At 42.7% G+C, this 288,358-nt stretch overlaps 10 protein-coding genes, 4 long non-coding RNA genes, 1 other non-coding gene and 1 pseudogene across 25 annotated transcripts; 10 read left to right on the top strand and 6 right to left on the bottom strand.

The window, feature by feature from the left end:
- Positions 1–670: 670 nt before the first annotated feature.
- hm13 (histocompatibility (minor) 13) lies at positions 671–16,429 on the bottom strand. 2 transcript variants are annotated; one of them, XM_014411719.4, is made up of 12 exons: positions 16,202–16,429; positions 12,345–12,380; positions 7,924–8,022; positions 7,748–7,830; positions 7,564–7,652; positions 5,894–5,979; positions 5,071–5,196; positions 4,839–4,896; positions 4,603–4,723; positions 4,379–4,481; positions 3,225–3,310; positions 671–1,602 (listed from the first exon to the last, which is right to left on the bottom strand). In XM_014411719.4, exons 1-12 carry the CDS (start codon positions 16,427–16,429, stop codon positions 1,539–1,541), a joined length of 1,179 nt encoding a protein of 392 aa, XP_014267205.1. In that variant the 3' UTR covers positions 671–1,538. The 2 variants fall into 2 exon arrangements, with proteins under 2 accessions (XP_014267205.1, XP_004573289.1); XM_004573232.6 differs by lacking the exon at positions 12,345–12,380.
- Positions 16,430–16,589: 160 nt separating this feature from the next.
- On the top strand, positions 16,590–56,763 carry snx21 (sorting nexin family member 21). 3 transcript variants are annotated; one of them, XM_076878858.1, is made up of 6 exons: positions 16,590–16,686; positions 42,914–43,236; positions 44,062–44,267; positions 44,660–44,801; positions 44,910–45,075; positions 51,679–56,763. In XM_076878858.1, exons 2-6 carry the CDS (start codon positions 42,945–42,947, stop codon positions 52,181–52,183), a joined length of 1,311 nt encoding a protein of 436 aa, XP_076734973.1. In that variant the 5' UTR covers positions 16,590–16,686; positions 42,914–42,944; the 3' UTR covers positions 52,184–56,763. The 3 variants fall into 3 exon arrangements, with proteins under 3 accessions (XP_076734973.1, XP_004573284.1, XP_004573285.1); XM_004573227.2 differs by lacking the exon at positions 16,590–16,686 and adding an exon at positions 38,587–38,778; XM_004573228.4 differs by lacking the exon at positions 16,590–16,686 and adding an exon at positions 38,801–39,015.
- LOC101477732 (deoxyribonuclease-1) lies at positions 18,115–36,151 on the bottom strand. Of its 3 annotated transcripts, XM_004573229.5 has the most exons (10): positions 36,007–36,151; positions 28,944–29,104; positions 28,714–28,802; positions 27,861–27,872; positions 25,445–25,531; positions 21,687–21,784; positions 21,447–21,559; positions 20,628–20,785; positions 20,311–20,407; positions 18,115–18,989 (listed from the first exon to the last, which is right to left on the bottom strand). In XM_004573229.5, the coding sequence occupies exons 2-10, from the start codon at positions 29,094–29,096 to the stop codon at positions 18,858–18,860; spliced, it is 939 nt and encodes a 312-aa protein (XP_004573286.1). In that variant the 5' UTR covers positions 29,097–29,104; positions 36,007–36,151; the 3' UTR covers positions 18,115–18,857. The 3 variants fall into 3 exon arrangements, 2 of the variants coding, with proteins under 2 accessions (XP_004573286.1, XP_004573287.1); XM_004573230.5 differs by lacking the exon at positions 27,861–27,872; XR_013095081.1 differs by lacking the exons at positions 18,115–18,989; positions 20,311–20,407; positions 20,628–20,785; ... (4 more) ...; positions 28,944–29,104; positions 36,007–36,151 and adding an exon at positions 22,060–25,438 and having other exon boundaries at positions 21,694–21,784.
- Positions 56,764–65,273: 8,510 nt separating the features above from the next.
- Positions 65,274–89,186, bottom strand: LOC101476986 (uncharacterized). The gene is made up of 6 exons (XM_004573226.4): positions 88,643–89,186; positions 73,269–73,501; positions 71,580–71,766; positions 71,247–71,342; positions 70,556–71,063; positions 65,274–69,364 (listed from the first exon to the last, which is right to left on the bottom strand). The coding sequence occupies exons 1-6, from the start codon at positions 88,667–88,669 to the stop codon at positions 68,427–68,429; spliced, it is 1,989 nt and encodes a 662-aa protein (XP_004573283.1). The 5' UTR covers positions 88,670–89,186; the 3' UTR covers positions 65,274–68,426.
- A 9,529-nt stretch (positions 89,187–98,715) lies between these two features.
- Positions 98,716–100,181, top strand: LOC143414393 (uncharacterized). Its single transcript, XR_013095022.1, has 3 exons — positions 98,716–98,807; positions 98,902–98,947; positions 100,095–100,181. It is a non-coding gene; the product is annotated as an uncharacterized LOC143414393 (long non-coding RNA).
- Positions 100,182–116,321: 16,140 nt separating this feature from the next.
- On the top strand, positions 116,322–153,741 carry LOC143414319 (histone H1 pseudogene; annotated as a pseudogene). Its single transcript, XR_013094847.1, has 2 exons — positions 116,322–121,683; positions 153,137–153,741. The product of XR_013094847.1 is annotated as a histone H1 pseudogene (transcript).
- On the bottom strand, positions 128,597–150,164 carry LOC101476713 (uncharacterized). Its single transcript, XM_004573225.4, has 6 exons — positions 149,586–150,164; positions 136,363–136,513; positions 134,693–134,760; positions 134,297–134,406; positions 132,645–132,736; positions 128,597–132,238 (listed from the first exon to the last, which is right to left on the bottom strand). The coding sequence occupies exons 1-6, from the start codon at positions 149,874–149,876 to the stop codon at positions 131,724–131,726; spliced, it is 1,227 nt and encodes a 408-aa protein (XP_004573282.1). The 5' UTR covers positions 149,877–150,164; the 3' UTR covers positions 128,597–131,723.
- Positions 153,742–163,320: 9,579 nt separating the features above from the next.
- Positions 163,321–167,114, bottom strand: LOC143414259 (uncharacterized). Its single transcript, XR_013094780.1, has 3 exons — positions 166,283–167,114; positions 164,081–164,410; positions 163,321–163,859 (listed from the first exon to the last, which is right to left on the bottom strand). It is a non-coding gene; the product is annotated as an uncharacterized LOC143414259 (long non-coding RNA).
- A 5,222-nt stretch (positions 167,115–172,336) lies between these two features.
- On the bottom strand, positions 172,337–178,249 carry edem2 (ER degradation enhancer, mannosidase alpha-like 2). 3 transcript variants are annotated; one of them, XM_076878417.1, is made up of 12 exons: positions 178,001–178,249; positions 177,554–177,683; positions 176,713–176,823; positions 175,640–175,679; positions 175,421–175,526; positions 175,146–175,271; positions 174,839–175,050; positions 174,353–174,494; positions 173,964–174,088; positions 173,745–173,889; positions 173,145–173,266; positions 172,337–173,038 (listed from the first exon to the last, which is right to left on the bottom strand). In XM_076878417.1, exons 3-12 carry the CDS (start codon positions 176,805–176,807, stop codon positions 172,574–172,576), a joined length of 1,578 nt encoding a protein of 525 aa, XP_076734532.1. In that variant the 5' UTR covers positions 176,808–176,823; positions 177,554–177,683; positions 178,001–178,249; the 3' UTR covers positions 172,337–172,573. The 3 variants fall into 3 exon arrangements, with proteins under 3 accessions (XP_076734532.1, XP_076734533.1, XP_004573281.1); XM_076878418.1 differs by lacking the exon at positions 178,001–178,249 and adding an exon at positions 177,850–177,994; XM_004573224.2 differs by lacking the exon at positions 177,554–177,683.
- A 728-nt stretch (positions 178,250–178,977) lies between these two features.
- On the top strand, positions 178,978–183,943 carry LOC101475933 (putative C-type lectin domain family 20 member A). Of its 3 annotated transcripts, none has more exons than XM_004573223.2 (7): positions 178,978–179,108; positions 179,422–179,485; positions 179,668–179,858; positions 180,255–180,462; positions 180,619–180,960; positions 181,200–181,294; positions 182,319–183,943. In XM_004573223.2, exons 2-7 carry the CDS (start codon positions 179,449–179,451, stop codon positions 182,439–182,441), a joined length of 996 nt encoding a protein of 331 aa, XP_004573280.1. In that variant the 5' UTR covers positions 178,978–179,108; positions 179,422–179,448; the 3' UTR covers positions 182,442–183,943. The 3 variants fall into 3 exon arrangements, with proteins under 3 accessions (XP_004573280.1, XP_004573279.1, XP_076734467.1); XM_004573222.2 differs by having other exon boundaries at positions 179,000–179,108; positions 179,413–179,485; XM_076878352.1 differs by lacking the exon at positions 179,422–179,485 and having other exon boundaries at positions 179,000–179,108; positions 179,724–179,858.
- A 1,127-nt stretch (positions 183,944–185,070) lies between these two features.
- Positions 185,071–190,312, top strand: LOC112430106 (C-type mannose receptor 2-like). Its single transcript, XM_076878778.1, has 6 exons — positions 185,071–185,153; positions 186,470–186,638; positions 186,902–187,121; positions 187,233–187,571; positions 188,605–188,729; positions 190,175–190,312. Exons 1-6 carry the CDS (start codon positions 185,071–185,073, stop codon positions 190,310–190,312), a joined length of 1,074 nt encoding a protein of 357 aa, XP_076734893.1.
- A 14,735-nt stretch (positions 190,313–205,047) lies between these two features.
- On the top strand, positions 205,048–209,572 carry LOC143414432 (secretory phospholipase A2 receptor-like). The gene is made up of 6 exons (XM_076878779.1): positions 205,048–205,081; positions 205,310–205,494; positions 206,048–206,243; positions 206,389–206,718; positions 207,257–207,348; positions 209,453–209,572. Exons 1-6 carry the CDS (start codon positions 205,048–205,050, stop codon positions 209,570–209,572), a joined length of 957 nt encoding a protein of 318 aa, XP_076734894.1.
- Positions 209,573–234,987: 25,415 nt separating this feature from the next.
- On the top strand, positions 234,988–241,695 carry LOC112430117 (uncharacterized). The gene is made up of 4 exons (XR_003021923.2): positions 234,988–235,409; positions 235,555–235,793; positions 240,557–240,648; positions 241,225–241,695. It is a non-coding gene; the product is annotated as an uncharacterized LOC112430117 (long non-coding RNA).
- A 2,911-nt stretch (positions 241,696–244,606) lies between these two features.
- Positions 244,607–245,978, top strand: LOC112430107 (uncharacterized). Its single transcript, XR_013094810.1, has 3 exons — positions 244,607–244,787; positions 245,339–245,534; positions 245,680–245,978. It is a non-coding gene; the product is annotated as an uncharacterized LOC112430107 (transcript).
- A 26,107-nt stretch (positions 245,979–272,085) lies between these two features.
- LOC143414285 (uncharacterized) lies at positions 272,086–278,849 on the top strand. The gene is made up of 4 exons (XR_013094811.1): positions 272,086–272,507; positions 272,653–272,891; positions 277,676–277,767; positions 278,344–278,849. It is a non-coding gene; the product is annotated as an uncharacterized LOC143414285 (long non-coding RNA).
- A 2,674-nt stretch (positions 278,850–281,523) lies between these two features.
- Positions 281,524–285,487, top strand: LOC112436647 (secretory phospholipase A2 receptor-like). The gene is made up of 5 exons (XM_076878780.1): positions 281,524–281,700; positions 282,253–282,448; positions 282,594–282,923; positions 283,462–283,553; positions 285,368–285,487. Exons 1-5 carry the CDS (start codon positions 281,632–281,634, stop codon positions 285,485–285,487), a joined length of 807 nt encoding a protein of 268 aa, XP_076734895.1. The 5' UTR covers positions 281,524–281,631.
- Positions 285,488–288,358: the final 2,871 nt, after the last annotated feature.

Raw genomic sequence — 288,358 nt, forward strand, 5'->3', positions numbered from 1 at the left:
TGGGCTGCAGCGATAACAGCAACTCAGTTTTACTCAAGTATGTAAGTTAAATATTTATATAAATTTATATCCATTCATCCTCTTCTGCTTATTGTCAGGTTCACAGGCAGGTTGGAGTCTATCCCAGCTACCATTGGGCGAGAGGTGGTGGTTGGATTGTTATTACTGAGCTAAATTTGCTGCTCTTGTATTCAGTTGTGTCCCAGTGGCAGCTGGTCACACATTGGCCTCAACGCTTTATAGCAAACAACCTGCGTTGTGTTTTTTGAAGAAAAAACAAAACAAAAACTAAATTAATACTTTCTCTTGAATTTCAGAGGGAAGCTTTTAAGACTGGATGAGCCTCGTGGGACTTTGTTGCAGCTCTCTTGACTTTGGGGAAGAGCCATAAACTATTCATCTAACTAATCCAACACATTATACAACTGGAACTCTTTCATCTTTTATAGACGTGTCTACGATATTAGCTCTCATCTGTGCACCAATTCACCTCCAATTTCCTAATTCCAAAACAAACCAACTACTTGATCCTCGTCAGGAACAGGAACCATATTTTAGGTTAAAAACCTATAATACTCGGACTGTTTCTACTTCCTTTCTCAGCCTCAGCTGTACGGCCCTACGACCTACAGCTGCAGGGTTTAACTTGAAGCCACGTTAGCACCACAGGTCTGATTGGAAAGCAGATTTATTCTCTGGCAAACAGCTGGACAGACAGGGAGAACTCACATGTACAGTCAGCATGGAGACAAGTGGATGTAAACACAATACAGCTTTAACAAATGACAACATAACTGTATACCTAAAAAACTGAACCTGTTAGCCGGGGTTTCCCCTCTTAAAATTCTGGCCTATTATAAGAAACAAATACAGATAAAACCAGTAGAAGAAGCTGATGCTGACGGAGCAGACGGCAGTGTGAGCAGCGCCTGGTGAGCGGAGACACCCGGAAACAAAGAACCACATCTGGAGAGTTCCCACGCCTCCAGACTTTTTTACAGGATCAGATTCTGGGGATCATCACAATCGTCAGCGGTTCTTTGTTTGAGGGTTTCAGAAAAAAAAAAAAGTAACAAACAAGAAAGAAAATGGCAGCAGCGCTCGTTTTTCCGTCCGACTCGTCCACGCTCGGGGCCGTGTAAAGGCTAAAACAAGCGCTCCTTCTCGTTTCTCTGCCTATCTGAGCGGCGAGCTGCAAACACATGATGAGATCCGATTGGACAGGTGTTCCCTGACACGCCACTTCGTGGTCCTGTGTGAGAGGATTCGTGGTAGGCACCGGGTCCCAAAACGACTTTTAATAATTACAAACATCATCGTTGGCAGCGCGACGGCAGTCGTAACCACGGGTAACAGTCGGCGGCCGCTCCCGTGGTTATCAGAGACAAACGCGTTGGCAACATGAGCCCCGTTTCCCCTGGCTGACAAGCTGGAGAGACTGGAGGGGGCGGGGCTTCAGTGAAATGTGGTGGCAGCAGGCTGATGATGAAAAGTGTTTGAAGGAGGAGGGAGGGCAGGGGGTGGGGGCGACATGGATATTATTGGTCCTTCTTCTCTGATTCTGTCGCTTCCTCTTTAGTCTCCTCAGATGACTCCTCATACCTGAAGAAGAGAAGAAGGACGATGTTAGTGTGTTTCACGAATATGAATCCAATGCTGCAGTTCCTCTAATGGCCTCTGGAGGCTCAAACACCCCGATTCAAACAGTTTGGATTCTCGCCAATCTCCACCTTAAAACAACTGAAAGGTGAGCGATCGCTTTTCTAATAACTCACCCATTTGGATTTTCTCGAGGCCTAAAGTTACGGGTGCAGCTGCTTTGCAGCGTTTGTAAAGATCGGTGGAACAAACAGTATCATCGTGTTTCATTTCTCGGTTAATTAGCAGCGACCTGTGTCTGTGCACTGCACCTGTCTGCTTTACCAGTGCTAATCAAGCTAACAACACCCCACCTTTGGATCAGCTGAATTTTTCCTCCTTCATGATTTTATTAATGCTATAAAAGGTGAATCTGATGGAGCGATGGTTTCATGTAAGCAGGTTAATGGGCTCATTAATGGGCTTTTTACCTGCCCAGGTGAGACAGAGAAGGGGACAGTAAAGATAGAGGGGCGGGGCTTCTACATCGAGGTGGGTTGTAATCTGCGGTGGCGCGGGGAGGAGCCTGTCGCCACAGAGACGGCATCCATGGAGCTAGCCAGGCTTGCGGGAGAGCCGCTGACGGTTGGAAAGGAAGTAAGTCTGGGAGAGGTGGGAAGAACTTCCTCTGAAGACTCATAGCTAACCACGGGGGGGGGGGGGGGGGGGGGGGAGAGCAGAGGAAGGAAATGGAGACACAGAGGAGATAAAAGAAAAATACAGAGAAAGAAAAAGGAGATGATAAAAGTAGTGAGAAAGAAAGGAGGCAACGACAGAGTGTGGTAAATCATCTTAAACTCTAAAGGTCTAAGTTACTATAGAGCTCTACTGCCGTGACAAACGAGGAGGACGGAGGATAAAGACCGACCGGAAAGGTGGAAGAAGAGAGGTGGGAAAAAATGTAAGAGAAAGTACAAAACAGACATGGGAGCAGGGAGTGAAATGATGAGGTCGATGAGCAGGAGACCCTCAGTCTGCTGACAGAAGCACCTGAACATACAAAGGAGCCGTCATAGACTCTGCATTTAACATGGAAACTGCTGCTCGGAGAACCTCGGCGGTTCCTGCAGCGCAGACTAAACTCCAGACTGAGAGATCCTTTAAAAACTGAGGAGGTGCTCCTGTTTTTAAAACTCTATCATTAAATCAGGCCCCGAGGTTGTCTGTGCTGAAGTCAAGGTCCAAATCTTATTTATTCTTAAATGAAACAAAGAAATGTGGTTTAGCAGACGTGCACTTTGGTGCATTTAATAACAGAAATGCTTCAGTGTCATTGGTCGATAGATCACACTTTTAAATTTTACATTATACCCGAAGAAAAAAAGAAAAGAAAGAAATCTGTCCAATCACAGAGCTTCATTCTGGAATAAACAGCCAATAGGGTTTCAGCCCGCCAGGCATGAGATTCTGAACCTTTAATCCACTAAACAAAGAATCCTCATGAGTCTAATTTCAGTAATTACAAATAAATCTCTCAGCTCGTTAATTTTAGTGCAAACGTATGTTCAGACTTCAGAAACATGTTTTCCTGCTAAAACAAGCTCGGCCCTGCTGCCTCACCGTGGTTGGTCACCGTGGTTACTCACCTGAACATCTCTGTGAGCTCTCCTTTGAACAGCGCTATGATGACGGGGAAGCCGACGCAGGCGGGCACCAGGTACAGCAGGGCGGGCTGGACACACAGATTTAACAGCTTTTAACGTCCTCAATCATTAAAACTGAGACGGGCAACATCATCGGGTCTTTTTTAAGTAAATGATAACTGTAAATCCTAAATACAGCAGCACAGCATTTAATGGTGTCTTTCCCTTGTTTGGATGTTGGTCTGTAAATAAATAAACTGCACAACAACAAACAGCCGTGAGCGACGAGTAAATCCTTAAAGCTTTATTGGCTGCGGCTTCTTAAACACACCGTGTGCAAATTTAATACCTACAGCAGATTTTCCAGAAAATTAAAACTTCAGACTTTTCACTTAATAAGCTGCTCACAAAATCAGACTTCATGTTTGTCCCAGTTTTAATAAAGCCAACGTTTAGTCTGCTTCCAGGAAACAGACTCCACGTTAGACAAAGGACGGACGCTGAAGTTAAAGGTCCCGAACAGTGAGAACACAGAGTCACTGCAGCCATTTCATCAACCTCATGTTCTTGGCAACCAATTATCAGTTGTTTAAATAAGAGGAAAAAAAGAGAGCAGATTAGCTGACTGTAACTCTGGTCGGTATGACAGGATGTGGTTTTCATCGGCTTCACATGGGGAGCTTCAGGGTCCCAGAGGTGGTTTAAACTGGAAATTCGAAGCTTTACTGCACTGATGATAAAAGGAATAACGCAGGAACACAAAGGTCCCAACCCTTAAATCGGAGCCTCTCTCCTATTCAAAGCTCTCTGGAAATCTCCCCGACAACATTCAGCCTGGCTCAAGAGCAGTTCTGGACATTGAGTAGACTAAAGTCTGTATTCTGCTTGAATAAATTAGACTGAAAGGAACAACAGCAAACAGAACGCAGGAAGAACTCTGGGATACACAACAAATCGAATTTTAATCTCGATCACGATTTAGACTAAATTATCAAACGATGCGGCGTTTGCTAACGTGAATCGTCCAACATGAACTCAAATGCCCGTAACTGCGAGTCCTCAAAATGAGCTGATGCAACTGGCTGCAAAGAGGCTGTTTTGAGAAGAGACTGAACAAAACAAAGTTGAGAAGAGTGATTGCGCTTTAAGCCTCGTACCTGTGCATGTTTGAAGGTGTGCATGACAAAGATGGTGAGGCCCAGTCCAAAGATGTAGGCCAGGAAGCTGGAGTAGAAATACGTCCTGCTGTTTTTATTCAAGCTGCAGGTAGAAGACGGTTTCACATGAAAGGGAATAAAGAACATTCATCTTGTTTAAATCCCACAAATGAGAGAAAACAAAGGAAACGAGGCAGCTGAGAGGAAAGAGGACCGAGTGTTACCTGACATCGAAGCGCAGCAGCAGAGCGATGAAGATACCCGGGATGACAATGTCTCCCAGTCCCAGCATGGCAAAGTTACTGGCCTCCAGACCTTTCTCCAACAAGTCCTGTGGAAACACCACTGCAGTGGAGCAAAGACGGGTGGGGGAGATCACAGCAGGACAGGAGGTCAGCTGGGTGAAGTCTATGAAGAGCAGGAGCTAAAACTGACTGACACGGTCATACACAGCACTTACATTTGATTGGTGCTTCAAATGACTTGGCAACAGTCACCATGACGTTGGTCCCAAACACCTGGAGACACACAGAATAAGGATGATGTACAGCTGTGTTCATGCTGGGTCATTGTTGGAACATCTGGATTGTGTCAAAGTGCTGAAACTGAACATCTGGACATGACAGAGCTGAGCTCGAATCTTCTGGAACGTTTCCGTACGACTACCTGAGCTGGACACGTGATCTACTCACCCAGAAGACGTCGTAGATGAACAGCCCCCCCAGCAGGATACAGCCGGTGCTGACGTTGTTCAGGTGGAGCAGCTCCACTCCGTTCAGGGCAAACGCCAGCCCGAACAGGTTATTGGCTATCCAGTGCTGTGATGTCACAATACACACGCACACGTGAGCACAAAATGACGCATCTGAGCGGCTGAGACGAACACATTTACACAAATCCTTTTGTTTTTGAATCCTTTATACAGATGTTGACCAGATGTTCTTTAGTCTCAGCTAAATAAACGAGTTTGGATTCAGAGGTTTTATCCTCATTATTCTTTAAATAATAATTACGGTAGAAGCCAAAAGTGAAGCTGACAGCAGGCTTCGATTGCATTACAGATTTCAGCTCTATGTCACAGCGTGGAACATCATTTCTGATGGAAATAATTAGAGCTTACATTTTATACCATCTGTCGGAAAAACAGGAAACATTTTAAAATCTGTCGATTTTCTTTGTTTCACACCAGAAGGAATCAAACATAAGCACTAAAAGCTATTTACTCAGTAAATAACTAATTTGGCATCTTGATGAAAAAACAATAATAACGTGCTTCACTGTTTTTACTGCTTTTATGTAAAAGAGTAAACTGAAAAATTCAAGAACAACAAAAACAAGATTTTAACACCATGAACATTAAATATCACTTTCATTATAAACTTGCACATGTTTGTGGATTAACCATTACTGTCATTTAGGGCTTCATAAATAATTCATTACCCCACAGATCTAAGCTCAGCCATGTCGGAGCTCACAGCTATGCTCAGCTCTGTGTGCTGCACGTGTCACTTTTACCTTTTTGAGCAGGTACCAGACTCCCACCACGCTGCTGATGAGCAGACACACCAGGTTCTTGGTGTCAAACTCATAATTGACTATTTCTGTAGAGACATGGAGAGACGCAGGTCAGACATGAATGTGAAAGACGTCAGGAGACCTAAATCGGGTTCAAAAGGCCGTTCAATAAACCACATTTATACAGAGATGCTTACAGCTCTGACAGATTCAACCTAATAAACTTTAACTGAGGCCGTTTGTCGCTTCCTCAGTAAACAAGATTCAACGAGAAGATTTACTCTAAAACTTTACTCGTGCAGATGAACCTGTACAGCAACTTTATCGTCCTGACAAAGAGAAACAACATTCACTGTTCTAAGGTTTTATACATCAAGACATAATAAACAGATCATGTGTTTCTTTACTGCTTCAAAGGGACCTCAGAGGGTAAGTGGCAGCCAGGCGCTGATAGTTAAATGCACTTCATTAAGTGATCATCAGCAACAAAGTCCATCATTCTAAAATTAAAAAATACTGACGGCTGCTAGTGCCATCTGTCAGCCTCCTCCTAACTCAGGGATGGGGAACTGCAGGCCTCGAGGGCCGGCGTCCTGCAGGTTTTAGACGTGTCAGCTGATGTAAATGGCTAAATGACCTCCTCAACATGTCCTGAAGTTCACCAGAGGCCTGGTAATGAACTGGTCATTTGATTCAGGTGTGCTGACCTGGGGTGATCTCTAAAACCTGCAGGACACCGGCCCTCGAGGCCTGCAGTTCGACAGCCCGTCCTAAATTCACCTTTGGTATCATTTTGAAACCTACGTACAGAGATTTTCAGACCTCTGAGGTCACTGAGATTCTAACTCATTCGAGATTAGTAGCTGCACCTTTGGTATGAATTTGAAAATACTGCGTTGCCTCATTCCTGAGTTATCGCATTCAAAGTCGGGTCGTCACCTCGGCCCATCCACCCGTAAAAATACCCTTTTACAGGCGAGGAGGGCAACAATTATTCATCTGAAAACTTTCCATGTCAGACTCTACAGGCCCCAGTTAGCATGTTAAAGGTTAAAGTTCATGACAGCACAGTTAGAAAAAGAAAGCACAGCTTAGGTTAGGGAAGCTTCATCTGAAGGAACGATGACATAATCCACAGCAGCACACACATCTCACACCAACCGGCAGCACAGCAGCGATTTAATCATCGAGCCGAGCGTGAGGTCCTCTCTATACCAAAGTATTCTGGGGTCAAGCGTGAGGTCGTCTGTCTCATAGCTAATGCTTGAGCTAACATTTGGTCCAGAGGAAGATCCAAGCACAGCAGCAAATCTCCAACAGAATAAGAAAAGAATCACCGTGCAGCAGCGACCCAGTCAAAGTCCAGACCCGAGTCTGAATGAAACTCTGCAGCAGGACTTCAGAGAGCCACGCATTCACGAAACCCCACAAACCAAAGACTGGACTAAAATTCCTTCAAAGCGATATGCAAAACAATTCACTTCCTCTGGCATCTTTGCCGTGCAATACTTTAAGAATTAAATCGGAGCAATAAACAGTTTGAACACGTTTTGGGTTTTTTGTGTGAAACAAAAACATTTGCCTGCTCTTTTTAGGAATCTGGGTCTTTTAAACTGTATTTTTAAACGGTGTTTGTTCCCGTCGTTGGTGGAACGGGCAGCAGGTCTCACCTTCTTTGGACTCTCCGGAGCCCTGAGTGAAGAGCAGCTGGTACTGTTTGTTTGGGAAAGATGCTGGGAAGACTCTGGACATCAGAGGACTGAGAGACAGAACCAAGAACAGAGTCGAGTCACCTCCAACATCAGTTAAACCAAAGCGATTCACTCGCACACACATTCACGTTCTCTGACGTACCTCATAGTGTGAGACAGAGCCAGGACGCCCAGGACGAAGAAGTAGACCGACAGCAGCAGGTTGATGTACTCTTGAGAGAATACCTGCGTCACAGCACACGTCCAGCATCAGAAACAAGCCTCATCTGACGAAATGCACCGTTGCAGCTCTCCCCGAGGTAAGAGACGCCGACTTACCTTGAAGAAGAGGTAGAGCCCAAATAGAGTGCAGCTGGCGATGATGGGGAACCTCGCTGCGTCCCGACTGGTGATGGTCTCGGGCATGTCGGCTGCATTCTGGGAGAAACGGAGCAGAGACAGAAATATGAGCAGGTAAGGTGAAGGTTCACCAGAAGACAGGGATGTGCACACCAATCCAAACACCAGGTGAGACCACACCAAGCTAAAGCTTCCCATCACAAATTTAACCTGAAAGAAGATGAACTAGTTTCCAGACAGAAACCAGTGAAGTTTTAAATGAAGATCATCAATTTTAAATTAGGGTTATATGGACCACAGTTTATGTGTTGTAATGTAACTGTTACTGTCAACGTTTAACGCCTAAACTAACCCAAATACCGGGATTAACCCTGAGGCCGTGTGAGGCCCTGTGAGGCCCTGTGAGGCCCTGTGAGGCCCTGTGAGGCCCTGTGAGGCCCTGTGAGGCCCTGTGAGGCCCTGTGAGGCCCTGTGAGGCCCTGTGCCGCTCTGTGCCAACACTGCAATAAGCAGTTGCTTCACTCTGCAACCACAAACTAATCTGAGGCGCCGCCTGCTGCTCGTGAAATGAGGCAACACAGGCACCACAAACCTGCCTGCACAGCTGTCATGCTGGGGGTCAAATACTCAGTTTTGCTTAGAAAGCCTGAAGTAACTGCAGCTGTAATCAGAGCTGAGCCAATCTCTAAATACTAGAATAACGTGCTGCGGTGCGTCCTCCTCTGTGGAGGTGACAGTGGAGCATCGCTGAAGAAAGAAAGGAGAAACTGTCCAACAAGTGCTCACCGGGACTGATGGCAGGCACACGGGCACAAATCAGGTAAATATTAAATATTAGTGTGTTTTTCACGTCATGCTACAAACTGATACGAGTTTAACCTTCAGTGACAGCCTGAGTTAGACCCACAGACGAACACTGAACACTATGCCTCTGTGATAAAATCTGATTCTTATCGAGGCGTCGCTCGTGTGGATATTCATCATTTAGCAACAAAGCTTCTGAAAGCTGGGACTTCCTGGTGGTATAAAAGGCTTTGGAGGATACAGCCATCACACCAGCGTGGGTTTGAGCGCTGCAATAATTACACAATGGCAGAAATGTGCGTTTCCACAGACATGCCAGAGGGCACCTCCCTGTCTCTACCGAGGCCTGTCCTCCTCCCGATCAGGCCGTCCTTCCACACTCGGGTCGGATCACAGAAAAGAAGAGCTACTGTAGACTGACAGAAGCCCTGAGAGAGAAGCCTGAGAGTCACCTCCATCTATATTCTCCTCCATCTACTCACCCGAGACAGAAACTGGGACAGAGGAGGATGTAGAGGGATAAGGAGAGGAATCCTACACAAACCAATGCTTTATAATCCAAAGCTCAAGTTTACAGTAAATGCAGGATTAATATTACAAACATTTTCTAAATGGTAACATCCTGTCTTTCCTGAAACTAAAGATGTTTTTAAAGCAACATGAGCTTCTATAGAAACCAGTAAATCTGCAGGTGACTGAGTTACTAGGGGTGCAACGATACACAAAATTCACGGTTCGGTTCGATACTTTGGTGTCACGGTTCGATATTTTTTCGATACAAAAAAAATGTTCATGCCTTTTTAATTTGTCATTTATTAAAATTATAAATATATATTTTAACTCAAAAGTACAGTTTTTAAATTTAACCCTAACCCTTGTGCGTGTTTTTTATTTTGACAGCGAATGCGCACCTGCGGACCACTTATGTGCAGCCCTGGTTATTTAGCTCGTCATATTGCAGCCACAGAAATTCTTTTGTCCATGAAACTATAAAGCTGCACTTTCTTTTTGCCTTATAGTCTGATTTGTCATAACTTCTCCGTTTTGTGGTAAGTTTTTCTTTGGCTGTCACTTCTTCACCCTGACCTGTCTTATTTGGCTCAGCAGAACTAAAATATATATCCTGCTGCTTTTACACACGCACTCACATAACGCTCAGCGATTCTCTGCGCGATCAACCTCTCACATGTTTAAGCTGCGGGAGATTTCACTTGTCATGTTTGCATAGTAAGCTAACGATTAATAAGACGATGTCAGAGGAATTGGTGCACAAATTATCATCACTCACAGATCAGTGCTGTCATTGCAAAGTGAAAGCAAAAAAACAAGCGCAAATTCAAACGCGACTTCAATATGTCACATATTGACAGTGGCTCACCGATGCCAATGACATAATTACCCAGCTACATTTCCGAAAGAATGCAAAAGCATTGACATATATTTTTCCTACAATAGCCCGACGGGCAGGGCAGAGATAGATTTTGGTAGCCCGACTGAAAAAAAAATCGCTAGCTCCGGGACGTCGGGCTAGCGATATTGCAAGCCCTGTATCTGATTGAGGAATCACTCATCTTTGGAAAAGAGAGTTTATTACAGAGAAATGTCTCTTTCCAAAATAAAAGCTATACTATCCGCTTCTTCTGGGCTATATTCTCAGCAGCATAAGGAGAATCATGTGCTAACGGCTGTCTAAATGACTCGGCTAAAGTTAGTAGCATGCTTGCTTGTTTTTTTTCTGCTTCCACTTGTCTTTGCACTAGGATGATGTCGGCGTAAATGTGCAGTCATATTCGTTGTGTTCCCACTAGTGCTTTCAGGTTAATCTCGTTGAAATGACCTTAACGCCACAACACGGCAAATCTCCGTTAACGAGCTACCGCCGATCGCCCCGTGCGTGGGGCTAGACAGCCAACACGTTAACGAGCTAACTGCGCTAACACACTAGTTCACACCAATGTAATTGAGCATTGCATGGCACATCCAACATACTGTTTTACTTTAGTCCATGACTCGCTTACCTTCAGGGTCATACGTCACATGAAAACCAAAATAATTCCAAACGCCAGATCTGAATGAGAGTGGGGGAGGTCCATGTTGTAAGGAGAGCTTAACTTCTGTCTCGCTAGCTTGCCCTGCGCTCTTCCTTCTGACGATGCTGTCTGTGTGGAGCGCTCAGTGAATCTGCGTTCGACTACTCCGCCTAGGCTGCACTGTCGACCCTAGGCGGAGTAGTCGAACGCAGATTCACTGAGCGCTCAACACAGACAGCATCGTCAGAAGGAAAGTTGATAAAATAAATTACAAATTTTGTATTGTTCGATACATATGCGTACCGAACCGAAAGCACTGTATCGAACGGTTCAATATCGATACGAATATCGTTGCACCCCTATGAGTTACATGTACCACAAACACACAGCTGTTAGCAAACAGGCTGAAGTAACACCGTGTTAGTGCGAGTTAGACGCTGCTAAGATCTACATGAGGACGAGGTTAGTCGCAGGAACCTTCCTGCACAGTTAATATATTCTAAAAATAAACCTCAGTACTGTGAGGTTGTGCGTTTTATGTACCAGTGTTTGGGCTCCACTGAGTCCAGTCATTTTTACTCCCTTTCAGAAGTATTTTCTACTTTAAGCCGTTATTCTATTTGCAGGCTGTGTTTGTGGTTTTGGCTTCTTTAACGAGTCCTCTGTGCATGAAACTGGTTCCTGGCATTGCTGTAGGACTTCCTGCCAACATCCCCCCCAGTCTGTGTTATGTGCTGCTTTGAATTTGTTTTTGTTAAAGTCTGGCTTACAATTTGCATGAACCTGAACCAGACTAAGTGATCAGTGCAGTCGGGACACAGGTGAAGCTTCAGTGGAACTTTGCATGTAATCCAGACGCCGCGGTCTGTGTGCGACTGCCGAACCAAAGAGGCCGTTTAAAGTAATCAAGTTCACGTAGCGTTATCAATTCCTTACGTCACCCATGAAATGCCGTGCTGATGGTTTGAGGACAGTTTAATGCGGCCATCAAAATGCACATTACTCTGTTAAATTTCGTATTTTCTTTTACTCAACCTTCATATTTAGACACGTCATTTCCCCCATTCTGATAAATTCCTTTCTGCACAAATTTTCCTGAAGTAGTTTTAGACAATTTCCTGGGAAATCCTGCAGCAGAATCTTGAACCTGTTTCAAAAACGTGTTTATACTTTTGGCACCGCGTTTCATTTTCTCTAACGCCTACAGAGCGTGTGAGCAGCTAGCTGTACCCACTAAGACACAATAAAGTTGAATATATCAGGCAGGAATAAGCTGGGATTATCAGCCACAGCAGATGATCTTTTTTTAACTTATCAGTGCAGAAAAACAGAAATCTAAATCTGATTGGTTCTTGACCCTCTTCTTCTCCATTGCAGGCGTTCCTTTTATTTCACATGTCTGTTTGCTTTTGGACAGCACACACACTGAAACAAGCGTGAGCTGATGAGCAGTTTGTTGTTCCGGCTCCACCCAACACCTCTGCGTTCATGCAATCCCTGCTGTGTCAGTGCTGGAAACCAACAGTGTCTGGGTGTATTGGTGCACACAGCGGCTCTCATACTCACTCTGAACCCAGAATCGTAATCATTTTCTCCGAGCTCCTACAGATAGACAGACAAACAGAATGGGTGGACAGACAGATGTGCACACAGACAGACAGGGAGAGAGAGGATCAGATCGGCAATCAGGAGCAGGGCTGGAAGCAGGGCCCAAAATTAAAGCAAGCAAACAGGTGTCCAATGCAGGAAACAGATCATCATTGCTGGAATTACACAGGGCAACAGCTTCAGTGAATAAAAGCTTTGATGTATCTGAACTCATATTCATATTATAGGATGGCTGACAGAGGAGAAACAGCGAGAAAGAGGAAGAACGGAGGAAGAGAGGAAGGATGCCATGGACGCCGATTTTAAACTGAACATCACCCGAGGCTCAGGCAGAGACTTTCTGTCAGATTTACCAACGCCAGCACAAAACCGTGTTTAAACCCCCCCACACACATCTTTGCTACAGAGGTACGACCCGAGTCGTCACCCAGAGGGTTTACAGCCCAGCTCCAGGTATTTCTCATCTCCAGTGTTGCTATCCCAATGTCACAGGGCAGAGCGTGTAATGCTGAGGAGAAGGAAACACTGAGGAGCCACAGAAAGAGCCATACAAGTCACAGATGTATTAAAATGAGACAAGTATCCCCGTACAGTGAGCAGAGCGCTGTGTGGAGGGTTATAGTCAAACTTCTGCAGAGTTCACACATCATCAAGAAAACCTCCATTTGTAAGTGCGCACACACAGAGCTCTGCAACATCACAAATCCCTGTCATGTGTTTTGCAATAACTGTTAAAGGCTCCATCCCATAACACGGTGAAATATTTGAATTAATTATTCAATACTGTATTTCAATTTTCTAGGATCATTTAATGCCATATACAGATAGCATTGTATCTCTGTAATGCTTTAATAAACAACACATTTGAATGAAGTCAACACAGTCAGGCTGATTTTCATACCTTGTTTTTTCCGTTTCCAACTAAATGTGAACAAAGACCCAGTTTGTAGATTTAAATTATTTTGTGAAGAACTATAAAATATTTAAATTCTCAGCATTACTGAAAATTCTCCCAATGAGGTGCTTTATTTACGCAGTAATTACAAATTACAATCAAAACAAAGCCTATAATGTTAAAAACCCACATATTTCAAACTATTTTCCATCTTCCTCACAACGGTGGGAAGAAACTGAGCATATGGAGAATTAGCAAACTGACAATTTCACAGTAGTATGTATAAATGTAGGGTTGGGGTCAAAATGACCCACTGGAAAATTAATCCACAACTAAAAATAGTCCCCCGAAAGAAGACTGCCTGCTGTTTTCAACATCTAACCAGCTGACGTTTTAATGGTTACTTTGTTCTTTAAATTTCCAAACTGAACATAAAATTAAATATTTAGTTTTGAAATTTCATGTCAAATTATCATTTCAACTTTGTAATGATAAATGTATTTTACTAACTTAAACATATATTTTATCTCTAAACATTTAATACTTTTCTCTCTTTATCATTATTATCACTCCTGCTATTTTCTTAATATAACTGCACACTTTCTATTTGCTCATGTAAAGCTGAGGAGCCAAAGAATGTCATTATGGGTAAACGTGGCTACACGGTTTATCTGCACATGACAATAAAACTTGACACTCTCATACTTGCTGTGTAATAGTTTCATGTAAGAAAAGACAGAAACTGCGTCCTTTCGAAAAATTATTTCCATTCTGTGAACATTGTGATCTCGATCCATCTCATTCCCACCGAGTACGATCCTGTTTTGTGAAACACCTGCCTCAGGCCACCGAGCCCATTCTCTCCTTCCTCGCGAGATTTCATTCGCTTCCTGTTTTTGCAAATGTGTTAAGCAGCCGCTGATATTAAAGAGACCAAAGGAACACCCGTGGTTATGATTTCAGTCTAGTTACTGCTGTTTACGTCTCATTTCAATTAATGTCGCAATTCCCCCTGCGTGACACGTCCGCCTCGGTTTGTGGATGCGTTACATGCGAGTGACAGGACCCGCTGTGACTCAGTGAGATAAAACAGAGTCTACGTTAACTACAACCATCAGTGAAGGCAAACGTCAAAAACCAAAGAAACGAGCGACAGAAAATGAGAAACATGACAGACAGCAGCGTGAAGCGTTCAGTCTGAAGTCATTTCTGAGAGACAGGTGAAGCTTTCTGGCATTACAATAACTGAGCAGCTCATGTCAAACTGAAATTCATCAAAAGTGGTTTTAGTCTTGTGCTGTAACCAGGGGAAAGGTACATTTGTCCCTAATGTGACAAGAATCCATCTAGTTTCTGTTTTGTCTTTAGCCAATTAAAACATCTTGAGGGGAACTGAATATTTCTCTCTGCTCGGAAACCCGTTTTTATGCCTTCTGTATACAAACAGAAGAAAACATCTAAAGTCATTCTCTTCTGTCTCATTGTCATGTGTAAATCTGAAAATTTAAATACCTATAGTGCCAAAAACATTGGGCGGGTGTGCCACTGCAGAGCACTGATGCACTCTGCTTACTGTTGTTCAGCATCTAAGTACTCTTTTAAAGAATCCCCACAAGAGCGTCATCAAAACTTTTTTCTGGAAAAATCAGAAACAGGTGTGTCCCAGAGCACACGGAAAACACCTGACAGCTCCGGCCTACATGCTGTCAAAGTTTAATCTAGTCTTAAAGTTTCTGAATGTGTCTGATCTCTCGACGCTTCTCACGGTTGCAGATCAGGTTCTGGGTCAAACTGATATTGCTCCTTCACTTGGACCGTCACACAGATATCACCCACTCTGAGAATTCAGTCTAGACATTACTCTGTTTCATGACCCGACTTTTCCCTCTTAAATCCGAACTTTGTGCATCAGAGCATGGGGAATTTTCCCCGTTTCACCAGATCCTACACTTGCTGCAGGACAGGTAGTTTTAACATGCATCCCCAGACAGTGCGCCCATAAAGGCAGAGCACCGTTAGAGCAGGGTGTGTCTCTGCTGGTGATACCTGAAACAGCAGCCGGTTTCATTTCACAGCTGTTATTAGCAGCTTCCGTTATGCAGATTAACGTGATTTTCTGCCAGCTGTGTTGCGTCCTCAGTCACTAATAAAAACCTCCATCACCTCCACCCGGCCGTTCAAAGGATGTGGGAGGTTTTTTCTACTTTAAGCTAACTGCGCATGTCTGCAAAAACCCCAAAACGAGAACAAACAGAAACAGTACACGTCTCTCTCCATCACCTGGTGATGCGTTCACGACCACGAGGCTAGCTTGGCGTTTTCTGACAGTCGGTTTAACCTCGTATTCATGTCACGACTCCGTTCAGCACAGTCTGTTTTCGGCTCACTGTACAACTTTTACTACAACTTTAAGTTACTACTCCCCACCCGGATGGCAGCGGTCCCTGTTACTCAGCCAGGTAAAAGTCCGTTAGGAAAAATGTAAATAAACATCTGTGCACACATCCTTTCATCACACGCCAAACAAGCACAAGTTGCGAAAAAAAAAACAGTTTAAACAGACACACACCAGAGGACCCGACACCCACTACGCAGCGTTATGAGTGCAACAAGTGCAGATAACGACTTTAAAAGCCTAATTAGCATCTGGAAATAACCGGTAAAATCAAACAGCTGGATCTTTAAACCTTCACTCGGAGTCTGGACGCGTATTTCCCAACTTTATCGATAATTTCAGCACATCATTCTTCAATTAACTCTATCGCGACTCCCACTTCTGTATTTGTTTTGGAAAAATATTATTTTTAGCGTCCTGGTGAGCCGCTAGTTAGCCAGCCGTTAGCTGTAGCAGCTAGCCGCTGAAGGCTAACGAGAGGCGGGCTGAAGTCAAACCCAAACGCCGGGGTCCACTAACAGTTACCTTGGATTTTGAGCAGGTGACGGACCGCAGGGCTCCGAAGAAGATGGGCAGGAGCGCCATGAAGACCAGGCTGCCGTACGCCAGAGCCGTGCCCTCCGGGGTGGCCACGAATTTGGCCGTGGCGTTGAGCGCCTCGGTCCCGTTGGAGTCCGTGGCGTTCAGGGCGTCCAGGACGGCCGATGCGGCGGCCTCCGAAGCAGAGGCCGGGATTTGCTCAGCCTCAGACATTGTTCTTCACACACAGAGAGGCTTCGGGGTCTGATGAGGCTGTGGCGTTAACTGACAGGCGGATAGAAGTGGAAGCTGAAGCGGGGAGTCTGTCATTCATCTACCGCTGTGCTGCTGGAGTCCTGATAAGGCCACGTTTCCTAAAGCAGTGAGCGGAGAGCAGGCAGGAAGAGGAGGGCTCAACCCGCTGCTGTTTCCGGGGACACTGACAAGGCGTGCACGGCAAAAGAGGAGGTACCACGGGAGTAAAAAAGCAGGTAGTCACCATCTCTTTGTTCTGCTTTCAAAGCTATCAGACTCATATTATCTATGTATACATAGATAATATATGCATATTCTGAGAAGCCACTAGATACAAACAGCAAGAAAACATAAATGAATACATTGCACACAAATAGCAGGCTATCTATATTAATGCAACTGAATTGTAAAACAACGACAACAACCCCCCAAAAAAGTTTTTAAAAAGCGCGAGCAATGGGATTTTTTTTTTACAGTAATAATGAAAGTTTGTGATGCATGAAGTGTGTTGTGCTTGCAGAATGACGACACGCACAAGCACCAGATGCTTATTTTTACTGTTCCCTCATTCACAAAGAGTCGTGGCAAGGAAATGATCAGTGGGTGGATCGATTCAAATATCAGCGGTAACCTTAACAACGCTGGGATCGATCACCTAAGTCCACTAAGTCGCTCCCGTATCAGAGAGGAGACAGGTCTGTGCAAACACCGCTCCTCTGCTGCAGGAACACTTTGCTCCGCCACCTCTTTCCTCCTGTGCTGTTCAGTAGTTCCACAGTCACGTGACTCAGTGGGCCAACATCAAGCAGGGCTGGCTCAGTGGTTGAGAAGGGGCGGAGCAAAGTGTGACAGCATGAGAGGTGTTTACATGCTTCCTTTCTGATGACCGAGAGCAAAGTATTGAACTTACAGCAGAGAAGCAAAGTCCAGCATTGATCCTGTAATAATATCAATATCCAACTACCAGCCTCTGTATATTTTATATATTTTATTTTAAACTCTAATTTGTAAAATATGTATACACACACACACACACACACACACACGTAGATATACATATTTAGTATACACATTCAGTAATGTGCATACACTCTTATATCGTACATATATTTATTCATATAATTCTCAGATTTAGCCATTCCTATATTTTGCTTGTTCTTATGTTATTGTATTTTGCACACCTGTTGCTTGTGAAGCTCGCACACAACAATTTCACTCACATGTACTGTACCAGTGTACCTGCACAGGTGATGTGACAAAAGCGATTTGATTTTAACACTATCATTGATCCAATGCTGATATCAACACTGATATTGATACTATCAGTGTTTGGATCGATCCCCCGAGCCCAAAGCACTGATCTATGCAGGCTGCAGTCAGGAAAAAGTGAAGTGTGCTGGAAAGGTATTATGCCACGACACTCACTAATCTCATTGATGCTCATGAGATTAAGGAGTGTTATAAAAATAAAATGTCTCCATAATCCCAATCAACAGATTAGTTTTGTGATTAAGTGAATTTCAGACTGACATACTAATGTTCTTTCACTGATATACAAATAATCAAAGGTGATAGGATCAGCAAATCAATTTGAAATACATCCTTAAAAACTTTGTGGTGGATGAAGTGTTTTCTTACTGCAGTAAGAAGAAATGCAGGATAAGACGCGTTCTGCTCAGTTTTAATTCCAATTCACAACAACAGTCGCTTCAAGGTAAAAACAGGAGAACGTTCAACACCTGTCTGCTGAGGAAAAATGACAGACCGATGATTTTTTTGAAACCCTTTAACTCATTTAGTAATCGATCCATCCCTGTGGTGTTTTCAGGTGAACCTGTATCAATGCAGGCAGCTCGTCCCAAAATAACAACATCTTAAGAATGTTTTTTAAATTTTATTTTACTATTAAAAAAAACCTTTACTGAATTTTATAAAACTCAAGCAATGAAAATCTTAACATTTTCAGAGGAATTCTAAATATTTACATCAGTTTCTGTACAGACCCGAGGGGGACACATCAAGAAAAAGATGGAAGGAAGAAGAAAACAAAGAACTCCTAAAAAATAAAATCAGATTACATTTTCACCTCATAACAAACAAGACTGTTGGATGCACTTTTGTCTTCATGCAAAAACCTTAATTTAAAATATTTTAAAATCAGCACCAAAAACCCTGAAAGTCTCATATTTGAATTTTTGTTTTAAAATTTTACACATTCTGTTCCTGGAGCTGCCTCGCTGCTCAGTCACTTCACTTTGGTCTAAGAGCAGTAGAGCTGGGACTATAAAATAAACCCGTGTTAAAAGAACGGACAGCGCCGAGTGATCCTGGCACAGCTAGAAGGTGAACTGGTTTTGGAATAAAAAAAAGACAAACGAGTATATAAAGCATTCAGAGCCTGGGATGATCACAGGGCAGAGAGGAAGGACCAGAGGATCACAGAGGCACTTATTAGGCTCAGGAGGGGCGTGGCCTGAAGCAAGAGGGCGGAGCTCTTTAATACCACTTCCACTGGGTAATGGTCGCTCAGCTGCACCACCTGGCAGACAGAAGCAATGGAAGTCAGAGTCAGACATCATCAAACAGTATTTACATCGGCTGTTTTAACAGGACACACAGGAAAAGGTGACAGATATTTAAGGTGTCCTGGCAAACCCGGCCTGAGAATGAGGATAAAAGCCAATCACTTAAAAATGACATTTATTTTTTAAAAAAGGAGGAAGAAATCCAAAACTATGTTGTGCAGCTTTCTATATTTTGGATTTAAATACCGTTTTTTCAGATGCTGTATTATTATAGATAAAGCTACCCAGCAACAGATCAGTGCTTACAATATTAAAGTAGTATACACATTCATTATTCCACATGTATCAATTAATCTTACGGATCAAATAATATAATTTCTACATAATGAGTGGCCACTTTATTAGGTATACCTAGCAAAGTGTTGAGCTGCTCGTTAACACAGATGTGATCAGTCACACGGCAGCAGCTCAAACAGAGCATCAGGATGAGCAAGGAAGGGGCTTTAAGTGACGTTGAAACCTGCTGTGGTTGTTGGTGCCAGACGGACTGGTCTGAATATTTCAGAATGGTAAATAGACCGGTTCTTAAATAGGCTTTTCTGCTCCGAGTACTCAAAGCTGACGTAGTGGAATTTTCCCACACAAACATCTGTTTACAGAGAATGATCTGAATGCACAAGACATGAAACCTTGAAGCAGATGTGTTACAGCACACTCTTGTCAGCTAAAAACAGGAAAAACATCAGACTCCTTTATCATGCAGTGTATCTGTTTGAGGGCTCAGGCTTCGCACGTACTCTCATTACAGCTCAAGAAACTACTGATGTGCCATCATCCTAAAATACAAATTACTCATAACTTTAAAATAAACATGTAGATAAATTGAACCCACTAAGATGTTCTAATTTATCAAACTTCCTTTTCAGATGTGTACCAAATTATTGCAAATCCAAATGATTCAGAGTTAAATTTTATATGTTTGATATGATAAGACTTTTACAGACCGTTAATGAGTAAACAAACTGTCTATGTCTGCACACTAGAGGGCGCTGCAGAGGATTCTTAAATATCAATTTCATGCTTTCAGAGAGAATGCCGTACCAAAAAAAAAAAATGTCAAGAAGACTACAAGCAGCCAAATGTCAGCATAATCAGCAGATGATCATAACCCACACTGAAGACAGACAGCAGCGTTTGTCCTGCTGGGCAGGAACTATAACTATAAAGACTGTAACAAACTCTGACGCTTCCAAATGCTTCAGGAAGGCTGTGATTGTGTTTTATTAGACCTATTAAATGTGACCAGTATATATGTGGTGTCATGTGATCAGTTACCTCGCTCCTGGACATTTTGAACTCCGCTCCGAGATCAAAGACTTTTGCAGAGAATGGCTTGATTGCCCTCAGGAAGGGTTCTCCATGCACAACAATCCTGCGCGCACACACACACACACACACACGCACACATTATTTTCTGTTCAAACACACACAAACCATTAAAATTAAATGCAAGAACATAAAACTCCTCATCCACACATGAACCTTTAAAGTTAGATTAATAACAATAAGATTAACTGTAGCTGACATCCAGCAGGTAACTCTCTACATTCACCAGCTGTTATATGTTAATCCACAGTTTTGTCAGCACACACCTGTCGTATGCACAGCTGGTCGCGTCGGTGACAGTGGTGTCCTCTCGGTTTCTGATCAGCCAGGAGAACTCCGACTTCATGAACAGCCGTATGTTTTTCCTGTCACTTCGTTTCACATACGCACAGCTGGCATGGAAATCTCCCAGGAACATCACATTCTACACACACAACAAAGCGAGTGAGTCAGCCTCCAAAGAATCCCACAGTAAAACTTCACCAGTTTTTTAAATCCTGCTGTGAAGGCCAGTGCTGCCCCTCAGCCTCCAAGCAGATGCACCTGTGGTTTCAATCTGAAACTCCTACATCGCCTTGTTCTCAAGTTATCACATTCACAAACTCGCGTGTTCGTCCTGCCCGGTGGGGTGATGACAATACACCATTTACAGCCCAGGGGTAAAAATGTTTACATTTAAAAGACATGCATAAATGCTTTTAGTCTCTATAAATATCTGCATCTTGATGAAGTCAGTGCTTCTATTTATTTTTATATTTCCAAGTTAAAGCTTGCTGATAAACCTGACATCTGTCTAAATACGGACACTTTTGCCTGCAAATAAATTATCCAACAACACTGCAGATGGTAAAGTGCTGATACCGAGGCTTCAAAATCCTGAGTGCAGAGTCAGGCTATGGTTTCAAAGTCAGTGGTTTTTGACTTTTGTGTATAAAGTGACCTTGGATTCCTTGAAAGGCTCTATGTGAATAAAGTCATTTTCCATTTTAAAGCAGACCTTTACAAACACGGATTATGTGAAAATCAGAAAAAAGTTCTCTGTCACATCTGTTCTGATAAGCCTGTTATTAGATGAGTTTTCGCACCGTGTTGTTCCATTTCTTGCTGACTTCCACAAAGACGTCGTAAAGCTTGTTGATCTCCTGGACGGCCTTGCTGGGCTCACTGTGGAGAGGGACCAAGATAAACTCCCCGATCGCTGCCGGGTGGAAAGAGAAAAGGAAAAACAAGAAGAGAAAGAAAAAAGAGAAGAATGAAGGGCACCGTTTTAGTTTAAATCTGAAACTAAGAAGAAAAGCATTCAAAATGTTTTCTTATGCACTAACATGCATTCTTGCTTTGGAAGCGAACCACAAAAGGCTCTCTGACAAACGACTGCTGGCTCCTGTACTGGTATTGACCCGTCACGTTCACCGTCTGCATCCTGTTTGGAGAAGAAAAGATTAAATGCTGTTTAATCATTGGTACGAGCAGCATGTGACCCCTGGTTAATCTAATTTTTGTTCAGCCCCTCCTTCATGACGATTAAGTGGCAGGGTGAAAGTGACGGCGAGGTCACGCTTTATCCAAAGCTGGACAATTTTAAATGTTGCATTTGATTAATGTACTTTAACAGTAGCTGTGAAGCACAGACGCTCGTCTACACTTTACAGTTCAAATCAGCAAGAGATCGCCGAATCACAGTTGGTGTTCACGTACTGCAAACAATCTTGTAGCCTACAAGCAACAAACACCAGAGCAGCAGGATGAAGCCAACACAGAGAGGTCTTTTTCCAGTCCTGGACCACAGCCGGTAGCGGTTTTTGATACGGGCGACACGGGTGGTTGCCCGGGGCGGGATCGTGGTGGGGGCGGCATCACGGGCATCGGCAAAAAAAAAAAAAAAGGAAAAACCATCCATCCATCCATCCATCTTCATCCGCTTTGTCCGGGGCCGGGTCGCGGGGGCAGCAGCCTAAGCAAAGAGGCCCAGACCTCCCTCTCCCCAGCCACCTCCTCCAGCTTATTCAGGGGAACACCAAGGCGTTCCCAGGCCAGCCGAGAGATATAATCTCTCCAGCGTGTCCTGGGTCTGCCCCGGGGCCTCCTCCCGGTGGGACATGCCTGGAACACCTCACCCAGGAGGCGCCCAGGGGGCTTCCTTGTCAGATGCCCGAACCACCTCAGCTGGCTCCTTTCGATGTGGAGCAGCAGCTGCTCTACTCTGAGCCCCTCCCGGATGGCCGAACTTCTCACCCCATCTCTGAGGGAGAGGCCAGCCACCCTTCAGAGGAAGCTCATTTCTGCCGCTTGTATCCGCGATCTCGTTCTTTCGGTCACTACCCACAGCTCGTGGCCATAGGTGAGGGTAGGGACGTAGATCGACCGGTAAATTGAGAGCTTCGCTTTTACACTCAGCTCCCTCTTCACCACGACGGACCGGTGCAGCGTCCGCATTACTGCAGCTGCAGCCCCAATCCGTCTGTCGATCTCCGGCTCCCTTCTCCCATCACTCGCGAACAAGACCCCGAGATACTTGAACTCCTCCACTTGGGGCAGGAACTCATCCCCGACCCGGAGTGGGCACTCCACCCTTTTCCGGCTGAGAACCATGGCCTCAGATTTGGAGGTGCTGATCCTCATTCCCGCTGCTTCACACTCGGCTGCGAACCGTTCCAGTGCGAGCTGGAGGCCCTCACCCGATGAAGCCAACAGAACCACATCATCTGCAAAAATCAGAGATGAGATTCTGAGGCCACCAAAGCGAAAGCCCTCCGCCACTTGGCTGCGCCTAGAAATCCTGTCCATAAAAATTATGAACAGAACCGGAGACAAAGGGCAGCCCTGGCGAAGCCCATCACCCACCGGGAACGAGTCCGACTTATTGCCGGCAATGCAAACCAAGCTCTTGCAACGGTTGTATAGGGATCGAATGGCCCGTAGCAATGGGCCAGACACCCCATATTCCCGCAACACCTCCCACAGGACACCCCGAGGGACACGGTCGAATGCCTTCTCCAAGTCCACAAAACACATGTAGACTGGTTGGGCAAACTCCCATGCACCCTCAAGTATCCTGGAGAGGATAAAGAGCTGGTCCAGTGTTCCGCGACCAGGACGAAAACCGCATTGTTCCTCCTGTATCCGAGGTTCGACTAACGGACGAACTCTCCTTTCCAGCACCCTGGCATAGACTTTCCCAGGGAGGCTGAGGAGTGTGATCCCCCTGTAGTTGGAACACACCCTCCGGTCCCCTTTCTTAAAGATGGGGACCACCACCCCGGTCTGCCAGTCCACAGGTACTGCCCCTGATCTCCACGCAACATTGCAGAGGCGTGTCAACCAGGACAGCCCTACAACGTCCAGAGCCTTCAGGAACTCGGGGCGGACCTCATCAACACCAGGGGCTCTGCCACCAAGGAGTTGTTTAACTGCCTCAGTGACCTCGCCCCCGGAAATTGGCGGGTCATTCCCCTCATCCCCAGACTCTGCTTCCTCCTCGGAAGACGTGTCAGTGGGATTAAGGAGGTCCTCGAAGTATTCCTTCCACCGCCTGACAATTTTCTCAGTCGACGTCAGCAGCGCTCCACCAGCACTATACACAGTGCAGGTAGAGCACCGCTTTCCCCTCCTGAGACGTCTGACGGTTTGCCAGAATCTCTTTGAGGCAGTCCGAAAGTCTTTTTCCATGGCCTCTCCGAACTCCTCCCACACCCGAGTTTTTGCTTCAGCCACTGCCCGAGCCGCATTCCGCTTGGCCTGTCGATACCTGTCGGCTGCCTCCGGAGTCCCACAGGCTAACCAAGCCCGATAGGACTCCTTCTTCAGCCTGGTGGCTCCCTTCACCTCTGGTGTCCACCATTTGGTTCGGGGATTACCACCACGGCAGGCACCAACCACCTTGCGGCCGCAGCTCAATGCAGCAGCTTCGGCAGTGGAGACGCTGAACATGGTCCATTTGGACTCAATGTCCCCAGTCTCCCTCGGAATGCTGTTGAAGCTCTGCCGGAGGTGTGCGTTGAAGATCTCGCGGACTGGGGCCTCTGCTAGACGTTCCCAGCACACCCTCACTACGCGTTTAGGTGCACCAGGTCTGTCCAGCGTCCTCCCCCGCCACCTGATCCAACTCACCACCAGGTGGTGATCAGTTGACAGCTCAGCCCCTCTCTTTACCCGAGTGTCCAGAACATATGGTCGCAGGTCTGCTGATACGATTACAAAATCGATCATCGACCTACGGCCTAGAGCGTCCTGGTGCCACGTGAACTTATGGACACTCTTATGTTCGAACAGGGTGTTCGGAAAGGAAAAACAAAAAAGAAAAATTGCTTGTACTCATTGGGCAAGACACTTCACCCATTGCCTACTGGTGGTGGTCAGAGGGCCCGGTGGCGCCAGTGTCCGGCAGCCTCGCCTCTGTCAGTGCGCCCCAGGGTGGCTGTGGCTACAATGTAACTGCCATCACCAGTGTGAATGGGTGAATGACTGGATGTGTAAAGCGCTATACAAATACAGGCCATTTACCATACAGTCCAGTATATAGAGAGACGAGACGACGAGGCTCCAGTTACAGCAGTGCAAGTAAACAAACAATAAATATAAGAAGAATAAGAAAATAAATCTACACTTTAGGACCAGGGGTAAAGGGTCAATAACAATTTAAAATTTATATTTTATAGTTTGATGATTTAAAGTCTCACACACAACCCGTCGAAAGGGGAGGGGCTGCTTCCAAATAGAGCACATTTCATTCATAATGATGTGAATCCAAGCCCATTATGTATTCATAATCTGAATCCTGGGTTGTGTGAAATCCCAGAAATAAACCTTAGACAAAGTGAATCTGTGAACTAAGGTGTAGGTGTGTTAGATCATGTTGTGGTGATCCTCGAGTTGGTGGATTTGTGTTCATACTGGAGGGCAAAATTAAAACCAATGGAAGATGGACAAGAAAAAGTTGAAAGCCATCAGGTGCTCAGTTTAGAAATAATAGAAAAGAAGCGAAGAGAAACGAGCAAAAGATGCAGGCAATACAGGCCAGAGGGAGTGTTCGCCCGGGGCGCCAAACAGGCTAGGACCGCCACTGACCACAGCCATGTCTTACCTGTAGATGAAAACATACTTCTGCTTGTCGTCAGGAGAGTTTCCCAAACTCTCACTGGCCACTGCCTCGTAGTCGTACTCTTCATACCTCAACGCAGAGAAGGAGACAAGAATGTGGAAAAACGCAGCAGAGAAAGGAGCTGCACGTCACACAGTACGCAATACACGAGCCCGCCAAAACATCAATGTGAACAGAGGAGCACAAGGACCGCTGGGGCTTATGAAGCCATCAGGTGAGCATTACAGAGCAGTCCTCATTGTTCTTTCAGAGAAACAAGGAAGCTAAAGTCAGATTTATCCCAGTGATCTGCTCTGCTGGAGTTCACGCCTCGATGAACGCTCCCTCGTGCACCTCTCTTCACATTGTTCAAGCAAATTTATACCAACATTCCTACAATTTAAACAAATTGCATTTTTTTAGGTAACCAGTGCCCTAGTCACTGAAATGTCCTTTTTTAAATGGTCTTTTTATTTACACTTTCAAAAAAAACAAAAAAAAAAACAACAACCCAAAACCCCCCCAACACACACACACACACACACAACCCAAGATTGTGCATGTGTGTTCGTGGTGGGAAGTCATACATGCATGTATGTAAATCTGCATGTAACCTCATTATCATGTTTTAGAAACACATTAATGCTTTTTGTGCCTGAAATGCTAAATAATATGCTAACATGACTAAAGCTAATGTAGCCCAGTCCCATGATTTTTACTACACCTAAACATAGTATCCAGGTACTTCTATTTGGAGTATTTTTTATTTTTATTTTATTTTAGCTCTGTTTAGCTGCTTTTGAGCATTTCCCCTCGCCTTCTCTTTCCATCATTTTAATCGAATGTTTCTGTTTTATGAGACCGCTGTAGTTTCATTCTGTGTTTTTTTTTTTTTTTTTTTTAACTCATGTAGCCATTTTTCTCGTTACATTGTGACTCCTAATGTCGCTTAGCAACTATTTCATGTCCACTTACATTAGAAGCTTTTCAAACTATTTCTGTTGTAATGCTACTAAAATTAATACTGAAACTTGGCACTTTAATCTACTGTAGTCTTATGAAAATGTTGCATGGACTTTTATTATGGGACTTTGGTTAAATATGACAGTAAGATTTCTTGAGATGAAGTCTTAATACTAGAAAAGCACATTAAAACAGTCCAGCGTGATAGTCCCAGAAGTGGAGCTCCCCAGGGCTTAGCACCCGGCCTACTAAGCTTTATACATGTACAGAAAGTATTTCAGTCACGCTGTCAGAAATATGAGACATATTTCAGCACGTGAAATTTGTAGTTTGGGATATTTACATCTAGCTAAATAAAAGTACAATTTACAAAACAAACAAACATGAAAATGTTTATTCTTCAACTTGAACCCACAGCATGTTTTTTTTGTACAGCGCCCACCCAAAGCTTGGACACACTGCACTGATGGGTAACACTTTATTTTGTTAAGTCGAAAGTACCTTTCACAGTAACCACTTAGTTGATAAATATTTTTGCAATTTAAACAGTCAGCAGTCCATAAACACATCACATATTTACATTTCGTTATGTGCTTTCACATGTGTGCTCATCTGCATTTACTACAGCTTTGATCCTTGGCTGCTCAGGTCTCCATGCTACTTCACCATTGTGAGTAGAAATGTGTTCATGTTAGATAGAAAGCACTTACATGGGAAAAGCATAGAAGAAAGTGCTTGTGTGAATGTGTGTGAATGTGTGTGAATGAGGCAAGCGTTTTGAGTCCTCACTCAGACTAAAAAGGAGCTACATTTTTACCAAATTTAACAATAATAAATAATAATAATAATAATAATAATAATAATAATAATAATCAGGGTTGTAGTGAACGTTACTTGAGTTGGCATTTAGATTGATATTAGTTTCTGTGTTTCTATTCTTTTCCCCATAAAGACTGCATTTTACCACCTCCCCGTAACCATAACAACAAGTTTTGACATCTCCATGCGCGTCAATAAAGATGAGGTTTGATGACCTTTAGAATAGTTTCCAGGTTTTTCCCACGGTAAGTGCATGAGCAGAGACCGCCCTCACTAACTTCTAACGTGTCGCTCTATAAGCAGACATGAAAATGACAGAAACAGCTCAGCTCATGAAGAGGTTCAAGGGTCACTAGTGGCCCTTGAACCTCTTTTTAAGGCCCTGCTACTGACTAGGAGGCTTTCAAGTTGTTCAGAGTTAAATCAGAATCATTCAGTTCATGCTTTTCCCTTTAACAAATACTGGACTGATAAACCTGTATGACACATTTCCATCCCGATTTTCTCTAATAGTGACTTTCCAAAGTAAAGTGTTACCATTTCAGGCATTTTGGTTAGTAAAGGGTGTAGATTTCGATTATTAGGATTAATGAATATGATTAGATGATACTTCACATGCTCATTAAATCCAGTGTACCTGTCAGATCCCCTGTTGAAGGCAGACAGCAGACACATAATGACCATCATTATGCACATATTGTGGTTAAGCAGTGTTAGAATACTAGTTGAGTATATTAAAAGATCGAGCAGTTTACGGTCTTGTATGTCAGCAACATGCCCACGTACTCTTTAGCAATACAGCAATCTCTTTGCATCGTTATCATAAAACACTGACTGGTAGTGAACTGTAGCTTTGTCAGTACACACAGAGTACAAACATAAAACAGGAGTAAGCCACAGCCAACTGAATCATGCTGACACCTGTTAGTGCCATCGTGCTGTGTTTTCATAGAGCTCACAGCTGCTGTATTAGAAAGGGTCAGACTTCCCTTTTGCTCTCACACAGTCTCGCTTCATGCTGAAGATTTTGGAAAATGCTTTTCCTGCTTATACTTTTTCCTGTCAAATATATGAAGTGTAATCAAAATGTTCTGGGAGTGGGTCTACAAAAATCAAATACCCTAAATTATGTAAGTGATGTGAGGCAAGGTAATCTTATGGAGCCCTGCACTATTATATGGCTGGTTTTATTTGAGAAGAGAGAACAAAGTTGCCAGGTCAGGTGAGTGAGCGCAGAATGGGACATCCAGGAGAACTACAAATAATCAATAATAGTGAATAATGACATCATCATATGATTATTTCAAGCACACACTGTCTCTGTCCGAGACCACAGAAGTCCCACCTACCTAATGGTCAAACTTTCTCTTTACGATTAGCAACCAATGAGCAATGAGTAGAATAAGTCCTCTTTAAGGGCTGAAACTCAGCTGACAAGATTTTCATGCTGATAGTTTAAACTGTAGCCAGAGTTTCCAGTGAATGTTTACCTGTTGAGCACAGACAACAACTTTTCAATGGCTCGACCGTCTGGATCCACCACGTGCTGTAGGAGGCTGATATCACAACGAGTCAGGACCTGGACAGACACATGGGCACACAGAAAAAAGGTCATAGGTCGAGTCATAAATACAGCACCAGATCCAATTCTGCCAATAATTCATTCATAACGGCAGCAGGAAAAAATATAATATAAAATGCATAATAAAGTGTGTGTTACCAGTTTGAGATAGTGCATCAGTCTCTCGTCTGATGCTTTCGCAGAGTCGAATTTCTGCACGTTGTAGGCACAGATCCTGAGTTCAGTTGCTGACTTCAAGACAAAAATGGAGAGCAAAAGGAAGAGGGAAAGACCAGAAGAGCGCCACCTCATGGTTGGATCTGTGAAGGAATAAAAGACGCACGATGTCACTGATGCAAAGCACAGTGTCCAAAACGCACAGCTCTCACTGACGTGGAATAAGCTAAAGAAACCAACTTGTGGAATGTCTTCACAATGCCTTGAGTTTGGAAATTTGATATAATAGTGAGAATAAAAGATTCCAATGACAATCAACCATCCTGCAGGTCCGACCTGCGTGCAGCCATGAATCACCCCAAAAAGCCAAGACGACAGAGCAAGGCCTGACAGTAACTGTGGTGTCACTACAGATTAATAACCACACTTCCTGTCTGCACATGCAGAAACACAGAAGCAATTTACAACCATCACACAAAGACTGTGCAGCAGCAACGCCACTCACGGCACAACCACACTGCCCACAGTCTCCATTTCTATCGATATTCTTACACAAGTTCTGTCAAACTCGACGCATCATCGTTTCCTGTTCGCAGCCTCTGGCTCACATTATTAGTGTAAATGTTACACAAATTGATAACCTATATATGAAATGACTACATTTTTAACCTGAATGCAAATATGAGAAAGCACAATCCTAAATGAAACAGGGACCAATGATAAATACAGATTCAGTCAACACAGAGATTACAGGACACACAGCAGGCTGATCCTTGTTCTACAGTTACTTTCTACACTGAGCCAAATTTCTGTCACATTGTTACAGATATCAGCTCATAATGGAAACAAAAACTGCTCAGAAAACTTCAGGGAGCAGCTGACCATCACAGTACGACACAGTCAGGTAAACTTGAGGAATATCAGTCTGTCCAGTCTGGACGCATGAGGTGCACTGGAGAGGCAACAACAAGAGAACGTCCCAAAAGCGAATGTGTTAGCAGGCGGCGTTCACAGATGACTCTCCTCTTCCTTCCTCTCTAGTTTTGTGTTTTGTTAGTGACCATCAGATGTTACCTGCACCAGCGTCTCAAGGATGGCATGTCCATTCATTGCATCGCAAGAAGGCCCGTGCGCCTCCCAGCACAGTCCATGACATGACCGTTAGAGAAGACAGACACACAAAGGTCAGCAGCAGGACCAATATCTGCTCCTATGTGAGAGGAGGGAAAAGAAGCATGGCCAGGAAAATCACTTCAACCTGTCAGAAACTGAATTGAAGAGGTCCCAAAGGTTGATTCTGGTTAACTCGATGTAACGTTTTCACTGGGAGAAATGTTTTGTTACTCATCCAAGTGACTTCTTCAGTCTCAGCTGACTGCATTTCTGAGTCGAGGAGCGGGCCTAAGGGTACATCTTTCACCTTACAGTGCTGTGTCTGCAGCCATTCCCCGACTCTCTGTGAATGGTACTCATGGCCATTGATCAGTGGTTGTTGATCAACGGTCATGGTTATTTGCATATTAATGATCAAGGAACTGACCTCACAGCCCATTGTTCCTTCAGTGGGCTGATTTCAGTCATTGTTCAAATGTACTGTTTATAAGGTTGGAAGCCTGCAGTCATCTGAGACTGAAGAAGAAGTCACTGGATGAGTGACGAAACGTTTCTCCCAATGAAAGCGCTACGTCCAGATGAACAGAACCAACTTTTTGGCGCTGCATTTTTTGTGCACTTTCAAATCGTCTATATCAGGGGTTCTTAACCTTTTTCACCTCGCGGCCCAATTTTTTCACTACAAAGTGGCTTATAGCCCAGCTTTAATGGCATTCACCACACATCAACAGGACTGGCAGGTCTGACACATGTGGAAGACATGAGAGTCTGGAGGCGTTGAGGAAAGTTTTATGCATCATCCAGCGTCAGTGGAGGCCTGAGGAGGCACGTCCTTATCCTGCATATTCTTGGAAGAGCAGACAGATCCCGACTGCTTTTAGATGCGGGAATGACATCATTACCCTTCTGCTAATGCAGTGCACTCTGGGTTCCTCCACTGCCTCATATTCCCCAGATCTGAAACCAACCAAGAACCTCTGGGTGCCACAAACAGTCCACGAGGTCACTGAGGTCACTGCCCTGATCCAGATGTGGGAGGAGGTCCTGAGGGCAGCCTTCACTGTCTCATCAAGAGGTTGCTCCCAGATTGTTGGGAGTGTACACTCCTGAACAACTAATGCAGTTTTACTTTAAACATTCATATAGTATTACTTCTACCTCACTACATCTTGGATGAAAATACTACTCTTTGTACACTTTTTTAAACCTTTAGTTTTTTCCTCATTTTTAATATTTCAAAAATTCTGACGTAAAAAAAATGCAGCAGAAGTAGCTGGTGGAGTAAATATTGTCTTTTTTAAATGTTTGAGAATCTTTTTGGTAGTAAAACTTGTTTATGACATGTGACTGTTCTGGGGCACTCAAGGGCAGTGAGCCAAGCTGTGAAGGCATCTTCATTATAACCATACATCACACAGACAGGTGCTTCTGTTATTTAGTCTGATCCTCATCTGCATCGTCCTAATGGCGACGAGCGAGGCCCTGCTGCAAAGCAAACGTGTTCCCAGATTTAATGACTACACAGGTGAAACAGCAAGGTGAGTCAGTGATGCTTAACTGACACACCAGCGTCAGCTCACAGGAGCAACTACATGGAGAAAGAGGACGAGAGAGTGAGGCTGCTGGGACAGAGAGAAACTCCACATCAGCCTCATGACTGCAGAGGAAAAGGGGAAATGTTCAACAGTCTTCAGGGGAGGAGACACAAAAGCAAGTTTGTACAGCTGAGAATGAGAGCAGGAAGTGTGCCGCTTGATTTTAAACACCAGCTTAATCTTGGCCTGTAAACATCCTTTCATAACTCATGAGTGTGACGGAGAAACATGAGACAGTGTGAGTGTGGAGGAGTCGTCTGCCAGCAGAGCTGACTGGTCTGACTGGTCTGATGGACGAGTGACAGCATGCTCAGGCCTGTGTGCAGAAAAGCTGTTTGTTTGCTGACACACTTTAAATTATTTTATTGTTGCACATTTTCACTCCATTTCAATAGTTTTGATCATGAAAATTCTGTTTTTTGTTTGAGCCATAAAGAAAAAAAAAAAAAAACTGCTGCCGTGTTTAATACTGCTGTTCCTCGAGAGTGTGCCGAGCTACTGCAGCTCTTTGTGATACAGCGCATCCTTGTGCAATACGATTTTCATCGCCCTCTGATGCTACTTTTTCATACGCTGACAGCAGAACTATCCAGGTCATCAGTTAACATTTACAGTCACAAGATTACTCTAAATCAGCCGTAGGTGTAAATGTGAGCGTCTCCATACAAACAGAAGGTCTGGCAGTTTGAGTGTCAGCTGTATGTTAACAGTGTCACAGTCTTCCAGGATTCAGTCCAAGGTCAGACGTTTAACATGTTAAACGTTCAAAGGTCTGCAAAGCAAATGCAAATCTGAACAAACAACAAGACCTTTGGAACAGACAAGACCAAAGCGCAGGAGTTCGGTCATCATGGAAAAACCAAGCCAAGCTGTGCAATACAGCTGTGCATAAATCACTGCTCAGAAACGTCAGTGAACTGGAGCAAGCAAGGCTGTAAAGACGAGCAGGTCAAAATTCCTTCACAGTGACGCGAGAGCCTGAGTCGTAGGTCGTACTTTCATTTTCCTGGACCTGAAACATTTGATTAAACTGTTTTTAATGCAGCCTTTTTAAAGTTGAACCCATATCAATATTAAATACACAAACACACTCTGTCCATGACTTCTCACTATAACATGACCTTATAGGAGGCACAAACAGAGCGAATGAGTAGAGATGTATATGCCGAGTGGCTGCCTGCTGCTAATAATAAAATGAGGAACCTGCAGGAATTAAAGTGAAGTGGTTACTCGCTGTGGTCGGGTTAGTTAACAGTCAGTCAGCCCAGCTGTGACTCTTCAGATGTCTTCACTCCGCCCCTCCCAGGCGTAAATGCGGTGCGACCGGTCGAGTGACTCCCTCAGTACACCAGATTTCTACACACCAACCGACCTGACTGACGACAACAACCCTCACTGTAACCTGCACGATACGAGATTACAGCACAAGGCGAGCAACAGTTTACAAGTTGCTTTGCCAAGTTGAGCACTTTGAAGGTTCAATTCAGACTTGGGTTATTTTTCAGGCTGTGGACGAGGATGTTTTTGTATCAGAGGACATAAGGCCTTAAAATCCTGTGTTGGCAAAACAAACAGTATCATATTGCAGCCACCACCCCAACCACCTTTCACAACCAGGGGAACTTTGTGGAATTAAGCTTCTGGCTACACAGTCATCGAGCTGCTTTCGAGTACAAACACAGTTTGATTTAAAACTGCGTAAACTAATCAGCCTTAGCTTTCAGACTGAACATAGAATTAAAACACTCGCTTCACCGTTTCTGACACTTGGTTGAAAGACTCATTCGGCCTGAGAAAGTGTTAGACGAGGAGCCCTGGAGCAAGGTGTGCCATTTGAAATGCAGAAGAGCCTCACAATGAGTGACAGCACAAAGTTGATTTTGATGTTATTTAACCAGGAAGTCCTGCAGGGTTAACAGCACTTTGCAGGGAAAGGAGGAGGGGCTTACTTTGTAGTCACTGCCACAAAAGTTCTAGAAACAAGTGTCGCCGCTCAGCAGGTGTTTTGAAAAGCCTTATTTCAGTTGTTATTTTAAAGTATCGCCTACATTTAATTTAACTTGTGTGGTTACCAGGAAAAAGTCTCACGTGGCCATCTTTGTTATTTACGGTTGTCGTCTTTCTGTCCCACAGCTTTGATGTCAGGACTCTGAGCGCCACGTCTCTCTCTGCTCTGACCGAATCAGTAAAATATCCAGAACTGACTTTAAATTCTGTGAACGGCTCCAAACTCCTTGGAATAAACCGTTGGGTAAACGGCAGCATAGTTCATGTGTTGTGTGGCCTGCTTTATTGTTCTTTCTGTTTATGAGTTTTAAGAAAGGATCTGTGTGAGTCCTGCGCTCTGGTAGGACACACCTGCATTTAAGGGGGTTTTGAATTCAAGGACACAAGGTCCGACATCTGATGTGTTTGAAGCATCTAATCTTAGAAGATCAATGCTAAGAGCTAGCTTCAATGGCAGCTACCTGCCCCTCCCTGATATGCACCACTGGAGTTTTATGGGTTGCCAGTAAATAACGGTGCATTTCAGAGACTTTCAATGTCTGTGTTAGGAAGGTCAAGGCGTGCAGGAGGTGCTGGCTAACATTTCAACTCCAATGGGTTTAATTTTTTACTCACTTGTTAGATTTAAGCATAAAAATACTCGTGAGTTGGATTAAACACTATGAAATGTTCAGTTAAGGTTATAAAAGATTACAAGCAGCAATAGAAAACCAACAGATGCCACCGTTAACATTCAATTTCTAGTCAGCCCATTTATCCACCCCGACCTCCTCTCCACCTCGACAGATAGTTGTGCAATTCGACTTCCTCCTGCCATCATCACTGCCGCCACAGAGAGTCCTGTCACCAGAACATGAACTCTACTCATTACCATTCACTGGCATCAGAGAGAAACACATAAGATTCCTTGTCTTCATAGTTTGTTCCACATATTTATACACATCCAGATTCATCATGACTCTAAAATGGAAATTCATAAATCGTTCCTGTTTTTAAGGCTCCGTTAACAGTCCCAGTTAGAGAGTTCAAGACACACCAACCTCACTGTACCATTGCTGGTTTCTCACTTTGTTCAGGCGTGAAGCAGCATACATGTGAACTCAGCAGCAGTTTCCAGGTTAGCCGGTGACTCGGCTCTGAATGTTTCAGCTGGTGAGGTCAAATTCACCAATTATTAACAAGTTAATGCTTAACACTGGTCGAAAAGCACAAATCGCATGACTTTAAAGCTTCTTTCATCCAGAAAGAGACACAATGAAACCAAAATAAGTTCTCAAACAGGTCTGTTAATGATAAATAGACTGAATGCCAGTTTGGCACAAACTGACCTCAAAGGCGGACAAAAGAATAAAAATGGTTGAAAATATGAATCAAGAAGGGAACAAAGACACGGCCGACTTCAAAATGAGGAGGCAGGCAGAAAAATGCAGAAATCATTTTGCATTTTACACACCTGGTTTTCTCAAACGTCCATGGATACGAACCAGTGCTGAAGCTCATCTGCAAAACTTTCACTTTCAGCATGTTTTAAATAAACACCACATATGTATCCTGAATAAAGTCTTTCAGCTCAGCTGGACCATTAATAAGTGTGAGTCCAATCACGTTTCCAACTCAGCACCCTTGAATTTGGAATATTTTCATGGAAATAATCCAAGGATCTTGGAAAGAAAAGTGTCTGGACTTCTTTAAGTTTCCTTTAAGAAGCTTCTTCAGTTCTAAGACCAACTGGTGAAGAGTCAGACAGACAGATTTCCTCAGAGACACTCCCTTAATTTTCCTGTTAGAACACCAAAGAGGCAGAATTCTGGCCAAACAGAGACTCGGTGAACAGGAGCTGGTATTTATGCTCCTGTTTACACAGCGTGCGTGAAAATATCTCAGTTTTAAATATTTAATCTGGAGTAAAGATTCTGTTTAAAGTGTTGCTGCATAATTTGAATACCTCCTGAGGAACTGCACAGCGTCTTTCTACATCCTACTGTGACTGGCTCTGTTTTACATTCCTGCTGCTTCACCTGCTTTATGTGGTTTTTCTTTCTTATTTTCTCTCCACCTTTTGTCACGGCCACGCACTGAAATACCAACATAGATTCCTTTGACGTGACTCTGAAAACATCCGAATTTAAGTTGGGAAATTTAAAAGATGTTAAAAACTACTACCATCCTCACAAAGGCACGAAAACACTTAAACATTGACAGAGTCCGTTCACACAGCCTACACACCCACGGCCACTTCAGTTTTAAGCACTCACACACTGAGCAGACCCAGTAACCGGTACTGGTCTCGTCCCAGTAACGGCTGCTGGATCAGTTGTTGTTTTTCGTACCTGTTCAGGTTAGTCAAATTACGACCGTCTGCTGCTAAGTCTCTGAGCGTATCCTGCTGGGTGTGGACGCTGTCTCAGCCTGGCGCAGGTATCGCCGTCCAGGTTGTTTCAGGTTGTTCACGTCTACAAATGCAGCATTCAGGGTCTGTGGTAAAGACGGGACGTTTTTTACATCATGACATCTGTGACACCCATTTTATGTCACATGATCAACCAACTTACCTATCAGCTGCAGCCCCAGAGCAGGTGTGAGCCACAGATGAGCATGACGTAGTCTGGTGAAATCTGATTTCCTTACTGCAGCCACATAACGCTCCCACAGCGCAGTGCAAAAAAGTATCATCGTCATAAGAATTATTTCATATTTAACACATAAAGTGACTTGAACTGTCCAAAAAATTGGTTAGGCAGTGAAAGCATGTTGGACTGGAGTCAGTGAGAATCTAAGATTAGTTAGAAATGTCATCTCTGGATATTTAAGTGTGTTTTTACAGTAAAATCAAAACCACCTTTGAGTATTTCCTCATCACATGCTCCACAGTAGTTTAAAAGGTGTGACTGATCATGTGTGATGATGAAATCCCATGGCTTCTCGGTTGTGTTCACACTGGAGTATAATAGCTGTGAGAAAATGTTGAGCAACACAATTATTTCCTGTTACTCCACCAGAGCCACACTCACCTGATGGCAGCTAGCATGAGCTCAGCTGGCTGGGAGCTCGTGGCTTCAGGCTGAATTCTGGGTAGAGGCAGAGGATCTGTGGGAGCAGAGCTGTGAGTCCGGAGAGGGCTGCAGAAACTCTACTGCTGCCCTGCAATCAGGCTGCTCAGCCACAGGCCTATACTCCTGGCAGGAAGAAGGACGCTGAAAAAAGACTTGTGAGCTGAGCTGTTCAGCTCAGAGGTGGTGTGTGTGGGTATCCTGTTCCTATTGCACTCTTCCAGTTTGAGGGTTCACAGTTCCTAATGCTCCTATTACCACTGAGACATTTTGTGCTTTATTCCTACACGTTTGCTCCACTTCTTCCTTCAGTGCCCTGTCCTTTACCCCATCCTCCTTATTTCTGATGTTACTGTCTGCTGGGATTGCCACATCTATCACAGCTGTGGCTTTCCGTTCCCTGTCAGTCACCACTGTGTGGTGGTTGGCCAGCAGCCGCCTCTCTGCCCAACAGGACCTCAGCCTGCTATTCTTTCTCAGCTGCCTTCTGATGTGTCTCCTATCAGGCCTTCTGCAGCCCTGATGCTCGTGCACACTATCCCAGCCACTTGGTTGTGCCTCTCGGCGTCTGCTGTTTCAGCTCGTATCCTACAGCCTGCTACTGTGAGCTGGACTCTCTCTGGGTCACTGTTGCACAGCATGCAGCTTGCATCCTGTGGTAGCTTGTGCTGTGGTAGACTCCTGTCTCAGTTTATCTGGTGCATAGGGGCCATGGTCAGAGCCTCTGCGATGTCCTTCAGGCCGGCTTATTTTAGCCACTTCCACTGTCTCTCATCCATCGGTCATCATCAAACATCAGAATTTCACAAAGAATCCCAACTTTTAGAGACTTACTAAACTGCCTGTTTTATTTCCATCAAACTGCTGTAGGACTTTTGAATTCAGTTTCATAAACACAAAGTTGAAACAAGTCATTCAACTTTCATAATTATCAAGATAGCGAGATCATTTACAGTTATTCTGGTCTCTGGTGTGTCTTAGCATCAGGAAGAATGAAAACAGTATTAGTGAGCAGGTTAGGAGGTCACTATCAGTCCTGTATACTTCATTCATACTTCATTCTAGGAGAATGAAAAATTAAGAAAATAATTGCTTGAAGTTCATTCGGTTATATGACCACAGACTCATCTCTACAGATTGTTGTGTACTGTTCTTCTTCTTTTGGTTGGTCCTTTTAGGTCTCCCTACAGCAGATCAACTCATCCATGAACCCCCTCTGAGGTTTCCCCTTTTCCTCCTGCCGGGCAGCTCCTCTTCAACATCCTTTGTCCAGTATATCCACTATCGCTCTCTGTGCATGTCCAAACCAACTTTGTCCCTCTGACATACTAATATTCTAACCTTGTCCATTGAATGCCTGAACATCTCCACCTCAGCCTCCTGTCTTTTGATCAGTGCCACCATCTCTAAACCACACATCACAACAGGCCTCACTACTGTCTTTTAAAACTTCCCTTTCACTCTTGCTCTTGCCTTGACACTCACTCCACCCTGCCTGCCCACACTCTCTGTTTCAGCTCTCTTGTGGACTTGCAGCTTAAATTATCAGCTCAAATAGCTGCTGCAGCCCTGGATAGATGCACTGTGACCCCTGTGAACAGAACGCTTCCAGTGTTGTGCCAAAAAGTGATTAAAGGTTGGTGGTAATTAATATAGAACCTGCCAGACACATCGCAAACATATCTCTCATAAATGATACGACTTTAAGTATATTAGACATAAAAGCACACAGAAATCTGTTTTTGGTAGTCCATCGCTTTGATCTCACTAATTGCGACGACTCAGTGAGCATGTAGCCCCCTCTGCTGGTCGGACCCGAAGAGTGCATGTCCTTATATGGCAGCTGCCCGATATCCAACCCCGGGCCGCCTCCTCCTGTAGGCTGCGGCGGGTGGACAGCCCCAGGAATAAGGATACAGCTAGTCAGCTGTGTGCGTGTGCGGAGCCCACAAACCCCGACAGGATCGTGCGACTCCCAGATCCCGACCCGCTGGGCTTCAAACTTTACTCTGGAGGAGCTGGTATGGAGTAAAAGGAGCGGAGGGAGTGCGGGTGAGTCCCGCGGAGCTCGGAGTTAATGAATCGGAGGTGGAGGAGCAGCTCGTGGAGTGTAAACAAAGTTTTCTGGGGTAGCTTGTTAGCTAGTTAGCCGTTAGCGCCACAGCCCAGTTGATGCAGTCATAAACAGGAATGTCAGCTTCAAATTAGAGGGCGGAGACTTAAACGTCTAATCCACGGTGCTCGGATAGATTAACAGGAGCTGTGGGAGTTTTCCGCTTGAGCTGCGGGGTGAGTTCGTCCAACCTCCGGAGAGCTAACTAAACGCGTTTATCGTGTGATGCTCAGTAACTTTGAACCCCCCGACAAGCAAAGCTGTTAGCTGGTTTGCTAACGTCACACTGCTGTGCGTGTTAGCCTCCACCTCTACAAAATACACATTTTATTACTGGTGTCCACAGCTGATACATACTTGTGTATTTAACGTTGTTTCTGGTGTTGACTACATAATAATTATCTGAGGCTTTCACGGACGTCACGTAAATTCTCTTTCCTCGTGCTTAATAGTTGTAAAGCGTATTCAAACTTGTTTATATTGTTAATAGTAATTGTTATAATTGTTTGTTTAGCTTTTTTTTTTTTTGCGTAAAGATGCAGCCTAAAAGAATAGTAAAAGTAAAACAAACAAAAAGAATGAAAGAAGTAGAAAAAAGATTTGATCAAACAAAAATTAATTAAAAATAAAACTGATGGTGCCCCCCCCCCACCCAATAAATAAATAAATAAAAGTCCAATTTAAATACAATTAAAATGAAAAGTGAGCAGCAGACGAACAGATGTTAATCAGGATTCACTGTTGCTGTCACTCAACCAGCTGTCAGCTGAGTTGCTGACTCCCAGCTCTACAGGTTAAAGGTGTTTGTTCTTGTTTTGGTGGTTTTGGAATAATTTTAGAAGAACACCAAAACGGATAAATCCTAAAATCTTGTTAAACTCCTTTCACAAACAGCCCAGATATACATGTTACAGAATGCAGTCTTTAGCAGTGCATGTGACTCAGTTTACACAGCCTATCCTTTTTATGTGACATTTTATAATCCATCGACCTTTATTCAGCTGTAACTTTGTGTTTAGCACTTTTCTTTTACAATTCCTGTCTAAACTTTTTATTCTCTCTGTATGAAGATAAACACACCAAAGTACCAAACCAGTCTAATATTCCATACGCTCTGATGCAGCCTGCTGGATGGCTTAGATAAAATGCATTACAGTTGATGTAATGCAAGCACAGGAGAATGCAAATGAAAAAGTATTTTTAGATTAGATAAACTATTTGAATCATACTGTTCAGCTGGAACAGGGAAGGGTTTGTGGCTTTATGGATCCACTATGATCACTAATGTTTCATCACTACAGGTCAAATTGTTTATGAGCAGAGTCCATCTGCTGGTTGTTTTGTAGGTGATGTGGCTCTTTTGACTTCATCAGACAGCGACTTCCAGCTTCTACTGAAAGTAGCATTAGAATTAGTACTTCAGAGTCTAAGGCCATGGTTCTCAGTCAGAGTGCAGTGAGTCATCAGATGTGTTGAAAATGCAGAATTGGTGAGCGAGGCATCCTGAGGAAGTTCAGCAGGCCAAAGCCTGGCTGCAGGCTGACTTAGCAAATCGGTGCATTATTAATGTGTGACATGGTTTCCATTGAGAGGAGCTGCCAGCTCTGTAACTGGAGCCAGCTCAGCGGGTTTGTTTCACATGTGGATCAGTGTGTCTGCAGTCTCTTCCTGACCTGGATTCTAAAAGTGAGTGAATTTTATTTTTCCCTGTGGTGCTGATTCACAGTCCCAGACACAGAATAGAGTGATTTGCAAAGCAATTCAAGTCTGTGTTATAGAAAAATAACACAGAAAATAGTGCTGTTTTTGTCAAATAAATGCACTTTTGGAATTTGTTGCCACAATGTGTCAAATGAAATTGCAGCAAGAACATGTTTCGTCTTCTTTTAACAGCACTCTGTAAGAGTTTGGGACCCGAGGAGCCCAACTGATGGACTCAAATGTTTTTCCATTCGTGCTTCAGGGTTTCAGCTGCTCAGCTGTTCTGGGCCTCCTTTGCTGTATTTGTTTTTGTGTGTTGTTGTTTTGCAGTTCTTATGAGTGGGTCACAGATGTGGACTCTTAAAACTACAAGTCTAAAAAAGGAGAAAGAAGACAAGAATATACCATAACCAAATGTCTTGATGCACCTTCATCCAGGCAAGGACATCCCAAAAAGTTGAGACTGAAGAAGTCACTCCCACTGAAAACGCTACGTCCAGATGAACAGAATCTACTTGGGATACCAAAACATTCCTCAGAGATTTTGGTCTTTATTACATGACAGCAAATGGGTTCTACTTGACTGAGATCTGGTGACCGGAGGCTGTTTGAGTCCAGCGAACTCAGTGTCATGTTCAAGAAACCGGTGTGAGATGATCTGCGCTTTGTGCACTGCTGCTGTTGTGCATTTAAAGATGTTCTTCTAGGACCCTGCTCGTAACAAGTTGTTTGAGTTAATGTTGCCTTCCTGTCAGCTCAAAGCAGCGTGCTCCTTCGCTGATGCCATCATCAAGGCTTATTCTTCCACAGAGCGGCTGCTCACTGGATGTTTCATTGTAAACCTTGGAGATGTTTGTGCGTGCTTGGTTTGAAGTTTATCACTGCTTACTAGAGATGGACCGAGCCGATATTACGTATCGGTATCGGTCCGATACTGACGTAAATTACTGGATCGGATATCGGAGAGAAATAAAAAATGTAATCCGATCCATTAAATATCAAAAAAGCACCTCACAAAACTTGTGACACGGTGTAACTCGGCTCATAACCGTAGCATAACCGTAACTGCCTCTCTCCCTCTCCGGCTGTTACTTCAATCATGAAACTGATCAATGATCAGCTGATTGGCTTTTCTGTCGCGAGTCCGTGTCTCTAGTTTGCTTTTGGCCCACTTTGCACCAGAAAGAGGAAACCAGCGGCTGAACAACAGCAGCACGTTTAAGCTTGATCAGCTGTTGTTAGAATTTATTTAATATTACTTTCTACACCAGGATCTTTTTCTACGTAGCTGACGGCTGGTAACTGTGCAGGGGCGGATCTAGCAAAGTTTAGCCAGGGGGGCCGATAGGGCATGAACAGGGAAAAGGGGGCACAGAGACATACTTTTCTTTCTTATTCTAATTTAAAATGTCTAGCTTTTAATTATTTAATATTTATCTGAATCTTACACCCAAAGTTTTAATCTTATGTAAAATATATAGAAGTCCATTACTGTATATAGTAACTGTTAAGTCTAATATACCCTAGTAAGCTATAGTACTTTTTCCTTTGGGAACCATCTGTGCAGTCTGCAGTTCTGTTGAAGAAATTTGTTGAATCTATTTAATTATTCTTGAAAAAGAATTTATTTCTTCATTTTTTTTTTCACACTGCATCAAATTAAAGTTGTTTACGTCGATTAAGCATCACGAGGTGGAGGGTGGGTGGTTCCCTATTTTTTTTTTTTTTTTTTTATTATTATTTTTTTTTTTGCTGGGAGTTGGAACCCTACTAGTTAGGTTGCTTAATATTTCTGCTAAGTACTCTTTAAAATACCAGAATAGGGAGGATGGTGTAGGTTTAAGTTTATTAGATTGATCAGTATTGCTGAATTATGAAATATATTGGGTGCAGTGTATTTTTTTGCATACAGGTTTAACAGAAAGCTTTAGTGTTGTTGTTTATTTAAACTTGAGTATGAACTTATACAAAATGCAGCAAGATATTAAAAAACAGTTTTATTGATTAAAAAACACTATCAGATTCATATCGGTATCGGCAGATATCCAAATTTATGATATTGGTATCGGACATAAAAAAAGTGGTATCGTGCCATCTCTACTGCTTACTGAAATCGGTTTGTTGGCATGTGATTTGAACAGGCCTACCTAATGACGTGGCAGGTGAGTGTGTTTCTAAGTACAGCTTCGTTATCAATGCTACATATACATCTACATGCATGTAGATAGTTCATGCAAATGTATACAAATTACATGCAATGAAAACCTGTGCAAAACTAGAATGAAAAAACAAATGAAGCTTTAAAATAATATTATCAGAAGATGCTTTAATAAGTAATAGATAAAATGACCTTGTAATCTTCTATTTCTTTAGGCTCCTCCCCCTGTGGTGGCCTGGCAACATCATGGCGTCTCGGCTGTTGGACCGCCTGAAGCGCTCGCTGTTTAAAGATGGTCAGGGGCTGGAACCTGAGCAGGAAGAAGGTGGCGGGCCGGAAGAGGAGGCGTTCAAGCAGGATCGCTGGGAGGACGAGCTGGCGGAGGATGAGGAGTGTGTAACCGATCGGCTCGGAGGGATGCTGTGCTTCGACGGCACAGACGGCGGTCTGGAGGACGGAGCCGAGGGTGAAGGGTCAGGACAGGACAGCGACTCTGACTTCCTGGGAGAGTCGATGGAGGATGGTCCCAGCAGCATGGGTGAAGTGCTGTTCTCTCTTTTCACTCGATGGACCTCGAGCAAAAACATTTTAATGTCTGAATCTGATTGAAATCAGTGCAGATCAGCACTGATTCAACATCTGTTGAAATTCCTACATACAAGAATGACCCGAATGAGTATTCTTCAATACGGGGCGATCGTTGGGAGTTCGTCTTGTAATCGGAAGGTTGCCAGTTCGAGCCCCTCTCGGTCGTTGTGTCCTTGGGCAAGACACTTCACCCGTTGTCTACTGGTGGTGGTCAGAGGGCCCGGTGGCGCCAGTGTCCGGCAGCCTCGCCTCTGTCAGTGCGCCCCAGGGCAGCTGTGGCTACAATGTAGCTGCCATCACCAGTGTGTGTGTGTGTGTGGATGACTGGATATGTAAAGCGCTATACAAATATAGGCCATTTACCAATACTGTTGTTTGGTTCAAAGACTTAGCAGACATTGATTAATGATCAGCAGCAAAGTCAGACTGGGCGGCTGTGACAGAGTTTATTTATCAGCTATCGATAGAAAGTAACAAAAGTTTACCGAGCGATGGAGCACACAACAACTCACAACCTAGCAGCCTGCAGTTAATACATATGGGGATGTTGTTCATAGTTGTACTTATGCTTTAGAGATGTTTTTATAGCTGAAACCAATTAACAGAAACTATAATCTAATGTAATATGTTAGCCAGCTCCATGGTTACAGCTCAGCAGCGTTGATCTCCAGCAGGGGAGCAGTTTAGCTTCAGTCCACTGGAAGCTAAACTCGAGGAAACCAGGACATGTTGTACTCCCTGGTCACCTGACCTGGCTTTCACCTGTCTTTTGTAGACACCAGTCCAGTGGGTATTTCCCCAGTGGGCCACTCCTCCTCTTCCTCCTCCTCCCTGCTGACTCGGCAGCTTCAGGAGAGCTGGAGGAGTTTGCGCGGACTCAGTGGAGGAAGCTCTGTGTCCTCTGTGAGATGGCAGACGGACAGCGTGTTGTTCGAGGTGACCGACGCCAGCGTGGTGCAGGACGGCTCCTCAAAATATGTGGTGAGTTGGCAAAGAGAAAAAAACTGTAACACAATAACCAAAACAGACATAAAAGCTTCAAATCCAGGCACTCTAGATTTGACAAAGGCCTTTAATTTATTGGTCTTAGGACAAACAAATACACCAACAGGTATCAGCTTGTCCCTTCTTCAGGCTGCTGAAATACGAAGATGCCTACAGAGCAATTTGAGCTTCAGGGCCACAGAGAGCCCCTGACCCTTGTATCTTCTCTGTGTAAAGTGCTGGTGCACATCCATAGATTGGATTTGGATGCTCTGATCAGAGTCACGTATACGTAATAGTCTCTGATCCACAGGTGATGTTTTAAATGTGCCGTGGGACAGATCTGTGCGCCGTGGAGCTCAAACTCTCTGCTCTCCGTTTCTCTCCAGCTGTACACGATCCATGTGATCCAGTCTGGCGCGAGCGATAAGATTCCTGCCATCATCACGCGTCGGTACTCTGACTTTCGGCGCCTCCATGCCACTCTTCGCCGTAAACACGGCGAGCACATGGAGCGTTTCTGTTTCCCACGTGAGTAAACCTCATGCATGCTGTCTTACCTTGATGCTGTGGTTGTTACAGTGGTACAGGGAAGTAAGAACTTCATAAAACATGAATGTTTGGTTTGAACCTCCGCAGGAAGAAAACTCAGGAGGAACTTCACAGCAGAGACGATCGCTAAGCGGAGCCGGGCGTTTGAACAGTACCTGTCTCACCTGTGTTCCCTGCATGCCCTGCGGGGGGCGCTGTGTGTCCGTCAGTTCTTCTACTTAACTGACTTGGAGACTGGACAGCTGCTCATCAGGTAACTCTCATAAACCTCTGTCTCCTCACCTTTATCCGTCAATGTCAGTGTTGTGTAAGAAAACTTAACAGGAACAAAGTGAAATGATCAAAATGCTCTCAGTGCTGAAATGTTATACTGTTTCTATTACGCAGATAGTGAAACAGGCTAAAAAAACAAAGAAGGTATTTAATAGATTAATAAAACTTTGAGTTAAACTATTGAGTCATCGCCAATTTGTGCTCTGAAGCTAGCTACAGTGTTTGCGCAAATTAATTACGCTGTGTGGTCAAATATTAGAGGAAATGTGTCCAACATGCACTCTTTGTTGATCAGTGTTGGGTCACTAGTCAAAAAAGTAATATATTACACATATTACAAATAACTAGGGATGGGTATCGGTTAGGTTTTATCCAATACCAGTACCAAACCGGTGCTCAAACGGTGCTCGAACCGGTGCTTAAAGAATGGAGAACACAAAATTGGTCCAAAAACCTCTCATGTTCAGCTGTTTTTTGTAAAAAGATAACAATGTTAGCCTTTTCTGCAGCTATGGGGCATATATGGCATCACTCTTGGCTGGAAGCAGTGCTTAAACAATGGAAAAAACACAAACTTTGTCCAAAAACTTCTCATGTTCAGCTGTTTTCCACTTTTTCTGTGGTCATTTTAGCCTTTTTGGCCAGGGTGAAGGGAGTATCTGCCATCAAACAAGAAGACAGCAGCATGTAGCTATGATGGTGTTTGCTAGTTCACCTTACATGCATTAATGTAATAACGTGGTTAGCCTACTCAACGTAAATTACACACGAACAACATTAAGCTACTCACGCAGAGAAGAACGGCTGCTGCTGCATCATCATCCTCATCATTTCTGCTACACTGGCAGGGCTAGGGGCCAGGACTCTCCTCTTCGTGTTTTTGGGGGATGTTGCTAACTCCGGGTCCGATAACAGGCACCACACCCGCAGTAGATGTGCTCGGTGTGAGGTCTGGCAGCAAGCTATTAAATACGGCGCATTTCTCGGCTTTTAACAAAACGCTATACGTCGCCAGGTGTTTCATCAGATTCGAGGTGTTACCTCCTTTGACAGTATCACAGTATCAGCTTAAAGCACTTGTTGCTGCTGAGTTTGCATCTTTTGCTGTGAAGTACAGCCAGACTTTGACCACTTCGCCTTGGTCATTTTTAATCTGTAGCTCTGCTCTAAAAGGACGTACGTACCTGGACCCGCCTACTACGCTCGCAAAGGTAAAATGATTGGCTGGAATCCAAAGTGTGTGACATCCGGATATTGGATGGTTACTACCGTTTATGTCAGAACAGGTGCCATCATGGCACCGGATACCGGTACCCATCCCTACAAATAACACTTTAATTTAAAGTAATGCAGTACGTTACTTGGTTACTAAAGGGAGATGATAATTCATCACATTTATAACATTACTTTCAGTTTACTCTGTAAAACAGCCTGAAACACATTGTGTCATAATTACCATTTAACAGTATAAACCTGAGGCTACAGCCCCCCGCACCAACACAAACTCCTAATGTATTTAGTTATGAACAAAAAGCCGACAACACAAAACGAAGATGAAAACCAACACGAAGAGACTTTAAAGCCATCGTCACGGTGATTCAGGTAGAAACGAAGGCTGCAGCCTGACGGCTCATCCGTTTGTTATGCGATGAAGTTCAGCGGCGGCTCGCTTCACCGTGGTGCCTTGCATCACTCTGGGTTTTTGACTAGCTTAGCATTAGCATGCTGTCTGTGCAGGTGCTTTCAAAGAGTCGAAGTTGTGTTAACAGCATAATACAGTTGTTTCTGTCCTGGATACAGTTTACCATTACGTTCTTGCCCTTTTGTGCAATAGAAATAAAAGTTGTGTCCATCTCAACGCTGTAAACTTCTATTTTCCTTCTCCAGTAACTGAAATCAGCTGATTGCAGAGCAAATGTAAGAACCAATAAGCAGGATCGATAGGCAAGTAGACTAATAATTCCAACTAGGAAAGGTTCTCGATTGCCATCCCTACTGAGTACACACTCATACAATAACTACAGTGGGGCAAAAAAAGTATTTAGTCAGCCACCGATTGTGCAAGTTCCCCCACTTAAAATGATGACAGAGGTCAGTAATTTGCACCAGAGGTACACTTCAACTGTGAGAGACAGAATGTGAAAAAAAAATCCATGAATTCACATGGTAGGATTTGTAAAGAATTTATTCGTAAATCAGGGTGGAAAATAAGTATTTGGTCACCTCAAACAAGGAAAATCTCTGGCTCTCACAGACCTGTAACGTCTTCTGTAAGAAGCTTTTCTGTCCCCCACTCGTTACCTGTATGAATGGCACCTGTTTGAACTCATCATCTGTATAAAAGACACCTGTCCACAGCCTCAAACAGTCAGACTCCAAACTCCGCCATGGCCAAGACCAAAGAGCTTTCGAAGGACACCAGGAAAAGTATTGTAGACCTGCACCAGACTGGGAAGAGTGAATCTACAATAGGCAAGCAGCTTGGTGTGAAAAAATCAACTGTGGGAGCAATCATCAGAAAATGGAAGACATACAAGACCACTGATAATCTCCCTCGATCTGGGGCTCCACGCAAGATCTCATCCCGTGGGGTCAAACTGATCATGAGAACGGTGAGCAAAGATCCCAGAACCACACGGGGGGACCTGGTGAATGACCTGCAGAGAGCTGGGACCAAAGTAACAAAGGTCACCATCAGTAACACACTACAACGGCAGGGAATCAAATCCCGCAGTGCCAGACGTGTTCCGCTGCTGAAGCCAGTGCATGTCCAGGCCCGTCTGAAGTTTGCCACAGAGCACATGGATGATACAGCAGAGGATTGGGAGAATGTCATGTGGTCAGATGAAACCAAAGTAGAACTTTTTGCTATAAACTCAACTCGTCGTGTTTGGAGGAAGAAGAATACTGAGTTGCATCCCAAGAACACCATACCTACTGTGAAGCATGGGGGTGGAAACATCATGCTATGGGGCTGTTTTTCTGCCAAGGGGACAGGACGACTGATCCGTGTTAAGGACAGAATGAATGGGGCCATGTATCGTGAGATTTTGAGTCAAAACCTCCTTCCATCAGTGAGAACTTTGAAGATGAAACGAGGCTGGGTCTTCCAACATGACAATGATCCAAAACACACCGCTCAGGCAACAAAGGAGTGGCTCCGTAAGAAGCATTTGAAAGTCCTGGAGTGGCCTAGCCAGTCTCCAGACCTCAACCCCATAGAAAATCTGTGGCGGGAGTTGAAAGTCCGTGTTGCTCGGCGACAGCCCCAAAACATCACTGCTCTCGAGAAGATCTGCATGGAGGAATGGGCCAAAATACCAGCTACTGTGTGTGCAAACCTGGTAAAGACCTATAGTAAACGTTTGACCTCTGTTATTGCCAACAAAGGTTATGTTACAAAGTATTGAGTTGTATTTTTGTTATTGACCAAATACTTATTTTCCACCCTGATTTACCAATAAATTCTTTACAAATCCTACCATGTGGATTCATGGATTTTTTTTTTTTTCACATTCTGTCTCTCACAGTTGAAGTGTACCTCTGGTGCAAATTACTGACCTCTGTCATCATTTTAGGTGGGGGAACTTGCACAATCGGTGGCTGACTAAATACTTTTTTGCCCCACTGTACTTCGCTGCACTGAAACAAACATTGCTTCAATATCCTTTTTGATTCTAATGGTTGACTGTGGTTTACAAAATAAGCACCGTTTCCTTTAATTAGACTTCAAACAACCAATTGAGTCCACAAATTCATCAGGAAAGTGTTTACTGATGATAGAAGTAACTTTTAAGTTTAAACTGCAGATGTCTATTATTAAAAGATACCTCCGTTATAAAGCTTTCAAATGTATTAAAATGTTCATATATTTTTGTATCACATGCCATTACATCCTGACACACACACACACACACACACACATACACATGCTAATAAGTAAGCTTGAAAAACAGGAAATGCTATGCAACTGTCTCTTGGTATAAATAAATCTGACTGCAATGCCTCGGGTGTGAGTATCACTCGATCACTCACCCGTGCACGTAGCTCTATAAAACTCCTTTTGACTGTCTTGTATTCCTTCATCGTATTTAAAAATGTCACACACCACTGACAACTGACGTCAACTATCAAGTGAAAATATCAAGATTTTGCAACTAAATGACTCATTTAAGACTCATTTAAAATGAGGCCATTTAAAAACAATGTGGATCCACATTTATTTAATTGTATTTATATAGCGCCAAATCATAACAACACTCACATCAACAAAGAAATATAGTGAGAAAACCCCAGCATTCAGATGACTCACTATAAGCAAGGACTTGGTGACAGTGGGAAGGAAAAACTCCCTTTAAAGAGGAAGAACCAGAAGGGGCAGCCGTCTGCTGTGACTGGTTGGGAATGAGGGGAAAGACACAAGACAATAGAGTAACTGTGGAAGAGAGCCAGACTGTCCATCTTTTATATACAGTACATGCATAATGCTTTGGTGACGAGTGTTTCCTCAGGGAGTTTCAATTTTTGTTTATAGGTTTGGCTTTTTTTCAACTCTGTAACCATAAAGAAACAACTATAAATGATATACAGAACAAATTTAGCGTATGCCTTAAGGCAGGGGTGGGCAAACGTTTCAGGTAAGAGGTCACATTACGTTTGAAAATTTGACAGGCCAGCACCAGATGCATACTGTACATATCAAACAGAAGCCTAAAAAGGCCTTACAGTGACAAGTCAGACTCCCACGTAGCTTGTGCCTCTCGATGACCCCAACACGCTGTCGTACAGGTCCTCTCCACCCATTTTCCCCTTTAGGAAGGCCAAAAACTCCTCCGTTATCCCAAAATTGTCATTATTCCCATCCATTCTATACATCCAATTTCTTGCGCTTATCCGGGGCCGGGTCGCGGGGGCAGCAGAGAAGCCCAGACCTCCCTCTCCTCAGCCACCTCCTCCAGCTTATCCGGGGGAACACCAAGGTGTTCCCAGGCCAGCCAAGAGATATAATCTTTCCAGCGTGTCCTGCGTCTGCCCCGGGGCCTCCTCCCGTGGGACATGCCCGGAACACCTCGCTCAGGAGGTGCCCAGGAGGTGCCCATCCTTGTCAGATGCCCGAACCACCTCAGCTGGCTCCTTTCGACTTGGAGCAGCAGCTGCTCTACTCTGAGCCCGTCCCGGATGGCTGAACTTCTCACCCTATCTCTAAGGGAGAGGCCAGCCACCCTTCGGAGGACACCCATTTCCACCGCTTGTATCCGCGATCTCGTTCTTTCGGTCACTACCCACAGCTCGTGGCCATAGGTGAGGGTAGGGACGTAGATCAACCGGTAAATTGAGAGCTTCGCTTTTACACTCAGCTCCCTCTTCACCACGACGGACCGGTGCAGCGTCCGCATCACTACAGCTGCAGCACCAATCCGTCTGTCGATCTCCCGCTCCCTTCTCCCATCACTCGTGAACAAGACCCGAGATACTTAAATTCCTCCACTTGGGGCAGGGTCACGTCCCAGACCCGGAGTGGGCACTCCACCCTTTTTTCTGGCTGAGGACCATGGCCTCAGATTTGGAGGTGCTGATTCTCATTCCCACTGCTTCACACTTGGCTGTGAACCTTTCCAAGGCAAGCTGGAGGCCATCACCTGATGAAGCCAACAGGACCACATCATCTGCAAAAAGCAGAGATGAGATCCTGAGACCAACGAAGTGAAAGCCTTCCGCCAACTTGGCTACTCCTAGAAATTCTCATTTCTAGTCATTATTCCCATTGTTTAAAATTCAAAGCTGAGCGGTGTCTCTACTTTCGTCCAGTGCCAAAGAATACAACTCTGCTTTTTGGTTTAGCTCACTAGCTAAGTCTTCATCAGCTAGCTCAACACAGTGAGTCACTGTCCTGCGTGATAAGCTAATTTTTTTTCTAATTTGTTCAACATCCCTGGACGCACTCTTTGAGAAACTGCCCTTGCTGGTATTTGCTAATTTGAATGCCAGCAAACAACTTTGTGCTTGATTCTTGGATGGCACTTTGTCGGCTAAAAATGTTTTGCTGATTCTGCAAACTAGCTGCCGACCCCGTTCTTGCATTGACCGGTTGTTAGCATTATTAGCATGCTTGGTAGAAATGTGACAGCTGATGTTGTATTCACATCTAGACATACATCCTTTGACTGAGGTGAAAAAGTATAAACACTCACACTCGATGTTTCTTTTCTTTTCTGAGCATGAGACCACAAATCACTGCGCCTAATGCGCCATCTGGTGGAACGCCAGGCATTACAGGACAAGGTCAAATGAATGCAGTCATAATTATCATCTGATTTGGGCAATTTTGTGCTAATCTTCGGCAGGCCAGATTAAAAAGACCAGGATGTGGCCCGCAGGCCGTAGGTAGCCCATCCTGCTTTAAGCAGAACTCTGTTAGTCCAGGACAGAACAGCGCACCTCAACATCTCCTTAGCTTGATGCTTATTTCTAAATGTACTGTAAGGATAATATTAGATTTTCTTGTGCATTTCTTGAGTTTCATTATTTATTGAGCGGTTTGCCACTGAGTGTTTCACTGTTCAGTTTGTCTTGTTTCGTTGAGGGCGGGACGTTACCAGGATGCCTTGGGTCCTCTGCTCAATGCCAAGAGACTGCAGCAGAAACTGGGATGGGCAAGTTTCTATGACAACCAGACTCAGGCCCCTCCTCCAACCTCCTCCCATTGGTTCTTCACCCTGGTGGGACTGTCGAGCTGTTTCCAGCAGGTGGACCAGCTGGAGGAGGCTCGAGATCACTGTGACCACGCCCTGCGTGTTCTCACCCCCACAGAAACTCAGACTAACACAGAGGATAAGCCCCTCCCACCTGACAATAAGCCCTTCCAACCGTTGGAGACATCGCGTCTGGATGACGACAGGCCACACCCCTTGCTGTTGCCGCTGTTACGAGTGATGGTTCGGCTGTCGTGGCAGACGGGAAAAGACAAGCGACAGTGGGAGGAGCTTCTGCAGCATCTGGAGGAGCGGTGGGTGGGGCTAGACAATCATCCAACCATCAAAGAATTTCTGGTTAAACACAACCTGCAGGATGGCGAGGGTGAGGGCTAAAGAGCGCGCACGCTGCAGAGGGCAATCAGTACGGTACGGGTCGAGTGTTAGAGCCACTGCAGGGGAAACAAAGCCGAGATTTTCAAAATAAAATCTGAATGTTTTGAGTAATTTTAGTTTAATAACTTTTTTTTTATTAGAAATAAAAGGGAAAAAAGTTTCACCTATAAAATCTGCTTTTTAATGTTGTGACGTTGGGCATTTTAATGTGGGATTGGAGGCAGCCTCAAGTGGCCGTTAGAGGAACTGCAGCTGTTCAGACGAGTTTGGTTTCAGTAATAAAACCAAAAACATTGTTCTGAAAAAGAGTGATGTTAATGTAATGAAAGAGTAGGCCTCAGTAAATATCTGGTGGAAAGAAGCAAATCACAGAAGCTTGATTACAAAATGACGGAGCTGATGAGACTGAAGGACAGTTCACCTGAAACTCGGCCAGTTCAAAATCTCAGTTTTTATTCCCCCTGACAGCGGCTGTAATACTCTGAGTACTAATGGATCAGTCAAGGGTTCAGTCGTAATTTCAAAGCCTTAAACTAGTTCAGTGGTCTTTGTAGGTCCGATGCTTCACATGAGTTTTGTTCTTAACCGTGACTCCTCACAGGATTTCTAAAACAACAGCCTGTTATTCTACTTCAAGAGGAACTTCTACAATATTTAAGACTTTTCTTTTTCAAATAAATTTATTTTGAAAATTTGATCCAGTCGAAGAAAAAAAGTGTCCACATCACATTTTCAGAGTTACAATCAATGAAACTGCAGAAATGTTTCGTAGAAACGTGAGGAGCACAGATTAAGAACAAAGCTCCAAGAAGGAAGCAGAGGAAGGAGAAAAGGCTGCCTCAACAATCACGTTTCACTCTGTGACTCTGAGGAGGGAAAACACTTACAGTTTTAAAAGTCCTCTGACTTCCTACTAAAAGGTTTACTGATGATTAACAGTGTTACATATTGCAGCATTTAAAAGGGAGCAAACGGTGCCGAATGTAGAGACTCCGTGAATCTTGTGGACGATGCACGACGGGTTCAAGGCGCCTTTAAATGTTTCACAGCAGAAAACTTTGATTGTATTTGAGCTCTGATGAAAACCACAAGACGAGCGACACACGTGCAGAGCGCGTCCTGCAAAAACAAATGACAGTCAAACTTTAGTATCCATCTATAAATCGATATCGGTAAGTGAGGCGGGGCTTTCTACTCATGTTGAGCACTCAGAGGCTCCAGGCCTCATTCACCCAGTCACGCACACATTCATGCAGTGCTTTTATTCAACACTCAGCCATCCCATATTACTCTGCTTATCCACTCGCTCTCGTGTTCGGCTGCTGTGGCGTCGATCCGACTGTGCCTGTAAATAACAGTACTGTGGCGCACTGAGCTGAATTTATGTTACTGCAGTAAATGACTAGAATAGGTCTTTAGGTCATTTTAAATATATTTATATTCTTAAATGTTTTGTTCGTCATGTTTTATTTCAAATGGAGCCTTTCGCGTTCCTCGCACTGAGGAATTCAGCGTCAGACGCTGTCACACATCCCTGCTAATATATACGCCTGTTTCTCTTATTCCTGCATATAAATCAGTCACGTTCACCATATTATCAAACTCTGTCCGGTGTGGGTAAAGCTCACAGGGCTGAGCAGGTGGATCATATGGCTTAAGGCTGTTGCAGAGGCCCGGGCTTTAATCCATCCAGAGGCCTTTCACGGTTCCCCCCCGTCCTTTCTCTGTTGTTGCAACACAATAAAAACTAAAATCACCAAAAATATACTTTAGAAAAACCCTTTTTTGGTTGCAGGGTTAAAAAATATAGGCACCACGTTATCTGAAGGTTCTGTTAATTGATGGCTGAACTTGACAGTTGAGCTGGATCCATGATCAGTGTCTCAAGTCAATTAAAAAATATATGCATGTTCAAAACAAGATCTGTGGCACACTAAGTGTACATTATTCAGACAGTGCTGCAGGTGAGCATCCTGCTAACTCATTTAGTGCTTTAAAAGGTTGATTGAATGAATATGATAACATGTAAGGCCTTATTTATTTATTTTTTTAGAAAGAGTGAAAGTATTCAGTGCCTTTCTAGATTTTAACGAGGTTGTGATCCACCTGTGCACCAGGAATAAAGGGAATTGTGAGTGCAGGTCAAACAGGAGCTGCAGAAACTCCACAGCGCACCTGTAAAGACCTGAGCTGTGACACAGTCGCGCTCACACTGAGCCTGCTCTGTGTGTGTCTGCGTTATTTACTCTTTGTGAGAGAGCTTTCATTTCACAGCTGAGGAGTAAAGCGACTTACTTGCACGTGTTTTCCTCCACCTGCACCGTTTCCACCTGCAGTGGAAAATTTCAGCGGAAAGCTTTGCCTGCTGCCGGTGCGTCACATATTCAGCGGTTAAAGAGGCGTTAAATGAGAAACGCTGTTTATCTGGAGGAACACTTAGCGCCTCTCCTCCCCCCACACAGCTCTCACAGCTTCGCAGTCATTCGAAGTAAAATCTGCGTGCTTTTTACGTGGATGCGGTTACTGTGGAGACCGGCCCGAGTGGACGGCCACACGAGACAAAAATAGACGCGAGGAGCTGGATTTACATCAGCAGGAGAAATGTCAGACAGGACTGATGGATGGAGAGGAAAACAGGTGATTAATAATGAGGGACTAAGCAAAGTTGCCAGCGCCGTGATTTTGGGGCTGAAGGTTGGACACTGCACACGTAGAGATTTATGCACTTACTGTGTCACCTGTCATGTAGAAAAGCTGCTGATTTGTCAGATGTGAGTGCTGCAGGATCACAGTACATGTTCAGTATTATGCAGAGTTCTGTTATATCCAGCTGTTCTGCCGCACTACAGAAACCCTGCAACGCTCTCAGCTTCACTTTCTCATCTAATCTGGTAAATGTCTGTCTGTGTGCAGCACTTTATGCTTCTCTTTATGCACTCAGGACCATCAACCCTGTGATGAGTGCAGGAGCAGCTCTGGCTCCTGAGCTCCCTCTATACTGAAGGTAGAGTCAGAGAGGCCACTGCAGAGGAAGCGTGTATACTGGAGACTATGCACAGTTAGGCAGTTTCTCACTTCAGTTGTGTTAGCTGTGACCGTTACACAGTAACTGTCAGCCTGCTCTGGTTTCATACACACCACAGTAACCACAGGGCATCGAGGGGGGTCAGTGCATTCACACCCCGACTGTGAAATACTGTCAGACGATGCTAGTGCTACAGAAGCATGTGCAGGGCGTCCTTCGGTCTCAGCGCGTCTTTGAACGTAGGGCCGCTCCTGCAACTAATGATGATCTGAGTAAACCTGAACCTAAGTGACTCATCAAAAAGCAAGAAAACACTTGGAACAGTTAAATCTGGTTTGATGTCCACACAGCTGAGCCGAGTGTTTTAGTGCATCGCTCTCTGATATTTCAGTTTGAGGAAATGAGCGGCAGTGTGTCAGAATAAAGTCCTGCAGGATGCTTCGTGGGGCTGTTGTCTGCCTTACTTTCCACCTCACATGTGTGCAGTTTCCCAGCACAGAAGGAGAAGAGTGGGTTGAACCAACTAATAACTCTAGTGCCGGACGTCCTTATTTTGAAGAGCTGTTCAGGGACGGCAGAGGAGTAAGTGATTTTAACCCACTTCTTACTTTCAGTTTAAGCAAAAAGGACTTTCTGAGAGGTTCAGCTGAGATTGTGGTTTGGGTTCAAATATGCTTCTTTGCTGCATTGAGGCTGCACAGTGCTTTAGATGAACACTGTGCAGCTGCAGGTTCTGCAGGATCTGACAGCTTCAGGGCATTACACAAAGCACCTTTCTCTCTGCTGATCTCACAGCTGATTGGTTTAGACCAAAAATGTGGAACGTGGTTTCCCCTCTCAGCCTCTGCAGCTCTCCATAGCTGCCAGCTGTCTGTTAATAACAGATGACATTATCATTATTTTTATTTTTACATTACAAAGCCAGTCTGTGCAAAAAATATGAAAGTCCTCCACCCAGAGTACTAGTTTCTGGAAGGTCACACCTGATTTCTGTTTTCTTGTTTTTGTGTCTTTTAACCTGAGCTGCAGTTTGCAGTGAGAGCGTTTCTGTGTTTTGTGACACTGACGTGAAAATGAAAACAATCATTTGAGCTGTTAATCGCATGAAATGTGAAAAACTGCAGTTACTCTAAATGTGTCTCCTGCTCCTCGGCCAGCTTGATGAATTTTTATTTTAACGGTGTTATTTGGGCTAAAGCTGACGCAGACACGTCACAGATGTTTCTAATGGTTTGAAAATGCACTTGTTGTGTCAGATGTGCAGTTTTCAGTGCAGACTGTGTGTATCCCACTTTATCCAAGCGCAGCAACACGTGGAAGAAATCTGTGCGTGGGGAGGCTTAGCGTGGATCTTTTGGCCTTTGCAGCAGCACTTCATCGTAGAGCTTTATTCAAGTTTATTTTCTGGAATATGTTTGTTACAAACTGCAGATCATGCCTTTGTTTTTCTTCATGTGTGCATCTCTGAGATGATTCTATTCTACTTTATTATAGTAAGAAATGTGAAGATCTTGACAGTTGTATAAAATTATAATAAATATATATTTTTCTTTTACTAGATGATGTCTTGTTTTTATCTATATGCCCTGAAAGCAAACTGATGATGTTACCTACTGACCGAGTCTCCTATCAATCATTTCTTTAGGTGACCTAATGTAACGCGTTTCCAAAGAGCTTGTTGTCATATAACACATGTTTAGCTTCATCAGTTTGCTCGGGCACCCATAAATTTTCAGCGGGGTCAGGGGTCAGGTGACTCTGGAGCAAAGTCTGACAGTCAGCACTCCTTTTCCTTCTTTGGGGTTCAAGTAGCTTTTCCTAGATAAGGTGTTTTAGGCTCCTTATGCTGGTGGGTTAAGAATCCTCCACAAAGATGTAAACCAGCGAGAGAAAGTATCCAGGAGTGATGGACAGGAGGTGAAATCTGGAGCCAAATATACTTTTAAAACAACATTTTAACTTAAAAGGACAAGATTTCATTTGTTAAATGTTAAAATTAGACGAGAATTTCCACTGTTGATAAAAGGAGTTCAAGTGGATCAAAAACATTCGTTCGTGTGGAAAACGACACTGCTGCCAAATCAAAGACACTCTGGGCAACAAGAGCCTGGAAAGAAGGCTGTTACCTGAGGAGCAACACTGCACAACAAGCGAGTGTAGGTCTGCAGGGAGGTGGCGCAGAGGGTGGAGCAAGTCTCTGAAGGATGTGGTTGATGTCCTTTACCCGTAGAAACCTTCAGTCGAGCCTCGATCCCACATCGATGAAGCCTCTGTGACGCTGCACTCAGGTCTGCACAGTCAGCAGTTTGTCCTCATAACAGGTGAGCAACGGCTGCAGGTTCAATCGAGCTTCTATGAGTCAGGTAAATCCATTAGTTTCATAGGGGCGTGGCCAAACCACCGCTCCTTCCAGAAGATTTGTTGCAGTGGCCGCTCCGAATGCAGGTGAGTTTAATTCAGGTGTTCTCAGGCGTTTGGATCCTGCTGTAGGATTTCTTTGTTATCTAAGCCAGAGCTGTTGAATGCAGATTGCTGACACGGCAGACTAACATCTTTGAAATTACAAAGTAAAACATTTTGCTGTGGCTGTCGTCGTCGGTGACTCTACAGTGTGACGGGATGCGAGCAGGTGGGAGGGTTTCTGAGAACATGAGATGGGTGCGTTTGTGTTTGGCAAAATGAGATTCAAAGGCAAACACAGAGGTCACAATATGAGCCTGACTGTGTGCTGAGCTCATCCTAATGTAGTCCAGGTGAGTGATTAGACGACGAAGAGCTAATCACTCACTCGCAGCTGAGGATGCAGCTGGAATTGGTAAGCAGCCACACCTCTGAGAGGACGCTCAAACAGGAAACCCGTCCACCGACACAGAGGTGGCGGGACGGCATCGAAGACACGCAGCGTTTCCTTTTGGGAGCTGATGCAGAGCACTTTAATCACAGTGACAAAGATCTCTGCCTCTGACGCACTTATTGCAGGATTCAGTCATACGTTACTTTAACAGCACGGTGTTAGCTTTATCTCAGTCTGCATACTCAGACACTCACTTTTTATTAGCCATAAACAAAATAAGTGAAATGAGGTTAGGGCTTGAAATTGTGAAACAATTTTCCAAAACAAACAACATATTTAAATTTCAGATGTGTCAAAAATATTATGGCCTTGAGTTTGTGTCTTTATTCTACTTTAACCTATTGTCTCCCATATCTCCTCAAATATATCCAAAGTTTCCCGTAACGGTATGGAGAGTGTATGTAACCCATATGTGCAAAAAGTTTATTCTGCTGTTGGACCTTTGATGTCATCAGACACACAATATGGCCGTGACCACAGAAACCTTACACGCCTGATGTTTTAAACCTTGTGTCTGTGAGGGGCAGCCAATCAGAAGAAAGCTGTTTTAGGCAGATGAACTGAAAGGATGCACCAAAGCTCGATATAAGATATGCAAAGCTGCTTGGTTAGAGTCCAGGAGTAAATACGTGGAGCTGCACATGAACAGAGCGGGTCCCCTTTAACGATGGCGGCAGTGATGCCTCCTGATGACCAGCAGAGGTCGCCCTCTCTCAGCACATTTAGTCATGATGACGCAGTTGGCTTTGAGGTTCCTCAGATCCTCTGATGGAGGAGTTTGCTCAGTGTGAAGTACATCGCGGGCAGTTGTGTGTGGCAGCTGTGCGGGGGTGAAACAGTTGGACGGTGCAGAGCGTGCAGGAAACGGACCCGCTCTCAGATTCAGCCCAGGTGGCTCGCTGCTGCTTTTCTCTGCACAGCTGACGACTGTAAGCTGTAAATCAGGCCTGTGCGAAACATTACCATGGTGACAAGGCCAAGAGCTGAGAGCTCAGCTTCTGTGGAAACACCAGTTGCTATGGCAACGGTCAGAGCAGGAAAGAAGCGCCAACATGGCCGTCGATGGAAAGCGTCACGTCCGAACTCGGAGCGCGGTCACAGCTAGTTTTTTTTCTCGCCTCGCAACAAATGAGGGGAAAATGAAAGAAATCTCAGTGACACCTGTGACTGTGTGAAGCCGAGCGCTGGCTGTCATGGAAATAACTCATTTGGTACAGAAAGGGTTTCACTGGTCTGCTTCAGACTAAAGAGGCTCTTTGTGGTCAGTTTCCAATCCTCATGTTTGTCCCGGGACGAGAGCTGCTGATCCTCAGTGGGAAACAAATCATTTTAGCTCCCTTCCAGCTCCTGTAGTTCTACTCTGTTTCTGATTGGTTGCCCTTCATAAACGGAAGGTTTGAACAACAGGTCTGTGGGGCTTCTTCGCTTAAAGCTTTATGTTTTCATTCTAGAAATTCACAGTGTGGCTTTGCATTACTCACCGTTGGAAGAAATCCTTACTGTGCCTGTGAGCTGTGCTTGAAGACAGCACAAAGAAATGAGCTCATCGTGTTCAGCAAAGCTTGCTTGTAAAGCCTTGAGCTGAGCGTTTTCACCTTTGTTACTAACAGAGATGGGCAGTAATCCGATTACTTTTTTCAAGTAATGACTAAAGTAAGGGATTACTAATGCAAAAAGGTAATTAGATTACGGTTACTTTCCCGTGAGCACGCTGCGTTACTGCGTTACTAAAACCGTGATTTTTTTTTTGCGAGAGTGTCTCATGACAGTGACGTAAGCGAGTGCGACATTTGTGGCAAAAGCTGTGTGCAGATCAACAATGGATCATATATCGAGTGCGGGAGAGAGTATGAGCGTGCAGCGTTTAAAGCGTGGAAGTACTGACCTTACTTTGAGTTTGATTCCGTAAAAAGTGACAAAAACATTAGCGTCCGCTGTTCGAAGAAAACTTCTTTTTACAGCTAAATAACCCTAAACTTCACTGACATGACGGCTGTGACACACCTGCACCAGGGCAAACCTCCGCCTGCCTCACTCCTGCTTTACAGGTGAAAATAGAGCAACAGGACCGCTGAGTCTTTGATGTTATTTAGTTTCTGCTGTGTTTTACTTGCATCTATTTGAAAGAGTGAGTGTAAACACAAAAAACTTTTATTTTATGTGCTGGAATGTGCAGAAAATAGGTTTAAATGTTAAACTAATTTCTTCCAGTCAGAGAATGTTGCAGATAATTTAATATTTGCTTGATGCATAAAGTTAAAAGATTAAAACTAATAAAACAAGTTTTAAAAAGAGACTTTTCCATTTGATTACATTTTATATGATGATTATGCAGAAAAAGTAGAATTGGGATTGATTTGTCGCTTCATTACCTATTCAGGGTGTAAATCGTGTTGTTAAAAAGTAACTAAGTAACTAATTGCTTTCAAAAATAAGTAATCAGTAAAGTAACAGGATTACTTTTGGGGGGAAGTAATCAGTAATTAGTTACTGATTACTTTTTCAAGTAACTTGACCAACACTGGTCACTAAAACCAGGTGTTACAGGTGAGACAGATCTGACAAACTACAGATCCCTGCTTGGTAATCACATGTTAAATACCCAGACATCGGGTCTTTGGTGCTGCTGTAGTAGGTTATGCTAAGGTCATTCCCATAGTGAAAAAGAGGGCCATCATAGGGTCTGACGCTGGGTCCAAGCCCTGATTCAGTCAGGGTGCTGTTGCCTATCCTGTAGAGGTCTGTACATCCCCCCATGGTTTCCTCCATCCTCTTGAGACTCTGCTATGAGACAAAGCAGGCTTATCTATCTGTGTCAGAAAATAAGGAAAAGAGGAACAGGATGGAATCCAGTCTTCAAGTCTGACATCATTAGCCATGCCTGGGCCCAAACTCTGCTGCAGGGCCCTAAGTCTAACGATCACTGCGGCATCACAGAGTTAAAAACTGTCTAAATCGTTTCATCTGTAATAAAATGATCAGCGTTGCTGCTTTACCAGGTGTAACAATTAAGTTTAACATCCATGAAAACTGAATTTATGAAATTTAATGGAGTTAGAAGTTAGCAGGAAGTTAGCTCGCTAGTTTACACCTAAACATTTCATACCATGTTCTGACTGAGAGATTTCTGAAACAAATTCAAACGTACAGCTCTGCTATCACTTTGACATAAATGAAGACAGGAAGGTAAACAGCAGTGACGTTTGTAGTGTTACTGAAGTTGGGCTAGCTGGTATATAATGACGTGCTATGTGATTGCTAGCGACACAGCTACGTTAGCATAAACAGTGAAGCTGGAGGACGAAAACTAACTTTTTCCCACTGGATAAAAGTTAACATGAGGGTTCCCGATGGTTAGGGACAAATGCAATCGCATGGCAGGAAGCTGTAAACGGGCCAAACTTCAGTCGGGAGAACAACTGAGATAATCCATCCACAATACGAGGTTAGTCATTCATATACTGCTGCATGGGCTGGGCTGTAAGGTTTTAAAAACTAAGCTTTAAAATGATTAGCGGTAATAAAAACCTAGAGAGGCCGACTGTGATCACTGACTGTTTTTAGGGGCTTGTTGAGATTAAATAGAACAAGATACAAAACATTAAAGCATGTTAAAAACACAACAGCCTTATTAAATGCAGACTACTTTGGGCCCGGAAGCAGGATTCATCACGTCATCACTTAAAGACCGGATAGGTTCTCATTTAGGGAGAATTGGAAAACTCGTAACTCCTCCCACCTGCAACTCATCATAAGAAATTAGTTGTGTTTCTGTATTTGACTGCAAACATAAAGATGGGCAGCAGAGAGCAGGGTCCAGCTCATCAACATATCATCTAAACCTGGTTCGCCCCAGAGGAAAAGGCCACGTCCAAAACATTTGTCCACACTATTCACTTAAAACTTAAAGACACACAACTCACAACACGCATGTTTAAATGTTCACAGTTTACTGACATTTCTTTACAGGAGTTCTGGGTGATCGATCAAACCAGCAGAAATCTCTCACAGCTGCAACAGTTTCACAGACATCATGATTCAGATTTTCTGTCACATTTGTGAGGTCACAGGGTTCATGAAAACACAATCTGAAAAAATAATCGACACCGTCTCGTCAGTAGTTCATCACACATAAACTCGCTTCCTGACGTCACGCAGACACGACCTGAGCACCAGGCGTTACAGTGCAGTTGTGCAGAAGGATGCAGTCCCTCAGAATCAACCTGCCACAGACTGCAGTGAGAAGTTTGGCAACACGACCTCAGATTATTGCACACAAAATCGGCGAAGATGCATGAACAGATTCGCACAACCTGAAGAACATGAAGGGTCATTTACTCTCTAACCGCAATCCTCAAAATGTGCTGAAGCATACTTTGTGTTTAAAAGAATTCACCAATAGCCACTAAATAAACGGTCAAACATTTGTGGAAATTTGCTCATTTCTCTTTTCTTTTGAGACTGGAACCAGGACATCGCTAACAACCCTGAAACGACCTCTAAAGTTACCACGCTCATGGTTTCTTGATGGAACTGCTTTTTGTTCAGCGGTTACTGTGCGCTGCCTGTGGCACCATGGCGTCTGATCTAAAACCTGTCCTCGGTGACAAACATGGCTGACACTACGCAGAAGAGAAAAGAATTAAAACCACAAATTTCTAATTTACATGCTCGTCTGTGTTTGGAGTTTTCTAGTAACTCCTAACTTCTAATCTAGAAGCTTAACGTGTCCGATCATCCCATGCTGAAAACAGATGGCTCAACGTCTGTGTTCATTTTGTTAATTTTGACAAAAACTAGATTGAAATTTATTGACACTTTTGTTGATGAATAGCGACTACATGTTGTGCAGCGGAGTTAGACGTGCACAGTTTGATCTGGGGGGCGGGATTACGCTCACATGCTCCGACAACATGTCAAAGCTTGGGAGGAAGAGAAGAGTAAATTTAACGCTTCGTAAACTGTGTGCAGCAACTTTTACATTTTTACACTTTATATTTTAGTCAACTTCAGATTTAGTCTAAGATGATCCAATAATGTTTAGTCGACTAAAACTAGACTAAGTAAAGGACAAGTCTTCACTGTCAAAGGTAAGTACAAAAATCTTACACTGGTTATAGTTACATAATTAAACCTGTGGTTTTAATTTCACAGTCAAAGCAGGAATATTTATTTCTGTTATTTGCCACTTTGTTACATATGTATGTAACGAAGATTTCACGACTGAAATTAAAACCACGGATCAACATTATGTAACTATAACCAGTGTAAGATTTTTGTACTTACCTTTGACAGTGAAGACTTGTCCTTTACTTAGTCTAGTTTCAGGAGGACCTGGCAGGGTTCAGAGAAACGTGTTCATGACTTTACTGACTGAACAGCCGTTTGGTATTTCAGCCCAACAAACGTGGCAAAAATAAATGGCACTCTTTGCAAAGTAGCTTGTTTTGACCTCCCGAGAGTTTTTCAAGGATGCAGCATCTTTTGAAAACTATGAAATCTTCATGAATTGCACATGATAAGCACTATGAAGGTAGAAGTAAATATACCAGTGGCACTGGAGCACCAGACTTGGTTTCTCTTTACTTTTCCGTGCTAAGATAGGCTTCCACTCTGATGATCATCTGAACCCAAGAAAAAAAGGAAAGAGCAAATTTCCTTGAAAGTTGTTCATGTTCAAAGCAAAAGCTCAGCTGACTGGAGTTGGCAAAATCTCAAGAAGCTTTAAGGAATCACAGTTAGCAAACTTATCTTCCCTTTTTAGGATTCTCTTTGGTCTGGAAGAAGTTTGGAGACAGACTTTCGTCCGGCCTCGGAGGTTCTGGACAAACTGGCATTGACACTAGCTAAGTATTAACAAATTATTTACATATTTAATTAAATTCTTATTGTTATTAAAATTCACAAGATAAGTACCTGTAGCAATCCCAAGCATGTCCAGTTTTTGGCTCTGCTTTAGCTTAACAATTTTAATTATTAGCGCTGCCTGTCAGATGTCCGATCCAAATAAAAGCCCAGGCTGTAACACCCCCCCCCCCCCCCACACACACAAAAAAGAAAAACAAACACAGGACGACAGTTTTAGCACAAACAGCAGTTTAGGCAATCAATGAAACACTTGTTCTGTGCTAATCAGGTGTTAGCATGCTAGGCTTTGACTGTAATATTAGCGCTTGTATATGCAACACTCAATACGCTAACATGTATGTACACACACTAGCACAGCAGGATGTTGGTGTAAAGCAGAAGTAATCCATTCAAGGCAAAATAAAGGATAAAGTATAGAAAACTACTATGATTATAAAATATACTTTTACACGGTACAGAGATATTCTAGATTGTCCACAAACCAAAGTTACCCTGTTATCTTTGGATAATCACTGCCAACAAACCAGCAAATTCACTCTTCTTCACACACACACACACACACACACACACACACACACACACACACACACACACACACACACACACACACACTGCTTAGAAAAAACCCTCAGATATATTCGTTTGACAGGACCAACCTTTGAAACTCACTTTCTTCCAAATCTTCCCATGAAATATGAAAATAAACAGACATTTTCTCATATTTAACAAAATTGCATTGAACAGTTAGATTATGACACATTATTAAATCATAACATTTAACCCTGATAAACATTTCTTAGATTGTTGAAACCACCAGCTTCCTTCAAAGGTGCCTGCAGTCACATTGGCTCACAGCAGCCCTTGTGACAAGATAACAGAAACCTTGATATCTTGATATTTAATCATCCTCTCTGATCTGAAAATCTACCTGAACGTCATCACTGATAATCTGACAGGCTGGAACAAAGTCTCAATTACGCGTTTATAGAATTAAAAGTACAATAATTAGACTGAATTTGCAGCTAACAGCTGACGTGTAGTGATATGTACCTGTACTCATTCATGTACTGTGTTTGTGTAGTATCATCAGTGTTGTGTTTTCACAGATTTCAGATGCAACAGCTCACAAGAATATAGTGTTTTTGCCTCCTGTGTGATAAGACTGATAGTTCTCTCATGTCTCTAATGGTTATGAAATTATTGCCAGAATGTAGTTAGCTTAGCTAGGCCCGGCTAAAAGATTAGAAATAGAGCCAGTCTAGAAGAGTCTACTTCCTGGTATTTCCACCAGGAATCCAGCCAGGTGAGCAGTAGGGGGCGATCGTGAGCCAATCCTGAATATGTGTAAATGAAGCTCAACAGCTAACACGTTTATTTACACCCGTTTAAAGACAAAAAGGCTATTTTTATTTTAGTATTTCTAACACAACACTGATAATATGCCAGATTTGATATGAAACGACTCTTTTATCTCTCCTTTGATTTTTATTTTTTCTAAATTATGCATCGGTCGTTTAAGGACTGGGCGTACTTTCTCGATGGTTGTGGGAAGCGTAGCTTAACAACAATGGAAACTTCCATTTGTATATAAGAAGCTACTGGTTGCGTCCCACTTCAAAAGCTGTAAAGCTTTCTCAGATTTACTGCAACACAAAACTGTAAAACTCTTGAAAAAATAAAATAAATAAATAAAAGTAAATCTGTTGGCTCAAAGACGTCTTTTAAGAACATCATGGAAACTCGCCAAAGAAAAATGCTTTCTCCAGTAGAACTGGTCTTTTTCTTCATCTACATAGAGCTCCACTGATTATGGAATAACTCATGAGCGCCCCCTACGCTCTCTGAGAAACAAGGGAAAATGGGTATCCTGGTTAACTGGACACCTGTGAGGTCACAAGGTGTTATCTCAGGTGTGCTTTCAGATTTGGAGATTTTGCTTTATAACATTTGAAACTGAAGTACAATCGTAATAATTTCTATGCAAAACTCCCAACATTCCCAAAATTCCCAACCATGTGCTGCATGTGGCCTCTGTGTGGATTTGTTACTTTTCTTTGTCCCATGTTACACAGAAAGAATTTATTTGATAAACTGATGGATGACGATGAAGCCGCAGGATTTCTGAGGGACAAATGTTTTATGCTTTTGGTACGCTACATAAAAAAAATAATTGTTTGTGTGTTAAAAATATAACTCAGTACTCAGACAGGCGTTTACCAGGAAAATAAACTTTACTTTCATTATTTCATTATATTTAAATTTGAGTTATGTTTAAAAATTCAAAAGGTTGTTTTCAAATAATGACTTTTACAAACAATAAATAAATAACTGGTTCAGTTTGAATGTTAGGATTACTGAAAAACATACAGATGGATGAGCATGAAGGTGTTATTGGATGTGGGGTTTTCATTTGTATTCTTTAGTGTTGAACAAAGAGCCAAATTGGATATTTTGTATCAAGTCTTCACAAAAAAATATCAAATTGAAAATAATGTCATAGACATCTTTTTGTTAACGGAATAAAACGAACCTGGATTTGAGAAGTTCATACGTGGTGTGGACGGCCTGCTGTTGTTTGTATTTGTCCTTAAATATAAAGTTGTCCAAAGTCAGTCAGTAATTGTGTTAAATAATCGTGATCTCCATATTTACCAAAGTAACTGCGCACTGACAGATTTGTTATCAGTGGAGCGCTCTCAGGGCTACGGTAGATATGATACATCTGTCCTGTTTGATTTCCATGTCTGACCCACGTATTTGAAACACAGAACATTAGGATTTTGGACTTAACTCTGCAAGAATGTCATACGAGAGAAAGAAAATCAACAAATCCGACACTCTGACACCAGGATGTGTTCTGCACTGCAGCTTCAAAAATCATAATATTCATCATCAATTTATAGATGAATCATCGGGACTGGAGAACCAAATGTGAGAAGTGTGCGAAGTGGAGATTCAGCTGAACACAGCGCTGCACAGAGACTTGCGAGGCCTCTCGATGGCGCCGCATTTATTTACACTCCGAGTCTGTGGGAGTGCGTGGAGATTAAAACGGTAAACCACCCAGGATACGCCAGTGAAACGACGGTGTGTTGAAACAGCATCTTAGAGGATTTAGAGGCTGTTTGATCATAAAGGTGCAGAAATCCTCTAACAAGCTTAGAGCGAGCAGTTTTGTTGCTTCACACAGTCGACTTTGACATTTTATGGCACAGAAACAAAGGCGGTCAACTAGAAAAGGAGCAGAGACACGTTTCCACAAGGCAACACATCCAGTGGTGTGATATTTGATGCCGGTCACAGGCGGTCTGGTGTGTGAAGGATCTGACCAGTTCATCGTGCGAGTTAAGAGTTTGAAGCTCATGCAGCTCTTTAGAGTCTATTTACTCGTTCAAAACAGCAGAGAGTCATTTTTATAGCAGGCCCTTGATTAGAGGCTCTCTGCAGATGGTTGTGTTGCTGAAACTGAGCTCAGGAAGGCTGACCGTCTCCAGGACTGGAATGATCATCAACATTTGTGTTCATTTAGCCTTTTCTGCAGAGAGCTTTCTCCCTCTGAGCCCCCGTTTTGGATCTGACCACGCTTTTTTTCTGCTCTTCGGTTGTTTTTATAAACCCAGATGCATTTGAAGAGCTCTGACGCATCATCAAATGAGTCAGAACTTCCTATCAGATATTAAATAACACAGCTGAGATCCAGATTCACTGAGAGTGTGATGTGAGTCTAATGTAACCTCTTAACTTCCGCCGGGAAACTGGAGACCCATTTAGGGTTCTGGGTGGGTTTTCGCCTTTTTCTAGTTTCTGAAATGTGCTTGTTTAGCATCAAGCTGAAGCGTCGCCAAACCCAAGCTCTAATCCTTAGTGGGTCACCAGAAACCATTTGGATGTCTGAGTAGAATTTTAGCTCAGAAGTTTTTTCCTTTACGTCTTTACTCGGTGTGACGGAAATGTTCAAACTTTAGTCCCTGCAAGTCAACATCAGCTTATCTTCTACGGTTCTTTCAGATAGAGTAGCTATAGTAGAATTTATGAAATATTATGACAGTGTATCGTGGCCATTAAACCTTTAAAAAACATGAATGGAGCAAAGAGAGGAAGGTAATCTTCCCGAAAAAACGTATATAATTCTTGGTATTTTAATCCCAGATATATGGATTTGTAATCTAACGTTCAGAGTTATATATTTCTTTGAATTGCAGCGTACCTTGGAGAACTGATTACTGAAAGGTGTAAACTTTTGTCTTAATTTTTCTCTTTATGAGGACTTAAAAGGATATTCAGTGAGATTTATGTTGGCAAATCTTGCAAATTGTGTCCCAATACACAAAGTTTTGTTTTGAAATATATTTAAAATGTGATTTCTATGTGTAACTGAGGCGTGAGTGACCATGAAGTTTGCTGTTTCCAACACACACATTTAATGAATCTGGGTCTGAGTGATCTTGGAGGTTTTGTTCAGTGTGATCAGTAAACGATGACGTATTGCGTTCCCATCAGACAGTAGTGACCGACAGCAGTGGGCTGGGACAAAGCTGGCTGTCGCTCTCCACTCGAGTCCCGTGAGTCAACAGCTCCTCCACCGTTGTCCAATCATCGAGCAGCTTGCTGTTCCTCAGTCGGTTCTGCTTCATGTGGCTCAGTTCCAGCACCGTCTGAGATGACAGTGACCCCTGAATGCCCCCAGTTTGCTCCTCCCCACCTCCTCTCCTCTCTCGGTGTTGGCGTGACAGCGCCAGGTGGCGTCTTCTTTCCGTCCGGCTCCAGTATCGCCCCGCCAACCGTCCATCGTCTCCTTCCTCCTCCCCTAGTCTGCCTCCTTCTCCTCGCACCTCCTCGTCTGTGGTGACCTCACTGCGTTCCCTGGCCAGACGGTACGCTCGGGCCCTGAGCAGCTGATTCCTGACTGACCTCTGATTGGACAGTCTGGAGCGAGGTGAGGGTGGAGAGCGAGGACTACGTTGCGGCGCTCCAAGAGTGCTGTAGAAAGGACTGCACGTGCCCTTTGGCCTGCCAGGGCGGTTCCCGAGGGTCTGAATGCCACGCCAGTCTGACATGCCACTGGAGCCGGATCCAGGGCTCTTAGAGAGCGAGTCCTCCTCCCTGCTGCGGTTCGAGCCCGGGCTGTTTCTCATTGTGTTCTGATGATTGGTCAGACTCGTTTTGTCTATGCTCAGATGACTAGCAGGGTGACAGTTGTTGGGATAGCTGGCCCTGCTCCTGGGCCCCAGTGCATTGCTGGTTGTGTCTGGCTGGTTTGTCTGGGCTGTGTTTGGATCTGTCATGTTGGGATGGCTCGCCCTGCGCCGTCGCTGTCCTTCACTCAAATCTGTTATTGTTCGACTCCTACCTGGACCCTCTACAGTCCCGCCTCCTCTGTGCTGCTGCTGCTCCAACCATAGCGCCCTCCGCTGACAAGGCTCTGTACGACAACCTGTTCAAAGAAAGCTGTGATTAGGCGTTAGATATGTGTCTGCAAGAGTGTTTTTGGATATACTGAAATATGCTTGACGGGCATCTCTGTCCTACAACCCCAGAAACACTCACCTGAACCTGGATTATAAACATATGAGGTGAGACGCAAGTTTGTCAGGTCGTGGTGCATTAAGGATCTGAGACACTGAGCTGGTGACTTAATGCTATTTTGCTAGAAAGTCAGCACAACAATACCACGATGCAGTGCACGGTTTGTTATATAAACAAGCAAATGTGGAAACTACACGTTGAAATGTTGGCTCTCAGTCAAGACATTTAAGCATTTCTCTCCCTCACAATGAGAAAGTCTGAGACTTTATGAATAAAAGAGGGATTTAGCCACCGTGACATTGCAGATTGGTTTCTGTTAGCACTTTGTCCATCTACTAAAAGTGACTATGTTTGAATGAGATGGTAGCGTGGCCAAATTATCAGCTTGCTGAGCAAGATTGATTCATAGACTATGGGTACATCACACCAGCAAACATACGTGCTTATCAGTGGTAAGTTATGCTTCACCAAAGTCTTTACTTCAGCAACACTGAAGAGTAGACTTCTTGGATGGTCTGCAGCGATCGATGCAGGAGATACAAACACAGCAGAGAGGCTGTTCTCATTAATTCTAGAATGTGAGGTCCAGCGAATAGCTAACAGCTACTATTACCTGTGTCAGCACTCTGTCAAAGTGGCCACTCCCCTAACTTTGAGCCTTTGCTGTATCTAAATGGATGGATTTTAAACCTGATGTGTAGCTTACGTGAAGAAATCCATCTATAGACAAAACTCTACCCAGCTGTTAACCTACCTTTGTGATGCTGTAGAGTTGGGCATTTTAACATGAGCTGTTGGAGCCGCCTCAAGTGATCGTTCAAGGAACTGAAGCTTTGTCCCTGCCTTAATTTTCAGACGCAAATTTAGCTATTTGATTGGAGGGTGTAAACCTGATAATTCTGTGTTGATGTAGTTATGTTTTTCAGGAAAACAGGGATAAGAAGAAAAGACACCCGACGCTAAAGTCACTTTGACCTCTGGTTGGACTGTGATGAAGCCATAGCTCAAAACTTTGACAGATCAGACATAGGTGTGGACAGACAAATTAAAATGACTAAAAGTGGAGATTTTCACAATTATTTTACTGTGTTTTACTAACCGATAGAGGGTGAGGGTGGTGAACGGTGACGAGGTAAAGTGGGACTCCTCTCAGCTCTGTGGAAGTGAACTGTTGTGGTCGTGCTGTTACCCACAGAGCAATGGGATGCTTTTGGTACTCCAGGTTGGGTCATCGGAGTCGTCTCAGGAATCGACTCCAAATCCCAGCGTCCTCTCTGCTCACGAGGGGAGTGGCCTGAACGAAGATGGTGAGCTTGCCGGTGAGTGTGGCCTCCGTGAATCTTGTGTAGCCGTCTGTGCTCCCCAGTGCTGACACTGTGGAAGCCTGAGTCGCTGGGTTCGGAGGAGATTAGGGACTCTGAGGAAGAGGAGGATCCTTGAGAGGAAGGGGTGTGGCCAGGCAGTGATGACATGGCATCTGTCTCAGCTTCGGAGAGCGCTATCCGGTTGTGTGGGCTGTCGGGGCCACAGCCTAACCCGCTGTCAAGCTCACTGAGGGGAAGGTAGCCAAGAGGACGTTCAGACCTCCAGGGCTGACGATAGTCCGACTAAAGAGAAAATAAAAGAATTTAAACTGAGGTTTTTTTTCCAAATCAAACTGCAAAATATGCTGCAAATGCTCCATAACTGCAACATTTACTAATAAAAAATGGAATAGTTAGAGAAACAGTATAACAGAGACAGGGATAGGTCTGAGAAGAGGGCATAGCCTTGATACTGAAACCAGTTACCTGTCTGGGAAAAATTGTCGGGTCCACCTCTTCTGCACCGTAACAGCCAATCAGACAGCTCTCAGAGTTAGGCTGGTAGTGCAACATTTCTTGGCCCTGAAATAGAAACAAAGGTGAGAAAAGAAACTAGTGTGTCTTCATTGGAGAGGGTCATGAGTTAACTTTAGTGCTGAAAGTCTCCCAGACGTGACCTTGAAGAGGAGTTCAGTCAGATGTTTTTAAGGGCCGATTTATGGAACAATCTGGAAAGATCGCAGCTAGCGTCATATTTTAGACGAACACATTCAAGTGATATTTCAGAATAAAATGGTGTTGTAAACAAAAACAAGTTACCCGGTAGTCCAGTCTGTCCAGGTGGTCTAAGCTGTAGGACACACTGGGCAGGTAGTTGTTGCCTGGGTGCTGGTCATTTGATGATCTGGGGAGGTATCCATTGGGTGGGTAGGCATCAGGTGGCATCATCATGTGACCATTGGGAGAGTATAGGTCAGGTGACACAGTCATGTGACCATAATAAGGCCTGTGTAGTGAAAGAGATCAGGTCACTTTATATTTTATGAGGAAGAGGAATTCAATAAGAATGTAGGACGCTCCAGTAAAAGTGTCATATATACCTGCTTAAATAAAAACAATACATGTATAGTCTTCATGTTCTAAGCAGACAGGTACTTCAGGAGAACAACCTTCCATGGCCATGAGAGAGACACTCGATGGAGCATCGTGCTGATCTTGCAAACTCAATTTGCCCCAAACCCTCAAGTAAAAAAGACACATTGTCCTTCAATCTGACATATCACGCAAACAGAGGCATAGGATTTATTTTGGTGTTTTTCGTTGCAGTCGTTACACGTCAGCTCATCCCCAAAACTTTTCTAAAAGTTTTTATGATACGTGTTCTCATCCTTGATCCCGAACCCACATTATCTGCTTTGTGGTGAAAGTTTACTTTAGTTGTCCGTGTAGGTTCTCAGTCATCCAGGTCATGGTAAACTAAGGAGCTTGGAATGAAAAGCAACTGGATGTTTCATCTCTCATCTGAAAAGCTTCACCAGTTCTAAGACCAAATGGTGGAGAGTCCCAGATTTTAAGCCCTAGTGGGAGATCTCCCTTGAGAGGCTCGTTGACCCATTAACTGATCATGAGGTGTGAAAAAGGGTGTGGCTCATTATCAGCAGAGACCGGGTGAAACCATTATCAGGGTGAGTGGGTGTTAAGTCGCCTGGGAAGGGATCTCGAAATTGGATTATAGGTGGCAGACAGTTGGTGTCGTAAGCCACGCCCTTCTGTTCAAGGATGGCCGTCGTGGTTTCTTTCAACTAAGCCATCCATGTCCACTGCTGGGAAGGCCTTCCACACCATGTATAAACTTATTCTTAGAGTTCAGATAGATATCTACAACCAGATTAGTTTTATTTCCTTGAGAATAACAAAAAGATATCTAACCATTTGTTTTCAATTTGATATCTATTTGTGAAAATGTGATACAAAATATCCAACTGTCTGCCACCTATAATCCAGTTTTGAGATCCCTTCCCAGGCGCCTTAACTTCCACTCACATCTTGTGTCTGTTGGTCTCAATAAGTTACATGATAGCGTGACGCAGGGACTCACAATGGTTTCACCTGAAACCTCTGCTGATAATGATTCGGATAAGAGGTGAAAACATCTTCAAGAAACGTAAAGAAGTTCATTTCCACTTTCCTTAGTTTAGCTTCAAACTTTCAACTCATCCTCTTGCCATCTTTTAGTCCTACGGCCAACATCTTATCCAGTTTGCAAACACCTTATTCCCAAAATCGGACCTAGGTTCCAAACTTTGCACCATTTAATTCTTTTCCTTCTCTATAAAAGTCTCTCATACTGTGAAAAACACAAATTTCTCTATTGTCATGAACGTATGGGGTTGGGGCGCTGACTTGGTTATCAAGTCAGATCTTGGCTCCTTAAAAGTAAAGAAAACTGAAATGTTTTTTACTTAAATCACAAAAATGATGCTGTCAGAATACGACAGGAGTACGTACCCTGCAGTGTAGCCGTCTCCCTGACTTTCCTCTCCCTCCATCAGCCCCATGGCTCTCAGGGCCTCCCAGTGTCTCTCGGTGGGGACGCTGCACTCAATTGCACAATGGGACCTTCGCCTCCTGTGACCATGCCCCCTTTTAGCTTCGACCTGCACAGCGACCGGCTGGCCATACTCGTCCACGTAGTGAAGCTCCTCTCGGTGTCGGTGGTGAGCAGGTTCACGAGTTTTAGCCTAAAGACCAAAAAAACATGAAAGCACTGCAAGCTTAAGAAAAAGTGGAAATGAACATCAGTAATTTGGTTCCTTCTATAAACCATTATTTATATTTTCAGCCACCCGAGGTTTCTGCCGTGAAACATCGCAGTATTTCGTGGAGTAGTGATAAAGCAGATAGGCTGCATAAAGACACAGAGGCAAAGTGGGAGTTTGGCCTCCAATACAAGGTCAGTCAGTGCTTTTGATCCAACTGTTTGGCATGCCTGACTACAATTGCGTTACATAAAGTGGCAAATGATTCACACTGTCTTTATATAAAAAAACGAGCCATTTTGCATAAGTTGGATAACAAAAGAGAAAAGTTTGGAACTGCAGCAAAGTTTTTCCTTTAGTACTGTGTTTACTGTGTTTACTGTGAGTGTGTTTTTTAATGGAAACAGATGTTTATTGAATATAAAGCCTCTGACCGATGACCCTCTATGACACCATCAGCTGTGTCTCAGAAGGCTCCATGCAGTATTCATGTAAACTGGAATAGTTATTACACCAGACAAATAAAACCACTGGGTGATGAATAGATCGTGTAAACACACTGGTACTGCTGTCCAGGCTCCTTCGCATGTTCATGCTGATCTCGCTCTACCTCCAGGATGACCCTGCTTTCATATCTGTGGGATGCAGGTGAGCTCGGCTGATTGGTTGCTGTTTTAGCTTGCTGCAGGCCTGACGCTTGAACGCTGGCTTCCCTCCAGCTCCTGTGGGCTCTCCTCTTTCCACCTCCAGCCAGCAAGCAAACTAGTCACTCAGCCTGTGTGTAGGATGTTAACTGATATCTGCCCAAAAATGCAACAGTCCAGGTTTGGTAGAGGTGGGTGGCATCTCTGTGTAATCCTCTATTTCTTCTATTTTGCTGAGTTAGGAGTTTATTCTTCTCTTTTATTTCATTAGGTATGTTTAGGTTGTAGTCAGGGGTGAACTGAAGCAAAACTTCCTTCAGCGAGTTTGAGTCTATCCTCAGTCACACAGAAATTTTTATGCTAACCTTGCCTCTGTAGAGCTGTCACGATATCACATTTTCTCCAACAACCATGCAAACTCACTATGAATACACTGACAGCACCGATGTTCAGAACAGTTAGCATAGACCTTATAAACAGAGAGTGTTAATGCAGGCTGCATTAACACGACTGTGTATGTCTTTGGATGCATGCGGTCTATAGGTGAGCGTGACAGAGTTGTGCTGAATTTAAATGCCCTGAAACTAAACTACAAACACAGAAAGTCGAGAAGGAAAAAAACGCCTCTCCCTCTACTGCACGCTCATCTTTTCTCTTTTCTTTCCCTTCAAGTTTAAAAGCAGATAACTGCCTCTCCCTGACCCCGGTTCTACTAAAGATCTCCTGTTAAAAGCACGTTCTTCCTCCCCACCATCCCCAGCTGCTGGCTCACAGGAGATCCAATCATTATAAATCAGTCCTATTTTATTTTGTAATCTTTGGTTCCTGAGTATTCTTGTAGTATTCCTTTGACAGTTTTCCCTTATTTTTTCAGCCCTGCCATCACCTGTTTAATTAGCCACACCTGTTCCCAGTCAGCCAATCAGCTGTGTCTCCCCCTGCTTCTCTTTGTTCCTTTGCCCGATCCCCTCATCTTTTTAAAGGTTTGGTTTTCCGGCAGTTCCCAGTGCTTTAAGCATTCCTCATGTTCCTGATGATCTTGTGCACGGCCTTTTTGGATTCTCTCTTTTGCCTGCCCCTTGCTGGAATTGTTTGCTCTGCTAGCTGACCCGTGCACGACCTCTGCCTGGTCAAAGAATTTTAGTCTCTTTGCCTCCGGGGTCTTGTATTTGGCTCCTCTGCTCAGCGAGCCCTGCACTAACAGTGTCGGGTACCTCAGTCTATAAAGCCCCTTCAGATGACTTTTCTCTATATGGATGCAAATGAATTCACACAGTAAAAGACAAAAAGATTTGCCTTTGTTGTTTTAATTATGCTATTAAGAAAAACTGTGAAAATCAACAAGTAATGCTGCAAACTATTGAACGCTTCCCTAAATAAGGAAGTGTTAGACGTGAAAGGCTGAATGATGGAGAGTTCAATAGAACTGAAACCAGCATAACGGAGGTCTGAGTTTATAAATGGAACAAAGACGAGTTCACTGAAAAATCGAGAAAGATTTCAGTTGAGTGACTCACATACAAATAAGGCCAGCTGTACCAGAGACGCACGATAAACACTGAGACGCCAGACTGGGAAGATTTGAGATAATAATGAAAAAGCTTCGACTCAGTAAATATTCTCTGCTGCTCGTTTCTGAAGGAGAAACATTGGCTGAGATTTTGTTTGGCTAGACCTCGAAAATAACACAAGTCTGGAGATCAGGCTGATCACAATATCTCATTTTTACAAATTAATTAATGAAGATATGATTTTGAAAAATAACAGCAACGATGTTATCAGTCAAATCAAGGTTTAACTTTAACTTAGGATAAAATGAGACCTGATCATACAGATTTTAAATATGAGAAGTTTCTTTATTAATTCCCAATTATTTAATTTAGAATTAGCTTTTTCAGTGCTGTATACCATTTTATTTATTAAAATACAACAAATAAGATCAAGCAAGCTCACTCTGTCCAGAGTGGATCGTCCTGTCCAGTCAGAGCATAAAAGGACCACTCACGCTCCGAAGGACAGGCAGTCATTAGGTCGGCTAAAGCCAAGTGATAACAAAACCCCCGTGTAACGGTGCAGCCTTGTGTTGGAACGTCACATGTGAAAGTTAAGATGCAGCGAAGTTACAGAGAGGCGGCATCTAGGTCAGGATTCAGCCCCCCGTAACCTCTGGACCAGCACTGGAGTCTTTACTCTCTCAGTACAAGGCATGAGGTCTCTCTCTCTCTCTCACACACACACACACACACACACACACACACACACACACACACACACACACACACACACACACACACACACACACACACACACACACACAGGCTCACAGAGCAGTCAGAGAGTGATGTGCTGTACCCTGGAGAAGTGTGTCGCGCTCCACTGCACTTTGACAGTAACACAGACTGATCTCTCTCCCCTCCCTTCATCTATCCGTCGCTCTCTGCTGTTTGTGATGCTTTGACTCAGTTTTCAGTCTCAAAGTGCAAAACTCTGCAGAATGCAGACATTCGTCATTCTCAGCACAAAATCACAGTTAGCATGCAACAAGAGAAAACAAGTGTCACATGAGGAAGGCTTGGTGAATCTGGGTCCACCAAAGTTTGATCATCAGAGCGCGAGTCACTGCAATGCAAAATGTCAAACTAGGCTATAAAGATAAAAACAAGTCTGATACTCAGCCTGGTGTCTTTTAAAGTAGATGATACAAGAGAGTCAAATTTATTTATACAGCATCTTTCATACAAAAGCTGCTCAACGTTCAGAGACGAAAAGATAAAAGCATTAGGACGAAACAAAAATGCAATAAATACAATAAAGTTTATATTTTATGTAAAAGCTACAGAAAAAAGGTTTTAATCCTGATTTCAAATAATACACTCTTTGTTTTATTCCACAAACGTATGTTACTCTCATTCTGTAATCTGTAGTGGAATACATTTTAAAAGCAACCTTCCCAACACTGAGCTCCATAATCTGAGCTAAAGAAAGCATATAAATATTAAAAGGAAGCAGTCCAACAACAGAACCCTGAGGAACCCACACGTGACCTTTATTTGGTCAGAATTATGGTTGTAAAATGACAAAAAAAAATCTGAATTTGTCAAATAAAATTCAAACCAATTAAGCGCAGTTCCTGAGAGTCCCACCCGTTTCTCCAGCCTATCAAGCAGCACTGAGATGAAGCACTGCTATGACTGTAACTTTTGATGCATCACTATTACGCTGAATAAAACTGTGATAAGAGTGGTGTCAGCGCTATGATGGGGTCAGAATCCAGACACTGAGAAGATTGTTCTGAGGGAATTTGCTGGTAAACAACCATCTCAATAACCTTTGCCAAAAACGTTAATTTAGATATCAGCTGGTAATTACTAATTACTGAGACATCCAAGTTGGACTTTTTTAAAAGAGGTTTTATTACTGCATTTTTCAGGGTCTTAGTAAAATGCTGTGATTGCAGAGATGTATTATCTATCTGTAGTATTAGTGGGCAATATATCAAAGGAGAAAGTTGTAGATTTCATCTATTTAGCAATTTCTGTCAAAGATATGAGGTTTAAAGGTTTATTATTAAGTTATTATGTTATTACTATGTCTCTTGAAATGGAAACACCAACTGGTTGACTTGTCTTTTGTATTTTCTCAGTAAAAAATGCTGCAAAATCATTACATGGTTTATTAGACGATAACTCAGAAGGAAGTGGTGGCAAAGTTTTTGTTAGTCTATCAATAAACTAAATAAAACACGAGTGTTATTGACATTGTTATTGATGATCTTTGAGAAAAAGGACTGTCATGCCCATTTTTTACTTTTGATTATAAATCTGAAGATGTCTTTATTAATATTGTAATGAGCCTGCACTTTAGTTTTCCTCCACCTACATTCAGCCTGTCTGCACTTCCTGTTCTGAGTTCTAACCATTAAATCATTGATCTTTTCCCTCCACGGATAATTTTGGTCTTAATTGGAGCAACAGTATCCATAACAGTGAGCAGACTAAGGTAAAAACCATTTACAAGATCATCAGCAGAATCCAAAAGCAAAGATGATGGAGGTATATAAGCCTCAATAAACTGTGGACAGGTATTGTCACTGATACGTTGATAACTTCATCTTTACCAGTGATTTTAAACACGACACAATAATGATCTGAAAAGGCTGCATCACTGACCACAGTGTCAAATACATTTAAACCTGTAAAGATCCAATACTCTTCTCTGAGGGCCTTTAACTTTCAGATTAGTGCAAAGCTCAAGCCCAGATTACGCAGATCTTCAGGATCGGATGCCAAGTCTGCATTAATGGTGCAGTTTGAGGCTCCACCCCATTCATTGATGAACGATTATCCAAATCTTCAGGATGGGATGCTGAATCGTCCATTGATGCTACAAATCTGTTCTGTAACTTCACGGCCTGTTCACCGATAGGTTTATTCTTTGTTTGCTTAAATACTCAAATGAACATGAAGCATCAAAGGTCAAAGGTCACTCAGTCTGCTCTTCAAGTCGATTCATTCGTCTACATGGTAACATGCACTGTGCTCACAGTATTATTAACAGCTTATTGGCACATAAACCATAAAGTGCAACACACACATTTCCCCCGATTTTTCCCGTTTCTTTAAGACCATGCATCCCAGCTGTTTCCTCAGGAATCTCCCAGAATCTCTGACTTTTAAAAAAAATAATTGGTAAACACATATTAGTAAGTCTTACGTGTTTGTCGTGTTGCCAGAAACACGGTCCACACACTAAATACAGTTTATACCCATCTGTCAGTGCAACCTGGCAACACACAACCCGGTTCATTTGTGCTGCTGGTCTCAGGAACACCACTGTTATTTGCTCACAAAGGCGAACTGAGCGTGTGTTTTTGCCTTTGGTATAGTTGGAAAGATATTAATCAAGCCAAACTTCTGGCATTAAAAACTTGTAACTGAAATATGGTAAAAAGACAATATAACTTTATAAACATTCATGAAAATATCCACGCTGGACAGCTAAAAATGGCTGTGACTCGTCTGTGGTTGGAAAAAGGCGGGTGTGCAAAATACAACAATGAAAAACAAAGATGCTGCAAAATCAAACGATTTGGGCAGCAGGAAAATCATTTCACACATCATCCTGTCCCATATCATTTTCATTTTACAAGTATTATTATACATGAAGTCACATGTCAAGTGCCTTAAGGACACGCTATGAGAATTAGCCTGGGAAAAACACTTTCCACAGCTTTAGTGCAAAGACTTAGCATCAGTTTTCTATTTCAGGTAAACGATACAAAGCTGCTGCCAGATGCTATTTAGTCACACTGATTAAATATCAGAGTTTTAAACTGCTCCAAAAAGGCACCAACAACACAAACACAGCTGGAAAGAGACTCCAGCTGAGCCGAGGTCTGTCAGACAGCTTAGAGCCGATTTTCCTTCTAAGTCCAGGAAGAGTCAACAACAAAAACAACTTCCAACATACCCAGAACCAAAACTGTGTTTTGTAGCAGGAGACCAACATGTTAATTTGGGCATTTCAACAGAGGAGTCGGTGGGACTGGCTCACGTTTTGGATAAACAGGTAAGTTTCATCGTGGTAGCCTGGCTTTCTTAGTCAGTAAAAATAGGACCAAACGTCTGACTGACAGCAGACTGATTTCTCAGGTTGTTAACGAACCATCAGACCACTGATGCTCACACCTAACGTCAGTCTGAGCTTCTGTGACATCACAAAACTGGAACTCTATTCAGATTTGTAAGAGCCTGATGTCATTGGCTAATGTGCTGCATATCAACGTACATCATTTAATGTAGTGTTAAAACCATTAAAAATAAACTTGTGCTTTTTTTAAAGAAAAAAGGTTAAACGACATCTTGCTGAACCCAAAATAAAGCACACGTAAGGCTTCACAGTAACATATACATGCTGCTGATGAGCTGAAAATCTATAGTTGAGGTGGTGTTCGTCCTCTGACTATGCAGCCTGACAGATGCAGAAATACTCAGGAGCAAAATAGATCATGAGCTCTGTGATTTGGGTGAAGTGGAAGTGAGTCACATTTTCTTTTGTGTCGTACACACAAAGAAGGTCGTTTTTTATGAAATGATTGGACAAAACCCTGAAATGTTCTGGTACGAACATGGAGGCTTTATCTGAAAGCATCTAAATTTGTTATCATGTGATTTATCTCAGTTATAATTATCAGAATCCATGTTTGATCAGTGATTTGTGAATTATGCCGCTGACACAGTGTACTGTGCAGCCACGGGGAGGACAGAGCAGCAGCACCACTCTTTTATGTCAAACTGTCAGTCTCTGTGCAGTCACATGCCACGCCCTGCTTTGCAGCCTTAGATTCCTCCGATCACGCACAAAGCGTGGCTTTCTGCTCTGTTTCATGTTAAAGCGCTGTCAGCACAGACAGGTCAAACATTCACATGCAGCTTTAGGGGCCATGAAAGAAGATCCTGCTGATCGTCTCCAAGAAAAACCTTGAGCTTTCACCTGGCATGTGAGCAGAAAGTCAATATGGACCGATTCAGTCACAGCACCAGTGGGATGAAGTTGAAATGACATCCTGGGCACAATCGTGTTGGTTCTTCTTCTTTTGGCTGCGCTCTTTAGGGCTCGCCACAGCATCCATCTGACCCTATCCCCAGCATCCTCCTCTGCCACACCAAACCTCTGCACGTCCTCCTTCACAGCATTCACGAATCCTCTCTGGGGTCTTTTCCTCCTTCTTACATCTCCATAGTCAGCATCCTTTGTCTAATATATCCACTATGCCTCCTCTGCACTTGTCCTTGCCAGTGCCCTCTTTCTTAGACATCTCCACTTCCTCCTTACTGATCCTGTGTAGTTCATTGTCCTCCATCTGTCCCCTCACCTCGCTAATTTTCTGCATTCATCAGCTCCCATCTTCTAGACACACTCTCTTCACTCATTTGCACATGTCTGTGGTTAACCACCCTAACTTGCTGCACATCCTTTCCAGCCTGATTTTCCTTCCCAGTCTTTTTCTCCTTTCTTAATGCCCAGTCTCACACACAGCTACTAAGCCTTTCCTGCATGCCTAGCCTCAAAGTAGTCTTGTCAATCTCTTCAGCTCCCTGGAGTAGTGTAGTTATTGATGGAAAATCTATTTAGGAAAAAATACCTACTGTGCACACAAGACAAAAGATTTTTGGATGGGTCCACACAGGGATCTATAGGGGTCGTGAGACTGCACGAGTTAAGGACAGTAATCACCTCTTGTTGGCTCTTTTGATTGGAATTTTTGCTGATTGCTGATTGATACGGATTTTTATGGACAGACTGAAGCATTAGATTTGAATTATCTGGTACTGTTTTCTCATCGTTTAAATCTTATTAGCCTGTCAGATGTTCCACAGGGGTCAGTTTCAGGCCCAGTCTTGTTCTCCTTATATATCCTCACATCCTCATAGAGCATGTAAGTGAGATGCATGGTTCAAGTTGTATTTCTTGTGTTAATTACTTACAGATATATCAATGTCAATGTCTTAAGGACTTCCTTTGCAAGGTCAAAAATTAATTTCCTCCAACTAAACTCAGAAAAAATGAAATTGCTGACCACGAGTTTTGGCCCATGCCTGAACAGATTCTGGCATTAGCTGATTCCCTGAAGGTAAATTTCATGGCAGTTGTAAAACTATCCTAGTGATATGTATAAGATGTAACTAATGAAAGGATATAGACAACTGATGAAAGTTGCAAAAGTGTGTAATCATGTTGGTCTGGATTGTCATTTTGGTGATCAGCTCAGAAACTCAGAAATCCTCAGACTAAATGGAGGGAGATACTAAAACAGCATCAAAAAATGTGGCTCTCATTGGGCGTGCAGCACAACCAAAGCAGCAATCATAAATAAGGCATGACATTACCGGTGTCATTGGGGGATAGTTTCATGGTGTTCAAAAATCTCTAAATGTGGGCCTGTTTGATCAGACACAGTGAGAGGAAATCCCTTCTTCTTCCAGTACTGGAGCTACTCCTCAAATACTGTAGTGTAGTGCAAGGCTGCAGTGGAGGAGTCTACAATGTAGGTTGGTGCATGGATTATAATAATTCTTTAGGTTGATGATGATGATAAAATTGTCGGTACAACTCGTAGAATCAAAGTTGAAGGAAAAACCAGAAACGTTATCAGTTCACATTCAACGAAAATGCTGTGCCTTTTGAAACATGTTGGCTGAAACTGTAAACTTTGAAGAAGAGGCTAAAAACGGACCAAATAATGAGCACAGTTAATAATTATTAAATATACTGTCCAGCAAATATAGTGCTATATCAAAGCTGTTTACTGATCTGTTGAAAACTACAATTTATTGTGTATGTTTAACTAAATAGCACAAAACTTAATGTGTCATTAAGTTGAGTTAACCCTCGGACCTGAGAATGATCTATTACATAAAAACATGATATCAGACTAGCAATAAACTACAGCCCACAAGAAATTAATGCCTTATTTCTTGACAAATACATGTCAAGGAGTTACCAAGGCCATAGAGTGTTAATTTAAGTGGTTGAACGAATACATTTGTAGGGAAATATCAGCAGATGTAATTTTGCACATAAATTCATATATATATATATATATATATATATATATGAAATATTTCATGTAAAGCTGTTTCTGAGCCAACATACAGTTTCACCTTTTTAAGTAGGGACCAGCGTAACTAACGCTTGCCCTGTCCTGCTAGAACTTAGTGCAGTGTTTGATACTGTCAACCACAATATTTTATTATTAAAGGTAAAGAGTCCTCTTCACACAGCGTCATTAGAAGACATAGCATACATTTACACTGCTATGCTGATGACACCCAGCTCTATCTGTCCATGAAGCCAGATAACACACACCAATGAGTTAAACTGCAGGAATGTCTTAAAGACATAAAGACCTGGATGGCCGCTAACTTTCTGCTTCTTAATTCAGATCAAACTGAGGTTATTGTACTCGGCCCTGAAAATCTTAGAAATATGGTATCTAACCAGATTCTTACTCTGGATGGCATTACCTTGGCCTCCAGTAACACTGTGAGGAACCGTGGAGTCATTTTTGACCAGGATATGTCCTTCAATGCACATATTAAACAAATATGTAAGACTGCTTTCTTCCATTTGCGCAACATCTCTAAAGTTAGAAATATCCTGTCTCAGAGTGACGCTGAAAAACTAGTTCATGCATTTATTACTTCCAGGCTGGACGACTGTAATTCATTATTATCAGGATGTCCAAAAAACTCCCTGAAAAGCCTTCAGCTAATCCAAAATGCTGCAGCAAGAGTCCTGACAGGGACTAGAAAGAGAGAGCAGATTTCTCCTGTTTTGGCTTCCTGTTAAATCCAGAATTCAAAATCCTGCTCCTCACATACAAGGTCTTAAATAATCAGGCCCCATCTTATCTCAATAATATTAAAGTCATGGAAAGGACTTTCACGTGATCAAATAGTTTAATTTAGCATTATTTAATTCTGTTATTCCAACTTAATTAATGATGAGCTTATTCACTGCAGTTGATTGAGTTGATGCAAACCGTGCAATCACGTTAGTCCAACAAAAGCACTTAATACTATTGGAAAGCTATTTCTTAAAGTGGAAATCCTTCCCACAATTATTTTAAGTTCATTCAAAGAGTTGTTCTTTGGAGTGTTCAACAAAGTTTAGAGGCTGGTTAAAATAAAACTTTAAAGAATGTATTAAAAAACTCACATATCTGTCACTACATCCTTCACTCACTATGTGTTTATAGACCTCTCTGCATTCAATCATTGGTTGCTATTAATCTCTGTCTCTCTTCCACAGTGTGTCTTTTGTCTTGTCTACTTCCTCTCACCCCAACCGGTTGCAGCAGATGGCCCCGCCCCTCCCTGAGCCTGGTTCTGTCAGAGGTTTCTTCCTGTTAAAAGGGAGTTTTTCCTTCCCACTGTCGCCACGTGCCTGCTCACACAGGCTCGTCTGATTGCTGTCTCTGTAGGATCAGTATGAAGCACATTGAGCTGACTATTGTTGTGACTTGATGCCATATAAATACAAATGAATTGAATTGAACTGTAATGTAACAGATTACTTTTAATTCCCCTTACTGGAGGTTTGATTCTTACAATCCAAGCGGGCACCGGTCTCCTTATTACAACAACTCGTGTTTTCCTCTCTGGTCTCTATTTAAAGTCTCGTGTAGACTGATATGTGTAGTGACTGTCTGTAAACACGCAGCATTTCATGTCTCATGTGTTCATGAAGTGCACTGATCAGGTCACCTCAGCAGGCATCAGCTTGAGTTATGACCTCCCTCCTCTGTTTGTCTCTGCCTGTTTTACCTGTGTGTGTGTGTGTGTGTGTGTGTGTGTGTGTGTGTGTGTGTGTGTGTGTGTGTGTGTGTGTGTGCTGCGCTGCGCTGCGCATCATCTGATAAGGTGTTTGTTTACATGCACCACAGCGTCAGCGCATCCAGGAGAAAACCCTCTCCGACATGCGTTCCCAGATAATCGTATGTTCCAGAGTTCTGAGATGAACAGGAGCCAGAAAACATTCATGCTGCAGATTGTTCAGCTCCGCATGAAGGCGAGCCTTTTGATCATTGAGGCGTTCAGCCAGGAGATGTGGTGCTAAATGAAAACACGGCTAACTCGCTGACAACAATTACTGAGATGTGGCTTCTTGCTACAACAGGCAGCGAGCAGGAAGGAGGAGCGCTCAGTCACCAAGACAAACGGGAACACTTTCCAAGAAAAACTCCCAGTGACGGCTGGTCTGTAGAGCTGGAGCGCTCTTCTTAATGTTTCCTTGTGCTATTCAGGCTTTATGTGGATAATAGAGTGTTAAAAGCTTTTAAGAGAGTGATTTTCTTTTCCCCCTCTTATACAGTAGTCACCAACGGAAGTCGCGGTTGGCAGGTTTTGGGTTAAGAAAAGAAAAAGATCTTTGTAGAGTCAGATAAGATGCTCCATATCTGTGAAGTCAGTTTATTAGAGGCACATAAAGAAGGAAAAACATGCTGACCTATATTCAGATCGCTGCCAACGAGCTCAAAACTAATTAGGGAAATTATGGGGTTAATTAACATAAGATTAAATATTTATCTTTCTGCAAAATGAAATAAAATAAATCCTCCATTTGTCTGGAATGATGGTTTAGGTTTTGTGCAGAATTCTGATGGAAATATGGAGACCGGAACAGAAACGCTGGATGACTCATCCCTCACTGCTTCAGTAAGTCAGATGACAAACTTGATTTTTTTGTCACATGGGGGAAGCAGGGGCCTTATTTCCAGGAGGGTTAGGGGGGTTATGACCCCCCAATAATCAGATCCAACCAGTATAATGATGAATTATCTTGCATAAATAGGCTGTTGATTTTCTTTGCTCATTTCAGTTATTACCAGCACAATAGTTGCATGTTTAATCATCTGGGAATTTACCCACATTTATTTATTTATTTAGACAGAGATCTTAACCCCCCAATGTTCAGCACAAAGTTACGCAGATGGGAGGAAGAAAACAGCGAAAATCCAAATCTACAGTTACAGACTGTTCGAAATAACCAGCAAAAAATACTAAAGATTTCAAAACCAAACGCTGTGTGATAATGAAACAGATGCTTTAGGTGCGCAGGTGTATTTGTAGATCGACAGATGATGAATGCATGGTCTAAACTTCTACTTTCACTTCATATTTGATGCAACATGATCTTTATCTTGTAAATAATGGCCCGCAATCACGATCATGATTGGGTGATTTAGTGCAGGCCTGTTCCTTGGATTCCTTTTCTAACCCTCCTTAATCTTCATTTCTAGTTTCGTGCTGCTAAAATGGGGATGCATCTGTACTCACTCCCAACGTCTCACATATGGACAGTTGCTCAAGACCCGTCAGCATCAGCATAACATAGTTTTTCTACAGGTAAAGACCGTGAACGTCTTCTTAAACTTCATCAAACAGCGAGTAAAAAACCAAGCAAAACGAAGCTTGAGACCTGAGCCACAGTCCCCCGGTTCCCTTTCTCCTGTGTAGGCTTTATGGCTCCTTTTACGCAGGAGCATTTGCTCAGATTTGATCTCATGCAAATGAGATTGGGTTTTAATTACTTGCTCTTTATGGCCCCTCAGGCTTGTGAAAAATAACCGTCTGAACTGAGTAGTCTGGGTGTCTCGTGCACATTCTTACATAGTCAGGATTAAGAGAAGATCTCTTAGTGAAACATTCACAGCACTTCAGCTCACGTCTAGATTCTGGAAGTGCAACCAGCTCAAACGTTTTTCTGGGCTCGCAGATCAAATCAAAGATTAGCCTCGGAGTGTCAGGTCTTCATCTTCAGCAGACATCAGACCAGCAGCTCTCTGAAGCTGTATTTGACCCATGCATGAAGTGCCTGATGAGGTTGTTTGAAGTTAATCCAGCACATTTCCAACCACAGCTTCTCTGCCTGAACGCGCTGCTGACAAATACAAGACCACAAATTAATTTTGTTAATCAAGTTATTAAGTAACAACAATGAAAACACCACCAAACAGTCTACAGGCGCACTAACAACTCTGAAAAGGTTACACTTGTTTCTCCCTGGTTTTACAAACCTCCAATTAATAATGAACAAGTTCTCATGTAAACACCACCATAATGGCTTTAAGTGAAGCACACATTCATAGCATTGCATGTGTAAATATAACTTATTTATAGGAATGAAAAGAACAAAGCATGCTTCATTTCAGGACACACACAGCACTGAGACGTTCTCTGCAGAGATGAGATAACCTGCTGGACGTGACCTCAGCTGATCTCTGCAAATCAGGCCTTTGCTTCAGCACAGCAGTGAGACTGGAGCCACTGTGGGTAAAACACTCGTGACAGCCTGCTTGGAGTTTGTCAAACTGCATTTAAAGGACAAAGTGCAAAGAGATTTGTTGATTTGATGAGACACAAACTCCCAGGCACTGATCATCACTCAGTGAACCCACTGGTGCAGCTAAGCACGGTGGAGGCATCATCATGCTATAGGGGTGCATCTCAGCAGCACAAACACAGAGACCTGAGTGGGTTCACCTTTCAGTACCACAGAGACCTGGAGTAAACCAACCAGACAACACTGGAGTGCCTTCAGCTGCAGCGTCACAGGTAAAGTCCAGACTTTAAACCCAGAGCCTCAGTGCACCCAGCACAGGCAGCATTTTAAAGGTTTACGTAGCCATAGTTAACAGTCCTGCTGTCAAACTTAGTGTTAAGTTAAAGGTTAAGCTTGGCCAATGACATTACCCTGATTTATTAAACTTTTGATTCCACAGTGGTCCCGAATTTACAAAGACTTAAACCTGGCGATTAAAGAATAAAGTCTTCAGAGAAGTGTCTTGATGCATCTCAACCATCCAGGAAAGTAAATCTCCAAAAGTTGATTCTGTTCATTGGACGTAGCGTTTTGTGGGAGAAACGTTTCTGAAGGAACTGAAGGACCAACGGGCTGGGAGGTCAAACCTCCCAGCCCGTTGGTCCTTCAGTGGGCTGTTTCAGTCATTATGCAAATGTACTGTTTATAAGACTGGGGAAACCTGCAGACAGCTGAGACTGAAGAAGTCACCTGGGTGAGTGACGAAACGTTTCTCCCACAAAACGCTACGTCCAGATGAACAGAATCAACTTTTGGAGATCTTCAGAGAAGTGTTTTTACAGCCACGGGCTTCACCTCCTGCTGACCATCAGAGAGACTACAAGGCACATCTACAGTAGCCTCAGTTTTTAGACACAGAAATCATCTTTCATACTAAGGTTCTGAGGTTCTGCGAGGAGAATAAGATACACTTCTTACCCAAAATACTGGAAACTACCACTGCTGCTAGAGAAGCTTCTACAAAAGACTAAATTAGTTTTAGAATACTTTTTAAACGGCAAACAGGAGTGTTTGATTTTTACATAATATTAATAATAATAATAGAATTGCAAGAAGCAAGAAACACTGACTGAGACTCATTGAAAAAGATGTGAGTGTAAAGTGAAGGGATGTGAATACTTTATGAATCCTGGATGTGTGTGTGCAGCTCACTCACTGCTTTTCTTTCTGCCTCCTCATCCTTTACAGAAACACACACACACACACACACACACACACACACACACACACACACACACACACACACACACACACACACACACACACACACACACACACACACAGTCAGATAACAGCCTTTAGCCTTCAGTCATCAGAGCTTCTCTCTCAGCTATTGTCTGGGTTCATTCGTAATATCTGGGTTAGGGATTTGTGTACATGTGCGTGTGAGCAGGAGTGTGTGTGTGTGCATACAGTAAAGGTGTGTGTCTACATCTCCACAGTGATATAACAGAGAGCAGGTCATCCCAGCAGCCATCACATCTCATTTACCCACCCTCCTCCTCCTCCTCGTTCTCCTCTCTTTCTCACCCCCCTCTTTGTTTATCACTCTCTCTCTCTCAGACCCAAAACACACCTGCAGAAGCTCACTCACCTTGGTCCGAGTGAGACGGCAACCCATTCTGCCTTTGCCCTCGGACAGGTCAGAGTTAGGAGGAGCAGAGAGCAGAAAATGGTGAGTATGACAGGAAAAGAAAAGGAATAAGATGCAGAGATCAGATGAAAGAAACTGCAGAGGAGAGGAAGGAAAAGGGCAGAAGAGGGTTCAAAAGCATGAGAACGAAAGACAGCGAGAGAATAGAAAGAAAGAGAGAGAGAGAGAGAGTTTGTTGAGCCTCGTCCGCCCACCAGCTCACATCTCCAAACTCTGAAAACCCACAATCCCTGGCTAATCAGCTGTCCTCCTGTGCTGCTGAGGAAACTACAGCTCCCATGATGCTGCGGTGTAAACAGCAGCAGCAGCAGTCGGTGGGAAGCAGGTCCATCGCATTAAACCCCTCTCTCCTCAGGAATGAGAAATAATCATGGGCGAGCAAACTGCAGCAGGAGCAGCACAAAGCGGGACGAGCGAGACAGAGGAGAATGAATGAAAGAGAGAGAGAGCGGTACATGTAAAGAACAGAGCTGTCTTCATCTGACTGCTTCTTCCCTTTCTCTCTGTGTTCTTCTCTCTCTCTGCAGCTCGGCTCCTGCTGGCCAATCACAGTGGCTGGATGCAGGAGGAGGGAAACATTTGCTCTGATTGGTCGAAGGAAGTGTCAGCTGAAGCATCCATTCAACGTTTTTCTCTCCCCTCTGCTCCTCTCTCTTTCTCTCGTTCTCTGTATTTTGCTGGTCTGTCCTTGTTTCACTCCCTCTTCTTCACACGGTGCTTTTTCTCTCATCCCCATCTGTCTCAGAAAGCCCACAGCATCGACTGTGTGTGTGTGTGTGTGTGTGTGTGTGTGCGTGTGTGTGTGTGTGTGTGTGTGTGTGTGTGTGTGACTCCACCAGACCCTTTTTAGCCTTCATAACGCACATGTTCAAAAATGAAAGTGCACTTTGATGTCCTGTAATATGGACGTTATTTAGCATGAAAGTACATTTTGCACAGCTTCGTTTCGAATGTTAAAGTTGCTGTTAAAATAAAAGCTGGACAGAGAACACAGTCCAATCCCGTTTGAACACTACACCTTAATCTAAAATATAATATAAATACATATATATTTATAAATAACCCAATATAATGGAGATCCTGGTACTCTGATCCCATGCTGCTATATTTGGCGATAGAAACATGGAATTTCTCTCTAGCGTCATGATCAAGCTTTCAGTCCAAGTTCAACATTTTAGTTTATTTTTTTGTTTGTAAGTTATATTATAATTATTACCTAGTTTCAGATTTCCTGCGCTCCTGTCTTTCCTCTATTTGTCTCTTAAGTCTGTATTTCTTTGTTAGACCTGCTGTTACTTCCTGTTTTGCTTTGTTACCCTCTCGTCTCGTCTCGTGTAACAAGACTGTTTAGTTTTGCTTGTATTTTCTGCTGTGTTTGATTTCCCCGCCTGTTTTCCCTTCCCTGATCATTTCAGTGTATTAACAGCCTCAGTTTGTGGTAGTTTTCCCCTTACTTTATGCACATTGTTTCCTGCCTGTTGTTGGATTTTAGTTTTATTAACTTTGTCTCCCAAATCTGGATTTTGGATCTGATTTTTCCCGCTACATCTGACTGAAGGATCCTGAGCTAGTGTGTGGTTGAAAGATTTTACTTACACATGATCAGAGTCTCCTATATGCACAGCTCGGGTTCTGGAACCAACTAATGACTGAGAGGTAAACAATACATGATACAATAAACACAAGTGACCAAGGAAAGACAACTTTTAACAGGTTTTACAATATCAAAAGTGCAAAAGCTCCAGACACAGACATCACAGCAAACAGGACCAGACTGTTTATACACTGAGAGGCTGACTAAAAGCGAGACACAGGTGAATACAATCAATTAAGCAAAAAGGAAGAAATAAAACTTATGTGAGGCATAAAAGGAAACTAACTTTCAAAATAAAACAGGAAATACACAAGTGAACTAATACGGACGTAAATGCTAACATGTCGGAGTAGAAAACTGGAGAACTGAGATACTAACACAAACATGAGAGTGAGTGAGGAACAGCCTCAGAAACAGATGAAACTAAAAACTAACAGACATAAAACAAAACACAGGAACTAAAATTCATCAAAACCATTAAAGGAAAAGAGCAAAGTCTCAGTGATCTCTCAATAAACACGTTTTGCAATCTACTAGAATAAAGAAAACCAAAGAGGACTGTTAAATCTATCAGTCTAATTACAAGGGTACGAGATCGTGGCAGAGGTGTGGTTTATGGCTCTGCTGGCTTCGTGGTGGTCACGTCAGACCCATAGCCTGCACAGCTGGTTCAATTGCTTGTGTAGATGCTGGCGGCCATACACAGGGAGCAAGCAGTGGCAGAGGCAGCAGCTGAACAGACTTCAGGACCAGGCCGAGCACCAGACGCAGGTGCTGGTTGGGGTCACCGTGCCACCGCCCCCTCCTCTGCTGGCAGTGACGACGCACCGGATGGGGGTGGGCGACAACCCACAGTTATTCCTGGAGACCACCCAAGCCATTTCAGAGCGTGGCAGTGTCCCACGGCAGAATGGGCTTGACGCCAGCCTCGCCGGGGACCTTTGGAGACATCTGATGGGACATTTTGGATCACTTGGGCCTTTCCCAGGAAAACCGCTGCCGGCGGTTCTGGGGTTGTTGGATGACAGCAGAGGACCAGACACTGTTTGTGGAAGGGTGTCCCAGAAAAATGGCAGATCCTGGGCCAGTAAAAAATGAGATTCAGTACATCCTGGACCTTAGACAAAGCTGCACACAATTGGGAAGGTTGTCACTGAAAAATGTGCTCCAGGCCCAGAAATGTCAGCAGGGCCTCTGCAACAGAGTGGCAAATTTCACCAGGAGATAAAGTACTTGTATTACTGCCTTCTTCAAGCTCAAAGTTAGTCACCAAGTGGAAAAGACCCTTTGTGGTCACATGGTGAGTGGGCAACATACAGACAGGGGTGGAGCCACACAGATATATCACCTTCATCTCCTGAAAGCATGGAGAGAGGCCAAAACCACTTCTCTGGTCTAGTGTCCTGGTGAAGGAGAGAGATGAGCTGGGGCCACAGATGCCAAGGTTACCTGAGCATAAAAGCCAAATCTTCCAGAGAGAACTGGCTGAAATGCTGAAAATAGTTCTTATAGTTCTTGTAGTGAAGAAAGGTAGGTCTATATGCTTCTGTGTCAACTACTGCAAGCTAGATTCCCTTGTCTGCAAATTCCAAGGAAAAAACAGCGTGAGGTTTGGACCTGTTTGTCAAACTTTCGTTTGGCTTGTTCCCAGCGCCTCATGGACCATGTGCTCTGTGCCCACGCTGCAAAGCTTCTTAACTTAAACAGAGGGCTGGGTGCCGTTTGGTCCCAGCAGGTACGGGGGATCGCCACCTGATCCTGTACACCAGCTGGAAACTGACAGGGCAGGAGAGGAAATACAGCACAGTGGAGAAAGAGTGCCTGGCAATCCGGCTGGCGGTGGACTGTCGTCGTTCGTTCCTCTCACACCCAGACTGATGTGACTGTGTCAGAGGCAGAACTGAGGTCTAGTACAGCTGCATCAGCAACTACGATCAGATCAGCTCATTACAGCGTTCGTTATAGAAATATACGGGAGTTCAAGGTTCAAGGTTCTGTATTCGTTTTATTATTATTATTATTTCATATAAAATCTTAATGTTCTTTTTTATATTCACAGAAACAGAAGTCCAGGCTTCTTTCACCAACACCTCAAAAACATGTTGCTCAAAGTCCTGCTTATTCTTTATTTAGCAGTGACCGTCCATCCATCCATCTTCATCCGCTTTATCCGAGGCCGGGTCGCGGGGGCAGCAGCCTAAGCAAAGAGGCCCAGACCTCCCTCTCCCCAGCCACCTCCTCAAGCTTATCCGGGGGAACACCAAGGCGTTCCCAGGCCAGCCGAGAGATATAATCTCTCCAGCGTGTCCTGGGTCTGCCCCGGGGCCTCATCCTGGTGGGACATGCCTGGAACACCTCACCCAGGAGGCGCCCAGGGGGCATCCTTGTCAGATGCCCGAACCACCTCAGCTGGCTCCTTTTGATGTGGAGCAGCAGCGGCTCTACTCTGAGCCCCTCCCGGATGGCCGAACTTCTCACCCTATCTCTAAGGGAGAGGCCAGCCACCCTTCGGAGGAAGCTCATTTCTGCCGCTTGTATCCGCGATCTCGTTCTTTCGGTCACTACCCACAGCTCGTGGCCATAGGTGAGGGTAGGGACGTAGATCGACCGGTAAATTGAGAACTTCGCTTTTACACTCAGCTCCCTCTTCACCACGACGGACCGGTGCAGCGTCCGCATTACTGCAGCTGCAGCCCCAATCCGTCTGTCGATCTCCGGCTCCCTTCTCCCATCACTCGCGAACAAGACCCCGAGATACTTGAACTCCTCCACTTGGGGCAGGAACTCATCCCCGACCCGGAGTGGGCACTCCACCCTAGCAGTGACCGTTTCATTTTAAATAAGAAAGTAGAGTTTACACAAATTAGAGAAGAACTAAAGAATAATCTTTTTTAAAAGGACAAAGCAGAAAGAAATGTTTCATAACCAAAATTGGTAAAGCTTGTCTTATACAGATGGTTTCCTTTCCTTGTTTCCTTCTTCATCCTTGTTGAAGACTTCTCCTTCTGGCTGCTTCCTCCAGCTCAGTGCGAGATCTCCAGCGACTCCCTGGTCCTTCAGCGTCTGTTTGAGCTGGGACACACAAAAATGTGATTTGCAGAATATGACAGACAAAATTATTCACTAATATTTGCTATTCACTCTTTTTTGCTGCTGCATAAGTTTGTTGTTATTAGGTATATGAAAGTTAAAGCAGCTTAAGGTTTGTTTCACAATAACGCTGGAGGTGACCAGTTACCTGTTTCAGCATGGCATCCATCACATCATCGTCATTCAGATCCAGACTGTTTTTCTCCAGCCTCAATCTCACCACTTGCTTGTAGGTAGGCGCTGATTAAAGAACGAGGGACACTCAGGGTTAGAAAACAAAGGATGGACAGCTTACGTCACCTGCTTTTCCTGCTGCCCTGAGTTTAGTTCAGGGTGTCAAACTCATTTCACATGGCGGGCCACATACAGCCTCCTTTCAGATAAACTCTCCTTTCTGTCAGTGACAAAGAAAGAAATCGGCCATCGTTTTTCTGACGCTCCAGATGTTGATCTTGCTGCTTTGACTTCTCATTTAAAGAGTTCGATCACAAATCTCAGCGTAAAAGTTGATTCTCAGTAAGGAAAATCGCTATTGGCTGTCCTAAAAGTCGCTAGAAGTCGCTAAATGACGTCATCGCCTAATTTGCATAATTGGTCATGCTAATCTAATGGTAACCTATGTTGTTGGAGAGAGAAATAACGTCGTGGAAGAGACATAAAGTGAGTAAAAAACGTCCTAAATGCATTTAGAGTTTATTTAGAGCTACAAATTAAATTTCTTTTAGCAATTATTGTTTTTTTTTAAATGTCACAATTCCAACCCTGCTCCTTTACCCGGGCTAGGACCGGCAAAAGTGACCCGAAATAGGCGCTCTGGTGGACTTACTTTGTGTGTGTGTTTATAAGTAGTTTTAAACCTTGTGATCCACAAAACAGCATAAGAGTAAAAGAGTGAAAGAAGAACTGACTGCGTTACAGCACCCGCTGCTTGTTGAGAGTAAAAGCCATACGCGCTTTCACGTCTTTTTTTTAGCGACTTTCTTTAGAAAAAAAGTCGCTAAGGGGTCTGAAAACTCACTAAATATAGCGACAAAGTCGCTAAGTTGGCAACACTGGGTACACGGGAGCAACCTTGTCTCTATTTGAAAACATTGCGGCGGGGCGTGGCTTGCGGATGCCGTGCAGGTGCGTCCGCCTCCTCTGCACTGCACCGCAGGCCACGCCCCGCCACAAACATGTAATTAAATTCAAAACTGAAGACTACCTCAATGTTAAATCTAATATTGTGCTTAAATAAAAATAGTAAGTAGACTGAACTCAGTTTTATCAGCTTAAGTCAGTTACCGGTGGTTTTCGTTCAAAAAGCTGATCAACTCAGTTTATTTGTGTTGGCCTAAATTAGAGAAATGAGGTAAGCTGGAAATTTTGCTGTTCACTGGTGGAAAGTAACAAAGTGCAGCTTACCACTGTAGCAGATAAATGCTGTTTTTCGATCACAGTTCCAGTCCTCCCATAATCCAGCTGGAAAGAGTCCTGCCACACAAACATTACTCCCTGTGCTTAAATCAGGTTGACCTGGGTTCCAGTTTCTAAACGTGGAGTTACTACCATCTGTCCATTTCCAGGAGTCTCTGAAAAGGCCGATCCAGGCGGATTGCCCTGCAGGTAGCACTTCTGTTACTCTCTGGTTCTCAGACATGTTTCTCACACTGGCCAGGTCTGTGTGATGGGCTCTGCAGTAGCTCTGAGCCTCCGTCCATGTCATGAAATTGTTGATGAAGACAAATGTCACGTTCAGTCCTGAAAACAGGCCAAAGTGAAGTGTTCTGAAGAACAATGTAGATCCCCGAAACACAACAGCTCCGGTTGCAGATGAAAATGCTGCTGACTTTTACATTTAAAAAACATTTTATTAATTAAAACTCTCACCTGTGACATCAGAACAAATGGCGTTAAATTTACTGCCACATCTGTCATTATTCCATAATCCAGTCTCATGTAACTTAGCACAGTGTTCGTTCCCTAACCAGTTGTCCGGTTGTCCAGGCTCCCAGTTTCTGAACGTAGCCTCATTATTTTTGTAGAAATCTGTGTCTGACATCGACCACCTCCAGCCGTTAATGTCACCATACATCCCAATCCAGGCTCGCTGCAAGCAATAATTAAATTGTGTTGACTAAAACGATATGACCTACATTCCTGTCTTAGAAATGAAGCCTGAACTGAGAGCTCTCATTTTTCTTTGGAATCATTCAGTTTGAGCTGGACCGAGGGGAGATCTGGTCACCTGGTGCAGTAATTACCCAGTCACACCTGTAGTTACGTGGTCAGTGGCGTGTTATGTCGACAGACTCAATCCCCAATGGACCCACTGCAATGGTAAAGTTAGGCTGTGTGTGGACTGTGTTGAGGGTGAGCTTTGGGGGGGAGTGGCCCGTGTACAAAAAACTGAAAACTGTTTTGTTTTACACCCACATACAGATTAAACACAAAATTACACACAAGGGAAGGAGCCCGAGTTAGTGCATGAGGTTGAACGGTACCGGCTGAGTATAGTTGGGATCACCTCAACGCATGTCTTGGGCTCTGGAACCAGTCTCCTGGAGAGGTGCTGGACTTAATCTGGAGTTGCCCCTGGTGAAAGGCGGCGAGCTGGGGTGGGTATCTAGCTTGTATGTAGGGGTTTCTCCCAGTGGACAAGAGGGTTCTTTCCCTGCGCCTTCAGGTCAGCGAATGGTTCCTAACTGCACTTATGCACCGAATGATGGATCAGAGTACCCAGCCTTCTTGGAGACCTCTGAAACAATAAGTTTTATATATGCGAGGAATAGTTTTCTATACAAGATCACTGCAAAAAGTGCAGCCTTACCTAATGTCCACCTACTGTTACTCATTTATATTAAGATTAAACATCTAGTTGGTGTTGGTGTGGAGAGTAGCCTTCAGTATTCTGTAATCTGTAGTGGAGTACATTTTAAAAGTAACTGTCCCAACACTGCACAGAGATGATGACTTGACCAAAAACATAATGGACTACTGGGACAATATGTTCAAGTAAAAGCACGAACACAAATCAGAAAACTTAATCCAACGATAGGTGAACATTTATCTGCAAAACAATTTTATTTTTGAGACAATTTTTCAATAATACATTTTTATGTGCACTGAGGTGTTTTCATGGTGTTTTATTGCTTTTTTACCCAAAGGAATGATCTGAAAAGTCGTTTTCAGGCAATAGAAAACATATTTTTTGTAATATAGCAGATTCTTTTTAACTATAGTGCAGAAAAGTGATGACATCCATGCCTACCATGCCACTGATACATACAAACACATTAACTCCCACCTGTGGCTTACATATGTCAATTTAATTTAAAAAGAGGATAAAAGTGTACTCACATTTTTGTATTGTGCGTAGTTCATTTTACTTGAGTCTGCCATGCTCTGCAGGATCTTCACATCCTCCATGTTTTCTATGGTGGCCAGGTCTGTGTATCTCTCCCTGCAGTAACTCAGAGCATCAGTCCAGCTCTTCCAGTCATAAACAAAATGGTACTGACGCTTAACATATGAGGAGCCTGAACACAGCCCTGCAGAAATGGAATATTATTGTGTTATATGTAAATATCGATTACATTTGGACTTAAAAATAATTATATAGCTTATCTGTGTGGTTTCAGTGGAATTGTAGTGGTATTAGCTGTGTATTTAATTAGAGCTGTAAAACCACCAATATTAATGTCATAAACATAAAATGACTTCCTAACGATGACTATCCTTCTGTTTCTAGATCAGTTAATATAACAGTAACACAAGGTCACACAGTGCTACCTGATACTGTGTTTAAAATGAATATGAAAATGACATGAAAAATAAAAAACACATTAAAATTCTTGCCTGCTGCAACTATGATGAACAGAAAAACCTTTTCCATCCTTGTCTCTTCCTTGTTTCTTGATATTTCTTGGTAAGTTATAGATTCAAATCTTTCATCTTCATGCGAAGTAAGATGAAAATATCTTAGCTCTAAGGATCACTATAGTTCACCTTCTGTCTCTGCATGTCCACCTGCATTCATGTATCTTCTCTGAGGTCGTCCTCTTTTCTTGGCATTTCCCTAAAAACAAAAATATGTTCTTTTTTTCAGTTGTACAACCTGTAAGGTGTACCTGCCACTCTTCAGCCCTCCTCCCCAGACCCCACCCCAGGTATTTGCCTTTAGAACGTTTTTACTATGTAAATAAGAAGGTGCAGGCACCAGTACTTCCCATCAGTGGTTAGCATTAGCATCTTCACACACTATTTGTGTGTGTGGATGTTTTCCCATCAGGTGTGTTAACATGTGATTTCAGATTGTCCTTCTGAAATGAGATGGCCAGAGGCCACGTCACACTGGACTCTAGCTTCAGTGAAGATCTTTCTTTCTCTCCTGTTCTCTAACTTTCCCCCTGCTTTTACTTGTATAGCTCCCTCTGTGTGTCTCCCTCCATCCTTTTACACTGACTGCACGTCTTTCTCTTTAATGCAAACTCACTCCTCCTGCCTGCAGGAAGGTTGTTGGTGTGGTCACTGGAGGCCTGTGCAGTACAGTGCAGTGGATCACTGTGTCCACTGCAGCGGCAGCGTCATTGTTTGGCCGGAGGACCCAAGCTGGGTCACGACAGGACGCAACATAAAGTGACTTATTTTACTTCAACCTGAAAGACATTTAGCATTCTGCTTATGTAAAACTGGACGGTTCTCCAAGTGTGTAAAATCAGAGCACGGCGCTCTGCAGTCAGTTCATTGTTGAGCCTTATAACTAACCTTCATTTACAAAATCAGTATAATGACGCTCATGTGTGAGTTCAATAAGGAAGATCTTGCGGTCGCAAATTTTGAAGCCATCATGATAACCTTCTCCCGCTGACGATGTGGGGACCCAACTTTTTTAGCTCCGATTAAAATCAAGACACTCAAAAAGACTCTGGAAAAGAGTCGAATCCTTGGGTCAGAGTTTAATACTCTGAATCAAATGAACAGCAGGAAAAATACATACAGACATTTAGCAAGAGAATTACAAAGCAGAAAGCCAGCAAAGCAAAACCCCGGGTGTACAGCTTTAAGCACAGACGGCAGAGCAACAGCAGAGGGGGAAAGTGCTGGGGTGTCCTCTGGTCCCCTGATATATACGGACCAGTATCCCCGCCCCCTGCTGCTGGGTAACTTACCCACCCGTCCTCCAGCCAGACACAGCTGACACTGAGTCTCATCACCATTAAGCTCCCGTGTTTCACAGTGACGATGCTGAATGTGGGAGACAGAAGTACAAACAGAGAACAGGGAAAGCTTCAACATTCATGGGTGCGACGGCCATTTTTGTCTCCTCTGTCATTTTTTTTCGGTCTCCCTCTTCAGTGTCCAGTGCTGTGGACAGGCCTCCATGGACACCCAAAAAAAGTCACAGCGTCGCCTCAGCTGAAACCTACTAATACACATAAGGTTAAACTAATTCAAACAGCATGGTACAAAAAACAGAAACGCTAATATTTATTGCACTGCAAGTTCAGCTCACAGTAGTTTATTGTTTCTGCAGCAATCGTGGCGCGATGAGGAGGACGCTCAGCTGATGGTCGATGCAGGTCAGACTTTAGCACCCGATGTCGCTTTGAAACTAAAGAACAGGCATGTGTCGGCTTGTGCAGCTAGTTTCAAAACACAAATGTCCTCAAAGATTTGTAAATAAATATAAATGTGTTACAGATGTTCTGCACTCACAGTCAGCTGTTCTAGTGCGTCACTGACCGACTTCTGCCTCTGCTGCTTGCGTCTGCTGTCTCAGACATATTTGCACTCTTTCATAATTGTGACTCCGAGTCTCCTGTGTTTGTATAGTTGTAATAGTGTAATCACTCCAGACCTTTTCCATCTGTCACGTTTCTTTGTAGCCACTTAGAGGGTTTTTGCGCTGATATTTGAGTTCTTTTTAAAATCATTTTGCATCTACATGCAGTTATTTTCTTTGCAGCTAAATGAGTATGAGCCTCGTTTTATTTTGCTGTAGTACTGTAGTCCAGTGTAACATATGTGGTAGTGCCATCATTCTCTGGCTGTCAGCCTGTGTCACTCCTGTACTGCATATTTATATTATTTGTGCACTTTTACAGAGCTGGTTTTAATCTTGTTACACTGTGTATACTGACTAGAAAGGCTTTCAATTCAATTCCGTTTTTCTTTCCCTTCTTGTTGCAGTTGTTTTGTGTCTGAAGTTTTCTTGAGAAGCTTTTTCATTTGATTTACTTCAGTCACATCCCCTACAGCCCTCTGTGGGTTGCAGGCCTGTTCAATAGTTCACACAGGCAGTCATTAGAGCGCCTGTAACATCTCCTCCTATGGCAGAATCAGAAAGCCGTGAAAAAGATATTCTCTTTTCCAAACACAAAGGCAAACAGTAGAAAGCAGCACAGAGTGAAAGAGTCTGATAGAGGGAGGGTTAAAAGAGCGACGTACACAACAGAAATACAATCAGACAAGTTTATTTTAATAGAAGAACAGAAATGCTGCAGCACACACACATGAAGGGTGAGTCTGTGTGCAGCTCTGCAGAGCACCAGGACCAGAAATAGGCTGAGAGCACTACGAGCATTTAGCGATGAATATTTCAACCACTCTCTCACTTTGAAAGTCTGGTCTCTCATAACCACCACTCCACCTTCTGTCCCTGCTTTCACTTCTTTAAACTTTTAATCCACAATCTTTAAGTTCACATCTTTGTTACTTTCTCCACAGGCCTGCCCACCACACCCACTCAAACCCATGTCCATTGCTGCTCTCCATCTGGTCCTCTCTTTGGAAACACAATGCAGCAGATGTGGGAGCAATAATCAAATATATGATGGATTCACATGCATTCATAAAGAAAACTTTACCTGGTGATGTGATTGCTTCTTGAAAGTCCTATTCTGACTGCACGTGCATGTGAGATTTATAAACTGGAAAAATCTTATTGGCTTTGTGTTGAGGAAACCAGGGCGATGCTAACAAGAATGTTAGATAGAAAGACTGGCGTGGATCAAACACACACACATTTCTCATGCCAGCGTCAGGGGCCACTGTCACTTAAAAATACACACCAGCCTGCCACGTACAGGTTGAAAGTTTCAAGACTCCCTAAAACACATTTTCCTCGATTTGAGCCTCAGTGATGCAGGTCAGAAAAGTACAACAGTATCAACTTTCATTTTTGTATTGTTTGGGTCACTGAAAATTACATTTAAAATATTGTTGCTGTCATCAAAACTGGTCACTACCCTTACATATAAACGTTTATATACTGAACAGTATGTAAAGGTTGTTACATACGGTGGTCCCTCGTTTATCACGGGAGCTACGTTCTGAAAATAACCTGCGATGGGTGAAATCTGCAAAGTAGCCAGCTTTATTTTTTACAGTTATTATGGATGTTTTAACCGCAGTGGTTCACCTTTCGCTGTGCTGAAAACGATGTTGCACTTTTTACCCTTCACAGTTGAAAAAGACTAGAAATAAATGTTTTTCTTCTTTTGCATTTTATCAATAAATGTAGTGAAAAGTCAGCGAGCACCTGTGAAACCTCATGCTGCGTTAACTTAAATTACATTTGCCATTGAACAAAACTAAACTAAACTAAAGTACTGATGTGGATGAACACAGAACAGGAGGAGTAACGACAGCCTGTCGTACTCTTACCACAGAGATTGTTTTCACATCTGGAGGTTTTCGGGGCATCTGGAGCACAAATCGCCTTTAACATACGGCCGCACTCCTTCATAGTTCCCTCTGAACACACGTACACAAAATATCACACAAATCCAAATCAGACGAACAGAATCAACTTTGGGGGATTTCCTGAATGATTGAATAAACTGTTTAGTTTTAGTCTTAGAGTCATTTTCCAACAGAACTAACACGAAGCACCATTGATGTATAAGTGTATTATACTGTATTGTCTACATTATTGTGAGATAATTTTTTTTAATAGAAGCCACATTTAATGACGTCTCTGCCTTCAGTCAAACATAAAGTGTCATTATTACTACAGTCCACAAGAGGGAGCACTTGTTGTAGTATTGTGCAGCAGTAACACTGGAAGGAGTCGTGGTACTGACGCTGGGTAGTAGTTACAGACGAGGAAGGAGACTCTGTCCCAGTCCAGTCCCTCCATAGTGTCACAGAGATGGAAGGCACAGCCCACTCTGTGTGTGTCTGCCCACACCATCTGTAACACACACGCACAGTTTAAACTGAGTGGATCTGCCACATTCTACACAAGCTTTGGACAATGTCCTCTGCAGTGGATTTTAAATAAAAATATCAGGATGTGATTGAAGTGACTCTCAGCTTTAATTCGAGGAGTTTAACAAAAGTGTCGAACTGTTTAGGAACTACAGTCATTTTAGTCGTATTCCCATTACTGAGAAGTAACCGGACAGTTGATTGATATTTAAAGTCGTTCTCAGTTTGGATATGCATTTCTGCAGATAAATGATGTTAGGATGATTCCAAGTGTTGAACACCTTTTTTGGTGCCACTGGAACAGCTCAAACTTAAAGACATGCTGGTCTGCTTAGCAGAAAACAAAGCAGCAAACTTGTGAAACTCAAAAACGACAACAGGAGCTTCTACAACAGCCCGCACACATAATTCCTGTATCAGAATCCTGAGAGAGATTCTGATGGACCAGAGCACATCCTTCATGTCAGCCAGTTTTGAATTACTGGGTATGAAGTCTATTTGGGCTAAAGTGTATCACCCACAGACTGATGGTCTGGTGGAGCATCTGAATAAGGCTTTCACTGATTAATGATGATGAACATGATTGGAACCAATGTATAGATCCTGTTTTTTTCACTGCGTTTATTAAATTTCCTGTTTGGCAGGAAGCCACATGGGGTTCTGGACCTACAAATATAAAGCTGGGAGTGCCAAGCTCCAAAAAAACGGAATTCAGCACGTAATGGACAAAACTTCACGCTTTGGGTCAACTGTCATGTGAAAAAGGGTGCCTTAGGGTGTGTGGTGCTGACCCCCCAGTACTGTACATCAGCCAGTACATCAGCGGATGAGCCACGCTACAGCACTGTAGAGAAGTGCTTAGCTAACAAGTGGGCGGCCAACACCCTGTATTATTTCGTGGCTCAAGAGTTGGGAGTTTGTCTTGTAATCAGAAGGTTGCCGGCTCGAGCCCCGGCTCCAACAGTCTCGGTCGTTGTGTCCTTGGGCAAGACACTTCACCCGTTGCCTACTGGTGGTGGTCAGGCCCGGTGGCGCCAGTGTCCGGCAGCCTCGCCTCTGTCAGTGCGCCCCAGGGTGGCTGTGGCTACAATGTAGCTGCCATCACCAGTGTGTGTGAACGGATGGATGATTGTGTATAGTGTAAAAGCGCTTTGGGATCCTTAGGACCAAGTAAGGCGCTATACAAATACAGACCATTTACCCTTTTTTTTTACCATTTCCTCCTGAGATCCCCATTCACCCACTCTTTGGAACATTCACCCCTGCAGTGGCACAACAAATGTCAACAAATATCCACACCGTGACCACCTGTCGGTATCTGGCTCAAGGGTAGCAAAGTTAGTGGGAGTAAAGTTAGTGGGAGTAAAGTTAGGCCAGACTGCTTGCTGCCCTAATTTGGGCTTTGGGGTTTTCCAAACAGGCCTGATTATTACATATTTTGATGTATTTGAAAGATGTGGACAGATCACTCAGAAGTATTTTCTTCAACTTTCAATATTTTTTTACAAAATTCAAGAAAGTGTTAATCCCACTGATAAAGTAAATCCAAAACAAAAAGGGCTTTACAACAAGATGACAGACTTTTGTTTTATTTTTATCTCAATATTGTTTTAGTTTACACGGAGGGCCGTGGAAGCTTTGCAGTTCACATGTTTTTTGACAGTAAAGCTGACTTTGAATACAGTCAGACTAACCAAACAGCAGGAAGTAAAACTAACATGAAACGTGAAAAGAAAAATCAACTTTCAATTTTAAACAGGAAATAAACCAGAGAAGTAACACAGACTGAATACTGACACTTAGGCTACGTCTACACTAATCTGGATACATTTGAAAATGGGCGTCTGAAAACGCTCGGCGTCCACTCTATCGTTTTCAATCGTTTCTGAACAGTTGTTCATCCACACTGAAAACGCCGTCTCAGTGTGGACAGAAGGCCAAAACGGAGAGAAAAAGATGCGCTTTTAAACGAAAATGTATTAGTGTGGACGTGGCCTCGATAAGATGCCTGAGTAGAGAACAACGAAGTGCTGAGATATTTACACAGACACGAGAGGCACAGCCACAGATACATGAAAGAAACCTTGAACTCCTACTTACAGACATAAACCAGAACACAGGAACTTAAACGCATCAATAACCATAACATGAAAACAAAACTTAAGTCTCAGTGAGGTCCTAATAAATAAACTTTACTACTACAATCTACCAGAATAAAGATGAATCCAGAAACACACAAACAAATCAAACTCCTAAATGCAGAATAACAGTAAAACAAGAACACCAACACGTTTATTACTATAATGTGCTCTATGAAAAAAACCCAACACCAAACCACACATGAGCCCTGATCAACATTTAAAACTCATTTTTACAGGTCGTGTTCTTCTTGGTTTGCTTTTCATCCCTGAGGAAGACCTCCCCGTCCGACTGCTTCCTCCAGCTCAGTCTGATGTCTCCTTTTACGCCCTTGTTCTTCAGCTTCTGTTTGAACTGAAACACACAAAAAGTGCTTTTCTGAATATCATTTAGACAAAACTCTTCACTAAAAGCTCGTTATGCTTACCGCTCTGCTTTGCAAGGATGCAGGATCACACATCTATAACTGATTTAACCCTGTACATTGTTCCAGTGTTTGTGGACAGCTTATACATTTCTTGATTGGTAAATAAAGGCAGGCAGTATTCAGAGGACTACAGTTTGAGGTAATAGAGGTAATGAATTATTCAGTCAGGTGATGTCTGTTCCCTTATTATTCCATAACAAATTAAAACGATAAAACAGTCTCAAAGTAATCATTCATTACTTTGAGTTACTTTTTACATTCATTACTTTGGGTAAGTAATGAATGTAAAAAGTAACTCTTTGAATAACATTTCTACCAGCTATTTTTGTGCAAACTGACTGAACCTTGTGCTCTATTAGTGCATTACTGTAATAATATTGTTTGCAGATTTAAACACCTGATTTTAACCAGATGTCAGCAGATGTTTTATGTTGCCCTGGCTGATTTCCATCCTCGACACCGACAGTATTTGCTGTCTTTATACGAGACTGTGCACCACTCACACACAGTTCTTTATTTTAAGTCCATCACAGTTCAGAAAAGTAACCTGTTTGTCTGCACTAACCTGCAGAGGATTTTCATGCAGCCTTTAAATAACGTACATAACGTAAGCTTTAAATGAGCAGTCGTTCCCTTTAAAGTTAAGCTCGTTTCCTCTCCCTTCCTGTCTTTCTTATCTTTCTCCATCTCTGACTGAAGTTAGCTGCTTCTTTTCTCTCCCTGTGACATGCAGCAGCTGGACCTTTAGTTAGCAACGCACTCTGAGACAAACAGCACACTCACAGGTTGTGTGTTTGCTGAGCTGATAGAAACAAATTACCCAAAACTTGCTCCCTTTATTCTTGCCACTCTTTTGTAGGGCGAGCCAGAAGCACCACAACCGAAACTTGCGGACATCCGTTCTGGTGCGGTGTGAAAAAAACAAATCCCCAGCAACATCCGCTGGGATTGAGAGGATTGCCTTTCATGTGTCACTGTTCAAACTCAAATCGGTTTGATGTGTGAAGGCTCACAGCGGCGTAACACAAAACTCTCCTCAAATACATTTGTCTTTATTGAACAAAAGCAACCAACTGCTGGTCAGTGTTTATTCACACCTCCCCCAAAAAGCTCTCAGTATCAGGTGAAGATCAAACTGAGGGGCAGACAGCAGTAAAGAGGTGAGTGGGGCCAAAGAATGAGGCAGCTTCAAAATAATTACTTATGAACAGTGTTGGTCAAGTTACTTGAAAAAAGTAATCAGTAACTAATTACTGATAACTTTCCCAAAAAAGTAATCCCGTTACTTTACTGATGACTTATTTCCAAATGTAATTAATTACTTAGTTACTTAGTTACTTTTTAAAAGCACGATTTACAACCTGAAGAGGTGATAAAGCGATAGATCTTTCAGCCCAATTCTACTTTTTCTGCATAATCCATCATACAAAATGTAATCAAATGGAAAAGTCTCTTTTTAAAACTCGTTTTATTAGTTTTAATCTTTTAACTTTATGCATCAAGCAAAAATTTAATTATATGCAACATTCTCTGACTGGAAGAAATTAGTTTAACATTTAAACCTATTTTCTACACATTCCAGCACATAAAATAAAAATATTTTTTGTGTTTACACTCAGTCTTTCAAATAGATGCAAGTAAAACACAGCAGAAAATAAATAAAGTCAAAGACTCAGCGGTCCTTTTGCTCTATTTTCACCTGTAAAGCAGGACTGAGGGTAGGCGGAGGTTTACCCTGGTGCAGGTGTGCCGCGGTCAGTGGAAGAATCCGCGAGTTTCTCTGTGAGTTTCCCATTACGTCGTAGCTACTCGGTGCTTGTTGGAAGTTTAGGGGTTTTTTTCGCTGTAAAAAGAAGTTTTCTTCCCACACACAGCGGACACTAATGTTTTTGTCACTTTTTATGGAATCAAACTCAAAGTAAGGTCAGTACTTCCACGCTTTGAATGCGCACGCTCATACTCTCTCCAGTACTCGATATATGATCCACTGTTGATCAGCACACAGCTGTTGTCACTAACGTCGCACTCGCTTACGTCACTGTCATGAGACATTCTCGCAAAAAAATCACAGTTTTAGTAACGCAGTAACGCAGCGTTCCTACAGGAAAGTAACGGTAATCTAATTACCGTTTTTGCAATAGTAATCCCTTACTTTACTTGTTAATTGAAAAAAGTAATCAGATTACAGTAACGCGTTACCCCAGAACTAGTTTTACCCCTGCACTGAAATCATGAGCTGTATAATTACCTGTTCCAGCATGGCTTCCATCACTGCAGGGTCATTCAGATCCTGATTGTCGTTTTTCTCCAGCCTCAATCTCACCACTTGCTTGTAGGTAGGTGTCACGGGGTGGAAAGGGACAAGTTTTTCTACTATGCATGTTTTGCTGCGTTTTACCATTTTAATATTTTAATATTGTACACTGGTTTATTTTTATGAGTTTTACTGCATGTTTTAATGGTATTTATTTGATGACTTGTCCTGGAAAGACTCCGCCCCTACCTGATAATAAACTGATCACACCTGCGAGAGATCCCAGAGAGGCCAATAAGAGGGCCTGGCAGACCAAAGGAAGGGGTTCGACCGAGAGGCTAGAATGACGGCCAGGAGTAAGTGGTGCCAGGCGGCGGCGGCGCCTGCAAGCCGAAGGGGCTGGTGGAGCTGGGCGTTAGGAGGACGGACAGCACCAGCGCACGGGGGACCAGCGCACAGGGCACCAGTGCAGAGAGTGACAGTACCAGCGGGGAGAGCGGAGACAGCACCAGCGGAAGGCACGGGACGGCTGTGTGGCTTTGCAGTTTTAAAGAAGTGGCGGGCGGAGTTGAGAGCTCTGCCCACCCGGGGTAAGTCTTCGACTTATCCCCTTTTATTGAACAAAAACTGCCGGAAGAATAGTGACTGCCGCTCCTCCCTTTCTCTAGCATATCAAGACGCGAATGCGGAAAGGAAGGAGAGGACTCCGCTGGATTTCTTAACTCCCTGGGACTTTTATGCTGTGGTGGATTCCACTGGACTTTTAATGTTGTGTTTTATTGATTTTTATTGTGTTATCCCTTGGCCAAGGTTGTTTTAATTTATCTTACATTTTTAACTATTTAAATATAATAAATTATATTTTAATTCTACAGTTTTTTAATCGTGTGCTTTCCCTTGGCGGCTCCACTGCTCTGTCCGTTTGTAGGAAGGTCTCCTTCCTTTTAAAAACACAAAACATCTTGGAAATAAATCAGCCTTTCCGCTCCGTTACATAGGCGCTGATTAAAGAACGAGGGATACTCAGGGTTAGAAAACAAAGGATGGACAGCTTACGTCACCTGCTTTTCCTGCTGCCCTGAGTTTAGTTCAGGGTGTCAAACTCATTTCACATGGCGGGCCACGTGCAGCCTCCTTTCAGATAAACTCTCCTTTCTGTCAGTGACAAAGAAAGAAATCGCTCATCGTTTTTCTGACGCTCCAGATGTTGATCTTGCCGCTTTGACTTCTCATTTAAAGAGTTCGATCACAAATCTCAGAGTAAAAGTTGATTCTGCACTTTGACGGTCACGTAAACGAGGTGGTGAAACAGCACCTCAGACGCTTATCGAAGGTTAAGCCCTTTATTTTCAAGCGTGACTTGGAAAGTGTTATTCACGCCTTTATTACTTCACGTTTGGATCATTGCATTTCTCTTTCAATGGGGGTTGGGCAGGACACTTTGTCACGCTTGCAACTAGTGCAAAATGCCGCAGCACGATTTTTAACTGGCAGAAGGAAATTCGACCACATGGCTCCGGTTTTGGCCTCTCTACATTGGCTTCCAATTGAATTAAGGATCTGTTTTAAAGTCCTTTTATTGATTTTTAAATCTCTAAACGGTCTGGCACCTGTTTGCTTGTCTGATTTGTTGAGGCCTCATGTCCCCATTCGCTCGCTTCGGTCAGCTGAGCAACTGCTGCTTTCGGTCCCAAAGTCACGGCTACAACTTGGAGGAGGCCGAGCGTTCTCTGTTGCTGCTCCAATGCTTTGGAATAGCTTCCCTCTCCATATCAGACAGGCTCCATCAGTGCCAGGTTTTAAGTCCAGATTAAAAAACTATTTTTATTCGCTGGCTTTTAACTCTGTGGGTGACTTTTAAATTGATTTTGTTGCTATGTCTGATTTTTGCTATTTTATTACTATATTTGTATTTGTATTGTACAGCACACGTGCCAATGATGATGATGATCCAGCTGTTTTCACGGTTGTTGCAGTCATGTTGGCAGACAACGGCCGACAGGATATCAAACAGGTTTGATTTTCTATGACTAAATGACTGATGATCGGGAGCTGGTCGTGAGGTCTTAATCGTGACCCCACGTACACAACATGATGCACGACACACGATTAAGGCGAAACTCGGGCCGATCCCCAAAAAGCTCAAAATGGACCAAAAACCACACAGTGGATGCCCAGCTAAAGTTTCACAAAGTAATTTACATGGAAGCTTTCTGTGGTTTCCAGTAGCACATTTAAAAAAGACACGTGGACAATCTGAAAAGAACATATTGAAATGAGTAGTAGCACTTTAGAGGATTCATACACATCACACGGTGTTTGAGAGTACGTGATTAAGGGAGCATTTGCATGGATTCAAAACCTTGTAAAGCAGGAAATGCAAAGCAGCTTCTTCCCAGCTTTTTCACCAGGTGTGTGGAGTGGCAGGGTGACTTTCCCCTGCCTGTATTGAATACTGCTGTTTTAATAGTTTGATGATTTGATGGACTGCCTCTACTGCATCTTCCTAACGGACTGAAACATTGTGCATGTTACTATAAATTGTTACTTAACTTTGAAAAATTCTGGTCAAAAGGACTGAGTGTAACTAAAGGTTAAGGCATAAAACCAGCATATTATACAGAAATCTAAATTAATTCCAAATTATTCTCAGACACTACACTGTGATTGTGATTGGTGGGAGCCCCCCCCCAGGGTAAAGAAGTGTGGGGTAAGAAATAAAGCAACCTCAGTTTCACAGCCTGATCTCACAGTGCAGCAAATCTGTTGTATCATTACTTTTGCTTCTTTATGGATGGTGTTTAACGTCGGTCTGGAGTGCAGCGTGTGAGGCTCTGAGGTACACGCAGTGTTGCCAACTCAGTAAGGAAAATCGCTATTGGCTGTCCTAAAAGTCGCTAGAAGTCGCTGAATGACGTCATCGCCCAATTTGCATAATTGGTCATGCTAATCTAATGGTAACCTATGTTGATGGAGAGAGAAATAACATCGTGCAAGAGACATAAAGTGAGTAAAAAAGTCCTAAATGCATTTAGAGTTTATTTAGAACTACAAATTAAATTTCTTTTAGCAATTATTGTTTTTTTTAATGTCACAATTCCAACCCTGCTCCTTTACCCGGGCTTGTGCAGGTGCGTCCGCCTCCTCTGCACTGCACCGCAGGCCACGCCCCGCCACAAACATGTAATTAAATTCAAAACTGAAGACTACCTCGATGTTAAATCTAATATTGTGCTTAAATAAAAATAGTAAGTAGACTGAACTCAGTTTTATCAGCTTAAGTCAGTTACCGGTGGTTTTCGTTCAAAAAGCTGAGCAACTCAGTTTATTTGTGTTGGCCTAAATTAGAGAAATGAGGTAAGCTGGAAATTTTGCTGTTCACTGGTGGAAAGTAACAAAGTGCAGCTTACCACTGTAGCAGATAAATGCTGTTTTTCGATCACAGTTCCAGTCCTCCCATGCTCCAGCTGGAAAGAGTCCTGCCGCACAAACCTTACTCCCTGTGCTTAAATCAGGTTGACCTGGGTTCCAGCAGAGGTGGGACCAAGTCATTGTTTTGCAAGTCTCAAGTAAGTCTCAAGTCTTTATCCTCAAGTCTCAAGTCAAGTCTCAAGTAATGTCAGGCAAGTCAGAGTCGAGTCTCAAGTCACTGGTGTAAAAGTCCGAGTCAAGTCACAAGTCTGAAATTTTGAATTTCAAGTCCTTTCGAGTCTTAAAAAAAAAAAAAAAAAAACACGAAAAAAAGCATGTTGCAGTTATGCTAAATGTAAATATTAGACCATGTAATTTTTAAATCTGTTTTTCTCAACACATGACAAAATAGTGAACTTAGAAAATATACACAAATTGTGAAATTGCACCTCTTTAAAATGCAGCTCAATTAAACCTAGCTCCAAGAATAATTTTCACCGACAGTTCTGAGATAAGCTGCATGTTATTCTTGGATGCGCTTGTAGGACCGGCTTTAAAATCGCATGACAAAAATATCATACATAAATAAATGATATTTTTTTTAAAATATCATTTAAAAAAAAAAACTGCATCACCAACGTAGCCTGGAAAACATTTGCTAGTTAGATGAAGTCAGCTATCTCATCTTAGCATATTTATATGCATATTTATAATCATACGGTTCTTGGAGTGAGTGCATACACTCATGAAGTTTAGTAACTTCCGGTCACTGCAACAAGCCCAGGTACAGTTTACCGACGGATGGGTGCAGGACCTTGAAATGCACCGTGTAGAAAGTAAAGACCATCGTATGTATCATAAGTTTACCAGTCTCACAAATCGTCTTCATAAATACACATTCGTTAACCGTTTATTAATATAACCTTTGAGCTCAACGGTAATTAATTAGTAGTGGAAATAATTTCTGGTAGCATCACAGAAATGTAGCAGTGACAATAATACTGTATGCTGTAATCGTACTGGGCAATTAGTGATACAAAACAACAGTTTTATCCTGTGAATAAAAGTATATGTTTTTGTCAATGTACCATAATAACAGAAGCGAAACGCAATATTGTGTCAGGACAATTCACTATTTATGCACAATAAACACAATAAATAAAGGAGCATAGCGCGACAATTTCTGTTCAGCGCCAGACTTGCTTGTAACCTATATCACCAATTATGTTAAGAAAAATGACGCATTAACTACAACAGCAGACTGACCTGTGTGGAAATGCTTGGAGCAGACTAACCTGTGAGCTGGAGAGTTCTAGGACGTTATATTTGATCTTTGAATGGCTGCAATCCAGTCGCCTCTTTATTACTTCGGAAACATGGCTCGAACAATTTCTCTTCAACGACGTAATCCGATAACAACCGATCTCTTTACCCGTCGGCTTCCCGTGGCTGTCATGCGACCGGCTATTGCAGTTAATAATACAACAGCTTCTTGACATTTTTGTGTTTCTTTTTTATCGCTGTATAACTGATTTTAATTGAAAGCCTGCGTGCGCTAGTACCGCTTGCCACGAGTTCCCAGAATCCTTTGCGGTTCTACCCGTGAATGACGTTACATTTTCAATCTCTATATAATATGCGTGTTAAATTTTATATTTGGGGTAAAATATCAAGTCTTTTCAAGTAAACCGGTTCAAGTCCAATTCAAGTCCCAAGTCATTGGTGTAAAAGTCCAAGTCAAGTCACAAGTCTTAGAACATTTTTTCAAGTCAAGTCTAAAGTCATAAAATTAATGACTCGAGTCTGACTCGAGTCCAAGTCATGTGACTCGAGTCCACACCTCTGGGTTCCAGTATGGAGTTACTATCATCTGTCCACTTCCAGGAGTCTCTGAAAAGGCCGATCCAGGCGGATTGCCCTGCAGGTAGCACTTCTGTTACTCTCTGGTTCTCAGACATGTTTCTCACACTGGCCAGGTCTGTGTGATGGGCTCTGCAGTAGCTCTGAGCCTCCGTCCATGTCATGAAATTGTTGATGAAGACAAATGTCACGTTCAGTCCTGAAAACAGACCAAAGTGAAGTGTTCTGAAGAACAATGTAGATCCCCGAAACACAACAGCTCCGGTTGCAGATGAAAATGCTCCTGACTTTTACATTTAAAAAACATTTTATTAATTAAAACTCTCACCTGTGACATCAGAACAAATGGCGTTAAATTTACTGCCACATCTGTCATTATTCCATAATCCAGTCTCATGTAACTTAGCACAGTGTTCGTTCCCTAACCAGTTGTCCGGTTGTCCAGGCTCCCAGTTTCTGAACGTAGCCTCATCATTTTTGTAGAAATCTGTGTCTGACATCGACCACCTCCAGCCGTTAATGTCACCATACATCCCAATCCAGGCTCGCTGCAAGCAATAATTAAATTGTGTTGACTAAAACGATATGACCTACATTCCTGTCTTAGAAATGAAGCCTGAACTGAGAGCTCTCATTTTTCTTTGGAATCATTCAGTTTGAGCTGGACCGAGGGGAGATCTGGTCACCTGGTGCAGTAATTACCCAGTCACACCTGTAGTTACGTGGTCAGTGGCGTGTTATGTCGACAGACTCAATCCCCAATGGACCCCCTGCAATGGTAAAGTTAGGCTGTGTGTGGACTGTGTTGAGGGTGAGCTTTGGGGGGGAGTGGCCCATGTACAAAAAACTGAAAACTGTTTTGTTTTACACCCACATACAGATTAAACACAAAATTACACACAAGGGAAGGAGCCCGAGTTAGTGCATGAGGTTGAACGGTACCGGCTGAGTATAGTTGGGATCACCTCAACGCAACGTCTTGGGCTCTGGAACCAGTCTCCTGGAGAGGTGCTGGACTTAATCTGGAGTTGCCCCTGGTGAAAGGCGGCGAGCTGGGGTGGGTATCTAGCTTGTATGTAGGGGTTTCTCCCAGTGGACAAGAGGGTTCTTTCCCTGCGCCTTCAGGTCAGCGAATGGTTCCTAACTGTTGTCTGCACTTATGCACCGAATGATGGATCAGAGTACCCAGCCTTCTTGGAGACCTCTGAAACAATAAGCTCCGTTGGAGCAGCCTTTCAACGCCGACACGAACCCGACGTATCAGCCAGAGGTCCCTTTGCTACAGTTCAGAGCCGCGGACCTGTTTTATATACGCGAGGAATAGTTTTCTATACGAGATCGCTGCAAAAAGTGCAGCCTTACCTAATGTCCACCTACTGTTACTCATTTATATTAAGATTAAACATCTAGTTGGTGTTGGTGTGGAGAGTAGCCTTCAGTATTCTGTAATCTGTAGTGGAGTACATTTTAAAAGTAACCGTCCCAACACTGCACAGAGATGATGACTTGACCAAAAACATAATGGACTACTGGGACGTTCAAGTAAAAGCACGAACACAAATCAGAAAACTTAATCCAACGATAGGTGAACATTTATCTGCAAAACAATTTTATTTTTGAGACAATTTTTAAATAATACATTTTTATGTGCACTGAGGTGTTTTCATGGTGTTTTATTGCTTTTTTACCCAAAGGAATGATCTGAAAAGTCGTTTTCAGGCAATAGAAAACATATTTTTTGTAATATAGCAGATTCTTTTTAACTATAGTGCAGAAAAGTGACGACATCCATGCCTACCATGCCACTGATACATACAAACACATTAACTCCCACCTGTGGCTTACATATATCAATTTAATTTAAAAAGAGGATAAAAGTGTACTCACATTTTTGTATTGTGCGTAGTTCATTTTACTTGAGTCTGCCATGCTCTGCAGGATCTTCACATCCTCCATGTTTTCTATGGTGGCCAGGTCTGTGTATCTCTCCCTGCAGTAACTCAGAGCATCAGTCCAGCTCTTCCAGTCATAAACAAAATGGTACTGACGCTTAACATATGAGGAGCCTGAACACAGCCCTGCAGATATAGATGTGAATACTGATTTTACATTTATGCTTAAAACAAAAGAAATCCATCTTAACTTTGTCATTATATTTTAATGTAATAATATCTACTTTTATGTGCAGTAAAATAACTTAGAATTTTAATGTTTCGAGTATATAATGATTTAACAATTTGGTGCAAACTATGTGTTAGAGTTTGTATTGTTGATTGTCATTTATGCTTAGAAATATTTAACCATAGATGCTTGGAGGTGTATAATCAATTGTGTAGTGATAAGTTGTGTGATCTTTAACAGGCTACAGAGGCTTGGTGTGCATTCCACACTAGAATGCACACCTACATCCTGGGAGCACGGGAAGAGGTCGCATCTTGTTTTAATTGTTTTATGGTAGGATTAACGTAGCTACGTCTGTTCTAGTCTAAGTGCTTTTCTGTTTAGATGAACTGCTGGACTTCCTCACCGGGGGGGGGTCTAGTCTACCCTCTTCCTGACCAAGGATGATTGCCTTCGTGCTTTCATGTTGTTATATGACCCTTTTGACTGACACACACACACACACACACACACACACACACACACACACACACACACACACACACACACACACACAGGCAAGGTACTCTTTGTTTGTATGTAGACGTCGGTATGTTAATGAACCTATGCATATTCATGTAACCTCAATAAAAGGACAGTGTTACGGGAGGACGGACGAGAGCTACTGGGGTCAAGCGAAGGAACGGCGTTTGTCTGGTTCTCTCCCGTGCACGAGTACCATGAAGAAGTTTGCCTACTTGCGTCTTGCTTGCAGTGTAATTATATTGTCTTCAACGTTCCAGCGAATAGGTTTATGCTACAAACCTATCATTAATTGGTCCTTTGAGCCGGATCCCTGGAATCGCATTCACCGAGGGGAGGAGAGGCACGCTGAAAGACTGACGTCAGCCAGGAAGTTCCTGTGGATTCGCGGTCTGTCTTTTCTCCTCGATGAATGACGGTCGGCGGGATTCGGGCTGATATTACACTCTAAGCAATGCCAAGTAAGTTTAAAGAGGCCGACTCTATAACCGTGTCGTTGTGCAGTCTCCGCCACTGTGTGAGGCGTTGAGAAGAGCCCGACTCTATAACCGTGTGGTTGTGCAGTCTCCGCCACTGTGTCAGGCGTTGAGAAGAGCCCGACTCTATAACCGTGTGGTTGTGCAGTCTCCGCCACTGTGTGAGGCGTTGAGAAGTTCGCTACTTTGTGGAGCGATACCCGGGTTCCTTGCTACTTTGTGGAGCAAGAGGTTCCTCGCTACTTTGTGTGGCTAGAGGTGAGTTCTCCGCCACTTTGTGGGGCGTTGAGAAGTTCCGCGGGGTCCAGACTGTGCTGGACGGTAGGCCTATTTTGTGTTGTTTTCGTTGTTGTCGTCGTCGCTGTTGTTGTTGTTGTGTGGGTGTGTGCGGGGCAGAACATGTGGTCTATGACACCGACTGTTGTTGTTATCATGGGTTTCTAAGCAACCAAGAGTGAGTCGGAGGGAGACAGACGTTTGTGCTGGACTTTGCTCCTGGCAGCACAAAGTATTTATGTAATAAAGAGAGAGAGAGCGACGGCTCCACAGCTGCGCGGGTTCACGCAAGCGCGGTCACGCGGGTTTCACGCGGACCTGAGCCGTGCGGTTAATCGCAGGCTTCTAAATGGAAGAGATTCAAATGTTAGAAGTTTTCAGAAAACACACTAGCCTTGAAGAGTGTGTGGAGACCATAGACGTAATTGAGGTGGATAGTTGTTAAAAGTAATCTACATTAAGCTTGTGGTTGCTTAAATTCAGTACAATGACATGTGAGGTGAAGTGATATAGATAAATATTTAAACTCATGAAGTGCATAGAGGCACTTGACCTGTGTGGAAGACTGTCGTCTTATTATGAGCCATTGTTGAGATATAGAGCACATCTGTGAAAACAACTAATATGCTCAACCCTGTATGAAACATCTAAAAGCACATGATGGAGAAGCTGAATTGAATATGAAAGTGTAAGACTTTGCCGCTGTGGGCAGAGCAACTACTGTGTGATGTTGCGTTGCAGTTTTTTTTCTCTTCTGAGCTGATGAGCAGGCTACACATTATCAGATCGAGAGCTGTCTGAGGACTACTCTAAGAGAGGGAAACAGCACTATGTTAACTGTGATAACTGGAGTGTGCAGCGTTTCCATGAGCAGTTTTCCTGAATCTTGACTCTTGTGTGTGGAGTGTTCATAGCATCAGCATCATGTTTTTGTTTATTTGTTTTGTTGGGTTGGAAATAATTAAATAAACGTGTGATCATGCCTATGGATCACCATGGCACATATCTCCAGCCATGTGATTTATTTTTGCAGATGACAAAGTGAGTGTGAATGTGTCTGACGTCACAGTGTTTTTGTGCGCTGTGTAAAAGTAATTGCCTTTGATTGTGAGAGCGCTGATTCTGCAGGTCACCAGCTATTGTAACGAAAAAAAAAAAAAAAAAAGAGTGGAAAAAAATAATCATAGGAAAAAGGTTTTGTGTTGATCAACCAAAAAAAACAACTATAATTTCATTTTCTGCTTTTAAGAAAGGATTGTTCACAAAAACAGAGAGAGAGAGAGAGAGATGTGTGTTGGTTAAGCAGTGATGATAATAATGAACATGTCTTAGTTTGTCACTTTCAGGTGAAAAGCAGACCTGAATCAATTTTCCACATGCAGCGGTCGGAAGAAAGTTATAGTTTAACATCATTGGAAACATGCAGGCCAAGTTTCTGGCTGACTTATTTACAGCGCTATGTGTCTCTCAACCTCACAAGCAAGCAAGCTCTCACCCCTCCCTGAAGACAAGGAATGCAGCTCCAAAGCAATAACATGATAAAGAGACAGCATCAAGTCCTGAGCAAAAAAGTCCCAACAAGCAGCAGCAATGTGGATAAACAGCAGCAGAAGAAGAAAGCAAACCCATCTTCCTGTCTGATTGGATGAATTCCACGGAAGGGCGAGCAAGATGGCGGCGTGAAGAGGAGTTTTTGTTCGAGCGCTTAGCACGAGACACTTATTTGACGTCTTTCTGGCTTTTGGGACTTTTTTTTGGAGATCAGCGCGCTAAGCTTGCTGGATCTGAGGCCAGGGTCTGCGGCGGCAGCATGTCGAAATGCTCAAAAAGGACTGAGTGACTCGGGCAAGCCACATGTGGCTAGCATGCTGGCTAGCGACCATAGCGACATGAAAGAAATGGACCCTTCATGATGCGTTCAACGTGCCAGCGCTGTGGTGGGAAAGGCTCCATCATAAACACGCCCTGCACCGAGGTTCAGGCCAAGAAGAAGAAGACGATGACTTCCAAGCCCAAGAAGGTCAGCCTCAGCGTGGGCGAGCTGATTGTGAAAGCCGTGGCCGCTTCCAAGGAGCGCAACGGCCTGTCCGTGGCCGCCCTCAAGAAGGCTCTGGCTGCCGGAGGCTACGATGTGGACAAGAACAAGGCCCGTGTCAAGACCGCCATCAAGAGTCTGGTGGCGAAGGGCACTCTGGTGCAGACCAAGGGCACCGGGGCCTCCGGATCCTTCAAGATGAACAGGGTTACTGAGACCAAAGCTAAGACGCCCGCCGCGGCCAAAGCCAAGAAACCGGCAGCAGCTGCTAAGAAGTCGCCCAAGAAGGCAGCGGCAGCACTTCAGACACTAGCACGAAGTCAACCGCATCAGAGGACAATAGTGAGAGTGGCTGTGACTTCACTGTGCATGTGAAGAAAACGTTTGAGGAGAACTGAACAGTTGGAGTTTGACATTTGCCACCTGTGGAGTAAAATGGCAAGAAGAGACAGTGGGACACAGGACAAAGCTGAAGGAGAACTGCCGGCTGTTGGACTGTTGAAGTGGGAGAGGACAACAGAGTGAGAAGACTAGGTGAGAACACATAGGAATTATTTAATGTGGGAAATCAAAATTTGGGTTAGCAAACCTGGGGAAAAGAAAACTGACTGCTTAAGTTGGAAAATTGAGACGGAGTCTGAAACATTGCGAAAATAGAAACATATACAAAATCACACACACAAGCAGAACATGCATTAACCCTACTAACAATTCCAAACACAAAATGACTCATGAAGACTCATAGCACATTAGTTAAGAAATGATTAAATAATAGCAGAGAAATGTGTAGGAAAGGCAGCTTTAAGAACATGCTCTGCTGGAGATGCAGCTCCACAGACATGCATTAGACCTGCCTAATAACACAAACACATGTAATGAAAATTAGCTTGTTATCTTTCATCAGTGTTACAATAGTGTCAATTTAGCAGACACTTGTTATCAAATGCTGAATTTATCCTAAAGAAAAAAAATTGACTCTCCAAGTTGCAGGACAACAATTTAACTTTTGTGGGAAAAAAAAAAAAATCCTGGTTTGATAAATCAGTGATCAGACAATAAATTTAGTTTTAAAATGGTAAATTGGGAGAAGCTTCCTGCTTGATTGAGGCAGCATAAGTAATTTACTGTATGAGGGAAATTGTCTTTTGTGATACTATTTTGAACATGCTTTTCTGTCGTCCTGTCAACTTAGTGGGTTAATAGCTGATATGCAAATTAGTTGATTGGTTTTAGATTAATGAAAGGTGACTGAATTCTAGTACGAGTGAATGAGATGTGTTGGAGTTGTTGTGTGTTGAGTGGAGACTCTAAAACACTGAGTTTCCTGCTTTGATGTGCGAGTGAATCCTGTATTTAGATACACAACTCTGAATACGTCAGAACAGACTGTTTTGTGAAGTGCATGACAGCATGTCACATGTTTTATGATGAAGGAAAAAGGTAAATTGAATAAAATAGATCTGTGGCCTAAATGAGTGAAGAGCACAGACCTGGGGATTAAACTCATAGCTAATAAGACATTAGGATTATGTTGTGTGTTGTGCAGCTGATGGTTGATTTGGAGTGAATCTAGCTGATGATTTTTCTTTTGTTGTGAAGTCGAGCCTGCCGATTAGTATGATGGTATGATAAACCATGCTAATGGTATGATTTACCCTCCTGAGATGAGGAGCTTGTGTCATGACTTAACAAGGCCTTTTTATTTTGATACTTTCACAGTGCACTGAAAGTTTTGTTCGATAATCTCTGTTCTTTAAGCAGATCTGCACGTCGGGAATTAAAAGCGCTACACGTCGTCGAGAAAATTGTGCCAAGTGAGTTCTCCACATTTAAATGGACTCTGGAGAAAGCCACTTATTTGGGACAATTATTAAATTACAGTCCCAGTCCAAAAGGATTCAGCGATGTAATCCAAACTAAAGTTCTTCTTTTTCTTTTTGAAATGACGTCATTTTGCTGAGAGTGGAAACTAAATGCGACGATAGGTTCCACTATCAGCAAAGAAAGAAAGAATGAATGCATGAATGAGTGAGTGAAAGGAAAACAAACTGACTGACTGGTAAAAGCTGACAAAAGCTGACAAGACTTTACTGATGTAACACGACTGTGTGAAGTTGACCCCCGCCTGGCAGGGGTGCAGATGAGTCTGTGTGTGCTTCCCTTTACAGGAGCAGAAAGATGACAGCAACACTCGAGGTTGCGTGATGATTTAACATTTTAAATGCCATTTTCTGTGTCTGTGAATTTACTATGTGTGTGTCATTCACTAGCTTGTGTGCTCACAGAGATAACTGTGACAAAGTATGCATACGCCTGCGCAAGCGCTAACATTTGCATTTTCGTTTTTACAGCATTACGGTTCTTCATGTGTTTGATCATGTGATTTATAGGAATACTGGCTAATGTTTCTCTACTACAAGATTTCTGGGTTTATGTGTGAAGAAAACTGTAGTTACAGGCTATATGTTGATGGAGAAATTAATATAGTTTGAGACATACTGTGATGAGACCAGTGTTACTTTTTCCACAGCGAGTGTTAACTTTATGGTGTTTTATGGCACCTCTGGAATGTGGATGGCCGACGCCTGCCCACCAGGATGGTCAATGTATATTGCTAATGTTTGTTTTTCTGAGAATGCTGTAGTAGATTCAGCTGAAGCGGACAAGTGACATGAGTAAAACAAATAAGAGATTACGGTAATTATGGAATAGTTTATTATGGGCTCATTTGCTGGCCACTTTTGAACCCATAATAATAATATATGAGTGGAGTGACTTTGCTTAAGAGAAGTCACTGATTACATTAATGTTAACAGAGTACATGGGATAATCCATGTCTGAGGTGAATTAGGGTAATAGTTGTAGTTACTGATTTGAGAAAACCTGCACATGACACTTGTCTTGCTGATGTTGAATGCTTATTACTCTTATGATACAATTGTTTACAGGTATGAAGTTTGATTTCACTTCCAGATTTTGCTTTCCAGGCCGTGATGGTGTGTATACAGGCTCCTGGGAGAGCCAGGTGTTAAGCAAACTTAATATGCAAAACACGCTAACATCTTTTATTGCAGGGTTACGGAGCTACTCCAGCGGAGATGCCCTGATGTTGCCTGGGACATGTTCTAGCTAATCTTTTTCTTTAAGACAGGGATCCAGGTTTGGTGAGTTGACGCATGGGAATGTCCATGCGTCAAGAGGTGGAGTGCAAGGATTAACATTAAACAATGTTTACTATTATTGTTGCAGTGATTTGTGTGATTAGCCGTTTATTTACAAGTATTAAACCTATGCAAGTGGTGCATCCATGTTCAGATGAGGCTTTGATGGCCTATAAGTGAAGTTCACTGAACTAAAGAATGTGGTTTGATGATTGTTGACATGCTCTCCACATAGAAGTTTTTCTTCTTAGCAAGGAAATACAGGTGCAGCAGTAATCTCCTGAGAAATCTTCAGAGGCCCAGTGAGAAGCGTGAACCATTCCAGGCATAGCCGACAGCCAGGCAGTGGTTGAGGTCAAAGGTCAAGCTGGTTGGGGCCCATCATGAGATCAGACCTTGGAGCCACAGCAAGGACCATGAAACTGCCTGCAAAATAGAGGAGAGGATCGTCCACAAGATGGGAGCTGAGGCCAGGAGAGAGGCTTCAGGAGGATCAGAGATCATCTTCAGCACAGCAGACATCACACAGAGAGCTGTGCTACTGAGCTTCCAGGAGATTTTAAATAAAATGAAAGATTCAATATTGACGCTGAGGAAGACAACTAAGGTGTACGACGTGCTCTGCCTTAAACCTTCAGCAGCGTTGGAACATGAAAACTCGTGGGATGAGGGGAGCGTGCCAAGCTCCATCGACAGCGCAGAAGGAGTTCGAGGATGGCATCATGATTCTGTGAAAGCACAGGAACCGGAAGCTATGGTGGTGATGACAGCAGTTTCCTATGAACATCACCTAATGTGCCACTGTACTGTGCATACGATGACACTCTGAAGGCTGCTGGGATCATAACAGCAGTAAGACAACTGAACCCTGCACCCTTTCCACAGAGGTGTTTCTCTGCAGAGCGTGGACAATGAAGGAGTCATAAATATCCCCCTCGCAGGATGAAGGCCTGAAGTGAGGTGATGGGAGGCCATAAAACTAGAGTGCTGAGAGGTCTGCAGCTTTGGAAATAGCTGAGACCCATGTTGACAAACAACAAAACTAACTGGTATGTTTGAATGTTTATTCTACATACATTTGGACTCTGGTCCTATGGACAATGAAACAACTGGACGAGACATTCATGACGCCCTGCAGAACTCAAATCACCAAGCTGAGATGTTTTTGAAAATGTTACTTTCTTAGTTTCACTATTAAATTAACAATTTCTTTGGTTGCTCGTAAGATGCAGTTTGCCATGAGATGAGCTCAATGAATGGGGTAACTGCTAATACATTTATTAAACTGTGTAACTTTTACAGTAATTTAGGGTGATTTGACATATGCTGAGTAAAAAAATGTTTACATTGAAACTGTCAGACATGAGGTATGCATAACTGGGAACTTTCTAGCATGAAGGTCAAAAACGGGGGAATGTTAGAGTTTGTATTGTTGATTGTCATTTATGCTTAGAAATATTTAACCATAGATGCTTAGAGGTGTATAATCAATTGTGTAGTGATAAGTTGTGTGATCTTTAACAGGCTACAGAGGCTTGGTGTGCATTCCACACTAGAATGCACACCTACATCCTGGGAGCACGGGAAGAGGTCGCATCTTGTTTTAATTGTTTTATGGTAGGATTAACGTAGCTACGTCTGTTCTAGTCTAAGTGCTTTTCTGTTTAGATGAACTGCTGGACTTCCTTACCGGGGGGGGTCTAGTCTACCCTCTTCCTGACCAAGGATGATTGCCTTCGTGCTTTCATGTTGTTATATGACCCTTTTGACTGACACACACACACACACACACACACACACACACACACACACACACACACACACACACACAGGCAAGGTACTCTTTGTTTGTATGTAGACGTCGGTATGTTAATGAACCTATGCATATTCATGTAACCTCAATAAAAGGACAGTGTTACGGGAGGACGGACGAGAGCTACTGGGGTCAAGCGAAGGAACGGCGTTTGTCTGGTTCTCTCCCGTGCACGAGTACCATGAAGAAGTTTGCCTACTTGCGTCTTGCTTGCAGTGTAATTATATTGTCTTCAACGTTCCAGCGAATAGGTTTATGCTACAAACCTATCACTATGATTCTGTTTTCAGCACAGCAATGAAAGAGAAAAGTATTGTACAGATAACATAATAGTTCCTAAAGGTTTCACAGTGCTGATGTTGCATTAAAGAAAAGTGGAAATGATAAAAACACATTAAAATACTCGCCTGATGCAGCTACGATAAACAGAAAAACCTTTTCCATACTTGTCTGCTTCGTGTTCCTTACCCGACTGAACGTGCAACTGATCTTTCAGCTTGTCTCATGCAAAGTGATTATAGGGAAAATATTTGCATCTTTGCATCTGCCTGCATCTTTGGTTAATGAGGTTCTACTGAAGCCTGTGTTTGGTGAAGAGTGAGGCTTTTGTGAGTCTTGCTTGTTCACAGGTGCAATGACGTCACAGGTGTACCTGATACACACTCCAGTGAATCACCTCAAAACAAACTGAAGCAATCTGATAAAAACAAAATGTAACTTTTATAGCAAATATAAGTATGTTCTACTTTTAGCTTCAGATGAACAAAAAAAAGGTTTTTAGATTTTAAAAGTAAAGTAAGACGTAAAAAATATGTTTGACGTGTGGCAGCAAGTAGCACATTTCTTCTTTTTCTTTGAGATGTTCCTTTAGGGGTTACTGTAACATAAGAGTGTTTATTATTCCCAGAGCTGGTAAGTTGTCATGGTGGATGATTTGCCTCCACCCTGTCTCCACCTCCTCTTCTGTCACATCAACCCTTTGCATGTCCGGTTTTCCTGCATCTATAAATATTTTCTTCTGTTCCTCTTTTCTGACCCGTTTATCTAGAAGAAGCTTTAACATGTAAATAAAAAAAGGTGCGGCACTACTGCTGCTAATATATTTTCAGCTGATCTTCACAGTGTCCCTGTGTGCATGCACATGTGTTGTGAGCCTTCGTGTTCAGTTTTGCCATCGTGTGTAACTTTGTAATTTCAGATTATCCTGTTGAATTGAGATGAGATTATTGGCTGTGAAAATTGTGTACATCACTGTTCGTTGTATGCTACTGATGACGGTCATTCCTGTATATCCATAAACTTTCCCATTGGTTGGTTTTTATCTCTGCTTTGGTGATTTATCTTGGGGTGACCAACTGTCCTAGGAGAACTGTGTTCCCAGGGGAACACAGCCAGCAACTGCAGGTGAAGCTTGGGATGTGACCGGTCCATCCCCAAAGCCGGAGCCACCCCGAGCTGTTCACAGACGGGGGGCTGGCAGCCTAGCCTGCGTAAGTGGAGGGCTGAGCAAGGCGATGACCCGAAGGTCCACCCCCAGCACCGTCACCACGTGCTTGTCTGTAGACAGAGGAGCCTCAAGAGTGAACTCGCAATGAGACACTCGAGGTCAGACACATAGTCCCAGCTACTGGGCATCCCCGTGCTGGCCGTCTAAGTCCATGACACACAGGCCAAGCACCAACAGGGAGCCAGCATCGCAGGCTGGGGGACACTCACTCACTTGCTGAGGCATCAGACACAGCGAGGACCGACCGGTGGGCAAGCCGGCAAATGCGGCAACACGCCAGGAGAACACAGCCTGCAGTTGCAGCAGCCTATATGCCAGACAGAGACTGGCCAAGGAGGCTGGAGAACACACATTCGCTGGCTGACGTATCAGACACAGCGAGGCCAGACTGGCGTGTAAGCCGGCGAATGCGGGCAACATGCCAGGGGAACACAGCAAGCGGCTGTAGTGTAGCCGCTGGAGAGGAGCTCCAAGCCAGGGACGCGACCCGCAGGTCGCCCCAGGGCCAAGCAGTACAACACACTCGCTTATCAGACACAGTGAGGCCCGGCTAACATGTAACGGGCGAACCGCCTGCAGGGAGCCTGATGCTGCGGGTTGGAGAACACTCACTTGCCGGCTGGCGTATCAGAGACAGCGAGGCCCGGCTCGCTGTGTCTGAGGGAACACAGACAGGAGCCGCAGCAGCTGATATGCCAGAGAGAACCCAGCTAAAAAAGGCTGGAGAACGCACACTCGCCGCAGCGAGGCCCAACTGGCGCGTAAGCAGGCGAATGCGGGCAACACGCCAGGGGGAGACAGCCCGGAGCAGCAGTGCAGCCAGGGACGTGACACGCCGGGAGTAGCAGCTCACTGGGCGGGCCCCTCCGGCCACGGGGACCCGCAGCATGTAGACAACGTGCCAGGCAGTGAGCCAGCGCCGCAGGCCGGAGAACTGTCAACCGCAAGCCGAGCCAAGCATCATAAGCATCAACCTCCTGACAATCAAACCTCCACCAACCCAGGCCTCAAGAAGGCAAGCCCACGGGAGGGAACGCTGTGGGAGGGGCCCGCAATCAGGCGACCCAGACATGGGTTCACTCGTCCGGGTCCCACTCCAGTGGTAGCCAGAGAGGATGGAAGCTTCTTCAACATCCACCTCATGATAATCAACCCCCACCAGCCCGGGCCTCACAGAGGCGGGGCCATGGGAGTGAACGCTGCAGCCACCATCCTCACATAGCCTCTCAGGCTATGTGAGGATTGGAGCGGACCCCCTGTGCCCAGCCCGCCTGCAGCCCTATAGCGGGAGCGACAAAATGGCCACCAGCAGAGCATAAGTAACCCTCACACTCCTGTAGGGCACGCCGCCCTGCCCAGGGAAGGTCCAAAGGGGCAACCAGGGACCGGGGGGAGGCAACGAGGGAGGGGCCAAAGGCAACTACTTCCGCCATGCACGGCAGCATCCAAATGCGCGCAGGGGATCAGAAACGCCAAGAGGCAGGGCACACACAGCCTGCATCCAGGCCAACCAGGCATCAGCGGCACCTAAGACAGTGGGCACTGAGGTTGCGTGATAGCATCAACCTTGAGGTCCACTCTACTAGATGGCACCTCAGGAAGGGCTAATTCCCACACCCGGCATGCTCCAAGCAAGAGCTGAAGGGACCCATCTCGCCCGACACTGTACCTGGGGACCAGCAGGGGGCAGACCAGGGACAGGTGGGCAACACCAGAGGAGAGGATGGACGCTTCGTGTGGGCCGCCATACTTCTGCTACCAAGCAAGGGGCCTTACGAAAGGCAGATTGAAATTTATCAAGAATGTTATGTTCATCTAGAACAACCGTGAGTTGCTTGGCCACAACCTTTTCTAAAATCTTGGCAACAAAAGGCAATTTTGAGATGGGTCTGTGGCTGGAAAGCAAAGAAGCAAATAAGCATCAGGTTTGTTTTTTTTAAAGTGGGTGAATGACAGCACTAAGTGTGACGTCATCCCCGAGCTGCTGCTTTGTGAGTTGTTGTTCTGCGCTCACAGACGGGACACACAGCATGCAGCAGCGCACCTGGTGATGTTTAAAAGATGCCAAAGTGCAGCTGCAGCTTTTCAGATGAACTGCAAAAGAAATTTCCCTCGTACTGTCCCGGTACTGGTCATTTTTCTCATACAGATGAGGCCTTATTTCTGTACCATTATTTAATTCCAGAGGTCTTTAAGTTATTTTTTTGCCCTTGCTGACGTTTAAAAGACGATGTGACATTTTTGTTTCACCGTTCATTAACCGCACAGGGAAGGCATCGTTTAAATAGGTTAAAATTTTCTTTAAGCAAACATTATTGTTAAAGTTCTTCATGACTGGGCCAAGTGTCCTCTTTTTTGGAAATCAAAATATGGTCACCCTAGTTTATCTTATTTCTGTGTACACATGATTGAAAACCACAACCAGTATAACTAAGTCGCAGACTCACAACAGAATTAGAAAAACAGGCCTTTAAATAAACGGTCAGTGCAATCTACAAACAGAGCAGAAGTTGCCAGAAATGATCCACCATTGGCTGTCCTGAGGTGCGGTGCCTGCCTTTCAGTGGTCACCTGATCGTCACACCCATGCACACGCACGTGTGGCTCATCACAGCTGATAAACACTGACCATACTTAAGGCCTGGTTGGAGTGGTGCTCCTCGCTGGAGCTTTGTACTCACTAGTGTTGAGCCCGGCTTAGTGTCTTCTTGATCTCCCTGTGAGTCTGACATCTAACTCCATCTCCTTGTATAGACCTCCCTGGGTCTGAACCTGTCTTCCCTGGACCCTTTCCAGTTGAGCGTGAGTGAGAGTGACTGTACATTGTGGAGTGTGACCGTGTGTTTCCCTTTTACCAGCCAGTTATGTGTTGTGGTTGTTGTAACATCTGCTGCCCTCTTGGCCTTTTTAACCTCAATGTGCCTTTTATTTCAATAAATAAAGGATAATTAACTAAAAATGAAATGAGTAAGATTCACTGTTAATCAGGGAAACACATGATACAGTACAGTACATGTACACATGGGGCGATCGTGGCTCAAGAGTTGGGAGTTCGCCTTGTAATCGGAAGGTTGCCGGTTCGAGCCCCGGCTTGGACAGTCTCGGTCGTTGTGTCCTTGGGCAAGACACTTCACCCGTTGCCTACTGGTGGTGGTCAGAGGGCCCGGTGGCGCCAGTGTCCGGCAGCCTCGCCTCTGTCAGTGCGCCCCAGGGTGGCTGTGGCTACATTGTAGCTTGCCATCACCAGTGTGTGCATGTGTGTGTGAATGGGTGGATGACAGGTTGTGTAAAGCGCTTTGGGGTCCTTAGGGACTAGAAAAGCGCTATACAAATACAGGCCATTTACCATGTTGTACTGATAATTTTGCAATAAAACAGCAGTTTATTTTGATCAGTTTGTTGCAAAACACCCCCAAACCAATTTTAGCATTCTACAGTGAGTGGGTGTACTATTATTATTGCTCTTATAGTAGAAAAGCAGAGAGCGCCACATACAGTGGATGCAAAAGTATTCGGCCCCTTGAACTTTCCCACATTTTGTCACATTACAGCCACAAACATGAATCAATTTTATTGGAATTCCACGTGAAAGACCAACACAAAGTGGTGCACACGTGAGAAGTGGAACGAAAATCAGACATGACTCCAAACTTTTTTTTACAAATAAATAACTGCAAAGTGGGGTGTATGTAATTATTCAGCCCCTGAGTCAATACTTTGTAGAACCACCTTTTGCTGCAGTTCCAGCTGCCAGTCTTTTAGGGTCTGTCTCTACCAGCTTTGCACATCTACAGACTGAAATCTTTGTCCATCCTTCTTTGCAAAACAGCTCCAGCTCAGTCAGATTAGATGGACAGCGTTTGTGAACAGCAGTTTTCAGATCTTGCCACAGATTCTGGATTGGATTTAGATCTGGACTTTGACTGGGCCATTCTAACACATGGATATGTTTGTTTTAAACCATCCCATTGTTGCCCTGGCTTTATGTTCAGGGTGGTTGTCCTGCTGGAAGCTGAACCTCCACCCCAGTCTCAAGTCTTTTGCAGACTCCAAGACTGTCCTGTATTTGGCTCCATCCATCTTCCCATCAACTCTGACCAGCTTCCCTGTCCCTGCTGAAGAGAAGCCCCCCCAGAGCATGATGCTGCCACCACCATATCTGACAGTGGGGATGGTGTTTTCAGAGTGATGTGCAGTGTTAGTTTTCCACACATAGCGTTTTGCATTTTGTCCAAAAAGTTCCATGTTGGTCTCATCTGACCAGAGCAGCTTCTTCCACATGTTTGCTGTGTCCCCACATGGCTTGTGGCAAACTGCAAACGGGACTTCTTATGGTTTTCTGTTAACAATGGCTTTCTTCCTGCCGCTCTTCCATAAAGGCCAACAAGGAAATCTTTGTGTAGCCTAAGCCTGCTTTAAATGTCTCAATAACTTTATCCCTGACCTGTCTGCTGTGTTCTTTGGACTTCATGGTGTTGTTGCTCCCAATATTCTCTTAGACAACCTCTGAGGCCGTCACAGAGCAGCTGTATTTGTACTGACATTAGATTACACACAGGTGCATCTATTTAGTCATTAGCACTCATCAGGCAACGTCTATGTGCAACTGACTGCACTCAGACCAAAGGGGGCTGAATAATTACCCACACCCCACTTTGCAGTTATTTATTTGTAAAACATGTTTGGAATCATGTCTGATTTTCGTTCCACTTCTCACGTGTGCACCACTTTGTGTTGGTCTTTCATGTGGAATTCCAATAAAACTGATTCATGTTTGTGGCTGTAATGTGACAAAATGTGGGAAAGTTTAAGGGGCCGAATACTTTTGCATCCACTGTAGTCAGTGTCATTTGCTGAGTCCCAGTGGTCAACTGCAGTATTTCACTGAAAAAGTCCCCAATTACCTCCATTAAAAAGAGACGTCTCTAAAAAAATAATGGTATCTTCAACATCGAGCAAACTCAGCTTTTACTATCCTTACTGTGAAATATTAGAAGAAGTCACACAGTATCAACTAAAGGAAGTAAGGTAGGTTTTTTATTTATTTATCTTATATACAGACATTTACAGCCACCTTTGCTACAGTTATTTAGGATAATTATGGTAATTTTCCTTCTAAGACAGCGTAGCAGAGATATGTCAATTGTTAGATGTTGTCCAGTTGTAGTTCCAGTCTGAGAGAGAATACGGTGTACAGTAGACATGTAGCGGTGAAAAAGAAGAAGCAGGGTCGTCAGTTTGAAACACAACAAACACACTCAGTGATTATTTCTCCTGCAAACCTACTACAACACTAAAATCCCTGTAAAACAAAATGTCTCCCACTCGGTTAGCTTTCACTTGATGATGCTGATGCACATCACTTTCATCATTACACAACATCCAAAAACAAAGAGGTGATCTCAGCGGGGGATCAGTTTGTGAGCAGCTCCTCTGCAGCACTCCAGTGCTGTTTGGTTTTCAGTGCAGAGGAAGCACTGCTGTAAATATCTGACGGAGCTCAAACTCCAAATGAAAAATATGTAAGTAAAATAATGTTCATATATATATATTTTTTTTGGTATTTCACTTTCTTATTTTAACACGTTTTTGTGCATAAAATAAGATCATTAGGACTTTGCACAGTTTTTGATGGCATAGTAGCAACAAAACATCAAAAATATGAAGCAAATTCAGTTTTTTAGTGTAAAAAACCGGCTAGTTCACGTATCAGAGTTTCTGCCAAGAGTTAAAGCAGAACAGCAGCTCAAAGTAAGACGAGGGATATGATTAACTTATTAGCACAAAGACTGGAAGTAGAGGAAAAACAACCGTTTGGGGTTTTGACCTGTAAACCAGCTGTGACGGTTATACAATTCTTCCATAATTTTCCATCTATTAAACTGTTCAATAATTTAAAACATTTTTATGATCTGACTGGAAACGCAGGTTTCATTAATGACAATCCTGCTTTTACCTTCATTTAGACTACACGGGCCGGCATTTTACATCCTGGACATTTTTACATGTAAAGATAGAAACGGATAAAGTTACAAACAGGTTGGTGAAACTTTATTACATTTGATATTTTGACAAAATATTTACACTTCATTTTAGTAAGTTTAAAACAAAGTCTAAATAATTACAATATTCAGTGTCCTACATCCTCGGGGAGTCGGATGAAGTCATTTGTGCTCATAGATTTAACAGCACAGTTTAAACCGTTTACTGTGTTTCTGTGAAGGTTGAATGAGGCTTAAAACATGGGGTCCAAAACAGCTGCTGCAAGTGTTCAAATTATTCGTTAAGTTAAGCACAGGTTATTTGATCTGATGATGTCATCAAATCTGGAGACAGCTTCCAGTCTTTATGCTAAGCTATAGGCTAACGATGTTCAGACACTCCTCTCAGACTCTTACCTGATGTTCTGATGGACACAGTTGAATCTGATATAAGTGAAAAAAAACCCTCAATCATCTCTGAAGCGGTGAGGAAAACAACGTGTTCACGTACAGGGACATGGATCTCCCTTCTTTCACGATACAACTTATACATAACTTATTATGTAATTAAGGAGTTTATATTGTGCCAGAAACCACATATTTTTAAGACAAACTTGCACGAAGCTGGCACTACCTAACCTGTGGTTAACATTTTACACCCAATTTAGCCTGTGGGTGTAAAGGCCGACGTTTGGGGGTTAGCAGATATGTGGACAGGCCTTCCAGCTCTGTGCTTTGAAAAAGGAAATAAAATCCTACGCTGTTTTTAGCACATAGGCAGTGAATTAAATTAAACATGAGAATGGGCAGAAAATGTGACGTGTTTTATGATTTTTAATTTTCTGTCAATTATTGAGCTACTTTGTGGCTAGCTAGTTTTCAGGGTTTCCTGTGTACCTAGAAATTTCAGCAGCAACTTCTGCAATTTCCATCCACTGGTCGATGTTTGTACATGCTGATAACTTTTGAAAACTGAAACTTAAAAACTGACGATTGCATAGTCAGCAGTTATCCGATGCATTGATCTCCACAGAGAACCTGCAGGTAATCAAAACCTGCTCAGGTGTATGGAAGCCCGTTTCAGCCACTAAATAAAAACAAAAAAGCCAGTATCCATAACTTGAAATTTCGAGTTATTTTCTCGAAATTTCGAGTTATTTTCTCGAAATTTCGAGTTAGCTCTGCCAATCAAAAATATACGTGAATGAGGTCGCTGTCTTGTTTCCCGGAAGCATATGGCGCAGAGGAACGCGCACTCAAAAACGGATCCCAAGAAATTGGCGCTTTCGCGAGTACGTTTGCTGACAGTAACACCATGTGATTCAGCTAATAACACAGGGATTTCATCATTTGTGAAGCCAGGCTGAAAACACTCAGCAATCTGTGCGACTGGATGTAATACCGGTAGCTTAGCTGTAGCATTTGTAGCTGAGGGCTTCAGCTTCCGGGTAACAAGGAAATGAAGTCATTCACGTAGATTACTGATTGGCAGCGCTAACTCGAAATTTCGAGTTACTTTTCTCAAAATTTTGAGTTAATAAATCGAAATTTCGAGTTAATATGTCGAAATTTCGAGAAAGTAACTCGAAATTTCGAGAAAATAACTCGAAATTTCGAGAAAATAACTCGAAATTTTAAGAAAATAACTCAAAATTTTGAGTTATGGAACCTTTTTTTTTTTAGTGGTGGAAACGGGCTTCCATGCAGGTGTGATGAGTAAAAGTACAAAAGGAAATCCTTTTACTACAGAGACTTACCCAAACCACAAATGAAACCATCTAGCCAAACTGCAACAGTGACCATGACTGTGTGTCCATGAACCAATAGATTAATCTTTTTTTCTTAACTATTTCACAAACTGCTCTGAAGCTGTTTTGGAAAACATCATATTTCCTGTCAGTGAACGGTAGTTTACTGGCTGTAAGACTTTAGTTTTCCAGGCAGGTTGAAGCAGGTTATGCACACATTGTTTGACCCAAATCTCAGTCAGACTTGATGCAGATGTGGCAGAAATGGCAGCTATGTTATGGTGAGGCTGATTTATAAATTGACCTATTTTGCTCGACAAGGCAGAGAGGGGAAACGGTGGGAGGGATTAACGAGGCCATGTGCAGTCAATGCAAATATGGTGAAGTGAGGAGAACGCTTCCTCTTCTTCTACTCACAGCCTGACAATCAGGATCGCAGTCAGACAGGCTAGCAGGACTGAAGGCGAGGACATCGAGCCAGCACTGTTCTGTGCAGCGCTACTGTCCTTATTTATTATACTTCCAACAACTCTCTTCACACCTTTCTCCTCCTTATGTGGCGTTTCATTTAGTTTCTCCTCTTCCTCTTTCTCCTGCTCCTTCTCTTCCTCCCTTGTATCAGGACCGATCTTGTTTATCAGTGTAGCGAGCGTTGTTGGGGGGGCAGATGGAGGCTTGGTGGCCTCAGCCGTGGTGTGTGGAGGCGGTGTATCTTCAGTGCTCGATGCAAAGTGCACGGTGGGAACACTGGGAATGCCGTCAGCGGTGGTAGACTCCACTGGAAAGTCAGGTGTTGTAGGAAGAACATCATCATCTGTAGGTTGGAGGGGATCAGTTGTTGCATCAGGACTGGATTCTCCTGTTGTGAGCATGGGATCAGCTGTCACATCATCATCATCTTCATCCTCTTCTTCTACTGTGTCGGGAACTGGAAAACATAAATGAAGGTAAACTTGTTTTAATCTGGGATCTAATGAGGTCTCGCAGTCGTTAATGCTGCCAGTGAGAAATATTTTTAGGTAAGGGACCCGGGCGCATGTGCTCATAACAGAGCTGACGTCCCCTAAACTCTGTTACCATTGCTGCAGAAAAAATACACACAGGCATGACATATAGAGCTTCGAGATCCCACAAAGTCACAATTTAGTTTGATTCGACCCACACTGGTGGATCTACAGTCCATATCAAATTTGACATGGGACAGCACGATAGCACATATATATTATATTAAATTTATATGCTGATAAAAAAATACATCAACAAAAATAAAGTCCTAAAATAAAATGCTGATGTGGATGAACACAGATCAGGAGGAGTAACGACTGTACTCTTACCACAGAGACTGTTTTCACATTTCTGGAGGTTTTCGGGGCATCTGGAGCACCAATCGCCTTCAACATACGGCCGCACTCCTTCATAGTTCCCTCTGAACACACGTACACAAAACATCATACAAATCCAAATTTAATAACTCCAGATTGTGTTACAAGAAAAACAGAAATAAAAAGAAAAGCTAACAGAAACTGAGTCAAACAGTTGAGTGTTAGTCTTTGTTAGTTTGTCCGCAGCATGAGGCACCACCAGTGTATATATGCATCGTATTAAATTGCCTGTATTACTGTGAATCAACTGACTTTAAAAAGTATGTTAACAAAGGGATGTTAAAATATACAATACAGCCCAAAGAATTCACATTTAATGACGTGTCTCCTGCCTTCAGTCAAACAAGTAAAGTGTAACTAGAAGAATTTGCATTTTCTGCAAAAATGCAGTGTGAATGCAGTGTGGTGGAAATTAACTGCTGAAAAATGCAAACGAAGCAGAACTTTCTGCTGAAAAGAAGTGAAGAAGCTGAAGTGTTTGCTGAAGACAGCTTTATTTGAAAGGGTACACCGAAGAGTGTCAAGAAAGAAGAATGAGCGAGAGCGGGGAAGATGTGCGGCAAGAGCTACGGGTAGGATTCGAACCTGCGCCACCCAGTATACTGGCAGCTGCTCATCTCAGTGAGCCAAACAGGCACTTATCTCAGACACTGGAGTTGGAGGTGAAGAAGCTGAAGTACATATTAGAAAAGTTGCAGAATTCATTCAGGATTCCTCTCAAACAAATGGCCATAATTTCCTAACCGTTGGGTCTAAAATGGTCATTCTTGCACGCTTCTTTTAAGAGCAGATGGGGAAATCTTCAGGTGTTCATAATTCATTATTACAATATGAATTATTAAAGATGTATGACTTGTAATGTAACATAACTGAGTAGAAGAGAAGTGAAAACTGCCTTGACTTGCTCTCAAACAACGTTTTGTAACGTTAAATCTATTTGAAGCATCCACCATCATTCTTTAACAATCATTAGGCTTTGGTGAACCATCATGGAGGTTTTCAGGTCTCTGTGGAAATCCATGAAGGAGATATAACAAGAGAAAAAAGTGCTTTATTTCCGGAGTTTGAAATCCGAGAGAAGCACAGATTTCCTGCCCTCAAACAAATGCAATTCGTGGATAAACAGAACAAAAATTATTGAATTGTGAGCATTAGGAGTGTCTGAAGATAAACTGGCCAAAGGCTCAAGCTTTGAAATTGTTTCATTGAGGAGATATGACAACTGGAAAGCGGCTCGCATTAGAGAATTCCAGCCTGATTGTGTTTCTATGGAGAGTTTTCAGACTTTGTGTAGCTCTGAGATGATTTGACAAAAATCTCTTACTTCCACAATAATGATAGAGTGAAAACTGAGCGAGTTTTCACTCAAAGCAAACTGCATAACAACGTATGTATTTTCTGAAAAATCATAATGATGCAACTGAAAACTTAAAGAGGGATTAAATTAAAACGAAAGAAGATGTGAAAAAGCTGAATTCCACATGAATAGCTCAATTTGTGTGAGTGCTTTACAGCATTCACACAATTATTAGTACAGTCCACAAGAGGGAGCACTTGTTGTAGTATTGTGCAGCAGTAACACTGGAAGGAGTCGTGGTACTGACGCTGGGTAGTAGTTACAGACGAGGAAGGAGACTCTGTCCCAGTCCAGTCCCTCCATAGTGTCACAGAGATGGAAGGCACAGCCCACTCTGTGTGTGTCTGCCCACACCATCTGTAACACACACGCACAGTTTAAACTGAGTGGATCTGCCACATTCTACACAAGCTTTGGACAATGTCCTCTGCAGTGGATTTTAGCCATTTTAGTCGTATTCCCATTACTGAGAAGTAACTGGACAGTTGATTGATAATTAAAGTCATTCTCAGTTTGGGCGTGCACCCTGTCATTGTCCACATACATAGCCTAACTGTGTATACTGTGTGTGTGTGTGTGTGTGTGTGTGTGTGTGTGTGTGTGTGTGTGTGTGTGTGTGTGTGTGTGTGTGTGTGTTTGTGACCTGTGTGTAGTGTCCACACATCTTATCTTCGTCACAGCTGTTGTTCTGGAAGTCGTAGTCCAGGCGTTCTGCACAGAACAGATCAATTAGAACACACTATTCTAATGTGAACAATGATGAGACTTAGTTGAAGAATCACCACATTCAGGACATATCCAGTGACAAGTAAAGGTTCTGCAGTCAAGATGAACATCTGGTATGTTTATCCTGAAACTTGAGAGATAATACAAAATAATAAACAGAAGCTATAACAATAAGGTTCAATAAGGATGCAAAGCTAAAGTGCTGGTCTGGCACAGGGCACTGCTGTCAGAAGTATGATGGTTGGAAAAACCACAAGAAATCTCACAACACAAAAAGCAACAATTTCAGCACAGCTGAGTGAAATCAAATACAAAAAGTGTTGAAAACTGAGAAACTACATCAGGAGCTGTAACTTTAACATTCAGTGTTAAAGTTACATTTTTATACAAGTTCAGTAAATCACTGATCCATAGTTAATGTGTGGTAGGTTCATCTATTAACATCACAGCAGCAAAAATACTTCTAGTGATACTGCAACATAACAATGCATTTAAAATCTAGTCGGCATTCGACTGTAGCAGAAATGTTTTTAGTTACCAAAGGTGAGGAAAAAATCGAAACTCCAACCTCAGCCTGGGTGTGCCACAGCTGAGCTGGTGGATATTAAAGCTTATAAGTTTCCTCAAACTAGTCCATATTAGAAAAATTATAACTTGGTGAAATGCTCGAGTCCTGTTCTGTTAATTTGCGTTTGTTTATTACAGAGTGACAGTTTTTGATTTATTGCAGTAACGAGCGCTGTGACAGTGTTTAGTTATTCCTTCAGATTTATGAGAATTGTCATTATCCTGAACATTTACAGTCACAGTTCAATCCACACTTTCACAACAGCAGTCGCCTCAAGGTGCTTTATACTGTAAGATAAAGGCCCTTCAATAGTACAGAGAAAACCCCAACAATCAGGTGTCCCCCTAACAGCAAGCACTTGGTGACAGTGGATTAAATGCAGAGAAGTGTACAAACATATAGTGAGTGAAGAAGAAACACCCAGTGCATCATGGGAATCCCCGGCAGCCTACACCTATTGCAACATCACTAAGGGAGGATTCAGGGTCACCTGGTCCAGCACTAACTATATGCTTTAGCAAAAAGGAAAGTTTGAAGCCTGATCTTGAAAGTAGAGATAGTGTCTGTCTCCCGAATCCAAACTGGAAGCTGGTTCCACAGAAAACTGAAGGCTCTGCCTCCCATTCTACTGTTAAATACTCTGGAACAACAAGTAGGCCTGCAGAGCGAGAGCGAAGTGCTCTAATAGGGTGATACGAGAAACAAAACTAGTTGTGGTGATCGTATTTTAAAAGCAGCAGTAATTTTTTAAAACCCCTGAGAAGTCGACTCAAAGAGACTGTCTTTCTGTAGTAAAGGTTTACTAGTGATTATAAATAGACAAACATCTTATTTGCTCTGACTTGTCATTGTGAAATAGATTGGATTGCAGATCTCGTAGTTGTAAAATACTGAAAACCAACACTGCTTGGAGCGGTTTTCTGTAAGCCTCACTTCTACTGTTCAAAGATAACCACTGACTGTAATCTGTCTGCTGTAAACAAGAAAGCCAACAAATATTTACTTCTGAGATCACTCACCCAGGAACCATTTCTCCAGAGCCGCTCGGAGGTCCAGGGGCCCGGTGCCCGCGTACAGATTCTCTCCAGTATCTTCCAGTTCTGGGTTGTGGTTCCAGATGCATTTAGCAGCGTAGCCCTCTGCCACCAGCTTCAGGTTTGGATCCCATTTCTGCAAACAACCACTGAATGTTACAGAAGTGCTGGTTTGGCACCACCAAATCTGCTGTTTGTTAATCATAAACAGCTCGTGTCATTTTGCAAGGCAGCGTGTTATAACTTTAGATACAGAGAGGAAGTCACGTAACCAACCATATTACAAGCTGTCAGAGTTTAAAGCAATCAAATGAACATGTAAAAGTAAAGCTGGTTGACAAAACGCCTTTTTCCAACATTCCTGTCATGATCCATTTTTTATTATTATTTTTTGTTTCTGTTAGTTTCTGGTTGTACTTTAGTGATTTTTTTAGATGCTTCCTTTGTTTATCCTGGTTTCTATGTTCGTGTATTTCCTGTTTTACTTTGACAGTCCCGTGTTTTGCTTCCTCCCTGTCTCGTTGGTTCATCTGCGTTTCCTCTGCTTTTCTCGTGTTTTCCAAGTCCCAGGTTTCTTCAGGTCTCAGGCTCTGTATTGTTTTTTCCCTCTGTATCTAGTGTTGTGTTGCTTAGCTTCCCCCAGTTTAGGATTTTGTTAGTTTAGCTCAGTTCCCCGTTGGATTTGGTTTTGTAGTGTTGTGTGCAGCCCCAAATAAAGGCTCATCTTCTGTTCAACATCTACCTGCATCTCTGTTGTGTGTCGATCATGAACTCTACTATAGGGAAGCCCCAGAATAAAAAAATAAATCAATACACTTGAACCATCCTCATTGTTGTTGAAATATTTAAGATTAGTAGAAATAGAGAACCAGTTCCCAGAGGTTCAGTTCCTTGGAACTGTTAGTGTGCCTGCTTATGGATCACGCTTATCGGATCTACTTATCTAATCAGTTCAGTTACATTTTGCATGCCGGAGGAGGAAAATAGTGGCTCAGTCTCCAGCCTGGACATTACTTTTGTTTTTATTGCACAAAAGGACGAGTTAATTGCAAACTGCCTGCAGGACGGAAACAACTGCATGATGCTGCCAACGCAACTCCAGCTCTTTACAAGCACCTGCACCACACAGCATGCGACTCATTCACATGAAGGTAAAGTCTTTGATATGCTGCTTGGAGATTGTGGTGACTCTCAAAGCTGAGCCAGTAAGAACCCAAAGACAATCAATGAGAACTAAAAAAATCAAATGAATCTTATCAGTGCCCATCCCTACTGATAATTCTGTTACAGCTAACTTTCATTTCAGAATTATATCCTGTTCATTACACTGTTGATACAAATTACAGTGAAACAGCAACAGTAGGGTCTGAGGTACAGGTACAGGGAGAAAGATGTAAGAACGAGAGAACACAAGAGGAGGAAGTGGAAATGTAAAGCCTAAGTTTTTTTTGTAATCAGATATTGATTGTGTTCATGTTGTGTTGCTGAAGTGTTTTCATATTGTGGGACAAACATAATAATTATGGCATAATTGTGCTCCATAAGTATAATAACTGTGTGTTCAGTGCTGCCTTGTAAGTGACTCTCTGTGAAACACAAGCTGACTTTTATGCTTTTATTCATCGGTGCCGTACATGTGGCTCTGATATCTGAGTCGCGGCCTTGAAGTCGTTGGCCGGTTCGCCCGGATCAGGACTCGAAGCAGAGATGAAAGCAAATTTCATGCATACAAGTACAAAAGACACACAGACATCAATGAACTGGTGCACATCGTCGTTCATGTGCTGCAAGCAGCAGTTCAGCAGGGATGACGACCACGACTCTGTCCAGTTATTTGGTCTTCATGTTTATTTGTGCACGCTGCACAAATCAGAGTTTTAATGTAGACACAGCACCGATGCTTTCACGACAACTGAGTGTATATGTTTTATTAAAATTTCACACCAGACGTTACTAAAGTCATACTTATGAATTATTGTTTGTGAGATTAAATTGGTGGTTTTATAACCCTTCTCCATTTTTTGGTTCCCTCCCCTCTTTAAACCTGCTTTTAATTATCATGATAATTTCATTGCATTTCCCAAGAGTTCAACAAGCCATAAAACAGTAAATCCAAAACAGCAATGTACAAATATTCTGGAGCTGCTTTAATCTGGTTATCTAACCACCTCCATATCTCCCAGTACTATAAAATCAGCCACAGCTCTCCAGCAGAGTCAACAGCAGGATCATTGTTGCTGTTTTCTGTGACACTGGTAGAGGCTTCATAAGCTGAACGGCCTCTTAAAGTAAATTTGACAGCCGGTAGTTAAATAAATATTATTGCACATGATATGACATTTAATATCAGACCAATGAAATGTCGAACGCAGAGAGCTGATTCATAAGCAGCCACTGTGTTTGAGCCACCAAGGCTGAGTCATCCTGTCCTGGCCTCGCAGTCATTTAAAGATGCTGAAGTTATTTATTTTTTCCAATTATTTTCTATCCTGCTTCCTTTATACAAGACAAACCATGGGCGACCCCTTACCCCTGACCTCTGACCCTGAACGCAGTCTGACCCCCTGACGTGCACATTTCCTTCCCATCATGTCTGTAACAGCAGGTTCCTGTACAGAAACTGATCTGGTGAAAGGCAAATAGCCCACTGCAAGGACGTGTGACCTTCAAAAAAGTCATTAAGAACAGCGGCTCTCTGTATCAGCTTCCTTTTAGGAAGACCAACCAAAAAATGCTCCGACTGGGACAAGAAATGACAATGGACCGGCATCAGTCCGTGAGTCGTTTGGTACCGGGCTGCGAGAGTTGAGGCTCGTGTGTGAAAGTCATGGTTTTCAGGGTTTTGATCCTTTTTATGGTTAACGCAGTTTCCCTGGGTCTTTTCCCGTGTGTTATGAATAAATCTTCCCGCTGGTACTGGTTTTATTTTGCTGTATTTATCCGCAACAAGTTTTCGGACAAAACCGGTCAAAGTCACCATTAAGAGTTCTGATTCGCTGTTTGCCTCCCACTGCAGCTGAAGACGTCATGTGATGATGGTCATGAGTGATGAGACGGAGCACAGTGACGCCTTTAACTCAGCCCGTTGTCTGCAGCTCGTGGTCTGAGTCACTGTTGCTACGAAACCTAAAGAATGAACAACAGGACCCTGACAGGGAGTTTAATATCCCCGTGTGCGTGTGTGTGTTTATTTGTCCAGCGCTGACATGCAACACAAACAATAGTCAGGGGTCTCCTTCACATTCCTCTCCCTGCAGGCGCTCGCAACATCTGGTCTGTATTATGACTTTCAGGTCATGTGGTGTACACACACACACACACACACACACACGATCATCACTGTCGACTGTACTGGAAGTCACCTGATCTGAGAACAGCTGATTATGTTCTCCTGAGTTTAACTGCAGCCTGTATTTTGTAATCTGAACAAAGTTTTTGTGTTTTAATCACTGACTCATAAATTAATGGATATGTTTCACTGTTTCCAAGCTCACAGAGTCGAGGTTTCTCCCTCAGGTGTGGACTTCAGTATAAAGTGCGTATGCATATATAAATAAAACGTAATTGAATTAAAATCACAAAGGATGAGTTTACTTAGTGAGTCGTGGCTACAATGAAAGTTGAGTTTGTTTCTAGAGCACATTAGACCCCCCCCCCTCCGAAAAATCTGAAACAGATTTATTAGTTAGTTTGTTTGCATTTGCCATAGCTTACTGGGCTCTAGGTCCGTTTCGGGCTCTAACATGTGACGAGTAGGTTCGTCAAAGTCAGTGTTCTGTTCAGCTGGATGTGAACTGGTCAACCTGATTCTCCTTTGTGCCCTTTCCATCTGGTTCCCCTGTACTGGTTGCACTGGTTTGGCTCAGTCCAGGTCTCTGAACCAGCTGCTTTGCAGACGCCTTTACATCCCAACAAATGCTGAACTCTGTCCTCTGTCTCTTTCTCCTCCTCCCTTTGAGTCTCCCCTCATCTCCCTGTTGCTCCTCTTTTCCATCACTGTCTTCTTACCTCCTCTTTCTCCCCTCATTTGTCTTCTCCTTCCTACCTCCTTCCCTTCCTTGTCTCCTTGAACTGCTTCACATCTTTTTCTCTGCAGACCAGCTAAAATCATAAGAAAATAATATGAAAATGGAAACGTCCCTGTGGGGCTCCCATGGAGGCTGAGACAGCCTGCGACCTCCCCTGGTCCAAACGCGCGCGCGCGCGCGCGCACACACACACACACACACACACACACACACACACACACACACACACACACACACACACACACACACACACACACACACACACATTCCTCTGGGCGCTCATTCATTCTCTCTGACTAATTTTCTTTTCTCTCTCTATCTAAATCTTCTCTTCCCCCCTCTTCATCGCTTGGCTCTTCCCCAGCCGTCCTCCTCTTCTGTTGCTCAACCTTGATCGTTCACTCCCTCGCTGTTCAGTCTGTTCCCTCTGACACGCTTGCTAATGGAAACACCCGCCTGTTCCTGGAACCCAGGCCTGATTTACTCTGCTGATAAAGAGTGATGACCCTGCTCTGCCAACCTGTGCAAGCACGTTTTTATCAACTCACTGAGTGAATTAAAAATGGTTTTGGTTGGTAGTAAAAGGAGGCGGGGAGGCAGTGTTATTAAAATGGATCTTTGCCATCCATTGTATGCTGGAAGATAGGAAAGAGAAATAAACAAATCCATGCTAGCAGTTCTGTAACTACGACTAAAACAAACTGCAGCATTCAGCATAACAGGTGCTTTTATGTGTCCTGAGGTGTTTATAGTGACAAGTGGAGTAGATTAACCATGAGATGTTAGAGAAAGCAAACAGGGAGGAAGTGAAATTCACAGCACCTCAGATGCTGGAATTACAAAACAAGAGAATAACTTGAACCTGAACATCGATAACTACAATCACAAGCACTCAAACGTTTATCAGAGAAATAAAAGACTCCATTGACATCTGGCAGCTGTTTTTACATTGAAGACTTGATATAAAAGCCCAGGTTACACTGCAGATGTGTGATCGCGCAGAGTCACTGACAGCAGTCTAGCCTTAGTCAGAGATGCTCGGCAACATCCTTCAGCTCCTCCAGGGGGACACAGAGACGACCCCCCAGGCCAGCCGAGAGTCCAGTGTCAGGGAGATTACGTGCAGCATCGCTGCATCAACCATCCGTTCTTTTCTAGGTGAGCGCCGTGGCCTCAGTTTTGGAGGTGCTGATTCTGATCCCTGCTGGTCCACACTAAACCAAAAAGATCACCTGTGGACTCTGTGGACTTCATCAGTGACATAATGAAGCACCAAAGTCCCTACATCACCTCGCTGATGCAGTTCCCGCATTTATTTTTCATCTCATTTGTTCTCCCAGGGCGGCTGGAGCGGCTGGTGTTTCTCAGTTTAACCTATCGTCCCGCTCACTGGAGTTTTTCTACATCACTCTCTCCACTGAAACCAATCCTAATAGCAGCCCTGCTGAGGAGATTTCCACAATGGAACCACACATTAAAGTTCCTGTGGTGGAAAACGGACTAATCCTTTCTTCTGGTTTATGGGCTTCAGAGGTTTAATTGCTTGTGGTTAACATGTGACCCAGACTTTGACAGATCTTGGCTGATGATTGTCAGGCGGGTGTCCTGCATGATGCTGCCATTTGGCAGTCAGAGGTGCGCCCTGAGCGTCTGTGTGGGGAGCAGAGTCTTCAGTTCGCTCTCAGGCCCGGGCACAAAAGGTTTAATAGAGAGATGGGACGATAAGAACTTAGCGATTCAATATCCTTATCGATTATCTGCTTCTCATTCGCTCTGCTTTAAGAGTCACCACCATCAATAAGCAGCATATCAAAGACATCAGAATCAGTTACATGCTGTGGGTCGAATGTTTGTGCGTGTTGGGAGTATTTCTTCTCTTTGTTGTGTTGTTACTCCAAAAAAAGTAATGTATTATATATATTACACAGGACAGTTTTCTTAAGTGCTCACAGAAGAATGGCTGTAAATAATAATAATGGCACATACAGTGTTTTTCTTAGTATTTAGGTATGAAGGTAAATGCAACAGCACAAAGCAAAGATGAAATCAAGCACAAGGTGGTCACCACAGTGACTCTACTTATAAACATGAACAGGTAGAACTGGAGGCCGAGCGCTGAGGGTCAGGGTCAGGCTGCTGGGTCACTCGGCTTTAAACTGTCTCTGGGCTAGCTTAGCATTAGCATGCTGTCTATGCAGGTGTTTACAAAGAGTTCTGTTAGCAGTACAATGCAGCTGTTTCTCCTCTGGACACGGTTTGCACTTTACCGTCACACTCTCGTCTTTTTGGGAAATGAAATATAAGTAATGTTCACATCCACACTGTAGACTGCGCCACTGTTTTTCTCCTTTGCACATAACTAAAACCAACTGATTGTAAGTGGAGCCGGTAAAAGGGGGAGACTAACAGTTCCAAGGAACTGACCTACTGGGACTCCCAATGTCAGTTTAACTAAGGTAACATGACATGACTCAGTCAGACCTCATGTTAAACTGTTCAAAAGCTGGATTTCACAAACACTCTGGCCTCAATCATGCTGGATTCTTTCAGAAGAGCAGAAGCCAGAAATCCACAAATATAAGTTTGCTATCTGAAAAACCAACGACCAGTGAAAAGCTCTCTGTCTGTGTTTGTAGTCAAATTAACCTTTGATAAAAACACATTCACATAAAAGACAAAAAAAATATATTTTTGAATAATGAAGGAAACATATAAGGTGGTCTCGCTCTTTTATAGGTACTGAAAGACATATTTTCTTTGAATTATGAAAAACCGACTGAATGTTAACCTGAAATACAACATGTCAGGTCATGTCAGCAATAGATCATCTAGACAGCTGGACATGTTTCTGCTGTTACATGACTTATCTGTGCTGATATGATCAAATTGCAAAGTGAAAAATATGGAAGCAGTTATGATTTTAATTAGAAGGATATTTAATTATCACGATAAATATCCCAGCTGTTTGTCAAACACAGCTGAATACTTTGATCCTAAAATTCCCTCAGAGAACTCAGAGAGGTGCATCCTTCACTGTAACATCTCCAAAACGAGTCAGACTTCCTCCAGCTCGTCTTTGGTCCAGTGAGCAAACCAAAACAAGCAGCCAGCCCGAAGCTTCAGCACAAAACCATCGCAGAGCTTTTATCTGATGCACAGACAGAAAGCTCTCACATGCACTCTGAACTGTGATAATCATGCTTTTTTATTAATCCTTCATTGATAAATGTTATCAGACTAACAATAAACTAAAATGTTAATTCGTGCTTCTATAAATAAGAAAACACAGAGTCAAACTCACTGGTTTGCTGTATCACTATAGTTGAGTGATATTATCGTCGCTTCACCTGCATTTGCAAACATGTTTTTTAGCATCTTCATCTTCACATCTGATAACATGATGTCATCTTACGTTGTGTGCTGTTGTGGCAGGCTTTGTGATTGTTTAGCTGATATCTAACGAGTGTCTTCTTGTGGTCTGCTGTCAGCTGTCCTTCCACTCAGAAGAAAAAACTGGAGAGACTGATCATTTTAATGCTCCAGTATTTATTTATCAAACAGTACACGACTGGCTTTTCTGATCAAGGTAATTAGAGACCACACCTTTTTAAAATATGGATCTATTTATCGTCTCAGCCTGGTGTCTCTGTCACTCACAGCAGTGTCATCATGCTCATCATCCGTGTTGCAAACTTGGCAGAGAGTCTGTGGATCTCTTGGTGAGGATCAGGGACCTCTCCCTTTCTTCCGTTTCATGCAGTTTGTGCACTGACTTGTTTCTTTCTCAGTGATCATGGACCATCGTGTTTACCGTATGCATATGATTTCATCAGACAATAATGAGGTGAGAATCCCAGCCCCACCTCCACTGGGAGAAACGTTTGCTGCTGGTTACCAGAGTTCAGAAAATGGTGTTCGGGACAGCCTTGGTGTGTTCGTCATGAAAACACGGGACACAAAACACAGATACAAACAAGGATAATTAGAACAAGACAAAGCTAGAAGACGGATCCAACAAACAGCGCCAGAGATTACATATGCACTTGTGCTCGGGGGAACATTCGGCAGAGAGAAGAAGAAGAAAAAGCAGACAACAGAACAAGAACTGAGAATATTAGGAAATCAGGTCTATTCTGGACCGAAGACAGTAAACAGACATCCGGCCAGTCAGTTTTTATCCGTCTCCTTCTCCTTATAGTCACATGTTCCTCTTCCTGTTTTTTACTGCAGCCTTTGATCCGAACGTCGCCCTGCTGCCTCAGCACCAATAATCACCCCGAGCCTTTTAAAACAATGTCACGTAAACTCAAACTGAATTTGCTTTCGGCTCCGATGAACCCTGATATCCCATAATTCAAGAACTCCAAGAGCTGCTCACAGCTGGAAATGATGAAAATAAATTGCGGACCGTGATGAGAATGAGCAGAATCGTCTTATTTGCTCTGTTTAATTTTCTAACCGGAGAAATCCCGCGCGTTTCAAAGTAAAAGTAGAGTTTCACACACATATGGAGAGGAATTAACAGTATTAAAGACTGAAAACACGGCTCGTCCCTTCAGTTTTATTCGTCTCTACAAAATAGAATTTGTTGGGGTCTTTTTTTTAGCAGCAGATTAATTTTAGAGATTTCAATTCAGCCTTTTACACGAGGCTCAGTGGATGGTTGTTGCTGCTGATGCAACACAATTAGATTAGTGAAACCCAACAGCAGCATCTCTTTCTGAACACAATGGTCAGTCTGTGTTGTCTTCAGGTCTCTGGATTACTCAGGATGAAGCTCAGAGTCAGGCGCGGTTCAGAAAACTGGAGACCGGATCCCTGTAACTGGGAAAAGACTGACTGGGTGGTCAAACATCTGTAAACTACCTCCACCCACAAGCAGTTTTGTGGAGGTTTAAACTGTTACGAAACAGAGACTCGCAGGCCGCTGTAGCATTAGCAACACCTGCCTGATGTCACTGCAGTCTTATCTCACACGCACTGCAATGCAGAATTATATCTTCTGTGAAAGGTTGTCCTCACTTGTCTGCAGGCCGTGAACACCTTTGGGTGCTTTACATAAGACTGGTTATAAGTGCTGATGCTTTAAAGACAAAGACAATTCCGGGGAAATGACTTTAACTGCAGTGAACTGGCAACTGAGGGGCTGAAAAAGGAAGTGAACACTAAAGGATGCCCATAAACTCCCAGGGTTTAAAAATCCAGCTTTACAGTGAAAAATACAAACATTTATTACCTGGTGCAAATAAAACATTTAAAAAAATGTTTTTTTATATATCCAGTCCATTTCTGAAGTGTGCTGCAGTTGCAGTTGCACCCTAAGCTGTAAGATTTCTTACGTCTGGATTGGCTTTGGGCAGTTCTGCTATCAGATGCTCAGATGCATGAAGGCTCCCTGGCAGACATTTTGAGACCATCTGAGAACATTTTGTAGTCTTCGTTTAAATAAATTACCCACAGTTCAAAGAGCTGTGGGCTTCACGGGGTTAATTCTTTGTCCTGAACTGTGGTGACTACACAGGTTTGGACCTAAATGCTGGCCACAGGAAAAAAGAAGTTCTAACAATGAAAGGCAAGTCTTTATTGAGGCCGATAACAAAGTCTAAAAATCAGAACCCAGCAGAAATCCAAAACACAGAAGGGCACTGAGAGCAGAACACTGGGAAGCAACAACAAACACTGACAATGGACAAAGAGAAGAAAAGGCTATATATACAGAGACTGGACGACAGGACACAGGTGGGGAATGAGGCACAGCTTAACAGGATTAACACAGACAAGAACAATCAGGGAAGCTGCAGACAGGAACTAAAACTAAAGCAGGGGCCAGAAAACAAAGCTAGAAGAGAGACGGAGTATAAAAAAGAAAGTTAACAGATGGAGGAATGACACACAAACTCAAAGTAGGAACCGAGGGTTAGTACAAACAGCAAGGTCATCTAAACGTGCGCCCAAAACTCCACAAACAACTAAACAGGAACCAGAACTCAAATAATACAACACGACTAATGCTCAGAATCACTGGTGTGACAATGAGATCACAGCAGGAGTGAAAAACTCCAGAAACACTCATCAGAAAGCACTAGAATAACTGTAAAACTCAGTAACTCAGTAAAACTGTGCTTTGTATTCAGTTTAAATCAAACTCTGGTTTGTTTTCGCCCTTTGGTGCAGTTTGTTGTGCAGATCTGAGCTCAGCAGTGACACTCAGGCGCGCTCCAAAACAGCCACACCGACTCCCTTAGAGGACGCCGTCTCCTTCCGGCTCCAAATGATTTGCAGAGCCGTTTGTTTATGGTGAGAACGAGATCCCGCCTCAGTGTGACGACTAACAGGTGTAAGCTGCAGGTTTGAGCTAAACGCATTCAGGCGTGCTTTGCACTCGGTACCAGGGTTACGCCTAAAACCTGCTCAGATAAATATTAATGTTAGGAGTAAATTCTCCACATTATCCGTTAGTTAGTGGGGGAGGGGCCAGTTAAGAGATTTGATTGGGCATCCGGTGTGCAGCATCCCTTCAAATCGGCCCATTAGTCCAAAACTGCGCCTGCCCACCGGGAAAATGCCAGGTAAGCGAGATTACTTGTTCAACTCTGAGCATCATTATGTGGTTTGCAGTGACACATTCTGGTTTGCTTGGAGTTTTCTCTGTGTGAAAAGAAATCAAACCACAGGAAAAAGCTACAAATTTAAAAACTCATCAGCTGATATGCACCAGAATAACCGAACTATACATGGGAAACGCTCTAATCAAGCACAGAGGCGGCTCCGGCTCAGGAGGGTCAATCCCAACTAGGGATGGGTACCGGTATCCGGTGCCATTATGGGACCGGTTCTGACATAAACGGTAGTAACCAGACCGAAAAGCAGCGCACATTTCGGTGCTTTTTTCCCCCTGAGCTGTGATACACTTTGGATTCTAGCCAATCATTTTACCTTTCCAAGGATAGTAGGCGGGCAGGTGTGGTGCCTGTTATCGACCCGGAGTTAGCAACATCCCCCAAAAACCCGAAGAGGAGAGTCCTGGCCCCTAGTCCTGCCAGTGTAGCAGAAATGATGAGGATGATGATGCAGCAGCAGCCGTTCTTCTCTGTGTGAGTAGCTTCATGTTGTTCGTGTGTAATTTACGTTGAGTAGGCTAACCACGTTATTACATTAACGCATGTAAGGTGAACTAGCAAACATCATCATAGTTACATGCGGCTTTCTTCTTGTTTGATGGCAGATACTCCCTTCACCAAAAAGGCTAAAATGACCAAAGAAAAAGTGGAAAACAGTTAAACATGAGAGGTTTTTGGACAAAGTTTGTGTTTTTTCCATTGTTTAAGCACTGCTTCCAGCCAAGAGTGATACCATATATGTCCCATAGCTGCAGAAAAGGCTAACGTTGTTATCTTTTTACAAAAAAACAGCTGAACATGAGAGGTTTTTGGACCAATTTTGTGTTCTCCATTCTTTAAGCACCGGTTCGAGCACCGTTTAAGCACCGGCACCGTTTCAAAAGTACCGGTTTGGTACTGGTATCGGATAAAACCTAAACGATACCCATCCCTAATCCCAACCGGCTCCAGTCTGCAAAAGTATCCTTGGGCAAGATGCTAAACCCAGAGTTGCATACATCAGACTGTGAATGTGTTTGAATGTTAGATAGAAAGCACCTTGAATGCTCAAGAAGAGTAGAAAAGTGCTATAAAAGAAGCAGTGCATTCGCCATTTACAAACATAGACAGGATCATCACTCAGGTCTGTGAGGCTGTGGTGCTTAGGGAGAGCATTGTGCTTTGGCCATAATAATGGGGTCCTCCTAAGATCTGTGTCTCTCAGATGCTGTGGTCTGATTATGATACTATCCATGGTTCAAGTTGTTTTTTTCAGTTAACAACTGATACATTTTGACTTAAGGAGAAGCAAATGGACAGATGGATGTTTGGAGCTTTTGACTTGGTTAAAACTGCTGCTGTATGAAACAATGATCACTATTGAAGTGTTGTTTTACTTTGATTCATGTCCATATTTGGTGTAACTGCTGGGGTGCTTACTCCTATCATTCACAAAGACAAGAAAAAAACAACACCCATCCATTTCTCCAACTTCTTCTCCGAAACTGGGTGAGGGGTGGGTTACACCAGTGCTAACACACAGAAAAGACAATTCACATTCACGCCTATGACCAGTTTAGAAAAACCAGTTAAACCGACATGGAATGAAGAACACCCAGGACACCAATCCAGGACACACTACTGCGCGTCATCATAATGGCGATACGAAGGCGTGAATTTCTGTTACGCAGTAAAGATCTGCAGCTGTGCTCTGTCATCGCCGTTTTACATGATTAGCCAACCGTTTCTGTTCTGTTTTTAAACCAAATTCAAAGTATTAAGTTGCTGCATTTCCTGCAATCGCATATATTTCCTGATGGCATCAACATAACGATGAGTCAAAAAGATGAAAAATGTAACACCGTAAATGGTTCATGATCAGTGAAGCCACTGTCGTCCTACTCCCCGGAGTGATGACACATTCACAGCTCAAAACCACAAGTTACTCAATCAAAAAAAGCTGAATCACTCTCAGCTAAGCAGGTTATGTATTAGCCTGCTGTAGCTGCAGGCTAACTGTATTTACACCATATTTAAAGTAGTTCAGTTACAGAAAACAGAGATGCTGCATTTAGAGTTTAGTTTGATGCTCACACAAAGAAAAGTCAGCAGAGATAAAGATATATTTTTAGTGAGTTCTCTAAAGCTGGATGAAAATCTTTATTTCTTAATGCTGTGCTTTAAATCAAACACTCTCACACTTGGTCTGCTCCTGATCCAAACAATTACTTGTAGCCTGGACTCACCAATATAGCATAATGGTGATGTTGAGTCCAGTTCCATGCCCTAAAAACATGACTTCATACTATTTTACTCTAATCTGCTGATATATATCTAATATAACCATGAGTATAGACGTCTCTGCTTATTTGTGATGAATAAGCAAAAACAGTGATTAAATGTACTGACATTGGACAGAAAATTAGACATTTATAGATGTGTCTGCTTTTATATTCTGTATCTGCACTCGAGGGGGAAAAGGTGATATCAGATACAATATCTGACATTTATTGGATAAACGTGCTGCATTACCTTCCCTTCCTTTGTTTATGCTTATTTGGGATGACTTGTAGGGTCTTACCAGAGGCATCATGGCCGAGGCGCTGGGTGAAACCTGTCCTCTGAAGTGGTTGTGAAGCTCCACCAGCATCTCCTCCTGCTCCTCGTTCAGAAAGCTCCAGGCTCCAGGAACCACCAAAGCCCCCAGCAGCAGCCATACCCAGAGAGGAGCTCTCCTCAGTGGGCTGCAGCGGCCGCTGGAACCTGTCCTCTCTCTGGAGCTGCATGAAGCTCCATCCTGGGTGGTCCATGGGGTCATGGTCCCTCTCTGGGTACTGACCCCCTGGAGCGCTGAGAGTCCCTGCAGGTGCATGAGGAGAAATAGAGTCCTGGGGAATATTCTCAAGTGGTCCAGAGTCCAGCGAAGAGTCTGCGTGTCAGACAGATCAACAACTGAGTGTGTACAAAAGGCCGCTTGTCTTAGTGTGAGTCTGTGTGCCTGTTTAAAAGTGTGTGCGTTCCCTCCTCAGTGCCTCTCACTCTCAGCTCTGCTGATCTTTGTGTTGCTGACCCGGCTTTAAGAGAAATAGGATCCTCCCCTACTCACACTCACACAGACTTCCCTGTCTCTGTGAGTACTCTCAGCATCCTCGAAACCCAAACCCACTAAAATGAAGTATCCCAAAAACTATTTTACAAAGTGAAGAACGGCCGAATTACCCTCACACACACACACACACACACACACACACACACACACACACACACACACACACACACACTGCAGAGTTCACATTTCACACACTGCACCGACTGGTACGCACAAAATAACTCCCCACTCCACGCTCCACCCGTGCTCACTTTCCATTTTCTCCATGTCAGCGTGACTCTCTGATCCTCAGTTTTCTGTTTCTTTCTCTCGTCAGTTTTTTCTCCTTTTCATGTTTTTTAAATGAACTTATTCTGCCTTTATTTGACTTCTGTCCTCTTTCTCTGAACATTCAACAATCAAACATTTCAAAGTGTCAAAGAAATGAGTCGGTGTGCCTGTGTTCACAAATAACTCTGATTCAACCTTTAGACTACGCTAAAAACCCAGCTTCAGACAGGAGGGATTTTCTACTCTTAGCTCTTTATGATGTCACAGAGAGAACCAATATTTCCCTGTTTATGACCACATGGGCCCCAATAACAGATCAGCACCCCACTCTGAAATGGATGGATGGATTCTCACCTCTAACTGATTAAGAGCTAGGTGAGGTGGTCTGGGCATCTGATCAGACTGCATCTGGGGCAAAATAACATCTTAAGTTCAGGAGAACTTCATGGTAAATATTATGATTTTGATTCATTCCCAAACCCTGTATTACAAAGTGACGATTTCTTGCTACGATCTTCAGTTCAGACTTTATTTTCCAAAAAAGAAACTTTGGTGCAACATGGCGATTTTCTTCACAGCCCAAGTTTAGTTTTTAGGCCCGAGGCAGTTTGTCTGTTTTCACTCAGGCTTAAAAATGAAATTCTTAGTCTCAAGAAAGCAGTGTTTCAGTTTTAATGAATGAAATTCTAGTGTCACTTGGCACTAATTAACTGTGTGATGCACCCAAGTAAACACCAAGGTATTTGAAGGTATTCATTCTCTCCACCTGGGCCCCATTTATGCTGAGAGGGTCAAAGCATCTCTGCTGTTTTTAAGTGACATTGTCTTTGAGTTGATTCATCAAGGTTGCTCTCCTTACACGAGTCAGCTAGGTGCTTACCTTCATACCGACAGGCAGCCTCATCATTATTTGTGTTCAAGTGACTGAGTAGTGAGTCTACTTGACTATGATGATGAGTCTGAAGTATCTGCACAGTCATAGGTGTAAGGGGGATCCAACAGAGGACTCAACACACAACCTTGAGCCACCTGTTGTGCGAACCACCTGTGGTCTGCTAGTCAGGAAACTGAAGACTCGCCTTGAGGGTGGGGGAAGGCAGGCCAAGGTTAGTTTAGTGGCCAGCCTGAAGTGAGCTACTGCATTAAGTGCTGAACTGTAGTCTATAAATAACAGGCTAACATGAACCCTTCTGCTAGTGCCCAAATTGGATAGAGTTGAGTAAGTGGGCTATGGAGTCATCTGTGGATCTGTGGGGACGTATGCAAATTGTAAAGCTCGGGCAAGGAGGATGTGTTTAAGGTTCTGATCTCGCTTTATCTCTGCAAACATCAAGGATCCAGAAGCAATGGTCATTTAAACTGCTGGGAGCTGGACTTTCTTAGGAACTATGTCTGACTGTTTGATGCATGTGGGGATCAGTGTTGGTCAAGTTACTTGAAAAAAGTAATCAGTAACTAATTACTGATTACTTCCCCAAAAAAGTAATCCCGTTACTTTACTGATTACGTATTTTCAAAAGTAATTAATTACTTAGTTACTTAGTTACTTTTTAAAAGCACGATTTACAACCTGAATAGGTGATAAAGCGATAGATCTTTCAGCCCAATTCTACTTTTTCTGCATAATCCATCATACAAAATGTAATCAGATGGAAAAGTCTCTTTTTAAAACTTGTTTTATTAGTTTTAATCTTTTAACTTTATGCATCAAGCAAACATTTAATTATATGCAACATTCTCTGACTGGAAGAAATTAGTTTAACATTTAAAGCTATTTTCTGCACATTCCAGCACATAAAATAAAATATTTTTTGTGTTTACACTCACTCTTTCAAATAGATGCAAGTAAAACACAGCAAAAAATAAATAAAGTCAAAGACTCAGCGGTCCTGTTGCTCTATTTTCACCTGTAAAGCAGGAGTGAGGGTAGGCGGAGGTTTACCCTGGTGCAGGTGTGCCGCGGTCAGTTGAGTTTCTCTGTGAGTTTCCCATTACGTCGTAGCTACTCGGTGCTTGCTTGGAAGTTTAGGGGTTTTTTTCGCTGTAAAAAGAAGTTTTCTTCCCACGCACAACGGACACTAATGTTTTTGTCACTTTTTATGGAATCAAACTCAAAGTAAGGTCAGTACTTCCACGCTTTAAACGCTGCACGCTCATAGGGCTTTGGAGCGTGATGTCACGGGGGTGGGCGTGGAAAGGATTTTGGCCATTTTGGGGGGTCTAAGTAAGGAGCGAAAGCATAGCCATGGTTCGTACTTGCTGTGTGGTCGGCTGCAATGTTCGATCTTACGACCGGCACGGGAATAAGTTTGGATTGTCTTTTTATGCTTTCCCAACCTGGAAGCAACATGAAGGAGCTCATGTATCGGATATTACCAAACGAAGGCGTCTAGCCTGGATAGCAGCCGTGAGACGAGCTGATATCAAGTTCTGTTACGTCTCCAGATATCAGTTGGTGTGCTCAAGACATTTTCATTCCGGTAAGTTCTAAATATGTTCACATCACACTTTATAGCTGAATAATATCATCGTTGGTGGTCTCGGAAGTTATAGAAATTGCGATCAAACATCGAATGGAGTGACTTGATTGGTTGATGTAAAGACAATAAATGAAATGAGACAGGAAGGCAGTGTTGGGACTAACGCGTTATTAAGTAACGCGTTACAGTAACTACGTTATTATTGTGGTAACGAGCACGGTAACTAGTTATTATGCCAAAATCAGGAACGCGTTAGTCGTTACTGGGTGTTAGATTTGTATTGTTGATTGTCATTTATGCTTAGAAATATTTACTTATATATGCTTAGAGTTTTGTAATTAGTTGTAGATTGGTAGAGGTTTTGATCCTTGATAGTCTGCAAACTTTGTGTGTATTAGACAGCACTTTGGGAGCATGAGAGGTCATACCGTGTCTTATTGTTTTATGGTAGGATTAACGTAGCTACGTCTGTTCTAGTCTAAGTGCTCTTTGTTTAGATGAACTGCAGGACTTCCTCACCGTGTTATCTAGGATGAACCATCTAGGGTGAGGGGGAGGCTACCCTCTTCCTGACCAAGGATGTTTGACCCTTTGATCAGCCACACACACACACACACACACACACACACACACACACACACAGACACACACAGGCAAGGTACTCTTTGTTTGTATGTAGACGTCGTATGTTAATGAACCTATGCATATTCATGTAACCTCAATAAAAAGACAGTGTTACGGGAGGACGGACGAGACCAACTGGAGTCAAGCGGTTGTCCGGTTCTCTCCCGTGCACGAGTAACATGAAGAACTTTGCCTATTTGTGTCTTGCTTAGCAGTGTAATTATATTGTCTTCAACGTTCCAGCGGATGGGTTCAAGCTACAAACCTAACACTGGGATTTAGATAGGGTCGTTACTCGTTACTTCGTGTGGTGGCTATCGCGGAGCTTCCACAGATTCAGTAACATTAGCAAGTGGTGGAGGCCAGCAGGTGGATGAGAGAAAGCAACACGTTCTCGGGCTGGAGAAAGGGGACGCAGAAGGAAAAGAGACCCGAGGCGGCCGCCGGTCCGAGTGTGAACTGAACTTCAGGTAAGAAGTTATGACCTGCAGTCTCTCTGGGTCAGATATAAACCAAGTCAACCCGTTCTCACTCCCAAAGCGTAACATTTTACGCTAGGTGACAAATCGTCACCATATTACGTTTTCGGCTACCCACCACGTTCCTAAATGACGACCTCGGAAAAAGAGGAAATATGAGAACCGTCTGGACTGAACCTACACATGTTCGCTCTTTTTCTTCAAATCGCTTAGAAACACGCTATTTAACATCATTAAAGTCCTGGTTAAGGTCAGGAATAAGGTTATGGTCAGGGCTAGGGATAAGGTTAGGTTTAGGGCTGGAATACAGGGCTGGAACGTCTATTACCGCGGGTGTCAGGTTTCAGTTAACGGACTCAGGCGCAGACCGGGACTCCTTACAGGATTTACAGATTTTATTTACACAACAACACCAGGTGATGCTATTTACAAAGTGCTGGAGGGAGGGGAGGGGGGTCCAGGGTTCCGGGGTATGTGAGGGAAAAGACGGGAATCTGACGTCCTCCAAAGGCTCTCTCTCTTCACTCCCCACACTGGGGAAACACCATCCACTCACTCGTCCACGGGATGACAGGCAGGCAGGGAAAGGTCCGGGATAGATCTGTACACAGAGATTATAGTTAGAGGCGAACAGACGGAACGAACTCACAGATCCTTATTTACAATCTACTGAGCGACTGACGCTGATAACTCAACGATCCAGCGACGAGTGACACAGTGCTGCTGTCTTAAATCGGCCTTGTGATTATCCCGATCGGCAGCAGGTGCGTGGGCCAGGGGCGGGAGCCCATAATGAGCATCGCCCCGGCAGGAGAGAGAGAGAGAGAGAGAGAGAGAGAGAGAGAGAGAGAGAGAGAGAGAGAGAGAGAGAAAACATGTTGCCTAATACAGAATCAGCTGGTGAGGCACAGGGACCATGACAGCGGGAGCGTCATTGCACTGGATTCCAGCCATAACCCACCGCGTACCATAAGAACGCCGAAGGTCTCCTTTCGCGTTCCTCAGGAACGCCGCGGGACGTGACAAAACGTCGACATGTTACGCCTCGGGAGTGAGAACGCTCTGACCAAGTGTAGGTGGAGTTTATTTTCGTTATGCTGACTTTTTCCGTACTGCGTGCTAGCTAGCATGACGGAGTTTCTATACAGCTGGGTGGTGCTATGAAGTTAATGATGTTGAACTTTATTTTGTTCATAAGTTATTAGAGTTGCCAACCGTCCCGTCTGGTATTCAGAGGAAATATTACGCGTTTCTTGTTGAGGTGAAAAGGAACAGTTTGTCCCGTAATTCAGCTACAATGGAAAAGGCACAAAGCTGGAGTTATTCTGTGTCTTTGCTGCACAGCTGCCTCTTCTTCTCTCATCCTCTCCCCTCCCTCTCCCGTTTCTACTTCAATCATGAAACTGATCAATGATCAGCTGATCGGCTCTCTTGTTTGTTTATCGCCCACTTTGCGCCGAAAGAGGAAACCAGTGGATGTCGCGCTAAACAACAGCAGCACGTTTAAGCTTGATCAGCTGTTGTTAGAATTTATTTAATATTAATTTCTAGTATCAGCTGATGTTTGCTGGAGCCACAGCTGTAAAGCTGCACTCCAGCTGACTTACTTTGACGATGTACTCAGAGTTTGGCGGCTTGAAAATAGCCAAATCTTGCACCCAGCCATTTGTAAATTGGATGTGCGCCTCAAGTGACTTGTAATTACGAAACTGGTTCGCTGTGTAAGCACTTACTCCACAAACAAGATACGTGAAGATATCGGGGTAGGACAGTGGCGGGAGGTCGTCTGGGTCTTTACTCCACTGCCGTATTTCATATGGGTCCAGATTTGCGATGCACTCTATTTTTTTCAAGTACCGCTGCTTCGCCTCTGGACGCAATCGGTCTCTATACCGTCCGTTTTCTTTTGAGCTGCTTTTAAGCATGTTTCTTGTCGTCGTCGTTCCAACACAGTGTGTTTGCTTTGATTCGTAGACCCCGAAAATGGAGCTGTGCTCCCACAATGCATTGCGGCGTGACGTCAACTCCAAAGCCCTATACTCTCTCTGCACTCGATATATGATCCATTGTTGATCTGCACACAGCTGTTGTCACCAACGTCGCACTCGCTTACGTCACTGTCATGAGACATTCTCGCAAAAAAAAAATCACAATTTTAGTAACGCAGTAACGCAGCGTTCCTACGGGAAAGTAACGGTAATCTAATTACCGTTTTTGCAATAGTAATCCCTTACTTTACTCGTTACTTGAAAAAAGTAATCAGATTACAGTAACGCGTTACGCGTTACTGCCCATCTCTGGTGGGGATGATGCAGTCGTTAAATATATCACAGGGACTAGCTCGTTGGCACTTCCCTTGAGAAAACGTCTAATAAATTCACGGCCTTCAAGGGAATCAAGTCCTCCTTAAGTTGTGATCTGTCCCAGTGGTTGTCATGAATCCACCAGGTGGTACGTTGGTTTCCTGCCCTCAAAGTACACATAGAAGATCTGTGCTTCTCCAGCCAGAGAGATCGAGGGTTTTTCCTTACAGTCTGTGATGGTACGTGGTCTTCTGGAGACAGATTGCGCTCTGTGGACTTTATCAGAGGCAGCCTTGTATTTCCTCATGTTACTGACTGAGAGCTCTTTATTACAGGCGGTGGTGTTGGTCCTCAGAGCAGTGTAGATGCTTTTATCCACCCACAGCTTCTGGTTCAGAAATGTCCTCGTCATGGTTTTTGGGACACAAAAGTCCATTAATTTCTTATTGAATACCGCACAGCTTCCATAAACACGACATCATTTGAGCAGCATCAGGACGTGGCCCAGGCAGAAACAGGTCACTTCTGCTGGTGTCATTCATCTGTTATGTTTATTTGTCACTCATGCAGGACTTCCACAGACATAAAGCTAACATGATGAATAGTTGGCCCACTTTCATTATATGCTTTTGTTAAAATGTTTAACTCTTGTTGTTATTGTTCCCAGGCAACCTTTGACAAATGGCATCACAAACAGAAACACTGAAGGACCAAAATCTGTGATCAGCGAGGACAGAAAACCACATCATGGAGAGGGAGGAGTCACAGCTGTCACATCTGTAACTAACGAGCTGCCAGAAAATATGAAGCGACCCAGCAATGCTCTCACACTGTGACCATAAATCATCACATTTATGGGTGATAGCTTTGCAAAAGTTTCGTTTTAGGAGTTGTTATGTTGAGGGACGGTCACTCAGAAATGGACTCGGTCTGCCACGCAGATGCAATTAGAACCGGTAACTGTTTTTTGTGAACGCCAAAGCTGTGTTTTCATTCTTTCAGCCAAGTACATCACATCATAACACACACCCTGCTGTACCCACAGGCTCACATTTCACTGTACAATGTAACACATTCCTGAGTAAGTGTATGTGTGTGTGGTAAAGGAAGCAGATGGGATGAATACATGAAACTGAATCCTGTGGGGTCAGCGTTTGCTGAGTAACACCAACCTCATGTTGATGCGACATTCACGAGTCCTGACCTCAGTGTCACATCAACTGTCAGGAGTGTTGAAGACAATAAGTTCAGGGTGGATTTAGGTCGTCAAACCTAAATGAGTGTAGGACTGAACGAGCAGCAGCAGATATCCAAACAAAGAGGACTTTTCCCTCGTTTTCTGTCATATATAACTGTTACAGTAGCTGAACTGTAACAGGATATGGAATTATCCATATTGAATATTGCCAAAGTTTCAAATAACGAGGCAAGTAATAAATTCTATGATCCTCAGCCTTTCAGACTAAGATCGCAGTTTTTTCTAGTCTTGGATCTCTGTGATGTCATAGAGAGTGACTCCTTTTAAGGCCATCTCGGACACACAGTTCTGGCTGTGAGCACTCAGCACCAACTCAGCTGTCAAACCTTCTGTTTATGATAAACAGCCAATCAAAAGGTAGTTCTCTTAAACAGGACCTAAAACACTTTGTTTCAGACATGGCATTGTCACGGTAATCTGTGTGTGCCAGGACCCAAAATCCAGACTCACAAGCAGGACTGCACTCAGAACAGATTTAAACTGGGAAGGCCAACTGGGAGATACTAACCAGAAAGAATTATACAAGGAGTTACCTTACAGACACGACACACAGCAAGAGGGAGATCACAACACCGGACAGAAGGAGACGCAGACACTATATACACAAGTGGACGGGGAACACAGAGGGGGGAATAATAACCGAAACTTAAAGGCTAGACAGCAAACTAAGACCTGGGGATACAAACAACAGAGTGAATACAACGGATGAAACACTGGAACATAACTTCATAAACCAAAAGTACATCATGAACCCTCAAAACACTGGATCAACGACCCAGGACCGTGACAAGCATGAACCCAGAGGTTGCACCAACATGACATAAGAATCTTTTTCACTCAATCAAAATATGGAGTTGGAAATGAAATGAACAAATTCACTAAGTTCGTTAAATAATATCCTGATCCAACAGAGGGATAAACTTGATGAGTGTTGCCACAGGCTGTGGGAAAGAGCTGTTGAAGCTAGATCAGGAAGAAGGGCGACGACCGTGAGTGGTAGTAAGAGCACCACAGATGTGATGTTTGACAAAGCGGATCATAGTGTTTTTTGCTTCCTATAAACCTGCTCAAACAACATTTCACAATAAAAGTCTGCATGGCTTTTGACTAAGAATGATAACAAGCACAGATTCATTCATCCAAGCATGTAATCTGCCTGCCACGGTCAAAGAGTACCATCAGAACAGTCCATGTAAAAGATAACTTGTACAGACGAGTACTTTATGTTGAAACAGAGGATTACATGAAGACACAACATGACGCTCTGGAGCCTGTGGAGCCTTCCATCCATTCAGCCATATCAACATAACACAGAGAAGGTCAGAATATTCCACTGCACAGTATCCAGAGTTTGACGGTGTCGATGTCGGGCTTTAATGTTCCCGTTTTTGTAGAAAACGCAACATTTTATTTGTTTTATTGCACAAAAATAGTAATGGTTGAACTTCTCTGTATACCAAAGTATTCTAAAGCTGGGACCAGAGTGGGTCGACTGGACCACCAGACAAAGATCCCAAGCAGTAAATCTGAAAAATAAAAGAATCAAGGTGCCGCAGTGAACCAGTCAAAGTCCAGACTTAACCTTTAATGCTGTGGTGGCATGTAAAGATATCTGTCCACAAACAAACGCCTGCGAACCTCAACAAACATCCCGAAGAAGAGAGCGCCAAAATTCCTCTGCAGTGATGTGAGACTGATAAAGTTGTACAGAAACTGATTACTTCAAGTTAGTGCTGCTGAGGGTGGTTCTACAAGCTGCTGAATCACAGGATCCACAGTTTTCCAGGCGACTGCGTTGAGTCCTGTGAAAACGATGTGCATGCTTCATGTTTCAGCGTGTTCCTACCATGTTTCATAAGCGAGGACTACCAGTAAAACACAAAAGTGTTGCTTCTTTACAAAGCTGAAAATACAGCTTATAAAATAATGTGTTCCTGCTGTTAGAGAGGATACTGTGTAACTGCGTTCCTCTGTTTTATTAAGGATTTTTGTAACTGAAGTAAAATTCCCTCCACTGTTCTGGGATCGGGCGGTTGTGTGCCAGCTGACTGGGGTAAAAATGAATTCATGACAATCTCACAGTCCTGATAATAAAACAGTGAACAGAACTACTGTAAGCTGAACTATACTGAGCCTTACACTCTCTTTGATATGGATAATATGGTGTACAGTCGTGATTTAGAGGCCACACCCGAACAAAGAGCTGATTCAAACATGTACTGTACATTCTCCTGAGACTTGAGAAAAAACACTCTCATGCCTCAAAAATGTGCGGTAACTTGCACCAATATTCTTTTTTCCAACTCTAAAGCTTTAGTATTTATAGTATTTACTTACATTACAATAAAGCATTTCTGGTATTTTTAATACAGTGTGGATAGCCATGATGTGTTGATGCATGTTTTATTTTTGCACTTTGTTTTCCAGATTTTCAGGAAATTCTTTTAAAATTTTAAACGTACTAATTTACATCACGTATTTGAAGTTTGCCGACTTTGCTTTCAGGCACACGTTGAAGAGATCAGAGAGCTCACGGAGTTATCGACCTTTCTTTGTGTGAAGTGAAATCTTTTACTGTGAAAACACAGCGTGAGACCAAATGGATAACAGAAAAAAGACAACAATCACAGATCAAATGAGACGACAAGCAGAGTTTTAATGAATCACATCCTGTAAGATCTCTTTTCCAGACCTGTGAAACTCGCAGGGTGGAGTCGGAGTGTCCACTTTTTTTTCCTTTTGTCCTGCAATCTGCTCCAGCTGGAAGGTGGAGAGGAGCCAAACATAAGTATAGTCATGTTCGTTCTGATGTAGGGAGTCTCCTGAGTGTGTGACAGCTGGTGCAGTAAGACTGGATGTAACGGAAAGTTAAATCAAATCAGCAGGAAGAGAAATAAGCACCAAGATATGATCTGAGTTATTCTTTTCACAAAGCTTTATGCTGTAAGTGACGGAGCGATTATGAAGGTCTGCTTCCCACAGCATGAGTGTGCATCCATGTCCTGTAGTCACACACAGACAGCTTCATCTTAACTTTGATAGATTTTGGTACCAGTGTTGATTTAGTCCTCAATCTAGACTAGAGAGAAAAATCAAATGGCTCCGAAAAGAAGAGAATTATTTTGTCATTTTAAAGCCCAAAAAGTCCAGATTTGCTTGATATGCATAAAATTTGTAGTTTCTTAGAGTTTAAACAACTGCTGGATCAGAGTGAACGCTTCCAACTCTGTAATGTGTCCACGTGTGGAGCGAGTTGCTGGATTTTCCTTAACAAAAGTAAAAAGAGCAGACAGATCTTGGTATTGAACCCTTTTTTAAACTTCAGACTTATTGTTGAGCTTAAATTTGAAGAGTCGCCGGTCCTGTGTTTGAGGGACAGGGCGAGCAGCTCCATGCTGACGGGGCCTGCGGAGATGGTTCGATGTTGTTTTGGACACAGCCCAGTGGGAGGAGGAGACAAGGAAAGATGATAGTTCCCTCTGTCAGGACAGAATCTGCACGAGGAGCAGAGAGGCATCAAAAGCTGTTCTTCTCCCAGAAGATGACTTTAAAAGGGATCCGTAGCTTAAATCTATGTGAAGCTTGCATGGATATGACTACAATCTATGTGAAGGAAATTTTGAATGAACATAAAGGGTATAACAAGAACATACAGGGAATAAAACATCTTGTTTTAGGGTCAGAGATTATTTTTAACCATATTTATCTGACATAAATTATCCTGCCAAATATTAAATCACACTTATTAGAGACAGTCGCAGCAGTGTCAGTGATATGTGGGCTAATCCAGTTTAATCCTCTTGAACCAAACATTTGTGTTCAATGCTAACGACTTAAGATCAAACCAAAGTCTTTTTAATTGTTCAAGGGTGTTTTTTAGAATATTTTATGCTTTGTCTACAAGGGGAGTTTCTGTCACACAGAGAGAAACATGACAAGAACAAATGGAGTGAAATATGAAGAGATGGGATAGTGGTGGAGAGGAGGAGGAGATGTGGAATTCCCCTTTGGTTGCAGACTGGAGCTGATGTTAAAGTCGGACCAGCTTACACCTGATCATGACCTAAACCTCCACTTCTCCAATCCAAAAACATCACACAAAAAAGATCCTGACTTAAGAATATGTCCCTATTTTTCACAGTAAAGTTTGTTCTCATTTTCAAAAATCCCCCCTCATACCAAACAAGCCTGTTTTTTTAAAGTATCCACACTTTCTGAAGTCCTTCACTGCACAACACAACCTCACTCCCCAACGTACACACACACATCACTCGCACACACATCACTCGCACACACATCCATGCATCATTTGAATAATATGCAATGGTGTGTATGTGCATGAGCCCAGCCCATGTGATTCTGTTGTCATTGACTGGCTGCTAATGGCAACCAGATGAGCGGCCTCGCATGTGTACATGTGTGCGTGTGTGTGTGTGTGTGTTGGGTGTGGTACCTCTCACTCCTTCGGTTTATGATTAATTTGGGGGCCTGGAGCCAAATCTCTCTCACACACATGCATTGCATTATGCAATATTTGAGCAGACCTGCATGTTGCGTAACGCCCATCCTTGACGTCATCATCTGTTCCTAGACCTGCACAGGCTCAGTGATGATGTCATCGATATAGGAAGCTGACTGTTCCTTGGAGACAATGTCGAACCCTCACCGATGTGACTGCTGCACCTCACCCAGTAACTAGATATCCTGGGCCTGATTTCACTCAGATTACTGGTCCTAATGGGTTCACTGGTGTTCACACCTTTGCCAATAAACTGTTAACCGATCTCACTGGTGTCAGGTGTTGAATTCAATATGTTTTAATAATCACATATAAAAATGATCTTTGTTACACCATCAGTTACACCAATCAATTGCTTCTCAGGCAGCCTCATGCTTGGTTTCCGGTGCGTTTCCTCCCACGGTCGTCTCGGCGTTATTTTAGAGCAAATCTTTCACCGCTGAGGCGTGATGTATCTGAAATCGCTGTGCAGTGGTAACACAGCTCCCAGTGCTCCCAGCACACTAAACACTTGAACTGAACTGAACGCTCAGTTTGCTCAGTGCATTAAACAGCGCCAGCATGTCACAATGGTGACCTTTGAGCTTACATTTCATTTTGGGGAAGAAACGAGTCAAATGTGGCAAGTAAGGCGGGTGATGAGTGACAATTTTGTTGATGGCAGGCTGCCCAGCTGTCATTTGTTTGGACTGTTTGGGCTTTTCAGTAAATCTCCACACTGACAGTCTGACCCTGAGGGACAAATACATGCTGCACGGCCCTGTGATTATCTGACAAAGTGATCATTCCCCTGTCACGCTCCCGTCAAGATGCACCTTATTCTGTCTTGGATACTGCAAAGACTGCTGTTCCGTTTTTGAGCTGTAGGCTCATCTGAGACGTAGTGATGGTCCTCCACTTGAAGGCTGGGTTATCACTCAGTGCTTCTCCTGCACAAGGTGTTATGTGAGGTCATAATGTTGACGGTCCGGACTGCAGGGTCAGTTACAAAGACTTTCACTCACTTCCTGGACTCGAAGCTGGAGTTTTTCCTCAACTTGTAAATCTTTTTAGAGTAGCGATGACACTCCCGTGACCAGCTGGGAGGAAAGGCAGCGGTTCAGAACTTAACCTCACATGTTACAGTTAATTAAAAGAGACACCGATGAGAGAGACGTCAACTCCTTCTGTCTGGAAAAAGTGCTGAAATATATGATCTAACTCGAGAAATGTAGGACAAGATTCAGAGATGTTGAATGCTACAGTAGAAATGATGTTCACGCCCAAAATCCTGACTTTAAATACTTTCATTATTTGCACATTTTTAATGAAACGTTTCATATTTACCATGTAAATCATCCGATTTAATGGAATCTGGTGTAATTTACATTATTGGTTTACATTCACTTTATACAATGTATATATTTTTGATTTGAACATATTTAATTTTATATATTTCAGTTGCATTACATTTAATTAATGCTTCATGTTCATGAGGGCCAAAATATTTGAGTATTTCAGGTGTTTGAGTAGCAGCTGTATTGGTAACATACTTTGGTTTTTCCAGATCTGAAACCTCACAGTGACAAAAATGTTCAATCAGAAAATCAAACAGGAAGTTGGAAAGGATGTTGAGTCACATTTTGAAGAGACTGTCTGACTCGTCTTCCTCTTTGGAAATCAGATTTTTTGGAGTTAATCATCGCTGCAGGTCTGTTTCTCTGGTTGTTTGCTGGAGGAATTCTCTTTAAAATCCAGAACGGGGGAAAAACAAAGTTCAAATCCAGCATACTGGTGCTGAGCTGCAGAAAATCCCCTCTGACTGATTTCACCCCTACAGGAAAGAAAGCAGCTGAGATAGATTGCATCACCACATGTTTCTCTTTCTGTTATTGTTATTCTGAGCGTGAAGCACAGAAAACCTCAGCAGAGAAGAGACAGGATGGGAGGCTTTGTTTGAAAAACACTTAAAATAAATGTTCAGAAAGAGATTTAAATGGAAATGAAGACAGAAAAACAGCAGAACGTACAGAGGATAAAGCCTGATATACGTACTCAAGTAGAAACTTTCAAGAGGGAAAGATCCAGTCAAAGTCAGCTGTAAAAATGAAAGCAGCAAAAATATCTGAAGTCCAAATGTTGAAGTTTCTATTTCATTTGAAGCACAGAAAAGTACTTTCAGCTAAAGTGAAACGGATGATGAAAGCTCTTGTAAAGTCTCCAAACGCAGTGAGAGCACAGAAAGCTGTTGAAAGGTCATTTGATTGGAGGTGGTGATGGTGACAGGAATGAAACGTGTCCAAAAAGAGTTAGTGTGTGCAGAGCCATCGTTGACCATTAAAACAGTCCTCGCTTCACAGTCGATCCCTCAGGTGCAGTAAGAAGCTGAAACAAATGCAGGACATAGAACCTCCAGATTATGAGGAGCTTCACTGACAATGAACCTGGAGGATAAACCCCAAGCAGATGGCAGGACTAACTAGATTTAAGAACCCGGGAGACTACAATAGAAATCTCTGAAGAACAGCACTCGGCTCAACATTAAACATTCAGACTCTTTATACAGTCTGAGAGTGAGAACAAGACACAGGTGAAGGTGATCAAGACAATCAGGCAGGAAGGAAGAAAAACTAAGAAACGAGCAAACAAGCCACAAGAACCAACTACCAAAATAAAACAGGAAATCAACAACAACCATAAACCATGAAACAAGGAGACGATGAAACATGCTAAACATGAAGTTATTCAGCAAGGAACATGCAAGTAACATAATTTACTAAAGACGAAACAGACAGGAAGGAAGTTACCAGGAAGTAAACAAAAGACAAATACCAATTACAGAGACAGCACTCAGATTGGGGAACAGACACAGGAAGATGAAACACTCAGAGAACTAAAAATACTACTTCAAATATGACAGCCTGAAACTTAATCAAAGCCACCCTGGGACCATGACACTCCTCTGTGATACAGTCACACATAGTCAAACAGGTGTGAATGAATGATGAGGATTTACAAGGATGAGTGAAGCTGGAACTTAATTCTAGATGACATGACCAGCTGTGGATGCTTTGGCTAAAAACACACAGGAGCAGGAGCCAAAGGTAAATATTTCTCAAAGAGTGTGATATGACTGAGTCATGAAAAATGCATGTTCTGGTGTCCTTGTCTTGATGTCAGTACAGTTTTTAGGGACTGGATACCACATCTATTTTGCAGCTCCAGATAATGTCTTTGCTAACAAGTGGTCAGTTCTCTGGTGCAACCATGCAGTCATTTGTTAGTTAGCGTTACAGGAGAAAGTCTTAAATGGGACAGAAGCTGAAGTGGGCCAGACCAGCGAAACTCCCCTTTGTGCCACTGTAAAGAGGTTTAGCTACACAAGTAATCCCTGAGAAGTCTTTATAGAGGAAGAAGACGTGCAGAGTCAACATTTCGATGGCTTTGCATGTTTCTCTTGTTTATACAGAAGCAGTTAATTTTACAAATGCTTTACTGGTACAACGCCCATAACACTGCACCACATTCTTCATCTATTGTTATTTTTCAGCCACTTTATTAGGTACAACTGCTTCTCAAATAAATGATCAGCTAATCTTACAGACCAGATGACCTGCTGAAGTTCAAACCGAGTATCAGGATGTTGGTGCCTCACTAGTCTGATGTTTCAGAGATGGATGATATAATTTGGGCACACAAACATCTCCAGATTTTACAGAGAACGGTCAAAAAAAAAAAAAATCCAGTTTGTTGCAAGCAAGGAATGCAGAAGAGCATCTCTGAATGCACAACATGTCAAACGTTGAAGCAAATGAGCTGCAGCAGCAGGAGACCACAGTGGGTGCCACTTCAGTCAGCTAAGAACTGGAAACTGAGGCAACACTTCACACAATTCATCCTGCCCTGTATCAGTGATTCAGGCTGTTAGTGATGATGTGATGCTGTCGATCTACACGAGTGTGTACCATGGTGTCGAATCAAAGTCTCTGAATGTTTCCTACACCGTCATGAATCTATGCCATGAAGACAAAACATAGTTGCATAAACTTTTCTGTCTTTATAATTTAATGACTATTCAAATATTCAAAATCATGACTATCCCTGCCAAGTATCATAAGCTGTACCTCTGATCACACAGCTTATGTTTGCAGTTATTTCATGGAAAGATCCCAAAAAGTCATGTGGCTTTAGTTACTTAAAGTTTTGGTCCTAACCTTTAATGTGTCCAGTAAACCATGAGCCCGGGGCTGTGCATACCTTTTACTCAACTTCAAACAGCAGAAATGAGTTTCCTTTGCAGGGTGAACAGGATCATGCTGAGATGGATCAAACGCCCCCAAAGGAACTGGTGGCAGCCCGAGAGGTCCGAGTATCTGTGCCGCCCCTGCAGTCCTGACTCAGATAATGTCACGGACCGCCGGGGCAGACCGTGTGGAGTGAGTGGAGGACCCAAGAGCAAACAGAGGTGAGGACACAAAACCGGACTTAACAGAAGGCGAGCCTTTATTTAGGGCCGAAAACTTAAGGAACAAGGCAGCAAAGCAACTGAGGGAAAACCTGAACATAGACTGGGAAAACTATGGCTAAACAAAGTACAAACTAGGACTAGTTAAGGCTGGGAAACTATGACAAGGGGTAGGGGAGATAACACAGACGACGCGACGCAGACTACATGAAACACAGAGACTAAATACACATGAGGGATGATCAGGGGAAGTGGCCACACATGGGATCACAGCTGACACACATGAACCTAACGACAGGACAGGAGGGTGCAACTGAATACACTGACAATGAATACAGACTTACAAAGTAAAACAGGAAACATGGAAATTAGACATGACAAGAACTAAACATAACCACGCATACAGGACTCATGACCCAGGGAAACTTAGTACAGGGGAGATGACATAACTGACAGCATGAACTTGACAGTACAAGACACACAGACATAAACACACGAAGGGCAAGGGAGACTTAATGCAAGGGTAATATATACAAATGGCTGGACTACCTTAGAGAACCTAAACAAACAATAAACATCAAAATAGGCTAAACATAACACACTGGGTCACACGACCCAGGACCATGACAGATAAATAGACAGATGAACCAAAGTCTATTCAAAAAACATAGCAGTGTAGCACTGAGAGCCTCAGCCAACGCAGAAACAGCATTATCAGATGGTCAATACATCACCATTTAACAGGTGGATAAGTAACAGTTAAGGGACTTAAAACTACTAAGACGGTTGAAAACAGCAATATAATGAAATAAAACAGGTCAAAATAGAGCGACAATCCAGACAGAACAACATCAAGTAGACTGACAGAGTGGAGAAATGGAAGGGAGGTATGAATACTTTAATCCGGTTTAAAGACTTGTTTGGAGCAAAGTCAAGCTCACATTCAGAGCAGTTAGTCATGATGGAGTCATGAATGGAGACCGATCCAGAAACACACCCTGAAAGGACGAAGGAGGGGAGGAAAAGAGAGATGCAGAATAGTGACGGAGGATTGAGGGACGTTAAAAGGTTATAAAACGGAGGGGAGGAAACAGCAGGGTGAGTCCAGCCCTTAATGCCAGAGGGGATTTCTGCTGAACAGAACCAGAGTCGGCTCTGATGCTGGTCCGTCACCGACCTCCAACTTCAATCTGCTGTGTGGAGTTGCCCTGTGAACAAACAAAGCTTCTGTTTACTTCTAGAGTTGCACAGCAAAGCCGGCCGTGTGGACCCTCCAACAAACACCGATTTCTCTCTTTGATGTATTTTAAACCCTCTCGTCTTCCTTTCACTCATTCGGTGTCAGGCGTTCTGTCTCACTAGTACAAAAAACTTCAAGTGTTGATTAATTGATTAATGGCTTCTGTTTGACATCAGCAAGTGACAGTTTTTTGACCTTTTTGACCCTAACAGGGGCCATAGTTGATCAAATGAATCTCACATGTGAGTCAGTAACACTGAAAATAGTGACGGAGCCCATAAAGCCATCAGGGACATGTTTACTGAGACCACAGAGCAAAGGGACTCAACAACTCTTTCCCATTCAAGCTTATTGGCAACCAAAGGTGTCGCCCCCTGCTGGCCATCAGAAATAAGACAGGTTGAAGGGACACTGCTTCCTTGATCTATGGCCACAGTGAAAACTTGTTTTAGGGCAGTGGTGTCCAAACCCAGGCCTCGAGGGCCGGTGTCCTGCAGGTTTTAGATGTGTCCTTGATCCTTCACAGCTGATTTAAATGGCTAAATGACCTCCTCAACATGTCCTGACGTTCTCCAGAGGCCTGGTGATGAACTAATCCTGTGATTCAGGTGTGTTGACCCAGGGTGAGATCTAAAACCTGCAGGACACCGGCCCTTTAGTTTTCAGATGGAGGATGAGGCAGAGCTGACCTTACCAGGTGAACTTTCACCAATAATAAAAGTTTAGACAATGAAAGAAATTCTGATTTTGGGAGGGTGTCCTCAGCGGGGGGCAACCTGCCTTTTTTTAATTGAGTGGAGCTAAACGCACAAACATGGGTTAAACTCCACGCGGTAGGGCTCTGGGTGGGTTTGAATCTTCTTGCTTTGTGGTAACAGTGCTAACCACTCAGCCACCACGGTGCCGTCAAATTACAGCTTGTGAAGCCAGATAATCAGATAATCCAACAAACTCTTGAACTCTTGTGGAAAGATGATCAATTACTTTGGTAAGACGGAGGATGGAGGATCTATAAGTCTTCTGAATCAGAACGACTTCAGCTGAAATCAGCCGTCAGCCCTGCCCTGACTGAACTCCTGACTCGTTTGCATCCATATGAAAACTGTTTGCTGGTAAATGAGTCTGTAATTTAGATCAGTGAGGAAACTGAAGAGCTGGAAAACTGGATACACACCAGGAAAAGTTGATGTTTAATTACATGAAATCCAGAAACAATCACTCTGTTAAAACTGCCTTTCACCATTTTAACTGCTGCAAATCTCTGAGGATATGAAGTTTTTAATCATGATTAGGTTTGTTTATTCGTGTCTCCCTCACACAGATCTCCTCCTGAGCATCAAACAGACAGATGACAGGACAAAATCAATCGTAGCCTTAAATTTAATGGCAACATTCTGCTTCCTGAAGATGACCTCTTCACTTTTCACGTAGAACATTTGTTACTCCGTCACTGCATATTCACATGCACGATACAGATGCAGTGCTCAGCCCGTTTGTCAAGTGTTGCAAGTCCTTCGTGTCACCGCACATACGCACAAAATGTTCCTCCCTATGCAGCGTTACAGTATTTCATTTAGTCCACATAGTTTGGACTGCTCATGATCCAGCAGGTTCCTCGTTAGGTTTTAAACCAATACTTGCTGATTTTTACCTGTGAGTCTTTGAATTGACTAGAAAACATTACTGCTCCTTTTTAAAAGCCTTTGGTTTGGTTCCTGGCAACATTTTCAAAGTCTTTGTGAGCCCAGCCGGGGTTTGAGATCTACAGCACACATCCAGTTAGTATAAATGAGGCCTGGCAGTCACTGATCAGCTGCCCGTCTGTGTCAGTCCAAAATAAAAACAACAAAAAATAATAACCAAGAAGGAAACTGTCAGAATTGATCATTTAAGATGGTCATTTATGCTTAGAAATGTATAATCATTTGTATGCTGATAAAAATCATATCCTTATTAGGTCTGATAAGACTCTGTGTGCACTTGTGTACCATGAGATGAAGCAGTCTCGACGTTATCATTTCCATTATAGCTGCAGGAACTACACTGTGCTGTTCTTAAAAGTGCTTTAAATGTGTGTTTGAGACACGACCAAGTTCCTGTTTTTATAGTTTAGCAAGACGCTTACTTCTGCTTTTCTGCATACAGTGTAAGTCCATTGAAAGGTCGTCTGTCTGGCTGGACGTATGGCTGGACACACACACACACACACACACACACACACACACACAGAATCCAGACACTGATGTTGTTCAGAGATGCCTGCTTAAGGATGTCACGTATATTTGTAACTGCATATTCATGAATGATTGCTTGCTGACAATAAAGGAATCAGTCGAAGTTGGTTGAGTTCAGGTGAAGGAATCTTTTCCTCAACTTCCCTCGCGAGCCACAAACACAAAGAGCTCTGTCTTGTTCTGTTTTGTCGTGCAGTTTGTTGGTCTTGTGTTCCAGCGGCTTTGTGCCTAGATAAACCCAACAGAAACGATCCACTTCAAAGTCTGACACTTTAACCTGGGAGTCTGTGGGCGCTGATCTGCAGTCAGCCTGTTAGCAGCGCTGCGGTTTGGGCACTTGAGCCGCGTGCTCGTCATTAATGATGAGCGGGGATTTGCTGCCCGGCTCCCTCAGATTTTGAATCGTCAGGACGTGCCCTCTTTTAAATGTAAAATAGTATCAAGTGACTTGGATCTCACTGCTTTTCATTCACTCGTGTTCCTGTAAAGACCTGCAGTCTGCTGTCACGAGGCTCTGCACTGTTTCTCATCACACAGAACTTAATTTATGATTATACCGAGTTTCAACAGACCATCTTTGTTTGTACGTCAGGAAAAGTTTATGCTGGGACTCATTAGTAATAAACTGTAATCTATACTGGATCACAAACAAACCAATGTGTAATCAATAATTGATATTCAGTCACTTGCAGCTGTGCTTCTCGGGGTAAATGTTACATAAAAATAATGATTTGCATATAATCAGTCCAAGAAGAAGACATTAAGAAAACTAGAAAAGGTTCATGATTTCTGTATGTGACACGTCTCTGTAGGACCCTGACTCCCAGATGCCGGACATACTTTGGCACTATGGAGGCAAAACACTGCCTCCGTCTGGCTGCTGCGAGCACAGACACCCACACGGCACAGACATGACACCGCCTGCACGCTCTCGTGTTATTAATTCTTTCATTTGTGGACTATTGTTCTGTCTGCTGGTTTTATAGTAACCACAGTGACAAAGGCTCCTGAACACGAGCCCATTGTTCCTGATTCCTGCTGACAGGCGATGTAAACCCAATCAACAGTCAGAATTTTGTTTAACTGCTCTCACAGAAACACTTAAAGTTTAATCAGTTTGACTCCCGTCTTTTGTACTCAGAGGTCTGGATCCTGGATTTAGAGGGGAAAACACTTCCCGTCTGTTTTGGAAACTTATAAATCTGTCCCCACATTTCAGAAACCGTTGGCTGGTCACAGAAACTCTCAGAGTGAAGACGAAACCTTAAATGGTGCAAAGGAAGTTAATGCAGACTGCTCGAGCTCGGTGACCCGACCGTCGTTTCCGTAGTTGTGACCTCTAAGTGATTAGACACATTTACCCCTACGGAGGAGCTGCGTGGTTGTAAAGCATCCCACATCAAAGTCATTACAACCTTATATCGTGATGACCTTTAGACATTTCTCTATAAAAAAAAAAAAAAAAAAAAAAAAATTAAATGAATGAGAGGTAAAACTTGAGGGGGTAGGGACAAATAAGTAAATACTTCAGCCTACTCCTTTTCAAACAAATAATGGAATGATATTTTGTAATGATTGTGAAGGCACATGTTTGAAATGTTTGAAATAAAAATGAACTGAACTGAACTGAACTTTGGTGTAGAGCAGGGGTGCCCAATCCCGGTCCTCGAGAGCTACCGTCCTGCAGCTTTTAGATGCATCCCTACTCCAACACAGCTGAATCAAATGGTTTGATCTCTTCAGCATGCCATCATGTTTGGCAAAGGCCTGATAACAAGCCATTCATTTGATTCAGGTGTGTGGGAACAAGGATGCATCTAAAAGCTGCAGGACGGTAGCTCTTGAGGACCGGGATTGGGCACCCCTGGTGTAGAGGATCATTTGGGGATGTAACTCCTGTCTGCTGTAACTATAACAACGACAGTAAACGCACAAAGGATAAACAAACAGGCTTCAGACTAATGGAGGCAGGTTCACAGAAGCTGAAGAAGGCGTGCCGCCTACTGTAACAAACAACAACTGTCAACTACAGTGATCGGCCACAACGACAGAACCACTAACATCTGAAGGAAATGTGGCTCTGACACATACGACCCGTCAGGTGGACGAAACAGAGCCATCGCCATCCACGGACGCACCACCCGACATCCTCAAAGGAACCAGCCAATCCGCTGCGAGAATCCCAGTTCCAGACACTGCAGGACACCCAGCCCCCCACCAACACCCCAAGGTGGTGCATCCACGCCCTAATGGGAGAGTGTTCATGCAGCACAGTGGTGACCGACACACTGTCAGGCATTCAGAGAGTAAAAGCCCTGGCCTGCACAAAAAACACCTCATCACCAACCGTGTAAAACAGACAAGAAACAACATTTGTTTTAAATAAAAATATATTTTCTCTTTAATTTAAATTACATTTGAGTCGACAAAGCACAGCAAAGTTCTGGTCCTGAGCTCCTTCATAGCAACAAAAAGCGAACCCCAGCAGATCTGTGTAGGAAGGTCAGTTTAGGAAACGGAAACCTCAAAACTCTGTTTTCACTGAGCTGCTGAGATTCGGGTCTCACTCAGTCGCTCACGGCGAGACGCTCGGAGGAAGTCGAACAGTCTCACGTGTCGTCGGTAAAAACTTGCCCCAGGATGGAGAGCCGAGCGCTGAACGGCTGAACGGGGCAGGACAGCAGAGGGGGCGTCTTCTTCTCTCCGGGTTTCAGAGCAATGCTCTCCGATTGGCTGCCCCCCTCTGTCTGTTTGGGAGGGGGTTTTGATTGGCTGCCGGGCTGCGACAGGGTGAGCAGGATGTCTTGTAGCTCCTGGCGGTCCTGGTCGTGCCGGCCGCAGCAGTACAGCGCCGCCGGATCCAGAGGGTGAGCCTCCGTGTTAAAGATGAACCCCCCTGCCCCTAACACACACTCCCCCGCCTCCCCACCCTCCTCCCACGACCCGTCCCCCTCCGTCCCTCCGCCGTGCAGAAAGTGGGTGGGGTCAAAGAGCAGGTAGAGGTACTTGATGGTTTCAGCTAGAAAGAAGGATTCCATCCTGTTGTCCAGCTGGTGATCTCGCAGGTCTTTAACCTGCAGGAAGAAGAGCGAGGAAAACTTTACTCGTGAGCTCTTTTCAATCACGAGCACTTCAAAGTGATAACTAAGGCCAGCCAATCAAACTGATAGTGGGACTTACGCTGGCATATCCACACGGCGTCTTGGCGATCTTCTCGATGGACTCCAGAGCGTCGACGCCCAGCTGGAGATAGGTGTGATCACCTGTTGCCCTGAACAGGTACATCGCGCTCTCGATTAACTCTGAAACACGTAGGAAGAAGGAAGATCAGCTGGTTTGTTACTTCAAGTTGCTCAGAAAACAACCAAAAACTAGACTCCGGAGTTTTATGACACCCAGGTAACTGACATCAGCGCCTTCAAGGTTCATCTCCATGCATGCATGAGAGGGATGTCCTGAAAGGTAGTAGTTCATATCTGAAGCTTTGGCTTGAGGGGGTGGGACGTGATGAGGGCTGAACTCAGGAGCAACACTGTGCGTGTATAATAATACACAATAAATAAATCACAATAAATATTATTGCGATAAAGCTCTGTGTTGGTGCCCATCTCAGAAAGCATTACTCACCTGCTGTTTAGCTCAGATTATCTCAAGACACTAAACATCAACCAGCTTCCCATCACTCCCTGAAGCTGATAAATATTAGTCTGAATGAGCTCCGACTGTAACCTTTGACCCCGAAGACAGAACGCGATAGGCGGAGGGTGTTAGTGGACTGACCTGGTCTCAGTGGGTAGCCCTCTCTCTTATCCACAGTGTAACCCTGAGGGATGCTGTAAAACTCAGGCAGTCCTCCAAACTGTCTCCACACAGAATAATAATTCTGGAAAGTTCTCACAGCACTGTCCAGGTTTCCCAGCAGAGACTGAAACACAGATTTAACTTTGTTTGTATGTTAACAGCCTCCCGTTACAGACTTGTGTTTGTGCGTTCACTCACCTGCAGGCCGGGCCAGAAGGCCTCCAGACTCTGGAAAATGGGCATGGACACAGTTCCTTTGTGCATCTGCACCCACAGGTACCAGTCGTCAAAGCGGGTGTAGTTCTGGATGGCTCGATCATACGCTGATAAAAGACATCACAGGATCAGAGATCAGATGTTTGGTTTTCCTTCTGTTTGTTAGCACAGAGGCATCAACTGAAGCTTTCACAAAACTTTTGCCAGAAAGTGCAGAAGTTATGCAGCTGGAAGCATCGGACAAACCAACCCTGACGACAACTTACAGGCTAGAAAAAATATTTTATTTGTCTCCACAAATCAAACTTTTTTTTTTTACTAAAACAGGAAATTGCTTAGCAGCTGTCAGGAGGAAGCGCTGTGACTGTTACCCTGGAACATGCTGAGCAGCTCTTCATCCTGCAGCATAACAGCTCCTTTGACCAGATACTCGAAGTACGAGTCGACTCCCGCGCCAATACCAGCATCCTGAGCGACCCACTTCGTGGACACGATGTCAATGTGGTTCCCCACCTGGGCGGGCAGACAGGTGACAGAAACAAGTAGGAGGGCTGTTCCTTTTTTATTGACACATTCAGCTAAAAGCCAGCGAGCTCTGGCAGGGTCGCTCCTTCACCAGCTCCAGGACTGCTGTGATTTGGCACAAAGCCCTCCACAGAAACTTTCGCATAAAATCAGCATATTTAAATGTTTTTGTTTTTGTTTAAATTAATTTCACTGACTAGCCAAGGAAGACAAGCTGGCCTATCAGTGGCTCACCCTATACAAATGCTCATTAGGCCTTTTCCGACTTTAGCTGCCATGTTTGCACTTTGGGTTGGATGTGAGCGGACGGTTGTAGCAGACACTTTATTTACCAGTCCGATGTCAGATCTGGTCTTCCACAGGGCTCTCAGGGCTCGGCGGGCGACGTTCTCAAATGTCGGGTCTCCCGTTAGTCGACTCAGTGTGGCGAACTCCAGGATGAAGGTTCCCACGCCAGCGGTACAGGTGACCGGTGTCTCAGTGGGACTGACGCCACGCAGAAGGTTCACCGTACCGTACGGCATGCCGGTGGGAGTCTCAAACGCTGATTTATTGTTGAGACAAATTTCACTGATTTATTCATGTGTGCTTTTCAAAGTAGTTCATTAAAACTAGAGAGTCTGAAACGCCAGAACACACCAGGCAGCAGCTTCCTGGCGGCGTCCTCGGCCATCCTCAGCAGCGGTCCTGAGCAGGGCCACCCGGGCTCCAGCTCCATTCCCGCCCTCTTCGCCAAGAGATGGGCTGACAGCAGACCACCCACAACTACACGCAAACACACACACACACATTAACCTGAGGTGGACACTCTCCTTTGCCACAGCTCCTGTGCCCAGAGGTGCAGTGTATATAAAAACAGCAGTTTAAATGTTGAACATGAGTTTCCCCTCAGAGTCCGAATCGTCCGTCAGTACCTCTGATGTTGGTTTCAAACACGGACGCGTTGACGTCGATGTCGAAGTCGACGGTGTCTTGGAGGATCGACGCCACTCGCTGGAACTCCGTACGGTTTCCCAAAACCTTCAGAGAGAACACATCGGACGACTGTCGTGTCACGGCACAGGAGTACAACATCTGCTCATCGGTGTTTGTTAAAGGCTCTGTAAACGTAAAACGTCTGTTTCCAGTCTTACCAGCAGAGTGTCGAGGGCGTCAATCAGAGTGAGCGAGAAACTGTGGAGAAAAGAGCAGCAGGGGTCATTTTACTGTCTCTGACAACTCTTAACCTGACATAATGTTTTCTTCTGAACCACTTTAATTGAAGAGAATATTTTCAATGTTTTACTTTGAAATTCTTTGTCTAAACGCAACTTCCTTCCACATGCATAAATACATAAACAAGAGAAAAAATCATAATCGTATAATTTAATATTTAAGTCACAATTTTTTAATGTGATGTGTGTAATGTGTTGGACTTTGGAAAAAGCAGTAAATGTATTAAACTTTTATAAGAGAAATCTTGAATCTGTTCATTAGAGGGAAATAAAATTAACTAATTTCACCTGAATATACTAAATAAATTCATAAATGTGACCTGATGGTTTTATAAGGTGGTAAAAATCAGAGAAAGGTAAAAGAAATACTTAAAGGTTTGGCGTGTGCTAGCTGTGTCCTGTTGAGACAGGAAGTGTCTTATAACTACAAAATAAAAGAAACAAGAGCGCTCAGAGAGTTCAGATCTCCCTGAAAGGCACACGCTGTGTTAAAATAGTGATGCTTTTATTAAACATGCTGATGTCAGCATTGTTGGAAATTGTTGGAAATGTGAAGATGATTAATCGATTTGATTATCTTATGATACCCGTATGATTGGAGCAGAACTGACTGAAATCTTTGGCTTCTATCAGCTGTAGAAACCTGAGATTTTAGGATATATTCATGCTGTGTGACTTTATGGGTCATCGTAACGTCGTAGGGCCTTGTGTATGTGTATACACATAATACCACTCAACATGGCATCTTTATTATTTTTTTAAGGTCAACTTTGACCTTAGGTGCTAACAGTGAAGGTCAAGGTCAACCTAGATACTCATGTCCCCTAAGGCTGTAGTGTTGTGAAGTTTGAAACAATCCATGAAATGTGAGTAATACAAAGTTTCTACTGATTTTCACACGTTGTGTCCTTGAACTTGACCCGATTTTCTAAGTAAAGAAAAGTTCACTGCAGTAAAGTGTACTTTACATTCAAGTTTTTAAACTGCCTCACCTGCCCCACGTGTCCTGTCCATCGCAGGTGAGAGGGCGGAGCTCATCGTAGGGGAAGGCGTTGTCAAGGTAACTGTTGTAGGCGTGGTAGAACATGGATTTGATGCGCTGTCTGAGAGATGAAGTTTGTTACATTAAGGACGGGACAATTTATCAAAGCATTCAAATTTAGATGAAACTAATTCAGTAAAAATTGGATTCTGCAATTTTTCCCTCGTGTGAAAAACGTTAAACATCCAAGTACAAAAATATTTCAACATATATTAGAATCAAAATGGAAACGCTCTGAAGCCAGAGCAACTTTTTAACGGGATTTCGGAAAAGCAAGCAAAGTAAACCACTGAACAGTTAGAATAACTTTCAACGTTTTTCAGAATAAAAGCTTCTCACATTACTGACACAGGCAAACAAACACGCAAACGAACGAGAGCAGATCGAGCTGTACACGAATGGCTGTTTAAGGTTGTTTAGGACCAGAGTTCATACTTTACATCACCTAAACGAATCTGTGTGCTTTCATCGACACATTAAAAACGTTTGTGTTTCAGGTGAATTCAAAGCTTTTAAAAACAAACCGATTAACCTGTGAATATGTTGGGACTTCTCGTAATCATCAGTTTGAAATATCTGACAAAATTAAACGCACATGTCAGTTGCTTAAGTCAAACCCTTAAAAGAAAGAAGGAGGCAGCGTTCAAATTATGAGGCAAATGCAGCTGATAGTAGAGTGAAATATTTCCACAAACATCAAACCTGCCCACACCCACTGCTTAGGAACAGAATCAGTCAAACACAAAAAACAAATGAGAGACAATTAAGATGCAAATGAAGGCAACTCGCACTTATCTTATATTGTTTTAAAGCCACTGCTGCATATCATTCAATTTGGCATCTCTCTTCCACAGTTTGTTTTTTGTCTTGTTTGTGGTCTTGAGTTCTTCCTCCCCACAGTCGCCAGCTGTTGCTCGTGGTCTGAGTGTGGTGAATTTGTAAATAAAATACAATAAAACGACCCAAACATCTGCCGGACGCATTGCTAAGATGACTGCTGAGTGGAAACGTACAGTAAAAAAAAAAAACACTTTACAATTATTATTTGATTATTGTGTTGTGGGAGTTTCCCCACTCTCAAACTCACAGTGGGATCCCAGTCTAGTGTTCGCGTTTGCCCCTTCAGACACACGCACCCACCCTCAGACTCGCTCCAGCTGGCGTGATGAAGGGAGGATGGGTGGTGTCTGCACAAAACTCAACTTTAAACCGAGTCCAGACGGAGCTGGTGTTCGTACCTGACAGCAGCCATCTCCTCCTCCGAGAACTGACGAGCCGCCGCATCCGTCAGCACCCACACCAGCAGCGCCGCGCACACGGGAGCGCGCATGTAGACACACAGACGGACAGGTGAGACAGGTGGACTCGGACACAGATATGACCTGAAATCAAAGATCGGGGAAACACGCACGGAGCACAGAGCGAAAAGTCTTCTGTTGTTGTTGTGCAGCTGTCAGGAAGCAGGAAGTTAGTCATCTGCGCATGCGTCGAACCGGTGCGCTGACGAGGACTTTCGACGTGGAATCTCATTGGACGTTTTGTTTTGTTTTTTAAATAAACCTTTATTAATAAACTGATTATATGACAATGACGACAGTAGAGCCATTGAAATGACAAATTATATAACTGGACTGTAAAATATATACAGATATGAATTAATACAAAAAAGTTTTATTTTAAAATTACGCTCCGTTGTATTTATTTCAGAGAACGTTTATTTCGTAGAGCTAAATGTATTTTCCAGCTGTCTCTTATTTTGATCTCTTATTTTATTAATTAAAATTATACTTATCTCTATTTATTTACATAATGAGTGAGCCAGTATTAAAAAGATAACTTTGCAAATATGGATGGACACACGTCACAAAATACTGTACACTTGCAGTAGTGTGGAAAGTCTTTGTTTTGTTGTCAAAGAGCCAAACATACATACATGCAGAGACCTGCCCCCTACAGAAAACACAGAGTATGTGAATACCCTGAACAGCATGACAGACTTGTGCAAAAGACCTACAGCCATGTAATCTCTATCATTGCACGTTAACTGAATGCTTCCATTTATTACTGCTCCACTGTATTTTAGAGTGACAAATTTTTCCCCCAATCAGAAAAACTATATGAGATGTTCAGTAATAATAAAGCCATTTTACTTTCAGAGCTTATCACAAAGCTACTATTTAACTAACTGAAGCACACCTGAGGCGAGCCTGGTTTGGGCTGTACGATGATGTGAACAGCTGAAGGTGATCAATGTCAAACAGACATTTCTATGACAGCAGTGAGGCTGAGTTCAGAAACTGAGACAACCAGACAGTAGGGAAGGCAAAGATCCCTGCGCTCACCGAGGTGGGAATGGATCCTGGGCCAATGGAAATTGCGACCATGTTACCTTAACATGCTCTGATGTCTGAGGATTAGAACAAAGGAGTTCAAGTTCTAGACTTAGACTCAATAATTGATGAGAATATCTTTGAATTTCACATTTAATTATACATTTTTGTGGTATACATCATCCAGCCAACAGCGTCTCCTGTATCAGTTATATGACACGAAATAACCTCACAAGCAAATATTCTCCTTTTAATAACTTTGCATGATGTAAACATTAACGTGTTCATGTATAACTTCCTGAGTTACTTCATTATCTGAGTGTGTGCAGTGACAGATACGAGCAGAACAAACAAGGATGGAGAAACTTGTTCTGTTCATCGCCGCTGCATCAGGCAAGTGTTTTAAGGTGTTTTTATATTTGCTGTAATGAAAACAGAATGATAGCTTGAATAGAAAGCTACAGTATGTCAGTGGCAGTAATACTGGATATGCTTTTACTGCTGGAATAAGTTCAGACTTCACTGAAATGTCAAGTTACTTTTTTAAAAGTGATCATGCATGTCTGTCACTGCAGGGCTGTGGGCCGTGTGCTTAAATCCTGAACGTCAGTACCATTTTGTTTATGAGCAGAAGAACTGGACTGAAGCACTGCAGCACTGCAGACTGTATTACACAGACCTGGCCACCATAGAAAACATGGAGGATGTGAAGACCCTGAATGACATGGTGGACTTGAACAAATTTGATAAATCTGCCGACAGCTATGTAAGTTCACTCTCTCTGTTTAACTGCAACATATTTGTAACACTGGCAGGTCAAATACTTGTACACACTCACGTATTTAATTTTTCTCTGCAATATTCCCCTGTTCCTGTTTTTTTTCTTATTGTGCGTTTATGTGATCTGCTAAAACTGGGGCCCACAGTCACTTGACCTTAACTGAAATGCCTTGCTATTGTTATTCCCCAGCCTTTGCAGTAGTATCGTTTTTTATAATATGTAATGAAATACCCATGAATGACAGGGTTTATCTATAAACTTTCAAACTAACAAACTTTGTCTTTAAAAACCTTGTTTATAAATATTTCTCCTATATTTAAAAAGATGATGTACCACTAATCAGAAAAGTCAGGGATGTCACTCGTTACTCGTTGCTTACAGCGAGCCTGGATCGGGTTGTACAATGACGTGAGCAGCTGGAGGTGGTCGAGGTCGGACAGAAGTGATGAGGCTGAGTTCAGAAACTGGAAGCCTGGACAACCGGACAATAAAGGGGGACACGAACTTTGTGCAGAGATTTTTGTCAGTGGAGAATGGAATGATAAACCCTGTGACAAAACCCTCAGTGCAATCTGCTCTGATGTCAGAGGTGAGGATCTCAATCTGTGCACGACCATCAAACAAATCATGCACACTTCATTCTTGATTTAAAGACTTTTTGGGTCTATTTGTCTCAGTGGTAGCTAACGTGAAGATGTATCCCTCATGTTTGTGCACTTCACACTTCACTTTGGTCCATTTTCAGGGCAAAATGAGACATTTGTGTTCATCAACAAAACGATGACATGGGCTCAGGCTCAGAGCTACTGCAGGGCTCATCACACAGACCTGGCCAGTGCGAGAAACGTGTCAGAGAATCGGAGGGTAAAGGAGTTGGTGCCTGCTGAAGATCGATCTGCCTGGATCGGCCTTTTCAGAGATTCCTGGAAGTGGACGGATGGAAGGACCTCCACATTTAGATACTGGAAAACAAAAGAACCAAATAACCAATACTGGAGAGAGAACTGTGTGGCAGCATACTTTAAACATTCTGGAAACTGGGAGGACTGGAACTGTGACTGGAAGAAGCCATTTGTCTGCTACAGTGGTAAGCCATGATTCAGACAGCCTTCAGCTACATCTACACACGGCTGCATGCATGCAGTGCATTTAGCTTAAAATAAAACAGAAGTAATTTATATAAAAGTTGGACTTTAAAACGAATAATGCATCAAATTCTGTGGAGTCAGGCAGCACATCCAGTGGGTGTTTGTTGTAAATGCACAGAAAGCAGCTTTCAGTGAACCTCACTGGCTAACTGTGAACCTTACTTTTCTCTTTAAAAAGATCCTGTTTACAAGCAAGCGGTGAGAATCAGGCTGGAGAAAAACGCTCATCTGGATCTGAATCGTGCTGCTGTGATGGACGACATGCTGAAACTGGTAATTTTAAAAAGAAAATTTCGTTTTCATATTCTTTTGTTTTTTCTTTTGGCAACAACAGTTCCAGTTTACATACAAGTCAGAACTTCTCAACAAAAAACAGATTTTAAATCAATCGACGTGTGATTGAAGCACAGACGTACAGATTTATTTCAGGGGGTTCAACAAAAGTACTGAGCTGTTTAACTATTAGTCATTTTCAACTTAGATAGCCAGATTTCCAAGGCTCAAAGGTAACTGGACGATCCAACGTACTGTGATATGGATTTTTTAAAGGTTGATGAAAATCTTTTGCAGTCACTGATTTCCTGAAGTCTGGAATACGTGGACATCATTAAATGCTGTCTTTCCTCCTTTGTGTTGCTCAGCGTTTCACTGCAGCCGTGTTTCATTCCTGCTTGTTTGTGGGTTTCTCTGCCTTCACTTTGGTCTTGAGAAACTCTTGGGTTGCTTTTGCAGTTTGCTTTGGCCCATCATCCCTCTGTCCCATCAGTTCTGCAGGTTCTGAACCTGAGCTGAGAGTCCACTTCATGATTCCTCCTGCTACTTCTCTCAGCAGCCACATCATCATAAACTGGTGGCGGCCACACATGATGTGATATTCTTCAGATTGTAAGCGGTGTCTTTCATTCGCTGGGACACATTATTCTTGGTCTCATCTGTCCAAAGACTGTTTGCAGAACTCTGGAGGTTCAGATGGTGTGTTTTTTCTGTCTTTTCTTTGGCTTGACCCCCCTGGTGTGTAACAAGACCAGTATGTTTGCCACATCAGATTGTAAATATTAACAGAAATTATTTTGTTCCCATTAAAAAGAAGACACCGGTCTGGTATGTGCGTCCTCTCCTCTCTCCCTAAGGCTTTGTAAAAGGCCCAGCAACTGTAATTATTGTAGTGGCCTAAACAGTAATTATTTTGGCAAATATGATAATGTTATAGGACATAGTTTTCTTGTAAAAGAACAAAATTGCAGTCAAGAATTGACTCTATTACAGTTTTATGGCTTACATTTTCTGTGTGTCTCAGGTTAAACAGCAGCTCCAGGCCCACGGGGTTAGAGGGGACATCACCCTGAGCTGGATGAAGCAGTCAGATGGAAACGTTTTTCACAGCGACACAAAGAAAACAAAGAAGATAAAAAACCCTTAAGCAAAGATAAAAGCTTTGAGTGTTGCATTATTTATCTGAAAAGATTTGTTTCGTGTCCATTCTTCATGTTTTTGTTGTTTTCCAATCAGCGTCACTGCGTCAGCTAATTAAGCAACACGTCTGTAGTGCATAAGTAAAGGGAGACCGATCGTTTTTCTAACTTAAGTTCATCTTCAGAAGCAAACTCCAAGGTGTTTTAGACACCCACACTGCATTTCTGACATCCCCAATGACTTAAATAAGTTCCTTTACTTCTTAGATAATAAAGACATGTCATGGTTGTGGGTCTGTGTCCCAGCATTTAGTGTTTTTGAATGATTAATAGTCTTTTATTTCATTCTTATTCATAGTTTCTAGTTTCTTGGTTCCTGTCTCTGTGCCTGTCTCATGTTCCCAGTTTTGCTTCCCCCCCAGTCTCATTGTGATTTCTCCCAGCTGTGCTCTCCCCCCGTGTCTCGTTCCCTTGCTATCTCTCGGTGTGTTTAAGCCCTTTGTCTGCACATCTCCTGTTGCATTTCTCATGTTCCAGCTTTCCTTGTGTCACAATACGGCTGTGTGCAGGCAAGAGAAGGACCCAAACGCAAACTCAAAAAACAGCTTTATTGCTGGTGTGGAAGGGAAACAAAGAACAAAACTAAACTGGGAAAACTAATAATAAATCGTGCTTGGAAACACAGGGAGAATAACGGGGATAGCGAGGGGGAATGAGCCACAGGAGGAGGTAAACTTAACAGACTGGGGAGACAGAACATAGGGACCTGAAACATGGGACAGAAAGGCACAGCAGACACAACATGAACATAACGACGCCACAGGGGAAGAGTAAAACAGAACACAACACAGGACCTCTTTCAAAATAAAATAGGAAACATAATGAAACGCAGACATGAAACACATGAAGGACAAGGGAGACTTAACAGGGGTTGAAAACACAAGGGGAAACTAATAAACAAATGAAGTTAGATAACCTAATGAACTTAAACATAAACATCAAAAGACCCAGGATCGCGACACCTTGTTCCATGTCTCAGGTCTTTAGTTTCTTTGTGCTTGTTTTTAGGTTTCTTCCAGTTTAGGTTTTGCTAGTTTCGTCATTGTCACCCTTTGCTTTTGTCTGTATTTTGCTTTGCTGTAATAAAGGCTCACATTCAGTTTAAGTCTGTCACTAGTGTCTTTGGCTGAGGATTTGTCCCTTTTATCTTTTGATTCTTTTACTGATCTTAACTGTTTCAACTATTGTGGAGTTTTGTGCTGTTTTCATTTGATTTTGTTTACCTGCTATCCTCATCTGTTTTCATTATTTTTTGCCTCTTTAGTCATTTTTTTCATTAAATCCTTGTGTGGATCCCGTGAAATGTGATAAATATTACTTTCAGTTTCTTTGTATCCATCAGCTTCATGATGGGATGAGGATCGATTCTGAAAGTTGGCTTGCTGGACTGACCTGGTAACATTGAGTAACTGTACGTGTGACAGCAGCATAACCTGTGCTGATAAATAAAAGGAAAACAAAGAATGGGAGAAAATTTTTTGATGAATTTTGATTGTTGTCACAAAAAAGTGTATGAAACAAGTCCTTTCCTTTAAAGCAGGAGGATGTGTCGCTCCTCCTGTGTCGCTGTTCTAGTTCTCCTCTGATGTGTAATCTATAATATAGCACGCACCCTGCTCCACACAGGGGGTGTCAACCCTTGTTTATTTGACCTTGTGCAGAGTGTGTCTGTCAGGTTTGTCCCTCACCAAAGCAGACAGGCTAGGAAAAGGTGGAAATGTGGAGGTGTCTGGGGAAAGTTGCAGAGAGGTGTGAGTGTTTCCTCCATACAGCCTTGGCATGGGAAGTTTTCATCTCATCACAGGCCACAGATGTCTTTACCTGGCCTCACACTGCTGGAGATAATCCTTCCATAGCCGCTCACCACACCCGGGCACTGGATGGTTGGATGATGCTGGATCGAGACTTACAAACATCCAACAACTGGAATATGCTGGATATTAATTTTCAGCCTACTCTATGGCAAAGGTGGTTTTGGTCAAACCTTTTGGTTTTTGGGGTTAATTTTCCCAAGAGCCCAGAATTATGACCTATAACTGTAACGTCTCCTCTTACTAGTATCAGTTAAAAAAAAATTAAATTGATGCCTTAATTACATCAACAGCCACTTTTGTTCATTTATGCAGCTGAAGGAGAGAATTACTTACAGTAATATAAAATTTGCCATATGTGAAAACAAGAACAAAATTCAAACATTGATCTTTCAGCTGCTGGCAGTCTGACGCTGCTCTCTCCTGTTTCTCTTAAATGACACTGAATGTGCAGCTTTGTGATGGAGCTGGCAGCAGGTATCCACATACAGACATCGCTGCCTTATGATCACTCCTTACACATTTCCTTTATGTTCATTCAGGAAACTTCATCACATCCCAACAGCATCAGTAAAGCTCCACGGTTACATCATCCAGCCAACAGCGTCTCCTGTATCAGTTATATGACACGAAATAACCTCACAAGCAAATATTCTCCTTTTAATAACTTTGCATGATGTAAACATTAACGTGTTCATGTATAACTTCCTGAGTTATTTTATTATCTGAGTGTGTGCAGTGACAGATACGAGCAGAACAAACAAGGATGGAGAAACTTGTTCTGGTCATCGCCGCTGCATTGGAGCTGGCCACCATAGAAAACATGGAGGATGTGAAGACCCTGACATGGTGGACTTGAGCAAATCTGATAACAGACAGCGATGTAAATTCACTCTCTCTGTTTAACTGAAACATATTTTTGACACTGGCTGTTCAAATGCTCGTACACGTCACGTCTTCATTGGACACATGGAGTAATCACTGACAGGACAGGCTCATGAGAGTATGATCAAAGTTTCACCTGCTGGCTGCGATCCTGGACTGGACTGTATGATGATGTAAACAGCTGTAGGTTTACAGCTGTTTATGAAAATAGTGAGGCTGAGTTCAGAAATTGGAAAGGTGGAAAACCAGACAGCAGAAGAAGAACATTGTGCACAGATGACATCTTATGGGTTGTGCCAATAAAGTCCTGGTGTTCTCCTCACCGGCTTAGCCTCACACACAATTTAAGATTAAAGTAAACGTGTGAGCACCGGTGCTGCATCTTTTTATTTACATAGTAACACAGGAGGAGGCCCCGGGGCAGACCCAGGACACGCTGGAGAGATTATATCTCTCGGCTGGCCTGGGAACGCCTTGGTGTTGACACGGCCTTGGATAAAGCGGATGAAGATGGATGGATGGATGGATGGATAGTAACACGTCCTCCAGGCCATCCATTCCCAAACTCAAGAATGCTTTACAACAAGCAGAAAGTCCCCTGGAGCCTAACCAGTGTTAAGTCTTCACTCTAATCAAGACCCAAGAGAAAGTGATGTTTTCATGAAGATCTTATTCTAGAACATGAACAGTACAGGCTGTTGGGTATAAATTCTCAATGCTACACAGTCATGCTAAGCCCAGTTTGTGACCCAGCTGCCACTGGGACATAAGCTTGAAGTCACGTGTAAAAAAGACGACCCATATAAAACTAGAACATGCAACATATACTCTGGTTACTATTGAAACTCCCCCCCCCCTCTCTCCATTTAAATAACGACTGAGGCAATGAGTTCATTTACCCCTTTATGACATGCAAATCTGATCCAAATTATTTCCTCCTTATTACTTTGCAGCTCCATGTTTACCTTCATACATGAAACAGGCAACAGACGAGGATGGAAAAGTTTCTTCTGTTCATCAAAGCGGTTTCAGGCAAGTATTTTAATCTATTTTTCTTAATATTAGTTAACAATAAATAAATAGCTTTATTATTTTTTTCATCTGGTGACTTTCACAACTATAAATAATATTTTAACTACACACCATTCTTTAATCGCTGTACTGATTAAATAATCAACACGACCGAGCAGACTGAAATGGATGAGAGACTAGTTTTGCTTGTTTTTCACCATGTAATTAATATTCACATCTGTGTCAGGGCTGTGGGCCGTCTCCTCAAGTGCTCAGCGTCAGTACCATTTTGTTTATGAGCAGAAGAACTGGACTGAAGCACAGCAGCACTGCAGACAGTATTACACAGACCTGGCTGCAATAGAAAGCATGGAGGATGTGAAGACTCTGAACAACATGGCAGACTTGGAAAAAATGAAATACTCAGAATACAGCAATGTAAATATCTCCTTAACATCGTTTTTAATAATTATATAAGATGCAGATGATGCTCAAGGTATCCACATGAAATTTGTAATGTGAAAATCAGAAGGTGCCTGTAAAGTAAAATTCTGTATTTCGTGTGAGAAAAATACTTTTTGTTCGTGCATTTTAAATCTTTTAAGTCCTTAGAGCTAAAATTTACTTTGTATTATTGGGCCAACGGTTGAGTTCATGTTCTTTATGTCACACCTTTGCCCAATGAAACACATGAAACACAGCGAGCCTGGATCGGCTTGTACAACGACGTGAACAGCTGGAGGTGGTCGATGGACGACACGGGTTTCTACAAAGATGGAGGACCTGAGCTCAGAAATTGGTCACCTGAGGAACCGAATAACTATAAAGGCACTGAATGTTGTGCAGAGATGTTTGACAGCGGATTATGGAATGACAGAGACTGTGATGCCGTCCGTAATGCAGTCTGCATTTACATCGCAGGTGAGGACTTTAAATAATACAGAACCATTCAAACATACAGGGTTTTTCTGTGATTTCTTTCCTGACTCTGCTTCTATTTGCCTTCATGTTTATTGTTTCTATCTTTTTCAGAGTCAGATGTGACATTTGTCTTCATCAAAAACATGATGACATGGACGGACGCCCAGAGCTTCTGCAGAGCTAATTACACCGACCTGGCCAGTGTGAGAAACATGTCAGAGAACCAGAAGATAAAGGAGCTGATACCCAAAGGGAAAAAAGCCTGGATCGGCCTTTTCAGAGACTCCTGGAAGTGGATAGATGGATCCAGCTCCTCGTTTAGATACTGGGATACAAAAGAACCAAACAACAATTTTCACAAGGAGATGTGTGTGGCAGCATACTTTGGAAATGAAGGAAAATGGGCAGATTGGAACTGTGATTATAAGAGAGCATTTGTTTGCTACAGTGGTAAGCTAGCCTATGCTATCCCGTCAGTATTGTCATTTAGCTCAACTTTGCAGAGACAGGGCAGCGCTGTTGTGCCTCTGTTTGTGCAAAAATGACAAACCTGTACAGTAACTGTTCTGGAGGCTGCATTGAAAAATGTAACAAAATACCAGGAAGTGAAACCTTTAAAGTGTGCATGAATCTATCTATCTATCTATCTATCTATCTATCTATCTATCTATCTATCTATCTATCTATCTATCTATCTATCTATCTATCTATCTATCTATCTATCTATCTATCTATCAAACACTGACACAGATTCAACTGTCGCTCAGCTGCATAAAGTTAAAACCATGTCTAGCACCATCTTCTGTCAGTACGTAACGTGACATCACAGGGTTGGCTGTTTGGTTGCAGTCAGTAGATTTGCATTAGTTTACTTTAGCTAACTAAAAATTAAGAAACACAGTTATGTTTGTGGTGTGATGTGCATGTAGTAACCTGTGCTGTTGTAAACTGGCTCCAAGGCTCTCCTCCACACAGTCCTCATTCATAAAGTGCTTTGCAAACCCGAACATTGCAGCTAACAGCTGGATCTCCAGTTTCAGTGCAGCTAGCCAAACGACAAAAAAACCCACTGACTGCTTATGAAACAGAGTGAAAGTGGGCAGTTTATCCTCGGTTCTTTACATAAAACTAATTTGGACAAGCAAAAGACTTTTCCTGTTACTATTAGTTAGCTAATATAAACTAATGTAAGACTTTTAGCAGCGACCAGCTAACCTGGTAATGTCAGGTCCTGTGCTGACAGAAAAGGGCATTAAACATGTTTTAAAAGCTTTAACTACTTATTTCTAAAACCCAGCTTCACAGTGTTACATCTATGTCATCTTTGGGGAGCAGGGCTCCATGATGTAAATTAGGCTTTGTGCATGTAGAGTTTCATGCCCACTTTTGTACAGTTTGGAGATGATAGCACCTTTCAGTGAAAAAACAGCAGCGTGTGCTCTCTCTTCGGCTAACCCTAACCATTATTTTCTTTCATTTACAGAAGTACGTGCTCGCAGCAAGCATGTAGTGAGACTGGGACTGGTGAAAAACTCCAGTGTGGACCTGAGTGACCCTGCTGTGATGGAAGACGTGCTGAAACAGGCAGATCATTTAGATTTTTACTTTGTGTTTCCTTTTCATCTTTTTCAGCACTCTGTTGGGTTTTGAATTTTGGAAACAAAACTACAACTACACATGTGGTGTAGACACCCAACTGAAAAATGTCCAAAACCAGTTTTATGATCGACAAAGTGAAAAACTTTGAAAAACCAGCTCAAACATACAAGTAACCAGTAAATATTCTTGAAGGAAATTTCCATCCCGGGTTTCCTCCGTGGCGTGAGCGATAAGCAGAGTTTTGTCCTTTCCTTATAAGACTCCTAATTATTCAAAGTAACACTCAGGTATGCCGTTCAGCAGGTTAGTTACAGCGCCGGGAGCAGTTAGGAGAACAAAGTGACACAGACTGTTCAGATTGCTCTCCCACAATCAACTCAAAGGTTTATTAAGTATACAACAGCTTATATAGAGGAAAAAAAGGTTCGTGTGTCAGCAAGTTCTCAGTTCAAACCGGTACAGACCAAATAAGGAAACGTCTTCCTGCCTTCTGAGCAAAGAAGTATCCTTTGTGTAGTTTATCTCTTCAGCTACAATTTATGATCATCCCAGCAAAATACACTCCTAGACATAGAATACAGAGTTCTTTCATTAGTGAATTCTGAAACAAACCACCTGGCCTTTAACAAGCTCTTTTCTAAAGGATAAGGAAGGGAGGATGGGAGTAAGGAAGTGGTCTCGTCTCTGTGGTATTTTCGACCTTGGGGTACCAGCCTGTGATTCTTACACATCAATTCTTGGGTCACAGAGAAAGAGAAAAACAACTAGTAAATGGGCCTTATTGAGTAACAGTTTTCACTACAAAACAATATCCTGTAAATGCTACCGTGGTATCAAAATATCACAACAATTCTATTGGAAAAAAAAACAAAGATAACACAACACATTTCACATGGACATTTGTTGCATGCACTCTTTATTTAAACAACTGCAAACTTCCACCAGCACTTAGTTTTTAACCAAAAGCTATAACTACTGTCATTTTTAATCTATTTATCTTTGTGTTTAATGTCCTGAGAAGTTTGGCAGAGGTTCAGGGTGGGAAGGACAATAGTCTGCGTGGGCGGGTAGAGCGCATTGAGTGGTGGTAATAACCCTGTGGAGGGCTTTCCTCCCTGCTCCTGGCACACAGATGCAGTATGACATGGATATCTATTGCTCCACTGGTGCCACCTACAGGAGTTTTCCACCTCTAGAGTAGCCGCCATGATTGCTCAGCCAAACTGTGTGGGGTGTGTGCTGAACACAGTGCATGCCTCAAATCGCCCTCCAGTGAAGTAATTTATGTGCCTGTGATGTCACTGCCCACAAAAAGACAGCAGTATATTCAGTGTAAATTATATTTAAATTCTAATTAATATGATCCCTTCAAATCAGCTGAGTAAAATATGCAGGATATAGCTGGAGACGTTTTTCTGAGTGACATTCAGGCAAACATGTTTTTTGTGTTGCAGCTTAAACAGAAGCTGAAGGACCAGAGAGTCGATGGAGACATCAGCCTGAGCTGGAGGACGCAGTCAGGTGGGGAGGTTTTCTACAAGGATGAGAAGCAAACAAAGAAGGAAGCTCGAAAAGTCAAGAGTAGCCTGTGAAGAGTTTTCATTCTTCTTTTCAAAATTATTAGGATTTTTTTACCGTCTAATGTTTGTGACTATATCAGTTTAAAAGGTGTCAGAGTTGATGCTACATGAAGTTAAACATCAAACATTTTAAGTGGAACAGCTGTTTTTAGCTACTCGTTTGTGATGTGAAGCCCAGACCGATGATTTTACAAACAGAAAAAAGAAAGATTTTATTTCAGAGTTTCTCATTTCGGGTATTAGTCGTGTTTTTGACTTTGGAAAACGTATTTAATATTTTCAAGTTTGAGATTCTGTTTCGAGCTGGAAAGTTAGTTCTATTCATCTGGACGTCACACTTTCGGAGCCTGAAGAAGTGTCCTGGATGAGCGGGGAAGCGGTTCTCTCACTCCAAACACTGCGTCCAAATGCATGTTTGCATTACGATCGTTTCTATTTAGTTGTTTTCATTGTTATTAATCTTAATTTTTGTGTTTATTGTATTTTCATCCAGTTTTCATGATACTGAGTCTCTGGTTCTTTTTACAATATGTTGATGAGTTCAGTGCTTGTAACATCTTGTGTTCACACATTTGATTTTATCTGTAGTGCTCGTTGTAATTTTTATCTTCCCCGTGTCTCTGATTGTGTCTCTCTGTTCTCTGCGTTTCACTGTTGATGCTGGTGTTGTCGTATACAGTGGTGTGAAACTCTGTTCACCATTTCCTCATTTTTTTGCACATTTTGCTTCAGATCATCAAACAAATTTAAATATTAGATAAAGATAAAGTAAAAATAAATGCAGTTTCTGGTGTTTATTATTAAGGGGGGAAAACTCACAACACAGAAGACATGAGCATTAAAAGGCGTTCGGAGGGGGTGTGTTCCATGTTCAATCGAGATAAAGTGTCCCTTCACTCGGTTAGGCAAAAGCCAACACTTTTCGGTCCACTCGGGTGGCCTTGAATGAGAGGGGAGAGAGTCACAATACAGTTTTGTTATCTAAAGGAGAATTTTGTTGTTCCCTTCACCTTTTGCCTTGAGCATCCAGCTGGCGCTGGGGGGCCCGCATGAGATGAAGATGGTAGTTGTTTTGATTAGTGCAAAGAAACTGCTTCCAATTTTACAGTTGGTCTAATTTCCGTCACTGTTCACCAGGTCTCTCAATTCCCGTTGTTCTTCTCCAAGATCTTATCCATATTGTGCTCAACAAACTCAGTCTTGAGTACACACAGCCGTGACATCATCAACGGGGCGATCGTGACTCAAGAGTTGGGAGTTCACCTTGTAATCGGACGGTTGCCGGTTCAAGCCCCGGCTTGGACAGTCTCGGTCGTTGTGTCCTTGGGCAAGACACTTCACCCGTTGCCTACTGGTGGTGGTCAGAGGGCCCGGTGGCGCCAGTGTCCGGCAGCCTCGCCTCTGTCAGTGCGCCCCAGGGTGGCTGTGGCTGCAATGTAGCTGCCATCACCAGTGTGTGAATGTGTGGATGACTGGATGTAGTGTAAAGTGCTTTGGGATCCTTAGGGACTAAGTAAAGCGCTATACAAATACAGGCCATTTACCATTTACCAATCATGTCGGGCAGCCTTGTGGGGTTTTGAACATCTGTAGCTGCTTCTTGTTCTTTGATAAGCCAGGTCCGATCCAGCTCCAATCAGCCAAAACTCTGTTACCGTAGTTCCGAATTGGTAGATGTCATTCAGTGTCCTCCACCGAGAGTGTCGCCAGACACACAATGCAACGGACCATCAAGTATCCGACAGCAAACATCTCCACAGGACAATAAGGCTCTCCCAAGCCCAGGAGGGTGTCCGTTTCGTTAAGGGACCCGTTGATCAAATCCATAATTCTTCTTCAGGTTTTTAGAGAACAAGTCTGGGAGACTCTCTTAGGGTTAGAGAATAAGCGAGACTATACAAAGGACATGAGAAGCCAATCAGGAAAGATAAGGGAGAGGGAGAAAGTGCGATCGCCTCCGTCAAGAGCCAAGAGTTGAAATCAACTACTTTGTTGTCTGGGTCAACTTTGCTAGCGAGAGACAGAGAGAGGCGTTGAAAGGCTGCTGCAACGAAACGTATTGTTTCAGAGGAAAACACGAACACAGCGTACAGTCGAGTCTTAACAGCTTACTTACAACTGGGCTCGTCAGGCACTCTTCTTGGCTGCAGTGGTTATTATTATATTTACATGCTTCCAGCTCCCGTTTCTGCTCCGTGACAGCTCGTACTTTTCCTTTCTCTCCCTCCTCGCTCACAGACACATCACGGGTATGACAGTCCATTCTCCCTGCAGCACGGACTACACTGCCCATCAGGCTGCATGCTTTAGGGCTATGCCGTAACACTCTGCCTGTTGCCTTCATGTTAAATAATTTTTTAATAATTTTTTTAAATATTTCTTCACGTCATCATGCGGGCTGCAAGTAGAGGTGACATGGGCGGCGTAGAAACCAAAAATAGAGAGGTCAAAGACTAACAATTTGCATATTAATAATCAAGAAACTAACCTCATGACTCATTGTTCCTTCAGTGGGCTGGTTTCAGTCATTGTTCAAATGTACTGTTTATAAGATTGGGGAAACCTGCAGTCAGCTGAGACTGAAGACGTCACCTGGATGAGTGACGAAACAGCAATAGAGATGAGAATAGAAGGGGAAAATGGAAATTGGATAAATAATGTGGTGATAAAAAAATACATTCAAAATAACTTTTTAGTTAAATGAATAAATAAATAAACTGTAATAAAATATTAAAATAATAATGAAATAAAATAATAATAAAATATAGCGTTAGAATCTGTGAGAGAATCTGAAAGTTGGGCAGCCAGTGGGCACCTCAGGGTTGCCATTCAGTGGATTCAAACCCCCAACCTTCCTCTACTTACTCAGGTATCCCTGCCCCTCGTCGTGAGTGGGAATGGGAATTTTAACTGAGTTGATGCTTTTCACACTTACATCCATCACCTTGAGGAACTCTGGTGACAGTGTTTACAACACAAATTACTGGTTTCGCCATCATCAGTTGAAACTGAAATGCAGTTAGAAACAGGAAGATACAGTTCGCTCTAACATAAATTACAGTTTTAGCAGGAACACACAGAGAAACTCGCTAACTTCACTTAATAAACACAAAGAATGAAAAGACTATAACCCAAAGATGGCCCAAGACGTGATAATGAGTCAGATTCCCTTTTCTTAGTTATTAAATAGTGAATATATATTATATGTTAGCTAGGAGATTTTTCCATTACTTAAATGAGCTATTCAGGTGTTCAGCGGTAGCCTTAACAGTGTTATCTTCTAGTTACTTCCTGTTTTACTCTGAAGTTTAATTTTCTTTCATTGTGTTTCATGTTTTACATCAATTCAGTTTTATTCATGTAGCGCAAAACTTAAAGCACTTGTCGATAGTTATTTCACAAGTGCCTCATTACTCTCCACTTTCTCATCACTAATGAGCTTCCTGTGACTGTGAGAATCAGAATCAGAATCAGAATCGTGTTTATTGGCCAAGTATATGTGCAGACACATACAAGGAATTTGGTTCCAGTAGATGGAGGCTCTCAAGCAAATCACACACACACACACACACACACACACACACACACACACACACACACACACACACACACGTGTCTATATATACATTACACATGCATACACATACATAGACAAAGCTGTGTAAACCAACTATAAATAACTAATCTAAACTTATATACATAAAATACAGAAATGAATGAGGTGGAATGAATACTACAGAATGTGCATAAGGTGCAGTTGCAGTCTGGCAGTGGGAGCAGTGTGACAGGTCAACTGTTAAGAAGGGAGATAGCGAGGGGAAAGAAACTGTTCCTATGTCGGGGGGTCCTGGTCTGCAGGCTTCTGTACCGTCTGCCAGAGGGCAGCAGATCAAAAAGTCTGTGTCCATATTTCTTTGTAAGCCAAAAGAGCACTTTCGTTTATATGTATTCAGAGGAATTGTGTTTCTACAATAAATAAAAGCATGCTAATTATTGGTGCTAAATGCATGCTGTGAGTCACATCATGATCATTAGGCAATGCGGGCTGGTTACGAGCCGGGAACGAACTCACAAAGGACACGGTTATTAGCTGCTAGCTAACTGGGCGAGGGTGTCATGGGTCTGTAGCTCTGGCCACCGTTTTAGAGACATGTTTCGTTTTAAAGTAAGTTACAGGGCTTTTCCTGCCTTTCTGGAGGGCTTATATTTCACTAAAAACTATCTAATATGTATGTCCAAATGATTATGGATTATTATAATTATGATATTAAAACACACACACTCTATTTTAAAGAAAATACATTAAGAAACAGATTACATTGATATTTCAAATATAACAAAATGTTGATTTACAGCAGCAACATTATTGTATCTCTAACATCTGATGACCCAGGGTCCACGAGCATTTTTGGACTTGTTTATATGTTGCTGGGGTGTATCATGGTTATGTGTTGTGCTTGTGTCCCCGGTTTCCCTCTCACACACCTGCTGCTGCTCAGCTGATCATCACTACTTAGTAGTGTAGCTGAGCTCTCCTCCACGCTGGATCATTGAGAGACACTCCCTGTCCAGCTAGCAAGTTCAGTGAGTGTAAGCCTGCCACATTTTGAGTGTTCTTACATGTGCCTCTGTTCCTCAGGAGTGTGGAAACGAGAAGGCAGCAGGCTCATTAACTTATTTTCCCCAAAAGGATATTATCAAATATTATCCATCATGTATATCCAAATACTTAAGAGTATATTCTCAGTCATCCAGCTCATCGTAGTCTAAAGAGCTTGGAAAGAAAAGCATCTGGACTTCTTTAAGTTGCTTGAAGATGTTTCGCCTACCATCTGAGATCTCTTCTCCTGTGAAGCTGTGCTGCTAGAATAGATGCAGTCTGCTTTTTATCATCGTCCTGCTCAAACATGAAGGCCTTCCTGAGAAACATGTCTACATGGAGCTGTTGGAGATGTTTCTCCTTTCAGCACTCACTGAAATTTCCAAATCTCCAAATGTTGGTTCTGGTCACCTGGACGTAGCGTTTTGTGGGAGAAACGTTTCGTCATCATCCAGGTGATTTCTTCAGTCTCAGCTGACTGCAGGTTTCCCCAAATCTTATAAACAGTACATTTGCATAATGACTGAAACCAGCCCACTGAGGAACAATGGGCTGGGAGAACAGTTGCTTGATCATTAATATGCAAATTGTCATGACCATTGATCAATGGCCATGAGTCCCATTCACAGAGAGTTGGGGAATGGCTGCAATCACAGCATTGTAAGATGGTGACAGATGGACCCTTAGGCCCCCTCCTCGATTCAGAGATGGTCTTTCCCTTTTTATGTAAATGGCCTCCTTGACTCCGCCCTCAAACCAGCGTTCCTCCCTGTCCAGGATGTTACATCCTCATCCTTGAAAGAGTGTCCACTGGCCTGTAGGTGTGAATAGACTGCAGAGTCCTGGCTTGACGAGGTGGCTCTTCAGTGTTGTACCATCCTCTAAGCCAGAGGTTGTTTGGTTTCCCCGATACATCCTGGCACTTAACAGCTCACACTCTGTTACTCTGTTTGTGTCGGGGGACCTGATCTTTGGGGTGGACCCATTTTTGACGAAACATGTTTTGGGGTTTAAAAGCCACAGAGACACAGTGTCTTCTCAACTGTTTGAATACTCCTGACACATATGGGATCATTACGGGTTTCTGCTTAGGCAGCGGTTGTCCTTCTCTCCTGGATCGGCTGGAGCTTTCTTTAGGTTCCTTCCAGCTTTGACAAAAGTCCAGCTGGGATAACCACATTTACTCAGGGCCTTCTTAAAGTGAAGTTCTTCTGCTTCCCTGGCCGCAGTGTCTGTGGGGATGGTGTTCGCTCTGTGCTGTAGCGTCCTGACGACGCCCAGTTTGTGCTCCAGTGGATGATGACAATGTACTGTTTATAAGGTTGGGGAAACCTGCAGTTAGCTTAGACTGAAGAAGCCACTTGGAGGGGTGAAGAAAACGCTACGTCCAGATAAACAGAATCATCTTTTTGGATGGCCTGAAAAGAGGTAAACCTCATCGCATTGACTTTGGTTGCTAGGAGATTTCCTGTGGTTTCTGGCCACATACTGGTCAGCTGTGTTGGGAGAAATAAAAGTGCTGTGTTGTATTCTGGACTAGTAGATAAAATGGAGAATCGTATGGGTAGATGCTACAGTCTGTGCTGTGTACTCTGTATGTCTGTGATACTCGCTGTCACGTGTCAGAATGTGAAACATATCTGGCTACAAGAAGATGGTTCGCAGAAACTTACAGGTCCACCAGGCTGTTGTGTCAGATTGATGTTAGATCATCATAACCAAATTGTTATGGTGTTCATTCAGAACTAGACTGAAGCTAACTCCTGCAAAGAGTCTTGGTGGGGTTATTTTGGTCTGCACCCAAACATCTGCACAAAGGAACTGTCCAAAGGAGAAAACTGGGTTTGATTTAACTGTACTAAACAGTGCAGGTTAGGAAAACATCATTGTTTTACTAGCTGTTTAAACAGATTTAACAACCAAAACAATTGGATGGATTAAACACTCAAAGTTACTTCAGCAGATTTTGGTGTCCTTTTTTTCTAAAAGTATGTAAACTCAGTTTTTCCTTTTGGTTTTGTTTTGTTTTTTGAACTCTAAACAGAACCCAGGAAGCTTTCATTACTGGATTTCTGGATGTTAAGTTTGCGACATGCGTTCATTATTGCATCATGCATCATGCATTCACGCTGTAATGCAAGCAAGCTTTATTCCAAAAGGTGAAAACATAAACAGAAGTGGAGATGGCCAAAACATAACTACGATCAACCTGAACTGGGATAACTAACAAAACAAACAAGAAAGCATGAAACACAGGGCATGAAAAGCAGATGAACCAACAACAAGCACTGAGAGAAGTGTCCTGATTCGTGTTTGAGGAAAGAGACATACGACTGAAGGTCCATTGTGCGTCAAAACAATGATTTTATTGAAACACATATATGTGGGAAGATGAGCTCTGCAAAACATCAGCCTCGATCTCCCCAGAACAATAAATGGGATGTCATATAGAATTAACAGCAATAAATTTTGTCAGTCAAATATTCCCCAAACTTTTATCACTAATTACCCCAAAATCCCCACGGACACAGACCAGAAGCTCTACTGAGTGAACATTTAATTTAGCTTAATTTCCAATTTAGCACCTTTGGATATTACTTTAATCAACAGGTGGTGCTTACCTCTCTTATTCCGGGCCCATCACTCAGTCGACCTGCTGGCTGTCCGTCCGTTTGACACCACTAGACCTCAGCCAAACCCAAGTCCCTCCTCAAACCGGGTTTTCGGCACCAAAACTGTCCTGATTCATGTTTGAGGAAAGAGACATACGACTGAAGGTCCATTGTGCGTCAAAACAATGATTTTATTAAAACACATATATGTGGGAAGATGAGCTCTGCAAAACATCAGCCTCGATCAACAATAAATGGGGTGTCATATATATAACATAGTTGATGACGCAGATAAAAACACATGCATGTTCCAGTAATTCTGCCTAGGACATATTCTAAAAAAAGAACAGTTCCTTCCTCTGTTCCTCCGCCACCCGCCAGATGCTTCCTGTTATTTCACTTTCTGCGCTTCACTTATTAGTAGAACTAAACTGTCACGTATGCAGGTAAACAACTTTTGCAGTTTCGAGCAGTTTCTAAATACTGTGCATTCAGGCAGACTGTATGTCTGTGTTTTAACCTTAGTGCATGACCTCCCTCTGCGTCATCTGTTACCAGGCAAACTTCAATACCACAGGGCACACAGGCCTTTATTCCATCTCTGGACAGCATGTATAATATGTGGTAAATTGTACTGTAAGCATGCGTGCAATCCTTTCAATAGCTGTACTTTGAGGAGCAAACCATTAATTAACTTGACCGACCTTCAACTCTTTAATTAGCACAAAAATGCAATATGTGTATAACATGATTACGGTTGGACCTGCAATGAAAGATTGTTATGTAATTATGCTCACACCTAAAATACAGACTTTAATGTAACATCAACAGTTTCAATAAATGCTCTAATGAAATGATAAATCATAAGTGATGCAACAGTAATAATAATGGTTATGAGTAACAGTAAAATAATATTCTCATCCCGACAGAAGACACACTTATATACACAAAGGGAAACAAAACACAGGAGGGAGACACAGCTGAACCTACAGACATGGACCTTCCAGTTGTGGGATAAAACAAATTATTTCACTGTTACTTGTTATCTGTATTATCATTGCATTAATTAACCTTGCATTAAGTCATTATTATTGCATTAGAACCACATAACAAGCATTGCATTAAAGCATTTATTGGAGCTGTTGATGTAACTGTAATCATTTTATACACATTGCATTTTGGTGCTTTTAACCCTTTAAAACCAATCAGAGCGGGCACGCTCCGTTTTGCGTAACTATTTTTAAATCCCGGTAGCTCTGCAACCACGTAAGCTAGCACAATAATTTCTTTTGCATATGAAACCGGAGGAGTTGTACTTACATCTCATGCCATCAGCTTGTCCTCGGTCACAGTTTCCTTCCACATACAGCTTTGCAAAAACTGCATAAAAAGCACTTGCAGCAACAAAAACATAATATTCCAGAAACACGCTTTGCCGATCAGCTGTTTGTAACACTTCCTATGTTGGAATAGACATCAGCATGAACTATCGCATGTCCACCATTACCTGCCCGAAAACCGGAAGTGACATCATTTTCGCAGAAATGTAGTTTTTTACCATCAGGGCCTCATGAGCCTATACTGGTGTTTTTAAAAGTTATCTTTGACTTTATGACTTTCTGTGTCGTTTCTGGGATGCTTAGGACTCATAATGCACAGCTGGAAATAGTTTATTTTGATGCATATGCGGCTTTTTTGCAAATTTGCACTATAATATTTATTTTCGTTTTTCCTGCAGTGTATAAAAATTGGTGTATTTAAAAAATATAAAACTATGAAGTGGTGGGAAACTATTTTGTGCAACTTTTTTGTATTTACAGTTTTGAGGGATAAGCCTCTTAAATTTCTCTAACTAGAAATATATGTTAAAAAAAAGATTTTAAATTCTTTTGTAGTTTATTGCACTTTTTTGCAATTTATGTAATGACTATGCACTTAATGCAGACATATTATTAAAATTTAGGCTGTAATGGTTGTATTGATGTATAGCAACTTGAAATGCTCCCAAAAATGGCTCCACAGCAGGTAAAAATATACAACCCGTTCTCACTCCCAAAGCGTAACATTTTACGCTAGGTGACAAATCGTCACCATATTACGTTTTCGGCTACCCACCACGTTCCTAAATGACGACCTCGGAAAAAGAGGGAATATGAGAACCGTCTGGACTGAACCTACACATGTTCGCTCTTTTTCTTCAAATCGCTTAGAAACACGCTATTTAACATCATTAAAGTCCTGGTTAAGGTCAGGAATAAGGTTATGGTCAGGGCTAGGGATAAGGTTAGGTTTAGGGCTGGAATACAGGGCTGGAACGTCTATTACCGCGGGAGCGTCATTGCACTGGATTCCAGCCATAACCCGCCGCGTACCATAAGAACGCCGAAGGTCTCCTTTCGCGTTCCTCAGGAACGCCGCGGGACGTGACAAAACGTCGACATGTTACGCCTCGGGAGTGAGAACGCTCTGAAATATAATATAAGCTCTGGCGGACTTGGTTCTATGGTTGGTGTTAAAGGGTTAAAGAGTTGATGCTCGGTCAGTTAATTGATGGTCAGAAGCTTCGTCCGGCCGATCTATTGAGCAAAGTGGCCTAGAGCTATGGAAGGATTGCATACATGCTTTTTTTTTTTTTTTTTTTTTGGCCTGTCCCGTTTGGCTCTTTTGCATCAGAATTGTTGTCTAAAGGCAAAGAAAGATGCCCAACGGATTTACTTTACCAAACTGACCATCCCAGCCTTGCCGTAATGGTCCATTTGATTCACCTTTTATTGTTTATTTTATTTTCACTTACTGGATACGGGACAGACTTGACTGGGGGAAAGAAGGGGAGAAAGAAAGAGGGAAAGAGAAACAGCTGAGAAGAGGGACGGGGGAGAAGGGCAAAAGACAAAAACCAACAGAACGGGCAGAGAAAAAAAAATGCATATATCAATCACCTGGATCACCTGCTGAGAAAGAAAAAAGAAAGCAAGCAGAAGAGAACAAGAGTAATAGAATAAACAACATCACAATGATATATGGGAATATGACAGTAAATACTAAATGTTAAACATTATTGTGCAGCACATAAGATCAACAGAACACAGTGTGCTTTGAGGTAGGAGCCAAAAAGGGTGTAGTTTGTGGGTGTGATCACCCGTGTGTACACCTGTGAGCATGGACGCGCTTGTTTTTTGTTTTTTTAAAAGGTTCCTTCATGTAATAATCTGCTAGAGGGTGTGGGGGGGCCACAGCCCCGTCCTCCAGGGCATGAAGCAGGTGTGGAGGAGATCAAAACTCCAGACATCCAGAGGCCCCCAGAACACAAGAGACCAAGGAAGACCAACAGAGGGGCAGCTGCGCCACTGTCCCGGAAAGAGCTGAGGAGAGTCCCAGATGAGGGCTCACTCAGCAGCCGCGGAGCAGTGACGCGCCCGTGAGCTCCGCCGGCAGCCAGCTGCGCCTGAGTGACCGAGCCCCAGGCCGAGAGGCCGGGGGCACCCCACCTCCGAAGTGGCCCGAGCGAGCCCCAGGCTCCAGGCCCCGATAAGCGGCCACCAAGGAGTGAGCCGGTGTGTACCTGGACGCCCATCCCCGGACACAAAGAACCACCAACGCACCGATGTCTGAGGGGGTCCGCCACTGGCAGGGGAAGTGGTGGTAGGGGGAGATAGGCCTCCAAACCTTGGAGGGCCTGAGATGTCCCCAGAGAGGTGGCGCCTGACACCCAACCTGACATATAGACACAGACATACAGGCACACACATATACAAACATCCATTCCCACCCTCATGCTCTCATATGCACTTACTCCACACTCAACCAACGTGGAGACAGACATAAAGAGACACTGTACACACGATCACACTCCCCATGCGTACTCTACAAACCGGGTCTAGGTGCCCCCGCCCCTGGAGGGGGGAACTGCACCCAGACCCAGGTGGTGTTTCCCTTTTCCCTGCGGTGGGGGGAGGCAGACCGCCCCGACTCCGCAGCAGCAGGAAGGCTCCACACTCCAGACCGCAGTCGGACGGCCAACTCCTCCTCCTAGTCCTAGCCCCCCTGCTCCAGCAGGTCGCAGAGAATGGGGGTGAGAGAAGACTCCGAACCTCCCTCCACCCGCTCATTGTAATGTTGATGCATGTGTGTTCTAAGGTGCATTTAAAACCCAGGAGGGCTTGGAGCTACCTGCCAGAGAGCAGCAGGTAAGCGCATGGTCCCTCCTGCTAGCCCTCAATGTCTACGTGTATTTAAAATTGAGAGGTGGGCAACGATGCCAGGGGTGGGGTATACACCCTGATGGTACTTTGGACTCCGTGTATCGTGCCCACCCCCAAGATCCTATATGTATGTGTAATGTGGGTGTGAGTAATGTGAATGTCTAAGTTGTGGGATAAAATTGAGGCAGAGGCAGCCAGAAGGGGACAGGGGGGGGTAGCCTCCTCTGCACCCTGGTGACACACCCCTACTCCAAGGCCCTGCATGTGTGGGTGGTTGTGGTGGAGCGGGAAGAGGGAGGCAGCTCGAGATGGGGAGGGAAGGAAGGGAGGGGCAAGTGACCCCTCCCTGGGGCCAGCTCCCCCGCTGACCCCAGTAGGCACCCCCATACTCCGCGACCCGCCAGGGAAAGGGGGCCCATCCAGACCGGGCCCAGTGCAGCAGCGCCGCCCGGCCCCACCACAGAGAAAACTGCACCCACCCCACCATCCACTCATCTTCCAGACTACATAAGACAATAAACACCCAGGCTGAGATCTTCCTCCACCTCTCCTGTATCTCCCCCTCCTGCAGAGGGAGCTCCTGAGGAGAGGAAAGCTCCTGCAAGATGTGACAATCTCCCCCACCAGTTGAAGAGCCCCCCAGGTGGCTCGACGCACCGGCGGCACCCTGCTCCAGGGCTGGGCCCCCATGCACCCACCCGCCCACAACCCCGGCAACACACCAACCAGGACCCAAGCCCCCGAGGCCCGGTCCGGGTCCCAGCCCAGAGACGGAGCGCCCCCAGAACCTCACGCCCATCCCGGACCCACCCAGGCTACCAGGTCAGTAACCCACGTCCGTCAGCTCGGTCAGTTAATTGATGGTCAGAAGCTTCATCTGGCGCGATGTCCGGCCGATCTATTGAGCAAAGTGGCCTAGAGCTATGGAAGGATTGCATACATGCTTACAATACATATGTAGCCCTCATTTACTCAATACCATTAAATAAATGGGCTTTGGGTTCTTTTTCTAGTGTACTCTCGTACGATGTTTTAAATTAACTTCTCTTTTGTTTCTGGGATCAATGAAGCTTATTCCTTAACAGTAGCACTACACGCGAAAATTAACACTAGTGTCTATAGTGCAGTAAATCATGTCATACACCATGTAAAGTAGAGCATTGCAACCCTCCTTTAATTTACCAAACAATGAAAACAAGAAAATAATAAAATGGCAGATTTCAGTATTCAGGCAAACCAAAAACACACACAGCAATTTACCCACTGTACACAGAATCTCCACACATACAGTGTAAACCACCAGTGATAAAACAATTATAGTCCCAAACTAAACCTAAAGCCGGCAGAGATAAACCCTACGTTGCAGGCCTGTATTGCTCCAGTATAAATCCAAAACGATCTCCCAACCGGAAGTTCTTCACTCAACGAGCAAAAAATAAATAAACTCAGTACCTTGTGAAACGTGCAATTCCCACCAGCTTAATCCAGGTAACAAGTTGTCTTCAGCTCCGTCAGAAACACTCCGCTCTGAATGCAGTAGCACAAAGATGAGGAAGGTCCGTGATCTCCACGTGCTCCACAAGCTACCTGTTTTAGCTTCCCACGTTGCCAGAGGTACTCTGAGTGACGCGGGCACTCAGAGTGACTATCTGGGGTGTGTCCGTCGTTATCCAGTTCGGTAACGATCCTCTGCAGCTTGTTACGTTCCACAACTATAGCGAAACGGCAGCCTACAGTAGTCCTTATTAGCGAACGGCTGGGTTAGCCTCACTTTAACTTAATGCGTGCACAGCCGCAAGAAACAAAGCACACAGTCCAGCAGACTCACGCTGAAACTTTACGTGTTATGTCACTAGCTTACCGACACTGTGACTTATCTGTCCGAAAAGTCAAAACACACTTACTCTTAGTACATAAAAAACAAGCTAACTTCTCCGGATGCTCCGTGTAACTCACGCACCACCGCCCTCTCTTTTCGCGCTCTCGTCTCTTTTTCCCTTTTCCTTCTCCACCCTGTGTTACCTTCACCGACCTTATCCCCGTAGGAAATTACAGTTCTCACAAACAATTCACAAGAAAAGAAAGATAACTTATTTTAAACAATGCAAACATGTTTTTAATAATTTTACATGAACTTTTACCTTTTTAATAAACAAGAAAATTTAAATAAATGAACTCTTTGATATTTATATTCTCAGACTTCACTTATCTTTTACTATTTATGCATCTTTTAAACCCAGGTTACACATATATCACATATAATCTAGAAACAGGCCTGAATAAAGGCCTGAGGGTATTCAGCAACCTGCTGTGTTTGAGTTTTCTTGGTAACAGATGACTCAGAATAAGTCAGGAAGTGTACTTCTGAAATGTCTTTGTTTCCTCTGTAAAGTATGCATTTTTTCTGGTTATTTTGAGGAGCTGTCTGGATGAGGCTATTTGAATAACCAGGTTATTCATTATTGTCTTTTATTCGTTTATATTCTTTTTATTAAGCTTTGAGTAGTGGAATTTAATTAAAGCATTTATTCAATATATACATGTATAGTTTTAGTTAGATGGTTACACATATGAGAGTGGCCTCTGTCTGGTTGGGAGCTTTAGTAGGCGAGGTGAGAGGTGAAACAAAGTGCCTGCAGAATTGACAGTTTTGTTGCAGAGCATGCATCTGAGGTTTTGGAGAAGCAAGAGCGAGATGAGCTGGACGCACCTGGCTTGGAGGCGAAGAAAATGTTCTTCTCAAACTGTGTCAAAAGTCGTTACCAGAACATTTGTGGTTTTGGAAGTTATGCATGTATTGTATCTGCTTTGACGCATGAGGGGGCATCATCAATAATACCCTGATGCTATAAAAACAACTGCTTGTGTATTATTGGGTGGAGATCGACGCTGAGTGTGTGACCGTTCATCTCCCCACACGTGATTTTGAATCCCTCCTGTATCCCTCCTCGATATTTGAACCCTTAACACAGTTTTGAGCCGGCCCATCTCTTAATATTCGTGCTTGTGTGATTTGAAGGCTTTACCTTTTTCATGAAGTGGTATAAAAGTGTATATAAAATATCTGTGAATCTTATTACTTCTGTTCCTTCCATGTTTTTCTAGATGGGGTGTAAGTAGGTTTCCTTTATGTCCTAATTAGCTAGGACGCCCTCATGCAAATGATTGACTTTAAGGAAAACTGATTTGACTTGTTTTGAATTGACCTCTGCACACACACATGCGTCCATCGCGTCCTTGGAAGTAACTTGCATAATCCTTTTGCATGAGGATGAAGATGAGAAGTCATGTCACAACAGTCGGACCAAAGGAGAAAGCAGGGAACATACAAGAATGGAAAAAGCTCTGTTCATCATAGCGGCATCAGGCAAGTCTGAATTATTACGTTTCCATCATCATATTTAAGTGTGATCCTTGTGATGAAGATTATTACTGTAACTCTAAGGGACTTCCCCTTTCATTGTTTTTCTTCACAAAAATGAAAAAGATGATGCATTAGTGCGTTATATTTACTCTTGACACAAATTTTCTGCCAAAAGAATGGATTACACAGAAATGCATTGAAGCTAAACTCATTTATTTACTGTGTTTGCAGGCCTGTGTGCCGTCGCCTCCAAACATCACTACCAGTTTGTTTATGAACAGAAGAACTGGGCTGGAGCGCTGAGTTACTGCAGAGACAAATACATAGACCTGGCTACTATAGACGACATGCAGGATGTGCAGATGCTGATCAGCACAGTAGATTTAAGCAAAATGACCACCATGACAAACGGCAATGTAAATTATTTTTCTGGCTTTTTTTTGTGACAGTAGGACTTTAGGTTTTTGTACATTATTTGAATTTTATGGTACTGAACTATATTTAAACTATATTTTCTTGAAAGATCACTTTTCTTTTCTCACTGTTGCCAAGTGCTCACATGGGGTCATCTGATTGTTGACTTTACAATATAATAAAGCAGATTGAGGCAACAGTTGTTGTGATTTGCTTTTATAAAAATAAAACTGAATTATTATGAACCATTTTGAATTGAACTGAATAAGGTTAGCGTTAGGATCTTGTGAACTTACAAATATTTGAATATAATTTTTGTCAAGTGGAAAATCTTTTTGACAGAAAAATTGTGATGCAAAAATCTACAAATTAATTGAGATTTTCTTAATTTGTATTAATCTTTATAAATAAAAATGGAAAAAATTAAAGAACTAAATTACAAAATATCACAAGATATGAAATGTTTTATACTGTATATATCAGTGCTTACTGATAATCTGACAGCCTAACTCATATATTTTATGTCTAATGAAACAAACCCGCTGGTGCTTTCAGAGAGTCTGGATCGGGCTGTATGATGACATCAATGGCTGGAGGTGGTCGATGTCAGAAACCAGTGAGTTCAGAAACTGGTCACCTGGACAACCAGATAACCAATGGGTTATAGAATACTGCGTATATATGCTTGATGGACCGTGGTTGGATGGCCCTTGTGCGAATGGGTACAGATTCGTCTGCTCTGATAACAGAGGTGAGGATTTTCAACTTAACTAGAAGCTTAGAACAAAACAGGTCCTGTTCTGTGCTTTTATTGATGTTTCAACAACGGCCTAATTGTTTAGACTTACAAATGCATTTACGGTTGTACACAGCACTTGAGTATGGTCTGTTTTCAGGGTCGACTAGGACATTTGTCTTCATTAACATTATAACGTCATGGGCGAACGCCCGGAGCTACTGCAGACTTCATTACACAGACCTGGCCAGTGTGAGGAGCATGACAGAGAACCAGAAGATAGATAACCTGGTACCTCCAGGGATAAGGGTGTGGATCGGCCTTTTCCGAGAGTCCTGGAAGTGGACGGATGGAAGTAACTCCTCATTTACATATTGGAAAACAAATGAACCCAATGGACCAGAGCCTTGCGTGGCAGCAAACTTTTTACTAAATGCAAAATGGGAGGACTGGGCCTGTGGCTCACAGAAGGAGTTTGTTTGCAATGTTGGTAAGCATTACTACCTGAATCATTGGCTGCTATTGGTCACAATTTACAAACTACACCCTAATGTAAAAGGTTCTTGCTGTACATCCGCTGTTGTGGTGGCAGCTGCTCAATATGTGAAAGTAACTGTATGTGAGAAAACAGTCCTGTACAGTGAGCTCCTAGCTGCTGGCTTCACATTTTGTCACCCAGAAACCTCAAGTGGTCACACAGTTTATTCTGCCAGACCCACATTCAGTGTTGTGATGGAAGCTGCATCAACCGTTGTGTTCAGTTCAGAGGTTTGAAGTGAACACTGTAAAATTATTGTGAATATTAGTATGACAGGATGGGTCATAACAAATGGGCCATTTCTGTTTTCTGGTTGTCGCTTAAATATAATATTAAAACAGCAAACAACACACCAGGAAGGTTAATCTGAGATTTTGGCACTCATAAGTGTTTAATTGCAAGTAAATTATGTATTTAAAAGCAGAATATGAAAATGCAAGTGAAAGATAGAGCTGATGAAGGATGTAACAATTTGTTCTTATTTTAAAAGCACCTGTTTACAAGGAAGTGGTGAAAGTGAACCTGATAAACTCCGGTCTGGATCTGACCCACCCTGATGTGATGGAAGCCACGCTGAACCAGGCAAGTCATGTTTATTTATTAATATACATGAGAGAGAGATTATACATGCACACATACATCTGTGTATGTGTGCATGTATTTAAAAATTGAAGCTCTCACTGAATTGCAGCTTTATCACAACACTGAATGTGGACCTAACAATCTGGCTGGATTCAGTTGCACGACTGTGTGAACATCTCAAGACTCTCACTACTTCTGGGTCTGTCCTCGTGATGTGTCACTGAAACTGCCAGTCGACTGTATCTGCTTCACAACAATATAGAAACAAGAATTTTTCTCAAATCAAACTTAAAGCAGAGTATTACTTCTACTTGATCACTAAGCAAGTGCTTTATTACAGCATATAAATACATTTTTCTTCAATATTCAAAACACTGACTATTAGAGATGATTTCATCTGTGTATTAAAGTTGTCTACACAAAATGTTTTGTCATGCTTGTTTGCACAGACACCTCCTTCAGCTCATGTACCTTAGGCTGAGTCAGGTTTTGAGTTCTCAGTTATATGTAAGAGCCATGAGTGTCAGTCTGTTTCATCCTGGCAGATGAAGCTGTGGGGAGCAATCCTTCGAGTACTGTGAAAATCATCAGCCCACAGTGTTCAAGCCAAATTCCTCAGCTTAGGACCATGATCCCGTTTGGCCTCTGGTTTGTAGCTTGTTGTAGTCCTGGTTATGAAAATGAGGTTCGATTTAATCCACGAGTGCTTGCTCTGTGCACAAGTTTAAGATCCACTGAAGTCACAGATATAAAAGTACTGTCACGGTCTGCAGAGACAGGCCGTGCGGTGGTGTGTGTAATGGACCCAGGAGCGTACACAAGTGAGTAGACGGGAGTGAGCTTATGGGCGACCGTGGCTCAGGGGGTTGGGAATCGCATCTGTAACCGGAAGGTCGCCGGTTCGATCCCTGGGCTCTCTGTCCTGGTCATTGTGTCCTTGGGCAAGACACTTTACCCTACTTGCCTACTGGTGTTGGCCAGAGGGGCCGATGGCGCGATATGGCAGCCTCGCTTCTGTCAGTCTGCCCCAGGGCAGCTGTGGCTACAACTGTAGCTTGTCTCCACCAGTGTGTGAATGTGAGAGTGAATGAATAGTGGTATTGTAAAGCGCTTTGGGTGCCTAGAAAAGCGCTATATAAATGCAATCCATTATTATTATTATTATTAACAGAAAGCGAGCCTTTAATATGACTGAAGACCAGGAGTACAAACACAGCAGGGATAGCGTGGCTAAACTATAACTAAACTGGGAAAACTAATACTGTGACAAACTAAGAAAACTCAGAGACGAAGATGATCACTGAAAAGACTGACCGTGAAAACATGGGGGTGAGAACACAGACGACGCGACACAGACTGTATGAAACACAGAGACTAAATACACATGAGGGATGATCAGGGGAAGTGGCCACACATGGGAACACAGCTGACACACATGAACTTAACGACAGGACAGGAGGGGTGAAACTGACTACACTGACAGTGAATACAGGCTTTCAAAGTAAAACAGGAAACATGGAGATTAGACATGACACATGAACCGGGGAGACTTAGTACAGGAGAGATGACATAACTGACAGCATGAACTTGACAATACAAGACACACAGACATAAACACACGAAGGGCAAGGGAGACTTAATACAAGGGTAATATATACAACTGGCTGGACTACCTAGTGAACCTAAACAAACAATAAACGATAATCATCAAAATAGGTTAAACACAAAACACTGGGTCGCACGACCCAGGACCATGACAAGTACACGTGGTCAGTACGACGCTTGCAAAGAGCGATCAAAAAATAGTAACCAGAGTCTGAAAAGCACAAGGTGTTCAAATAGTCCTCCTTTAAGAGTAGCTGCGCCACATTTACACCTGGGATTGTTTTATTTTTATCACACATTATAATAACTTTTTATATATTTCATTTCCAATATTTGGACCAATCTCATGTGCTTTTGTAGTTTTATTAGACATTATTATTAGTCATCAACTCTCTTGTGAAATATTACTGCAAATTTAAATATCTTCTCTTAAAAATAGATTCTGAAGAATTTAGTGTATATTATTGTCTGAGTAATGTTAAGTATTTGTGTGTGTCAGATCCAACAGAAGCTGAAGGAGCAGGGAGTACAGGGAGACGTCAAACTGGGCTGGAGGAAGCAGCCAGATGGATCGGTCTTCCACAAGGACGAGGAAACGAAGAAGAAGAGCATCGTGTGAAAATAGTTCAAGAAATGTTGTTTTCGCCTTTGACCTTTCAAGTGCTATTGTGTCATATTATCATATTATTCTATGCTTTGTGTGAATATCATCATCCAAACAAAACAAAAATCTAATTATGATGTCTTTGCATAGTTTTACATAGTTTTATTCTTACCTGTTAACATTTAAAACACAAGACGTTTGCTGGGTATTTGGTGACAGTTCACTGTAAGTTTAATACATGCGGTTTTTCGCTGTTGCACTTTACAGACAGCCACTGAGTGTTTGATGCAGTAGAAGCAGAATTAGAAGCTGATTGAGGCTGTAAAGATGGCGCATTCTTCACAAAAGCAGGTCAGCCCCACGCACGGGGCGAACTTGCTAACGGAGATTTGCACATTGGTGCGGTTATGGCGTTAGCGTCATTTTAACTAGATTAAAGCTGACAGCACGAATATTATGAGATGGGCCGGCTCATCATTATCCTGATTTGCATTTGTTTGTCTCACTCAGTCCAAAAATTACATCAATAGGGAGACGTGGATGTCTACCAAAGAGTAAATAAAAGGGCGAGTATCCTGTCACTAGTTGTGCAATTATCGGCATGCACAACTTTGTTTACATAGTCACTCCAGTTTTCTTTCTTTTCCTCATCCAGGGTCCGCAGCATTCACAGCACGGTGCGATTAAACCTTTCCACTGGGTTTCCCTGTGGATGGTAGGGTGTAGTCTTTGAATTAGCTATTCCTCTGTACTTCTGCAGCTGTTTGAATAAATGGTTTTCAAATTCTCTGCCTTGATCATGATGCAATTTACCAGGAAAACCAAATTTCAAGGAAAAGTCATTAAAAATTTTATCTGCTGCTGTTTTGCCAGATTTGTTGTGTGTAGAGTAGACTTGAGCAAACTTGGTGAAGTTGTCCTGTATCACTAAAATATACTCATACCCTCCCCTGCTCTTTTCGAGATGGACATAGTCTATTGAAACCATTTCAAAGGGTGCAGTAGCCGGCATGTGACACATGGAGGCGCTACGCTGAACTGTAGGTTTTTTTTCTGATTATTACATTTGCACACGTGTGATGAAAAACTCAATATCTTTGTACATATTCAGCCAATAAAACCTACTGCTTGCCAAATTCATCACACGGTCCACCTCCAAGTGACCCATTTCGCAGTGAAGGTGTTTGTACACCAGTTCTTTGTTCGATTCTGGAATCACAATCTGAGTATAAGTCACAATCTTTCGTATCAGCAACCCATCATCTGAAATAAACAGCTTTTTCCACTCATGTAGTAGCTGTTTTACTTTAGGATATTTGGTCGCTGATGTTTTGTCAAAGCTTGCACCTGTGCTCTTTAAGTTGAGAACATAAGCTACGGCAGAGTCCTGCTTTTGAGCTTGTAATAGCTCCTGTGTTGTGATTCTCACATCTGGCTGAGTTTCTCTAAGTATCTTATTTACTTCTGGATTGCACGTTATAGCTGATATCCAATCCAGTTGTTGTTCTTCCTGTGTTTCAATGGCATTCAGTACTGCGCTTAACACTTCAGGCGAACACAGCTCAGTACATTCTGACATGTATGAGTTCATACTAGAAGGTGTTCTGGACAAAAAGTCTGCATCCACGTTACTTTTTCCAGGTCTGTATTTCAGTGTTATGTTAAAATCAGCCAGCTCGGAAACCCATCTGTGTCCTGTCGCATTCAGTTTACCTGTGCCTAAAACATAGGTTAAAGCAGGGGTGGGCAATCTCAGTCCACGAGGGCCGGTGTCCCTGCGGGTTTTAGATCTCACCTTGGGTCAACACACCTGAATCACATGATTAGTTCGTTACCAGGCCTCTGGAGAACTTCAGGACATGTTGAGCTAATTTAGCCATTTAAAGCAGCTGTGTTGGTTCGAGGACACATCTAAAACCTGCAGGGACACCGGCCCTCGTGGACTGAGATTGCCCACCCCTGGGTTAAAGGGTTGTTGTCACTGTATACTGTCACTGAGGAAACATATAACAAATAGTCTCTAAAGCGCTCAGTCGCCGCCCATTTTAGTGCCAAAAATTCCAGTTTCCCTGAGTGCCACCTGTAGTTCTTCTCAGCCTGTGTTAATGTTCTTGATCCATATCCAATTACTCTTAATTTACTGTCCTGCCTCTGGTACAAAACTGCACCAGGGCCTTCTTCTGATGCATCGATGTGCAGAATGAAGGGTTCCTCAAACTTGAGATAAACCATCACGGGTGGATTAGTCAAAACATCCACCAAATAGTCTAGTGCTTTTTGGGTGGCTGTCACTCCATATGATTTTTTTGGGTGGGTGCAGCATGCCCCGCCTTGGCTGACCACGCTGGTGTTTGGGTGTGGTCAACTGAGAGTAAATCATATAGGCACATTGCATGTCTTGAAAAATCTTGTGCATAGCTTCGGTAGTATCCTAAAAGCTTTCTCAGCTCTTTAATGTTTGTCGGTGGGTTGTCCTTCAAAGCTCGTCCTGCTTGTACCTCTTTTTCATCCATTTTGTAACCGTCCTCATTTTTAAACAAGTCACATTTATCAGGTCTTAGTTTTACGCCCCAAGCCTGCTGACGTTTGAGAACTGATCTCAAATCTTCAATATGCTGCTCAAATGTTTGACTGTACACTAAAACATCATCTAAATATGGAGTGCATATTTTGTCCCTCAAGCCTTCTAAACTTTCCTCCATACTACATTGGAAAGCTGAAGGCGCATTGGTGAGTCCAAATGGAATTCTATTCCATTCATACAGCCCCCAGGGTGTTGTGAAGGTGGTATATATTTTCAAGTCTTCGCTGATTTCACCTTGATAGTACGCTTTGCCTTGGTCAAGCACACTAAACCACGTATTACCACCAAGTCCATCAAGGATTTCCTGTATTCGTGGAATAGGGTGTCTGTCTGGAATGGTCTTTTTATTGAGGCCCCTATAATCGACACACAGTCTCAGGCCTCCATCCCGCCTCCTCACACACACTATTGGAGAGGCATATGGTGAGGTTGATTTGCGGATGTTACAGGAAAAATTATTCTGTGTTTCTTTACCTTCTTTTAAATGTACAAAGATGCCCTTTGTCTATGGTTAGATTAGTTTAGAATTATCCTTTTAGACTTTCTCAGCAAAGACACTGTTTTGGGACATATTGTTTTAGATTGTTTTATCTCTCACAGCTTTCTCACAGCTCTCTGCTGACGAGACTAGCGCCACATATGGAGTTGTTTATTTTATCTGTTTTGTATTTTCTTATCCTGTTCTCACTGTCTTTCCTATAAAAAAGTGCCAAGCCTCTGTTCACGTTGTGAGTTGTTCGCAGCTCACCCGTGTACACGTTTGATAAAGAAAGTAACTTTGTCTCATTGTGTCTTTATTTCTCCTGGGTCTTTAACAGAGTTTCCCCCCAACATTTCTTGGTCCTTCGGAGCCGGATCGCCTCCATCGTGTCCCATCTCCGTGACCAGTCCACGTTGTTCGCCTGTCGACAGCTCACACACCAGGTGTGTGATAAAAGACCAAGAGCGTTAAAATTCGGGTCTTGGCCAACGCCTTAGAAAGCGACCCACGGTGGTGGGGCCCGATCGAGGTGGACCAGACCCAGCGACACTGACCAGGTAGATACAGACACACTGACACAATCTTGCGTAAAAGCGCATTTTGAATTCAGGGAATTTAAAATAGCGGAAGTAGCTCGTCGACTGGAAGCTTTGGAAGCTCGTCGACTGGAAGCTTTGGAGCTCTGGGTAGCTCCCCCAGCTGGGTCTAGGGAGTAAGTAGCTCTGGGAGCTCCCCTTATCATAAGGTTTCCGGTCACGCGCGCTCTGTGTGTGTGTGTGTGTGTGTGTGTGTGTGTGTATTGTTTTAATTAACGGAGCAGCTGTTTTTTTCACGGTCCAATAAGAGACTGAGCTGCTCCTACTGTGTTTTCTTTTACTGCTGTTCACTGACGTGCTGGTGAGTTGAGAGAACGGTCGAGTTCCGTCTCGTAAAGTTCACACCGCTTTTGGAAATAGTCCGAAAGTAGAAGGGCGTGTGAGCAACCACTCTCGTCTCTAATACCAGCGAAGGTGATAGCAGCTGTATCGTGTATATATTACTTAAACAAAAATAAGTAAATACATAAATAAGATGGGTAATCAAGCAAGTGAAATTAAAACTCACTCCTGCTGACGAGCAGTGGTGAGAAAAGAAAAGTCCAGACGCCGGACAAAAACAGTGTCTGTAAACTGAGAGATTTAAGAAAACAAAATATAAACAGTCAGAAGAACAGAACTCAACTGCCAGTTTAGTAAAACCAGAAGACGAGACACTGTGCAGTCCCCACAATCTTTTTAGTAAACCATCACTCATTCCTGCAGCCGCATCTGCAGCAACACCCATATCAGGAAGAACATAATAATCCCTTATTAAGTGAAAACTAGAGATCACAGTAGTTTGAAGTAGTTTAAAAGGGTTGAAAACAGACCCCACTGAGTAGATATAAATATAAAAAGTACGAAATAAAGATAAACAAAGGGAAAATTACAGTAGAAATGATCTTTAGAGTATTTGAAATTAATAATAGCAAGGATAACAACCTGTAAAGTGATATTATCAATGAAGCACAGTTGGCATGATGACCATGCCCACAATGTATAAAATGAATATAAAGCAAATAATTCACACGAAAATATTTTAATAACATAAATAAAGTATATTAAGGCTGTGTCACTGTTCAGCCAATGACAGTGTGTGAAAAGGTAACTGTCTCCACCTTGGGAAAATGGTGATTCTGCAGGTCATCTGAAGCCCTTGATGGATACAAAATAAAATATAAATAATACATTATAATAGACCTGCCTGGTCCGCCATGCAACAGAGAGAACAAATGTGACCGCAGATTGGATGAATTCTAAATTATCTGTTTGCTGAATAAGATGATCCTAACTATCAAATTGGCTCAGTAGTAGTATAATGGTACACACTGATAAAATATTATAATATGCTATTGCTGTTATATAAGACAAAGAGGATAATATTAACAATGACAATATTAATATGAAGAGGCACCTTAATCGGTTATGATGTGAGGTGGATAATTGTTAAGCAGTAGTCTGCATCAAGCTTAAGGTTTGCTGAAACTCAGTGTAATGACATGTGAGATGAAGACAATACAGAGAATAACTAAACTAATGAAGTGCATAGAGGCACTTGACCAGCTTGAAACCTATCATTCTAGAATGACACATTGCTGAGATATAGAGCACACCTATAATAACAACCAATAAGCAAAACCCTGTAGACAACAGCTAAAACTACAGGATTGAGAAGCTGAATTAAATATGTAGACACTGCTAAGCTGATGAGCATGTTACACATTTTCTTTTCTTTTTATTCATTTGTTTCTTTTAGAGCAGAAGCTGCTGTAACACACCCAAAGAAAGACTCTAGGTCTGACCAACCGTCTCAGTCGTGGGCAAAAAGATGACAGTCAATAAAATTCTAAAAGATAATTTATTGACAAAAAATATATCAAGAGATAAAAGATAAAACAGTCCAGTGTCCCACTTATGAATTGTATAAAAACACACAGTCCCAAGGCCAGAGCCAGCTATGCCACACGGCCAAGTTGCACTCCACATGTTGCCTTTAACAGGGTTAGAAGTTGTCCTTGGAGACCCACCACCCTGCAAGCATATAGTCAGTGGTCACTCAAGCCTCTGCAACTCTGCTGCCTTTAGGCTGTGGCATATAATAGGCCCTGGACTGCACAGAGAGACAAAACGACACACTTAATATAAAATTCATAGCGCAAAACCCATCCATCCCAAACATATCTGATTTCATCACATTACATACCTGCACAGAGAGACAAAACGACACAGCAGTGTTTGTAGTGTGGGCTATAAGTAGACCAGTGTATCAGTGCAATCAAGTACACCTGCCTCTAATTAGTCCAACCCCATTCCAGCCATTGGCTCACCAAAAATGTGACACACACAAAACCACTCCCAACACAGGCACATTAGTCTACCATGTTATAAGCTGCATGCTATTAAAAGCATTTTTTTTTTCTTTTTTCTTTTGTGTCCTGACACGTTTATGTTTTTGTTTTTGTTTGATTATTTTGTTGGTTTTGGAAACGAATTTAAACAAACTTGTGACAATACTTGAGAGTCACAGTGACACATAGTGATTAGGCATATGATTGAAAAATGCCTAGGTTTAGAGCTGTGAGCTATGAGCTGTGAGCAATGCAAAGTTAAATATATATATGCATAAATGGGAAACAACCCTAACTTGAAAGTTTGAAATGTGTGAGATCCATGAATTGTTTGACAAACTAGAAATTATTTAAAACTGCCTTAAGTGAAAATGTAGTGTTGCACCTATTCTCCCAAACCAAGACAAAAAAAGAAGAAGCATTCTGTAACTTAAAAATAAGGCTGACGTGTTGACAACAGACTAAAACACTAATTCGCAGGTGGCTATCAGGAACAGAGAGGCGAGCAAAGTCACAAACACCAAGGCTGCAGACAGCCACGCAGAAACAGCAGATAACATAGAGACAACGCCTGCTAGAACCGTGGAGAGGAAGGTCACTTCCCACGAGATTGTAGGAGTAGGCCACAGAGAAATAACGCAAAACAGTTTTGAGGCAGCCACTTAAGAACTTACAGTTTTCAAAGGACAAATTAGTTGTAAAGTCAGCTTCAGGCCACACAACTGTACAACAATTAACTGCCCCTTTAGAACTAGTACATACAGCAAGTGGCCGCAGGTGCTTTATTAAATGCATATATGACCCGTCGTGTCCAGTAAATTTGCTAGGTAGAGACGCTCTGACAGAACTTAAGATAGCAGTCATGCCATTCTTTTCTGGTATTACACCTGAGTGCATGCTAAATGACACCCGCCACATCCACTTTCCAGAAACCGACCGAGTATCACAACATTCTGACATTTAAACAACCTCCAGGCCCAGATCCACCTTATGATCAGCAAGTGTGGAAGCTAGGAGAACAGCATTTGACCTTACAGCACAGGCCAAAATTGTGTAGGTTACGCAGTAACCACAGATAGTAGAATAATAGAAGCGAAACCACTTTCTTCTTCATATTCTGCACAGAGCGCTGAGCTGATAGCTGTTATTCGTGCATGTGAAATAAACAAAGATAAACAAATAAACATTTATACAGACAGCCAGTATGTTTTCTCTGCTGTGCATCATTTCGCAAAGCTCTGGCATAACAGTGGAATGATTACATCAACTGGAAAACCAGTTCAGCATGCCAGCCTTTCACAACGTCTACTGACTGTAATAAATCTACCACAACAACTCGCATTGTGTAAATGTGCAGCAGACAAAACTGATGGCTCTTTCATTGCTACAGGCAATAACTTTGCTGACAGAGCAGCAAAACAGGCGGCACAAAAGACAAACATCACATTGATGGCAGTAAACACACATCAGATTCCACTGGATGTGTTGAAAAATGAACAAAAAGCAGCAAGCACAGCCGAGCAGGCAAAATGGCTAAAACACGGTGCAGTTCTGACAAACGACTTAATGATGTGTTATGGCAAGCCAGTGTTGCCAAAATTCCTCCACAAAATGGCGGCATTAGTGACTCATGGCTGTACGCATTTGTCAACGGGGGGACTGACCAGTATTGTCAACTCTCATTTCTACACTGTAAATTCTACACTGTAAATTTTGAAACCTCAGCAAAACAATTTGTCAGAACGTGCATGACGTGTCAAAAATATAATATAAAAGAGGCCGTTTTCCCACACCACCTTATCTTTTTCACACAATCCATATGGACTTTATTGAGCTAAATGAATGCCAAGGGTAAAAATACGCCCTAGTGGTTATAGATGTATTCTCAAAGTGGCCAGAAATCTACCCAGTGAAAAAGGCAGATGAAATTTCAGTAGCAAAATGTATGTCTAAGTTGTAGGAAAATAAAGAGATGATTGTAAATAACGAAGAATGTAATGATGTCTATCAAGTGTCTTGCAGATTAAAGCCCGGTGACTGGGTTCTGATCAAGGTGCTCCAAAGGAAAAACTGGAGCACACCCAGGTGGGAGGGACCATACCAAGTTCTTCTCACTACACCGACCGCTTGCAAAATTGCAGAATGACCATCCTGGATCCATCAGAGTCACTGCAGGCGAGTAAGTGAAGCCATCTAAACACAGCTGACACAGGCTCGCCCAATTGTTGTGATCTCGCCCGGTGGAGGGGTCAGCTTTCCTGGCCGGGGGGTCTACTCACGACAGGAGGGTGTGTCCTGTCGTCATGAGGTGGTGGCTCTTAATAACTGCAGCGGCCCTGACCATGGCCGGGCTCCTCATCTTTGCTTCCGTGAGGGACAACAAGTCACGCTATATGAAGAAAAGGCAGACACTGTATGACAAAGGAAAGTACACCGAGTTTCCCCATGGATACGCCACTAATTTCTGGTGGCAGTTTATGAACACTACAGCTCACTTGAATAGCAAAACTGACTGCTATGCATGTACCCATATGCCCCTATCCTCACAGACGTCTGGCCTGTGGCCGTACAGCATACCTGAAGATCGCAGTTGGTGCCTGTTGGGCCTGGCAACACATCCAGGCTACGGTACTCTTTGGTCCAAGGCCAACTACAGCATCCCAGCAAAAGCAACCTGGAGGTCATCATCACTCACGAATGTGCACTGTTCCGGACAGACCTACCTACTGACCTGGCCCCAAGTCTCAGACCCACTGCCTGATGTAATTCTACTGAACAAACTGAACGCAGCACAACTGCCAGTATGTGTGATGAACAATGGATCGCGGGCAGTGGGGGAGCTGCCTACTCACCTATCTACCGGATGCCACTACAAACAAAGACTCAGCACCAGACAGGATGTGCACGGACGGCACCAAGCAGTAAAGGAACCAGAGTTTCGCATCTGAGGAGGAGTGAAATTGTTACAGAGCTTGATCCCCGGCATTGGAGCTGCCGAGGTGCGGGATCATGTGGAGATCAACCGATATGCTCTGCTACGACACATCAACTTTGACAAAGACCCTGGGACCGGCTTTAGCAGGAGAACAGAAGGCCATCAGAACGATGGTGCTGCAGAACAGACTGACTCTAGACCTGCTAACAGCATCACAAGGAGGAGTTTGCAAGCTGATCGAGGAGACATTTATGCACTGACCACACATCTGGAGCAGCTACAGTAAGAGTAATGATTTCAAAGATGATAACAACTACAATGACTGCTTGTGTTGCCGTGCCTCAAGAAGAACAGCATCCCGTTGCAATTCTGTTAGAGGAGAACTTGTAATAGCTGCTAATAAATGACGTGGTGATTAAAAATGACTTGTCAAGTGATCATGCACTGATTAACACATTAGTAGTTTATACAGGTACAACATAAAGTTTATATTCTTTTCTTTTTATCCTTTTATTTTTTGTAGTTTTCGTTTTAAATATAAGGTTTTTATCCTTTATTTTTTGTAGTTTAGTTTTATTGTTTTCTCTTGATTATTCCTCTTGTTATTTCATTTACTATGATTTTCTTTGTTCTTTTTATTATTTTATTTGTTTTATTCTTTAGACAAAATGATTTACATTTCTGCTATGCTGACATTTTGAAAATTAAAAATTGCTTAAGATACTTAATAAATAACCTTCACAGACAATTGTTGTATACATTTAAAATAAGTTAAAACAGGAGGGAATGTTACAGGAAAAATTATTCTATGTTTCTTTACCTTCTTTTAAATGTACAAAGATGCCCTTTGTCTATGGTTAGATTAGTTTAGAATGATCCTTTTAGACTTTCTCAGCAAAGACACTGTTTTGGGACATATTGTTTTAGATTGTTTTATCTCTCACAGCTTTCTCCCAGCTCTCTGCTGACGAGACTAGCGCCACATATGGAGTTGTTTATTTTATCTGTTTTGTATTTTCTTATCCTGTTCTCACTGTCTTTCCTATAAAAAAGTGCCAAGCCTCTGTTCACGTTGTGAGTTGTTCGCAGCTCACCCGTGTACACGTTTGATAAAGAAAGTAACTTTGTCTCATTGTGTCTTTATTTCTCCTGGGTCTTTAACAGAGTTTTCCCCCAACAGCGGATAAAGTCTTTTTTAACAAGTCCTGAATGTGACTTTTTACTTCATCATAGAGAGCACGTGGGACCGCATTATAGGATTTGGCTACAGGAATCTGATCAGTGAGTTTAATATCCATCAGCAGCCTAGTAGGCGTGAGAAGCCATTTTTGTTGATTAAGTTTTCTCCTGTTTTTCATGTAGAAAGTTAGGTAAGAGAATTGTCTTTTGTTTGGTTTTCATTTTGTGTAGGAAAGCGTAGGGACCATTAGGGAGTTTTGTTTGTTACACTGAACAAAAATATAAACGCAACACTTTTGTTTTTGCTCCCATTCCCCATGGGATGGACGTAGAGACCTAAAATTCATTCCAGATACACAATATAACCATCCCTCCCAAACAGTGGTCACAAATCAGTCCAAATGTGTGGTAGTGGGCACATCTGCTATATTGAGATAATCCATCCCACCTCACAGGTGTGCCACATCAGGATGCTGATCTGACATCATGAGTAGTGCACAGGTGTACCTCAGACTGCCCACAACAAAAGGCCACCCTGGAATGTGCAGTTTTTTGCGCTATTGGGGGTCTGGGGACCCAGAACCGGTCAGTATCTGGTGTGACCACCATTTGCCTCATGCAGTGCAACACATCGTCGCATGGAGTCTATCAGATTGGCAATTGTGGCCTGTGGAATGTTGGTCCACTCCACTTCAATGGCTGTGCGAGGTTGTTGGATATTCGTGGGAACTGGTACACGCTGTCGTATACGCCGGTCAAGCACATCCCGAACATGCTCAATGGGTGACATGTCCGGTGAGTATGCTGGCCATGCAAGAACTGGGACATTCTCAGCTGCCATCTGCCCTGAACAATGTGAACCATGATTCATCCGTGAAGCGCACACCTCTCCAACGTGCCAGACGCCATCGAATGTGAGCATTTGCCCACACAAGTCTGTTACGGCGACGAGCTGGAGTCAGGTCAAGACCCCGATGAGGACGACGGGCATGCAGTTGAGCGTCCCTGAGACGGTTTCTGACAGTTTGTGCAGAAATTGTTTGGTTGTGCAAACCAATTGTTCCAGCAGCTGTCTGGGTGGCTGGTCTCAGACGATCTTGGAGGTGAACCTGCTGGATGTGGAGGTCCTGGGCTGGTGTGGTTACACGAGGTCTGCGGTTGTGAGGCCGGTTGGATGTGCTGCCATATTCTCTGAAACGCCTGTGGAGACGGCTTATGGTTGAGAAATGAACATTCAATGCACGGGCGACAGATCTGGTTGACATTCCTGCTGTCAGCATGCCAATTGCACGCTCCCTCATTGCTTGTGGCATCTGTGGCATTTTGCTGTGAGACAAAACTGCACATTCCAGGGTGGCCTTTTGTTGTGGGCAGTCTGAGGTACACCTGTGCACTACTCATGATGTCAGATCAGCATCCTGATGTGGCACACCTGTGAGGTGGGATGGATTATCTCAATATAGCAGATGTGCCCACTACCACACATTTGGACTGATTTGTGACCACTGTTTGGGAGGGATGGTTATATTGTGTATCTGGAATGAATTTTAGGTCTCTATGTCCACCCCATGGGGAATGGGAGCAAAAACAAAAGTGTTGCGTTTATATTTTTGTTCAGTGTATGTTAATGAACCTATGCATATTCATGTAACCTCAATAAAAGAGCAGTGTTACGGGAGAACGGACGAGAGCAACTGGGGTCAAGCGAAGGAACGGCGTTTGTCCGGTCTCTCCCGTGCACAAGAAACCTGAAGAACTTTGCCTACTTCGTGTCTTGCTTTGTTGTGTAATTGTATTGTCTTCAACGTTCCAGCGAATAGGTTCAGGCTACAAACCTATCATTAATTGGTCCTTCGAGAGCCGGCTCCCTGGAATCGACATTCACCGAGGGGAGGAGGGACACGTTGACAGACTGACGTCAGCCAGGAAGTTCCTGTGGATTAGCTGTCTGTCTTTTCTCCTCGATGAATGACGATCGGCGGGATCCGAGGCTGATATTACACGCTAAGCAACGCCGAGTAAGTTTAAAGAGCCCGACTCTATAACCGTGTGGTTGTGCAGTCTCCGCCACTTTGTGGGGCGTTGAGAAGTTCGCTACTTTGTGGAGAAAGAGGTTCCTTGCTACTTTGTGCAGCAAGAGGTTCCTTGCTACTTTGTGCAGCGAGAGGTTCCTCGCTACTTTGTGCAGCGAGAGGTGAGTTCTCCGCCACTTTGTGGGACGTTGAGAAGTTCCGCGGGGTCCAGACTGTGCTGGACGATAGGCCTATTTTGTGTTGTTGTCGTTGTTGCCGTCGTCGTTGTTGTTGTTGTTGTGTGAGTGTGTGCGGAGCAGAACACGTGGTCTGTGACGTCAGCAGCTGTTGTTGTGAAGAGCGTGTGGAGAAGGCCAGCCCACATCAGCAGCACTTAAGATATGCTCTGGTGAATGGCTTTCCCCCACCCCTTGCTGACACAAAATGTTTATTCTTTAGCTTGCCCTGTTCGACAACAGCCTGTGTGCCAGACCATAGATTTAATTGAGGTGGATAATTGCTAAAAGTAATCTGCATTAAGCTTGTGGTTGCTCAAATTCAGTACAATGACATATGAGGTGAAGTGATAGAGGCAAATATTTAAACTAATGATGTGCATAGAGGCACTTGACCTGTGTGAAAGACTGTCGTCTTATTATGAGCCATTGTTGAGATATAGAGCACACCTGTGAAAACAACTAATATGCTGAACCCTGTATGAAACATCTAAAAGTACGTGATGGAGAAGCTGAATTGAATATGAAAGTGCAAGTCTTTGCCACTATGGGCAAAGCACACAACCACTGTGTGAGGTTGCGTTGCGGTCTCTTCTGAGCTGATGAGCAAGCTACACATTATCAGATCGAGAGCTGTCTGAGGACTACTCAAAGAGAGGGAAACAGAGCTATGATAACTGTGATAACTGGAGTGTGCAGCGTTTCCGTGAGCAGTTTTCCTGCATCTTGACTCATGTGTGTGGAGTGTTCATAGCATCAGCATCATGTTTTTGTTTATTTGTTTTGTTGAGTTAAAAATAATTAGATAAACTTGTGATCCTGCCTATGGATCACCATGGCACATATCATCAGCCATATGATTTATTTATGCAACTGACAAAGTGAGTGTGAATGTGTCTGACGTCACAGTGTTTTTGTGCGCTGTGTAAAAGTAATTGCCTCTGATTGTGAGAGCGCTGATTCTGCAGGTCACCAGCTATTGTAAAGAAAGAAAAAAAGAGTGAAGAAGAAAGAATTTGTATTGTAGATGAAAAAAAAACATAGGAAAAAGGTTTTGTGTTGATTAGCCAAAAACAACTACAATTTCATTTTCTGCTTTTAAGAAAGGATTGTTCACAAAAACACAGAGAGAGAGAGAGAGAGAGAGAGATGTGTGTTGATTAAGCAGTGATGATAATAATGAAAATGTCTTAGTTTGTTAGTTTGTCACTTTCAGGTGAAAAGCAGACCTGAATCAATTTTCCACATGCAGCGGTCGGAAGAAAGTTATAGTTTAACATCATTGGAAACATGCAGGCCAAGTTTCTGGCTGACTTATTTACAGCGCCATGTGTTTCTCAACCTCACAAGCAAGCTCTCACTCCTCCCTGAAGACAAGGAATGCAGCTCCAAAGAGCAATAACATGGCAGATAAAGAGACAGCAGCAAAGTCCTGAGCAAAGAGTCCCAGCAAGCAGCAGCAGTGTGGACAAACAGCATCGGAGAAGAAGAGCAAACCCATCATCCTGCCTGATCGGATGAATGGCACTGTGTTTACAACAAGCTGCAACTTCACTGTGCATGTGAAAAGAACGTTTGAGGAGAACTGAGGAGACTGTTGGAGTTTGACATTTGCCACCTTGGAGTAAAATGGCAAGAAGAGACAGTGAAACACAGGACAAAGTTGAAGGAGAACTGCCGGCTGTTGGACTGTCAAAGTGGGAGAGGACAACAGAGTGAGAGTAAGTGGAAACACAGAGGAATGCTGTTATTTAATGTGGGAAATCAAAATTTGGGTTAGCAAACCTGGGGAAAAGAAAACTGACTGCTTAAGTTGGAAAATTGTGAAGGAGTCTGAAACACTACAAAAAAAGAAACATATACAAAATCACACACACAAGCAGAACATGCATTAACCCTACTAACACTTACAAACACAAGAGAGCTCATGAAGATTAGACAACATCTTAAGCATGTGAGTCTGTTTATCATCTTGTCCAAGTCACCTCGTGTGATGCAAAGACCAGTGGACTCATAGCACATTAGTTAAGAAATGGTCAAATAATAGCAGAGAAGTGTGTAGGAAAGGCAGCTTTAAGAACATGCCCTGCTGGAGATGCAGCTCCACAGACATTGATTAAACCTGCCTAATAACACAAACACACATGCAATGAAAATTAGCTTGTTATCTCTCATCAGTGTTTAAAATAGTGTGAATTTAACAGACACTTGTTATCAAATACTGAATTTATCCAATGCTGACAATTAACTCTCTAGGTTGCAGGACAACAGTTTAACTTTTGTGGAAAAAAAAAAAAGATTCTGGTTTGACCAACCAGTGATCAGACAATAAATTTAGTCGGTGATATAGTAAATTGGGAAATGCTTGCTGCTTGATTGATGCAGCACAAGTAATTTACTGTATGAGGGAAATTCTATTTTTGTGATAACATTTTGAACGTGCATTTCTGTTGTCCTGTCAACTTAGTGGGTTAATAGCTGATATGCAAATTAGTTGATCGTTCTTAGATTAAGGAAAGGTGACTGAATTTTAGCACGAGTGAATGAGATGTGTTGGAGTTTGTTGTGTGTTGAGTGGAGACTCTAAAACACTGAGTTTCCTATAGGGCTTCGGAGCGTGATGTCACGGGGGTGGGCGTGGAAAGGATTTTGGCCCGATTCACCATTTTGGGGGTCTAAGCTAGGAGCGATAGCATAGCCATGGTTCGTACTTGCTGTGTGCTCGGCTGCAATGTTCGATCTTACGACCGGCACGGGAATAAGGTTGGATTGTCTTTTTATGCTTTCCCAACCTGGAAGCGACATGAGGCAGCTCGTGTATCGATGTTACCAAACGAAGGCGTCTAGCCTGGATAGCAGCTGTGAGACGAGCTGACGTGCAGTTCTCTTCCATCTCCAAATATCTGTTGGTGCTCCAGACAGTTTCATTCCGGTAAGTTCTAAATATGTTCATATCACTCTTTATAGCCTATTAGTTTTATTTTCGATGCGCTCTGAGCTCATAGCAAATTAGAACAAACATCCTACTGAGTGATTTTGCAGAACTACCGTCTATTTATAGAGTTGCTAATTATTTGGCATTATTGCAGCAAACCAGCCGATGAAATGGATGAAACATCATGACTGGTTTCCAGCGCTACACGAGGGACCTGCTTCAAACAAACCACCATGCCAATCAGATTACTTCTTCCATGTGAGGGTGAAGAGGTGACCCTTCTGGATAAGATGGTGAAGGTTTGCTGCGTTTGGTGAACAGTGTGATAATAAAACCAGAGAAGAATGAAACCTGCTCCTGTTAAATGTTCTTTAGTCTTGTGCTGTTATTTTTTCAAAAGATACAGTAAATAAAGTAATGTTAGTAGTGGGTGATATCATGTAAACACTCATGATTTGGTGTAAACATTTTGTCATTTGTAAACTGTAAATGACATGGATTCTACACTGTTACTGATGTGATGTTCTATAAAGTGGTTTTAATAAAAAAAAAAAAGGCAAAATAATTTAGTTTCTTTATTCAACTTTTGAACAGCGGGACTCAGTCAGTACATATTCAGTAAATGCAAATTATTTACACAGCAGTGCACTACAGGCATACATCTAGACCCCTAGATAAAACATGATGGCATTATAGCAGTGACAACTCCTCCACAGTAGCAGGTGGGGTTTTTCTTTTTTGAGGACGGCTCCTTTTACCCGTCACTACAGATGGTCTGTGTATGTTTTGATCAAGAGCCTTTTTTTGGGCAGCTGAAGAGAAGTCGTCTATCTTATGGCCAACCTCTGGGTGTATCTTGGTATTATTACCAGGCAAAACCCAGTATGCAGGTTCATCTGTAACAGTCCTTGTGCCACGGATCAACACTGTTCCGTCTACTTTAGACAGAAGAGCAGCGACGTGGGTGCAGGTCTCTGCGACTCCGGCCATACAGGTGCAGCGGGCGGCTTCAACCTTCCCTGTGATGCTCACAGTGACCCATGGCTGCAATGCTGGTTCATTCAGTCTTAGAGTGCAGCACCTGAAACACACACAGACAAAGTTCATTTAAAGACAAGAACTATGAGCCAAGGCCGACACAAATGTGTTTAATCTACTTTATCATAAATGTAACAAAGTGTCAAGAAAGTTAGCACATACATGTCATTTTTCATTTCTTTATGTGTCCATCTATAGAACGCTGCATGTTATAGTCTAAATCTGTCTGTTCTGTCAGAAACCTGCCTGCAGAAAATGAACCTAAAGTATGTAATGCAAGGATGTCATCACTTTAGAGATGGAGAAAGCATAAAGTGACAATTATGAATCACTTAATATGTTAAGGAGATTCTGCAGGTCATTAATCAAAGTATAAAATTAAAATAAAATGTATTTTCAGTGACACAAGATACAAATATGGAAGCAAGATGTATAATTAGAATTATTTATAATAAACATTAATAAATCATTGCAATTTCTTTAACCATAGAGAATAACTAAATCCTTCAGGACAGTGTCTCATCAATGCACTGAACTCACTATGTTATCCACCTAACAGTCTCCACATGTTCTCACTGTAATTTCCCCTCATGAATGAATTTATGCTGCAGTAATCTGAATGTTTGCAGGGAAATCAAACGCATTTCACTCGCTGTACTCGAGCTGACTTACCTTTGATTGAATGACGACTTGTACGCGCTGACTCCACAGATAAGGTATGAAATATATCAGGCTACGTCAATAGCGGTTGGTCTTCAGGGTTTCTACTCCACGGCCGTATTTCATACGGGTCCACATTTCCAATGCACGCTATTTTCTGCAAGTACCGCCGCTTCGCCTCTGGACGCAATCGGTCTCTATACAGTCCATTCTCTTTTAAGCTGCTTTTAAGCATCTTGTAATCGTCGTTCCAACACAGTGTGTTTGATTTGATTCGTAGACCCCGAAAATGCCGCCGCGCTCCCACAATGCATTGCGGCGTGACGTCAACTCCGAAGCCCTATTTTGATGTGCGAGTGAATCCTGTACCTAGATACACAATTCTGGATACGTCAGAACAAACTTCCTTTGTGAAGTTCATGACACCATGTCACATGTTTTAGGATGAAGGGAAAAAGGAAAACTGAATAAAATCTGTGGCCTAAATGAGTGAAGAGCACAGACCTGGGGATTAAACTCATAGCTAATAGGACATTAGGGTTATGTTGTGTGTTGTGCAGCTGATGGTTGGTTTGGAGTGAATCTAGCTGAAAATTTTTCCTTTTGTTGTGAAGTTGAGCCTGCCAATTAGTATGATGGTATGATAAACCATGCTAATGGTATGATTTACCCTCCTGAGATGAGGAGCTTGTGTCATGACTTAACAAGGCTTTTTTATTTTGATACTTTCACAGTGCACTGAAAGTTTTGTTCGATAATCTCTGTCGTTTGAGCAGATCTGCACGATTAGAACAGAAAGTGCTGTACGACACGTCGTCGAGGAAATTGTTACGAGTTTCTCCACATTAAAATGGGCTCTGGAGAAAGCCACTTATTTGGGACAATTAGAAAGTAAGTTCCTGTCCAAAAAGGATTCAGCGATGTATTCCGAGCTAAAGTTCTTTTTCTTTTTGAAATGACGTCATTTTGCTGAGAGTGGAAACTAAATGCGACGATAGGTTCCACTATCAGCAAAGAAAGAAAGAATGAATGTATGAATGAATGAGTGAAAGAAAGAAAAAAACTGACTGACTGACTGGTAAAAGCTGACAAAAGCTGACAAGACTTTACTGATGTAACACGACTGTGCGGAGTTAACCCCCACCTGACAAAGGTGCAGATGAATCTATGTGTATTTCCTTTTACAGGAGCAGAAAGATGACAGCAACATTCGAGGTTGCGTGATGATTTAACCTTTTAAGTGCCACTTTCTGTGTCTGTGCATCTACCAGGGGTGTTATTCACTACCTTGTGTTGCTCACAGAGGAAACTGTGAGAAAGTGTGTATACACCTGCGCAGCGCTAACATTTGCATTTTCTTTTCTACAGCATTACAGTTCTTCATGTGGTTTGATCACGTGATTTATACCAGGACAACTGGTTGATGTTTTTTCCTACTACAGGATTTCTGGGTTTATATGTGAAGAAACTGTGTTTCCAGGTCATGAGTGGTGGTGCTGTTACACTGTGTTGTTGGGAAAATGTGAAGGTTACTTTGATGATGTGAATAACATGTGAGAAATTTCCTGTGTTGAAAACTAGTGTCACTTCTTTCCACAGCAATGGATGGCTAACTTTATGGTCTTTTTATGGCACCTCTGGAACCTGTCGACCTGCGTCTGACCACAGTCAATGTGTATTGCTAATGTTTGTTTTTCTAAGAATGCATGTAGAGGATTCAGCAGAAGCGGACAAGTGACATGAGGAAAAACAAATAAGAGATGCAGTGTTTATGGGATAGTTTAATATGGGCTCATTTGCTGGCCACTTTTGAACCCATAGTAATATATGAGTGGAGTGACTTTGCTTAAGGGCAGTCACCGATTACATTAATGTTAACTGAGCACATGGGATGATCCATGTCTGAGGCAAATTAGGGTAATAGTTGTAGTTTACTGATTTGGGAAAACCTGCACATGACACTTGTCTTGCTGATGTTGAATGCTTTATTACTTTTATGATACAATTATTTACAAGTGTGAAGTTTGATTTCACTTCCAGATTTTGCTTTCCAGGCCACGATGGTGTGTATGCAGGCTCCTGGGAGAGCCAGGTGTTAAGCAAACTTAATATGCAAAACACGCTAACATCTTTTATTGCAGGGTTACGGAGCTACTCCAGCGGAGATGCCCTGATGTTGCCTGGGACATGATCTAGCTAACCTTTTTCTTTAGGACAGGGATCCAGGTTTGATGGGTTGACTCGTGGGAGTGTCCATGAGTCAAGAGGAGGGGTCCAGGATTAACATGAAATAATGTTTTCTATGATTAACCGTTTATTTACAGGTATTAAACCTATGCAAGTCGTACATCCGTGTTCAGATGAGGCTTTGATGGCCTATAAGTGAAGTTCACTGAACTAAAAAATGTGGTTTGATGATTGTTGACATGCTCTCCAAATGGAAGTTTTTCCTCCTAGCAAGGAAATACAGGTGCAGCAGTCAGAGTATTGCTGAAAGGGATCTCCTGAGAAATCTTAAGAGGCCCAGTGAGAAGCAAGAACCATTCCAGGCATAGCTGACAGCCCAGGCAGTGGTTGAGGTCAAAGGTCGAGCTGGTTGGGGCCCATCATGAGACCAGACTTTGGAGCCACAGCAAGGACCATGAAACTGCATTGGAATGAGAGCTGTGCCAAAGGGGATTTCCAGAGACCAACAGAGGAGATTGTGGACAACAGACGGACACCTGAAGGATGAGGGGAGCGTGCCAAGCTCCATCGACAGCGCAGAGGGAGTTCGAGGATGGCATCATGATTCTGTGAAAAGCACAGGAACCAGAAGCTATGGTGGTGATGACAGCAGTTTCCTATGAACATCACCTAATGCTGTGCCACTATACTGTGCATACGATGACACTCTGAAGGCTGCTGGGATCACAACAGCAGTAAGATAACTGAATCCAGCACCCTTTTCACAGAGAGGTTTTTCTGCAGAGCATGGACAATGGAGGATTCATAAATATCCCCCTCGCAGGACGAAGGCCTGAAGTGAGGTGATGGGGGTTGGTAGAGGCCATAAAACTAGAGTGCTGAGAGGTCTGCAGCTTTGGAGATAGCTGAGACCCATGTTGACAAACAACAAAACCAACTGGTATGTTTGAATGTTTATTCTACATACATTTGAACTCTGGTCCTATGGACAGTGATGGAAACAACTGGAAGAGACATTCATGACGCCCTGCAGAACTCAAACCACTCTGCACAGATGATGAGTGATCACCGCAGAGCTGGGATGTTTTTGAAAATGTTAATTTCTCTTTTGACCATTAACAATTCATTTGTTTGCTCGTAGGATGCAGTTTGCCATTGGATGAGATCAATGAGGAATGGGATAACTGCAAACACATTTGTTAAACTGTGTACTTTTTCAGTAATCTAGGGTGATTTGACATATGCTGAGTATAAAAAGGTTTGTATTGAAACTGTCAGACATGAGGTATTCATAACTGGGAACTTTTCTAGCATAATTGTCAAAAGGGGGAATGTTAGGTTTTGTATTGTTGATTGTCATTTATGCTTAGAAATATTTACTCATATATGCTTAGAAGTATATAATCATTTGTATATTGAAAGAATGTCTCATCCTAGGAGGTCTGTAACAACTCTGTGTAGCATGAAGAGGGGAGTGCGTTCACTCCTCTACAGAGTGTTCTGGCATAGATCACACACCTCCTAGGAGAGGTCGTATCTTCTCTTATTGATATATGGTATAGCAAACACACGTACATCTCTTTAAGTATAAGAGCCCTTTGTTCAGATGGACCCGCTAGACTCCTGGCACCAGCTTTGGAGAGTCTTCACAGGGTCACATCTTGACCTCACACACACACACACACACACACACACACACACACACACACACACACACACACACACACAGGCAAGGTACTCTTTGTGTGTATGTAGACGTCATATGTTAATGAACCTATGCATATTCATGTAACCTCAATAAAAGAGCAGTATTACGGGAGAATGGACGAGAGCAACTGGGGTCAAGCGAAGGAACGGCTGAAGAACTTTGCCTACTTCGTGTCTTGCTTTGTTGTGTAATTGTATTGTCTTCAACGTTCCAGCGAATAAGTTCAGGCTACAAACCTATCAACCACCACCTGTCTTTTTTTGCTCTGCCCTTTTCTTGGTTGCTGTTATAAACAAACAGATTATTTCAGGGTCTCTTTTCAAGAGACTAAAAGCAATATAAGTGATAAATATTACCATTCTGTAGAATATTCTTATATTCCACTTTTACTTGTTCCCATGTTCTAGTGGGTCCTGTCGTGGCTCTAATGTGAAAGAGGATATAATGTAATATAATATAATATAATATAGTGTAATATAATAAATTTACCCTACCGCCTACTGGTGTTGGCCAGAGGGGCCGATGGTGCGATATGGCAGCCTCGCCTCTGTCAGTCTGCCCCAGGGCAGCTGTGGCTACAACCGTAGCTGCCTCCACCAGTGTGTGAATGTGGGAGTGAATGAATAGTGGTATTGTAAAGCGCTTTGGGTGCCTTTAAAAGCGCTATATAAATCCAATCCATTATTATTATTATTATTAAATTACTTACGAGTTTAATTTGTCAGCAACTTCCTGCCAGCCCTCTCTCCTTGCTTCTGCAGCCTTTGCAGTGTTCCCTTGCGTTTTAATTAAACTCTGAAACTCCTGAAATCCCTCAATCAAGAGTTCTTCCTCTGCTGCAGAAAAATACCGAGCGCGCTCCTTCGACATTTTCGCCGACCAATCAAAGGGTTGCCGATCAATGTTTCTACTTTCGATGCGTAGCCCCTGTTAAGCCACCCAGTGATCTCACATTACTTCATCCAGCTGTACTAATCATCAACAACAGGTGTGTTTGAAGAACTGGAATAGCGAGCTCAAAGTTAGCGCGATGATTTGATCTTGGATGTGTCATTTGATCTTGGATGTAGTAAGCGAGGTACGAAGAACGGACCCCTGAACTGGGATAACTAACAAAACAAACAAGAAAACATGAAACACAGGGCATGAAAAGCAGATGAACCAACAACAAGCACTGAGAGAAGTGTCCTGATTCATGTTTGAGGAAAGAGACATACGACGGAAGGTCCATTGTGCGTCAAAACAATGATTTTATTAAAACACATATATGTGGGAAGATGAGCTCTGCAAAACATCAGCCTCGATCTCCTCCGAACAATAAATGGGGTGTCATATATATAACATAGTTGATGACGAGTAATATGCGTCAACGCAGATAAAAAACACATGCATGTTCCAGTAATTCTGCCAAGGACATATTCTAAAAAAAGAACAGTTCCTTCCTCTGTTCCTCCGCCACCCGCCAGATGCTTCCTGTTATATCACTTACTGCACTTCACTTATTTGTGTATGTGTATTCAGGCAGACTGTGTGTCTGTGTTTTAACCTTAGTGCATGACCTCCCTCTGCGTCATCTGTTACCAGGCAAACTTCAATACCACAGGGCACACAGGCCTTTATTCCATCTTTGGACAGCATGTATAATATGTGGTAAATTGTACTGTAAGCATGCGTGCAATCCTTTCAATAGCTGTACTTTGAGGAGCAAACCATTAATTAACTTGACCGACCTTCAACTCTTTAATTAGCACAAAAATGCAATATGTGCATAACATGATTACGGTTGGACCTGCAATGAAAGATTGTTATGTAATTATGCTCACACCTGAAATACAGACTTTAATGTAACATCAACAGTTTCAATAAATGCTCTAATGAAATGATAAATCATAAGTGATGCAACAGTAATAATAATGGTTATGAATAGTAACAGTAAAATAATATTCTCATCCCGACAGAAGACACACTTATATACACAAAGGGAAACAAAACACAGGAGGGAGACACAGCTGAACCTACAGACATGGACCTTCCAGTTGTGGGATAAAACAAATTATTTCACTGTTACTTGTTACCTGTATTATCATTGCATTAATTAACCTTGCATTAAGTCATTATTATTGCATTAGAACCACATAACAATCATTGCATTAAAGCATTTATTGGAGCTGTTGATATTACATTAAAGTCTGTATTTCAGGTGTTAGCATAATCACATAATAATCTTTCATTGCAGGAGCAACTGTAATCATTTTATACACATTGCATTTTGGTGTTTTTAACCCTTTAAAACCAATCAGAGCGGGCACGCTCCGTTTTGCGTAACTATTTTTAAATCCCAGTAGCACTGCAACCACGTAAGCTAGCACAATAATTTTTTTTCCATATGAAACCGGAGGAGCTGTACTTACATCTCATGCCATCAGCTTGTCCTCGGTCACAGTTTCCTTCCACATACAGCTTTGCAAAAACTGCATAAAAAGCACTTGCAGCAACAAAAACATAATATTCCAGAAACACGCTTTGCCGATCAGCTGTTTGTAACACTTCCTATGTTGGAATAGACATCAGCATGAACTATCGCATGTCCGCCATTACCTGCCCGAAAACCGGAAGTGATGTCATTTTCGCAGAAATGTAGTTTTTTACCATCAGGGCCTCATGAGCCTATACTGGTGTTTTTAAAAGTTATCTTTGACTTTATGACTTTCTGTGTCGTTTCTGGGATGCTTAGGACTCATAATGCACAGCTGGAAATAGTTTATTTTGATGCATATGCGGCTTTTTTGCAAATTTGCACTATAATATTTATTTTCGTTTTTCCTGCAGTGTATAAAAATTGGTGTATTTCAAAAATAAAACTATGAAGTGGTGGGAAACTATTTTGTGCAACTTTTTTGTATTTACAGTTTTGAGGGATAAGCCTCTTAAATTTCTCTAACTAGAAATATATGTTAAAAAAAACGATTTTAAATTCTTTTGTAGTTTATTGCACTTTTTTGCAATTTATGTAATGACTATGCACTTAATGCAGACATATTATTAAAATTTAGGCTGTAATGGTTGTATTGATGTATAGCAACTTCAAATGCTCCCAAAAATGGCTCCACAGCAGGTAAAAATATAATATAAGCTCTGATGGACTTGGTTCTATGGTAGGTCTTAAAGGGTTAAAGAGTTGAAGCTCGGTCAGTTAATTGATGGTCAGAAGCTTCATCCGGCGCGATGTCCGGCCGATCTATTGAGCAAAGTGGCCTAGAGCTATGGAAGGATTGCATACATGCTTACAATACATATATCACATATAATCTAGAAACAGGCCTGAATAAAGGCCTGAGGGTATTCAGCAACCTGCTGCGTTTGAGTTTTCTTGGTAACAGATGACTTAGAATAAGTCAGGAAGTGTACTTCTGAAATGTCTTTGTTTCCTCTGTAAAGTGTGCATTTTTTGGTGGTTATTTTGAGGAGCTGTCTGGATGAGGCTATTTGAATAACCAGGTTATTCATTATTGTCTTTTATTTGTTTATATTGGTATATGAGCTGGAAGCACCTGGCTTGGAGGCGAAGAAAATGTTCTTCTCAAACTGTGTCAAAAGTCGTTACCAGAACATTTGTGGTTTTGGAAGTTATGCATGTATTGTATCTGCTTTGACGCATGAGGGGGCGTCATCAATAATACCCTGATGCTATAAAAACAACTGCTTGTGTATTATTGGGTGGAGATCGACGCTGAGTGTGTGACCGTTCATCTCCCCACACGTGATTTTGAATCCCTCCTGTATCCCTCCTCGATATTTGAACCCTTAACACAGTTTTGAGCCGGCCCATCTCATGATATTCGTGCTTGTGTGATTTCAGGGCTTTACCTTTTTCATGACGTGGTATAAAAGTGTATATAAAATATCTGTGAATCTTATTACTTCTGTTCCTTCCATGTTTTTCTAGATGGGGTGTAAGTAGGTTTCCTTTATGTCCTAATTAGCTAGGACGCCCTCATGCAAACGATTGACTGTAAGGAAAACTGATTTGACTTGTTTTGAATTGACTTCTGCACACACACATGCATCCATCGCCTCCTTGGAAGTAACTTGCATATTCATTTTGCATGAAGATGAAGATGAGAAGTCATGTCACAACAGTCGGACCAAAGGAGAAAGCAGGGAACATACAAGAATGGAAAAAGCTCTGTTCATCATAGTGGCATCAGGCAAGTCTGAATTATTACGTTTCCATCATCATATTTAAGTGTGATCCTTGTGATGAAGATTATTACTGTAACTCTAAGGGACTTCAACTTTCATTGTTTTTCTTCACAAAAATGAAAAAGATGATGCATTAGTGCGTTATATTTACTCCTGACACAAATTTTCTGCCAACAGAATAGATTACACAGAAATGCATTGAAGCTAAACTCATTTATTTACTGTGTTTGCAGGCCTGTGTGCCGTCGCCTCAGATGTTAAACATCACTACCAGTTTGTTTATGAGCTGAAGAACTGGACTGAAGCGCTGAGTTACTGCAGAGACAAATACATAGACCTGGCTACTATAGAAGATTTGCTTTTATAAAAATAAAACTGAATTATTATGAACCATTTTTTTCTTAATTTGTATTAATCTTTATAAATAAAAATGGAAAAAATTAAAGAACTAAATTACAAAATATCACAAGATATGAAATGTTTTATACTGTATATATCAGTGCTTACTGATAATCTGACAGCCTAACTCATATATTTTATGTCTAATGAAACAAACCCACTGGTGCTTTCAGAGAGCCTGGATCGGGCTGTATGATGACATCGTTGGCTGGCAGTGGTCAACGTCAGAAACCAGTGAGTTCAGAAACTGGTCACCTGGACAACCAGATAACAAATGGGTTATAGAATACTGCGTATTTATGCTTGATGGACCGTGGTTTTATGACCCTTGTACGAATGTGTTCAGATTCGTCTGCTCTAATAACACAGGTGAGGATTTTCAACTTAACTAGAAGCTTAGAACAAAACAGGTCCTGTTCTGTGCTTTTACTGATGTTTCAACAACGGCCTAATTGTTTAGACTTACAAATGCATTTACAGTTGTACACAGCACTTGAGTATGGTCTGTTTTCAGGGTCGACTAGGACATTTGTCTACATTGACATTATAACGAGCTACTGCAGACTTCATTACACCGACCTGGCCAGTGTGAGGAACATGACAGAGAACCAGAAGATAGATGACCTGGTACCTCCAGGGATAAGGGTGTGGATCGGCCTTTTCAGAGAGTCCTGGAAGCAGCAAACTTTGAAGAAAATGCAAAATGGGAGGACTGGGCCTGTGGCTCACAGAAGGAGTTTGTTTGCAATGTTGGTAAGCATTACTACCTGAATCATTGGCTGCTATTGGTCACAATTTACAAACTACACCCTAATGTAAAAGGTTCTTGCTGTACATCCGCTGTTGTGGTGGCAGCTGCTCAATATGTGAAAGTAACTGTATGTGAGAAAACAGTCCTGTACAGTGAGCTCCTAGCTGCTGGCTTCACATTTTGTCACCCAGAAACCTCAAGTGGGCACACAGTTTATTCTGCCAGACCCACATTCAGTGTTGTGATGGAAGCTGCATCAACCGTTGTGTTCAGTGCTGTTGGCCTTTGTTTCATTTTAAGGTTTTTTTCCAAAATGACCTTTAACAAGAAAGCCTCGTTTCTGCTGTTTAATAGCAAAGAAATGTAAACGTTTTAAAATTATGTCAAATTGTGTCTCTAACAAAACCTCTGTAACTTTGGTTTTCTGTATTTTGTCCTCAGTTACTCTGACACAAAAGCAACTGCTGTGATGCCTCTGATGAAGTCTCACAGTGTCAGCTTTGTTTTTATACACAGATTTAAAAATATGGATATGTACTGGTAAATGATCAGAATTATAATATTTCTGACTGAATCAAAACTGAATCTGAATCGAATCGATTATAGAAATCAGTGACGACACCCAGCACTATTTACTGTGTAGTCATTTTTCTAAAGAGACACGCTGTGTTCCACCTTATATTGTTGTTTATATTACACATCAGCAGAGGTTTGAAGTGAACACTGTAATATTATTGTGAATATTAGTATGACAGGATGGGTCATAACAAATGGGCCATTTCTGTTTTCTGGTTGTCGCTTATATATAAAATTAAAACAGCAAACAACACACCAGGAAGGTTAATCTGAGATTTTGGCACTCATAAGTGTTTTATTGCAAGTAAATTATGTATTTAAAATCTGAATATGAAAATGCAAGTGAAAGATAGAGCTCAAATTCAAATTCAAATTCAAATTTTTATTAGTCACGTACACAGTCATACACAGTACGATATGTAGTGAAATGCTTGGACAACTGCTCGTGACCTAAAGAAAACAAAAAAGGAAAAGGCTATGAATAAGATAGGAAATAAATATGAAAAATTAAAAAGGGTAAATTTAACTAGGAAGGAATAAAATATAAATTAAGGTTAACAATGAAATAACTGTACAACACACTGGGAAAGAATAAGATAAAATATATAAATTAAATTGAAAATAAAATAACTGTACAACAAAATACACAATATAGAACTATATAAGAATGTATGAACAAAATACACAAGAAGTAAAAATAAATATATACACAATAACAGCAGCAGTGATTTAAGTGATGAAGTGAAACAATGTCCAGAAAGTCCAGTGTGTGTGTAAGAACCATATGTGTGGGTCAGTACTGTGTGGTGGTGTGATTGAGAGACCGTATCGCCTGCGGGAAGAAGCTCCTCCTCAGTCTCTCTGTGTTGGTCTTCAGGGAGCGGAATCGCTTTCCTGACCTCAACAGAGAGAACAGTCTGTTGTTGGGATGGCTGAGGTCCTTCACCATCTTCCTGGCCTTGGTCCAGCACCGCCTGCTGTAGATTGAGTGCAGGTCAGGGAGCTCGGAGCGGATGGTGCGCTCAGCTGACCGCACAACCCTCTGTAGAGCTCGTCTGTCCTGCATGGTGCTGTTCCCGAACCAGGTTAAGATGTTTCCCGTCAGGATGCTCTCTATGGTGCACGAGTAAAAGTTCCTGAGCACCTTGGAGGGCAGTTGGAAGTCTCTCAAGCGTCTGAGGTGGTAGAGACGCTGACGGGCCTTTTTCACCACGGTGTTGATGTGACAGGACCATGACAGGTCCTGCGTGATGTGAACTCCGAGGTATTTGAAGCTGTCCACTCTCTCCACTGGGCACTCGTTGATGACGGGGGTCTGGTAGTTCCTCTCCTGCTTAGTGCTGAAGTCCACTATCAGCTCCTTTGTCTTACTGACGTTTAGAAGGAGGTTGTTCCTCTGGCACCAGTTCTCCAGATTCCTAATCTCCTTCAGGTAGGCCGTCTCGTTGTTATCAGAGATCAGGCCCACCACGACGGTGTCGTCAGCAAACTTGATGATGGTGGTGGAGCTGGTAGTGGCCACGCAGTCATATGTGTACAGAGAGTACAGCAGGGGGCTCAGAACACACCCCTGGGGGGCTCCAGTGCTGAGAGTGGTGGAGGCTGAGACATGTCCGCCCATCCTTACTGCCTGTGGTCTGCCAGTTAGGAAGTTGGAGATCCACTGACACATAGATGAGCTGAGTCCCAGATGCTCCAGCTTGGTGGTGAGTGTGGAGGGAATTATGGTGTTAAATGCAGAGCTGTAGTCTATGAAGAGCATTTTAACATAATTCCCCCTTCTAGTGTCCAAGTGAGTGAGTGATGTGTGGAGGAGATGAGAGATGGCATCGTCTGTGGAACGATTTGGACGGTAAGTGAACTGTAGTGGGTCCAGTGTGTCTGGTAGTGAAGAAATGATGAAGTCTCTGACCAGGCGTTCAAAGCACTTCATCACTACTGAGGTGAGGGCTACAGGGCGATAGTCATTGAGAGAAGCAGGGTGGGGTTTCTTCGGGACAGGAACAATGATGGACTCTTTGAAGCATGTGGGGATCACCGACTGAGATAAAGAGATGTTGAATATCTCAGTGAACACAGGAACTAGCTGGTATGCGCAGTCTCTTAGGATACGACCTGGGATGCCGTCTGGTCCTGCTGCTTTCCTGGTGTTCACTCTCTTGAAGGCTCTCTTTACTTCATGCTCGGAGATGACGAGCACGTTTCCGGTGCTGGCAGTATCTTCCTGTCTGCAGCCGTTAGCGCCGCTAGCATTAGCATCGTTGGAGTCCTTAGCTGCAGCCTCGAAGCGAGCATAGAAAGTGTTCAGCTCGTCTGCCAGAGTCACGGCCGCGCTCGTCATACCGGTTGTTGGTGCTTTATAGTCCGTTATTGTCCTTAGTCCCCGACCCAGGCTCCTACAAAGACTGTTCTTTTTAAGGAAAATGAGATCTTTTAATGTCTCATCTGAGATGTTGTCTTTGTTTTATAGAAGTTTTATCGAATCTGTGATGTCTTTTTGTATCGCTGCCTGGTTTGGTAACCTGACGGTGAAGAATAAGAATCGGTTGGGACTTCTGGTAAAAACCGCTAGCAAAATTTCAGGGCGCTGGCAAGATGGACTTTTGGCCATTTACAATAGAAACGTGCTTAGAAAGGCTCATTCTATTATTAATTGTGTGAACCATCCACTTCACAGTGAGTTTGAGTTGTTGCCTTCCGGCCGCCGTTTTAGAGTACCTCCGAGGAGGACTAAAAGACTCCAGGTCTCTTTTATCCCTACTGCGTCTTGTCTCCTTAATGGCAAATAATTGTCCTTGAATTTTCTATCATTATTATTGTTATTATTGTTTTATAGTATTGTTCTGTTGTTCTTATCCTCCTGCTGCTAAACTAATTTCCCCTTGTGGGACAATAAAGAAAAATTGAATTGAAATTGAATTGAATAGAGTCACTCTGTTGGAGTTGTGACTCTAGTTTCCTCCCGTAGCGCTGCTTCGCCTCTTTTACCGCCCTCCGCACGTTATATGACGCGGCTTTGTACGGGTCCATGTCCCCCGTCGTGAGTCCCGTGTTGTAGGCAGCGGTGCGGGATCTCAGAGCGTCGCGGATGGTTTTATCCACCCACGGCTTCTGGTTGGGAAACGTTGTGATAGTCTTTGTCTCCACGGTATCGTCCGCTAGTTTCCCGATGAATCCCACAACCGCTTCCGTAAACACGTTGACGTCATCATCGGAGCTGTTTCTGAACATGGCCCAGTCCGCTTCATCGAGTGCGTCCTGTAACGCGGCCACTGATTGATCCGTCCAGCGCGCGACCTTCCTCTGAACCGGAACTTCCTGTTTCAGCCTTTGTTTGTATTTTGGCATGAGGAAGATGGCGGCGTGATCAGATTTGCCAAACGGAGGGCGGGATTGTGCCTTGTAGCCGTCCTTGACCGTAGTGTAGCAGTGGTCCAGTGTCCTTTCACCTCTGGTGGGGCAGGTGATGTGTTGATAAAAGTTCGGCGCTGCGCGTTTGAGGTTGGCGCTATTACAGTCCCCCGTCACAATAAGCGCAGCGTCCCGGTGTTGTGTCTGGTGCTGTGTGAGTGCCTCATGCAGCTCGCATAAGGCGGTGACCGTGTCCGCTTGTGGTGGAATATAAACGGCACTTACAATGACCGATGTAAATTCCCGAGGTAGATAAAAAGGACGACACATGATGGACAGTAGTTCCAGATTTGGTGTGCAGGAGCGTGTGAGAGGAACAACGTTCGCACTGTTGCACCAGTTGTTGTTCACCATTAAAAACACGCCGCCTCCCCTTGACTTCCCCGAGTCCCGTGTCCTGTCCATGCGGTGAACCGAGAAGAACTCGGCCGGCTGGATGGCGTGGTCCGGCACCGCTGGGTTCAGCCATGTCTCGGTGAAGCAGAGGAGATTGCAGTCCCGAATGTCTCTCTGGAACTTTATGCTGGCCCTGAGGTCGTCAAGCTTGTTCTCCAGTGACTGGACATTGGCGAGCAGGATGCTAGGCACAGGTGTGCGGTGTGCACGAGCTCTCAGCCTGTTCCTGACGCCGGCTCGCTTCCCTCTAGGCCGCCGCTTCCCTTTGTTCTCCCTCAAGATCTCACTCGGCCAGCTCGGATCTGGAGTTAAAAACTTCGAATTGTGAGTACATTGTATACCAGCTGATGAAGGATGTAACAATTTGTTCTTATTTTAAAAGCACCTGTTTACAAGGAAGTGGTGAAAGTGAACCTGATAAACTCCGGTCTGGATCTGACCCACCCTGATGTGATGGAAGCCACGCTGAACCAGGCAAGTCATGTTTATTTATTAATATACATGAGAGAGAGATTATACATGCACACATACATCTGTGTATGTGTGCATGTATTTAAAAATTGAAGCTCTCACTGAATTGCAGCTTTATCACAACACTGAATGTGGACCTAACAATCTGGCTGGATTCAGTTGCACGACTGTGTGAACATCTCAAGACTCTCACTACTTCTGGGTCTGTCCTCGTGATGTGTCACTGAAACTGCCAGTCGACTGTATCTGCTTCACAACAATATAGAAACAAGAATTTTTCTCAAATCAAACTTAAAGCAGAGTATTACTTCTACTTGATCACTAAACAAGTGCTTTATTACAGCATATAAATACATTTTTCTTCAATATTCAAAACACTGACTATTAGAGATGATTTCATCTGTGTATTAAAGTTGTCTACACAAAATGTTTTGTCATGCTTGTTTGCACAGACACCTCCTTCAGCTCATGTACCTTAGGCTGAGTCAGATAAATTTAAATATCTTCTCTTAAAAATAGATTCTGAAGAATTTAGTGTATATTATTGTCTGAGTAATGTTAAGTATTTGTGTGTGTCAGATCCAACAGAAGCTGAAGGAGCAGGGAGTACAGGGAGACGTCAAACTGAGCTGGAGGAAGCAGTCAGATGGATCGGTCTTCCACAAGGACGAGGAAACGAAGAAGAAGAGCATCGTGTGAAAATAATTCAAGAAATGTTGCTTTCGCCTTTGACCTTTCAAGTGCTATTGTGCCATATTATCATATTATTCTATGCTTTGTGTGAATATCATCATCCAAACAAAACAAAAATCTAATTATGATGTCTTTGCATAGTTTTACATAGTTTTATTCTTACCTGTTAACATTTAAAACACAAGACGTTTGCTGGGTATTTGGTGACAGTTCACTGTAATTTTAATACATGCGGTTTTTTGCTTGCCTTGATCATGATGTATTTTAGTCTATTGAAACCATTTCAAAGGGTGCAGTAGCTGGCATGTGACACATGGGGGCCCTACGCTGAAATGTAGGTCTTTTCTGAATATTACATTTGCACACGTGTGATGAAGAACTCAATATCTTTTTTTTCCCCCTTTTTTTCCCCTTTTTTTTTGCCTGTCCCGTTTGGCTCTTTCGCATCAGAATTATTGTCTAAAGGTGAAGAAAGATGCCCAACGGATTTACTTTACCAAATTGACCATCCCAGCCTTGCCGTAATGGTCCATTTGATTCACCCTTTATTGTTTATTTTATTTTCACTTGCTGAATACGGGACAGACTTGACTGGGGGAAGGTGCGTACACCTGTGAGCATGGACGCGCTTGTTTTTTTAAAAGGTTCCTTCATGTAATGATCTGCTAGAGGGTGTGGGGGGGCCACAGCCCCGTCCTCCAGGGCATGAAGCAGGTATGCAGGAGATCAAAACTCCAGACATCCAGAGGCCCCCAGAACACAAGAGACCAAGGAAGACCAACAGAGGGGCAGCCGCGCCACTGTCCCAGAAAGAGCTGAGGAGAGTCCCAGATGAGGGCTCACTCAGCAGCTGCAGAGCAGAAGCCAGGGGGGGTTGCAGTGACGCGCCCGTGAGCTCTGCCGGCAGCCAGCCGTGCCTGAGTGACCGAGCCCCAGGCCGAGAGGCCGGGGGCACCCCACCCCCGAAGTGGCCCGAGCGAGCCCCAGGCTCCAGGCCCCGATAAGCGGCCGCCAAGGAGTGAGCCGGTGTGTACCTGGACGCCCATCCCCGGACACAAAGAACCACCAACGCACCGACGTCTGAGGGCGTCTGTCACCGGCAGGGGAAGTGGTACTCTAATTTTCGTTTTTCCTGCAGTGTATAATAATTGGTGTATTTCAAAAGTAAAACTATGAAGTGGTGGGAAACTATTTTGTGCAACTTTTTTGTATTTACAGTTTTGAGGGATAAGCCTCTTAAATTTCTCTAACTAGAAATATATGTTAAAAAAAAACGATTTATTTATTTATTTATTTATCTATGCACTTAATGCAGACATATTATTAAAATTTAGGCTATAATGGTTGTATTGATTTATAGCAACTTGAAATGCTCCCAAAAATGGCTCCACAGCAGGTAAAAATATAATATAAGCTCTGATGGACTTGGTTCTATGGTAGGTCTTAAAGGGTTAAAGAGTTGAAGCTCGGTCAGTTAATTGATGGTCAGAAGCTTCATCCGGCGCGATGTCCGGCCGATCTATTGAGCAAAGTGGCCTAGAGCTATGGAAGGATTGCATACATGCTTACAATACATATATCACATATAATCTAGAAACAGGCCTGAATAAAGGCCTGAGGGTATTCAGCAACCTGCTGCGTTTGAGTTTGCTTGGTAACAGATGACTCAGAATAAGTCAGGAAGTGTACTTCTGAAATGTCTTTGTTTCCTCTGTAAAGTATGCATTTTTTCTGGTTATTTTGAGGAGCTGTCTGGATGAGGCTATTTGAATAACCAGGTTATTCATTATTATCTTTTATTCTTTTATATTCTTTTTATTAAGCTTTGAGTAGTGGAATTTAATTAAAGCATTTATTCAATATATACATGTATAGTTTTAGTTAGATGGTTACACATATGAGAGTGGCCTCTGTCTGGTTGGGAGCTTTAGTAGGCGAGGTGAGAGGTGAAACAAAGTGCCTGCAGAATTGACAGTTTTGTTGCAGAGCATGCATCTGAGGTTTTGGAGAAGCAAGAGCGAGATGAGCTGGAAGCACCTGGCTTGGAGGTGAAGAAAATGTTCTTCTCAAACTGTGTCAAAAGTCGTTACCAGAACATTTGTGGTTTTGGAAGTTATGCATGTATTGTGTCTGCTTTGACGCATGAGGGGGCGCCATCAATAATACCCTGATGCTATAAAAACAACTGCTTGTGTATTATTGGGTGGAGATCGACGCTGAGTGTGTGACCGTTCATCTCCCCACACGTGATTTTGAATCCCTCCTGTATCCCTCCTCGATATTTGAACCCTTAACACAGTTTTGAGCCGGCCCATCTCATGATATTCGTGCTTGTGTGATTTGAAGGCTTTACCTTTTTCATGAAGTGGTATAAAAGTGTATATAAAATATCTGTGAATCTTATTACTTCTGTTCCATCCATGTTTTTCTAGATGGGGTGTAAGTAGGTTTCCTTTAAAATGGTAAAAAATGGTAAATGGCCTGTATTTGTATAGCACTTTACTAGTCCCTAAGGACCCCAAAGCGCTTTACATATCCAGTCATCCACCCATTCACGCACACATTCACACACTGGTGATGGCAGCTACATTGTAGCCACAGCCACCCTGGGGCGCACTGACAGAGGCAAGGCTGCCGGACACTGGCGCCACCGGGCCCTCTGACCACCACCAGTAGGCAACGGGTGAAGTGTCTTGCCCAAGGACACAACGACCAAGACTGTCCGAGCCGGGGCTCGAACCGGCAACCTTCCGATTACAAGGTGAACTCCCAACTCTTGAGCCACGATCGCCCCCTTTATGTCCTAATTAGCTAGGACGCCCTCATGCAAATGATTGACTTTAAGGAAAACTGATTTGACTTGTTTTGAATTGACTTCTGCACACACACATGCATCCATCGCCTCCTTGGAAGTAACTTGCATAATCCTTTTGCATGAGGATGAAGATGAGAAGTCATGTCACAACAGTCGGACCAAAGGAGAAAGCAGGGAATATACAAGAATGGAAAAAGCTCTGTTCATCATAGCGGCATCAGGCAAGTCTGAATTATTACGTTTCCATCATCATATTTAAGTGTGATCCTTGTGATGAAGATTATTACTGTAACTCTAAGGGACTTCAACTTTCATTGTTTTTCTTCACAGAAATGAAAAAGATGATGCATTAGTGCGTTATATTTACTCTTGACACAAATTTTCTGCCAACAGAATAGATTACACAGAAATGCATTGAAGCTAAACTCATTTATTTACTGTGTTTGCAGGCCTGTGTGCCATCGCCTCCAAACATCACTACCAGTTTGTTTATGAACAGAAGAACTGGACTGAAGCGCTGAGTTACTGCAGAGACAAATACATAGACCTGGCTACTATAGACGACATGCAGGATGTGCAGATGCTGACCAGCACAGTAGATTTAAGCAAAATGACCACCATGACAAACGGCAATGTAAATTATTTTTCTGGCTTTTTTTGTGACAGTAGGACTTTAGTTTTTGTACATTATTTAAATTTTATGGTACTGAACTATATTTAAACTATATTTTCTTGAAAGATCACTTTTCTTTTCTCACTGTTGCCAAGTGCTCACATGGGGTCATCTGATCGTTGACTTTACAGTATAATAAAGCAGATTGAGGCAACAGTTGTTGTGATTTGCTTTTATAAAAATAAAACTGAATTATTATGAACCATTTTGAATTGAATTGAATAAGGTTAGCGTTAGGATCTTGTGAACTTACAAATATTTGAATATAATTTTTGTCAAGTGGAAAATCTTTTTGACAGAAAAATTGTGATGCAAAAATCTACAAATTAATTGAGATTTTCTTAATTTGTATTAATCTTTATAAATAAAAATGGAAAAAATTAAAGAACTAAATTACAAAATATCACAAGATATGAAATGTTTTATACTGTATATATCAGTGCTTACTGATAATCTGACAGCCTAACTCATATATTTTATGTCTAATGAAACAAACCCACTGGTGCTTTCAGAGAGCCTGGATCGGGCTGTATGATGACATCGTTGGCTGGCAGTGGTCAACGTCAGAAACCAGTGAGTTCAGAAACTGGTCACCTGAACAACCAGATAACCAATGGGTTATAGAATACTGCGTATTTATGCTTGATGGACCGTGGTTTTATGACCCTTGTACGAATGTGTTCAGATTCGTCTGCTCTAATAACACAGGTGAGGATTTTCAACTTAACTAGAAGCTTAGAACAAAACAGGTCCTGTTCTGTGCTTTTATTGATGTTTCAACAACGGCCTAATTGTTTAGACTTACAAATGCATTTACAGTTGTACACAGCACTTGAGTATGGTCTGTTTTCAGGGTCGACTAGGACATTTGTCTTCATTGACATTATAGCGTCATGGGCGAACGCCCAGAGCTACTGCAGACTTCATTACACAGACCTGGCCAGTGTGAGGAACATGACAGAGAACCAGAAGATAGATGACCTGGTACCTCCAGGGATAAGGGTGTGGATCGGCCTTTTCACAGAGTCCTGGAAGTGGATGGATGGAAGTAACTCCTCATTTACATATTGGAAAACAAATGAACCCAATGGACCAGAGCCTTGCGTGGCAGCAAACTTTTTACTAAATGCAAAATGGGAGGACTGGGCCTGTGGCTCACAGAAGGAGTTTGTTTGCAATGTTGGTAAGCATTACTACCTGAATCATTGGCTGCTATTGGTCACAATTTACAAACTACACCCTAATGTAAAAGGTTCTTGCTGTACATCCGCTGTTGTGGTGGCAGCTGCTCAATATGTGAAAGTAACTGTATGTGAGAAAACAGTCCTGTACAGTGAGCTCCTAGCTGCTGGCTTCACATTTTGTCACCCAGAAACCTCAAGTGGGCACACAGTTTATTCTGCCAGACCCACATTCACTGTTGTGATGGAAGCTGCATCAATCGTTGTGTTCAGTTCAGAGGTTTGAAGTGAACACTGTAAAATTATTGTGAATATTAGTATGACAGGATGGGTCATAACAAATGGGCCATTTCTGTTTTCTGGTTGTCGCTTATATATAAAATTAAAACAGCAAACAACACACCAGGAAGGTTAATCTGAGATTTTGGCACTCATAAGTGTTTAATTGCAAGTAAATTATGTATTTAAAAGCAGAATATGAAAATGCAAGTGAAAGATAGAGCTGATGAAGGATGTAACAATTTGTTCTTATTTTAAAAGCACCTGTTTACAAGGAAGCGGTGAAAGTGAACCTGATAAACTCCGGTCTGGATCTGACCCACCCTGATGTGATGGAAGCCACGCTGAACCAGGCAAGTCATGTTTATTTATTAATATACATGAGAGAGAGATTATACATGCACACATACATCTGTGTATGTGTGCATGTATTTAAAAATTGAAGCTCTCACTGAATTGCAGCTTTATCACAACACTGAATGTGGACCTAACAATCTGGCTGGATTCAGTTGCACGACTGTGTGAACAACTTAAGACTCTCACTACTTCTGGGTCTGTCCTCGTGATGTGTCACTGAAACTGCCAGTCGACTGTATCTGCTTCACAACAATATAGAAACAAGAATTTTTCTCAAATCAAACTTAAAGCAGCGTATTACTTCTACTTGATCACTAAACAAGTGCTTTATTACAGCATATAAATACATTTTTCTTCAATATTCAAAACACTGACTATTAGAGATGATTTCATCTGTGTATTAAAGTTGTCTACACAAAATGTTTTGTCATGCTTGTTTGCACAGACACCTCCTTCAGCTCATGTACCTTAGGCTGAGTCAGGTTTTGAGTTCTCAGTTATATGTAAGAGCCATGAGTGTCAGTCTGTTTCATCCTGGCAGATGAAGCTGTGGGGAGCAATCCTTCGAGTACTGTGAAAATCATCAGCCCACAGTGTTCAAGCCAAATGCCTCAGCTTAGGACCATGATCCCGTTTGGCCTCTGGTTTGTAGCTTGTTGTAGTCCTGGTTATGAAAATGAGGTTCGATTTAATCCACGAGTGCTTGCTCTGTGCACAAGTTTAAGATCCACTGAAGATATAAAAGTACACGTGGTCAGTACGACGCTTGCAAAGAGCGATCAAAAAATAGTAACCAGAGTCTGAAAAGCACAAGGTGTTCAAATAGTCCTCCTTTAAGAGTAGCTGCGCCACATTTACACCTGGGATTGTTTTATTTTTATCACACATTATAATAACTTTTTATATATTTCATTTCCAATATTTGGACCAATCTCATGTGCTTTTGTAGTTTTATTAGACATTATTATTAGTCATCAACTCTCTTGTGAAATATTACTGCAAATTTAAATATCTTCTCTTAAAAATAGATTCTGAAGAATTTAGTGTATATTATTGTCTGAGTAATGTTAAGTATTTGTGTGTGTCAGATCCAACAGAAGCTGAAGGAGCAGGGAGTACAGGGAGACGTCAAACTGAGCTGGAGGAAGCAGTCAGATGGATCGGTCTTCCACAAGGACGAGGAAACGAAGAAGAAGAGCATCGTGTGAAAATAGTTCAAGAAATGTTGCTTTCGCCTTTGACCTTTCAAGTGCTATTGTGCCATATTATCATATTATTCTATGCTTTGTGTGAATATCATCATCCAAACAAAACAAAAATCTAATTATGATGTCTTTGCATAGTTTTACATAGTTTTATTCTTACCTGTTAACATTTAAAACACAAGACGTTTGCTGGGTATTTGGTGACAGTTCACTGTAATTTTAATACATGCGGTTTTTCGCTGTTGCACTTGTTAGACTATAATATTATTTTATGCCATGTTATACCCCTAATTAAAGATTGTGAATTATTATGTAGTTTTAGTTTGCATTATTCTCCTGAATTAGAAGAAGCTGATAACTATTGCATCTGTTAAACTGATTTGCATTACATTAGACTGCTGATTTATTGTGGATGAATGATATTGTTTTATGATGCATTATACTGCTGAGTTATAAGAAATACTGTTTGCAGAAAGTCATCGCCTTATTTGTCTGATTAGAAGAGAACAGAATATGCTGGAGTTTTCTGCCCCATCTCAGCAGGAGCAGATAAACGGGGAGCCAAGGTCGTAGCTTAGGCGCCGTGTGAGAGAAAGCATGTGAATGTTTAGGCTTTTATGATAAGGTGGAGGCACCAGAGGCTATAAGAGTTTGATCAATGCTCCACCATTTTGAGATCTGAGGCTGTCTGCATACAGTGTCCATCTCCCACGCGTGTGACTATTAAAATCATCGTTTGACTTAACCCGGCCGGACCAGTGTTGTTATTGTGGTTTTTTTCTCTTGTCTCCATCCCCAATTTTGAAATCGTAACACACTTTACAGACAGCCACTGAGTGTTTGATGCAGTAGAAGCAGAATTAGAAGCTGATTGAGGCTGTAAAGGTGGCGCATTCTTCACAAAAGCCGGTCAGCCCCACGCACGGGGCGAACTTGCTAACGGAGATTTGCACATTGGTGCGGTTATGGCGTTAGCGTCATTTTAACTAGATTAAAGCTGACAGCACGAATATTATGAGATGGGCCGGCTCATCATTATCCTGATTTGCATTTGTTTGTCTCACTCAGTCCAAAAATTACATCAATAGGGAGACGTGGATGTCTACCAAAGAGTAAATAAAAGGGCGAGTATCCTGTCACTAGTTGTGCAATTATCGGCATGCACAACTTTGTTTACATAGTCACTCCAGTTTTCTTTCTTTTCCTCATCCAGGGTCCGCAGCATTCACAGCACGGTGCGATTAAACCTTTCCACTGGGTTTCCCTGTGGGTGGTAGGGTGTAGTCTTTGAATTAGCTCCTGTGTACTTCTGCAGCTGTTTGAATAAATGGTTTTCAAATTCTCAAAAATCAAATCAAATCACTTTTTCTCTGCCTTGATCATGATGTAATTTACCAGGAAAACCAAATTTCAAGGAAAAGTCATTAAAAATTTTATCTGCTGCTGTTTTGCCAGATTTGTTGTGTGTAGAGTAGACTTGAGCAAACTTGGTGAAGTTGTCCTGTAACACTAAAATATACTCATACCCTCCCCTGCTCTTTTCGAGATGGACATAGTCTATTGAAACCATTTCAAGGGGTGCAGTAGCCGGCATGTGACACATGGAGGCGCTACGCTGAACTGTAGGTTTTTTTTCTGAATATTACATTTGCACACGTGTGATGAAAAACTCAATATCTTTGTACATATTCAGCCAATAAAACCTACTCCTTGCCAAATTCATCACACGGTCCACCTCCAAGTGACCCATTTCGCAGTGAAGGTGTTTGTACACCAGTTCTTTGTTCGATTCTGGAATCACAATCTGAGTATAAGTCACAATCTTTCGTATCAGCAACCCATCATCTGAAATAAACAGCTTTTTCCACTCATGTAGTAGCTGTTTTACTTTAGGATATTTGGTCGCTGATGTTTTGTCAAAGCTTGCACCTGTGCTCTTTAAGTTGAGAACATAAGCTACGGCAGAGTCCTGCTTTTGAGCTTGTAATAGCTCCTGTGTTGTGATTCTCACATCTGGCTGAGTTTCTCTAAGTATCTTATTTACTTCTGGATTGCACGTTATAGCTGATATCCAATCCAGTTGTTGTTCTTCCTGTGTTTCAATGGCATTCAGTACTGCGCTTAACACTTCAGGCGAACACAGCTCAGTACATTCTGACATGTATGAGTTCATACTAGAAGGTGTTCTGGACAAAAAGTCTGCATCCACGTTACTTTTTCCAGGTCTGTATTTCAGTGTTATGTTAAAATCAGCCAGCTCGGAAACCCATCTGTGTCCTGTCGCATTCAGTTTACCTGTGCCTAAAACATAGGTTAAAGCAGGGGTGGGCAATCTCAGTCCACGAGGGCCGGTGTCCCTGCGGGTTTTAGATCTCACCTTGGGTCAACACACCTGAATCACATGATTAGTTCGTTACCAGGCCTCTGGAGAACTTCAGGACATGTTGAGCTAATTTAGCCATTTAAAGCAGCTGTGTTGGTTCGAGGACACATCTAAAACCTGCAGGGACACCGGCCCTCGTGGACTGAGATTGCCCACCCCTGGGTTAAAGGGTTGTTGTCACTGTATACTGTCACTGAGGAAACATATAACAAATAGTCTCTAAAGCGCTCAGTCGCCGCCCATTTTAGTGCCAAAAATTCCAGTTTCCCTGAGTGCCACCTGTAGTTCTTCTCAGCCTGTGTTAATGTTCTTGATCCATATCCAATTACTCTTAATTTACTGTCCTGCCTCTGGTACAAAACTGCACCAGGGCCTTCTTCTGATGCATCGATGTGCAGAATGAAGGGTTCCTCAAACTTGAGATAAACCATCACGGGTGGATTAGTCAAAACATCCACCAAATAGTCTAGTGCTTTTTGGGTGGCTGTCACTCCATATGATTTTTTTGGGTGGGTGCAGCATGCCCCGCCTTGGCTGACCACGCTGGTGTTTGGGTGTGGTCAACTGAGAGTAAATCATATAGGCACATTGCATGTCTTGAAAAATCTTGTGCATAGCTTCGGTAGTATCCTAAAAGCTTTCTCAGCTCTTTAATGTTTGTCGGTGGGTTGTCCTTCAAAGCTCGTCCTGCTTGTACCTCTTTTTCATCCATTTTGTAACCGTCCTCATTTTTAAACAAGTCACATTTATCAGGTCTTAGTTTTACGCCCCAAGCCTGCTGACGTTTGAGAACTGATCTCAAATCTTCAATATGCTGCTCAAATGTTTGACTGTACACTAAAACATCATCTAAATATGGAGTGCATATTTTGTCCCTCAAGCCTTCTAAACTTTCCTCCATACTACATTGGAAAGCTGAAGGCGCATTGGTGAGTCCAAATGGAATTCTATTCCATTCATACAGCCCCCAGGGTGTTGTGAAGGTGGTATATATTTTCAAGTCTTCGCTGATTTCACCTTGATAGTACGCTTTGCCTTGGTCAAGCACACTAAACCACGTATTACCGCCAAGTCCATCAAGGATTTCCTGTATTCGTGGAATAGGGTGTCTGTCTGGAATGGTCTTTTTATTGAGGCCCCTATAATCGACACACAGTCTCAGGCCTCCATCCCGCCTCCTCACACACACTATTGGAGAGGCATATGGTGAGGTTGATTTGCGGATATACAGGAAAAATTATTCTGTGTTTCTTTACCTTCTTTTAAATGTACAAAGATGCCCTTTGTCTATGGTTAGATTAGTTTAGAATTATCCTTTTAGACTTTCTCAGCAAAGACACTGTTTTGGGACATATTGTTTTAGATTGTTTTATCTCTCACAGCTTTCTCACAGCTCTCTGCTGACGAGACTAGCGCCACATATGGAGTTGTTTATTTTATCTGTTTTGTATTTTCTTATCCTGTTCTCACTGTCTTTCCTATAAAAAAGTGCCAAGCCTCTGTTCACGTTGTGAGTTGTTCGCAGCTCACCCGTGTACACGTTTGATAAAGAAAGTAACTTTGTCTCATTGTGTCTTTATTTCTCCTGGGTCTTTAACAGAGTTTCCCCCCAACATTTCTTGGTCCTTCGGAGCCGGATCGCCTCCATCGTGTCCCATCTCCGTGACCAGTCCACGTTGTTCGCCTGTCGACAGCTCACACACCAGGTGTGTGATAAAAGACCAAGAGCGTTAAAATTCGGGTCTTGGCCAACGTCTTAGAAAGCGACCCACGGTGGTGGGGCCCGATCGAGGTGGACCAGACCCAGCGACACTGACCAGGTAGATACAGACACACTGACACAATCTTGCGTAAAAGCGCATTTTGAATTCAGGGAATTTAAAATAGCGGAAGTAGCTCGTCGACTGGAAGCTTTGGAAGCTCGTCGACTGGAAGCTTTGGAGCTCTGGGTAGCTCCCCCAGCTGGGTCTAGGGAGTAAGTAGCTCTGGGAGCTCCCCTTATCATAAGGTTTCCGGTCACGCGCGCTCTGTGTGTGTGTGTGTATTGTTTTAATTAACGGAGCAGCTGTTTTTTTCACGGTCCAATAAGAGACTGAGCTGCTCCTACTGTGTTTTCTTTTACTGCTGTTCACTGACGTGCTGGTGAGTTGAGAGAACGGTCGAGTTCCGTCTCGTAAAGTTCACACCGCTTTTGGAAATAGTCCGAAAGTAGAAGGGCGTGTGAGCAACCACTCTCGTCTCTAATACCAGCGAAGGTGATAGCAGCTGTATCGTGTATATATTACTTAAACAAAAATAAGTAAATACATAAATAAGATGGGTAATCAAGCAAGTGAAATTAAAACTCACTCCTGCTGACGAGCAGTGGTGAGAAAAGAAAAGTCCAGACGCCGGACAAAAACAGTGTCTGTAAACTGAGAGATTTAAGAAAACAAAATATAAACAGTCAGAAGAACAGAACTCAACTGCCAGTTTAGTAAAACCAGAAGACGAGACACTGTGCAGTCCCCACAATCTTTTTAGTAAACCATCACTCATTCCTGCAGCCGCATCTGCAGCAACACCCATATCAGGAAGAACATAATAATCCCTTATTAAGTGAAAACTAGAGATCACAGTAGTTTGAAGTAGTTTAAAAGGGTTGAAAACAGACCCCACTGAGTAGATATAAATATAAAAAGTACGAAATAAAGATAAACAAAGGGAAAATTACAGTAGAAATGATCTTTAGAGTATTTGAAATTAATAATAGCAAGGATAACAACCTGTAAAGTGATATTATCAATGAAGCACAGTTGGCATGATGACCATGCCCACAATGTATAAAATGAATATAAAGCAAATAATTCACACGAAAATATTTTAATAACATAAATAAAGTATATTAAGGCTGTGTCACTGTTCAGCCAATGACAGTGTGTGAAAAGGTAACTGTCTCCACCTTGGGAAAATGGTGATTCTGCAGGTCATCTGAAGCCCTTGATGGATACAAAATAAAATATAAATAATACATTATAATAGACCTGCCTGGTCCGCCATGCAACAGAGAGAACAAATGTGACCGCAGATTGGATGAATTCTAAATTATCTGTTTGCTGAATAAGATGATCCTAACTATCAAATTGGCTCAGTAGTAGTATAATGGTACACACTGATAAAATATTATAATATGCTATTGCTGTTATATAAGACAAAGAGGATAATATTAACAATGACAATATTAATATGAAGAGGCACCTTAATCGGTTATGATGTGAGGTGAATAATTGTTAAGCAGTAGTCTGCATCAAGCTTAAGGTTTGCTGAAACTCAGTGTAATGACATGTGAGATGAAGACAATACAGAGAATAACTAAACTAATGAAGTGCATAGAGGCACTTGACCAGCTTGAAACCTATCATCCTAGAATGACACATTGCTGAGATATAGAGCACACCTATAATAACAACCAATAAGCAAAACCCTGTAGACAACAGCTAAAACTACAGGATTGAGAAGCTGAATTAAATATGTAGACACTGCTAAGCTGATGAGCATGTTACACATTTTCTTTTCTTTTTATTCATTTGTTTCTTTTAGAGCAGAAGCTGCTGTAACACACCCAAAGAAAGACTCTAGGTCTGACCAACCGTCTCAGTCGTGGGCAAAAAGATGACAGTCAATAAAATTCTAAAAGATAATTTATTGACAAAAAATATATCAAGAGATAAAAGATAAAACAGTCCAGTGTCCCACTTATGAATTGTATAAAAACACACAGTCCCAAGGCCAGAGCCAGCTATGCCACACGGCCAAGTTGCACTCCACATGTTGCCTTTAACAGGGTTAGAAGTTGTCCTTGGAGACCCACCACCCTGCAAGCATATAGTCAGTGGTCACTCAAGCCTCTGCAACTCTGCTGCCTTTAGGCTGTGGCATATAATAGGCCCTGGACTGCACAGAGAGACAAAACGACACACTTAATATAAAATTCATAGCGCAAAACCCATCCATCCCAAACATATCTGATTTCATCACATTACATACCTGCACAGAGAGACAAAACGACACAGCAGTGTTTGTAGTGTGGGCTATAAGTAGACCAGTGTATCAGTGCAATCAAGTACACCTGCCTCTAATTAGTCCAACCCCATTCCAGCCATTGGCTCACCAAAAATGTGACACACACAAAACCACTCCCAACACAGGCACATTAGTCTACCATGTTATAAGCTGCATGCTATTAAAAGCATTTTTTTTTTCTTTTTTCTTTTGTGTCCTGACACGTTTATGTTTTTGTTTTTGTTTGATTATTTTGTTGGTTTTGGAAACGAATTTAAACAAACTTGTGACAATACTTGAGAATAACAGTGACACATAGTGATTAGGCATATGATTGAAAAATGCCTAGGTTTAGAGCTGTGAGCTATGAGCTGTGAGCAATGCAAAGTTAAATATATATATGTATAAATGGGAAACAACCCTAACTTGAAAGTTTGAAATGTGTGAGATCCATGAATTGTTTGACAAACTAGAAATTATTTAAAACTGCCTTAAGTGAAAATGTAGTGTTGCACCTATTCTCCCAAACCAAGACAAAAAAAGAAGAAGCATTCTGTAACTTAAAAATAAGGCTGACGTGTTGACAACAGACTAAAACACTAATTCGCAGGTGGCTATCAGGAACAGAGAGGCGAGCAAAGTCACAAACACCAAGGCTGCAGACAGCCACGCAGAAACAGCAGATAACATAGAGACAACGCCTGCTAGAACCGTGGAGAGGAAGGTCACTTCCCACGAGATTGTAGGAGTAGGCCACAGAGAAATAACGCAAAACAGTTTTGAGGCAGCCACTTAAGAACTTACAGTTTTCAAAGGACAAATTAGTTGTAAAGTCAGCTTCAGGCCACACAACTGTACAACAATTAACTGCCCCTTTAGAACTAGTACATACAGCAAGTGGCCGCAGGTGCTTTATTAAATGCATATATGACCCGTCGTGTCCAGTAAATTTGCTAGGTAGAGACGCTCTGACAGAACTTAAGATAGCAGTCATGCCATTCTTTTCTGGTATTACACCTGAGTGCATGCTAAATGACACCCGCCACATCCACTTTCCAGAAACCGACCGAGTATCACAACATTCTGACATTTAAACAACCTCCAGGCCCAGATCCACCTTATGATCAGCAAGTGTGGAAGCTAGGAGAACAGCATTTGACCTTACAGCACAGGCCAAAATTGTGTAGGTTACGCAGTAACCACAGATAGTAGAATAATAGAAGCGAAACCACTTTCTTCTTCATATTCTGCACAGAGCGCTGAGCTGATAGCTGTTATTCGTGCATGTGAAATAAACAAAGATAAACAAATAAACATTTATACAGACAGCCAGTATGTTTTCTCTGCTGTGCATCATTTCGCAAAGCTCTGGCATAACAGTGGAATGATTACATCAACTGGAAAACCAGTTCAGCATGCCAGCCTTTCACAACGTCTACTGACTGTAATAAATCTACCACAACAACTCGCATTGTGTAAATGTGCAGCAGACAAAACTGATGGCTCTTTCATTGCTACAGGCAATAACTTTGCTGACAGAGCAGCAAAACAGGCGGCACAAAAGACAAACATCACATTGATGGCAGTAAACACACATCAGATTCCACTGGATGTGTTGAAAAATGAACAAAAAACAGCAAGCACAGCCGAGCAGGCAAAATGGCTAAAACACGGTGCAGTTCTGACAAACGACTTAATGATGTGTTATGGCAAGCCAGTGTTGCCAAAATTCCTCCACAAGATGGCGGCATTAGTGACTCATGGCTGTACGCATTTGTCAACGGGGGGACTGACCAGTATTGTCAACTCTCATTTCTACACTGTAAATTCTACACTGTAAATTTTGAAACCTCAGCAAAACAATTTGTCAGAACGTGCATGACGTGTCAAAAATATAATATAAAAGAGGCCGTTTTCCCACACCACCTTATCTTTTTCACACAATTCATATGGACTTTATTGAGCTAAATGAATGCCAAGGGTAAAAATACGCCCTAGTGGTTATAGATGTATTCTCAAAGTGGCCAGAAATCTACCCAGTGAAAAAGGCAGATGAAATTTCAGTAGCAAAATGTATGTCTAAGTTGTAGGAAAATAAAGAGATGATTGTAAATAACGAAGAATGTAATGATGTCTATCAAGTGTCTTGCAGATTAAAGCCCGGTGACTGGGTTCTGATCAAGGTGCTCCAAAGGAAAAACTGGAGCACACCCAGGTGGGAGGGACCATACCAAGTTCTTCTCACTACACCGACCGCTTGCAAAATTGCAGAATGACCATCCTGGATCCATCAGAGTCACTGCAGGCGAGTAAGTGAAGCCATCTAAACACAGCTGACACAGGCTCGCCCAATTGTTGTGATCTCGCCCGGTGGAGGGGTCAGCTTTCCTGGCCGGGGGGTCTACTCACGACAGGAGGGTGTGTCCTGTCGTCATGAGGTGGTGGCTCTTAATAACTGCAGCGGCCCTGACCATGGCCGGGTTCCTCATCTTTGCTTCCGTGAGGGACAACAAGTCACGCTATATGAAGAAAAGGCAGACACTGTATGACAAAGGAAAGTACACCGAGTTTCCCCATGGATACGCCACTAATTTCTGGTGGCAGTTTATGAACACTACAGCTCACTTGAATAGCAAAACTGACTGCTATGCATGTACCCATATGCCCCTATCCTCACAGACGTCTGGCCTGTGGCCGTACAGCATACCTGAAGATCGCAGTTGGTGCCTGTTGGGCCTGGCAACACATCCAGGCTACGGTACTCTTTGGTCCAAGGCCAACTACAGCATCCCAGCAAAAGCAACCTGGAGGTCATCATCACTCACGAATGTGCACTGTTCCGGACAGACCTACCTACTGACCTGGCCCCAAGTCTCAGACCCACTGCCTGATGTAATTCTACTGAACAAACTGAACGCATCACAACTGCCAGTATGTGTGATGAACAATGGATCGCGGGCAGTGGGGGAGCTGCCTACTCACCTATCTACCGGATGCCACTACAAACAAAGACTCAGCACCAGACAGGATGTGCACGGACGGCACCAAGCAGTAAAGGAACCAGAGTTTCGCATCTGAGGAGGAGTGAAATTCTTACAGAGCTTGATCCCCGGCATTGGAGCTGCCGAGGTGCGGGATCATGTGGAGATCAACCGATATGCTCTGCTACGACACATCAACTTTGACAAAGACCCTGGGACGGGCTTTAGCAGGAGAACAGAAGGCCATCAGAACGATGGTGCTGCAGAACAGACTGACTCTAGACCTGCTAACAGCATCACAAGGAGGAGTTTGCAAGCTGATCGAGGAGACATTTATGCACTGACCACACATCTGGAGCAGCTACACCGCCATGTCTAAGAGTAATGATTTCAAAGATGATAACAACTACAATGACTGCTTATGTTGCCGTGCCTCAAGAAGAACAGCATCCCGTTGCAATTCTGTTAGAGGAGAACTTGTAATAGCTGCTAATAAATGACGTGGTGATTAAAAATGACTTGTCAAGTGATCATGCACTGATTAACACATTAGTAGTTTATACAGGTACAACATAAAGTTTATATTCTTTTCTTTTTATCCTTTTATTTTTTGTAGTTTTCGTTTTAAATATAAGGTTTTTATCCTTTATTTTTTGTAGTTTAGTTTTATTGTTTTCTCTTGATTATTCCTCTTGTTATTTCATTTACTATGATTTTCTTTGTTCTTTTTATTATTTTATTTGTTTTATTCTTTAGACAAAATGATTTACATTTCTGCTATGCTGACATTTTGAAAATTAAAAATTGCTTAAGATACTTAATAAATAACCAGATACTGACCGGTTCTGGGTCCCCAGACCCCCAATAGCGCAAAAAACTGCACATTCCAGGGTGGCCTTTTGTTGTGGGCAGTCTGAGGTACACCTGTGCACTACTCATGATGTCAGATCAGCATCCTGATGTGGCACACCTGTGAGGTGGGATGGATTATCTCAATATAGCAGATGTGCCCACTACCACACATTTGGACTGATTTGTGACCACTGTTTGGGAGGGATGGTTATATTGTGTATCTGGAATGAATTTTAGGTCTCTATGTCCACCCCATGGGGAATGGGAGCAAAAACAAAAGTGTTGCGTTTATATTTTTGTTCAGTGTATGTTAATGAACCTATGCATATTCATGTAACCTCAATAAAAGAGCAGTGTTACGGGAGAAGGGACGAGAGCAACTGGGGTCAAGCGAAGGAACGGCGTTTGTCCGGTCTCTCCCGTGCACAAGAAACCTGAAGAACTTTGCCTACTTCGTGTCTTGCTTTGTTGTGTAATTGTATTGTCTTCAACGTTCCAGCGAATAGGTTCAGGCTACAAACCTATCATTAATTGGTCCTTCGAGAGCCGGCTCCCTGGAATCGACATTCACCGAGGGGAGGAGGGACACGTTGACAGACTGACGTCAGCCAGGAAGTTCCTGTGGATTAGCTGTCTGTCTTTTCTCCTTGATGAATGACGATCGGCGGGATCCGAGGCTGATATTACACGCTAAGCAACGCCGAGTAAGTTTAAAGAGCCCGACTCTATAACCGTGTGGTTGTGCAGTCTCCGCCACTTTGTGGGGCATTGAGAAGTTCGCTACTTTGTGGAGAAAGAGGTTCCTTGCTACTTTGTGGAGCAAGAGGTTCCTCGCTACTTTGTGCAGCGAGAGGTGAGTTCTCCGCCACTTTGTGGGACGTTGAGAAGTTCCGCGGGGTCCAGACTGTGCTGGACGATAGGCCTATTTTGTGTTGTTGTCGTTGTTGCCGTCGTTGTTGTTGTTGTTGTTGTTGTTGTGTGAGTGTGTGCGGAGCAGAACACGTGGTCTGTGACGTCAGCAGCTGTTGTTGTGAAGAGCGTGTGGAGAAGGCCAGCCCACATCAGCAGCACTTAAGATATGCTCTGGTGAATGGCTTTCCCCCACCCCTTGCTGACACAAAATGTTTATTCTTTAGCTTGCCCTGTTCGACAACAGCCTGTGTGCCAGACCATAGATTTAATTGAGGTGGATAATTGCTAAAAGTAATCTGCATTAAGCTTGTGGTTGCTCAAATTCAGTACAATGACATATGAGGTGAAGTGATAGAGGCAAATATTTAAACTAATGATGTGCATAGAGGCACTTGACCTGTGTGAAAGACTGTCGTCTTATTATGAGCCATTGTTGAGATATAGAGCACACCTGTGAAAACAACTAATATGCTGAACCCTGTATGAAACATCTAAAAGTACGTGATGGAGAAGCTGAATTGAATATGAAAGTGCAAGTCTTTGCCACTATGGGCAAAGCACACAACCACTGTGTGAGGTTGCGTTGCGGTCTCTTCTGAGCTGATGAGCAAGCTACACATTATCAGATCGAGAGCTGTCTGAGGACTACTCAAAGAGAGGGAAACAGAGCTATGATAACTGTGATAACTGGCGTGTGCAGCGTTTCCGTGAGCAGTTTTCCTGCATCTTGACTCATGTGTGTGGAGTGTTCATAGCATCAGCATCATGTTTTTGTTTATTTGTTTTGTTGAGTTAAAAATAATTAAATAAACTTGTGATCCTGCCTATGGATCACCATGGCACATATCATCAGCCATATGATTTATTTATGCAACTGACAAAGTGAGTGTGAATGTGTCTGACGTCACAGTGTTTTTGTGCGCTGTGTAAAAGTAATTGCCTCTGATTGTGAGAGCGCTGATTCTGCAGGTCACCAGCTATTGTAAAGAAAGAAAAAAAGAGTGAAGAAGAAAGAATTTGTATTGTAGATGAAAAAAAAACATAGGAAAAAGGTTTTGTGTTGATTAGCCAAAAACAACTACAATTTCATTTTCTGCTTTTAAGAAAGGATTGTTCACAAAAACACACACACAGAGAGAGAGAGAGATGTGTGTTGATTAAGCAGTGATGATAATAATGAAAATGTCTTAGTTTGTTAGTTTGTCACTTTCAGGTGAAAAGCAGACCTGAATCAATTTTCCACATGCAGCGGTCGGAAGAAAGTTATAGTTTAACATCATTGGAAACATGCAGGCCAAGTTTCTGGCTGACTTATTTACAGCGCCATGTGTTTCTCAACCTCACAAGCAAGCTCTCACTCCTCCCTGAAGACAAGGAATGCAGCTCCAAAGAGCAATAACATGGCAGATAAAGAGACAGCAGCAAAGTCCTGAGCAAAGAGTCCCAGCAAGCAGCAGCAGTGTGGACAAACAGCATCGGAGAAGAAGAGCAAACCCATCATCCTGCCTGATCGGATGAATGGCACTGTGTGTCCAACAAGCTGCAAATTCACTGTGCATGTGAAAAGAACGTTTGAGGAGAACTGAGGAGACTGTTGGAGTTTGACATTTGCCACCTTGCAGTAAAATGGCAAGAAGAGACAGTGAAACACAGGACAAAGTTGAAGGAGAACTGCCGGCTGTTGGACTGTCAAAGTGGGAGAGGACAACAGAGTGAGAGTAAGTGGAAACACAGAGGAATGCTGTTATTTAATGTGGGAAATCAAAATTTGGGTTAGCAAACCTGGGGAAAAGAAAACTGACTGCTTAAGTTGGAAAATTGTGAAGGAGTCTGAAACACTGCAAAAAAAGAAACATATACAAAATCACACACACAAGCAGAACATGCATTAACCCTACTAACACTTACAAACACAAGAGAGCTCATGAAGATTAGACAACATCTTAAGCATGTGAGTCTGTTTATCATCTTGTCCAAGTCACCTCGTGTGACGCAAAGACCAGTGGACTCATAGCACATTAGTTAAGAAATGGTCAAATAATAGCAGAGAAGTGTGTAGGAAAGGCAGCTTTAAGAACATGCCCTGCTGGAGATGCAGCTCCACAGACATTGATTAAACCTGCCTAATAACACAAACACACATGCAATGAAAATTAGCTTGTTATCTCTCATCAGTGTTTAAAATAGTGTGAATTTAACAGACACTTGTTATCAAATACTGAATTTATCCAATGCTGACAATTAACTCTCTAGGTTGCAGGACAACAGTTTAACTTTTGTGGAAAAAAAAAAAAGATTCTGGTTTGACCAACCAGTGATCAGACAATAAGTTTAGTCGTTGATATAGTAAATTGGGAAATGCTTGCTGCTTGATTGATGCAGCACAAGTAATTTACTGTATGAGGGAAATTCTATTTTTGTGATAACATTTTGAACGTGCATTTCTGTTGTCCTGTCAACTTAGTGGGTTAATAGCTGATATGCAAATTAGTTGATCGTTCTTAGATTAAGGAAAGGTGACTGAATTTTAGCACGAGTGAATGAGATGTGTTGGAGTTTGTTGTGTGTTGAGTGGAGACTCTAAAACAGTGAGTTTCCTATAGGGCTTCGGAGCGTGATGTCACGGGGGTGGGCGTGGAAAGGATTTTGGCCCGATTCACCATTTTGGGGGTCTAAGCTAGGAGCGATAGCATAGCCATGGTTCGTACTTGCTGTGTGCTCGGCTGCAATGTTCGATCTTACGACCGGCACGGGAATAAGGTTGGATTGTCTTTTTATGCTTTCCCAACCTGGAAGCAACATGAGGCAGCTCGTGTATCGATGTTACCAAACGAAGGCGTCCAGCCTGGATAGCAGCTGTGAGACGAGCTCCAGTTCTCTTCCATCTCCAAATATCTGTTGGTGCTCCAGACAGTTTCATTCCGGTAAGTTCTAAATATGTTCATATCACTCTTTATAGCCTATTAGTTTCATTTTCGATGCGCTCTGAGCTCATAGCAAATTAGAACAAACATCCTACTGAGTGATTTTGCAGAACTACCGTCTATTTATAGAGTTGCTAATTATTTGGCATTATTGCAGCAAACCAGCCGATGAAATGGATGAAACATCATGACTGGTTTCCAGCGCTACACGAGGGACCTGCTTCAAACAAACCACCATGCCAATCAGATTACTTCTTCCATGTGAGGATGAAGAGGTGACCCTTCTGGATAAGATGGTGAAGGTTTGCTGCGTTTGGTGAACAGTGTGATAATAAAACCAGAGAAGAATGAAACCTGCTCCTGTTAAATGTTCTTAAGTCTTGTGCTGTTATTTTTTCAAAAGATACAGTAAATAAAGTAATGTTAGTAGTGGGTGATATCATGTAAACACTCATGATTTGGTGTAAACATTTTGTCATTTGTAAACTGTAAATGACATGGATTCTACACTGTTACTGATGTGATGTTCTATAAAGTGGTTTTAATAAAAAAAAAAAAGGCAAAATAATTTAGTTTCTTTATTCAACTTTTGAACAGCGGGACTCAGTCAGTACATATTCAGTAAATGCAAATTATTTACACAGCAGTGCACTACAGGCATACATCTAGACCCCTAGATAAAACATGATGGCATTATAGCAGTGACAACTCCTCCACAGTAGCAGGTGGGGTTTTTCTTTTTTGAGGACGGCTCCTTTTACCCGTCACTACAGATGGTCTGTGTATGTTTTGATCAAGAGCCTTTTTTTGGGCAGCTGAAGAGAAGTCGTCTATCTTATGGCCAACCTCTGGGTGTATCTTGGTATTATTACCAGGCAAAACCCAGTATGCAGGTTCATCTGTAACAGTCCTTGTGCCACGGATCAACACTGTTCCGTCTACTTTAGACAGAAGAGCAGCGACGTGGGTGCAGGTCTCCGTGACTCCGGCCATACAGGTGCAGCGGGCGGCTTCAACCTTCCCTGTGATGCTCACAGTGACCCATGGCTGCAATGCTGGTTCATTCAGTCTTAGAGTGCAGCACCTGAAACACACACAGACAAAGTTCATTTAAAGACAAGAACTATGAGCCAAGGCCGACACAAATGTGTTTAATCTACTTTATCATAAATGTAACAAAGTGTCAAGAAAGTTAGCACATACATGTCATTTTTCATTTCTTTATGTGTCCATCTATAGAACGCTGCATGTTATAGTCTAAATCTGTCTGTTCTGTCAGAAACCTGCCTGCAGAAAATGAACCTAAAGTATGTAATGCAAGGATGTCATCACTTTAGAGATGGAGAAAGCATAAAGTGACAATTATGAATCACTTAATATGTTAAGGAGATTCTGCAGGTCATTAATCAAAGTATAAAATTAAAATAAAATGTATTTTCAGTGACACAAGATACAAATATGGAAGCAAGATGTATAATTAGAATTATTTATAATAAACATTAATAAATCATTGCAATTTCTTTAACCATAGAGAATAACTAAATCCTTCAGGACAGTGTCTCATCAATGCACTGAACTCACTATGTTATCCACCTAACAGTCTCCACATGTTCTCACTGTAATTTCCCCTCATGAATGAATTTATGCTGCAGTAATCTGAATGTTTGCAGGGAAATCAAACGCATTTCACTCGCTGTACTCGAGCTGACTTACCTTTGATTGAATGATGACTTGTACGCGCTGACTCCACAGATAAGGTATGAAATATATCAGGCTACGTCAATAGCGGTTGGTCTTCAGGGTTTCTACTCCACGGCCGTATTTTATACGGGTCCACATTTCCAATGCACGCTATTTTCTGCAAGTACCGCCGCTTCGCCTCTGGACGCAATCGGTCTCTATACAGTCCATTCTCTTTTAAGCTGCTTTTAAGCATCTTGTAATCGTCGTTCCAACACAGTGTGTTTGATTTGATTCGTAGACCCCGAAAATGCCGCCGCGCTCCCACAATGCATTGCGGCGTGACGTCAACTCCGAAGCCCTATTTTGATGTGCGAGTGAATCCTGTACCTAGATACACAATTCTGGATACGTCAGAACAAACTTCCTTTGTGAAGTTCATGACACCATGTCACATGTTTTAGGATGAAGGGAAAAAGGAAAACTGAATAAAATCTGTGGCCTAAATGAGTGAAGAGCACAGACCTGGGGATTAAACTCATAGCTAATAGGACATTAGGGTTATGTTGTGTGTTGTGCAGCTGATGGTTGGTTTGGAGTGAATCTAGCTGAAAATTTTTCCTTTTGTTGTGAAGTTGAGCCTGCCAATTAGTATGATGGTATGATAAACCATGCTAATGGTATGATTTACCCTCCTGAGATGAGGAGCTTGTGTCATGACTTAACAAGGCTTTTTTATTTTGATACTTTCACAGTGCACTGAAAGTTTTGTTCGATAATCTCTGTCGTTTGAGCAGATCTGCACGATTAGAACAGAAAGTGCTGTACGACACGTCGTCGAGGAAATTGTTACGAGTTTCTCCACATTAAAATGGGCTCTGGAGAAAGCCACTTATTTGGGACAATTAGAAAGTAAGTTCCTGTCCAAAAAGGATTCAGCGATGTATTCTGAGCTAAAGTTCTTTTTCTTTTTGAAATGACGTCATTTTGCTGAGAGTGGAAACTAAATGCGACGATAGGTTCCACTATCAGCAAAGAAAGAAAGAATGAATGTATGAATGAATGAGTGAAAGAAAGAAAAAAACTGACTGACTGACTGGTAAAAGCTGACAAAAGCTGACAAGACTTTACTGATGTAACACGACTGTGCGGAGTTAACCCCCACCTGACAAAGGTGCAGATGAATCTATGTGTATTTCCTTTTACAGGAGCAGAAAGATGACAGCAACATTCGAGGTTGCGTGATGATTTAACCTTTTAAGTGCCACTTTCTGTGTCTGTGCATCTACCAGGGGTGTTATTCACTACCTTGTGTTGCTCACAGAGGAAACTGTGAGAAAGTGTGTATACACCTGCGCAGCGCTAACATTTGCATTTTCTTTTCTACAGCATTACAGTTCTTCATGTGGTTTGATCACGTGATTTATACCAGGACAACTGGTTGATGTTTTTTCCTACTACAGGATTTCTGGGTTTATATGTGAAGAAACTGTGTTTCCAGGTCATGAGTGGTGGTGCTGTTACACTGTGTTGTTGGGAAAATGTGAAGGTTACTTTGATGATGTGAATAACATGTGAGAAATTTCCTGTGTTGAAAACTAGTGTCACTTCTTTCCACAGCAATGGATGGCTAACTTTATGGTCTTTTTATGGCACCTCTGGAACCTGTCGACCTGCGTCTGACCACAGTCAATGTGTATTGCTAATGTTTGTTTTTCTAAGAATGCATGTAGAGGATTCAGCAGAAGCGGACAAGTGACATGAGGAAAAACAAATAAGAGATGCAGTGTTTATGGGATAGTTTAATATGGGCTCATTTGCTGGCCACTTTTGAGCCCATAGTAATATATGAGTGGAGTGACTTTGCTTAAGGGCAGTCACCGATTACATTAATGTTAACTGAGCACATGGGATGATCCATGTCTGAGGCAAATTAGGGTAATAGTTGTAGTTTACTGATTTGGGAAAACCTGCACATGACACTTGTCTTGCTGATGTTGAATGCTTTATTACTTTTATGATACAATTATTTACAAGTGTGAAGTTTGATTTCACTTCCAGATTTTGCTTTCCAGGCCACGATGGTGTGTATGCAGGCTCCTGGGAGAGCCAGGTGTTAAGCAAACTTAATATGCAAAACACGCTAACATCTTTTATTGCAGGGTTACGGAGCTACTCCAGCGGAGATGCCCTGATGTTGCCTGGGACATGATCTAGCTAACCTTTTTCTTTAGGACAGGGATCCAGGTTTGATGGGTTGACTCGTGGGAGTGTCCATGAGTCAAGAGGAGGGGTCCAGGATTAACATGAAATAATGTTTTCTATGATTAACCGTTTATTTACAGGTATTAAACCTATGCAAGTCGTACATCCGTGTTCAGATGAGGCTTTGATGGCCTATAAGTGAAGTTCACTGAACTAAAAAATGTGGTTTGATGATTGTTGACATGCTCTCCAAATGGAAGTTTTTCCTCCTAGCAAGGAAATACAGGTGCAGCAGTCAGAGTATTGCTGAAAGGGATCTCCTGAGAAATCTTAAGAGGCCCAGTGAGAAGCAAGAACCATTCCAGGCATAGCTGACAGCCCAGGCAGTGGTTGAGGTCAAAGGTCGAGCTGGTTGGGGCCCATCATGAGACCAGACTTTGGAGCCACAGCAAGGACCATGAAACTGCATTGGAATGAGAGCTGTGCCAAAGGGGATTTCCAGAGACCAACAGAGGAGATTGTGGACAACAGACGGACACCTGAAGGATGAGGGGAGCGTGCCAAGCTCCATCGACAGCGCAGAGGGAGTTCGAGGATGGCATCATGATTCTGTGAAAAGCACAGGAACCAGAAGCTATGGTGGTGATGACAGCAGTTTCCTATGAACATCACCTAATGCTGTGCCACTATACTGTGCATACGATGACACTCTGAAGGCTGCTGGGATCACAACAGCAGTAAGATAACTGAATCCAGCACCCTTTTCACAGAGAGGTTTTTCTGCAGAGCATGGACAATGGAGGATTCATAAATATCCCCCTCGCAGGACGAAGGCCTGAAGTGAGGTGATGGGGGTTGGTAGAGGCCATAAAACTAGAGTGCTGAGAGGTCTGCAGCTTTGGAGATAGCTGAGACCCATGTTGACAAACAACAAAACCAACTGGTATGTTTGAATGTTTATTCTACATACATTTGAACTCTGGTCCTATGGACAGTGATGGAAACAACTGGAAGAGACATTCATGACGCCCTGCAGAACTCAAACCACTCTGCACAGATGATGAGTGATCACCGCAGAGCTGGGATGTTTTTGAAAATGTTAATTTCTCTTTTGACCATTAACAATTCATTTGTTTGCTCGTAGGATGCAGTTTGCCATTGGATGAGATCAATGAGGAATGGGATAACTGCAAACACATTTGTTAAACTGTGTACTTTTTCAGTAATCTAGGGTGATTTGACATATGCTGAGTATAAAAAGGTTTGTATTGAAACTGTCAGACATGAGGTATTCATAACTGGGAACTTTTCTAGCATAATTGTCAAAAGGGGGAATGTTAGGTTTTGTATTGTTGATTGTCATTTATGCTTAGAAATATTTACTCATATATGCTTAGAAGTATATAATCATTTGTAGATTGAAAGAATGTCTCATCCTAGGAGGTCTGTAACAACTCTGTGTAGCATGAAGAGGGGAGTGCGTTCACTCCTCTACAGAATGTTCTGGTATAGATCACACACCTCCTAGGAGAGGTCGTATCTTCTCTTATTGATATATGGTATAGCAAACACACGTACATCTCTTTAAGTATAAGAGCCCTTTGTTCAGATGGACCCGCTAGACTCCTGGCACCAGCTTTGGAGAGTCTTCACAGGGTCACATCTTGACCTCACATACACACACACACACACACACACACACACACACACACACACACACACACACACACAGGCAAGGTACTCTTTGTGTGTATGTAGACGTCATATGTTAATGAACCTATGCATATTCATGTAACCTCAATAAAAGAGCAGTGTTACGGGAGAATGGACGAGAGCAACTGGGGTCAAGCGAAGGAACGGCTGAAGAACTTTGCCTACTTCGTGTTTCTTTGTTGTGTAATTGTATTGTCTTAAACGTTCCAGCGAATAAGTTCAGGCTACAAACCTATCAACCACCACCTGTCTTTTTTTGCTCTGCCCTTTTCTTGGTTGCTGTTATAAACAAACAGATTATTTCAGGGTCTCTTTTCAAGAGACTAAAAGCAATATAAGTGATAAATATTACCATTCTGTAGAATATTCTTATATTCCACTTTTACTTGTTCCCATGTTCTAGTGGGTCCTGTCGTGGCTCTAATGTGAAAGAGGATATAATGTAATATAATATAATATAATATAGTGTAATATAATAAATTTACCCTACCGCCTACTGGTGTTGGCCAGAGGGGCCGATGGTGCGATATGGCAGCCTCGCCTCTGTCAGTCTGCCCCAGGGCAGCTGTGGCTACAACCGTAGCTGCCTCCACCAGTGTGTGAATGTGGGAGTGAATGAATAGTGGTATTGTAAAGCGCTTTGGGTGCCTTTAAAAGCGCTATATAAATCCAATCCATTATTATTTCTATTATTAAATTACTTACGAGTTTAATTTGTCAGCAACTTCCTGCCAGCCCTCTCTCCTTGCTTCTGCAGCCTTTGCAGTGTTCCCTTGCGTTTTAATTAAACTCTGAAACTCCTGAAATCCCTCAATCAAGAGTTCTTCCTCTGCTGCAGAAAAATACTGAGCGCGCTCCTTCGACATTTTCGCCGACCAATCAAAGGGTTGCCGATCAATGTTTCTACTTTCGATGCGTAGCCCCTGTTAAGCCACCCAGTGATCTCACATTACTTCATCCAGCTGTACTAATCGTCAACAACAGGTGTGTTTGAAGAACTGGAATAGCGAGCTCAAAGTTAGCGCGATGATTTGATCTTGGATGTGTCATTTGATCTTGGATGTAGTAAGCGAGGTACGAAGAACGGACCCCTGAACTGGGATAACTAACAAAACAAACAAGAAAACATGAAACACAGGGCATGAAAAGCAGATGAACCAACAACAAGCACTGAGAGAAGTGTCCTGATTCGTATTTGAGGAAAGAGACATATGTCTGAAGGTCCATTGTGCGTCAAAACAATGATTTTATTAAAACACATATATGTGGGAAGATGAGCTCTGCAAAACATCAGCCTCGATCTCCTCCGAACAATAAATGGGGTGTCATATATATAACATAGTTGATGACGAGTAATATGCGTCAACGCAGATAAAAAACACATGCATGTTCCAGTAATTCTGCCAAGGACATATTCTAAAAAAAGAACAGTTCCTTCCTCTGTTCCTCCGCCACCCGCCAGATGCTTCCTGTTATATCACTTACTGCACTTCACTTATTTGTGTATGTGTATTCAGGCAGACTGTATGTCTGTGTTTTAACCTTAGTGCATGACCTCCCTCTGCGTCATCTGTTACCAGGCAAACTTCAATACCACAGGGCACACAGGCCTTTATTCCATCTTTGGACAGCATGTATAATATGTGGTAAATTGTACTGTAAGCATGCGTGCAATCCTTTCAATAGCTGTACTTTGAGGAGCAAACCATTAATTAACTTGACCGACCTTCAACTCTTTAATTAGCACAAAAATGCAATATGTGCATAACATGATTACGGTTGGACCTGCAATGAAAGATTGTTATGTAATTATGCTCACACCTGAAATACAGACTTTAATGTAACATCAACAGTTTCAATAAATGCTCTAATGAAATGATAAATCATAAGTGATGCAACAGTAATAATAATGGTTATGAATAGTAACAGTAAAATAATATTCTCATCCCGACAGAAGACACACTTATATACACAAAGGGAAACAAAACACAGGAGGGAGACACAGCTGAACCTACAGACATGGACCTTCCAGTTGTGGGATAAAACAAATTATTTCACTGTTACTTGTTATCTGTATTATCATTGCATTAATTAACCTTGCATTAAGTCATTATTATTGCATTAGAACCACATAACAATCATTGCATTAAAGCATTTATTGGAGCTGTTGATATTACATTAAAGTCTGTATTTCAGGTGTTAGCATAATCACATAATAATCTTTCATTGCAGGAGCAACTGTAATCATTTTATACACATTGCATTTTGGTGCTTTTAACCCTTTAAAACCAATCAGAGCGGGCACGCTCCGTTTTGCATAACTATTTTTAAATCCCAGTAGCACTGCAACCACGTAAGCTAGCACAATAATTTTTTTTCCATATGAAACCGGAGGAGCTGTAATTACATCTCATGCCATCAGCTTGTCCTCGGTCACAGTTTCCTTCCACATACAGCTTTGCAAAAACTGCATAAAAAGCACTTGCAGCAACAAAAACATAATATTCCAGAAACACGCTTTGCCGATCAGCTGTTTGTAACACTTCCTATGTTGGAATAGACATCAGCATGAACTATCGCATGTCCGCCATTACCTGCCCGAAAACCGGAAGTGATGTCATTTTCGCAGAAATGTAGTTTTTTACCATCAGGGCCTCATGAGCCTATACTGGTGTTTTTAAAAGTTATCTTTGACTTTATGACTTTCTGTGTCGTTTCTGGGATGCTTAGGACTCATAATGCACAGCTGGAAATAGTTTATTTTGATGCATATGCGGCTTTTTTGCAAATTTGCACTATAATATTTATTTTCGTTTTTCCTGCAGTGTATAATAATTGGTGTATTTCAAAAATAAAACTATGAAGTGGTGGGAAAATATTTTGTGCAACTTTTTTGTATTTACAGTTTTGAGGGATAAGCCTCTTAAATTTCTCTAACTAGAAATATATGTTAAAAAAAACGATTTTAAATTCTTTTGTAGTTTATTGCACTTTTTTGCAATTTATGTAATGACTATGCACTTAATGCAGACATATTATTAAAATTTAGGCTGTAATGGTTGTATTGATGTATAGCAACTTCAAATGCTCCCAAAAATGGCTCCACAGCAGGTAAAAATATAATATAAGCTCTGATGGACTTGGTTCTATGGTAGGTCTTAAAGGGTTAAAGAGTTGAAGCTCGGTCAGTTAATTGATGGTCAGAAGCTTCATCCGGCGCGATGTCCAGCCGATCTATTGAGCAAAGTGGCCTAGAGCTATGGAAGGATTGCATACATGCTTACAATACATATATCACATATAATCTAGAAACAGGCCTGAATAAAGGCCTGAGGGTATTCAAGCAACCTGCTGCGTTTGAGTTTTCTTGGTAACAGATGACTCAGAATAAGTCAGGAAGTGTACTTCTGAAATGTCTTTGTTTCCTCTGTAAAGTGTGCATTTTTTGGTGGTTATTTTGAGGAGCTGTCTGGATGAGGCTATTTGAATAACCAGGTTATTCATTATTGTCTTTTGTTTGTTTATATTGGTATATGAGCTGGACGCACCTGGCTTGGAGGTGAAGAAAATGTTCTTCTCAAACTGTGTCAAAAGTCGTTACCAGAACATTTGTGGTTTTGGAAGTTATGCATGTATTGTATCTGCTTTGACGCATGAGGGGGCACCATCAATAATACCCTGATGCTATAAAAACAACTGCTTGTGTATTATTGGGCGGAGATCGACGCTGAGTGTGTGACCGTTCATCTCCCCACACGTGATTTTGAATCCCTCCTGTATCCCTCCTCGATATTTGAACCCTTAACACAGTTTTGAGCCGGCCCATCTCATGATATTCGTGCTTGTGTGATTTGAGGGCTTTACCTTTTTCATGAAGTGGTATAAAAGTGTATATAAAATATCTGTGAATCTTATTACTTCTGTTCCTTCCATGTTTTTCTAGATGGGGTGTAAGTAGGTTTCCTTTATGTCCTAATTAGCTAGGACGCCCTCATGCAAACGATTGACTGTAAGGAAAACTGATTTGACTTGTTTTGAATTGACTTCTGCACACACACATGCATCCATCGCCTCCTTGGAAGTAACTTGCATATTCATTTTGCATGAAGATGAAGATGAGAAGTCATGTCACAACAGTCGGACCAAAGGAGAAAGCAGGGAACATACAAGAATGGACAAAGCTCTGTTCATCATAGCGGCATCAGGCAAGTCTGAATTATTACGTTTCCATCATCATATTTAAGTGTGATCCTTGTGATGAAGATTATTACTGTAACTCTAAGGGACTTCAACTTTCATTGTTTTTCTTCACAAAAATGAAAAAGATGATGCATTAGTGCGTTATATTTACTCTTGACACAAATTTTCTGCCAACAGAATAGATTACACAGAAATGCATTGAAGCTAAACTCATTTATTTACTGTGTTTGCAGGCCTGTGTGCCGTCGCCTCAGATGTTAAACATCACTACCAGTTTGTTTATGAGCTGAAGAACTGGACTGAAGCGCTGAGTTACTGCAGAGACAAATACATAGACCTGGCTACTATAGAAGATTTGCTTTTATAAAAATAAAACTGAATTATTATGAACCATTTTTTTCTTAATTTGTATTAATCTTTATAAATAAAAATGGAAAAAATTAAAGAACTAAATTACAAAATATCACAAGATATGAAATGTTTTATACTGTATATATCAGTGCTTACTGATAATCTGACAGCCTAACTCATATATTTTATGTCTAATGAAACAAACCCACTGGTGCTTTCAGAGAGCCTGGATCGGGCTGTATGATGACATCGTTGGCTGGCAGTGGTCAACGTCAGAAACCAGTGAGTTCAGAAACTGGTCACCTGGACAACCAGATAACCAATGGGTTATAGAATACTGCGTATTTATGCTTGATGGACCGTGGTTTTATGACCCTTGTACGAATGTGTTCAGATTCGTCTGCTCTAATAACACAGGTGAGGATTTTCAACTTAACTAGAAGCTTAGAACAAAACAGGTCCTGTTCTGTGCTTTTATTGATGTTTCAACAACGGCCTAATTGTTTAGACTTACAAATGCATTTACAGTTGTACACAGCACTTAAGTATGGTCTGTTTTCAGGGTCGACTAGGACATTTGTCTTCATTGACATTATAACGAGCTACTGCAGACTTCATTACACAGACCTGGCCAGTGTGAGGAACATGACAGAGAACCAGAAGATAGATGACCTGGTACCTCCAGGGATAAGGGTGTGGATCGGCCTTTTCAGAGAGTCCTGGAAGCAGCAAACTTTGAAGAAAATGCAAAATGGGAGGACTGGGCCTGTGGCTCACAGAAGGAGTTTGTTTGCAATGTTGGTAAGCATTACTACCTGAATCATTGGCTGCTATTGGTCACAATTTACAAACTACACCCTAATGTAAAAGGTTCTTGCTGTACATCCGCTGTTGTGGTGGCAGCTGCTCAATATGTGAAAGTAACTGTATGTGAGAAAACAGTCCTGTACAGTGAGCTCCTAGCTGCTGGCTTCACATTTTGTCACCCAGAAACCTCAAGTGGTCACACAGTTTATTCTGCCAGACCCACATTCAGTGTTGTGATGGAAGCTGCATCAACCGTTGTGTTCAGTGCTGTTGGCCTTTGTTTTATTTTAAGGTTTTTTTCCAAAATGACCTTTAACAAGAAAGCCTCGTTTCTGCTGTTTAATAGCAAAGAAATGTAAACGTTTTAAAATTATGTCAAATTGTGTCTCTAACAAAACCTCTGTAACTTTGGTTTTCTGTATTTTGTCCTCAGTTACTCTGACACAAAAGCAGCTGCTGTGATGCCTCTGATGAAGTCTCACAGTGTCAGCTTTGTTTTTATACACAGATTTAAAAATATGGATATGTACTGGTAAATGATCAGAATTATAATATTTCTGACTGAATCAAAACTGAATCTGAATCGAATCGATTATAGAAATCAGTGACGACACCCAGCACTATTTACTGTGTAGTCATTTTTCTAAAGAGACACGCTGTGTTCCACCTTATATTGTTGTTTATATTACACATCAGCAGAGGTTTGAAGTGAACACTGTAATATTATTGTGAATATTAGTATGACAGGATGGGTCATAACAAATGGGCCATTTCTGTTTTCTGGTTGTCGCTTATATATAAAATTAAAATAGCAAACAACACACCAGGAAGGTTAATCTGAGATTTTGGCACTCATAAGTGTTTTATTGCAAGTAAATTATGTATTTAAAATCTGAATATGAAAATGCAAGTGAAAGATAGAGCTCAAATTCAAATTCAAATTCAAATTTTTATTAGTCACGTACACAGTCATACACAGTACGATATGTAGTGAAATGCTTGGACAACTGCTCGTGACCTAAAGAAAACAAAAAAGGAAAAGGCTATGAATAAGATAGGAAATAAATATGAAAAATTAAAAAGGGTAAATTTAACTAGGAAGGAATAAAATATAAATTAAGGTTAACAATGAAATAACTGTACAACACACTGGGAAAGAATAAGATAAAATATATAAATTAAATTGAAAATAAAATAACTGTACAACAAAATACACAATATAGAACTATATAAGAATGTATGAACAAAATACACAAGAAGTAAAAATAAATATATACACAATAACAGCAGCATATACACAATAACAGCAGCAGTGATTTAAGTGATGAAGTGAAAACAATGTCCAGAAAGTCCAGTGTGTGTGTAAGAACCATATGTGTGGGTCAGTACTGTGTTGTGGTGTGATTGAGAGACCGTATCGCCTGCGGGAAGAAGCTCCTCCTCAGTCTCTCTGTGTTGGTCTTCAGGGAGCGGAATCGCTTTCCTGACCTCAACAGAGAGAACAGTCTGTTGTTGGGATGGCTGAGGTCCTTCACCATCTTCCTGGCCTTGGTCCAGCACCGCCTGCTGTAGATTGAGTGCAGGTCAGGGAGCTCGGAGCGGATGGTGCGCTCAGCTGACCGCACAACCCTCTGTAGAGCTCGTCTGTCCTGCATGGTGCTGTTCCCGAACCAGGTTAAGATGTTTCCCGTCAGGATGCTCTCTATGGTGCACGAGTAAAAGTTCCTGAGCACCTTGGAGGGCAGTTGGAAGTCTCTCAAGCGTCTGAGGTGGTAGAGACGCTGACGGGCCTTTTTCACCACGGTGTTGATGTGACAGGACCATGACAGGTCCTGCGTGATGTGAACTCCGAGGTATTTGAAGCTGTCCACTCTCTCCACTGGGCACTCGTTGATGACGGGGGTCTGGTAGTTCCTCTCCTGCTTAGTGCTGAAGTCCACTATCAGCTCCTTTGTCTTACTGACGTTTAGAAGGAGGTTGTTCCTCTGGCACCAGTTCTCCAGATTCCTAATCTCCTTCAGGTAGGCCGTCTCGTTGTTATCAGAGATCAGGCCCACCACGACGGTGTCGTCAGCAAACTTGATGATGGTGGTGGAGCTGGTAGTGGCCACGCAGTCATATGTGTACAGAGAGTACAGCAGGGGGCTCAGAACACACCCCTGGGGGGCTCCAGTGCTGAGAGTGGTGGAGGCTGAGACATGTCCGCCCATCCTTACTGCCTGTGGTCTGCCAGTTAGGAAGTTGGAGATCCACTGACACATAGATGAGCTGAGTCCCAGATGCTCCAGCTTGGTGGTGAGTGTGGAGGGAATTATGGTGTTAAATGCAGAGCTGTAGTCTATGAAGAGCATTTTAACATAATTCCCCCTTCTAGTGTCCAAGTGAGTGAGTGATGTGTGGAGGAGATGAGAGATGGCATCGTCTGTGGAACGATTTGGACGGTAAGCGAACTGTAGTGGGTCCAGTGTGTCTGGTAGTGAAGAAATGATGAAGTCTCTGACCAGGCGTTCAAAGCACTTCATCACTACTGAGGTGAGGGCTACAGGGCGATAGTCATTGAGAGAAGCAGGGTGGGGTTTCTTCGGGACAGGAACAATGATGGACTCTTTGAAGCATGTGGGGATCACCGACTGAGATAAAGAGATGTTGAATATCTCAGTGAACACAGGAACTAGCTGGTATGCGCAGTCTCTTAGGATACGACCTGGGATGCCGTCTGGTCCTGCTGCTTTCCTGGTGTTCACTCTCTTGAAGGCTCTCCTTACTTCATGCTCGGAGATGACGAGCACGTTTCCGGTGCTGGCAGTATCTTCCTGTCTGCAGCCGTTAGCGCCGCTAGCATTAGCATCGTTGGAGTCCTTAGCTGCAGCCTCGAAGCGAGCATAGAAAGTGTTCAGCTCGTCTGCCAGAGTCACGGCCACGCTCGTCATACCGGTTGTTGGTGCTTTATAGTCCGTTATTGTCCTTAGTCCCCGCCACAGGCTCCTACAAAGACTGTTCTTTTTAAGGAAAATGAGATCTTTTAATGTCTCATCTGAGATGTTGTCTTTGTTTTATAGAAGTTTTATCGAATCTGTGATGTCTTTTTGTATCGCTGCCTGGTTTGGTAACCTGACGGTGAAGAATAAGAATCGGTTGGGACTTCTGGTAAAAACCGCTAGCAAAATTTCAGGGCGCTGGCAAGATGGACTTTTGGCCATTTACAATAGAAACGTGCTTAGAAAGGCTCATTCTATTATTAATTGTGTGAACCATCCACTTCACAGTGAGTTTGAGTTGTTGCCTTCCAGCCGCCGTTTTAGAGTACCTCCGAGGAGGACTAAAAGACTCCAGGTCTCTTTTATCCCTACTGCGTCTTGTCTCCTTAATGGCAAATAATTGTCCTTGAATTTTCTATCATTATTATTGTTATTATTGTTTTATAGTATTGTTCTGTTGTTCTTATCCTCCTGCTGCTAAACTAATTTCCCCTTGTGGGACAATAAAGAAAAATTGAATTGAAATTGAATTGAATAGAGTCACTCTGTTGGAGTTGTGACTCTAGTTTCCTCCCGTAGCGCTGCTTCGCCTCTTTTACCGCCCTCCGCACGTTATATGACGCGGCTTTGTACGGGTCCATGTCCCCCGTCGTGAGTCCCGTGTTGTAGGCAGCGGTGCGGGATCTCAGAGCGTCGCGGATGGTTTTATCCACCCACGGCTTCTGGTTGGGAAACGTTGTGATAGTCTTTGTCTCCACGGTATCGTCCGCTAGTTTCCCGATGAATCCCACAACCGCTTCCGTAAACACGTTGACGTCATCATCGGAGCTGTTTCTGAACATGGCCCAGTCTGCGTCATCGAGTGCGTCCTGTAACGCGGCCACTGATTGATCCGTCCAGCGCGCGACCTTCCTCTGAACCGGAACTTCCTGTTTCAGCCTTTGTTTGTATTTTGGCATGAGGAAGATGGCGGCGTGATCAGATTTGCCAAACGGAGGGCGGGATTGTGCCTTGTAGCCGTCCTTGACCGTAGTGTAGCAGTGGTCCAGTGTCCTTTCACCTCTGGTGGGGCAGGTGATGTGTTGATAAAAGTTCGGCGCTGCGCGTTTGAGGTTGGCGCTATTACAGTCCCCCGTCACAATAAGCGCAGCGTCCCGGTGTTGTGTCTGGTGCTGTGTGAGTGCCTCATGCAGCTCGCATAAGGCGGTGACCGTGTCCGCTTGTGGTGGAATATAAACGGCACTTACAATGACCGATGTAAATTCCCGAGGTAGATAAAAAGGACGACACATGATGGACAGTAGTTCCAGATTTGGTGTGCAGGAGCGTGTGAGAGGAACAACGTTCGCACTGTTGCACCAGTTGTTGTTCACCATTAAAAACACGCCGCCTCCCCTTGACTTCCCCGAGTCCCGTGTCCTGTCCATGCGGTGAACCGAGAAGAACTCGGCCGGCTGGATGGCGTGGTCCGGCACCGCTGGGTTCAGCCATGTCTCGGTGAAGCAGAGGAGATTGCAGTCCCGAATGTCTCTCTGGAACTTTATGCTGGCCCTGAGGTCGTCAAGCTTGTTCTCCAGTGACTGGACATTGGCGAGCAGGATGCTAGGCACAGGTGTGCGGTGTGCACGAGCTCTCAGCCTGTTCCTGACGCCGGCTCGCTTCCCTCTAGGCCGCCGCTTCCCTTTGTTCTCCCTCAAGATCTCACTCGGCCAGCTCGGATCTGGAGTTAAAAACTTCGAATTGTGAGTACATTGTATACCAGCTGATGAAGGATGTAACAATTTGTTCTTATTTTAAAAGCACCTGTTTACAAGGAAGTGGTGAAAGTGAACCTGATAAACTCCGGTCTGGATCTGACCCACCCTGATGTGATGGAAGCCACGCTGAACCAGGCAAGTCATGTTTATTTATTAATATACATGAGAGAGAGATTATACATGCACACATACATCTGTGTATGTGTGCATGTATTTAAAAATTGAAGCTCTCACTGAATTGCAGCTTTATCACAACACTGAATGTGGACCTAACAATCTGGCTGGATTCAGTTGCACGACTGTGTGAACAACTCAAGACTCTCACTACTTCTGGGTCTGTCCTCGTGATGTGTCACTGAAACTGCCAGTCGACTGTATCTGCTTCACAACAATATAGAAACAAGAATTTTTCTCAAATCAAACTTAAAGCAGAGTATTACTTCTACTTGATCACTAAACAAGTGCTTTATTACAGCATATGAATACATTTTTCTTCAATATTCAAAACACTGACTATTAGAGATGATTTCATCTGTGTATTAAAGTTGTCTACACAAAATGTTTTGTCATGCTTGTTTGCACAGACACCTCCTTCAGCTCATGTACCTTAGGCTGAGTCAGGTAAATTTAAATATCTTCTCTTAAAAATAGATTCTGAAGAATTTAGTGTATATTATTGTCTGAGTAATGTTAAGTATTTGTGTGTGTCAGATCCAACAGAAGCTGAAGGAGCAGGGAGTACAGGGAGACGTCAAACTGAGCTGGAGGAAGCAGTCAGATGGATCGGTCTTCCACAAGGACGAGGAAACGAAGAAGAAGAGCATCGTGTGAAAATAGTTCAAGAAATGTTGCTTTCGCCTTTGACCTTTCAAGTGCTATTGTGCCATATTATCATATTATTCTATGCTTTGTGTGAATATCATCATCCAAACAAAACAAAAATCTAATTATGATGTCTTTGCATAGTTTTACATAGTTTTATTCTTACCTGTTAACATTTAAAACACAAGACGTTTGCTGGGTATTTGGTGACAGTTCACTGTAATTTTAATACATGCGGTTTTTTGCTTGCCTTGATCATGATGTATTTTAGTCTATTGAAACCATTTCAAAGGGTGCAGTAGCTGGCATGTGACACATGGGGGCCCTACGCTGAAATGTAGGTCTTTTCTGAATATTACATTTGCACACGTGTGATGAAGAACTCAATATCTTTTTTTTTCCCTTTTTTTCCCCTTTTTTTTTGCCTGTCCCGTTTGGCTCTTTCGCATCAGAATTATTGTCTAAAGGTGAAGAAAGATGCCCAACGGATTTACTTTACCAAATTGACCATCCCAGCCTTGCCGTAATGGTCCATTTGATTCACCCTTTATTGTTTATTTTATTTTCACTTGCTGAATACGGGACAGACTTGACTGGGGGAAGGTGCGTACACCTGTGAGCATGGACGCGCTTGTTTTTTTAAAAGGTTCCTTCATGTAATGATCTGCTAGAGGGTGTGGGGGGGCCACAGCCCCGTCCTCCAGGGCATGAAGCAGGTATGCAGGAGATCAAAACTCCAGACATCCAGAGGCCCCCAGAACACAAGAGACCAAGGAAGACCAACAGAGGGGCAGCCGCGCCACTGTCCCAGAAAGAGCTGAGGAGAGTCCCAGATGAGGGCTCACTCAGCAGCTGCAGAGCAGAAGCCAGGGGGGGTTGCAGTGACGCGCCCGTGAGCTCTGCCGGCAGCCAGCCGTGCCTGAGTGACCGAGCCCCAGGCCGAGAGGCCGGGGGCACCCCACCCCCGAAGTGGCCCGAGCGAGCCCCAGGCTCCAGGCCCCGATAAGCGGCCGCCAAGGAGTGAGCCGGTGTGTACCTGGACGCCCACCCCCGGACACAAAGAAACACCAACGCACCGACGTCTGAGGGCGTCTGCCACCGGCAGGGGAAGTGGTACTCTAATTTTCGTTTTTCCTGCAGTGTATAATAATTGGTGTATTTCAAAAGTAAAACTATGAAGTGGTGGGAAACTATTTTGTGCAACTTTTTTGTATTTACAGTTTTGAGGGATAAGCCTCTTAAATTTCTCTAACTAGAAATATATGTTAAAAAAAAACGATTTATTTATTTATTTATTTATCTATGCACTTAATGCAGACATATTATTAAAATTTAGGCTATAATGGTTGTATTGATTTATAGCAACTTGAAATGCTCCCAAACATGGCTCCACAGCAGGTAAAAATATAATATAAGCTCTGGCGGGCTTGGTTCTATGGTAGGTCTTAAAGGGTTAAAGAGTTGAAGCTCGGTCAGTTAATTGATGGTCAGAAGCTTCATCCGGCGCGATGTCCGGCCGATCTATTGAGCAAAGTGGCCTAGAGCTATGGAAGGATTGCATACATGCTTACAATACATATATCACATATAATCTAGAAACAGGCCTGAATAAAGGCCTGAGGGTATTCAGCAGCCTACTGCGTTTGAGTTTGCTTGGTAACAGATGACTCAGAATAAGTCAGGAAGTGTACTTCTGAAATGTCTTTGTTTCCTCTGTAAAGTGTGCATTTTTTGGTGGTTATTTTGAGGAGCTGTCTGGATGAGGCTATTTGAATAACCAGGTTATTCATTATTGTCTTTTGTTTGTTTATATTGGTATATGAGCTGGAAGCACCTGGCTTGGAGGCGAAGAAAATGTTCTTCTCAAACTGTGTCAAAAGTCGTTACCAGAACATTTGTGGTTTTGGAAGTTATGCATGTATTGTATCTGCTTTGACGCATGAGGGGGCACCATCAATAATACCCTGATGCTATAAAAACAACTGCTTGTGTATTATTGGGCGGAGATCGACGCTGAGTGTGTGACCGTTCATCTCCCCACACGTGATTTTGAATCCCTCCTGTATCCCTCCTCGATATTTGAACCCTTAACACAGTTTTGAGCCGGCCCATCTCATGATATTCGTGCTTGTGTGATTTGAGGGCTTTACCTTTTTCATGAAGTGGTATAAAAGTGTATATAAAATATCTGTGAATCTTATTACTTCTGTTCCATCCATGTTTTTCTAGATGGGGTGTAAGTAGGTTTCCTTTAAAATGGTAAAAAATGGTAAATGGCCTGTATTTGTATAGCACTTTACTAGTCCCTAAGGACCCCAAAGCGCTTTACATATCCAGTCATCCACCCATTCACACACACATCCACACACTGGTGATGGCAGCTACATTGTAGCCACAGCCACCCTGGGGCGCACTGACAGAGGCAAGGCTGCCGGACACTGGCGCCACCAGGCCCTCTGACCACCACCAGTAGGCAACGGGTGAAGTGTCTTGCCCAAGGACACAACGACCAAGACTGTCCGAGCTGGGGCTCGAACCGGCAACCTTCCGATTACAAGGTGAACTCCCAACTCTTGAGCCACGATCGCCCCCTTTATGTCCTAATTAGCTAGGACGCCCTCATGCAAATGATTGACTTTAAGGAAAACTGATTTGACTTGTTTTGAATTGACTTCTGCACACACACATGCGTCCATCGCGTCCTTGGAAGTAACTTGCATAATCCTTTTGCATGAGGATGAAGATGAGAAGTCATGTCACAACAGTCGGACCAAAGGAGAAAGCAGGGAACATACAAGAATGGAAAAAGCTCTGTTCATCATAGCGGCATCAGGCAAGTCTGAATTATTACGTTTCCATCATCATATTTAAGTGTGATCCTTGTGATGAAGATTATTACTGTAACTCTAAGGGACTTCAACTTTCATTGTTTTTCTTCACAGAAATGAAAAAGATGATGCATTAGTGCGTTATATTTACTCCTGACACAAATTTTCTGCCAAGAGAATAGATTACACAGAAATGCATTGAAGCTAAACTCATTTATTTACTGTGTTTGCAGGCCTGTGTGCCATCGCCTCCAAACATCACTACCAGTTTGTTTATGAACAGAAGAACTGGACTGAAGCGCTGAGTTACTGCAGAGACAAATACATAGACCTGGCTACTATAGACGACATGCAGGATGTGCAGATGCTGATCAGCACAGTAGATTTAAGCAAAATGACCACCATGACAAACGGCAATGTAAATTATTTTTCTGGCTTTTTTTGTGACAGTAGGACTTTAGGTTTTTGTACATTATTTAAATTTTATGGTACTGAACTATATTTAAACTATATTTTCTTGAAAGATCACTTTTCTTTTCTCACTGTTGCCAAGTGCTCACATGGGGTCATCTGATCGTTGACTTTACAATATAATAAAGCAGATTGAGGCAACAGTTGTTGTGATTTGCTTTTATAAAAATAAAACTGAATTATTATGAACCATTTTGAATTGAACTGAATAAGGTTAGCGTTAGGATCTTGTGAACTTACAAATATTTGAATATAATTTTTGTCAAGTGGAAAATCTTTTTGACAGAAAAATTGTGATGCAAAAATCTACAAATTAATTGAGATTTTCTTAATTTGTATTAATCTTTATAAATAAAAATGGAAAAAATTAAAGAACTAAATTACAAAATATCACAAGATATGAAATGTTTTATACTGTATATATCAGTGCTTACTGATAATCTGACAGCCTAACTCATATATTTTATGTCTAATGAAACAAACCCACTGGTGCTTTCAGAGAGCCTGGATCGGGCTGTATGATGACATCGTTGGCTGGCAGTGGTCAACGTCAGAAACCAGTGAGTTCAGAAACTGGTCACCTGAACAACCAGATAACCAATGGGTTATAGAATACTGCGTATTTATGCTTGATGGACCGTGGTTTTATGACCCTTGTACGAATGTGTTCAGATTCGTCTGCTCTAATAACACAGGTGAGGATTTTCAACTTAACTAGAAGCTTAGAACAAAACAGGTCCTGTTCTGTGCTTTTATTGATGTTTCAACAACGGCCTAATTGTTTAGACTTACAAATGCATTTACAGTTGTACACAGCACTTGAGTATGGTCTGTTTTCAGGGTCGACTAGGACATTTGTCTTCATTGACATTATAGCGTCATGGGCGAACGCCCGGAGCTACTGCAGACTTCATTACACAGACCTGGCCAGTGTGAGGAACATGACAGAGAACCAGGAGATAGATGACCTGGTACCTCCAGGGATAAGGGTGTGGATCGGCCTTTTCACAGAGTCCTGGAAGTGGATGGATGGAAGTAACTCCTCATTTACATATTGGCAAACAAATGAACCCAATGGACCAGAGCCTTGCGTGGCAGCAAACTTTGAAGAAAATGCAAAATGGGAGGACTGGGCCTGTGGCTCACAGAAGGAGTTTGTTTGCAATGTTGGTAAGCATTACTACCTGAATCATTGGCTGCTATTGGTCACAATTTACAAACTACACCCTAATGTAAAAGGTTCTTGCTGTACATCCGCTGTTGTGGTGGCAGCTGCTCAATATGTGAAAGTAACTGTATGTGAGAAAACAGTCCTGTACAGTGAGCTCCTAGCTGCTGGCTTCACATTTTGTCACCCAGAAACCTCAAGTGGTCACACAGTTTATTCTGCCAGACCCACATTCAGTGTTGTGATGGAAGCTGCATCAATCGTTGTGTTCAGTTCAGAGGTTTGAAGTGAACACTGTAAAATTATTGTGAATATTAGTATGACAGGATGGGTCATAACAAATGGGCCATTTCTGTTTTCTCGTTGTCGCTTAAATATAATATTAAAACAGCAAACAACACACCAGGAAGGTTAATCTGAGATTTTGGCACTCATAAGTGTTTTATTGCAAGTAAATTATGTATTTAAAAGCAGAATATAAAAATGCAAGTGAAAGATAGAGCTGATGAAGGATGTAACAATTTGTTCTTATTTTAAAAGCACCTGTTTACAAGGAAGTGGTGAAAGTGAACCTGATAAACTCCGGTCTGGATCTGACCCACCCTGATGTGATGGAAGCCACGCTGAACCAGGCAAGTCATGTTTATTTATTAATATACATGAGAGAGAGATTATACATGCACACATACATCTGTGTATGTGTGCATGTATTTAAAAATTGAAGCTCTCACTGAATTGCAGCTTTATCACAACACTGAATGTGGACCTAACAATCTGGCTGGATTCAGTTGCACGACTGTGTGAACAACTTAAGACTCTCACTACTTCTGGGTCTGTCCTCGTGATGTGTCACTGAAACTGCCAGTCGACTGTATCTGCTTCACAACAATATAGTAACAAGAATTTTTCTCAAATCAAACTTAAAGCAGAGTATTACTTCTACTTGATCACTAAACAAGTGCTTTATTACAGCATATGAATACATTTTTCTTCAATATTCAAAACACTGACTATTAGAGATGATTTCATCTGTGTATTAAAGTTGTCTACACAAAATGTTTTGTCATGCTTGTTTGCACAGACACCTCCTTCAGCTCATGTACCTTAGGCTGAGTCAGGTTTTGAGTTCTCAGTTATATGTAAGAGCCATGAGTGTCAGTCTGTTTCATCCTGGCAGATGAAGCTGTGGGGAGCAATCCTTCGAGTACTGTGAAAATCATCAGCCCACAGTGTTCAAGCCAAATGCCTCAGCTTAGGACCATGATCCCGTTTGGCCTCTGGTTTGTAGCTTGTTGTAGTCCTGGTTATGAAAATGAGGTTCGATTTAATCCACGAGTGCTTGCTCTGTGCACAAGTTTAAGATCCACTGAAGTCACAGATATAAAAGTACACGTGGTCAGTACGACGCTTGCAAAGAGCGATCAAAAAATAGTAACCAGAGTCTGAATGTCATGATTCGGCCGTGTGGCAGGCAGGATGAGGACCCAAATTGCAAACTCACAGACACGGGGGATAAACTCAAAATGCAGCTTTATTGCTGACAGGTGATAAACAATAACGATGATACAAAAGCAATGCAAAACTACACTAAACTGGGAAAAGCTAAAGTAACATATACCGGAAGACACGGGGAGAACCACACACGGCATGAGGGAGAACGCGACGCCGAACAGAGGGAGACTCAGACAGAAATACACAGAGGGTAAACGAGGAAAGTGGGCACACACGGGGAACACAGGTGACACTGATAATCATAACGAGACAGGGCGGGGTGAACTGAACATGACATGTACAGGCACAGAGGTTCAGACAGGAGGAGAGAGAGCACGGGGAAAACACAGACATAACGGGCTGGGGAAACATGAAACAACCACAAAGGGAGACGAGGGCTCATAAATACATAGAGGGCACACAGGGGGGAGAGAGAGCACGGGGAGAACTTAGACATAATGGGCAGGGGAAACATGGAATAAAACATAAGGAGAGACGAGGGCTCACAGATACACAGAGGGGCACACAGGGGGTAAAAGCCATGAAGGGAAAACACTTAGGGAACAACACAACAGGGCAACTCAGAAGACATGGCCTAAATAAGGAACGAAATACAAAAATACAAGGAACTAAGAATACTGGGCCCACATGGCCCAGGACCATGACATCGAAAAGCACAAGGTGTTCAAATAGTCCTCCTTTAAGAGTAGCTGCGCCACATTTACACCTGGGATTGTTTTATTTTTATCACACATTATAATAACTTTTTATATATTTCATTTCCAATATTTGGACCAATCTCATGTGCTTTTGTAGTTTTATTAGACATTATTATTAGTCATCAACTCTCTTGTGAAATATTACTGCAAATTTAAATATCTTCTCTTAAAAATAGATTCTGAAGAATTTAGTGTATATTATTGTCTGAGTAATGTTAAGTATTTGTGTGTGTCAGATCCAACAGAAGCTGAAGGAGCAGGGAGTACAGGGAGACGTCAAACTGAGCTGGAGGAAGCAGTCAGATGGATCGGTCTTCCACAAGGACGAGGAAACGAAGAAGAAGAGCATCGTGTGAAAATAGTTCAAGAAATGTTGCTTTCGCCTTTGACCTTTCAAGTGCTATTGTGCCATATTATCATATTATTCTATGCTTTGTGTGAATATCATCATCCAAACAAAACAAAAATCTAATTATGATGTCTTTGCATAGTTTTACATAGTTTTATTCTTACCTGTTAACATTTAAAACACAAGACGTTTGCTGGGTATTTGGTGACAGTTCACTGTAATTTTAATACATGCGGTTTTTCGCTGTTGCACTTGTTAGACTATAATATTATTTTATGCCATGTTATACCCCTAATTAAAGATTGTGAATTATTATGTAGTTTAGTTTGCATTATTCTCTTGAATTAGAAGAAGCTGATAACTATTGCATTTGTTAAACTGATTTGCATTACATTAGACTGCTGATTTATTGTGGATGAATGATATTGTTTTATGATGCATTATACTGCTGAGTTATAAGAAATACTGTTCGCAGAAAGTCATCGCCTTATTTGTCTGATTAGAAGAGAACAGAATATGCTGGAGTTTTCTGCCCCATCTCAGCAGGAGCAGATAAACGGGGAGCCAAGGTCGTAGCTTAGGCGCCGTGTGAGAGAAAGCATGTGAATGTTTAGGCTTTTATGATAAGGTGGAGGCACCAGAGGCTATAAGAGTTTGATCAATGCTCCACCATTTTGAGATCTGAGGCTGTCTGCATACAGTGTCCATCTCCCACGCGTGTGACTATTAAAATCATCGTTTGACTTAACCCGGCCGGACCAGTGTTGTTATTGTGGTTTTTTTCTCTTGTCTCCATCCCCAATTTTGAAATCGTAACACACTTTACAGACAGCCACTGAGTGTTTGATGCAGTAGAAGCAGAATTAGAAGCTGATTGAGGCTGTAAAGGTGGCGCATTCTTCACAAAAGCAGGTCAGCCCCACGCACGGGGCGAACTTGCTAACGGAGATTTGCACATTGGTGCGGTTATGGCGTTAGCGTCATTTTAACTAGATTAAAGCTGACAGCACGAATATTATGAGATGGGCCGGCTCATCATTATCCTGATTTGCATTTGTTTGTCTCACTCAGTCCAAAAATTACATCAATAGGGAGACGTGGATGTCTACCAAAGAGTAAATAAAAGGGCGAGTATCCTGTCACTAGTTGTGCAATTATCGGCATGCACAACCTTGTTTACATAGTCACTCCAGTTTTCTTTCTTTTCCTCATCCAGGGTCCGCAGCATTCACAGCACGGTGCGATTAAACCTTTCCACTGGGTTTCCCTGTGGATGGTAGGGTGTAGTCTTTGAATTAGCTATTCCTCTGTACTTCTGCAGCTGTTTGAATAAATGGTTTTCAAATTCTCTGCCTTGATCATGATGCAATTTACCAGGAAAACCAAATTTCAAGGAAAAGTTATTAAAAATTTTATCTGCTGCTGTTTTGCCAGATTTGTTGCGTGTAGAGTAGACTTGAGCAAACTTGGTGAAGTTGTCCTGTATCACTAAAATATACTCATACCCTCCCCTGCTCTTTTCGAGATGGACATAGTCTATTGAAACCATTTCAAGGGGTGCAGTAGCCGGCATGTGACACATGGAGGCGCTACGCTGAACTGTAGGTTTTTTTTCTGAATATTACATTTGCACACGTGTGATGAAAAACTCAATATCTTTGTACATATTCAGCCAATAAAACCTACTCCTTGCCAAATTCATCACACGGTCCACCTCCAAGTGACCCATTTCGCAGTGAAGGTGTTTGTACACCAGTTCTTTGTTCGATTCTGGAATCACAATCTGAGTATAAGTCACAATCTTTCGTATCAGCAACCCATCATCTGAAATAAACAGCTTTTTCCACTCATGTAGTAGCTGTTTTACTTTAGGATATTTGGTCGCTGATGTTTTGTCAAAGCTTGCACCTGTGCTCTTTAAGTTGAGAACATAAGCTACGGCAGAGTCCTGCTTTTGAGCTTGTAATAGCTCCTGTGTTGTGATTCTCACATCTGGCTGAGTTTCTCTAAGTATCTTATTTACTTCTGGATTGCACGTTATAGCTGATATCCAATCCAGTTGTTGTTCTTCCTGTGTTTCAATGGCATTCAGTACTGCGCTTAACACTTCAGGCGAACACAGCTCAGTACATTCTGACATGTATGAGTTCATACTAGAAGGTGTTCTGGACAAAAAGTCTGCATCCACGTTACTTTTTCCAGGTCTGTATTTCAGTGTTATGTTAAAATCAGCCAGCTCGGAAACCCATCTGTGTCCTGTCGCATTCAGTTTACCTGTGCCTAAAACATAGGTTAAAGCAGGGGTGGGCAATCTCAGTCCACGAGGGCCGGTGTCCCTGCGGGTTTTAGATCTCACCTTGGGTCAACACACCTGAATCACATGATTAGTTCGTTACCAGGCCTCTGGAGAACTTCAGGACATGTTGAGCTAATTTAGCCATTTAAAGCAGCTGTGTTGGTTCGAGGACACATCTAAAACCTGCAGGGACACCGGCCCTCGTGGACTGAGATTGCCCACCCCTGGGTTAAAGGGTTGTTGTCACTGTATACTGTCACTGAGGAAACATATAACAAATAGTCTCTAAAGCGCTCAGTCGCCGCCCATTTTAGTGCCAAAAATTCCAGTTTCCCTGAGTGCCACCTGTAGTTCTTCTCAGCCTGTGTTAATGTTCTTGATCCATATCCAATTACTCTTAATTTACTGTCCTGCCTCTGGTACAAAACTGCACCAGGGCCTTCTTCTGATGCATCGATGTGCAGAATGAAGGGTTCCTCAAACTTAGGATAAGCCATCACGGGTGGATTAGTCAAAACATCCACCAAATAGTCTAGTGCTTTTTGGGTGGCTGTCACTCCATATGATTTTTTTGGGTGGGTG

This window comes from Maylandia zebra, linkage group LG20, assembly GCF_041146795.1.
Source record: "Maylandia zebra isolate NMK-2024a linkage group LG20, Mzebra_GT3a, whole genome shotgun sequence".
In the NCBI taxonomy this organism is placed as follows: Eukaryota; Metazoa; Chordata; class Actinopteri; order Cichliformes; family Cichlidae; genus Maylandia; species Maylandia zebra.

Coding starts and splice junctions, on each gene's coding strand:
- snx21 (XM_076878858.1), top strand. CDS start 42,945: ATGGCGTCTCGGCTGTTGGACCGCCTGAAGCGCTCGCTGTTTAAAGAT. Junction 43,237..44,061: donor GGATGGTCCCAGCAGCATGG/GTGAAGTGCTGT, acceptor TGTCTTTTGTAG/ACACCAGTCCAGTGGGTATT. Junction 44,268..44,659: donor ACGGCTCCTCAAAATATGTG/GTGAGTTGGCAA, acceptor GTTTCTCTCCAG/CTGTACACGATCCATGTGAT.
- LOC112430106 (XM_076878778.1), top strand. CDS start 185,071: ATGGAGAAACTTGTTCTGGTCATCGCCGCTGCATTGGAGCTGGCCACC. Junction 186,639..186,901: donor AATACTCAGAATACAGCAAT/GTAAATATCTCC, acceptor CATGAAACACAG/CGAGCCTGGATCGGCTTGTA. Junction 188,730..190,174: donor ATCATTTAGATTTTTACTTT/GTGTTTCCTTTT, acceptor TTTGTGTTGCAG/CTTAAACAGAAGCTGAAGGA.
- LOC101475933 (XM_004573223.2), top strand. CDS start 179,449: ATGGAGAAACTTGTTCTGTTCATCGCCGCTGCATCAG. Junction 179,859..180,254: donor ATAAATCTGCCGACAGCTAT/GTAAGTTCACTC, acceptor CGTTGCTTACAG/CGAGCCTGGATCGGGTTGTA. Junction 180,463..180,618: donor AATCTGCTCTGATGTCAGAG/GTGAGGATCTCA, acceptor GTCCATTTTCAG/GGCAAAATGAGACATTTGTG.
- LOC112436647 (XM_076878780.1), top strand. CDS start 281,632: ATGCAGGATGTGCAGATGCTGATCAGCACAGTAGATTTAAGCAAAATG. Junction 282,449..282,593: donor CGTCTGCTCTAATAACACAG/GTGAGGATTTTC, acceptor GTCTGTTTTCAG/GGTCGACTAGGACATTTGTC. Junction 282,924..283,461: donor GGAGTTTGTTTGCAATGTTG/GTAAGCATTACT, acceptor TTATTTTAAAAG/CACCTGTTTACAAGGAAGTG.
- LOC143414432 (XM_076878779.1), top strand. CDS start 205,048: ATGGAAAAAGCTCTGTTCATCATAGCGGCATCAG. Junction 205,495..206,047: donor CCACCATGACAAACGGCAAT/GTAAATTATTTT, acceptor TGGTGCTTTCAG/AGAGTCTGGATCGGGCTGTA. Junction 206,719..207,256: donor GGAGTTTGTTTGCAATGTTG/GTAAGCATTACT, acceptor TTATTTTAAAAG/CACCTGTTTACAAGGAAGTG.
- LOC101476986 (XM_004573226.4), bottom strand. CDS start 88,669: ATGGGTTGCCGTCTCACTCGGACCAAG. Junction 71,064..71,246: donor CGACAATTTTTCCCAGACAG/GTAACTGGTTTC, acceptor TTTTCTCTTTAG/TCGGACTATCGTCAGCCCTG. Junction 69,365..70,555: donor ACCACCCTCACCCTCTATCG/GTTAGTAAAACA, acceptor TTCTTTGAACAG/GTTGTCGTACAGAGCCTTGT.
- edem2 (XM_004573224.2), bottom strand. CDS start 178,092: ATGCGCGCTCCCGTGTGCGCGGCGCTGCTGGTGTGGGTGCTGACGGAT. Junction 175,680..176,712: donor GGACAGGACACGTGGGGCAG/GTGAGGCAGTTT, acceptor TTTTCTCCACAG/TTTCTCGCTCACTCTGATTG. Junction 173,267..173,744: donor GGGCTACCCACTGAGACCAG/GTCAGTCCACTA, acceptor TACGTGTTTCAG/AGTTAATCGAGAGCGCGATG.
- LOC101477732 (XM_004573229.5), bottom strand. CDS start 29,096: ATGAGGTGGCGCTCTTCTGGTCTTTCCCTCTTCCTTTTGCTCTCCATT. Junction 20,786..21,446: donor GCAAGAAATGGAACAACACG/GTGCGAAAACTC, acceptor TTGTGTGTGTAG/AATGTGATGTTCCTGGGAGA. Junction 18,990..20,310: donor TCAAAATGTCCAGGAGCGAG/GTAACTGATCAC, acceptor TCTGTCTGCCAG/GTGGTGCAGCTGAGCGACCA.
- LOC101476713 (XM_004573225.4), bottom strand. CDS start 149,876: ATGCACCTGCAGGGACTCTCAGCGCTCCAGGGGGTCAGTACCCAGAGA. Junction 136,514..149,585: donor CCTCGGCCATGATGCCTCTG/GTAAGACCCTAC, acceptor GGTTGTTTGCAG/AAATGGGATCCAAACCTGAA. Junction 132,737..134,296: donor GTCTGTAACTACTACCCAGC/GTCAGTACCACG, acceptor ACGTGTGTTCAG/AGGGAACTATGAAGGAGTGC.
- hm13 (XM_014411719.4), bottom strand. CDS start 16,429: ATGTCTGAGGCTGAGCAAATCCCGGCCTCTGCTTCGGAGGCCGCCGCA. Junction 7,831..7,923: donor GGCTCTACCTCTTCTTCAAG/GTAAGTCGGCGT, acceptor GCTGTGACGCAG/GTATTCTCTCAAGAGTACAT. Junction 4,482..4,602: donor CTGCTGCGCTTCGATGTCAG/GTAACACTCGGT, acceptor TTCTACCTGCAG/CTTGAATAAAAACAGCAGGA.